Source organism: Orcinus orca, chromosome 5 (genome assembly GCF_937001465.1).
Source record: "Orcinus orca chromosome 5, mOrcOrc1.1, whole genome shotgun sequence".
Lineage (NCBI taxonomy): Eukaryota > Metazoa > Chordata > Mammalia > Artiodactyla > Delphinidae > Orcinus > Orcinus orca.
The window spans coordinates 147832112-148117476 of record NC_064563.1 but is presented as its reverse complement, the minus strand read 5'-3'; the positions used below and the strand labels follow the sequence as shown (position 1 = coordinate 148117476).

The 285365-nt window shown below is 53.4% G+C and overlaps 3 protein-coding genes and 1 long non-coding RNA gene across 14 annotated transcripts; 2 read left to right on the top strand and 2 right to left on the bottom strand.

Moving 5' to 3' along the window:
- Positions 1-47988: 47988 nt before the first annotated feature.
- Positions 47989-60277, top strand: POFUT2 (protein O-fucosyltransferase 2). Of its 2 annotated transcripts, none has more exons than XM_033418480.2 (9): positions 47989-48261; positions 49557-49807; positions 51781-51925; positions 52514-52624; positions 55038-55237; positions 57113-57238; positions 57520-57700; positions 57852-57975; positions 58958-60277. In XM_033418480.2, the coding sequence occupies exons 1-9, from the start codon at positions 48131-48133 to the stop codon at positions 59354-59356; spliced, it is 1668 nt and encodes a 555-aa protein (XP_033274371.1). In that variant the 5' UTR covers positions 47989-48130; the 3' UTR covers positions 59357-60277. The 2 variants fall into 2 exon arrangements, with proteins under 2 accessions (XP_033274371.1, XP_004264667.1); XM_004264619.4 differs by having other exon boundaries at positions 47992-48261; positions 55038-55104; positions 58958-59150.
- Positions 60278-82724: 22447 nt separating this feature from the next.
- ADARB1 (adenosine deaminase RNA specific B1) lies at positions 82725-199043 on the bottom strand. 10 transcript variants are annotated; one of them, XM_049710377.1, is made up of 13 exons: positions 198827-199042; positions 150585-150720; positions 149086-149283; positions 124528-124602; positions 123588-124365; positions 120086-121020; positions 116541-116655; positions 114176-114344; positions 113422-113570; positions 112192-112360; positions 104522-104703; positions 87366-87544; positions 86290-86612 (listed from the first exon to the last, which is right to left on the bottom strand). In XM_049710377.1, the coding sequence occupies exons 6-13, from the start codon at positions 120797-120799 to the stop codon at positions 86433-86435; spliced, it is 1857 nt and encodes a 618-aa protein (XP_049566334.1). In that variant the 5' UTR covers positions 120800-121020; positions 123588-124365; positions 124528-124602; positions 149086-149283; positions 150585-150720; positions 198827-199042; the 3' UTR covers positions 86290-86432. The 10 variants fall into 10 exon arrangements, with proteins under 10 accessions (XP_049566332.1, XP_049566334.1, XP_033274364.1 ...); XM_033418473.2 differs by lacking the exon at positions 123588-124365 and having other exon boundaries at positions 149086-149295; XM_033418472.2 differs by lacking the exon at positions 123588-124365.
- LOC117199308 (uncharacterized) lies at positions 155745-156581 on the top strand. Its single transcript, XR_004480524.2, has 2 exons — positions 155745-156138; positions 156452-156581. It is a non-coding gene; the product is annotated as an uncharacterized LOC117199308 (long non-coding RNA).
- Positions 199044-222450: 23407 nt separating the features above from the next.
- On the bottom strand, positions 222451-223187 carry LOC125964425 (putative olfactory receptor 7A2). The gene is given in 4 exon segments (XM_049709869.1): positions 222451-222582; positions 222584-222848; positions 222850-222974; positions 223140-223187. Coding segments are annotated over 4 exon segments (570 nt in total).
- Between the last annotated feature and the right edge of the window lie 62178 nt (positions 223188-285365).

Below are 285365 nucleotides of genomic sequence, written 5' to 3'. Positions count from 1 at the left end.
CTTTGGCAGGGGACACAATTCAACCTACGACAAACATATCTGTGTGCAGGGCCGACCCAGTCCCTGCGAGCAAAACTCTGGAGGGACATTTTCTGCAGGTCTGGGGAGACCTCCCACCAGCGGTGTATCAGTCATCTCTTGCTGTGTAACAAGCTGTGCCCCGCCCATCACCTTTACTGTCCTCGCAGCAGCTGAGCTGTGGGTCCTGGAGACCTCTCCGCACTGCAGCAGGTGGACCCTGGGGCGCGTCACCCCAGGGCTAACTGGGGAGACGGGCTCCCATGGCGGCAGGTGGGGCCCTTCTGCTGTCCTCTGGGAGGAGAACCAGGCCTCACCCCCGCCTCCGCTGTCCCAGGGCCAGGGAGGGTGACATTCCCGGCAAATTCCACAGGAAAGTTTGTGCAGACGACCTGGTTTCCAGACATCCCTGGGGCCAGGGATCTCTCCTTTTTTGAAACAATGAAAACACCTGGGAGATTCCCCTTTTTTCCTGCCAGGTGTGAAAAACCACAGAAGCTTCTGGTCTTTGTGACTCAGAGGTAGGCAAGCGGCCTCACTGCACTGAGGGCACCCTGTCTGGAGACCATGGTGATGGGTGCCGATTTTACGGCTGACCACAGGGCACGTGACACCTGTGGGGGTCTTAGATGAACCGCCAGGTTCCTGCTCCTTTGGGGGACAGATGGGCCGAGGTGGAGCCTGGACCACACCCCTGGGAACAGACCTGCCTAGTGGACGCCCACCAAGACTCATCTCACCGGAACCGAAGGCGTGGAGCGCTGGGGACCTTCCTGGGCCTCGCCCGCTGGGGCGGCCGGGTCTGGCACTCCTCACGCGTGTCTGTGTCCCCTCCCCACCTGGGTTACCCAGCAGTCTCGCAGTCCTGGATCTCCAAGGCCCGGGCCCATCTCTGGGGAACACTGGCCCAGAGAGGGGGCAAAGGCCCAGCTGCACAGGCAGCAGGAGGCCGGTGGGACCACAGGCCCCGTGGCTGGAGAGTCTTTGCCACTGGAGTGCTGGGCCGGAGTTGCAGGTGGCCCCCCGGGGGGGGTGTCTCCAAGGACTCTCACTTTCAACCACTCTCTTTCAGATGTGCCACAGAAATGGGGAAAAGGAGCCTATGTGGGGCAGGCAGAAAGGATCAGGTACTAAGCCGTCACCTCCTCTCTCGGGGCTGACACCTCGGGGATGGCGCAGGAGCAGAGGGGCCGGGGTCTCAGCACCATCAGCAGAGCCCCCTCCCCGCCCAGCACCCAGGCCCTGAATAAACGTGCAGACAGACAAGCACAGACCTCAGCTTGCGGTTTACGAGGCTGCTTTACAGACTCGTCTTTCTTGCCTGTCGCCAGCACACCTGAGCCCCTCTGAGCTGCCGGCTGAGCTCCTGTGGCGTCAGGTGTGAGGAAGGCACCAGCTCTGACTCCAAACCCAAGGCCTTCCCAGAAGCTGCCCCATCCTGGTGACCTTCTGAGCCCAATGGATGGGGGTGGGGAAGCCACAGCGTTTTCAAGGACACACGACGTGTGTCATCAGCCCCCAGGGAGGTCGGTCCAGCAGCCCTGCCTGCCGTGTGGCCCCCAGACCCATCTTGGCGAGTGACCTCAGGGAAGAGCCCGCTTTGCCCTGAGCATCCTGACCTGCTTGTCCTGGGCCCTGAACCTCAGTGTTCCCTCACGGGGTCTGCGGAGATTCAAGGGTAGGACGGGTAGAGACCCTCAGCCCCTCCTGACACACGCCGGCCCTGCTGACCCCTCTGCGGCTGCATCTCTCTGTCCCCTGCAAACAGGCTTCACCTGCCGTGGACGGCGCCCTGCCCAGGCCTCCTCAGGGCCCAGCCCCCCACCCCCCTGGGGCCACTCTCCTTTCTGCAACCCCCTCCCCAGGGTCCCCACACACCCTCGGACCCCCAGGCCTCGTCCTCCCTCAGAGCCCACCCCACATCCCACCGCGTGATGGGCCAGGCTTCCTGAGTGACTTCATTTCCTGTGCGCTGGGGGTGGAGGGGGCAGAGCAGGGACTCAGGCAGGTGGAAGGCTCAGAATCTGTTCTCCCAAAAGGCCAGAACTCTGGAGGGTGCTGGATGTCGTGGTAACAAACGGGCAGGATGTGACGTGGTGAGATGGTCACGGATGCTCGCCCTGGGTGAGGAACAGGCCGGCAGGGGCTCCGCCTCCAGGCAGCCCTCCAGGGGCCACTGGTTTCCAGGTTTCTGTCATGTCTTTATCCGACCAGCTAGAGGGGCCCCCAGGGACGCCTTGGGTCCATGCACACCACGTCCACTGGCCAACTTGTCGTGTGGCCACACCTGGCTTCCCGGAGGATGAGATGCCTCGCGGACCTGGGAAGGAGAAGGCTGGGGTTTGGGGGAGGCTGGGGGCTGCCACAGGCAACCTGCTGCTTATTTGTCCCAGATCTGCTGGTTCTGGGAACAGTCCCGATGCAAAAGGAGCTTCCGTTCCTGGGATCCCGGGAACTCCCGTCCCTGGAGAGTAGCTCCTTTGGTGTCCACGCTGCACAGGCTGACCTGCCAGCCTCCAGGTGGACTGGCTTCCGCTCGGCGAGCTGGGGGCCACGGGGGGAGGGCCCCTGCCCAGGAGAGCCGAGGGCCAGAATGTGTCCGACCAGATCACAACTGGAAAGCCCGTGGGAGCAGGCGTCCCGTAGCTGCATTTCTGAGAGCCGTGTGGCTGCAGCTAATTAAAAGTAGCCAAGAAATCCTGGGGTCACAGCACGTGGCCTGGGCTGAGGGAGGAGAGAAAAGCGGGGGTGTCAGGTGGCAGAATCGGGACCACAGCATGGGCGTAGGGGGTGCTGCCACCCAGGGTCTGAGTGGAGGGAGTGGCCAGGACCCCACGTGCCCGGGGACAGGCAAGGAGATGCCGCACTAGGAGGTCTGGGGAGGGTCTGGAGGAAAACTGGGCAAAGGACGCGTCTGTGATCAACTACCCATGTGGCCCCCAGCGGGGGCTGCCCTGGGGCTGCGGATGGGTTCTGGGGCTGGAGCCGCACAATACCTGGGCACAACCGAGGTTCCGTGGGGCTTTTCATTAGTGGCCCCAGCACGGCTCTCAGTCCCGCCCGCTGAGGGACACCTGCATGCCCACCTGTTGTTTCCTCGGCCCTGTCCACCGGCTGCTGGGGGTCCTCTCGGCTATCGGGCCTGACGTCCACCTCGGGCAGGGAGGGCAGGGGTCCCGGTGCCCACCGTCACTGCCCCTGAATCACTGCTCCCCTCTGGGCCGTGGAGGGCAGGAGGGACACAGCTGGCGCTCCCCCACCTTGGGGGGGTGGGGACACAGTGCTGGCACCTGCCGTCCCACTGCTCTCACGGCCCCTTCGGATCCTGGATCCCTCACCCCCTCCCTTCTCTGAGGTCCTGACACTGCCCCGTGGCCAAGCAGGGGAGGGCAGGGGGCTCAGAGGCGCAGGCCGGCTCCTTCAGCCCCTTCAGAATCATTCACCCAAGATCGGAGCCCGCAGCTGACCTCGGGCTGGTCTGCAGTCCCGCAAAACGTGGGAGAGGGGCCCCAAGGGAGCTCTTCCCACCTGGTTCTTTCGATTCCCCTCGGTAAGAAAGAGGACCTGAGGGGAGGTGATTCGGGCCTGGAATCCCACGTCCAGGCAGACCCAGTGCTGGGCGATGCGAAGCCGCGGCCTTTCACACAAGCCCACCCTGCGCTCCTGCGGCCGGGTGGTGACCTGCTGGCAGAACCCATGCAGATGGCGGAGCTGACAGCTGAGTCTACACGGCAGCAGCGTATCACCAACGGCCGCTGTCCACTGGAACAGGGCCTGGCTGGGTCTCACTGGGGAGGACCTGGGCTCTGGACGCGATGGGGACACGGGGATAGATGTGTGCATTGAAGTGCACGTGTGAGCAGAATGGAGGGTGTGGCTCCAGGCCCACAGCAGGAGAAGCACTGTTGCCAGTGCTTTCTGTAGGATTCAGTCAGCACCAGCGGCCTCAGCGTGTCTCACTAGAAAGCAAGGAAGATAGAAATTAAACAAGCCAGACACGTAATTTAAGGATGTGGGGGAAGAGTAGCAAAATGAACCCCTGGGCAGAGGGAGGAAAGCCCTAGTGAGGGGAGAGTAGGGTCCAGGCCCAGGAGGCAGGACGGGGCCTCGGTGAGCAGACCCACAGCTTTAAAACCGCGTCCTCCTTTCCTGTGGCCCATCACCTGCTGCGTCCGCAGGGCCCCTGGAGTCCCCGTGAACAGGAGGACAGGTGGGCAGCTCCCACAGGGAGGGGTGCCCACGGCTCTGAGGCACGGCCGACCCAGTGCAGCCAGGACAGAAGCCGCCTGCGCAGCTCAGGTGGCAGAAGACGGTGTTTCTCCAGGGCCCGGAGGTGGCTTCGGTCTCCACAGTATCTGAGATTCCAGCAGATCCCTCCTTCGCAGTGGACGCTGGGCCAGGGACAATGAGAAACGCACCCAGGGCCCTGGAGCCCGTCGTGTCCAGTGATCGGCGCCGAGGTTGGCTGTCCCGAGAAGGCAAAGACGGCAGCTCCGAGCGGTCAGAACAGCAGGTCCGACGGCGGCCCCTCCACCACTTCTGCTTGTGCTCGAACATTCTCTGCCTCACACCCAGCTTCAGACTCAACGTACTTAGATCTGTTTCGTGGGGTCACGTGGGTGGGTGAGCAGAGGACCCAGCCTCGCCTTCGAGGGGGAGAGAGGACAAGTGTGAAGGTTGGAGCAGTTACCCCAATGTTGCTGAGTTAGACCCAAGGAGTCGAGGATTCGATGTTGTTGTTCCCTTAGTTTCGGTTTCTCTGCGCCCCGGTGGGGAGAGGCTCATAAGAGAAATCGGCCCGGTTTTAGACAAAATAAAGAAATCACCTTCTCTTGCCATGGTGCAGTCTGGGTAAATTCCACCTCACACAGGTGTCACCCAGGAAAGCCGGAGCCCCGGGTGGTGGTCTCGGCCCTGCTCCAGTCCTGCATCTTTCTCTCCAAGCAAGGTGGGGTCAGCGTCGGGGCTCCCAGGCCACGGCCGGGTGCAGGGTAAGCCCAGGCGGGGGAGAGGGATGTAAGAGCTGGGGGCTGGCTCCACTGCGGGCCCCGAGCGCTGGCCTGATGGAGGCCGAGGCCCAGCCTCCACCCAGGGACCGTTCAGGCCAGAGAGCGTGGGCTCGGCCCCTCCGGGTTCCTTCCCCTCCAGGACGATGAAGAAAACATCCTTCCACGTGCCGGCTCTGGTCTGGCTGACGACACACTCGGCCCCGCACAGTCCAGGCTGGAGCTGTCCCCTTGGACCCGTGGCAGCTCACTTCCTAGCTGACCTGCAGGGTTGATCTCAGTTTGCCCAGCAGAAGCCGGCCAGAAAGCTGTACCGTGCGAGGAAGGACCTGACAGCTGGGCAGGGAGCACTCCACATGCTGCCCCTGCCACGCCCACGGGGACACCGAGGCCCAGTGGCCAAGGGCCCGCCCAGTCCACAGTGGCCGGAAAGCACAGACTCAGGGGCAGGGCCCGCGACGCCCAATCCCAGACCAGAGCTGCCTGCCCGGGGCCACCTACCACCACCCGTCTCGGGGCTTGGGCTGGAGGTGTTCGCACCCACTTCGTCCAGAACTCGCCTGGCCCCCAGGGCTGCGTCACACCTCAGGCCTCACCGTGGACGGCAGCACGTCTATGGGTGCCATTGCCAGGAGCTGGGGAGGGAGAGGGCGGGTCCCAAAGCCGATGGCCCACTGCGCAGCTGGTAGCACGCAGTAGGGCAGCCTGTCCGTCCCGTCGGGGCCTGAATGTGGATGAAGCCCACCTTTCCTGCCCCAGGCCTTGAGCTGTGGGGACCCTGGGTCACCCCACTGCATTGTCCACGGAGAGGCAGACGGCTGAGGCCCACAGACGCCATGACCGGCCCTGGCCCCTGCTCACCTGCAGCAGGTGAGAGGCCCCAGCTCCAGCTCCAGGCTCACGGCCCCCGGCCGCGCCCCACCTCCCAGCAGGGAAGGGGATGGACACACACACACACACACACACACAGAGGCATACACGTGTGCACACTTGCCTACACGCCTGCCCCACACCTGCTAGGGGCAGATTTCAGGGAGAGGATACCAAGGAACTCAGTCATCAAAATTTGCATCCAATTAATGCAAAAAATTCCATGATAAACAAGAAAGAGGGGCTTCTCTGGTGGCGCAGTGGTTGAGAGTCCGCCTGCCGATGCAGGGGACGCAGGTTCGTGTCCCGGTCCGGGAAGATCCCACGTGCCGCGGAGCGGCTGGGCCCGTGAGCCATGGCCGCTGAGCCTGCGCGTCCAGAGCCTGTGCTCTGCAACGGGAGAGGCCACAGCAGTGAGAGGCCCGCGTACCGCAAAAAAAAAAAAAAAGAGAAGAAGAAAGACATTCTTCTTTCTGAAAGACAATTGCTTTTTCCAGTCTGAGGCCACGTCTTGCTGTCCGTCGCCCCCTCCTCTCTGCTCCTGGTCTTTGTCTCCTGGGCGTCCAGGGAAGGGAAGGGGAGCCAGGTCCTCAGTCTGTGCGTCCAGAGCAACGTCCCCTGTGGGCAGTGGTGGCCACGGCTCCAGAGATGTGGCGACCACAGGGGACACCCCCAGGGCGTGTCCACCTCCTCCTGCGCCCCCAGCCCCCTCCCTCGCTGCTCTTCCCTTCTGGGTTGTGACGCACACAGCCTTACTGGACGCTGAGCTTCCAAAGATGCCCAAGCCTCTGTCCCGCTTCCAGGCCAGACCCCTTGGGGCGAGAGCCCTTCCTGAGAACCGCGGGTGCTGCCAGGGTCCTTCGCCCAGGACGATGCTGGGTAGAAGGTGGAGCTGTGTCCTCCGGAGCCTGGAAGGAACCCCCAGCCATTTGGACATTAGACCAGCACCTCTGACCACCCGAAGGGGGCCCCGCTTGCACTGGGGCAGGAGACCTGGGCCAGGGCTCTGAAGAGAGGCCCGGGTGGCTGCGGCCGTGTCTGTGGACGGAAGCCTGGCACCAAATGAAGGCTTTGCTTTATCTGGAGGCCAGGGCCTCCCCTCTACTGCCTGGTGTGGGCTCCACCTCCGGAAGCCCTGCTACCCCTTCTGGGGGAGGGCTTCCCCTGACGACTGGAGACCCTGCACCTCCGAGGGAAGCCTTCCCAGTCCCCCACCAGCACCTCCCAACTTCTTCAGGAAGCAGTGCCCCTGTGGCTGCCCTTCGTGTCAGCTGAGCCCACAGTCCCCGCTCTGGGAGGGTCCTTCCCCACCGTGGCTAGGAAGGTGGGGACACAGGGGGACAGCAGCCACTGGGCTAGGAGCCCACTTCCTCGTGGACCTTTTTGTTGTTGTTGGACGAAAAGAAGGAAAATGTGATGAAAAGCCCACCAGCCATGTGCGAGCCCCTGGGCCCCCCTGCCCTGAGGTCCTGCACCCTCTGGCCTGGTCAGGTCAGCCCGTGGCAGCCCTGGCCAGAGAGCAGAGGACAGGCAGAGTGAGTGAGGGCCCCAGGGTTGGCTGCGTTACTGATGAAGGCCAGTGGGCCCACCATCCGGCCTCTCCAGCACGCTTAGCTTCTGGTTCCGGAAACTGAGCCTTTGACCACGAAGGTGTGCTGTTGTGGGTCCACCCTACACCCCGCAGGTCCCTCACCCAAGGCTCCTCCTCCAGTTACATGCACGTGAAGGCACCAGGCTCAGCCCTGACCAGTGCGTGGTCCCTGAGGGCTCAGATCACTTGGCCAAATCCACCCTGACTTGTCGAGAGCTGACTACCCAGGGCCCAGTGGAGGCATTTGAAGTGTCAGCTGAAGACACCCGGGCAGGGCAGCCCGCGAGGCTCATCCTCGTTGGGGGAGGCGGGGGGTGAAGGGAACCGTCCCCACCAGAAGGCAAATGCGTCTCCTCAGGGGACCTCGGTCCAGACAACGTGCCTCGTAGGTTCCGGGTCACATTTGGTTTGGGGACCAGATGAATGCGTGACTCCAGTGGGAATACGGCATCAAGCTCACTGAAGTCTGATCTCCAGACTCCCAGGTCCAGCTGCGGGAGCTCCACTCCCACCTGTACAACAGGAGCAAAGCTGGACGAACTGCACGCTAACAACCTCTCGAGCCCTTCAGGGAACCTGAAATCTGGTCAGAGTCAGGCTCCCCGCAGGTGGGACCGGAGCCGCTGCCTCTCAGAGCAGGCGCTGTGGGTGCCACATAAGGCGGTCAGCAGAGTCGTCCCGGGGAGGTGTGCAGATCTGGGGAGAAGATGGGAAGAACCCTCGAGAGCTTTCCCCATGTGCTGGCAGCGCGGGTCTCCCAGCCCACCTCCCCATGGCCCCCTTAGAGCCTACTGGGGCAGGGGAGGGAAGCAGGGGGCAAGGACACCTGGCAGGGATGAAAGCCTCCATCAGGGCCACACCTGAGACCAGGTTTCCCATGCCCAGGGCTGAGGTGGGCTCAGAGCCTCAGAGCATGTTCCTTCCTGCCCCCAGCTGGTGTGGCTGTGAGACACAGACTCTCTCTCAGGAAGCAAGACCCCAAAGCTAAGGGCGGACCAACACACATATGGATGGAGAAGGGGGGCGTGTTCCACCACAGGTGTGAGGTTTGTGTATCCCCAAGCCTGGCTGTCCTCTGCACCCTGGTGGGGATGTGACGTGGTGCAGCCACTCTGGGAAATGCTTTTACAGTTTCTTGTAAAACTAAATGCGCAACTACCATACGACCTCACAGCTGCACTCCTGGGCATGTATCCCAGAGAGATGAAGACCGTTCACACGAAATACGTCTGTACACTAACCTGTGTGGGAATGTCCATAGCAGCTTTCTTTGTGATAACTGCAAACTGGGAACAGCCCAGATGTTCTTCAACAGTGAGTGGGTAAACCATGGTCCATCCACGCCCCGGAATATTACTCAGTGACAGAAAAGAACAAGCTATTGACACACAGCCACCTGGACGGCTCTCCAGGGCATCACGCTCAACGAAGAAGACAGAGCTGCACACCATGTGATTCCAATTACAGTCACCGTTGAAAGACACATTTGCAGTGAGGAAGATGGATCAGTGGTCCCCAGGGGTTATGAGTCAGGGGAGGAGGTTATATGAAGGGGTACCGTGGGGAGTGCTTTGGGGTGACAAAGCTGCTCTGTACCCTGATTGTGGTCGTGATTGTACAAATCTATACATGTGTTAAATTCATAGAACTGTACCCATATGAAAAACGGTAAAGCTACGTATAAGTTCAAACAAAGAAGCAAGTATTGGGTGGTAACAAAGAACAAAATAAACGTTCCTCAGTACACGCTGATAAGAACGGTTAAATAAACAAACGGGAGAAAGAACAAATTCTCCTTCCTGTAGAACACGCCAAGTACAAATGCAGAAGGAGTGGGGAAATAGGAAATGAGCACCAAAACCTCTCCACCGTCGGTGGGCTCAGAAATTAGCAGAGGGAACTTTTAGGAACAAGAAGGTCATTGCAAAGACTTAAAGTACCTCCCAAGATATTTATTAATGACTCTGCGGTTTTAATCTGTGTCCATAGGTTCTCTGATGCTCGTCCTTTCCCAAGGTGCAGCCTAGCATCCCTCCCGTGAGTGTGGTCTGGGTCAGTGACCGGCTTCCAGTGAGTAAAGTGGGGAAAGGGAAAGAGTAACTTTACTGTGGAGAAAAAGTTAAACGTGGCCAGCAGACGCCACATTAATGAGTGATTGGGGTCAACAGCCCCTGTGATAGGATGATGCCAGGAGCCCCTGATGAGATGTGACGAGAAGGGCACCCCACCTCTGCGGGGTGCTTGCCAAACGCCCCTGACTCTGGTCCAGTGGCGAGAAAGCCATCAGACAAGGCTGAAGTGAGGGATGGTCCACAAGCCCCGGGCCAGCGTCCAGGTGCTGGAACACAAGGAGAGCTCAGGAGCTGTGCTCAGGGGGGAGGCACTTCCAGTGGGGGCCCTACAGCAGGTGTGCTGGGGGCCTGGACAGGAAGGGGCAGGAGAGAGAGCTGCTGAAACTCTATAATGCAGCCTGTGGCTTATTCACAGTGATGGCTGGTGGTACTTCCTCGCGTCTACCTGTGGGCTGTGGTCCTGTGCAAGTCCCTCCCCACCCCCGGCAGGGAGGTTGCAGAGGGCCCCTGGAGCGCCCCTGGAAGGCTAAAGTCATCTCAAAATAAAAAGTTCCTAAAAATCTTTCAGACAACAGGTGTTAGGGAAACAATCTCTTTTTGTAGTGAGTTAGCTTATTGCTAATCTTGAAGCGAATCCCACGTCTCATCTGTGGTCTGAGACAATTTAAACCAAATCCAAGAGGATTTCGTGTTTCGAAGGGCAGCAAGCCGTAATTTGGGCAATTGTACCTGAAAACATTTCCTGTTCCCTGGCATTTCGTAACAATGAGATGATTATTCTTCCCCAGAAAAGGCCCTGGGAGCCTGAGCGATTTTTCTCTAAAACCAGGCATGTCCTTCTAGGAGCAAAGCGCCTCCCTGAGCCCACATGTTAGCCAGATTCTTCACGCCAAAGGCGGCTCTGTGTCTTGGCAAGACCTGGTTTCCTTGATTTCCTTTCCTGAAGATGCCCCATCTCCCCAGATATGACCCCCCTCGACCCTGGCCGCCCCCGGCCGTCTGCACTGCCGGCCCCATCTGAGCAGCCGGTGGTCAACCGAGGGCCCCCCACGCAGGGAGCCTTGCCGGGGCTGGGGTCCCAGAGATGCACGGGCGGGAGCAGCCTCGAGGGACTCCCGGGCTCCAGGCCACGCAGACGGGACCTGCGGTGGCCTGTGGGCGAGGTCGGAAGGCGCTGACGTGGGCTGAGCTTGTGTTATGAGCACAGGCCGCGGGGCTTTCAGAAGTGTAATCGCCCCATCCCTAGACAAAGCCAGCAAGTCCAGAATTATTACTTCATTTCACAATGAAGAACCTGAGGTTCTGAGCCGTGGGCTTCTGTGCACCTGGGAGTGGGTGCTGCCTGCCCCCTCTCCTGGGGGTCGAGGGCTTCCCCTGGCTCTCTCCCCAGCCCAGACCCCTCAGAGCCCCAGGAAAGGAGGGCATCTCGGCCCAGACACCACGATGGACGTGCACAGAATGAACGCCCCCCTCTTTCTCCAGATCCTCGTCCCCGAGGGTCCTGAGCTTCCACATGGCCGAAGCCGGAGCCGCCAAGTATGCCAGATGCCCCTCCCCCTCCCTTGTCCAGTTCCGTCCAGTGAGCTCAGCCTCCAACAGTCCGTCCACCGTGCGGTCTGCAAACCCACCTGGCCCAAGACCCGCTCACCTGGGCGTTGGCCACTGCTCCACCTGGACCCTCACACCTTCCCACCCCCCACGCCATGTGATCTCCACCAGCAGCCCAGTACTCAAAACCTTCAACTGACTCCCCGTCCTGAGGACACTTCCCGGGGTCTCTGGGCCCCTGGCCTCTCCACCAGGGTCCCTGTGCTGCTCCCTGTTTCTGCTTCACGGACCTCTTTCCTCCCACAGACCCTCCTTCCTGCCACAGGACATTTGCACGTGCTCTTTCCTCCTTCATTCCTCCCACTCTGCCCTGGGCCTCACCTAAATGTTCTCATGCTGACCCATCACCCCTTCCCCCTCAACGCCCTGCACTGCTCCAGGTAGCACCCTGCATCGTTCTCATTAAGTAACTCTGGGTCCCGCCCTTGGGTGGCATCTGCCCTCTACAGCGTGTTCTGCAGAGGGCAGCTCCATGTGCCCCGCCCCTGGCCTGGACTCTAGCCATCCTCAGCGCCTAGGAGAGAACGAGCCACTCAGCGGGTGCTTCACAAATCCTCATGGAATGTCGGGTGACAATGGTACAGCAGGCCTTAAACCTGGCTGTTTGACTCACAGATCTGAGCTCTTCATTACATCTAGATGGGGAGGATTAATTTCTCCCAGACAGTCGTGGACGGAGGGCTTCCTGGAAGAGGTGACATGGTGACCTGTGAACTGGGCTTTTTGAAGGCTGAACTTACTGCCAGGGAACAAAGGGTAAGGAAGCAGCCTGTGGACAGAGTCAGCAGCAGTGATGCTTGTGGAATGTAGCTGCAGTCACTATAGCCAGGGGACAGGGCAGGGGAGGGGGGAAGACAAGAGAGGAAGGACCTCGGTGCACAGCACATAGCATGGGACTGCAGTGGGAGTCATCAGAGGTGACTAAGAGAGGACATGACCCAAGTCTGGAGGGAATGGGTTCTGAATAATGCAGCATAGCGTGGGGGGAAGACCAGGGGCCGGGGGGGTGGTGTGGGTCCCAGGGGTCCAGGGGCCATGAAAGCCGCAGCTGTAGCATTACTGAGCAGAACAGACAGAACCGGGGGTGGGGCAGGGGCAGCAGATGCTGGGTAACCTGGGAGTTGGACCCGATGAACAAGGCACGGTGTGCATCTTGAAGAAAAATTAGAAAATACTGACAGCTGAAGTAAGAGAAGTGCAAGAGAGAGAATGGGGGCCCCATTCTCCCCACAGGGTGTCCCAGGCAGCCTCCCCGCCCATTCTTCCACAGGGTCCCGAGGTGTCCGAGCGTGGGCTCTGTACAGAGCCCCGTCCTGGCGCGCCTTGCCCTGCCCGGGGCGGTGGGTCTCACCGCAGTGTGTCAGACAGGCAGGGCCCACGGCTGAGCTCCAGGGAAGGGGCGAGGCAGGTGGACTCCCAGGCAGTGACTGTGGGAAGGGCCTGTTGGCCTGGGCTCTGGCTTGGAGAGACACGTCGCGTCCTGCCAGACGTCCCTGCGGGCCCCGGCTGAGGGAGGGGTCCTCCGGGGCTTGTCTGGAGAACAAAGCCCCTGTGTGCTGCTTGGGGCCGAGGCCCCGGGGAGGACAGAGCCCCTTTCAACACCAGCCCTGACCCCTCGGTGCCCAGGGCCGGCTCAGCCCTCTGGCTCCCGGGACAAGCGGCATGTGTGACGCAGCTGAGTCAGAAATAGCCACACGACGGGCCATGGCCAGGGGGCATTCCTGGGAATGGGCTCAGCTCCGTCCAATCGGCTCTGCCTCCAGTCAAGATCAGAGCAGGCCCTCCGACGGGCCAGGCTGCTCAGAGACCCCAGAGGGCGATGGCTTCGTCAGCTAGATGAGAGGTGTCTCCAGCAGGGCCTGCTCTGCGGGGGCCGGGGCCAGGGCTGGAGAACCACGGGACATGGCGGTCCAGACCAAGCCCCTCAGAGGGCACGAGGGACCACGGCCCCTAGGGGACCAGAGCCCCCCACGGAGGACAACAGCCCATGGGGGGAACACAGCCCAGAGGACCACAGCCACAGGGGAGAGGTGGCATCACACAGCCAGGTACAGGCAGGACGGAAACCCAGGGGCCGTGTCTACCTCGAGCCTGGGAAGAGGTCAGCAGCTGCAAGTGCAGGGCCAGCGCCACGGCCCCCGTGGTGCTGCACAGGAGGGTCCTCGCTGAGTTAGGTCAGGAATACAGATGTCTGAAGGAGCGGTGGGGAAACAGGCGTCTTGCCAGGACGTGCCCTTGTGCAGGTTGGAAGGGCCTGTGTGAAGGCTCTGCGTGGGAGCCACCCCCAGCCCCATCCTGCGCAGCCCCAATGGCCCAGGCGTCGGCCATGCGGCACCAGCCTCCCCGTGGACGTGAAGCTGGACGCACCCCGCAGGCGGAGGGCTGTGGCCTGATCCTAGGGACAAGGTCGGACGTGACAGTGGTGTGGCCGGGACGGGGTTCTCAGTCTGAGGGAGAGAAGGCGCTGGCCCTGCCCGGCCTGCAGCCCTGCCTCTTCGGACACACGACCTTCTCTAACTGCCCCCGGGGCCTGTCCCTCCACCCACGGGAGGACCTTCCCTGTGGCCCAGCTGCCCGGAGCCGCGCCCTGCTCTGGGCCTCCCCAGCCCCAGGTCTCACACAACTTGGAAACGTGTGTTATTAACTCTTCATCCCCCCGCCACCCGCCCGGGTCCTCCGCGATGGACCTCGGTCACAGCTTAGGGGCTGGCTCAATGGGGCTGCGGCAGGTGGGGGACAGGCCAGGCTGGGGCGCTGCGGTTAGGGGGAGGGGCATCAGGGGAGGGGGCCTGGGGGGCGGGACTGCGGCTTCAGGCGGGAAGGCAGGAGGACGGCGGGAGTGAGGGGGCCTGGGGGGCCAGGTGCCAGCCAGAGCAGATCTCGGGGCAGAGCTGGGAGAAGACAGCACATGCCCTGCTCCCGGGTCCACTGGCCTCACCCACACCACGCCGCGAGCCGATCCTGCCCCAGGCCTCAGTGCCCCCTCCCCGCCCCCCTGGGGCCCATCCCTGAGTCTGTGCAGGGAGGCTCTGTCTCCTGCCTGCCCCTACCCATCCATCGGCAAGCCCCGATGCTGCACCTCCCTAACCCTTCCAGAACCTGGCTGCCCCGCGCCCGGCCCCCAGCACCTTTCTCCCCCTCCAAGTCTCCCTGCCTCCCCCCACATCCCCCCACCTTCTCCTCCCAAAGGCAGCCAGGTGTTTAAGCAGGTGAGGTCTCAGCTCCTCTCAAGCCCTCTGCAGGGGCCCTTTCTTCAGAGGAAACCACAAAGCCCTCGGGGTCGGCTGCCAGCCCCGGTGCCTCTGACACGGCCCACGCTCTGAGGGCCGGGCCTTGGAGTCTGTGCCTTTCCCGTCCCCATTCCCGAGCCAAGTGCCCCGATGTCTGCCAGGACGGTCCCTCACTCGTCGGCGTCTGAGCCGTGTCCCCCCCTGCGCTGGCTCTGCCGTCTCCCTGCTTGAGCCCTCACTGGACTGCTTTGCTTCCCCGGACGGTCTGGCTCCCGGCCACCCCCTCCCTGAGCGCAGGCTCCCCGTTCACTGCCCTCCCCCACAACCCTGCTGCCCCCGGGGCAGGGCGGCCTGCGGTGTCGGCTGAAGGAACCAACAGGCCAGGGAGCAGCAGGTTTGGAAGGCGGAAGGGATGAGCCCGCTAGGCGGCCGCCCAGGGTGGGTGGTGCCCTGGAGGCTGACCAGCCGGGGGCCGGAGACCTTCAGGCCCGGCACGGCAGCACCCAACCTGTCATGGGAAAGAAGGTGTGCAGTGTTCCCACAGAGCAGGTGAGAAGCGGCGGGTGACCCTGGTGACCCCAGCCTGCGATCCAGCCAGGAGGGGTGATCCCAGCACCCCTGAGAGGCCCAGGGCCCAGCCCACATGGCCCTGCCAGGACCCCTTTGGGTGGCTGGGCTGGGAGTGAGGGTCCTGCAGGACGGTAACTCAGGACCTCGGCGCTGGCGGGCAACCTCCCTGCAGGTGGGCCGGCGTCTGCCAGACACTCAGGGACTTCTCATCCTGAGGTTCCCCCAGAAGGAGAGGAACAGCAAGGCCAGCTTCCCCCCAGGGCTGCCCCTGTTTGGCTGAAATCCTTGCTGAGCTCCTACCTAGCGCCTCAAGCGCCTCAGGAGTCCACGGGCTGCGGCAGGGCGGTTCACACCATAAGGACAACACGGCAATGGTGTGCAAAGGTCACAAGGGCGTCTCATAGGCGCAGCACCTTCTAGACCATAATCGTCAAGCTGGGGATTTTGACACCATGAAAGCCCAGGCGCCTCCCTTAGCCGCTGGCTGGTGAGGGAGGGGCAGGGTGGACACCCCCTAGCCAGTGCTGAGCCCACACAGGCCAGGTCTGCAGGGGGCACAGCGTCCCGAGCACCTGGATTGTGGAAGGCCTGGAGAGTGGTCTGTGGTCGGGGGAGGGGGAGGGAGGACAGCAGGACCCCTGAGTCCCCAGAGCCTGGCCCAGGCGGTCAGCACCCAGCCGGTCAGTGGTCAGCCAGGTGAGTTGAGCGTTTGCAATCGCACCGAAGCAGTAGCCCCGAGTACACCCCGTACTCCGGGTGTAACGTCTGCGCACGCGGCCTTGGGCCAGTCCATGGGCGGGGGAGGCTCTGGCACCCGGGACGCAGCCGCCAGCGAAGCAGACACAGATCCCCAGCCTCCCACGAGCCCTAGGCCTGACACAGGTAGCACGTCCTGTATTACGGGTGGTGTGTGCTGCAGAGAAGGCGGACTGGGGACCCGGGTCTGAACGTGCGGGGACCGAGGGGGGTGGGATGGCCTGATGGAGAGGGTACAGCTGAGCGGGACGGGAGGTGGTGTGCAGGGGGCTGGGGGCTCCCAAGCTCACACCGTGTGGAGTCGTGGACGTCCTCCTGGGTCTCCTAGGACACCAGCTCTGAGGCCCAGCCACGTGCTGGGAGAAGCAGGAATCACGTGGAGTGGCCTCGCGTGGGTGCGTCGGCCCTGCAGCCTGGGCCGAGCCCACACCCGACAGCCGCCATGGCCTGAGTCCCCGCGAGGGAGCTGTCTCAGAGCCTGGCCTCCGGGGGACCCTGCCCCGCCAAGCCAGTCAGCTGGCAGAGCCCAGAGAGCAGGTGCTGCCAGGATTGAGCCGCGTCTCTAAGGGGCTCCTGGTGATGCCAGGGGCTGCCTGGCGAGGTCCAGAGGGCTCAGCCTCAAACTGGGGACGAGGGGAGGGGCCAACCAGTCCCTGTCACCTACTGCTCCTGGGGACTTCCTAGCAAGGCCGGCCTCGTTCACCCTGTGGACACACTTGGGAAGCACCTCGTGTGCTTGCCTCACCCCGGGTCCCGGGCCTGCCACACGCCTGGGCAGCTGCCACCGCAGGACCATGCTGGGCATGGCTGCACGGCCGCCTGGGCACAGCTGGTGTGAGAGCCACCTCTGCCCGCCATGCGGGGCCCCGACGGCAACCCACCGCTCACTCGCGCATTCCTCGTGTTGTTTGCACATTGGACACCCAGCGCCAGCAGAGCGCCACGGGCACCAGGCTCAAGGCCGGGGCCGGGCTCCAGCCATAAACCCTCTCTGGGAAGACCTTACAACCTGGTCCTGGTCTCACATTTCTAGCGCCGTGTTTTTCCCGGCCCCCTTTGAAAAGAAGAGCAGAAATGATGGGGTGACCCGGTTCCGGCATGTCCTCCTGGGGACACATCCAGACGAGCTGGGCCCCGGCCCTGCACAGCGGGCGAGGGGAACGCACACATCTCAGGAAGCACCTCGCCAGGCTCACTCACTGGGCATTGTCTCCCCGGTGAATGACTGGCCATCAAGTTATGTTTTTGAACCGCTGAGATACATGTATTATGTGGGCCCAACCCAGGTGTTCCGGTAAAGAGATTCTAAAAATAAGCCGGAACCAGCGGCTTCTATGGCTGAGTCTGCAAATGCCGGTGACTCAGCTAGGGCCAGGCGCTTCACATGAGGATGTGGAGGACCAGCCTGGCCAGCTGGGGGCTCTGCTCCCCACTTCTCTCCTGAGGGCCCCCAAGGGGCGGATGTTGGTTAAATTTCATTTAAACCTCAGGAGAGCGTCACTGGAGACAGGAGGGAATTTGGACGCCCGGGTCAAGTGGGTAAGGGAAGGGAGGACTCTGCAGCCGTCAGGCCCGGACGCAGGCGGGGTGCAGAGCAGACCTCGGGCTCAGACAGCACCAGGCTGCCTTATAAGGAGCTCCCGGGGCCTCCTCACAAGCTCCCAGAATAGCCTCCTGGCTTGGCCTTTGGACGGGCTGGCGCCAGGGTCCCAAGGAGAGTGCTGGGGAGGCCAGACCAGAGGCTGGTCCAGCGCAGACCGGCTTCTTTCCTCCTGGGGGCCGCGGGGAGGGAGGGGAGGGAGGGGAGAGAGGGGCAGGCGCCGCAGGCCCGCAGATGCAGACGTGGGCTATTGTCCCGGCCCCGCCTGGGCCGGTCGCTGCCCACCGGGCACTGCTCGGTGCAGACGGGGCCAGACCAGGGCCTCTGAGCCTCTTCTGAGCCATGGTCCCTCTGGCCGTCTGGAGAAGCATGTTTGCTCTCAGAACGCTGTTTTAAAATGCATAAAACCAAACACAAAGGATTGTAAACCAGTCGTGTTGACACACAGCCTCAGCACATCTCGCGGGGTGTGCTTCCCCACCGGGGCACTAGATAGCAGTGTCCAGCTGCGTCCAGAAGCCACCGCCACGTTCGCGCGTCCAGTGTCACAAACCCCGGGTCCCACCCAGGAACCCTGGTGAGGGACCCCCGGCGGGCTGGGGTCTCGAGTTTTCAGATCTGACACCTCGGAGGGCTTTGTCACATAAAAGACTCAAACCCACGTCCTGTCTACCTGTTTCCACCTGCACACACGCTTACACTCACATTTGCACCAACACAGGCTTGAACACGCTGGCGTTCACTCACACACACTCACACCCTCCCCCTGCCCTGACACCACCCCTCCCACTCGAGCCCTGGTGCCCCTCCCTGTCTTCTGTGCCCATGAAAGGCCAGCCGTCTGGTGCCCTCTGACCCTGGCCTGACTCAGAAACGAGTCATCGACAGCCCCGCTTGCCCTCCCACCCAAGGAAGGCCGCCCAGTGCCCGGGATCTGCAGGACGTTGGGCCACATCCTGTCCAGCTGGCCACTGGCCATTCGGGACAGGGGGGCAGTGACTCCACCTCAGGATAGGAGGGACCCCAAATCCCGGAGCCCAGCCTTGGAGAAGTGTCAGGGCGCACACAGACCCTGAGGGGGTCCCAGAGCACAGGTTATGCTGAACAGATGTGGGAGTCGGGGGCTGGGCAAAGGTGAGGCTTGAGGGGCACAGGGGTGAGGGTAGGAGGGGCTGGGGTGGGGCTGGAGGGGACCCTCCTCCCCTCCTCTGAAACCCCCAAGGCAGACCCAGGCCTCAACCCAGAGCCCAGAAGGGGCCTCTCCTCCCGTCCAAGCCATCCAGATCCCTGTGCTCACATCTGCCCTGGGGCGGGGCTCCCTCGGAGAGCTCAGGCCCTGCGCGCCATTGGTGGAGGTCAGCAGCTGGTGGCCACTTGGAGGCCACAGTGACCGAAGGAGGGGCTGAGAGGCTCCCTGGGCCCCAGGGCTCTGGCATCCCTGAACGAGACCCAAGGGAACGCAGTGTTTCTGGGCAGGTGTGTGGTGGAAGGGGTCCCCGCATTAGATAGCAGTGGTCTCCAGGGAGGGGCGGCAGCTGCGCAGTCCTGCGCCTGCCCCCAGCTTGGTCCCCCTCTGAGCCCGGCCCCCCACTCTTCTGTAGGGGGCCTGGGCCAGCTGTGAGTCAGGGAGGATGGTTGGGGTCCGGGGTGGGGGGACGGAGGCGCCCACCAGGTGATGCCCCAGCAGGCCAGAGGGTGGCCCGGGCCCCTCTGTGGGACGTGCCTTGGGTGGGGGCACCGGGGGACCAACGTCTCCAGGCTCTGGGGGGCACCAGTCGCCGGGCCGCCACTGTGGGCAGGGATCCGGGTGAGGGGCTGGGCCACGTGGGGGCCCAGCGTCCTGGGAGCTGGGTAAGAGCTGGTCGCAGCCTGGTGCCGGCCGCTCGGAGATGCCGTCCCGTGTCCCCGAGAGCCCGGGGCGACCCGGATGATGCCAGCCCAGGCCAGAGGCCGCTGCAGGGGGCAGAAAGCTTGCTCCAGAGAGAGGCGGGCAGCCTGGACTTGGGAAGGGGCTCGGGGTGTGGGTGATGGGAGGTTATGGGCAGGGGGGAGCGGGCGGCCCCAAGCCCGGGGGTGAGGGCAGCAGCGGCCGCCACCCAAACCTGGGAAATGTTCCGCTTCACGCAGGGACCTGGGAGCTTCTGAAGCGGGAAGGGGCACTGTGGCCCCCAGGGGACTGTCCGCAGGGGCCCCGCCCTGGGTGCCGAGCCTCCATAACCGGCCCCTGGCAGCACCCACAGGCAGTGGGCTACCTCGGAGGCTGTGGGGAGCCCCCTGGCCCCCACCAGGACATGCCCCCTCTGGTGGGTTTCTCTCCGGGCCAGCCTGAAGCAAGGGTCTGGTGACCATGGCCCCAGCCCCACCCTTGGCGCCCTCAGCCTGATCTGAAGGGCCGGGCTTGGCCTCCGTCTCAATGCGTCCATTTCCTCCGCAGCTGGGGGACCTGAGAGATGGGGGTGGGGACACAGCGGCCACCCCAGGTCCCATCCGGAGGCGGATAGCGCTATCAAAGGCTCAGGGTGGCAGCGTCCGGGCTAAAGCAGGTCCCCTTGAACTGAAGCCAATCCACACGAGTGGGACAGGAAATGCTTTTTCATGGCCGTGACCCGCGGGCAGGGGCCTGTCCTCCCCCCCTCCCCCCGGGATGCTTTCCCAAACTAGGTTCTCAGGTGCCAAGTAAGAGAAGAGGGCTTCTCCCGGTGAGCACGCGCCCCCGCCCCCGACGTTTCGTCTTCTGCGCATCCCTCTGGTGGTGGGTATATAAGGCAGCAGCAACAACGGGGGGGCCGTCCCCTCGAGGGAGCCTGGGCCTCCCTGGGGCTGGGTAGAAACGCAGCACCTGGGGTCCCGCCCGATCTGCTGAGCCAGACTCTGCACTTGACAGAGAGCTGGGGCCCGCGCGCCCAAGGATGGACACCCAGGAAGCGTCCAGTGGCACTGCCGCCTCGGCGCAGGGACGCCCGCGCACGCCCATGCCGGCTCTTTCCCCAGCCCGCCTTCTCCGAGCTTGGCAGACCTGAGGGCGCATCCCAGCAGGAGTGCCAGCCCCGCCTGGTCCCCATGTTGCATTTCTACCTGCACCCAGGGGTGCGGCGGCCTCTCAGCGCAGCCCAAGGGCGTGGATACAGGAGCTCCACTTCTGTGTCTGGATCCAAGAACAGCTGGCTTCACACTGAGAATCAAAGGACAGGGCAGGGCAGAGGGGCTGCATGGAGAATGTGGGCACAAAGATGGACGTCTTTACTGCCCCCGTGGCTCCGGATACTGAGAGAGAGGCGGCCCCGAGGCCGCAGTCACGGCTGGAAACCGCGGGGCCACCCGACCGCCAGCACCCGCGCCTGCCACAGCTTCAGGTGGTCACACTTTTCCTCTTTGCTGACATTTCCCATCGTTTCCATGAGGTTGAGGCGTCCTTAGTGTTGACAATCATCCCGTCTGTCACCTACCTTTTGCTTTGTTTATGGGGTCTTTTTTCATAAAAATGCAACCTCTGCTGTCCTCCAGTTCACCCATCTGCTCCTTCCTGGCCTGTGTGGGTGTGTCCCGGCTTGGGGAGCTGTTCCTACTCCAGGGTCAAAACCCGGCTCTTCCCAGTTCCCTTCTGCCGGTCACGTCATTGGTTTTACATATTTTTTGAGTGATGTGAGGATGGTCTGACTCCACATATAATTATTCCATTCTTCCATCCTCTCTCCTTATTTGAGATGCCCCTCCCCCTGCGTACAGAATTCCCACAGATGCAGGAAACTTATTCTGCGTCCTCTATTCTGTCCCATCGAGTTATTTCTTTATTCCTGTAACCAAAAGTCCCTGTTTATTTACTCTGGTTTTCTTGTGTGTCCAGATGTCTATTAAGACAACTTCCTCTTCTTAGTTGGTTTGTTGTTGTTGTTTTGGGGTTTTTTTTTTTAAATAGGCTTTCAGGGAAGTTTTAGGTTCACTGCAAAATTGTGCAGAAGGTCTGGAGTTTCTCCATAGACTTCGAGCTCCCACACCCACATAGTTTACCCAATTATCAATGTCCCCCACCAGAGTGCAGTGTTTACAGTCAATGAACTTATATCGACACATCGTAACCACTCAGAGTCCTTAGTTTACATCAGGTTCACTCTTTATTTTTATGGCAATGACTTTTTATTTTATTTTATTTTATACACCTTTATTGGAGTATAATTGCTTCACAATGCTGTGTTAGTTTCTGCTGTATAACAAAGTGAATCAGCTCTATGCATACATATATCCTCATATCTCCTCCCTCTTGGGTCTCCCTCCCACCCTCCCTATCCCACCCCTCTGGTGGTCACAAAGCACTGAGCTGATCTCCCTGTGCTATGCAGCTGCTTCCCACTAGCTATCTCTTTTACATTTGGTAGTGTATATATGTTGATGCTACTCTCACTTCGCACCAGCTTCCCCTTCCCCACCCACTGTGTCCTCAAGTCCCTTCTCTATGTCTATGTCTTTATTCCTGTCTTGCCACTAGGTTCATCAGTACCATTTTTTTTTTTTGATTCCATATATATGTGTTAGCTTACAGTATTTGTTTTTCTCTTTCTGACTTAACGTCACTCTGTATGATAGACTCTAGGTCCATCCACCTCACTACAAATAACTCAATTTCGTTTCTTTTTATGGCTGAGTAATATTCCATTGTATATATGTGCCACATCTTCTTTATCCATTCACCTGCTGATGGGCATTTAGGTTGCTTCCATGTCCTGGCTATTGTAAATAGAGCTGCAGTGAACATTTTGGTACATGACTCTTTTTGAGTTATGGTTTTCTCAGGGTATGTGCCCAGTAGTGGGATTGCTGGGTCGTATGGTAGTTCTATTTGTAGTTTTTTAAGGAACCTGCATACTCTTCTCCATAGTGGCTGTAGCAATTTACATTCCCACCAGCAGTGCAGGGTGTTGACATTCTGTGGGTTTTGACCAGTGTACAATGACACGTATCTACCCTTATGGGATCCCACAGGACAGTTTCACTGCCCTAAAAATACCCTGCACCCCACCTGTTCACCCCTCCCCCCCAGCCCTGTGACAGCCCCTGATCTTTTCACTGTCTCATAGATGCGCCTTTTCCAGAATGTCACAGAATGAAATCCTACAGTCTGCAGCCTTTGCAGATTGGCTTGTCTCACTTAATAATATACATTCAAGTTTTCTCCACGTCTCCTCATGGCCTGATAACTCATTTCTTTTCAGCACTGAAGACTATTTCATTGTCGGGATGGGCCACAGTTTATTTACCCGTTTACCTACTGAGAGGCGTCCTGGCTGGCCCCTAGCTTTGAGAATTGTGAAGGAAGCTGCTGTAGATACCCTTGTGTATGAACATAGCTTCGACTCTTCAGGACAAATACCATGGGGCACGATTGCTGAATTCTATACTGAGTGTGTTTAGGTTTATAGGAAACCGCCAAACTGTCTTCCAAAGCGGCTGCACCATTCTGCGTCCCCACCAGCAGGGATGAGGGTTCCTGTTGCTCCACAGCCTCGCCAGCATTTGATGTTGTCTGTGTTCCGGACGTCCTAAGAGGTGTGTAGTGGTAACTCATCAATTATCCCTATGGTGCTGTATCTAAAAAGTCATTGCCAAATCCAAGGTCATCAAGAGTTTCTCCCATGTTATCTTCTAGGAGATTCATAGTTTTGCATTTTACATTTAGGCCTGTGATCCGCTGTGAGTTGATTTCTGTGAAGGGCGTAAGGTGTGAGTCTAGATATAGTGACTTCTGGTGGTTCCAGCGCCATTGGTTGAAAAGTCTGCCTTTGCTTCTTGGTTTTGCCTTTGCTCCTTTGTCAAGGATCAGGTGACTCTATCCGTGCAGGGCTCTCTGCTCTGCTCCACTGCTCTATTTGTCCGTCTCTCCCCCAATGCCACACTGTCTTGATTACCGTAGCTTTGGAGTAGGTCTTGAAGTCAGATACCGTCACTCCTCCAACTTCGTTCTTCCCCTTCAGTATTGAGTTGCCTTCCTCGTTACTTTTCAGAACTGTCTTCGTTCTTCTTATATATACACGTAGTGTTTCTAATTGTCGGGTTCCATCAAAAATTGGGGGGGATTTGGCTAAGGTATGGGGGAATTATTGCTTTTAATGTATGAATCAGTATCAGGAGAGCTGATATCTCTGTAGTTGGAGTCCTGGGCTGTGGAGCAAAGTCCTCTGCTGTCCTGACCGCCACCCTCCCTGATGGGAACAAGCCAGCAAGGGGACCTTGCAGAGTGGTCTTTGGGGGGAGTACTGGGGCCAGTGCTCTGAGCTGAGGGGGGAAGCCCCCAATCTGGACGGGACCCAGAGCTGCAGATCAGTTAGAAGCACCAGTATCCTTGGGGGCAGGACCCTTGCTCTGTTCCCGGTCCCACCGGGGGTTGGAGGAGTGGGTGCGCAGGGCCTCTGATAGGGTCTGCAGCCTGAGGCTGGGTTCGTTCAGATGGGCTGGTGCAAAGCCTTCCCGCCAAGTTTCCTGGAGACTCTAAGCCTCCTGGGGCACCTTGCAGCCCCGGAAGGAACCCCTCTGCTTGATCTGATGCTTCTTGCCTCCAGGGCTTGGGGAGCAGACTCCTACCTGCTCCATGGTCGGAAGCAGGTCTCAGAGGAGCCGCGGCCCACGAGGTGTCACCCTGCTCTTCCATCATTTCGTTGTTTGCCTCTGTCTCTGGGGTGGACCAGGGCTTCTGTGGCCGACTGAGCAGCTGACAGACATCTATTTATTTTGGCAGAAAGGATTTTTCAGGAAATGAGAAGTGGACGAGGTTGTTTAGTCTTGTCCTGCTGGCTCTGGGAAAGGCCAGGGTGCTGGGCCACAAAGCGGGGGTCAGGAGCAGACAGGAAGGGGGCTCCCCGGTGTGGGGGGTCCTCATCCTGCGCAGGACCCCGTCTCTCTCCCCAGGGCACTCAGCCAGCTCCACCTGCGCCGACACACCCCGGAAGCCGATGGTCTGGCCACTTTCAGCATCTGAAGCAGATGGAGCACGGGCTGCCCCGCCTGCCCGGCTGCGCCCTGCACACCTGTGTTCTGTCACTCAGCCTGGAACGTCCCCTCAGCCACCTCCTCCTGCGGACACGCTGAAGGTGTGTGCGTGTGCAGATGTGTGCAGGTGTGTGCAAGTGCATGCACAGGTGTGCGTGCACACGTTCACATCTGTGCAGGCTTGTGTGATTGTGTGTCAGCGTGAGAACGTGTGTGATTGCGTGTGAGCATCTGTGCAGGTGCATGCGGGTGTGTATATGTGTGTGTGTGTTCGCATGCTCATGCGTGGTCTTGCAGCAGCTCCATCACCAGGACAGAGCTCAGCATCTCCAGCCAAGGCAATGCTGGAGGCCCGGACCTTCCTGGAAGAGGCTGGTTCCCCTTGAGCAGCCCTTTGGCCTCAGTCAGGTTGCTCTCCCCTTTCAGGACCCTGTGCTCCCCACCTGGGGACAAGCAGGTGCAGGATGTGATGCCGGCTGCGATCAGGGACCCAGATGTGCACTTGAGTTTACAGCCAGGCGGGTGTCCTGAGCCCAGCCCCCCGGGTCAGGGAGGAAGCTGGTCCACGGGGGTCAGGGGTTGTCGCGAGGTCGGTCCTGGCGCCACCCGTCTCTCCTCTGGCGCTGGCCTGACCAAAACAGGTCAGCAGTTACTTTTCTCACATAAGAGTCAGGTGGGCCTTTCTCTGAGCAGCCTGACCGTCCCCTCATGCTGTCACCTTTAGTTTAGAAGAATTCGAGCAAAACGTGTGTCTCCAGTCCAGAGGGGAGAGGTGCTCAGTGACCCACAGTCACCCCAACGAAGACTACAAACCGGGGCTCAAACCACGGACGTGGGTCCCTGGCAGCCCTCTGCCTGCGTGGGGCGAGGCCTCTGCAGCTCCTGGGTCCTGGGCTGGGGCGTCCTCCTTTCTCCCGAGGACCCTGGTGACAGCGTTTAGCGCCCCCTGGATAATCCCAGACGAACGCATCTCGAGGGCCTTTGCTTAGCCAGGACTCTATAAGGTCACGGTCACGGGTTCCAGGGATTGAAGGTGGATACTGGGGGGCGGGGGGCAGTTTTCAGCCCACCACAGGCTGAGGACCAGAAAGCTTTCTCCTAAGCACGCTGCTGCCTGCAGACCGCAGGCCCCTTTGCAGAGGGAGGGGTGAGGCTGCCTGGAGGAGGGGGCTCGGCTAGAGGGGCGCTGGGGCTGCTCAGCCCTCCCTCAAGGGCCAGACCCCTGCCCGCTGTGCTTCATCCCTTTTCACCAGCCCAGCCGCACGAGGCAGGCGGGTTTATCCTCAGATGACCTCAGGCCGGCCCGGGTCCTGAGGGCGCCCACCGCCGGCCTGCAGAGACGTTGCCCTCTGAGAGCGCGGCCCCCGGGGCCCTCGCTCCCCATGGACATTGGGATGCTGGAAAGCTCGATTTTGCAATTTTCCTGCGATGTTTACAAGAGCCTCTTCCCGTTGCCCCAGCCTGCTGTAAACACACAGGCCCGGCTCTCCGCTGCGGAATTGCGGTTTGGTGGCCGGTTCCAACAATGCGCTCCCAGCCCCGTGGTTATCCGCCTCTCCGGGAAGGCGTTGGATCCGCATGGAGGGCAGCGTGGCAGCGCGCAGGACCCCCCCTTCCGGCCCTGCCGCCCCTCCCACCGAGCCCTGGTGGCTGGGGGACGTTCCGTCCTGCCGGCCTGGCAGCATCTCGGGTCGCACTCGGGTCCCGCTCCTGAGAGCAGGGGTAGAGCCTGGCCCCTCCAAGCCCCAGCCCAGGGCAGGGCCGTGCAGCGGGCAGCAGGCGGGGACGGGGCACGGCAAGCCTGATTTCACAGTGACTGGAGCTCTGCTGGGGCTTGTGGGGCCGTGCGTGCGCGTGAGTGTGCACGTGTGTGTGCACGTGCCTACGCACCAATGTCCTTGAGGAATGGATTCCGCACCTGCCAGTGTGCACAGACGTCCATCTTTTTGTGTATTTGTGCATGTACGTGTTCTTGGTGTGTGTGTGCAGGTGAGTGCCCGTGTGTTCCTGCTGTGTGTGTGCATGTGTGCGCAGCTCCGTCTTCCTCTGGTGCCCTGAGGGGAAGGTGGCGACGGGGAGGTGGCTGGGGTTAGCTGGGTGTCAGGAAGCGCTGCAGGAAGCCAGTGCTGGGGAGACTGCCCAGGGCCCCTTTGTCCAGAATGAATATCAAACGTCAAACACAGCCCCAAGGGAAATGGTTCCCACACCTGATCCTGTGCTGAGAGCGAGGATGGAGTGGGGCCCGGGAGCCATGACGGGAAGCAACAAGGCACCTCTGTGCGCTTGGGGCAGCTGTGGCCACACCAGGAGCCGAGTGGACCGGCTGTCTGGCCACCCGGCTCTCCTACTTGTCACCTCAGAGTCTGAGGGCCCCCGTCATGCCAGGCCCTGCCCCTGGGCCCACTCGGGAGCCGTGACACTGGCTGCGGGCACGGGCCACTCCCTCCGCAGGGGAGCGTTTCCAGGCCAAGATGGTCACAGATATGATCATTTCCGGTCATTGCTCAGAGCGGCCAGAATGATTAGAAGCGGATGCTTTAAATTAGCTTCGGCTGAGGCCAAGTCCCAGGGTCTGCAGACCAGCCTGGATCTGTTCTCCCCAACGGCCTCACGGAGATCGGGGCACAGTGAGGACGTGGCCTTGCCCCTGCCCTACACCTGCCGTCCCCCTGCGGCCCCCAGAGTCTCCCCTCCTCAATTGCCGGCCTGACCGTGGGCTGCCCTGGGACCATCAGAGCCCCTCGCCCCCAGGGGTGGTGTAGAGCTAGCGTCCCCTCTTCCACACGAGGACATCTGCCCCCAGGTCCCCAGGTGTCTCCTCGCTGCTGAGAAGCCGGCAGGGAGGGAGTCCAGTGCGGCTCAGGCCCACATCGGGCGGGGAGGGACGGGGCAGGGAGGAACCTGCAGGGGAGGGGGCCACACAGACAGGGCAAAGTCAGGAGCCTGGCTACACACAGGTTGAGCAAAGAGCACACGTGTGGAGGCTTCTGGGACCTGGCTTCTCTCTGGTAAAGGGAAGAGTCCAGTGCAAAGGAGGGGGTCTGGGCAAGCTGTGGGTTCGAACCTGGGAAGAAAATGCTACAGACACGGGCATGTATTGAAAAGACAGAGAGACCAGCCTGAAGGAACTCCCACTGGGACAAATTCGAGCATCAGAAAAAACAAATAAAAACAGTAACAGATGAGAGCCCATTACATGGAATGAGAATGTAGTGGCATAAACAGATTTAATTATTAATAAATGGGGAAGAGAGAAAATTCCTCCCTACGGTGGAATTCCAGCTGACGAACGATGGGCCTAGAAATTCACTGTTTGGTTTCTATCGCATTTATAGTGATGAGTTCAGGCTGTGAGAACGTTGGAAGATGCTGACCACCATGGAAGTGAACTGAACCCACCCTACGTGTTCCCTCAAAGCCTGCACGAATTACAGAGAGAAGCCACCTTTCCAGGGCCATGGTCCCCAGGTGGCCAGGGCTGCCACCCCAGGAGTGACATGGGGACACATCCACAGCCCGTGGACAGGACAGGATACACCCAGATGAGCTGCTACCCCAGGGTTAGCCCGGGTCTAGTCTGGGAAGTGTCAGAAAACCCAAATTGGGGACTTTTCACTCTTCAGCAATGTCAAAGTCATGGGAGCCCAGGGAGCACTGGGGACGTTCCTGACTGAGGGAGGACAGAGACACGGTCACTGGGCGCACGTGAACCCAGGGTGGGTTGTCACGCTGTAAACGACGCTACCAGGACAATTAACAAAACAGAAATGGGTCTCTGGGTGAAGGAGAATTTGGTACTATTCTTGCAACTTTTCAATATGTTTGACATTGTTTCGAAATAAAAATTAAAATCTGAAGAAAAGGCAGTTGCTCTGGCGTCCAGGTTCCAGGGCCTGGAACCGTCTGATCGTGCCTGCACCCGCCCGGCCCTCGGGAAGCAGGCCTACAGGGTCCAGAGGGCGGCAGGGCTGGGGCCCCCTCCCCGGGCCTCTGCAGGAGGAGGGAGGGGGGAGACGGAGCAGCTCTGGCGGCAGGGATGCAGCAGGGGACTCGGAGCCCAGGGGGTGGCCCGGTGGGGAGCCAACTCCAGTGCCCACTGCCACTCCGCAGCCCAGATGGAGGGCAGGGGGCACTGAGCGCATGCCCTAGCCCCGGGCCTCCTGTGCTCCTGTCCCACCGCCACGGAAGCCCGCCGTGGACACCCACCCACCTGGGGTCCTGCTCTCACACACACACATAAACATACCCACGAACTCACAGGCATACACATGCACAAACACACACGCATTTCCCTTGCAGGTAAGGCTGGCATGATGCCCTGGAGAGACGTCCAAAATGCAGTCCCATCTCCAGGGTGTGGAACTGTATGCGGTTTTGATTTTCTATGGTTTGCTTGTTGGCATTTTCTAAAGTGAACACACGATATTTTGTGGTGAGAATATCTAAATAATATTCTTTAGAAATAGAAAGAAGGTGAAAGATCAGGTAACAGGGCACTCTCAGTGTGCTTTGCAGACGTTTATTTAAAACACAACCTCGGAACACCCCGGTGCTGTGCCTCAGACAGTCTTGGACTTGAAACCTCCTGCGCGGGATTTTCAGTCTCTAGGAGGCTGACTCCAGGCCAGGCTACCGGCCGTCCTGACCCTCCTTCCTCGCCTTCCTGGGCCGCGTCCCATTTCACCCCCAAGGCCAGGTCCCAACACGCGTCCTGCAGGGCCAGCCAGACAGGGCCACTCCAGGTGAAGGACATGGGAGCCACGGCTCCCAAAGCCAAGGGGCAGGTGGGACGGAGGTGACACCACGCACCTGCACGGTGAGTGGAGGGAAGGCCCCGCGCTGCAGCGGGGCTGACACGCCATCAGCTAGACACCAACTGGGGTTTGAGCTGGAGGTCGGGGAAGTGAGGGCACAAAGAACAAGTTTTCAACTACACATGTAAAACGTGTACCTACACACGTACACTCACACATCTGAGGTTTTAAGTGCGTAAGTCTGATCACGTCCATGATTTTTCACAACAGTGTTTCCCGACCTGAATGGAGGACTGTGGAGCTGGCCTGGGACAGGACGCTGCAGACGGGCAGGAAGGCCTGAGGTCTGGCTGGCACACAGGGTCAGAGGGCACGGGGGCACACACGGCTAGAAAGGTCGCGGGACCGAGTTTGGACTTGATTCTGCGCGCGGAGTGCAGCGCCGGGCTGCCTCCGCTTTTGTTCTGGGCTGTTTGGGACGGAGGTGGAAACCCACAGGAGGAGCTGGTGTGCAGGCGCCTGGGACGGACCATGGAGGCGGGACGGGGCACACAGGTCTGCTAACTGTGGCAGCCGCACATCCACCGTAGGAAGCCCCGCGCTGGGGCTGGCGCCGGCCTGTGGAGAGCGCAGCCAGCCCCGGCTCTGCAGAGCCCGGGGGGCGACCGCGATGCCCTTCGTTCCAGGCGACCTTTCCACGGCTGTCACAGGGCAGGGCAGCCTGCGCACTACCCCCGGCAGAGTCGGGTCCCTGATCCCGGCTCCTCTCCTGCAACAGACACACGTATGGTGTCGCCTGGCCCACGTCTGGTCACCCTGTGGGGACTGGGCTCAGAGGACAATACAGAAACCATGACTCCCTGGCTGCTGTCCTGGCTGGGAGGCACGACTGTCCTTGCCCCGGCCCAGCCACCGCGAGCCCGGGGCGGGACGACCTGTCATCTGAGAGCCGTTGCGCGGTCCTCCGACCCTGCCCACCTCTGGGCACAGCAGACCCTGCAGATGGCGCGGACAGGGTTTGGGTCCAGGAGTGCACGGGCCGACTCGGCACCCCACGTCTGGGAGAGAGAGTGAAAGGCGCTCGGTCCAGCAAGGGGGCTGGGGTCGGGGATGCGAGCTGCAGTCCAGCGGGGGCGGCCCGGCTGGAGCCTCCCCCGCTTCCTCCCGCAGACTACACGGACGGTCCGAGAAGAGCAGCCGGCTGCCGCTGCATGTGAGCACGCTCGGGAGACATGCCAAGCTCACGGGAACAGAAGGGAAATCCATCCAGCCTGCAGACTCTCCACCGCGGACACTGATGGATTCTCCATGCTCCTCGGGACCCCAGGGAAGCATCTGGCCACCCGCCTCTGATTAGGGAGATAACTGTTTCCCTCGGGATGGCGGAGGGCCTGTCCACGCTCCAGGGTGTGAGGCCAGTCCTCGGGGCCACATCACAGCACCGGGCGAGGCTGGGGGACACTTCCCTGGCCAAGGGCAGAGGCGCTTCCTCTGAGTGGGAGGGCGTCTGCTCTGCCTCATACTCTGGGGATAAGAGTACCCAGGACCGCTTCCCAGCCCCTCCCCCTGCCCCTGCGTCTGGCTGTTGTGAGGCCGAAATTTATTTTTTTTTAACATCTTTATCGGAGTATAATTGCTTTACAATGGTGTGGTAGTTTCTACTTTATAACAAAGTGAATCAGCTATACATATACATATATCTCCATATCTCCTCCCTCTTGCGTCTCCCTCCCACCCTCCCTATCCCACCCCTCCAGGCGGTCACAAAGCACCGAGCTGATCTCCCTGTGCTATGCGGCTGCTTCCCACTAGCTATCTACCTTACGTTTGGTAGTGTATATATGTCCGTGCCACTCTCTCACTTCGTCCCAGCTTACCCTTTCCACTCCCCGTGTCCTCAAGTCCATTCTTTACGTCTGTGTCTTTAATCCTGTCCTGCCCCTAGGTTCTTCACAACCATTTATTTTTTTAGATTCCATATATATGTGTTAGCATACAGTATTTGTTTTTCTCTTTCTGACTTACTTCACTCTGTATGACAGACTCTAGGTCCATCCACCTCACTACAAATAACTCAGTTTCATTTCTTTTTATGGCTGAGTAATATTCCATTGTATATATGTGCCACATCTTCTTTATCCATTCATCTGTCAAAGGACACTTAGGTTGCTTCCATGTCCTGGCTATTGTAAATAGAGCTGCAATGAACATTTTGGTACATGACTCTTCTTGAATTATGGTTTTCTCAGGGTATATGCCCAGTAGTGGGATTGCTGGGTCGTATGGTAGTTCTATTTTTAGTTTTTTAAGGAACCTCCATACTGTTCTCCATAGTGGCTGTATCAATTTACATTCCCACCAACAGTGCAAGAAGGTTCCCTTTTCTCCACACCCTCTCCAGCATTTATTGTTTCTAGATTTTTTGATGATGGCCATTCTGACCGGTGTGAGATGATAGCTCACTGTAGTTTTGATTTGCATTTCTCTAATGATTAATGACATTGAGCATCCTTTCATGTGTTTGTTGGCAGTCTGTATATCTTCTTTGGAGAAATGTCTATTTAGGTCTTCTGCCCATTTTTGGATTGGGTTGTTTGGTTTTTTTTTATATTGAGTTGCATGAGCTGTTTGTAAACTTTGGAGATTAATCCTTTGTCTGTTGCTTCATTTGCAAATATTTTCTCCCATTCTGAGGACTGCCTTTTCAGCTCATTTATGGTTTCCTTTGCTGTGCAAAAGCTTTTAAGTTTCATTAGGTCTCATTTGTTTATTTTTGTTTATATTTCCATTTCTCTAGGAGGTGGGTCAGAAAGGATCTTGCTGTGATTTATGTCATAGAGTGTTCTGCCTATGTTTTCCTCTAAGAGTTTGATAGTTTCTGGTCTTACATCTAGGTCTTTAATCCATTTTGAATTTATTTTTGTGTATGGTGTTAGGGAGTGTTCTAATTTCATACTTTTACATGTACCTGTCCAGTTTTCCCAGCACCACTTATTGAAGAGGCTGTCTTTTCTCCATTGTATATTCTTACCTCTTTTATCAAAAATAAGGTGACCATAGGTGTGTGGGTTTATCTCTGGGCTTTCTATCCTGTTCCATTGATCTATATTTCTGTTTTTGTGCCAGTACCATACTGTCTTGATTACTGTACATTTGTAGTATAGTCTGAAGTCAGGGAGCCTGATTCCTCCAGCTCCATTTTTCTTTATCAAGATTGCTTTGCCTATTTGGGGTCTTTTGTGTTTCCATACAAATTGTGAAATGTTTTTTTCTATGAAAAATGTCATTGGTAGTTTGATAAGGATTGCATTGAATCTGTAGATTGCTTTGGGTAGTAAAGTCATTTTCACAATGCTGATTCTTCCAATCCAAGAACATGGTATCTCTCCATCTGCTTGTATCATCTTTAATTTCTTTCATCAGTGTTTTATAGTTTTCTGCATACAAGTCTTTTGTCTCCCTAGGTAGGTTTATTCCTAGGTATTTTTTCTTTTTGTTGCTATGGTAAATGGGAGTGTTTCCTTAATTTCTCTTTCAGATTTTTCATCATTAGTCTATAGGAATGCAAGAGATTTCTGTGCATTAATTTTGTATCCTGCTACTTTACCAAATTCATTGATTAGCTCTAGTAGTTTTCTGGTAGCATCTTTAGGATTCTCTATGTATAGTATCTCGTCATCTGCAAACAGTGACATCTTTACTTCTTCTTTTCAGATTTGGATTCCTTTTATTTCTTTTTCTTCTCTGATTGCTGTGGCTAGGATTTCCAAAACTATGTTGAATAATAGTGGTGAGAGTGGAACAACCTTGTCTTCTTCCTGATCTTAGTGGAAATGGTTTCAGTTTTTCACCATTGAAAACGATGTTGGCTGTGGGTTTGTCCTATGTGGCCTTTATTATGTTGAGGTAAGTTCCCTCTATGCCTACTTTCTTCAGGGTTTTTATCATAAATGGGTGTTGAATTTTGTCGAAAGCTTTTTCTGCATCTATTGAGATGATCATATGGTTTTTCTGCTTCATTTTGTTAGTATGGCTTATCACATTGATTGATTTGCATATACTGAAGAATCCTTGCATTGCTGGAATAAACCCCACTTGATCATGGTGTATGATCCTTTTAATGTGCTGTTGGATTCTGTTGGTTAGTGTTTTGTTGAGGATTTTTGCATCTATGTTCATCAGTGATATTGGCCTGTAGTTTTCTTTCTTCGTGCCATCTCTGTCTGCTTTTGGTATCAGGGTGATGGTGGCCTCATAGAATGAGTTTGGGAGTGTTCCTCCCTCTGCTGTATTTTGGAAGAGTTTGAGAAGGATAGATGTTAGCTCTTCTCTAAATGTTTGATAGATTTCACCTGTGAAGCCATCTGGTCCTGGGCTTTTGTTTGTTGGAAGATTTTTAATCACAGTCTCAATTTCCGTGCTTGTGATTGGTCTGTTTATATTTTCTATTTCTTCCTGGTTCAGTCTCGAAAGGTGTTTTTCTAAGAGTTTGTCCATTGCTTCCAGGTTGTCCATTTTATTGGCATATAGTTGCTTGTAGTAATCTCTCATGATCCTTTGTATTTCTGCAGTGTCATTTGTTACTTCTTCTTTTTCATTTCTAATTCTATTGATTTGAGTCTTCTCCCTTTTTTTCTTGATGAGTCTGGCTAATGGTTTATCAATTTTGTTTATCTTCTCAAAGAACCAGCTTTTAGTTTTGTTGATCTTTGCTATTGTTTCCTTCATTTCTTTTTCATTTATTTCTGATCTGACCTTTATGATTTCTTTCTTTCTACTAACTTTGGGGTTTTTTTGTTATTCTTTCTCTAATTGCTTTAGGTGTAAGTTTAGGTTGTTTGTTTGAGATGTTTCTTGTTTCTTGAGGTAGGATTGTATTGCTATAAACTTCCCTCTTAGATCAGCTTTTGCTGCATCCCATAGGTTTTGGGTCATCATGTTTTCATTGTCATTTTTTTCTAGGTATTTTTTGATTTCCTCTTTGATTTCTTCAGTGATCTCTTTGTTATTAAGTAGTGTATTGTTTAGCCTCCATGTGTTTGTATTTTTTACAGATTTTTTCCTGTAATTGATATCTAGTCTCATAGCATTGTGGTCGGAAAAGATACTTGATACAATTTCAATTTTCTTAAATTTACCAAGTCTTGATTTGTGACCCAAGATATGATCTATCCTGGATAATGTTCTATGAGCACTTGAGAAGAAAGTATATTCTGTTATTTTTGGATGGAATATCCTATAAATATCAATTAAGTCCATCTTGTTTAATGTATCATTTAAAGCTTGTGTTTCGTTATTTATTTTCATTTTGGATGATCTGTCCATTGGTGAAAATGGGTTGTTAAGTCCCCTACTATGATTGTGTTACTGTCAATTTCCCCTTTTATGGCTGTTAGTATTTGCCTTATGTATTGAGGTGCTCCTACGTTGGGTGAATAAATACTGCAGTTGTTACATCTTCTTCTTGGATTGATCCCTTGATCGCTTTGTTGTGTCCTTCTTTGTCTCTTGTAATAGTCTTTGCTTTAAAGTCTATTTTGTCTGATACGAGGATTGCTATTCCAGCTTTCTTTTGATTTCCATTTGCATGGAATATCTTTTTCCATCCTCTCACTTTCAGTCTGTATGTGTACCTAGGTCTGAAGTGGATCTCTTGTAGACAGCCTATATACAGGTCTTGTTTTTGTATCCACTCAGCCAGTCTATGTCTTTTGGTTGGAGCATTTAATCCATTTACATTTAAGGTAATTATCTATATGTATGTTCCTATTACTATTTTCTTAATTGTTTGGGGTTTGTTATTGGAAGTCTTTTCCTTCTCTTGTGTTTCTTGCCTAGAGAAGTTCCTTTAGCATTTGTTGTAAAGCTGGTTTTGTGGTGCTGAATTCTCTTAGCTTTTGTTGTCTGTAAAGGTTTTAATTTCTCCATCAAATCTGAATGAGATCCTTGCTGAGTAGATTAGAGTAATCTTGGTTGTAGGTTTTTCCCTTTCATCACTTTAAATATGTCCTTCCACTCCCTTCTGGCTTGCAGAGTCTCTGCTGAAATATCAGCTGTTAACCTTATGGGGATTCCCTTGTATGTTACTTGTTGTTTTTCCCTTGCTGCTATTTTTTCTTTGTATTTAATTTTTGATAGTTTGATTAACATGTGTCTTGGTGTGTTTCTCCTCAGATTTATCCTATATGGGACTCTCTGCACTTCCTGGACTTGACTATTTCCTTTCTTATATTAGGGAAGTTTTCAACTATAATCTCTTCAAATATTTTCTCAGTCCCTTTCTTTTTCTCTTCTTCTTCTGGGACCCCTATAATTCAAATATTGGTGCATTTAATGTTGTTCCAGAGGTCTCTAAGACTGCCCTCAATTCTTTTCATTCTTTTTTCTTTATTCTGTTCTGCAGTAGTTATTTCCACTATTTTGTCTTCCAGATCACTTATCATTTCTTCTGCCTCAGTTATTCTGCTATTGATTCCTTCTGGAGAATTTTTAATTTCATTTATTGTGTTGTTCATCATTGTTTGTTTAGTTCTTCTAGGTCCTTGTTAAATGTTTCTTGTATTTTCTCCATTCTATTTCCAAGATTTTGGATATCTTTACTATCATTACTCTGAATTCTTTTTCAAGTAGACTTCCTATTTCCTCTTCATTTGTTAGGTCTGGTGGGTTTTTATCTTGCTCCTTCATCTGCTGTGTGTTTTTCTGTCTTCTCATTTTGCTTAACTTACTGTGTTTGGGGTCTCCTTTTTGCAGGCTGCTGGTTTGTAGTTCCCGTTGTTTTTGGTGTCTGTCCCCAGTGGCTACAGTTGGTTCAGTGGGTTGCGTAGGCTTTCTGTTGGAGGGAACTTGTGCCTGTGTTCTGGTGGATGAGGCTGGATCTTGTCTTTCTGGTGGGCAGAACCATGTCTGGTGGTGTGTTTTGGGGTGTCTGTGACCTTATTATGATTTTAGGCAGCCTGTCTGCTAATGGGTGGGGTTGTGTTCCTGTCTTGCTAGTTGTTTGGCATAGGGTGTCCAGCACTGTAGCTTGCTGGTCATTGAGTGGAGCTGGGTCTTAGTGTTGAGATGGAGATCTCTGGGAGAGCTTTTGCTGTTTGACATTATGTGGAGCCAGGAGGTCTCTGGTGGACCAATGTCCTAAACTCAGCTCTCCAACTTCAGAGGCACAGACCTGACACCCGGCCAGAGCACCAAGACCCTGTCAGACACACAGCTCAGAAGAAAAGGGATAAAAAAAGAAAGAAAGGAAGGAAGATAAGGAAAGAAGGAAAGAAAAAGAAAGAAAGAAAGAAAGAAAGAAAAGAAAAAAAAGAAGTTATTAAAATAAAAATAATTATTAAAATTTTTTTAAGTAATTAAAAAAAAGAAAGAAGAGAGCAACCAAATGAAAAAACAAATCCACCAATGATCACAAGCGCTAAAAGCTATACTAAAACAAACAACAAAAATATGGACAGACATAACCCTAGGACAAATGGTAAAAGCAAAGCTATACAGACAAAATCACACAGAGAAGCATACACGTACACACTCACAAAAAAAGAAAAAGAAGAAATATATATATGTATATATATTTAAAAAAAGAGGAGGAAGAGAGCAACCAAATCAATAAACAAATCTACCAGTGATAATAAAACTAAATACTAAACTAAGATAAACATAAAACCAGAAAAAAATTAGATGCAGAAAGCAAACCCCAAGTCTACAGTTGCTCCCAAAGCCCACTGCCTGAATTTTGGGCTGATTCGTTGTCTATTCATGTATTCCACAGACGCAGGTACATCATGTTGATTGTGGAGCTTTAATCTGCTGCCCCTGAGGCTGCTGGGAGGGATTTCCCTTTCTCTTCTTTGTTCGCACAGCTCCCGGGGTTCAGCTTTGGATTTGGCCCAGTCTCTGCGTGTAGGTCGCCGGAGGGCGTCTGTTCTTCGCTCAGACAGGACGGGGTTAAAGGAGCCGCTGATTCGGGAGCTCTGGCTCACTCAGGCCGGGGAGATGGAGGGGCACGGAGTGCGGGACGGGCCTGCGGCGGCAGAGGCCGGCATGACGTTGCACCAGCCTGTGGCCCACCGTGCGTTCTCCCAGGGAAGTTGTCCCTGGATCACGGGACCCTGGCAGTGGCGGGCTGCACAGGCTCCCCGGAAGGGAGGTGTGGATAGTGACCTGTGCTCGCACACAGGCCCCTTGGTGGCGGCGGCAGCAGCCTTAGCGTCTCCCGCCCGTCTCTGGGGTCCGCGCTGTTAGCTGCGGCTCGCGCCCGTCTCTGGAGCTCCTTTAAGCAGCGCTCTGAATCCCCTCTCCTCGCGCAGCGGGAAACAAAGAGGGAAGAAAAAGTCTCTTGCCTCTTCGGCAGGTCCAGACTTTTCCCCGGACTCCCTCCCGGCTAGCTGTGGTGCACTAACCCCCTGCAGGCTGTGTTCACACCGCCAACCCCAGTCCTCTCCCTGCGCTCCGACCGAAGCCCGAGGCTCAGCTCCGAGCCCCGCCCGCCCCGGCGGGTGAGCAGACAAGCCTCTTGTGCTGGTGAGTGCCGGTCGGCCCTGATCCTCTGTGCGGGAATCTCTCCGCTTTGCCCTCCGCACCCCTGTTGCTGTGCTCTCTTCCGCGGCTCCGAAGCTTCCCCCTCCGCCACCCGCAGTCTCCGCCCGCGAAGGGGCTCCTAGTGTGTGGAAACCCTTCCTCCTCCACAGCTCCCTCCCACTGGTGCAGGTACCATCCCTATTCTTTGTCTCTGTTTATTCTTTTTTCTTTTGCCCTACCCTGGTACGCGGGGAGTTTCTTGCCTTTTGGGAGGTCTGAGGTCTTCTGCCAGCGTTCAGTAGGTGTTCTGTAGGAGTTGTTCCACGTGTAGATGTATTTCTGGTGTATCTGTGGGTAGGAAGGCGATCTCCACGTCTCACTCCTCCGCCATCTTGAAGGTCTCGCGAGGCTGAACTTTAAGACATCAGCATCTCCGAGCAAATATCTTAACTGCTAAGCGCAGGCGGCACCGCCAGGATTATTAGAATTCACGTCAAAACTCCAAACTCCCACCCCTCCCCTGCCGCCAGAGCCTTCCATTCCCCTTCCCCCCAACCCCCCAAGACACATCCGTCCCTTCCCCTTGGCGACACCAATGCCTTGGATGGGCCTTGGTTACGTCCACAAGGCAGGACAGTAAGCGCCAGGCACCCACTGGGCTCACGGTGCCAGCACTGCGTGGCTGTGGCTTCTCCTGTAGGTGTCCCAGCTGAGGGGGTCACAGCCCCTGGGCTCTGGGCTGACAGTGACTCGAGCACCACAGCAGGTCCCGGCTGAGCTAAAGGCTGCTCAGGGCCAGCCGGGCCCAGAGGAGGGTAGACGGAGCCTGTCCCCGGCCTCGGGCAGACGGGGACCTGGGCGCCCTCTCACCCACCACAGGCATCGGGCCCCAGCCCCACAATGGAACCTGCTGGTGGGCCTCTCTGGGGGGAAGTAAGGCACCAGACAGAGAGGGAGGGCCCTGCAGGAGGGGCTGATGGATGGATGGACGGGGCCTCGGGGGGTCTGTGCTGGGGGGACAGGGGCAAGCTAGATGCCTGGAGGTGAATCCGGGCAGAGAGGAGTCCCAGGGCGCTGACCCCACTCAGCGGCAGGCACAGCTCCTGCTAGCTTTCAAAGGAACTTTCCTGACCTTCTCACGTCTAGGCTTTCCCAGGTTCCTGAGAGGAAGACATAAAGTTGTGGTTTGCTGTAAGCCGTCTGGTTAGACAATGGAAATTCCACCCCTGTGGTCTCCGATGGGATAATTCTCAAATGCCTCCAGGGGCCCAGATGGACCAGCTAGCTCTGGGGAATCCTCCCAGACCCAGACCCTCATCGTTCTGGGGGGCTTGGGGGTCCCAGCTCAGTGGGGTGGTGGCGGTGTGAGTGTACATGCTGCAGCCACGCCTCCTGGGAGTCCAGGCCCAGGCCTCCGTCTCCAGAAACTTCCTACGTTCAGGAGTCTGGTGCTTACTTTATACTTTTCTGTGTCTGTAAAGCCAGGCGGCGTCTAAAGGCCACTGGATGCTGGCATCTCCGCCTCCTGTACGTCTGGCTCCCGGGGGTTCCATGGGGCCTCTCTACTCAGTGCTCACCCCATCCTTCTAAAAGTGTGTTCTGCCAGCTTATGTGGCTGAGCCATGAGTGCCCCCACGGGGAGAGGAGAGAGACATGGCGAGATGGAGAGAGAGAGAGAAAGTGAGGCGGGGCTGGGGGAGAAGACAGGGGAACGGGGCAAGGGGAGGTAGACGGGGAGACAGACACACAGGGGACTGGGGGTGTCAGAGGGGCCCCCAGACTTCGCTCCTCTCTCCCACTCTTGCCTGTTTGCTCTAGACCCCAGGACATTCTTCTCTTTTTAAAATTGAAGTAGAGTTGATTTACAATATTGTGTTAGTTTCAGGTGTACAGCAAAGTGATTCAGTTATGTATATAAATATATATATATATAATTTTCCAGATTATTTTCCATTATAGGTTATTATATGATATTGAATATTGTTCCCTGGGTTATATAGTAAATCCTTGTTGTTATATATAGTAGTGTGTATCTGTTAACCCCAAGTTCCTAATTTATCCCTCCCCCCATGCTTTGGTAACCATAAATCTGTTTTCTGTGAGTCTCTTTCTGTTTTGTATATAGATTCATTTGTATCATTTGTATTTGTCTTACTCTTTCTGACTTACTTCACTTAGTATGATATTGATAATTTCTAGGTCCATCCATGTTGCTGTAAATGGCATTATTTCACTCTTTTTTATGGCTGAGTAGTGTTCCATTGTATATATGTACCACATCTTCTTTATCCATTCATCTGTCGATGGACATTTAGGTTGTTTCCATGTCTTGGCTACTGTGAATAATGCTGCTATGAACATAGGGGTACATATATATTTCTGAATTATAGTTTTGTCTGGATATATAGCCAGGAGTGGGATTGCTGGACCAAACGGTAGCTCTATTTTTAGTTTTTTAAGGAAGCTCCGTACTGTTTCTCCACAGTGTCTTGCCAAGTTAACACTCCCACCAACACTGTAGGAGGGTTCCCTTTTCTCCAGCATTTATCATTTGTAGACTTTTTAATGATGGCCATTCTGACATGTGTGAGGTTGTACCTCATTGCGATTCTGGTTTGCATTTCTCTGACGATTAGCAATGTTGAGCATCTTTCCATGTTCCTCTTGGCCATTTGTAAGTCTTCTTTGGAGAAATGTCTACTTAGATCTTCTAATTGATATTGAGTTGTAGGAGTTGTTTGTATATTTTGGAAATTAACCCCTTGTCAGTCACATCGTTTGCAAATATTTTCTCCCATTCTCTAGGTTGTCTTTTTGTTTTGTTGAGGGTTTCCTTTGCTGTGCAAAAGCTTTTAAGTTTGATTAGGCAGGACATTCTTCCTTAACCTCGAGTCCCTGGGAGCTCAGGTCTGTCTTTGCAGCCAAGAGGCCTCACCAATACGTGGCAGCTCAAAGAGCCATTGCCTGTGAACACCAGCCCCGCCAGGCATTTGACAAGCGTTTAGCACGTGTTGGCTTTAATTACTGTATTCTAATATTTGATACAAATTCTATTTGATTGTGAAGTCGCCCCAGCACCCCGTGTCCCCTGGTCCTGTCTGGGGCTCTGGCTCTAAGCCCCTTTGGAGATATTGGCTCAGATGTGACTCTCCGGTCCAGAAGGTTCCCACAGACAAGGACTGTGATAAGAGCCTGGCCTGCTTTCTCCAGCTCTGGCTCTGCTCCAGCGGCTCCTGCCAGAAGCACGCTATCTTCCCCAAAGGAAACAGCTCAGGCCACGTGGTCTGCAGACCTGCCTCACCCCAGGCACTGACCACAGCTAACTGCGCGCTCACACTGCTATCTGTTTCATCTTCTGAGACCTTGTTTGTATCATGGTTTTGCAGGGTGTTAACATCACTCAGTTACCCAGATGCTGCCCAGATTTTGAACTGGTTTTGGTAGACATAACCTATTATATCCTTCTTAAAAGCACCATTCTCAGCACATTTCCATCAATTAACAAAATTCAGAGAAGGGAACTTTTCAAGTAATTTTAGACAGGTTATTATTAAGAACATCTGTGTCATCTTTTTAAAATGTTCAGTAACCTCACATTGACAATTTTTTTCCTCTGTGCCATCAGACACATTCTCTGCTGGATGTATAAGCTAAACTCTGGAATAAAGTAACTTGGATAAGTGCTGAAAACCAAAGCGACTCGGTAATTATAGCAATTTTCCTTTCAAGTTCTGCTGGGCGGAACAGGCATTAATGTGAGAGCACCCACAGAGCCCACTGGCTGCAGTTCACAATCAACCACTGTCCCTGTTACCAAATCTCATTCAGGAGACCTCGGGGGGCCATACCTGGGACCCACAAACTATCCCCAGAATGAAGGGAGAAAGGAGAAAAGAGAATGGGGGATTTAAAAACTATGAAACTATCATGTTCCAGTTTGTAGTGATAAATTTTAAAATCTAGACTAAGTGAATAATTTTCTTGGAAAATATAAAGCACAAAATTGACTCAAGCAGAAATAGGAGATCTGGTCATTCCAATGGTGGGGGCACAGAAAAAAAAAGTAGCCACAATTTTGTCCTTAAAAAGGCACCAGGCACAGGCAGTTTTATGTGTTTCCAAAACCTTTAAGGTATCATCTCTCTGCAAAGGAGGGACAGAATTTAGGAATGTAAGCCCTGGAGACCAGCTGCCAAGTTCTAATACCATCTCCACCTCCTACCAGCAAGGTGACCTTGGGATGGCCACTGGAACGCTCTGTGCCTCAGTTTCCCCATCTGTCAACTGGACGTGAAAATAGTGCCTAATTCATAGTGTTGACCTGAAGGTTATTAACTCATGTAAAATATATACAAATGCCCCTATTGCAGAGTAAGAGCTCTATACAGAGGAATTGTTGTGAAGAGTTAACGTTATTCCGAGGCACAGAAAAGACAAAAGCATCACAGTTTATTCTTCGTAGCCAGTCAAAACCCTGAAAAAACAATGCTGGGGATCACAGACACACACATGTCAATAGGGACACAAGATTTATAAAGGGACGGAATTACTCTAAATAAAAGCATTGACAGAATCCAATACAGGAGCAAGTAAAGCTTATCTCAGGATTGCAAGATGAGTCGACATTATAAAATCTGTTAGTTCAGTTTGCTACATTAAGAGATGAAAAAGAAGAAAATCCTCCATCACCTCAAAAGAGAGTCAGTCCCCCCAGAAGCATTTGGTACCAGTTAACATTCTTTACTGAATTTCAAGCATACACAACTGCAAGATCTTCAGGAAGCCAAGAATGGGAGGAAGATTCCTCGACCTCTAACAAACACTGTGCTTAATACATTAGAACAGGGGTCAGAAAACTTCTATAAAGGGTCAGATAGCAAACATTTTAGGTTTAGGGGGCCACATGGTCACTATCCCAACTATGTGACATCACTGTTACAGCACAAAGCATTAGACAGTATGCAAATGAGTACACGTGGCTCTGTGCCAATAAAACTTTATTTAGAAAGAGAAACTACCAACCGTGGGCTGGATGTGGCCTTTTGGCCATAGTTTACAGACCCATGCATTAGAGCCATTCACGTTACAGTCAGAAACAAAAGAAAGATACTGGATTTCATGTTAGAGTCCTAGTGAATATAATAATACCAGAATATATACGTGAAGTACAAACACTAGAAAGGCAGAGATACAAGTATAATTATTTGCATAATGATATGACTATTTGTCTAGAAAATGCAAAACAATCAACTGGCAAACCATCAGAATCAAAAGTGGCCAATTTTAAGGTCAACTTACAAAAACAATAGCATTTATTAAAACGGCAGTATATAATTATAACCTTTCATGAGAACAAGGGTCCTATTTGTAATAGCAACAAAACCCAGGAATAAACCAAGAAATGAGCAATTCTGACTTAAAAGAAAACTAGAAACGTTGCTGAAGTTCTAAACCAGTGGCCAGACAGACCCCTTCCTGAGCAGGGCTCCCTGTCACACCAATGTCAGTTTTCTAAATTGTGCCCCCACACTCAGCGTGATCCCAATAGAACTGCCAGCAGGGTTGGTTTGAAACAGCTAATTCTAAACTTCACGTGGAAGAGAAAATGTGCAAGGTCCATTGAGACATATTTTTAAAACGACATGAGAAGGAACTTGCTGTAAAAACCATCGTAATTCACGCACTGTCATTGTGCAGCAATGGACACAATGGTCAGCACTGAAAGACCAGAGACTGAACCACGTTTGTGGGAAGTTAGCTCATGACGAAGGTAGCGGTTCACGTCGGTGAAGAAAGGATACCTTTTTCAGTGAATGACGATGTGACAATTGTCGGTGCGTCTGAAAAAAGAAAATGATAAACCCCAGCAGCACACAGGGCCCATGCCGAAGGCCCTTCCTCACAGCCCCTGGCAGCTTCTCTACTTCTCGCCCAAGCTTGGAACCTAAGGTGAGCCTGGACCTCCAGCACCTATAGAGACAAGGCTGAGCGGGGGTGGGGACACGACCTGATGGAGAAGGGAGATTGATGGGGGGACACGGGGATGCGACGGCAGGTTACCACGACACCAGACAGTGACAGCCACTCCATCTGGGGTGAGGAGGGAACAGAGGGAAGGAATGGGGACCATAGTGGGGGTCACCTGGGGGGTCTGGGGGGGATTGTGTCTCAGCTGCAATGATTAGGCCAGGGGGTCTCGGGACAAAGGCCCCTCCACCCCCTGTCCAAGTTCTCAAGGGCTGGTCTAAAAGCCGCCCCCCAAAGTCCACCCTCTGAGTTTCTGGAACTCAGCTGGAAGAATATGCAATCCAGGCCAGACCCAGAGTCCAAGCCACACAGGGCAGGGGTCACGTGGAGCTGTCACCCCATGCTCTGCGGTAGGGCCTCCTCGAAGATCCCCGCTCTGCCTCATTCCAAGGAGGAGCCCCAGACCGCCCTCCTGGCTCTGCCTGTGCTTCCGTTGACACAATCATCTGAGAGAACCCCGCCCTCCCAACGTAAATAAGCAGGCTGTTAGATAAAACAAATTACGCACTTTTTGACATTTGCCGGTGTTTTTATCCCAGAAAGGCTGTAGGACAAATTCTCACAGTCCCCTGTCCCCCACCACCTGGTAGCCCTCTGCTTGGGGGAGACACGGTTTCCCACCGCTGCAGCCCACCTCCCAGCTGGGCCAGAAGGGAGGCTCCCATGCAGACACAGATGTTTTCGGGGTCCTGCCCCCCAGCAGAAAACCCACTCCTGAGGCATGAACAGGGATCCAGAGCCAGAGCTGGGGACCCAGAACGTGACTAAATAACTTTCTGAGTCACCTGTGCTGGGGGTGACCAATTTCTGTTTCCATGAACTGACGTGGCGCAGCCTCTGTTTTGGGGGGACGTGACAGGCTGACTTTCACGCTGGGTCTAGCTTCCCCCGACTGCACCCCAGGAAGGAGAGGCCCTTCCATCCCATGGAAAGGCCAGGTGGGGAACTCAGCTGGAAGAATATGCAATCCAGGCCGGACCGAGAGCACGAGCCAAACAGGGCAGATGTGAGCTGATCTCAGGAAAAGATATTTCCTGATCAACTGGCCAATAACACCAGCTATTCCACAACACCTGGTTCTTGCTAGCCCCCAGCCGGGGGGCTTCTGAGGCTGCAGCATCCCTGCAGAGTGGCCAGCGGGACAGCACCTCGTCACGCTCTCACCGTGGACCCCCGGGAAGCCCCGGGGCACCCTTCCTGCACGTGCTGTGAGCCGCCACCCTGGAGGGCAGGCCCCTCTGTGGGCAGGCCACCCAGGGATGCTGGGCCCACGTGCTGGCCACAGGAATCCACACGCCCCCAGGAAACCCCCGGCAGCCTCACAACTTGGTCACCTGGTGGCCTGGGTCACGCGGGCACCTCGGCTGTCCCACTAGGGAGGTCCTGGCAGGCGACCCCCAGGTGCTCCTGTTAAGAAATGCTTCTGGCACGTGGCCTATGGCCACAGAGCCCAACCCAGAAGCTGCCTGCCCAGAACTGACTCCGACAGCAGTCAGCTGCCCTGTGCCCGTCCAGGGACAAACGCCAGGACTGTTTCCAGGAATCGTGATGAGCAAGGGGGGCAGGATTCCACACTAGGTCCCGAAGCTCGTAACACGTGGATCTGGTAACTCACTCTGTGCCCTGGAAGGCATCGGTGAGAAATGTGTGTATTGGGGTGTCTGCGACCCCAGGAGAGCTGCTCCTCGGGATCCCGGGACCCTCCACCAAACCTCAGGCTTCTCAGGGGCGGGGCCCAAACACCCAGTGTCCTCCGCGGGAGGAGGCTGCCCGTGTCCCGCGTCCAGGTTCACGTTCTCGTCACTGGCTGCCGATCCTGCTCCCGGCGCCCGGCCCTGCCTTGTTCCCACTGACCCTCGGCGCCCCTACCCCGTGCAGGGCCAGGCAGCCCTGAGGCTGCCCTTCCCCTGTCACCTTCTGCCCCCACCCCTGGGCTGCCTCCAGGTGGGCTGGGGGTGTTTGTGAACGTGGTCAAACTGCGGACACGACTAGACAAAGCTGGGGGGGGGGTGCAGGGCACTGGGCTCCCCCCAAAGCACCATCTGCTCCCTTCTCTGAAAAGGGACCTCCCCCCACCACGGCCGTCTGCTCGGAGTAGGGTCCCCAGCTCTGGGCAGGGACTCGCCCTGGAATCTCGTTTCCAGAAGAATCTCTCCAACCCCCTTTGGAGATTCCTAGCTCGGAGTTGCTCTTGTGTCTTCCCCACCAGTGCCGGGACCCAGGGTGCCCAGGGCTGACCCTTCTGAGACCTGGGGAGACGAGGCCCTGGGGCCCAGCAGGGGTCGAAGCACCGGCTTAAACAGGTGTGGCCCCGGAACTCACAGGACACACTTGCCCGGACCCCACGCCAAGGGCCTTCCTTCTCCCACCTCAGGTGTGGATCCTGGCCTCCTCTTTGCGGTCCGCTGACTGGGCCATGGGGCCTGGAGTAGCTCTTGGGTTCTCTGAGCAGGGAAGACTTGGGCCAGATGGACTCACCTGGCTCCCCTGCTGGGCCCAGCTCCAAACTGGCTCCTTCCTGTGTCTGGAGGCTCCCAGGAGCCTCAGGGCGGGGCCCTTCCTCTAACTGCCTCCACGCCCTCCGACAGCCTTGGGGAAGGACTCTCTTGCCCTCTTGTGGCCAAGACGCTGTGGGTGTTCAGGCTGCCGTTGGAAGGTGGACGCACCTGGGGATGGAGTGAGAGGAAGCACTTTCTCAGAGGTGACGGGTTCGGAAACTTGACACCCAGTTAACAAACCTTAACCAATCGAAAGAGTATGGTGCAGGCGGAAGAAGGAACCTACTTTCAATTATTTGTATAAAGATCTTTTTCTTTCTCTTAAAGACTCATAAAACCTCTCCTGGGTCATTCCTGGTAAAGACCATAATCCAGGGATCAACCAGGAGATACAGGAGGAGAGAGGAGGGGAGAGAAGGAGAGGGGAGGGGAGGGGAGGGGAAGGGAGGGGGGCCCATGGAGAGGAGGCGCCCCTCCCTCAGATAACGAACTGGGCAGCGGATGCCTGGCACTGGGAGCCCCAAGGCGCCCCGCGGGGCTCTCCTGTCCCTAGGACTCTTTCACCAGGGGGTGTTTCCAGAAGAAACAATGGTGGCGGGGCCAAAGAGGGCCCCTAGACCTCTGCGAATAAACAGCGGGGCAGTCACCATGCTGGCCCCAGGGTTCTGCAGCAGGGCCAGGACCTGCACTGGAGGTCACAGGTCTTCCGGCAGCTCCGTCCCAGCTGGAGCTCCAGCTCCCAACGTCCAGCGGGAGGGGCGGGGGCCGCCCTGGTCTTGCGGCCCTTGTTGGGGAGCGTGATCTTTGGTTGCCGGGTGTTTTGTGACTCTCTCTCTAAAACCTGCTTTGGCTTCAGTTTGGGTCCAGAGCAACAGAAAAAGTGTATCCTTCATCCCTTTGCATTCAAATCTTTTCAAAAGAGCAAATATTTGCCCACAAAAATACCTGTTGCTCTTCAGACATGGCCCAAATGCCCAGCAGTGTGGGCAGTGCACTCCTGGGCAGCGATGGAGGAGAAGGGCCGGCTGCCTTTGGCCACTTGTGGCCCTGTGTGGCTGCAGCGCTGTGGGCACCTGGCGAGGAGGGCCGGGCAGGGACTCCCACCTTGCAGGCCTCTGTGCTCTCAGGGGTGAGGGAAAGGCCCTCCCTTTCCCGGGGGGGTTGCATACAGGCCACCCATCCTGGAGAGAACATGTAGGTCTGTAAGGGGGTATCTTCAGTCTTGTCCAAGGATGGAACGTGGGTTTTGTTTGTGTCCCTGGAGAGGGGAACTCAGGGTGCTGGGGGGTTGCACACTGGAGGCTTCTGGACTTCCCAGAGCCCCCGTGGTGATCTTTCCCGGGCCAGGGGGCTGTAGGGCCTTGGTCTGGTCTGGTCTGTGGCGATCAAGCAGGAGTGGAAGCTGGTTTCGTCCTGCATACGGCCCCCCAGTGCCCCCATCAGAGAGTGAAGCCCTGACAGGCAAGGTGGCTGCACTGGCTGGAGTCGCTGGGATCCATCCGTCGGGCGGGCCTGCCGGATCTGCGGCCCAAGTAACCCACCTGGCCAGCCGTGCGGGCCTGGGTCAGTCCTCTGGCTTGCCCTCCCGCAGCCCGCACGCTGACCCTGTGCGCGTCCGTCGCGAGGGGAAGCAGCGGAGCCCAGGCGGAGGCCCGCGCGGCCTGCAGGTGAAGCTGTCTGCGCCCCACGCCGCGTGGCCCCGCCCTCGGCGCCAGCCCCGCCCCGGCCTGTACCCGGCGCGGCCCGCAGGAGGAGACGTCCGCGCAGCCCCGCCCCCGTCTCGGCCCCGCCCACATCCCGGCCCAGTCCACCAGCCCATCAGTCCCGCACCCGCCCCTCGGCCGGGCGCCGCCTCAGCCCCCAGCGGCTCCGCCGGTTCTGCCACAGCAACGCCCCGACTCGGGATCAAGGAGGACTCATGCCCTAGGTGGGCCCCGTGGCGTTGCCTTGGTACAGACGACGCTCTCCACGAGGGCGGGCTGCACTTCCGGGGCGGGGCACGGCCAACGGAAGTACGTGACCGCCCGGGGCCATGGCGGCGCTCGGCGTCTTCTGCTTTCTCCTCGGGGCGGTATCCTGGCCGCCGACCTCGGCCTCGGGCGAGGAGTTCTGGCCAGGCCAGTCGGCAGCCGACATCTTGTCGGGGGCGGCGTCCCGCAGACGGTAAACGTTCTCGGCTGGGCCGGTGGGCAGGGACCCGGCGAACCGGGAGGCGGGGCTCGGAGGGCCGGGAGGCGGAGCGGTGGAGCCTCGCTGTCCCCTCGCCTCTCGGGACCCCTGGCCTGGGGCCGCGAGCCCCCCGGAAGGGCAGGCTGCAGGTCCGCGCAGGCCGGGGGCGCCTGTTACCCGATGCGGGCCTTGCCTGGAGTTCGAGGAGCCCCCGAATCAGATGTTCGAATGGGGCGGTTCTTAAGAAAGCCCAGCTTTGTTTCCCTGCAGGAGAATATCCGTCCCATCCAGGTGTGGGTTGTTTCATAGATAAGTCTCGGGGTAAGAGACAAGCGTCGGTGCCGTTCAGCAGTTACTGAGGGCTTGACCGAAAACAGACTGCTGGGTGCGGGGTGTCAAGATGGTAGATGGGCCTCTTCCTGACAGGCTTGGGGGATTGGAGGCTCAAGCCGGGGACCACAGCGTGGCCTCGTTTGCAGTAACGGAGATGCAGAGAAGGGGGCGGTGAGGACGTAGCAGAAGCTGAGGTCTCCTGCCTGCGGCTTGTGTAGAGAAGTCTTGCTTTACATAGGGCGGCCGTTCTCAGAGTGCGTCCAGGGATCCCTGACGTGCCAGGCCATTTTCGTAGAAAGGCCTTTTGCCCACACTCTCTCGAGAGTTTACTGTGGAGATTTACCAGAGACCACCTGGCCTGTGCTACCATAACACAGGGAACGAGAAGCAGACGGGAGAACCCAGCAATCACCAAAGAGAGATTTGCAGAAATTAAAAACAGTGCCACTCTTGTCCTTCATGATTTTTGTCTTGAAAAATATACTTATTTTTCATTTGGAAATTTGGAAATACTAATGATAAAGATAATACGTTTATTTTTGTTATTTTTAAGGGAATTCATAAATACTTTTCTAAAGTTCTTGCTTTAAATTCTAAATCAGGAGTCATCGGTAGATTTAACCCACATAAACAGTAGCCTTCGGGGTTCTCGGTCACCGTTAAGAGGTTTGAGAAGCCCTGGAGGGTGAGCGCTCAGATTCTGCCTGCGAGACTCCGCTGGTCTTAGCTGTGAATTATTGCTGGTGGTTAAACGGATGCTGAGATGTCTTCTGCTTCTACTTGCGAGCTCTTTAAGTGACTGGTCCCCTGGAAACGGGTGGGCCGCTGCCTCCACACTACAGACCAGAAGCTACTGACCGTGCCTGGAGTCGGGCGCTAGGCCGTGGACGTGGGGTGTTGGGTTTTCTGTGCGGAGCCCCAGCCCTGAAGAAGCACTCTCCTGCCCTCCCTGCCAGGTATCTTCTGTACGACGTCAACCCCCCGGAGGGCTTCAACCTCCGCCGGGACGTGTACATCCGGGTCGCCTCCCTCCTGAAGACTCTGCTGAAGACTGAGGAGTGGGTGCTGGTACTGCCCCCCTGGGGCCGCCTCTACCACTGGAAGAGCCCCGACATTCACCAGGTCCGGATTCCCTGGTCTGACTTTTTCGATCTTCCAAGTCTCAGTAGGAACATCCCCGTCATGGAGTACGAACAGTTCATTGCAGGTGAGGCGGGCGGCGGTCCTGTAACTGGGGCCGCGCGGGCATTGGTCTGGGCGTGAACTTAAGGCCGGCCGAGCCCTCGGCCAGCGGGGCCGTCTCCTCTTGGGCCTTTGCTCTGCCTAGGGGCCCTGCTTCCGTTTCCCCCACTACCGGCGATTTTGACCTTTCCATAGTTTTTCTAGGGAAATAGATCTGAAGCATGTGAGCCATGTGTTCCCTTGCCTCCAAAAACCCCGGCCGCCTGGTGAGCTGGAGCTGTGGTTGGGGGGGCAGGACCACAGGCCTCCCCCTGTGCAGGCCAGGCTGGTCTTACCTGAAGGAAAACACGCTGCGTGCGTGGCGCTGGCTGGGTGCTGGAGGAGACGTGTGACCACACATCCTGTCTCATGTGGTTCTGGACAACCTTCTCATTTTAATGTTTTTAAGAGGAAAGGGTTGAAGACTTCTTAGAATGAAGGTACTTAGAGCACACTGTTGCTTTATTCAGAAGACATAAACAGTCAGGGACACCTCTGCCCAGATCCCTGGAGCAGCCCGGGAGAGCGAGTCACAGTTCCCGAGTGGTGGTCTTCGCGCTTCTGCTGTGTGAGGGCCTGGCGGCCTGAGCGTCGCTGCTGCCCCCGAGGCCAGGCCCACACGTCCTCCTTGTCAGGTTCTGTTCTTACCACACCGCAGACCCTGTCCCGCGGGGACGTTCTCCGCGTGGGGCTCCGCTGTGGCTGCAGGGCCACCGGACGACCTGCTGCCGTCCGCACTCCTGCTGGGGAGGCAAACACTGCGGCTGGGGAGCAACCTTCCTGACCCGACTCAGCCTGGGAAGCAGGCTCGGCCTTGTCTGCACGGGCCCTGGCGCCCAGGGGACCGGCCCCTGACCTGCCAGCGTGGTGGCGCCTCGGCCACGAGGGGTGCTTAGTGACTGCAGACGGCTGTCATCCCTGCCGCTCTGCAGGCTATGTCCCTCGGGCCGGGCAGTGGGGTTGGGGACCGAGCCCCCGGGTGACAGTGTGGAGGTGACAGACCCGCCTTGACCAGCCCAGGTTTACCACTGCAGAGGGGACAGGCATGGGGCGTCACACCCGGAAGGCCTCCAGGCCGGCGTCTCGGCCCTGGTGTTGCATCCGCCCGCCCCGCCGTAGGAGGCCCAGAGCCCGGGCCTCGTGCTCAAGCCAGAGAGAGTGTGGACGAGACGCTGGCTCACTCGCGGTGGCTCTCTCGTCAGTGCGCTCTGTCGTTGCACCTGTGAGCACATCTTCACGTGTCGCCGAGTCGTGGCTGGGAGGCTCCAGGTGTGGGAGGAGCAGTGGGTGAGACGGACATAGGCCGTGGCTCTCCGGGGCATCCTGTTGGGGGCGGGGGCAGAGCATAAGTAAGTGGCGGGGACACGCAGTGCTCGCGGCAGTGACCAGAGCCTCAGGATGAGAAAGCAGGAAGGGGTGCGGAGTGTTGGGCGGTGGCCATGGGCTGGGAAGGCATCCTTTTTGGGAAGATGCAGTTTGAGTGGCCTCACGGGTCAAGAACGAGCCCCGGAGGGGACGGTCCAGGCGGGTCAGCTATTCAGGGGTCCCGGGGAAGGAGCACACCCCCATGGGCTCCAGGCATCACGGGGGGGCAGCTGCAGGAGAGGAGAGGGGCAGAGCGAGGGCAGCCTGCGGCCGTCGTGGGGACTGGCCCCGCCCACGGCGACGTGTGGGTGTGGCTGGAAAGAGAAGGGGGCCCAGGCAAGGCCGGATGCTGTAAGAGGTTGGGGCGCTGAGCGGCCCAGAGGAGATGCTGGCTGCTGGACACGCCCCCCAGGCAGCCCTCCCGTCCCCTGAGGGACCCCCATGTCCCGAGGTCACTTGTTCCATCATCTCTGCTTTTATGAGCTTCTTCCAGTCCTGTTTGGGAAGACGGTGGCGTTAAATACAGTGGTACTTCTCTGTATCGCCGCAGTGTGTGCTGTGGTCACCGTTACTGTCGGTCCTTGTCTCCTGCAGAGTCCGGCGGGCCCTTCATCGACCAGGTCTATGTCCTGCAAGGTTATGCAGAGGGCTGGAAGGAGGGGGCCTGGGAGGAGAAGATCGACAGCCGGCCCTGCATCGAGCCGCCCCTTTACTCGCAGGACAAGCACGAGTATTACAGGTGCCACCACGTTCGGGGACTCAGGCTGGTTTAGAAATACCTGGCTGAGACACGCTTACCTTTTCCCGTGTTGTTTAACGCGCTTGAACGTGGTCGTGGCGGTGTTGTCACCCCAGACTGAGCTGCCGTCAGAAGAGCTGCCTGTGGAAGTGCTGCTGTGTCCTCCCCAGCCCCGCCCAAAGCGCCCCCCACACGGGGGACCAGAGTAATCCGGTTCTAGACCTGGAGCAGCTCCGGAGCTCCTGAGAGCACAGCTGCTTTAAGGACAGTTACTGTCAAAACTGGCCCTGGCCCGTAAGCGTTCGTTCCGCCGGGCTGCTTCCAGGCCGTCCCTGCTTTCCTGTCATCGTACCGTCCAGGTTCCTGAAGACAGCTTCCGTGGTCTCATCAGATCAGATGAAATTTGTGGTTTCTTTAAAGATTTCCACAAGGTCACTACCTGTGATCACGACCAATAACTTGTGAAAACTTATTGGTGAACTAGAGAACTAGCTGAGTTTCTCCCGATCAGGCCGTGCGTCCCGACTTCGCTTACTGCCCGCGGAAAAAGAGCCGCACTAACCGGGTGCCGTGGGTCTTGTTTTCCAGAGGATGGTTTTGGGGTTATGAAGAGACGCGGGGTTTAAACGTCTCCTGTCTGTCTGTTCAGGGGTCGGCTTCCATCATCGCCCCTGTGCTCCTGAGAAACACGTCCGCACGGTGAGTGTGTGGTCTCTGGGTGATGGCTGGTGCGAGGGCACGTGTGTGAGCGTGTCCGTGTGTGCCTGTGCTCCGTCCTGCCCGCTGGCCCGCGGGCGTCGTTGGAGGGTCAGACCTCAGCCGCCCCCCACCGCTGCCTCTCGAGCCGGGGGGCCGGCAGTTGGGCTCCAGGGGAGCCCCCAGGCGGGGCGGCCGTGGCTGTTCTCCTCCCGGTGCTGGTTGGAGCGGCTGTGCTTCTGAGCCTCACGACGGGGGTCTCTGGTCCCACCCTTGGTGGGCGGTGGGGTCGGATTTACACCGGATCCTGCCCTGGGGTCCTGTCGAGGTGGTGGGGCGAGCCAGGGCCTGCTGGACGCAGCAGGGCGTGAGGATGGGCATAGGGGCAGGGGGCGGGCAGTAAGAGAGGGGCGGGGATGAGGGCCGTGGGGTCGTGAGGCTGCAGCAGGGGGAGGGCCGGGACAAGAGCGGGACCAGCGGGGCCAGGAGGGTTTTGAAGTGACCACTGAGTGACCGGGGCTGGGGCGGCAGCCCGGAGCTGGCCTTGGAGGTTCCGCATGGGCGAGGAGTGCTTCCCCTCGGGGCCACCCCTGAAATCAAGCTCTCTCGCCGGCCTCCTCGAAGCCTGAGCTGTGAGTGGTCAGAGGACCAGCTCAGGCCTCTCCTGGACACACCGCCCTGGCGGCTGCTCCTGGCCTCGCGTGCTGGGAGTGTGTCCGCATGGCCGGTTCCACCTGGAAGCAGAAAACCAGCCGCACAGGCCCCACCCGCCCGCCCTGCCACCAGAGGGTCAGCAGGGAGGGCTGGGCTTCCGGGCGAGTGGCAGGGTCTGGTGCGCCAGGCGAGCTCCTCAGGAGGGGCTCGTGCTTGGTTTCTAGGCAGGTGTCCTAGGAGTTCCCTGCAGGTGTGAGTTGCTGGGGACATGGGGACCCTGCGAGGGCCCCTCCTGTTAGCCACCTTCAGTGTCCCTGAGCCTGCGCACGCACAGGGCAGGCCTCCTGTGCTCTCCGGGGCCCGGGAGGGTGCAGACTGTCCCAGCACGGCCCCAGTGTGCCAGAACACCAGGCCGGCTCCCCCCGGGCCTGTGTCAACAAAACGCAGGCAGGTCCACGGAGGCAGCAGCCGCCTTCTCTGCTCGGGGGGTCCGAGCTCCTCATAAGAGATGAGGGTACTGCCTGCTGGGGCCCCGCGTTACTCATCTCACAGCTGTTCGCATTTCAAAAGCAGATCTGGCCGAAGCTTTGGGCTGTGGGACCATTTCTTCTGAGTCCCATTTGTGGGTAAGGGGAGCTGAGCCCAGGACAGACTTGTGCCCGGAGGCCCCACTGTTTAAGAGAGACACAGGGGGCTTGACAGCGGGGAGATGGTGGCGCTGAGACCCACGAGGCTGGACGGGGGTGGGGGGAAACCCACGATGCAGAAAACTCAAGATGTGAACAGCACTAACCAGAAAGAGAAGGTTGATACTTTCAGTTACGTTGCAATTAATAAGTCTTGTGCATCGATAGAAAGCGTTAACAGAATGGAAAGACAAACCAGAGAGGGAGGTGCTTGTAGCACGTCAGTCACGTCAGTCAGCACAGGGCTGGGTCAGATACAGGCAGAGCTGCTAAGTAAAGATTAGTGAGTAAAGGGCAGGCGGCCTTGTAGCAAGTTCAGCAGAAGACGCTGTCAGGTGTACCGCCGAGGGACACGCTGCTCTTAGACCCCAGGGCAGACGCAGGCCGCCGCCTCCCAGACGTGGCCTGTTTCTGGAGGGTCCTTTCCACGTGTGCTGATTCTTAGGTTGCTTGATTAGCTCAGGCAGACCACCTTTCCTGCCCCTCACTTTGTGAGGAGGGAGTTGAGCCTTCCTTTAAGAAGGGGCTGGCTTTGGCTGGAGAAATACAAACATGATAAGGAGTCTGTTTCATTAAGGTGATTTTTAAAAATAAGAGTAAATACTGAGTTTTGTTCCTTTGGGGTAGCCATCGTTACATGGCTTTGCCCTTTATCCAGTAACACGATGAGTTAAGCCATAGATGTTCTAATACTGAACCGTTTTTGCATCCCTGGTGTGAACTCCATTTGTCACGTGTGTCATCCTTTTAATGTATTGCTGGGTTCTGTTTGCTAATTTCACGTTTTGTTTACTTGTGGGGTTTTTTGCGTTGAGAGTCAGTCGAGCTTGGTAGCTCAGCCAGTTCGGCGGCTGGGACAGGAGAGCGTCCGTCGATGTTTAGAGCCACTTAGGAATCGAAAGCTTCTGCAGGCAGCTGCCTGTGAGAGGCTCAGCAGAGATTTGCCCAGACGCACCCAGCAAGGTTTCAGCCTCTCGGAGTTCGTCCCTGATTGTTCCCTGGCCCAGGGCCTCCCACATGACAGTGCTCTCTGGAGCGTGTGAACATAAAGACCTTCTTTTCTTGTTTAAAACTAGGTCCGTGATGTTAGACCGAGCCGAAAACCTCCTTCACGACCACTATGGAGGGAAGGAGTACTGGGACGTGAGTGTCGCATGGCAAGCATCTCTGTACATGTGTTTAGTCTTGGAAAGCCCAAGACCCTCAGCAGCTCTTGTTTTCCACCTTGCTGACTGGCCTGATGAGGCTCTTAGCAGGCGTGGGGGAGGGTCCGCCGGTGAGCGTTGCCCCCTGCCCAAGGAGTGCTCCAGGGAGCGGGCTGGGGCGTCCCGGGCCCCTCCTGCACTGCATCGGCTGTCCTTTCCTGCTGACGCGTTCAGAACCTGGAATTAGAGCTCCGGCCGTGTGTCCTCAGCGTTGAAAGGTGGGGCGTTCTGTGCCCCGAGTCCTTAATAGCGGAGTCGGGCTCTGCCCTGAGGGGGAAGCGCTGGCTCTGGGTGCACAGACAGTGGCAGGGAGGCAGGTGGGCGAGAGGCTTCTCCCGTCCTCCTGGGGGTGGGGACGGCTTAATCGTCAGGCGTCTGGTTTGGAAAAGAGAGGCGCAGTTCTGCCGACGGGGGCCGGGTGCAACAGTTTGGCAAAAGCGCCAGACGTTCCCTGAGAAGAGCCTTTGGCTGCAAGGTGGGGACCCAGGTGAAGTCGGCCTGGCCTGTCGGGGGCTCTGCCGGCGAAGGAGCCTCCAGGGGCATCAGGGTGGGTGGGCTGCAGGGGACACGGGGCCTGCTCCCCCGGGTCCTGGGACCTGTGCAGAAACTGGTCTTAGAAGGGCCATTTGTGCGTTGTTGGAGCAAGGTAGAAGCGTTTAGGCAGATTACAGCTTTCTTAAGTTAAAAATGAGCACTGAGCTCCCTCAAGGCAGATACTTTGCAGCCTGGTTTCTCCCCCTCCCCGTGGGGATCTGCACCCCGTCTCACCTGGGGCTCCCGGTAGATGTGTCGCTTCTCCCGAGGCCCCTGTGCGGGAGCCGGTTTCCCTGGATCTCTGCACCTTGGCTCTGCGACGGTGTGGACGGAGCCCCGTGGCCATGCCCCCCACCCCGTTTCCACATGGTGGGCGTGGTATTTTCTGCCGCAGGGGCTCCCAGGCCTGTTGATTGAGGTGCAGGTTTATTATTTATAGCAGCTAATATTTGAGAAAGAAAAACGTGGTGTTTGCTGTCAGAAAAATGCAGTTGGTATTCTGTAATCTCTGCACCTAATTCACGATGAAGGGCAGCCCCGCATGTGGCGAGGTCCATCCCTGGACCGCGTCCTGTCCTGTCCCTGCAGGGCGTTGGTCAGTAATCAGTCCCCAGATGGACCCAGTCAGGCCCCCCAAGTCCCGCCCAGTCGTCACCAGCCTCAGCCTGTCTGGTCCTTCCTCCACCTGGGGAAATGGGTGTCATGCCCCCTCTGCAGCCCCTGACCCCCAGCTCTCAGGGTCTGCCCTGTCTGGGGGTCATGGATGCCTCCTGTGGGCGGGCTGGGCAGGCAGAGGCCCCCAGGTGGGACCCTGCTCCCTGGACTCGCGACCTGGGTGCCTCCTGGGCGGGTTGTTGCAGAAGCGCAGAAGTGTCAAAACGTGGACACGGTGGTTCTGTGCCTCATGATAGCACTGTGGTCCCCACCAGCCCTGAAGGGTGGTGACCCCCCTCGGCACCTGCGGGGGGCGAGGGGTGATGGGTGGGGACCCCGGGGTGGGGGGCGAGGGGTGATGGGCGGGGACCCCGGGGCGGGGGGGAGGGGTGACGGGTGGGGACCCCGGTGTGGGGGCGAGGGGTGACGGGCGGGGACCCCGGGGTGGGGGGCGAGGGGTGATGGGCGGGGACCCCGGGGCAGGGGGGGAGGGGTGACGGGCGGGGACCCCGGGGCAGGGGGGGAGGGGTGACGGGTGGGGACCCCGGGGCAGGGGGGAGGGGTGACGGGTGGGGACTCTGGGTGGGGGGGAGGGGTGATGGGGGGAGGGGTGATGGGTGGGGACCCCGGGGTGGGGGGCGAGGGGTGACGGGTGGGGACCCCGGGGCAGGGGTGACGGGTGGGGACCCCGGGGCAGGGGGGCAGGGGTGACGGGTGGGGACCCCGGGGCAGGGGCTCACGGTCTGTTGCATCTGCAGACCCGGCGCAGCATGGTGTTCGCCAAGCACCTGCGGGCCGTGGGGGACGAGTTCCGGAGCAGGTACCTCAATTCCACGGACGCGGCCGACAGGATCCCCTTCGAGGAGGACTGGACCAAGATGAAGGTGGACCCCGCCTCTGTAATCCTTGGGGGGGATGCATTTTGTCTCCAGATGCCTCACAGCTAATCCCCCCCTTTAGGAAAGGGCAGAACGGGAACACCTTGTCTGTCACAGGGCTGCTGGGCCGCACTGCCCCAGGTGCCAGAGATGCCGCTCGTCAGCAGGGAGCCCCCGTCCTGGTGCAGATGTAGGGACGTTGGCCAGTAATCGGTCCCTAGATGGACCGATCAGGCCCCCCGCGTCCCGCCCGATCGGCACCAGCCTGTCTGGTCCTCCTCCACCAGGTCCAGCTGGGCTCTTCGCTGGGGGGCCCATACCTGGGCGTCCACCTGAGGAGGAAGGACTTCACCTGGGGGCACAGGGAGGACGTGCCCAGCCTGGAGGGGGCCGCGAGGAGGATCCGCAGCCTCATGAAGACCCACCAGCTGGACAGGGTGTTCGTGGCCACGGACGCCGCCAGGAAGGGTACATGGCTCCAGCCGCCTGTCCCTCCCACAGCTAATGGGAGGGGGTCGCGCTCCTGTCCTCCTCGCCCCTCCCCCCACGGCCCTGCATTGTGAGCGCGTGCACACGCATGTCTCCTGCGGCCCCGTCACCTCCCGTGATGCACCTGCAGAGCTGGATGGGCTCCGGAGGCTGCTGCCCGAGATGGTGCGGTTCGAACCCACGTGGGAGGAGCTGGAGCTCTACAAGGACGGGGGTGTCGCCATCGTGGACCAGTGGGTCTGCGCACACGCCCGGTGAGCAGCCTAGCGCGTGTCCGAGGCTGAGTCCTCACGTGAAGACCACCGGCTCGGCCCTCCTTGCCTCACCCGGGGCCTCTCCTCTGCCGCGTCTTGTCTCGGGGGCAGGGCTGTCCCTGCTCTGCCCGCCCCTGAGTCCTGGTCCCCAGGTACCTCTCGGGCGCCCGCGGGGCACCCTGCCCAGTGTCCCGTCCTTGTCATGGGAGGCGAGCTGTCCACAGGGACCTGGGCCCGGGCCTCGGGGCTCCTCGGGTTCATCTGCCCGCCAGCGCTGGGAGAGCAAGGCTGGGGTGAGTCGGGCACTTGGAGGAAAGTGGACAATCAGAGCAGAGTAGGTGATTTTCCCTCTCCTTCCAGAATCCTCAGACGTGCTGGGTGTGGGGGCGTGTGTGGTTTACCAGGTAGAGGTGTGCCCTGTCCCGTTCCAGGGGACACCTCCTCCAGGCTGAGCAGAGGGCTGAGGGCTGCAGGGAGCAGCCCCAGCCCCGCCCTGTGCTCTGGGCCCTGCCCCTCGGCCCCGAGGTTCTGCTGGTGGGGGCTGGGGTACGGGGTTCGGGGCTTCGCTCTTCCCCGCCCGCCTTGGGCTCAGGCCCGGCGGTGACGGGAAGCAGACCTCCGGCACATGTGTTCCGAGGTGCCGTCCCTGGAGGGGAGTTTCCTCCTCCTCCGGCTGCGGCTCCGCCCTCAGCGGGAAGGCCTGCGCGGCAGGTTAAGCTTGGCCCTGAGCCCCTGCCCCGAGCAGCCCAGGTCTAGCAGTGGCCCGAGCCTGCCCCCGGTGCGGGACCTGTCACCCGAGCCCCTGCGGCGGCCGCAGCCTGGCCCCTGGGCTCCTGCAGCCCAGGCCGCTTGGTGGCGGTGGGCCACAGGGAGCCGCGGCCGAGGAGACTGGGCTGGGGGGCCGGGCGGGCGCCTGGGGTCGCGGGTGGGCGTGGCTGGCGGGTTTGCTCCGCAGCCCCGGTGACCTCACGGTTCTCAGCAGGTTTTTTATCGGCACCTCGGTCTCCACGTTCTCTTTTCGAATTCACGAGGAGAGAGAGATCCTGGGGTTGGACCCCAAGACGACATACAACCGGTTCTGTGGGGACGAGGAGAAGGCGTGCGAGCAGCCCACACACTGGAGAATTGCGTACTGAGCCGGCCCACGGGCGCCCCACACGCGGGCTCGCAGCAGCCGCCCTCAGGACAGCAGCAGCTGGCTGGGCAGCAGGCTGTCCCCTCTCCGGTCTCAGGCCCGGGAGCCTTGCGGAGCCGCGCTGCGTCTGTCCTGCCTTCCCCAGGCCCACCTGTGTGCCGTGACCCAGCGCCGCCGCTTCCCCGGGATGCGGGCTGTTGGCTCCAGATCCGGAACCGTGTGTCCGCGGCCAGCGAGGCCCCGTGATGCCTCGGAGGTGCCGGCTTGTCCTGTTGACCTTGGCCTGGAGGGTCTCCCACAGCGCCGGGCAGGCCTGGCGCCTGGGCTGCTCCTGTCCCGGGCGGCGGACACAGGGAGTGTTGACGCTCCCTGTGCCACAGAGCAGGGCCCCTGGTCCTGCCCTTCTCCCCACATGGGACCCCGTGCCAGCTGGACGGCGGGCGAACCACCACATCACAGGGCCGGTCTGAGGCCTTTGGGGGCCTGTGATGCCCTCGCCCCGTCCGCCCCCACTGCCTGGGTCAGAGCATCGGCCCCATCCGTCCCGCACTGCCTGGGTCAGAGCATCGGCCCCGTCCGTCCCCCACTGCCTGGGTCAGAGCATCAGAACGTTCCTTGGCGAGTCCCGGTGCTTTGTGTGCTCACGGGGACGGGACCCCTGCCGGTGATCTGCAGGGTCCGTCCAGCTGTCCAGGCTGTCTGGTCTGTGACGGCCACAGCAGTACGAGGGGTGGCCAGATGCTCGTCCTCGGAGCCCCTGTGGTCCCCACGCGAGGGCAGGGTGCAGCTGAGAGGAGCGGGGTCACTCCAGCCTCGGAAGGCACCTTGGGGACCAGCTGCTGCGGGGCAGAGGCCCGCCTGCAGAGCCCTGTGTGGGGACTTCACTGCCGCCACGAGGGAGCTGCTGTGAGGGCACTGCTGGGGCCCCACCCCGTCCCCTCCAACTAGGCGCCCAACTTCCCACGACACCTGGGGTGACTGGCGACCCTGCAGAACCCATGAGTCTGGGCTGCAGCCGCCCCGTGTCTCCTTCCTGAGCTCTAGAGAGGCCCTGATCATACGGCGGGGTCCTGCGGTGTCACCGCCGTGCCGGGTGAAACCGCGAGATATTTATTCTTTGTCTGTTTGTACATCAAGTATTAATAAAATACGTTTTCTAGAAACGGTGCTTTTTCCCACCCTGCATTCTCTTTCGGCCGAGCGCTGGTCCAAGCATCTGGGCTCGGCCGTTACCTTCCTCTTTAAGAAAAGCTGCGTTGTCGTCGTCTGTGTGTGCGGGTGTGAGCATCGTGGAGGCACCGGCCTGCCACCGCCTGCTCCGCCGGCTCTTCGCTCCTTGCACGTTGGCCGCCAGGCTTGTCTGGAAAGAGCCGGCGGTTCTGCAGGTTTGAGAGCTGCTGTCGTCTGGGTGCCGAGGGGGCAGCAGTAGAGCCTCCCTGGGGGCTGCATCCTGCTGGGAAAGACCAGCCGGCGAAACCCCACCCTAGAGGGCAGGGCGCACGGCAGGAAGGCAGGGAGCTCCGGGAGGGGGTGCGGGCCATGTCGTGGAGGGGGCAGGGGTGAGCCTCAAGGGGCAGTGAGGGTAGGGGCCGCTGGGGGTCTGCGGAGAAGCGGGGGACAGCCTGGAAGCTGGGCTCCAGGTGACGCTGTCAGGGCCCTGGATGCGTGGCGGGTGGTTGGGAGGTGGCGTCTCAGCTGCTGGAAGGACGTGGCCCGGGGCCTGTGGTCTTGGCCGCGTGAAAGGTCTGAGGGGGAGGGGCCGCAGGTGGGGACCGTGACGGCGGGGAGGGCATGCCTCGGAGGAGGCATCCGGGCATCGCCGGGCATCGCACCCCTGTCCTGACGGGGAGACACGGGAGGAGCCGCGGCCTCGTGGGCCTCCCTGGCCCCAGGCCTCCCCGCGCTCTCGGCTCTGCCGTGTCTGACGGGGCGCCGGGCAGGCTGCAGGAGGGCCATCGTCAGAGCCTGTCTGGAGCGTGTCGTGCCATCGTTGGAATTTCAGAAACACATCGAGGGTGAAGGAAGGTGAGCCGGGGGGGTGTGGGGTGGGGTCTCTGTCCGCCTCAGTGGGGGCACGCGTGGTAAGTGTCCCCCGAGGGCTCTGGAGGCAGCCCCCAGGAACAGCAACCGTCCTCTGCAGGCCGGGGGGCCCGGACGCGGGCCCACCTCCCTACATCTGGGGCCGCCCCCACCCTGCACCCTGACTTAGTGCCCGACTCTGAGGTCACAGGGTCAGCGCTGCACCAGGGCTTATACATAAACCGCCTGGTCACAGAGGGCGTCCCTGCGTCACTGGGCTGGACAGTCCTGCTAGATCAGGGCATCAGGTCCTGCAGACAGTGGGGGAGCCTTGCCATTGCGGCTCCCTGGGGACCCCAGCTGTGCGGGGCCGGTTACCCTGCACCACGGGCCAGGCTCCGGGCTCCAAGGGGAATCACTGCGAGGTGGCACCTTTGTCCCCATCCCTGGGCGAGGAGTGTGTCGTGCGAGATTGTTTTCTTATGATGATCAGTCTGCTGCTTTCAAAGCCCAGGGGCCTCCAGAGACCCCATTTCAGCAGATAACCCTCCTGTGAGCTGAAGGAGAATGGAAATCATCCCTCTGTGAAATGATGACTCTTAAAATTGTCTTTTGCTTCCTGTGGGCAGCAGGCTCTCGTCGGGTGGGTTTGTTGTAAGTCCAGCTGTCAGGGGGTCAGGGCGGTGGTTCTCCGCTCGCAGGACAGCCTGGACAGGGACGGGAACATGGATGCGGAAAGGCAAACCTGGCTGACCTTGAGCCGGAAGGACCACGCAGGCCCTGTGTCTCGGCCGGGCCCTCCCAGGACGGAGGGTGGTGGAGTGGACGCGGACAGCCTGCAGCCTGGGGGCCTGGCCTTCCAGCACGAGGCCCTTCACCCGTCCAGGTGGGGGCGCCATCACGATGCAGTCTAGGTTAGGAAAGCGGTCACAGAACATTGCCAGCTTCACCTGGGGACTGATTCTCTGGGTGGTGGTGGTGCTGTCATCCTGCTTTTCTACTTCACAGAGGGGTCACTGACGTAAGACCACCCACGTGATCCCGAGGTGCCCTCTGGGCCGCAGGCGGACCCCTCATTCACCCCGTGGGCACTGAGTACCCCCCAACCCCCCGCCCCAGGGCTGGGTGTCCTGATGGAGTCGGGAGAGTGGGCACTGGGGAGGCCTCTGCTCGAGGGCAGACCAGGGCCTTAGGTGATGGTCAGGGAGCGCGTCCAGCGCACAGGGCCAGCCAGTGCCTGGCCTGGCGGGAGAGCCTTGGAGGAGGGCGGCAGTGCTAGGCCTGGAGTTTGGAGGGGCACCCGCCTAGCTTGTTGGAGAAGCAGGGGCAGGTCCCAGCCCGCTCCCAAGGTCTCGGAGCCCCGAGGCCATCAGCAAAGATTCCTGCTGTGGAGTGGGCTCGGGCGGCTGTGTGTGGGTGGGGGCAGGAAGGACCCCCCGCACGGGTCGGGCCAGGCTGGGTGCCCCAAGACAGACCTTTGCAGGTGGAGGGCGAGGGAGACCCAGATGCCAGAGGTGCCTGGTCAGAATGTGGGGAGGAGCAGCTGGGAGATGACCAGGGCTGACGGCCGCCCTGCGCTGCTCCAGCCCACGGCCGCCTCTCCTGGCGGGACTTGCGGGCTGTCACACGGTGGGGAGGGGCCTCAGCAAAACCCCTCCCAGCTCTCCTCTGGACCCCTCAGGCCTGTTCCAGCTGATGTCTGACGAACCCACTCATAACTCATCGTTAACCTTTTATAAACAAAGGGGAAGTGTCGAACCCGGACGTTTGAACTTTCAGGGGTTCGTCTCCTCATCTGCAGAGAAGGTCAGGGAGGCAGGCGCGTGGGCAGGAGACAGCGGCTGACGCTCTAAAATTGTTCCCCTGACCTCGAAGGCAGGCGGCAGCTCAACCAAGCAGCAAGGCCCGGCCCGAGACAAATATTCACGTCCCTCCCCGCCTGCCTGTCATCTCTGTGACTAAGCCAGGTCCTTGTTCAGTGAGGCGATGACACAGCCAATGAACTCTTGCAACACCGTCACCAGTGCTCAGAGAAACCCAGGACAGTCACTTAGTCCTTCCCAATCAAGCAAGGAAGGTAAGGGACTGGAAAATTCAAAGATGTTATTTAAAGACTGATTTCCAGAGCAGATTGGCTCAAGATGGAGTAGAAGGACGTGCACTCACTCCCTCTTGCGAGAGCACCAGAATCACAACTGCTGGACAATCACCCACAGGAAGACACTGGAACTCACCAAAAAAGAGACCCCACCTCCAAAGACCAAGGAGAAGCCACAATGAGATGGTCGGAGGGGCGCAATCACAGCAAAATCAAATCCCATAACCACTGGGTGGGTGACTCACAAACTGGAGAACACTTATACCACAGAAGTCCACCCACTGGAGTGAAGGTTCTGAGCCCCACGTCAGGCTTCCCAAGCTGGGGGTCCGGCAATGAGAGGAAGAATTCCCAGAGAATCAGACGTTGAAGGCTAGCGGGATTTGATTACAGGACTTCGACAGGACTGGCGGAAACAGAGACTCCACTCTTGGAGGGCACACACAAAGTAGTGTGCACATCAGGACCCAGGGGGAAGGAGCAGTGACCCCATGGGAGACTGAACCAGACCTACCTGCTAGTGTCGGAGGGTCTTCTGCAGAGGCAAGGGGTGGCTGTGTCTCACCATGAGGACAAGGACACTGGCAGCAGAAGTTCTAGGAAGTACTCCTTGGCGTGAGCCCTCCCAGAGTCCATTAGCCCCACCAAAGAACCTGGGTAGGCTCCGGTGTTGGGTCACCTCAGGCCAAACAACCAACAGGGAGGGAACCCAGTCCCACACATCAGCAGACAAGCGGATTAAAGTTTTACTGAGCTCCGCCCACCAGAGCAACAGCCAGCTCTACCCACCACCAGTCCCTCCCATCAGGAAACTGGCACAAGCCTCTTACATAGCCTCATCCACCAGAGGGCAGACAGCAGAAGCAAGAAGAACTACAATCCTGCAGCCTGTGGAACAAAAACCACATTCACAGAAAGACAAGATGAAAAGGCAGAGGGCTATGTACCAGATGAAGGAACAAGATAAAACCCCAGAAAAACAACTAAATGAAGTGGAGATAGGCAACCTTCCCGAGAAAGGATTCAGAATAATGATAGTGAAGATGATCCAGGACCTCGGAAAAAGAATGGAGGCAAAGATCGAGAAGATGGAAGAAATGTTTAACAAAGACCTAGAAGAATTAAAGAACAAACAAACAGAGATGAACAATACAATAACTGAAATGAAAAATACACTAGAAGGAATCAATAGCAGAAGAATTGAGGCAGAAGAACGGATAAGTGACCTGGAAGACAGAATGGTGGAATTCACTGCTGCAGAACAGAAAAAAGAAAAAAGAATGAAAAGAAATGAAGACAGCCTAAGGGGCCTCTGGGACAACATTAAACGCAACAACATTCACATTATAGGGGTCCCAGAAGGAGAAGAGAGAGAGAAAGGACCCAAGAAAATATTCGAAGAGATTATAGTTGAAAACTTCCCTAACATGGGAAAGGAAACAGCCACCCAAGTCCGTGAAGTGCAGAGAGTCCCATACAGGATAAACCCAAAGAGAAACACGCCAAGACACAAAGTAATCAAATTGGCCAAAATTAAAGACAAAGAAAAATTATTGAAAACAGCAAGGAAAGACGACAAATAACATACAACGGAACTCCCATAAGGTTAACAGTTGATTTCTCGGCAGAAACTCTACAAGCCAGAAGGGAGTGGCATGATATACTTAAAGTGAGGGAAGGGAAGAACCTACAACCAAGATTACTATACCCGGCAAGGATCTCATTCAGATTCGATGGAGCAATCAAAAGCTTTACAGACAAGCTAAAAGCTAAGAGAATTGAGCACCACTAAACCAGCTCTACAACAAATGCTAAAGGAACTTCTCTAAGTGGAAAACACAAGAGAAGAAAAAGACCTACAAAAACAAACCCAAAAGAATTAAGGAAATGGTAATAGGAACATACATATCGATAATTACCTTAAACCTGAATGGATTAAATGCTCCAACCAAAAGACACAGACTGGCTGATTGGATAAAAAAACAAGACCGATATATATGCTGTCTACAAGAGACCCACTTCAGACCTGGGGACACATACAGACTGAAAGTGAGGGGATGGAAAAAGATACTCCATGCAAATGGAAATCAAAAGAAAGCTGGAGTAGCAATTCTCATATCAGATAAAATACACTTTCAAATAAAGAATGTTACAAGAGACAAGGAAGGATACTACATAATGATCAAGGGATCAATCCAAGAAGAAGATATAACAATTATAAATATATATGCACCCAACATAGGAGCACCTCAATACATAAGGCAACTGCTAACAGCTCTAAAAGAGGAAATTGACAGTAACACAATAATAATGGGGGACTTTAACACCCCACTAACACCAATGGACAGATCATTCAAACAGAAAATTAATAAGGAAACACAAGCTTTAAGTGACACAACAGACCAGATAGATTTAATTGATATTTATAGGACATTCCATCCCAAAACAGCAGATTACACTTTTTTCTCAAGTGCTCATGGAACATTCTCCAGGATAGATAGCATCTTGGGTCACAAATCAAGCCTCAGTAAATTTAAGAAAATTGAAATCATATCAAGCATCTTTTCTGACCACAACACTATGAGATTAGAAATCAATTACAGGGGAAAAACCACAAACACATGGAGGCTAAACAATAAGTTACCAAATAACAAAGCGATCACTGAAGAAATCAAAGAGGAAATCAAAAAATACCTAGAGACAAATGACAATGAAAACACGACAATCCACAACCTATGGGATGCAGCAAAAGCATTTCTAAGAGGGAAGTTTATAGCTATACAAGCCTACCTCACGAAACAACAAACATCTCAAACAATCTAACCTTACACCTAAAGGAACTAGAGAAAGAAGAACAAACAAAACCTGAAGTTAGTAGAAGAAAAGAAATCATAAAGATCAGAGCAGAAATAAATGAAATAGAAACAAAGAAAACAATAGCAAAGATCAATAAAACTAAAATCTGGTTCTTTGAGAAGATAAACAAAATTGATAAACCATTAGCCAGACTCATCAAGAAAAAGAAGGAGAGGACTCAAATCAATAAAACTAGAAATGAAAAAGGAGAAGTTACAACAGACACTGCAGAAATACAAAACATCCTAAGAGACTACTACAAGCAACTCTATGCCAATAAAGTGGACAACCTGGAAGAAATGGACAAATTCTCCCAAGACTGAACCAGGATGAAATAGAAAATATGAACAGACCAATCACAAGAAATGAAATTGAAACTGTGATTAAAAATCTTCCAACAAACAAAAGTCCAGGACCAGATGGCTTCACAGGTGAATTCTATCAAACATTTAGAGAAGAGCTAACACGCATCATTCTCAAACTCTTCCAAAAAATTGCAGAGGCAGGAACACTCCCAAACTCATTCTGTGAGGCCCCCATCACCCTGATACCAAAACCAGACAAAGATACTACAAGAAAAGAAAATTACAGACCAATATCACTGATGAATATAGATGCAAAAATCCTCGACGAAATACTAGCAAACAGAATCTAACAACACATTAAAAGGATCATACACCATGATCAAGTGGGGTTTATCCCAGGGATGCAAGGATTCTTCAATATATGCAAATCAGTCAATGTGATACACCATATTAACAAATTGGAACAGAAAAACCAGATGATCATCTCAATAGATGCAGGAAAAGTATTTGAAAAAATTCAACACCCATTTATGATAAAAACTCTCCAGAAAGTGGGCATAGAGGGAACCTACCTCAACATAATAAAGGCCCTATACAACAAACCCACAGCAAACATCGTTCTCAATGGTGAAAAGCTGAAAGCATTTCCTCTAAGATCAGGAAGAAGACAAGGATGTCCACTCTCACCACTATTATTCAACATAGTTTTGGAAACCCTAGCCACAGCAATCAGAGAAGAAAAAGAAATAAAAGGAATACAAATTGGAAAAGAAGAAGTAAAACTATCACTGTTTGCAGATGACATGATACTATACATAGAAAATCCTAAAGATGCCACCAGAAAGCTACTAGAGCTAATCAATGAATTTGGTAAAGTTGCAGGATACAAAATTAATGCACAGAAATCTCTTGCATTCCTATAGACTAATGATGAAAAATCTGAAAGAGAAATTAAGGAAACACTCCCATTTACCATTGCAACAAAAAGAATAAAATACCTAGGAATAAACCTACCTAGGGAGACAAAAGACCTGTATGCTGAAAACTATAAGACACTGATGAAAGAAATTAAAGATGATACAAACAGATGGGAAGATATATCATGTTCTTGGATTGGAAAAATCAATCTTGTGAAAATGACTCTACTACCCAAAGCAATCTACAGATTCAATGCAATCCCTATCAAATTACCAGTGGCATTTTTTACAGAACTAGAACAAAAATCTTAAAATTTGTATGGAGACACAAAAGACCCCTAATAGCCAAAACAGTCTTGAGGGAAAAAAACAGAGCTGGAGGAATCAGACGCCCTGACTTCAGACTATACTACAAAGCTACAGTAATCAAGACAATACGGTACTAGCACAAAAACGGAAATATAGATCAACGGAACAGGATAGAAAGCCCAGAGATAAACCTACGCACCTATGGTCAACTAATCTATGACAAAGGAGGCAAGGATATACAATGGAGAAAAGACAGTCTCTTCATAAGTGGTGCTGGGAAAACTAGACAGCTACATGTAAAAGAATGAAATTAGAACACTCCCTAACACCCTACACAAAAATAAACTCAAAATGGATTAGAGATCTAGATGTAAGACCGGACACTATAAAACTCTTAGAGGAAAACATAGGAAGAACACTCTTTGACATAAATCACAGCAAGATCTTTTTTGATACACCTCCTAGAGTAATGGAAATAAAATCAAAAATAAACAAATGGGACCTAATGAAACTTAAAAGCTTTTGCACAGCAAAGGAAACTACAAACAAGATGAAAAGACAACCCTCAGATTGGGAGAAAATATTTGCAAACGAATCAACAGACAAAGGATTAATCTCCAAAATATATAAACAGCTCATGTAGCTCAATATTAAAAAAACAAACAACCCAATCCAAAAATGGGCAGAAGACCTAAATAGACGTTTCTCCAAAGAAGACATACAGATGGCCAAGAAGCACATGAAAAGCTGCTCAACATCACTAATCATTAGAGAAATGCAAATCAAAACTACAACGTGGTATCACCTCACACCAGTCAGAATGGGCATCATCAGAAAATCTACAAAAAACAAATGCTGGAGAGGGTGTGGAGAAAAGGGAACCCTCTTGCACTGTTGGTGGGAATGTAAATGGATACAGCCACTATGGAGAACAGTATGGAGGTTCCTTAAAAAACTAAAAATAAAACTACCATATGACCCAGCAATCCCACTACTGGGCATATACCCAGAGAAAACCATAATTCAAAAAGACACATGCACCCCAATGCTCATTGCAGCACTATTTACAATAGCCAGGACATGGAAGCAACCTAAATGCCCATTGACAGACGAATGGATAAAGAAGATGTGGTACATATATACAATGGAATATTACTCGGCCATAAAAAGGAATGAAATTGGGTCATTTGTAGAGATGTGGTTGGATCTAAAGACTGTCATACAGAGTGAAGTAAGTCAGAAAGAGAAAAACAAATATTGTATATTAACGCATATATGAGGAACCTAGAAAAATGGTACAGATGAACCAGTTTGCAGGGCAGAAATTGAGACACAGATGTAGAGAACAAACGTATGGACACTAAGGGGGGGAAATGGCAGGGGTGTGGTGTGGTGGTGTGATGAATTGGGAGATTGGGATTGACATGTATACATTAATATGTATAAAATAGATAACTAATAAGATAGATAACTAATAACTGCTGTATAAAAAAATAAAAAATAATAATAAATTAAAGAAAAAAAAAAGACTGACTTCTAGAAATTCTTCTGTCTCAGCTCGTGTACCTCCTTCTGGCCATGGATGTCCTGGAGGTCAACACTGGTGATGTGCTGGTGTGGATTTGGGGAGAGTAGGAGCCCCTCTGTGTGGACCGAGAGCTGGAGACAGGGAACTCCCATCCAGGCATCCCACCCTGGGTGACATATTTGGGAGAAAGAACCAGGGGCTGAGCTTGTCCCGGAGGGAACAGATCTCAGCTGAAGGAGTGTGTCTCTTGGCCCTGAAGACGTCCCAGGGGAGGGGTAGCAGACAGCTGTGCCTGGGCCCTCTCCAGATGGGATTCTCTTCTCAAGGCCAGGCATCAATCAGGAGAACAGAAACCCAGCCAGACTTCTTAATGCATAAGAAGTATTAAAAGTACGTAAAACTCCCACCACTCAAAAGGCCAGGGGTGCCTGCCCTCAGGCATAGCTGGACCCAGGGGCCTGAACAGCCTCGCTGGGCTCTGGTCCATTCCTGCTCCCCATTCTGCTGTCTACTGGTGACCCCAGTCTCCGCAGGGCCCCCACCACAGTGACGAGATGGACAACGTCTCATGTCCCATTTCCACCTCCAGCGGGTGAGAGTGTTACCTTCTAGATGCCCCACAAGCATCCGTCACACCTGACCCCAAACATGACCTGTCTGGGGGTCAGCCCAGCCCCCACAGGTGGGTGGAGCCCCTCCCAGCCCAGCTAGGAGTGGGGAGGGGAGGCCAGCCCCCTCTACCTGAGCAGGTGGGCTCTGCACCTCGGGACTCGGCACTTAGTCCTGCAAATGGTTCCGGGCGATAATCCGGGAAGCCCTTTTCATGCCCCCCAATGCCACACGTACGCACATGCACACACACACATACACACACGTGCACACACACACACGTACACACTTGGGCAGGAGTCCTCAGGACACAAGCTGCCTCCTCTGCTCTGGGCACCTGGGGTGGGGGCCTCAGGCGTTCCCCTGGGTCCAGCACCCTCCCTGCCCAGGTGCCCAGTCCAGGTGTGGCTGCCCAGGCCCTGCTTGTGGGACCCAGGGAGACTGCTGCCACCAGGACCACTGACACTGATGGCTGGCTGAGCGGGACCTATAATGCCCACTAGCTAATGGCCACACCCTCGCCCTGCCGCTGTTACACCCTGACCCCTTGGGTTTGCTGTGAGCCCAGGAGGGTCCCAGAGTGGCCGAGGTCCATGCCGCCATCAGCTCTTTCCACCTCCCCCAGGGCCTGTATATGTGAGATCACTTTCTACACCAAAGTTCAGAACTGTTTCCTAGAACCCGGCTGGCCTCCCCTCCCCCACCCTAACTGACCAGCCCTGGTCGTCAGGCACCTGTTTACCTTGGAGAGGGAACACTCCCCAGGGTTCTGAGCAGTCAGTCATGGCCACGGGACACTGGCGCTCAGAGGCAGAGGTGTGGCACCCTCACAGCCACGGAGGGCCTGCCACCTGCCCCGGCCCACGTTCCAGCTGATCCTGGAACGGTTGTGGGGCGCTCTGCTGTGGTCTCGGAAAGCTTGACCCGAATGGGGGTCCTCATTTGTGCTGCGGTGCTGCTTTTGGTAGTAAGCAGAGGGCACAGTGTCCAAAGTAGGAAGGTGCCCGGCAAGAGGTGTCCTGCCCGTGATGAGGTCTGTGGACAACGTAGTGAGACAACCGGCCCCCAGCGACACAGGCCACTGGAGGTCTGGGGCCGCCCGGCAGGGAGGCCAGTCTGCCAACGCGCCAAACCTTGTGCCTGTCGGCACTGAAAGCTCATCGTGTCAAGACAGTGTGGACTTTCTGGAAAAGGCACAGGAGAGCCCGCCCCCTCGACTGCCCCACGTGACCGATGAGAGACCCGTCCCCAAAGCATCAGAGAACAGTGGGGAGCAGCCTCAGCAGAGAGCAGGGGCTGGTTTGAATGGAAACACTCTTGTTCCAGAAAGTCCAGAGCTGCTGGCCCAGGAGATTGCGAGATGGAAGCAGAAGGAGGAGAAGAAAGCAAGGCGGGGGGAGGCGAACGCCCGGAGGGAGCAGGACCTGGAAGCCGAGGTCGGCCAGGTGGAGTCCCTGGCCGAGCACCTGCTGAGGTTCTGCCCGCTCCCAGGCCTCCCTGGGGGCCGTGGGGGTGACGGGGACGTCGATCTGTCCTGCCCTCCGCCTGTCCACGGGCCAGAAGGTGACCTGAAGGGGGTGAGGGGTGACGCGGACTTCAACGTGTCCCTCCCGGGCCCCGAGCTGGAGCCTCAGGGAACAGCCAGACAACCACGGGAAGAGAAGCAAAGGATCGTGTGGGACAACAGCCCGTCTGCAGAGGGAAGAGGCGGCTGTGCAGGGCGCGACCTCCCGGCTGCTGAAGCAGAAGCTGCAGGTGCTGCTGAGGCTGCGCGGGCATCACTTGGCGCGGCCGCAGGAGATGCTGCAGGAGGAGAGGCACTGCTTAGAGCTGGAGAGGAGGCTGCCCGCCGCATGCGGGGACCCGGCCTCTGCGCAGCACACCCGCAGCCTCTACCGGGAGATGGCCAAGCACCTGGAAGCAGCTGGGCCAGGAGATGGAGGCCAACACCTCCTTCCGTCGGAAGGAGACCCTCTTCCAGGAGACAAGGGTCCGGGAGAGCTGGATGGCAGCCGTGCTGATGGAAAGGAAGCTCCAGGAGCTCAGGAGAGAAAACGCTGTCCGCAGGCAGGTGCTGGCCGGTGACCCAGCCCCCTCCCGGCCCTGTGCCCCTCCCCACCCCGGAGCCCCCGCCGCTCCGCCCACAGCTCCCCCCGGCTCCTCGGGCCCCGCCGGGAAGGAGGAGGCTCGGGGGTCCCGGGTGACCTGCAGGGGTGACACAGCTCCCAGCAGCCGGGCCCAACCCCCCCCACGCCACATACAACACCCGCGTGTGGGTCTGTGAAGGAAATGTGCATGGCTCTCTCTGTGGAGCTCCTGGGACTGAGTCGACGCCTCAGTGACTCCGGCTCGTGTAGCGTGATAACTCGAGGGTCGTGGGACTGAGGTATGGATTCGTTCGTAGAGTTCTCGTGATGACATAACTTCCCCACTGAAACCTTTAGAGATGTATTCTAGAGTCTTGTTTTCTGGTTTAAATGAGATGTCCACTATGAGTTAAGAGTTCTCTAAGTTTGGCCTGAATAGAGAGAGGTGTTTCAGACGATGAGAACTCTTCTGTGCACTGTGGCTGGTACTAAAATTGACCTGAATAAATTTTGGTGGGTTTAAAAACCAAAGCAAAAAACAAAAAAACAAACTTAAGGAAAACAAACCCCATGCAAACGACTTAATATTTGCATTAGTGTAGCCTTAATTCATAGTTTAGTCCTAGATTTATAGACTAGAGAAAGTGAGGTTTTGCAACCACTATTTCATGGTTTGTAATTTTTTGTTAACTTTTGTTGTTTTGTTTAAGATACTGTTTTTGTTTAGTTTTTCTGAAGATATGCAGTCAAAATTAAAGTTTTCTTTTGATGCCAAACACACACACACACACACACACACACACACACACACACACACACACACCAACGGCAGATATGAGACCCTTTAAGTTGTTTCGTGTACCTGAAAAATGGAAAATACGCGTCTCAAGTTTCAAAGAAATTTTAAAATAAATATGTGTATGGGAAGAAACAATTGTATGCATGTAATTTTATAGAGATAAGTCTCCTCTCTGATATGTAGAGGGGGAGGGTTCCCTGTGACCTGATACCAAATGGAAACACTTCCCCCCAAATGGTGCAGATGGAGACACTGAACTGAAGGCCCTGAACCGAGCAGTGTCAGGAAGAAGGGAAGGACCAAGGACGGGGCCCCAGGTACCAGCAACAGGGCGGCTGCCCCCTTCCCTGGGCCTGGAGGGAGGAGGGGAAGAGGTGTCCTCTGAGCCACAGAGGGACTTCTCAGGAGCAGGGCAGGTGCCCCACCCTGGGTGCTGTCCCCGCATTGACGCAGGAGCAGCGGGCAGCCCCTGAGGTCTGGGTACTGCCGGCAGAGGGAGCCTTGGGGACAGAGCTGGCCCGAAAAGGACCCCTACATGATGCAGGGAATGACCAGCACCCTTGACTCTCTTGGATCCAAAGTGTGTGAGTGTGTGTGTGTGTGTGTGTGTGTGTGAGTGTGTGTGCGCGCGTGCCTGTGCGGTTTCTTGCCTTTGTTTCCATTCGTTTAGTTGACATCCATGGGTTCCTACGATGTCCTCAGCACTGCTCTGGCTGCATGTTTGGATCCGGAGATGGAAGCATCATCTAAGCTGAAGAGTCCTGGGGACACAGAGGTCATGCCCCAGTGAAGGTCAAGGTCAGGTCATAGGACCTTTACAAGCCTTAAAGACGGTCATATCTGCTCTGCAGACAATTCCAGCAGGGTGACGGCTGGGGCGACAGGCTCACACCAGGAGGGACATTTGTGCTGCTGAGGTCAGAGGAGTTTGCCTGGAAAGTCGGGGCACAGTATGCCGGGCAAGAGAGCACAGGCAGTAGGAATTCCTGGGATCCAGTGTCAGGGGCGGAAATGGGGCAAAGATGACCCGGAGGGAGGGGGTGGGGCAGGGCCTCTGCACAGATGTCCCTCTATTGCGGTGACCGACACCACGGAGGGTGCAGACCCGGAGGGAGGGGGGTGGGGGGAGGTGGGGTGATGAGTGTTCTTTGCAGGTCCCCCTGGCTGTGGGCAGAGTGGAATGTGTGGGGGAGGGGCCGCTCAGGGGTCTTCGGGGGGCTCTGGGGCAACCTGGGGTGGTTGTCTGGATGGAGGAAGAGGAAGGGTGGGCTGTGTGGGGCGGCTGTGGGGTCAGAGAAGAGGGGAAATGACTCAGAGCTCTCAATGACCCTGTCGTCATCGGGCCCTAACCTGTGATGGCATCTCTGCAGGAGAGCCTGGGGAAGCCCAGGGAGCAGGAGTGTGACCCCACGAGAGCCGCTTCCCCAGGGCAGGCGTGGGGCAGGACGCATCCGTCTGTACTCCACGTGGTCCCTCCCGCCCTGCATCCCTGGCATAAGGGTCTCCCCTCCCAGGAGCTTCCACCACAGGGGCCTCCCAGGGCAGGAAGGAGTGGCTGGAGTGCAGGGTGAGGACCCCCGCGGTGATGCTCTTGCCCCCCGAGTGTAGCGGGTGACGCTCCTCGTGGGGACACAAGATGGGCCAGGTGTCCTCCAGCACGTGCACAGCCACGGGAGAGACAGACTCAGGGACCACAGGTGCCCACGAGCGGGGCCTGTACCCTCATTGCTGGGCCTACCCATCTCTCCACCTGTCCCTGCAGCAGGCTGGGCCAGGCAAGAGGTCAGGAAGGGCTCCCTGGGGGAGGCAGCCCTGAGCTGAGCACTGAAGGAGAAGCAGGAGTTCTCTGCAGTGCTTTTCACCCCTTAGGGGCACAGGGATCGCCTGGAGAACCTGCTACCAAGCAGCTCCTGATTCACAGGTTCTGGGCTGGGTCTGACCCTGCACTGCTCCCTGCTGACACCCAGGCTGGTTCCAGGCAGGAATGACAAGGATCTTAGGGGATGATGGGCCAGAAGGGGGAAGTGGAGGGGCTGGGACATTTCTGTCCAAGGGCGGCCCAGGCACAGGCTCGAGGCAGCAGTAGCCTGGCAGAGCAGGTGTGTAACATGTGCAGGTCAGCCCCTCCAGTCATCCTCCCAGAAGCTCCCCTCTACCCTGGACCAACATGGTCCTGAGGACACGGCCTGTCTCAGAGCAGCTCAATGAACCTCAGACCCCTGGTCATCCCTGGGGAAGCTGGCCATGGATGCCCACTTCCCTCCGGATCCCCGTGGTCGGCAGATGGACCAGGTTCACTGCCTCGCTCAGCCCAGTCCCCCAGGACCCCTCCTGACCTGTCCTTGTCCCTCCCCCTCCATCTGACCCATCACCCAGTCCATAGATTATCCTTCCAACTCCCCATTTTCTCTCATCTCAGCCACCAGCCTCCAAGGCAGACCATCCCCTCCGTCCTCTGGGTCCCTGTCCCCCTGTGACCGACCCTCCTACTGACCCCACTTCACCAGGCTTCCTCCCATCCGTCTCCTCCTGGCAGCCAGAGAGGACGCTGTGTCCCACGACCTAACCAAGGCAAGAAGGAAACCTGGGCCTGGGCACGCTTGGGGTGAAGGTCAGTTGACCCCTGCCCTCGGCCACGGTGTCCTGGCTCTGGGTCAGCAACAGCAAGAGTTAGCATCGCCCCTGTGGGCGCAGGACACTCTGGTGGTGCCTGGTGTGAGCCTGTTACTCATGGTCCCTTTTCACTCAAAAAATTGTTCAAGTTAGGGCAAGATATTATATGGTCACAAAATTAATGGGCCACCTGTGTTCACAATTCCCAGAGAAAATGCAGCATCAAAAATATATATATACTCTCCTAACAAGAATGAAAACACGAGGTATTGAATCGTAAGTGCAGTCTCGGACAGTGGAAGACACACCTCACTGTTGCCAATTTAACCAACGTGAGGACAGTACTTTTTTGGTTGAGATGATCCACATTCTTTTTTTTTGCATTTTTTTTGGCAGGGGGTGTGGGCCTCTCACCGTTCTGGCCCCTCCTGTTGTGGAGCACAGGCTCTGGACGCGCAGGCTCAGCGGCCATGGCTCACGGGCTCTGCCGCTCCACGGCACATGGGATCTTCCCAGACCGGGGCACGAACCCGTGTCCCCTGCATCGGCAGACGGACTGTCAACCACTGCACCACCAGGGAAGCCCTGATCCACATTCTTGAAGGTCAAATAGAAGCCACCTTAGACTTGAGAAGATCCCACAAAAACTGATTAATCCATGGGATAAACATAACTCCAGTGTCCTTGGGTTAAAGACAAGCCCCCTCCTCCTGTGAACGCAGACCTGACAATCTTTCCACCAGAGCCCCTCTGATGCCAAGTTCCTGGGATGCAGCGCTCCTGGGAACCGTGGACAATAGATTCATCTGTTCACTCAGGTCAAGGGCGTTTGTGATGGAGAAGACATGGGGTCTCCAGACAGAGTGTGAGACACGTGGCTGCTGTGTGTGGGAAGGGCCCGGAATCAGCAACTCCAGGAGGACGAGGCAGCGGGAACGGCCCTTCTGCCACCACCCCCGTCCCACCCCCCGACCCCACCCCACTTGAGCTCCGGCCTCACCGGGAGGCTCTCCAAGACCAGCAGGGTGCTCCGACCCAGGCTCCTTTGAATTTCCGTATACATTTTTTGATAAGCTTGTTAGGGGGTTTAGATCGGGACTGCATTTATTCTATACGTAAACTGTTAGAGAGCTGACCTCATAACAATGTTTTCCTCCAATCCTTCCATCCCCTGCCTCCTACCTTTAGTCTTCACTTTCCCCCTCCCACCTTCCATTACTACCATCCACTATTCCCTTCTACCCTCCACCATTCATTTTTTTGTTTGTTTTTTTTGTTTGTTTGTTTTTGCGGTATGCGGGCCTCTCACTGCTGTGGCCTCTCCCGTTGCGGAGCACAGGCTCCGGATGCCCAGGCTCAGCGGCCATGGCTCACGGGCCCAGCCGCTCCGCGGCATGTGGGATCTTCCCAGACCGGGGCACGAACCCGTGTCCCCTGCATCGGCAGACGGACTCTCAACCACTGCGCCACCAGGGAAGCCCCACCATTCATTTTTTACCGTCCACTGTCCTCCATCCTCCAACCACCTTCCATCTCCCACCACCCACATCTTACAACTCACTGCCCACTGTGCCCCATCCCCCACTCACCATCCGACACTCAGTGTACACCATCCCCCATCTCCTATCCACCTGGTACCATCCACCTGCCACCTTCCACTTTTCACCTACAACTTTCACCTTCCATGGCTCACGTTCCACCTTCTCAAACCCATCTTTCACCATCAATCACACAACAGTCACCATTGACCATCCACATACCACCTTCCTTTCAAGCATCAGAATCCACCTTCCACTAACCACCTGTGATCACTCATTATCCACCTTCCACCATCCTCCTCGACTATCCACAACCCGCCATCCACCCGCCACGTTCTACCCTCCACCTGCCTCCTGCCACCTTCCACCAAACGCCATTTATCTTACATCATCCAGCCCAACCGTCCACCATCCACTTCCTACCACACACCATCCACCATCCACCATGTACCTCTTACATTCCATCCACCATCTACTTCCCACCATTCACCAGCCACCATCACCAGCCATTATCCATTTCCACCTTCCACCATCCACCCTCCTCCATCCTCCTTAACTATCCACCACCCACCCTCCACCCGCCACCTTCTACTTTCCACCATCCAGCATCTTTCATTCTCCTTCACTTTTCCTTCCTTTTCATTCCCTCTGTGACCAACAGACTTTACTTGTTAATAATATCTCCTGGATTGTTATTTTTTTCAAATACTCTCAGTTCACAATTATTCAAACAACATAAATATATAACAACATTGATAGGTAACTATTACACACAAAAGCAACATTTTAGTGAAAATGCTTCTCCTAAGGAGATGAGGAAGCCTGTTCTTCCAACCAGATGGTTCCCATATGCAAGGATCAGGGAGAGTCTGCTGCAACGAGACCAGCTTCATCTTAGTTATGTTTCTAGTCTTTTTAAAATAGAGGTACATCCAGGACACACTGTTTGCAGAATACATAGGTAAGGAGGTATATTATAGCAATGTCCCTCAATTGTTTATTGAACTCCTGCATAATACCCTTTAATCAGAAGGTGATCTGTAATAAAAATTATAGAAATTTTAAAATGTTTTATCAACTGTCAACAATATTACACTTTCATTCAATTTTTTCTGAAAGCAAAGGATTAGAAACTACGTACTTAGGGGAGGACGTGTTATCCTGTCACTCGCAATTTCTGGGACATTACTGGAGAGGCCTCACATCGACTTATCGAGGGACTATGATTTACCCCCGCTTCTCCGTCACCTAGCGGTACCTTGTTGAACCTGACATATTCTGAGAGGGCTGGGAAAGTTGAAATGTTCATTTCATTGCTTTTTAGCCCCTTCAGTCTTTTTCAGTAAAATGCTTTTGTCATACTGTGTTTTAAAATATATTTTCATCAAAGCCTGGAGCTGCAGATTGAGTTCATTCCACTTATGGCCAGTGTGTCCTTCACGCAGCCTGACCCTCCTTCTCAAACCAGTGAAGAAATGAGACTTATTTTCTGTCAGACAAGGTCTGACCCATTTTTCCATTGAAATAAAAGTGTTAACATGATTTTCCAGGGATTTTCAGAAAGAAAATCGTGAGAAATAAAATTATAGGACACACCTTGTAAGATAAATGGCTGAAGGCAGTGAAGTCAAGATTGAAAACATATAGATTTAATCAACTGACCCACTGTATAATATGCCGGTAAAAGTAAATGCGTCTATACACTGCTTTTCTAACTTAATTTGTAACAGTTTAATGAAGTATGTAGGCAAATGTTCAGGTTATATACTGAGTGCGGAGAATGATGATAAAAAAGTGTGTGCATATGCACGCAATGATCACTATTCCCAGGAGCTAAGACTAAAGAATTAAGTATGGGGCTTCCCTGGTGGTGCAGTGGTTGAGAGTCCGCCTGCCTACGCAGGGGACGTGGGTTCGTGCCCCGGTCCGGGAGGATCCCACATGCCGCGGAGCGGCTGGGCCCGTGAGCCATGGCCGCTGAGCCTGCGCGTCCGGAGCCTGTGCTCCGCAACGGGAGAGGCCACAACAGTGAGAGGCCCGCGTACCACAAAAAAAAAGAAAAAAAAAAGAATTAAGTATAAAAATCATTTGAAAAAGCTCTTCCTCACTAATTCTGGCGAGCATCATGATCAAAGCCTCCTTTGTGTTTAATGAAAAAGAAAGGTCGGAAAGGTATGAAGGCTTAATGAAAAGGAAGGCAAAAAACGAAATCAGTCTCATAGCTGACACTTTGCAATGTGTGTTTGCAGTATTATTTAAGAATATTCAATTCCTCCATATAAAACAAGAAATGAGTAGAGAAGCAAGTGGTCTGTTTAACTCGTGAAACCGTTTACAGGTCAGCCGGACGTGGGGAGTTACCGGTATTCATAAGACACTCGTCTTCAAGAGGCCAGACATTACCCACTCATAGCTGGCTTCCAGTTCAGCCCCAGCATTTCCTGCCCAAGGCAACCAGATAAAAGGCCAAACACATTTCATCCAGCAGCGTAACTCAAACTCCCAGTGGAATCGGGTTTAACGTCTTATTAGTCTTGTCACTAACTAGAGTTAACTAAAGTCTTTGACATGTGTTCATATAAAGATAATGGATTCTCGTATTCCAGCCCAGTAAGACAAAGACCTAAATGTATTCTCACACCCTCTACCCTTCCCATCACTCCAGGCTTCGCCACGTTGACACAAACCAGACCTTAAACTCTGGGTTCTCAGGGCTATGTGTTCTCTTACTTTCAGCTTAGCTTTAACAAGCACCATAGACTTACCACCGTACTGATGATTTTTACGTTGTAGGCCTCTTGCGAGATTTCTCAAATGTTGTTTCTCTATTTAAGCATTTCATCAAAACTGCTTTCAATGCCGATTTTTCTGTGTCAAAGCTCTGAGGCACCATTTTTAACAATTAATCATTTGCTTTTGTGAATTCAGTGGGTATTTACTGTCTGCAGCAGGGCAGGGCTGTCCTAAGTGACGGGGAACAGCCGTGAACTGATGCCTCTGACCTACAGTGTCAACGTTTCGCTGGGGACAGATAAACAAACCCAAGTTACATCAGAGCAGTATGTGTCAGGAAGGAAAATCAGGCAGGGTGAGCGGTGACAGAAGATTCAGCAGATGCAGGAAGTCCTTATTTCCATGAAGATACCCTTAAAATGGCTCTCCAAGGAAGTAATGATTGCGATTTAAAAACTGTTCTATGCCCCGCCTCCATTTTTAAAACTTGGAAAGTTCACATTTTACGGTGGTAAAGTTTTTTGTGTATGCGTTACCTGCTTTTGTGTAAAAAATCCCAGAGCACTTAGAGTACCATCAAATGGTAGTTTTAAAAGTCTATGTTTGAACTTTTAAAATTCCTTATGAAAAATTTTAAAGACATAAAAGTAGAGAGAAGAGTATCCTGCATTCCTACGTGCTGGCGCCAACAGTCTCCTACACTCGGCCAATACTGTTCCAACTAGACCTTTTCTCCATTTACAGCCCTCTTTTTCTGTTTTCGTTTTTTCTTTTAAGGAAGCCCCAGACTTCCCATTTCATCTGCAAGGGCTTCACTGTGCCTCCTAACGACGCCCTTGCAAGGGTAACAAATGGCACAGACGCCCCATTTGCCAGATGTGACACTTTACTGCTAGCGTCCAGGTATTTTAGGTTTTCTTTTTGTCTCTTCCTCTTTCCATCTGGTTTTCTATTATTTAGCTTGTCTATTGTGTTCACTGTTTCAAATTCTGCTTGGTTTCATTTTATCTCTTTGAGAATGTTCATTAAGCTAATTTTAAATTCTTGGGCTCTCTGTTCTAAAATGTTAGCATATATTCTGACGGAATCTCTAATTCAAGATTCTAACTGTCAAATAGCTGTACTCTTCAGACGTCTTCTTTCTCCTCAGGAGGTCATTTTCTGCGGGCTGTTAGCTACTTGGTCAGCTGGCCTCAGAGGCCTCAGTCCCAGGGAGCTGAGGGGCGGGGAGAGGCGGGGAGCCCCGGCCCCTGCAGCCCTGCCGCTCTGGGCTGTGGGCAGACGCTCCGAGAACAGGGCCTTTGCCCGCCCGGAGCTGCCCTACAGACCCAGGCCAGTGGTGCCGGTCGATGCTTAGCCACGCGCCCCCTCCCCGTCCTGTGTGCATGTGTGTCCATGAGCTGACGGTCAATTTTGTGGCTGTGAGGACTGCAGCCCACGCTGCATACAATAGATAACAATAAAACACATGATACTCCGGCAAGTTCCAGGGCCCGCTGCCCCTGCAGACGCCCGGTGGGTCCATCGCTGCGCCCTCGCACCCACAGCCCGTCCAGAGCGGGGTCGCCATCGCCCATGTGTCTGGCGCGGGAAGCAATGGCGTTGCCTGTCGTCATGGGCGTGACAGTTCTCAGAGGCTGCACCAACACGTTCTCAACTTCCGGCGCCCTCACAACCTGGCAGGCGCGTTTCAGGTACCATCTGCACAGCCTGTGCCCCTTTCTCGGGCCTGGGGACAGCAGGGCAGCAGAGGGGGCCGGAGCGGGGGCGTCCAGCATGCACAACTCCCCCGCGGGCCGACGCCCGGGCCCAGAACAACACACACGGCGAGTGAGGGGCTCTGGGGATCCAGTACCTTGATCTCGATGACCGTGAGCTCATACGGTGTGATTTTAACTAACGGCTGGGTTCGACCTCTCCCCAAATTCCCGCACCTTCGCTGCTGGGCCAGTGCCCCGACTCGCCAGGTTCCCTCGGCCGGTCCCTCTGCCTTTACTAAAGAAATTATTAATAATATGACTAACTAAATGTTAATTAATATTAACAATTAAATGAAGCAATTTACGAAGTAGCTGCTTCCCTGCGCCCCCCGGCTGCAGCCCGCCTGCCCCCTTCCCTCCTCCTCTCTCCACCAGGACACCCACCCCAACACCCCTCCCATCCCAGGAATGGATCTGTAGTCTCTGCTGCAGGAGAACAAGAGCTCCGTGTCACGTCAGCCCCGTCGCGGAACACGGGGTCTTGCCCGCCCCCTCCATGGAGCCACAGGAAGACCCCACAAGGAAAAGCCCTTCTACAGACTGAACTCGTAAAGAGGAGACTGTCCCCAACCTTTTCTCTGAAGCTTAATCTGCCCTTTTTGATGACACACGTTTTCATCTGAATGTTGCTTTTATTGTGGGGAAAAAAATGAAAACGGAATCAAAATGGATGCAAAGGACAGTAAATTACTTGTCTATAACAGTGCTGCTTTTTGTTTGTATGGGACTTTTGACTTTTCTAAAGGTTGTCCTGTTTGCTTTTCACGTTGATATAGAAATGTTGGACAAAGAGATAAAATTTTTAAAAAGGAAACTAAAATTAAAATGACTCCCAATCCCATCATTCACACACGGTGACCAGACTCGGCCTCTTCCAGATTGTTCCGTGTGTGCTTGTACCCTTCTCACATAAAGCATCCGAACTTCTCTACAACCGCGAACTTCAATACTGCCTTGCAGCCAGGTTTCCACTTTACCGTGAACGGCCCTCCAAAACGCCAGCCCTGAACACTGCCGCTCTACCCCGTAACCAGGTAGCTGCCTCACTGTGGCCGACACCCAGACAGTCCGGCCAGCGACGAGCTGGTGTGGGCTCCCCCTCTGCTGTCCCGTCCACGGTGCTCCACACGCCTCACGCCACGTGGGCTCACGTCATTCTCCCTCTCTATAGCCGGGCAGGAGCAGGGCCAGCCCAGCTATGCAAGTTCCACTCCTCCGCCTAACGTGTGGGAGTGGCCGGTGTGTGCCAGGAACCCACGTGGGGGGGGCGGGGAATCAGAGGGCCCAAGCCCCAGGGGAGGCGCTCAGAGCCACGCACAGATGACAGGAGTGGAGCGTCGGCCCAGTGCCCTCGGCTGGCGCCCACCCACACCTTCCCAAACACTACTCTGGACCAAGGAGGGAAATAACCAGGGAGGAGAGAAAATCTCAGCGAGGCTGTGGTAGTGAAACATGGTTTTATTGAGAACGTCTCAAGTCCTCTGTCTGAGTGACAGGGTCTCATGCTCGGTGCTGGCTGGTCTCAGTGCAGGAGGAAGCTCATGCAGGGGGTCACGTGTGGCCTGCACATCAGTGGACACACAGGGGGCACCGAGGAGTGCGCCTTGGTGACAGCGCTCTCGGCGGGATTACATTCATATGAAGTGTCCGAATTCTAGAATAAAATTAACAGCATATAACCCAAAGTTGGAGAAGCAAACAGCTTTCGGGGCTCATTCCACGAACATTCCACAGACCGCCTTTAACTGTTCACGACTGGGTCCGCAATGCAACAGCAGCCCAAGCCGTGGCCAAGATGAGAGTCCTCGGGGCTGGGGGCGTGCACCTCCAGACACTGAACGAGGAAGCGCACACGCGCTGCCGGAAACAGGAGCTCAGAGTCCAGATCGCCAGAGCCTCCCCCTCGCAGCCATGTGGACACAGAACCCCAGTGCCCTGGGCCGGCCTCTGGCCAGGGAGAGACAGTCACAGGACACGCCGAGGAAAAGGACACGCGAAGCTGGACTCACACGACCACACTCTGCTCTTTCCATTCATATAGTTTTGATAAAAAGAAAACCTTCTGAGAGATTCACTAATTTCACAGAATTTAGAGATGGGATTTTACTTCTCGTGCTGGATCAAATTTATAGTCGGGGCAGACCTTGCATTTTGGTGTAAAATATTTTGGAAATGGAAAAATCCCATCTGTCTTTATTTGTTCCTGGAGAAAAGGGGCAGGGCGTGCTCCCCCTCCCAGCACCCACCAATTGCATTCTGGGACCTGGCTACCCCAGGAGACTGGGAGGCTCGGCCACGTGAAATTACAAGGAAAGCAGGGATTCCATAGTCTGGAAAGCAACAAAATTACTCAAAAAAAATAAATTCCAGAGAAGTTAATACCTTGTGAAATGTGGGCTTGTACATTTTAAAATAAAATAACTGTTTTTGATTATAATAAAAATCTCCAAATAGAAAAAGAAGACGAAAAGCCCCATTAAGACTCAGAGTCCAACTGCAGGGAGGAGGTGAGGCCTCCCGACCCCGAGCAGGGGTGAGGGCTGAGGAACCAGCGATCACGGCCCCCACCTCGGCCACCCTCTCCACAAGCCCTGTCGGGTCACAAAATGAGACTTCTCTATGGCGGACCTTCCCGCCAGCAGGACAGCTGCCCAGTGGCCCCAGGCACCGCAGCAGGGCCAGTGTCTTTGCAGAATACATACTACAGGCTTGGCCGCCGAGACAGAACAGAAACCCTCCCAAACCCCACCGGTCAAAATGTCCTCAAAGTTTAAGATTTTTCTCAAAAGATCAAGGGCTTGGTTGTGTCAGATTTCCAAAGTTTCTAAAACCCAGATTAAGGACCCTGGATGCAAAACGACACCTCAAGGAAATGCCTACGTAGTGATGCACGGCGGGCTGCGCGCCCTGATTTGTCTTTTGGGGGGTGTGCGTTTCCTCCTTTTTCCTGCTTACAGAGGAGTGTGCCAGCTGCCCTGTCCCAGGAGCTGTGCAGGCCTCCTGCCCCAGCCCTACTCCCCGCAGCCCCGCCTGGCCCTGCCGCCCAGCGGTCCCCGACCCCCTCGCCCGCGGTCCTTGGCTACCTTCCTCCCCGGGCCTGGGTGCCCTCGGGGCAGGAGCCCCGCGTCAGGTCCGTCCTGGACGGTTGCACAGATGTGAACCGGGAGAGGCAGCAGGGCACAGCCACGCGGCACGGACCCACACAGTAAGGCATTCGTTTACCTGGGCTGGGGCATGGTGGGGCATCGTGCTCAGGTCCACAGTCGGCTGACAGAGGGGGAGCCGGGCGTCCTGGCCTGCTTGTGTGCACGTGCAGTATCATTCCTCTGGACTTTGTAACCAAAATCCACATATTTTTTAAAAACTAAGTCCATCTCCCAATCCCCATTAGAAAAAATACCATTTATAGAGAGAAGAATAAAAATGCAGGGACTCACAGATGTCTTTTCTGAGTGTGCAGGAGACTGCTGTGGTCGGGGGGCGCCGCCAGACACCCTTCTTTTCTCGGGTGAAACCACAGCAGGCCCCGCCGGGCCATGCGGGCCCGAGCCCTGTGCCGACCGGGTCGAGACAAGAAAACGCCCTGCAGAGATGGCGGCACGGGCAACCCTCGTCCTCTGACCCGGCCAGGCCCCGGCAGTGTGGCCCCCTCCCCCCTGCCCTGCACGCGCCCACGGGGCGCAGCACCTCAAGTCTCCATGCGGACGCGGAGACACCTGGAGACGTGACCTTCTGGGACCACGTCTCCCACTCTGAGCGCCCGGGCTCTGGGCCAAAGTGCCAGTGGCCGTCCTGTTCCTGCTCTGAGTTTTCTAAGCCCATAAAGGACACGGGACACCCAGGCACACAGCTTGGCGCCTGGACTTGGCTGGAGGGCCCTCTCTGCCTATGGTACCCCCAAGACCCCCCAGAACCAGGAACTGGTGCTGACTCAGCAAAGGGCACAAGCTCCTCTCCGACCCTCCATGGAAGTGGGAGGAGCGTGCTGTGACCTTTGCGTCAGGGCGGGGCGGCCTCCCGAGGTCCCCACCTGCCCGCCTGCCCTGACCCCCGGCTCGCTCGGCCCGCCTGGGACTGGCCTGTGTGCTATGGGGTGCCGAGCAGTGTCCTGGGCACCCCCGACTCCAGACCACCCCCCGTTCCCTGCCGTGACACCAACATCCCAACCTGGTCGAGACCCCACCAGCAACACTTTGTCTTGCCAGCTCTCAGCCTGAACACTTGTACTTCAAACATGTCCTTGATAAAGCTGGAAAGATTAGAAAATATGCCTTAAGTGGCATTTTCCAAGAATGAATACCTACTTACTTAGCTCTATTTCCATCCTGTGAAGATCTTGGGACAGTCATTCACATCCAGGAGGTTCAGAGGAAGGACCAGAGGGAATTCTAGGTGATTTACTGTGCAGTAGCCCCTGTGGATCCCTTCTAGTCCCTAAAAGTTAAATACTGCTTAAAAAACCCAAATGAATGGCCAGGCCTACTGACCATGTTTGACCTCTGATTATTTAGAAGTCAACCGGGAGACGATTTTCCATGATATGGTCCTACGAGGAGCACAGAAACTTCTAGAGGACACTGGAGGCTGCAGGGACCTGGCTGCGACGCCATGCGCCCCACCACGGGTCGCTGTGCTGTGGACGTGGGCTCCGTGCGGGGAGTCCTCTCCCAGGGAGACGCCTACGGGGAACAGGGATCTACATGTGGACAGGGGTACAGTTTCTTTAGGTTACTGCCTCCTATCTATTTCCTCACTCCCTCCGTATATAAATGCTTCTTTGCAATCAAAGTAATGTGGCGTAAGAGTGACCTGACATAGTTACTTCTTATTTTATAAACCATATTCCTAGTTCTGAATAAATTAATTATTCAAGAATTTCACACAAAGTAATTCCTATTTTTCCTAAACTTCAGGAAGCCCTACTCAGTAGAACTCAACTTCTAAATGTAAACTGAGGTTGAAAGCAGTCACTGGATGATTCAAAAGGGGGAACACTGCTGTAGAGAGATGCCAGGTGGTGACACGGGACCCAGACGCCAGACCCCGCGCCCCGCGCGCCTGCCCCTGGGGACGGTGCCGCGCGCCCAGCTCCCACACATCCCACACCTGCCCCGGCTCAGCTGCGAGGTTTGGGGCCGCGCTGCACACCCGTCAGGGTGTGAGTGAGAACTGGTCCTGTTCCGTGGGCTTCTCCACCCAGGCGCCCAGCCCGGCCTTGATGAAGGCTCTGAACAGACAGGCCTTGGCGGCCTGGTACTCCTTGGCCACCAGCTTGGACTCGTGGTACACGTTGGGTTTAGTGATCTTGGACCGCAGTAAGTTGGAGGGAACCTGTAGAAAGATTTAAAAAAAGACAAGTGCAACTGTTTAAGCAATAACGGTAGAAAATGAAACTCAGTATGATGTTCAAAAAACGACGTTTCAAACAGTGCTGCTTCTGGGGGGAGCCAAGGGACAGTGCCAGCCCAGGGACTGTGTCACACGAGCCACGCTGGACCCCCCGAGGGTCTGCGTCCTCAGCCCCAAGTGACCCCAAGGTCGCGTTTCACACCTGCATGTCTTTAACAAACAACACCTCTGCCGTTTGGTCACAGGGAGAACTCGAGCCCCCCCCCACCTCCTCCAAATTTTTTGTGCACATCTTAGAATCAGCAGGGCAGCTACCCAAGGCCCCCTGTGCGGGTGAGGGTCCCGCCACGGGGACGCAGCAACCTCTGCCCATCACAAATAAAAGCTACTGACCCGACTTACAAGTAAATGGAAGCCGGTAACGTACTGACTCACTAGAGGGGAGTTTGTGTGGGGAAGAAGGGCCATGCTGCTGCAAAGCCCCAACCCCCAACCAAAGCCCTCCAAACACATGGGTGGGACCCAGGGCGCCCCAAGCTGCGGGCCCCGAGGAGGACTCCGCGGGAGTGCCGAGCCCCAGGCTCCGGCGGGCTGGGGTGGGAGTCTGGGGGGAGGGGGGCTGAGCCTGCTTTGAATCTGAGGAGCCAGGGCCAGACTGTCAGCCAAGAGCACCCAGAAGAGACCAGGCGTGGGGCGGCCGCCCGGGCAGGCTGGTGGGGAAGGGCGCCTCAGTACCTTGCCGTGCACACGCATCCAGCGACAGTACAACGCGTGCTTACACAGGCGAGAGGCGCGGCCCAGCTCGTCCTTCCCTGTGGTGGCGTTGATGACCTCGATGGCCGAGTCGCCCACCGTCCAGTTGACACTGAAGTTGGGGGCCTTCCCCGGCTGCCGCGCCTCCGCGTTGCTGATGCCTAGAACGAGATGGGGGCGGGTGACGCGGGGCCCGGCGTGCGTGCTGCGGGGACACGGCCCGACAGCGGCTGGCCAGGCGCGCCTGCCCTCCCAGCAGCCCGCCCCAGTCCCTGCCGCCCAGAAACACACCAGTCTGTGCGGGGAGGCGGGTGGGCCCGCAGAAACCCCCAACCCCGAGACTCCATGCGCTCCCGAGCTCACTCGGGGCCAAATCTCTAGACACCTGGGTGGAGGGGGGCCCCACTTCCAGGAGTGACTCAGGGTCCCACACGACTGTGCTCCTGTGGTTAGCGCGCCTGGCGCTCAGATGCTGCCCGCCGGGGCCAGGCGAGTTCAGCCCCCGCCTCACACGCAAGACACGAGCGATCCAGGAAACCCGGCTCTCGAGGGGCGTGTACGAGCGAGACGGTGCCTCCTCAGCAGGGTTCAACACTCCTGTCTTGACCAACCGAGGCTCACGTCCTGGGGCTGAAAGTGGGACACGCTCAGGTCGCCGCCGGGGACTGAATGCACACTCCCCGCCCCCCCGCGTGTAGAGCCCGGTCATTCAACCCCGCAGACGGCAGACACAAGGCCACGGCACCTACGACAGCACCTGGCCCACACCTGGACCCTCCAGGGGGCTTCAGCCCGGCCCTCGCTCTTGGTGGCCATCTACTCCTCCCTCGCACAGAACGTTACAGCCAGGACAGCAGGTCCAGGCAGCCCCCAGTTGGCGCCCAGGCCTCGCTCAGAAGCCTCACTTCCTCAGGGCAAAACAGCAGCTCGTCTGAAAGCGGCAGGAAGAGACAATAAAGAAAATTCATGTTTACAGCCACCAGCCTCCGGGAGATTCATTTAAAGGGACAATGCACGTTAACGGGATGTCCATGCTCCCCTCCCCCAGGGCGTGCGGGGGAGGGAGTGGGCACCCGCTCTGTCCGGCCTCCCCTTTACCCCGTCACTGGCTGGTCGCAGGAGGAGGGGGTGGTTGGTTCTGAACTAACATCTGGACATGACGGAGAAGCTTCTTGTTAGCAGCACTGGCCGGGGCTTCTTAAAGGGTCCTGACATTCAACACAGACCCCACCCCCACGGACACGGCAGGGAGCTGCTGCCCCACGGGGGGACCTGCGGAGGGTCGCCCAGGGCCTCTTCCAGGGGCAGGCGGAGGTGGGGGGCCCCCATGCAGGGGACAAGCCTCGGGCACCGAGCGGAGTTCGCTCGGGCCGGGTGGACCACACCCTGGATGACCTGCTCTAACACAGCTTCTGAGGGGAATCACAGGGTGACTTCGGGTCACTAAATGGACACTTTAAAAATGATGATTTAGGGCTTCCCTGGTGGCGCAGTGGTTGGGAGTCCGCCTGCCAATGCAGGGGACACAGGTTCGTGCCCCGGTCCGGGAAGATCCCACATGCCGCGGAGCGGCTGGGCCCGTGAGCCATGGCCGCTGAGCCTGCGCGTCCGGAGCCTGTGCTCCGCAACGGGAGAGGCCACAACAGTGAGAGGCCTGCGTACAGCAAAAAAAAAAAAAAAAAAAAAAAAAAGATGATTTGTCCACAGGAGGAGTGCAGATTAAGAGGTGCATTCTTCCCTGGTGTCACGGTGGTTAAGAATGCACCTGCCAATGCAGGGGACACGGGTTCAAGCCCTGGTCCGGGAAGATCCCACGTGCCATGGAGCAACTAAGCCCATGCACCACAACTACTGAGCCCGCGCGTTGCATCTACTGAAGCCCACACGCTCTAGAGCCCATGCTCGCAACAAGAGAAGCCACTGCAACAAGAAGCCTGTGCACCACAACAAAGAGGACACCCTGCTCGCCGCAACTAGAGAAAGACAGCGCGCAGCGACGAAGACCCAACGCAGCCAAAAATAATAAATAAAAATAAACTAAATGTATAAAAAAGAAAAAGAGGTGCCCTGCCTTCTATTCGTTCAACCACAGAACTGCCTAGCCCCTACTAATCTTTTGTTCAGACACCTAAGTCCTCCTGGCCACAGTGGCCTCCTCTGAGGTCTTCTTCCGAGCCCCACGGAGGCGGTCCAGCTGGCAGCCAGCTACCGACTGGCTTCACACCATCCCCCGAAAGACAGAGAAGAGTCTGAAGGTGGAAGGGGTCGGAGCCCCCCCAGTGAGGCTGGGTGGAAAGCACACCCCGTGGACAGAGCAGGGAGCGCAGGTCCCCCCCGCCAGTGCGACCTCTGGCTGACCTCTGCTCCGGACTCCAGGCCCCGCCATCCGCCTGCCTTCTCAGATGTACTCGATGCCCGCCCACGGGAATCCTCCTCAGAGCAAAGCCAGCACCTGGGGCAGCCCCTCTATCCGTGCCCCAGGCCGCCCTTCCCCAGCAGCCAGCCTCGGGGCTCAGCGCAGGGATGTTAGAAACTACCCCTAGGAGACAGACCCAGTTCTGAGAAAAGCTTCGGGGTTCCTTCCAGGTTTCTGCCTTCTCCATTAAACTGCTGAATCATTTTTTCATTCCAAGACGTGAGCGCTGAGTTATTTCACCTTCCGTGAACGTTTTAACTGAAGTATAACGAAGTGTGCAACTTTTCACAGAGCGAGCAACCCGTAGTCAGCATCTGCTCAGTGAACTGAGCCTCTGGCCCCAGAGGGGCCCCCCGCGCCCTCTCCTTGTCACTGCCCCTCCCCCGTGGCAGCCACCGTGCCGCCCCCCCGCCCCCACAGCACTGACCGGTGCTGCCTGCCTCGATATTCATTAAATGAGTATTTCTCAGACCCTCAAATTAATATTTGATTTCTATACTTAATACTCTCCACAAGTTAGTGAGGTTTATTCTTTCTATCCTCTTCTGTTTTCGGAGTCACTTCCTCTTAGTTGTTCTACTTCCTTACATAGATCACCTCCTTTGTGTTTACTTTCCTCAAAAGCTTGACAGCGGCTGTTCATTCGTGTTTTGTGAGTAAACAGCTTGGGGGCTGAACAGAGGCAGTCGGCATGGCCTCTTCTGCCTCTTTCTGGGATGGGCCTCCGATTCCAGGGAGAGCCTGGAGGAAAAGCCAGGACCCAAGTCCCTTCTGGACCGAGAGCCCAGAGCCCAGCCTGGCCCTTGCCTGGGGGCCTCACCACGGGCCGGATTCCAGTGGAGGAAGCTCCGGCCTCCTCCTAGATGTCCCCAGGGCATGGGACAGCCAGCCTGTTAGGAGTTCAATGCAGTCCTGGTTTCAGCATCTCCTCGTTTCACTCTGCTGCCAGGATACGCCTGCTCTGAGCTCTGGGGTTTTCCCCCGGCAGTTCTGTCAGGTGTCTGGGTCGTGGGCGGCTGTCACTAGCCCACCTGCCTGGTGTGCAGTCGGTTCCTGCAGGTCACCAAGCTGCCGCTGAGCTTACTCAAGGCCACAGCCTTTCAAGTACGGAGTCAGGGAGGGGTGTGGGGGGGAAGCGGGGGAGTCTGTTTAGGTAAAACTGGTGGGGGAATCTTTCATGAATAAATGGATAATGCTCATATTACATTATTTTCCTTTGCAATTCCATTACTTTTCTACAACAAGGTCAAAATCAAGGGTTACTGTTGAATGATACTTAAACCTTGGAATTACAACATTTTGCATTAAAACTAGAAACGGTCAATTAATTGTTCAAGTTTTTAAAATTTATTTTAAGCTGAGTAAACTACCATCTTTAGCAAGAATGGAGAAAATAAGGCAAAGAGAAAACAGCTAGCCCAAGGTTCCAACACTAACCACACACTTTTCCTGGAGCAGAGAGCCCCAAATGGGCCCAAGAGCTTATCTCTATGAGCCTCTGGGGCCAACACGGCTGTAGTACGGACACCAAGAAGAGCTTATCTTTCCGGGGCTGCAAAGCAAGAACCAGGGTAGTAAGTTAATCACAGACCATGGTGCAGAAAACAATAAAAGAAGAACAGCTTTGTCTGGTAATGAGAGCCCCTCTGTTGCTGTAAATTAAGTGTGCTGAATCAGAACTTTTCGAGCAGAAGTACAGAGAACCTGGGAATTGGCCTAATAACTGATACAAGTAAACACTTAGGAAACTCAGCTGGCACTCATATTTTTCTTAGTTCCCTTGTAAAGATACCTCCTACATTCCTCACACAGTAACATGTAATCAAATGCATTACACACAGAACGAAGAGTGACAGACATCCAGGGTGACTATGGGTTACAGGAACTGCTACACGGTCAGGAAAATGTGCAGTTACAGTCTGGACTGAAAGTGGTCTTTGCTCTGCACATACACAAAGACCTGAGTCGAGCTGAAGTGGAAGGAAACCGAGTACACAGCACTCGACAGTGATGGTGACACGGGCCGTGGAGCCGGGGCCGTGAGCCCCGAGCCTGCAGCCCCTGGAGCAGAGCACCTTCGAGACTCCCATTCTGATTTTCGTTCAGAAAGGCCCCCTGAGCTGACGGAGCGGGGGTGGAACCAGCGGGCAGCACGAGCCCGTGAGGGCGAGGTTGCCACGCACACCTGTCCTGCTGTCCTCCCCAGTCCCAGATGGGGCCACGGCCCCGCGCAGAGGACCTCGGGCCGAATCAGACCCCCTTCTTGCACGAGCCCAGGGTGGGTGGCTAGAACACCCACTCCGGGAAGGAGCCCAGGTGCTCTGGTCCAGAAGGTGACGTGTGTGCTGCTGGCGAGCCGGCCGGAAGGCGGGCCCATCGCACGGACAGGGGGTCAAGCCCGCCTCGCCCCGAGCACCGCACAGGGCTGGTGCGCGAAAGGGAAAGTCCCTTCCCCACCAACGCGCCTGGGGGGCCAGACGGGGACTCCACCTGCTGGTGCAGACGCAGGGAAAGGGGGACACCTGGGCTGCATGGGGGCGGCAGACGCCTGGAGGGACACGCGGCGCTTGCGCCCTGCGGGCGGCACTTTGGGCCAGGTTCATGTTCTGAGCGGCGCGTGACCTTCCGGGGGCCCTGCTGCAGCAGCACCTGGAAGGGGGTCGGCAGCGGTGATGGGGAACACACCGCACAGGGTGGGGAGGATCCAAGGGCAGGTGTGAGGGGTCGGGTTCCATGACAGGAAGGAGCACGTGCCTGCCCCCGAGATACGATTTGAAGACGGTGCTCAGTGAAGCTTAGCAATTATTTTTGAAAAATCCTCCAAAGTGTCATCAGTGAAATAGGTAAAGACACCCACACAGAGAGAATTTTAAAAAGCAACAGGCCAAGCACATCCCATAGGCGCTCAAGTGTTTAGAACACACCTTGAGGTCACATGCGTCCACAACAGGCAGTGGCCATCCACTCCACCTGGGACACCTCGTCCTTCTCAGGAAGCGCCCCTAGACAGTTCAGTTACCAGGAGGTTTCTCTCTTTGGCCGCCAACTGAAAACCTAATTGGAGGCGTGGCGCCTTCTCTCAGAATGGGGATCAGAGCCAGGAGAAGGCGACTGTGAGTGAACAGCTGTGACAACGCCCGGTGGGTCCCGGGGCACCGGCCTCCACACGGTCGCGACAGCTCCCCCCATCAAAGGCTGGTCCCTCAGAGCGCGAGGCCCCTGGCACGGCCGTGAGCGAGCAAATCGGGGGGTCTCTAGCAGGGCAGACCAAAGGACACAGTGAAGCAGGAGGCTCGGGACGAGACCTGTGAGCTCTGCCCCAGGAGAGGATGGAGAAAAAGGCAAAGGATAAAACGGAAGAAAATCTCTCTGACCTGAAGACGCCATTACCCAGATCAAAGTGTTCACAGTCGTCAGCAGGAAAAAGGAAAACCGGCCGCACACCTAGGCTTTATCTGTTGAAACCTGTGAATTTTAGGGGAAAGCGATAAATTTAATGCTCCAAGGGTAAAACAAAAGGGGGTCCCAGGACGGAAAGAAAATCGAGGCGGCTCAGCGACACAGGAGACGGGAGGACGGCTGGGGTTCTCAGGGCAGGGCCAGGCTCAAGGTGTCTGCGGTCCTCAGACAAGCGATTGAAGGCACGTTCCGATGCAGAGCACCGTCCGCGCAGGCATTTTCCCAAAAATCAAACAGGAAGCAATCAACAAACAACTCTACTCTGTCCACTAAATTAAGGACATATTTCAGCAAAATGAAAAATAAACCTGAGTGTGGAATTGAAGAGAGGGGAGTCCACGGGTACAGGAAACAGTGATGAGAGGAGGACGTGTGGCGCTTCTCCTTCTGTCCAAACAACTGTTGATAATAGGTCTGGAAGGCTTATTAGGAAGGGCTTTTTGAAAGTTCCTAAAATTCAAGATGACATCAGAATCTAGAAGGACGAGGGTGAGAAGAATGTGGACTGAAAACAACCCTGAGGTTGTAGTTCTTCTCCAGCTGTGACCTTTACAAATACTGATTAATTTTTCATGCTAAATTTTAATCAAATATATTTAAACCACTTTTAAAAATTTAAGGGTGGGCTTCCCTGGTGGCGCAGTGGTTAAGAATCCGCCTGCCAATGCAGGGGACACGGGTTCTAGCCCTGGTCCGGGAAGATCCCACATGCTGCGGAGCAACTAAGTCCGTGCACCACAACTACTGAGCCCACGCACCTAGAGCCAATGCTCTGCAACAGGAGAAGCCACCGCAATGAGAAGCACTGCAGCAAAGAGTAGCCCCCCACTCACCGCAACTAGAGAAAGCCCACGTGCAGCAACAAAGACCCAATGCAGCCAAAAATAAAAAAATAAAATTTAAAAAGATAAAAATTTAAGGGTTATCACTGGGGAAAACAAAATAAGATTTAAAACTTCCAAACCACAAGCACAAAAAGAGAGAAAAAGACAATTTAATCAACTCAGCAAAAGTAAGGGGAAGAAAATAATAGTGAGAAGGTATAATGGCCAGAAAGTATAAGAGACAAAAGGAAGAATGAAGAATTCACACCCTGGGTCCAAACCTGGTCCCTCCTGCTTCCTCGGGGGTCATTCTGTCCTAGAAGGATGCGTACAGAGCATGGAGACCCCTATTCTAGACACCGGGGCAAGGAGAAAAACACCCACACGTATTCCTGCCTGGAAAACACATACACACTCATTCTTATTCATATTTATATTCTCTCTCTCATTTAAGGCTTCACTGTCTTGACACAAAAGCAGCTCTTTACACCAATTATCAACAGTCACATGCTTTCCCCTGGCAGGTGGTACAGCTTTCTGTCCTGGTCTGACAGCACCACGCCCCGCAACCCGACTCCCATACCATCTCCCCAGAGACCCTCGGAACTCAGACCAGATCCGTCAGGATTCGCTCCCCGACGCTGCCTTGTTTGTTACTGTTTTTTAAAAAACATGTATTTGGTTTATTTAAGAAAGATGTCGGCTCTTATTTTTAACTCTAAAAATTTTTTTATAGATTACTTTTATTTATTAAATTGAAGCATAGTTTATTTACAATATTATGTTAGTTTCAGGTGTACAGCATAGTGATTTGGTATTTTTGCAGATTATACTCCATTATAGGTTACCACAAGCTATTGGGTATAACTCCCTGTGCTATACAGTAAATCCTTGTTGTTCATCTATTTAATACGTAGTAGTATGCATCTGTTAATCCCATACTCCTAATTTATCTCCCCATCCCTTTCCCCTTTGGTAAACATAAGTTTGTTAGCTATGTCTGTGAGTCTATTTCTGTTTGTGTACAGATTCATTTGTATTATTTTTTAGAGTTCACATATAAGTGATATAATATTATATTTGTCTTTGACTTACTTCACTTAGTGTGATGATCTCCAGGTCCATCCATGTTGCTGCAAATGGCATTACTTCATTCTTTTTTATGGCTGAGTAATATTCCATTGTGTGTGTGCGTGTATAGACATATATATGTATGTATAGCACATCTTGTTTATTCATTCATCGTCAATGGACATTTAGGTCGCTTCCATGTCTTGGCTACTGTAAATAGTGCCGCTATGAACACTGGGGTATATATATCTTTTTGAATTGGTGTTTTGGGTTTTTTTAATATATACCCAGGAGTGGAATTGCTGAATCGTATGGTAGTTCTATTTTTTTTAGTTTTTTGAGGAACCTCCATACTGTTCTCCATAGTGGCTGCACCAATTTACATTCCCACCAGCAGTGTAGGAGGGTTCCCTTTTCTCCACATCCTTGCCAACATTCGGTATGTGTAGACTTTGATAACAGCCATTCTGACAGGTGTGAGGTGATACCTCATTATGGTTTTGATTTGCATTTCTCTAAAACCTAGTGATGCTGAGCATTTTTTCCTGTTAGCCATCTGTATGTCTTCTTTGGGAAAATGTCTATTCAGGTCTTCTGGCCATTTTTTGATTGGGTTGTTTGTTTTTTTTGATATTGAGTTGTATGAGCTGTTTATATATTTTGGCTATTAGCCCCTTGTCAGTCATATCATTTGCAAATACTTTCTCCCAGTCCATAGGTTGTCTTTTCACTTTGTTGATGGTTTCCTTTGCTATGCAAAAGCTTTTCAGTTTAATTAGGTACCATTATGTATTTTTGCATTTATTTCTTTTGCCTTAGGAGACTGATCCAAGAAAATACCATATAATTTATGTCAAAGAGTGTTCCACCGGGCTTCCCTGGTGGCGTGGTGGTTAAGAATCTGCCTGCCAATGCAGGGGACACAGGTTCGAGCCCTGGTCCAGGAAGATCCCATATGCCACGGAGCAACTAAGCCTGTGCACCACAACTACTGAGCCTGCGCTCTACAGCCCGCGAGCCACAACTACTGAGCCCATGTGCTGCAACTACTGAAGCCTGCGCGCCTAGAGCCTGTGCTCCACAGCAAAAGAAGCCACCGCCATGAGAAGCCCGCGCACTGCGACGAAGAGTAGCCCCTGCCTGTCGCAACTAGAGAAAGCCCGCGCACAGCAACGAACACCCAACACAGCCACTAATAAATAAAATAAATAAATTTATTTTTAAAAAAAAAAGAGTGCTCCACCTATGTTCTCTTCCAGGAGTTTTTTGGTTTCAGGCCTTACATTTAGGTCCTTAAACCATTTTGAGTTTATTCTTGTGTATGGTGTGAGGGTGTGTTCTAACTTCACTGATTTACATGTGGCTTCCCAGCTTTTCCAAGACCACTTGCTGTAGAGACTGTCTTTTCTCCATTGTATATTCTTCCCTCCTTTGTTGAAGATTAATAACTGTAGGTGTGTGGGTTAATTTCTGGGCTCTCTATTCTGTTCCACTGATCTATGTGCCTGTTTTTGCACCAATATCACACTGTTTTGATTGCTGTAGCTTTGAAATATAGTCTGAAGTCAGGGAGGATGATTCCTCCAGCTTTGTTCTTTTTTCTCAGGATTGCTTTGGCAATTCAGGGTCTTTTGTGGTTCCATAAGAATTTTAGGACTATTTGATCCAGTTCTGTGAAAAAATGTCATGGGTATTTTGATAGAGATTGCATTATATCTGTAGATTTCTTTGGGTAGAATGGCCATTTTAACAATATTAATTCTTCCAATCCAAAAGCATGGGATATCTTTCCATTTTTTTGTATCACCTTCAATTTCCTTCATCAATATTTTATAGTTTTCAGGTCTTTCACCTCCTTGGTTAAGTATATTCCTAGGTATTTTATTCTTTTTGATGTGATTTTTAAATGGTATTATTTTTTAAAATGTTCTCTTTCTGATATTTCATTATTAGTGTACAGAAACACAAATGATTTCGGTATAGTAATCTTGTATCCTGCAACCTTACTGAATTCACTTATCAGTTCTAATAGGATTTGGGTGGAGACTTTAGGGTTCTCTATAAAAATTATCACATCATCTGCAAATACTGACAGTTTTACCTCTTCCCTTCCAATCTGGATACCTTTTATTCCTTTTTCTTGTCTGATTGCTGTGGCTAGGACTTCCAATACTATATTAAATAGAAATGGCAAGAGTGGGCATCATTGTCTTGTTTCTGTATTTAGTAGGAAGGTTTTTAGCTTTTCACCACTGAGTATTATGTTGTCTGTGGGCTTGTCATAAATGGCCTTTATTATGTTGAGGTATATTCCCTCTATACCTACTTTAATGAGAGTTTTTGTCATGATGGATGGTGAATTTTGTCAAATGCTTTTTCCTCCATCTACTGAGATGATCATGTGATTTTTATCTTTCATTTTGTTGATGTGGTGTGTGGTGTATCACACTGATTGACTTGTGACCTTTAAACCATCCTTGTGACCCTGGAATAAATCCAACTTGATCATGGTACATGATCCTTTTTATGTATTGTTGGATTTGGTTTGCTAATATTTTGTTGGGGATACTTGCATCTATATTCGTCAAAGATATTGGCCCATAATTTTCTTTTCTTGTGGTGTCTTGTCTGGTTTTGGTATCAGGGTAATGGTGGCCTCATAGAATGAATTTGGGAACATTCCGTCCTCTTCCACTTTTAGGAATAGTTTAAGAAGGATAGGTGTATGTTCTTTGTATGTTTGGTAGAATTCCCCTGTGAAGTTGTCCAGTCTTAGACTTTTGTTTTCTGGGAGGTTTTTTGTTTTTTTTTGTTTTTTTTTTTTTTTTGTGGTACACGGGCCTCTCACTGTTGTGGCCTCTCCCATTGCAGAGCACAGGCTCCGGACACTCAGGCTCAGCGGCCATGGCTCACGGGCCCAGCCGCTCTGCGGCATGTGGGATCTTCCTGGACTGGGGCACAAACCCGTCCCCTGCATCGGCAGGCGGACTCTCAACCACTGCACCACCAGGGAAGCCCTTTTTTTTTTTTTTTTTAATTACAAATTCAATTTCACTTCTAGTGATTGCTCTGCTCAAATTATCTGTTTCTTCTTGACTCCATCTTGCCAGGCTGTATGTTTCTAGAAATCTGTCCATTTCTCACTAGATTGTCCAATTTGTTGGCATATAACTATTCATAGTACTCTCTTATGATTTTTTTTTGTATTTCTGTGGTATCGGTTGGTATTTCTCCTCTTTCATTTCTTAATTTGTTTATTTGGATCCTCTCTCTTTTTTTATTCTTGATAAGCCTGGCTAAAGGTTTATCAATTTTGTTTATCTGTACAAATAAACCAGCTCTTGGTTTCATTTATCTTTTCAATTTTTTTAAATCTCTTTTTTATTTATTTCTTCTCTGATCTTTATTATTTCCTTTCTTCTGCTGACTTTGGGTTTTGTTTGTTCTTCTTTTTGTAATTTTTTTAGATGGTAGCCTAGGTTGTTTACTTGAAATTTTTCTTGTTACCTGAGGAAGGCCTGTATTGCCATGAACTTCCCTCTCGAATCACTTCTGCTGCATTCCATAGGTTTTGGGAAGTTGTGTTTCCATTTTCATCTGTCTTGAAGTATTTTCTGATTTCCTCATTGATCCACTATTTTTTAGTAGCATGTTGTTTAGTCTCCACGTGTTTCTTCTTTTCCTGTTTTTCTTTCAACAGTTGATTTCAGAAACAACTCTTGGTATAATTTCTATCCTCTTAAATTTGTTAAGGCTTTTCTTGTGACCTAGTATGTAATCTATCCTGGAGAACATTCTATGTGCACTTGAGAAGAATGTGTAGTCTGCTGGTTTTGGATGTAGTGTCCTATAGATATCAATCAAGTCCAAGACCAAGTCTGGTCTATTGTGTCATTTAAGACTACTGCTGCCTTACTGATTTCTGTCTGATCTGTCCATTGATGTGAGGGGAGTGTTAAAGCCCCCTACTGTTATTGTATTATTGTCAATTTGTCCCTTTATGTCTGTTAGTATTTCCTTTATACATTTAGGTGCTCCTGTATTGGGTGTGTATATGTTAAGGAACAGTATATCCTTTTCTTGTATTGATTCCCTTTATCACTATATAATGCCCTTCTTTGTCTTTGTTATAGCCTTTGTTCTAGTCTATTTTGTCTGATATGAGTATTGCTATCTCCTCTTTCTTGTTGTTTCTGTTTGCATGGAATATCTTTTTCCATCTCCTCACTTTCAGTCTGTGTGTGTCTTTTACCCTGAAGTGAGTCTCTTCTTGGCAGCATATTGAAGGGTCTTGTTTAGTATCCAATCAGCCACCCTATGTCCCTTGATCAGAGCATTCAGTCCATTGACATTTTAACTATAAATATTGATAGGTATGTACTTATTGCCATCTTATTACTTGTTTTCCAGTTGTTTTTGTAGTTCTTCTCTGTTCATTTCTTCTTTTCATTTCCCTTGTGTGGTTTGATTTTCTTTAGTAGTATGCTTGGGTTCCTTTCTTTTTGGTTTTTGTGTACCTATTGTAGGTTTCAGATTTGTGGTTACCTTGGGGTTCCTATATGTTGACCCATGATCATAACTACTTGATTTAAACTGAGTCATTTAAGTTCAAATGCATTCTAAAGGAGCTACATTTTTTACTGTCCTCCCCCACATTTTGTATTTTTGATATATTTTACATCTTCATGTTTATCCTTTACTGTATATTGTAGTCACAGCTGCTTTTACATTTGACTTTTAATTACATACTGGATTATTTAAGTGATCTTCAATCCTTACTATATATTTGCCTTTCCTATTGGGATCTTCTCTTTCCTACATATTCTTACTTCTTTTCCATTTAGAGAAGACCCTTCAACATTTCTTTTAGGGTAAGTTTAGTATGGTCAAATTCTTTTAGTTTTGGCTTGTCTAAGAAATCCTTTATCTCTTCTTCTATTCTAAATGAAAACCTTTTTGATTAGAGTATCCCAGGTTTCAGCACTTTGAATATATCATGCCCCTCCCTTCTGGCCTGCAAAGTTTCTGCAGAGAAATCAGCTGACAGACCTATCAGGGTTCCCATGTAACTGACTCCTTGTTTTTATCTTGCTGCCTTTAGAATTCATTATCTTGAACTTTTGCCATTTTAATTATATATCTTGGTGTGGGTCTGATTGGGTTCATTTTGTTTGGGACCCTCTGTACTTCCTGCACCTGGATATCTGTTTCCTTCCTTAGGTTTAGGAAGTTTCAGCCATAATTTCGATACCCTTCTCTCTCTCTCCTCCTTCTAGAACCCCTAAAATGTGAGTGTTGGCATGTTTGATGTTATCCCAGAGATCTTGTATGTTCCTCGTTTTTTGGTTTTGTTTTGTTTTCATTTGTCTTTCTGTCTACTGTTCTGATTGGGTGATTTCCATTCTTCTATCTTCCAGATCACTTATGTGTTCTTCTGTGGCATTTAGTCTATTACTCGTGGCTTCTAGAATGCTTTTTAATCTCAGATATTGAATTATCTATTTTTGACTGGGTCTTTGTTATATTTTCTAGTTCCTTATTAAGAAGATCTGTGTTTAGAGCAATCCTCTTCCCTAACTCAGTTAGGATTTTTGTTACCAATGTTTTGAATTCTTTGGTAAATTGCTTATTTCTGTTACATTATTTTTTCTGGGGTTTTCTCTTTTTTCCAATGGAGAGTAGTTCCTCTGCCTTTTCATTTTATTTAACTTTCCCTGTCTCTGTGCATTTACCTGAAGCAGTTGCCTATGGGGTCCTCAAGGGATGATCCCACGTGGGGGCATCACTATGCAGACTGTTTGCCCAGTGTCTTTGCTGTGAGGGCTGGATTTGATGTGGACACCAGTCACATCTTTCCTCAGGGTATGCTGGCCACTGTCACCTTGGGAGGGGATGTGGCTGAGATGGAGGGGCTAGAGCCTGTGCGGGGCAGGGTATGAGGTGGGACTTCCTCTCTGCTCAGTGGCCATCGACACCCTGTCAGGGGTGAGGTCAGCAAACAAGCTGCTGGAGCGGAAGCCCTGAGGGTTGGGCTCGAGCTGGCTCTGTGCCCTTGAAGTGTGTGTTTTTCCGTCTCCTGCACTGAGTACTTTGCCCCAAGGGAGGGGAGTGCTGACGCCAAAGGGGCTTGTGTGCTTACAGAGGTCTGATGCTGCCAGTGCTTGTGTGCTTACAGAGGTCTGATGCTGCCTGTGTAGGCGTCTGCAGCTCTGCTCAGATGCAGCCCATGGTCACATCTTTTCCCCTGTCTAGTGCTGTGCTGTGGAGTGGAGGAGGCAGGGCTGGGGTGTTCACTCAGCTTGGGCTGGGACATGTGCCGAGGCGGTCATGGGAATTCAGGTGGCCACCTGAGTAAGCACCAACAGTGGCTGACATCACCCCACCCAGACCACACCCCAGGCCTCTGGGGCACCTCTGCATCCTCAGATCAAGTCTTTTCCCAGGTCCTGGTTGCCCTAGGTCCAGTGCCGAGGTGTGGTGTGGGGTGGGCAGGGCCAGGGTGGTCACTCCGCTCAGGCTGGGGAGAGCAGAACAGAAGCATCACTAAGGCAGACCTCTCCCCTCCCTACGTGGGGTCAGCCAGCACCCGTGCTCCTCAACAGCGGGGAGTCCAGGCTTCTCCAGCCCTTCCATCTGTCCCAGTGGCTCTCCGAGGAACAAGAGGCTTGTCTCCTACATGCAGGACCCCAGGACTAGGATGCCCTGTCTCTGGCTCTCACGACTCACTCCCCAGGGCTGGTGTCGGCCCTGCGATCTCCCTTTTCCTCTGAGTCTCCTCCCGGGGGCACAGGTCGCGACCCACCGCTCTGCTTCCCGTCCCACCCGATTACGTGTGTCTCCTTCTTGCAGCCTTGGTTGTACAGCCATCCTCCTGCCAGTTTGCAGCTAGTGTTCAGTGAGGAGTACTCCGTGTGGAGGTGTCTTTGTGGAGCTCACGGGGAGGTGAGCTCACACCCTTGCTTCCCCATCTTGGCCTCTTCCTCTGGGTGCTCCTGTTTTGTGACATCGCTGGCAGTAAAACCAGCACTGGGGGGAGTCTCACCCCATGACCCCGGGCAGCCTGGCTGTGACCACGGCCCCTGGAGCTGGGGCACTGGGCCAGTCCAGCACCTTGGTCTTTCTTCTTGAGTTCCCCCAGTGCACATGGACAGCAAACTGGGCCAGTCGAGAAGCTCAGACTCAGGGGTCCAGTGGAGAAGCCAGAACTGTCCTGAAACGTGCAGGTGCTGGATTTGAAACTAATCTGAAAAGGATAAACGAGAGAGCTCAGGAGGCCGGGGAAGAGCATCACGTGAGCGTCCACGGCAAAGGCTCACCACCAGGAAATTCTTTCCGAAAGTAAACGCATGCTGTTTATGCTGAAATTAAAATAAAATTCTCATTTTAACCTCGACAGCATCTTCAAAAACAGCTCACTGCTAAGTCTTTAAATAAGTCCACCGAGAGTTGCTCTGGTTTCCAGGAAACCTTGTTTAGTTACGTCAGCCTCTCTCTGCACGGCGTTCAGGTCCGTTCTCCTTGCTCCCTTCCAACACTATGGTTCTCTCGCTGCTGTCACATTTCGTTCTCTTTTCAACGTGGGAATGATCTGCGATAAACCGTGAAGTGAAAGAGGAATGACAAACACGACGCGAACTGTTAAACACACAGATGCGCACCACGTGTGCACAGCCAGAGGACCAGAATGGGACAACCCACATGTGCTGGGTGCTCCCCTGTCCTGGGCACTTACTAACTGCGGGACCCGCTGTGAGAAAGTTCTGAGGGCTTTGCTGTGGGACCCATTTCAAAGGAGCGTGACCTCCCAAGACCTTAAGACACTGACAGCCCCCCACCTCCAGACTTCTGCTGTTCGAATCCTTTCGTCTGTGACGACACCCGCAGTGGTACCTGTGGGCCCCAGGCTTTGGGGTCAGAGATGATACCAGGGAGGAAGAAGGAAGAGCAGATTCTTTCCTTATTTATAATTTCACGTTTTTAACAAATATATGTGGTGCAGCGCCAACTGAAACACTATTTTTCCACGTTTTCACAGATACAGATGCACTTCATATACCTATGATGTGGTGAAACACATTTGACTTTCACTGGTGAGCTATCCTTTCAACACCTTGGAATAGTCCTTTAGCGAAACGGTCCTGTCTTTTGAGGTCGCAGTGGTGGAGCAACACCGCTTAGTAAGCACCACGCAACAGGGCACTAGTCAGCAACGACTGCTGAGCGCCTCCTGCATGCCGCGTGTTTCACACACCATGTTTTCGGTGGCTATGAACGTAAGAGACAAGTGACGGCTGTGATGAAACAAAGCACTCTCTCCTCAAATGTAGAACACCGACTAAGCAGGGAAAATTATTTTCTGACTCGTGAGAAATTTACACACCAACACACACCAAAGTACACTTACGTCGTATCTACCAGTGGAAGTTCAATGGGTATGGATGCTACAATTTCAACCACCAAATTTTATCAGTCTGTTTTTTTTTTCTTAAAAGACAACGGTTAAAGTTAGAGAGCTGTAAAATTTGATCCAAAACAACTTTTGTTTTTCTCGTTCCTGTGTAATTCATGTGCTCTAAGAGATACGCTTTCAAATAAAGTTCCACGTTGCTTTGCTTAGTTAGAGATGGGCTAGTAGCAAGACCACAGACCACGGCAAAACACACACACACCAAGAGGCATTCTAGTTCAGGGTTACGGTTTTAGTTCTAGCTTAAAAAAGTAGGTAAAGCGATATTTCCAAAAGGATAAAAATACCTTAACTGTGTCCTTTTAAATAAAGGTGACCTGAGCAGTTAGGACCCTTGAATTCAAAAGCTCTTGTTCACTTTACTGTTAGCCACTGACATTCTAAAAGAGAAACAACAAACAACTGGTAGCACAGGGCATGCTGGGTAGGGGCAAGTCCCCACTGAGAGACACCACTGCTCGTCATGGGCACACACACCCCATCGCCAACCTCTGCGAGCAGGCCTGGGAGTGTGGCGCCGGCCGCCTGCAGGGCTCATCACTGTGCTGACGTCACCCGCGGGGCCCGGCCCAGCTTCATCTAGGGCGGCCGCTGCCTGCGGGATCTTCACAACATCTGTGAGCCTCTGCTACTGACACAGGACTTGCACACACCAGTACGGGTGAAAGAAAAGCACACAGGTGCCGAGCCTGGGCTCTAGTTTCCCCATAAATGGCAATTTCAATCAGCTAGAGAGAGTAATCTCGAGGGACTCACTCAAATGACCCATCGCCTTCCGCTCTGGCCCGGGCTCCCCCATAGCCTCAGGGCAGCCTCCCTCTGGTGCTTCCCTCCTAAGACTCAGAGGCTGCAAAGTCAGGTGCGCGGGACAGAGGAAGGAGGCCGCCCCCGAAATACTTGCCGCTGAGCAGAGGCTTGTTGAGGGTGTACAGGGCAGGCAGGTCCTCTATGTTGGAGATGCGCTGGTACATGGCCCTGGAGAGGTGGTCCCCGTGGTACAGGCTGCCCAGGATGATGCTGGAGAAGTAGATCGGCTCCACAAAGACGCTGAGCAGGGACCCCTGGATGCCCACCACGTTCCACCTGAAGGCAGAGGGACAGGCTCCTCAGTGCGGCGCCCCCCCGGCCCGCGCCCTCCACAGCGGTGTGCTTATGTGGCACCGCTCACCCTGTGCAAGTGTCAGCCAACTGCAAGAGGGCAGCGGTTAAAAAGAACCCACTTCGCAGTTTGAAGTTTTAAAACATCTCCTTAAAAATTATCTTCTGCGGGCACGATCTTTGCCTTTATGTTTCCCACGACGACACATTTACTAAAGATTATTTAGCTCGGAAAACGCATCAACGAGTCACATTTCTGGTGAGAAAAATCAAAAGGAAAAATAAATCTTCGTTCTATGACTTCTAATAAATAGGGAGGCAGCTGGAGAGGGCCCCGGAGACCGGGGACGGGCTCCTTCCTGCTGCCCGGCAGCGGGGCCGACCGCCCTGACCCTGCGTTTGGCTGGCGTGTGTGAGGGTCCCCCACCCCGTCACACCACCGACCCTCCAGGGCTTCGCTCTCCACACCACCAGACACGCCGCTGCCCGACCCCTACACACAGCAGGGGGGCCGCTCTCCGGGCACCCGCGCCGCCGGGTGCTGAGTCTGGGCAGCTGAGGGGCACAGCCCACGCGCCCCTGGAGCCAGCGGGCCGTCCCACGGGCGCAAGCGGCAACAAGGCAAACATGTGAACCAAGAATTAAAAACTCGGGGAAATCAACCTGAGGGAAGGCAGAGTCCCCGAGGAAGAAGGTGGTGCCGACTTCAGGGAGGGTCCCGGAGGGGACGCGGCCAGGCAGGCAGGGAGCAAGCGGTGGGGAGGCCGGCCGGTCCTGGGGGAGGGGCAGCGGGGGCTCTTCCAGCTCAGGCGGGGAGCCCAGCACAGGACCCACCGGGTCCGCACCCCAGAGCGCGGGTAGGAGGCCGCAGGGGAGCTGCCCCCGCACAGCACGTGTCAGCAGTACGTGGGGACAGGGCTGGGGCCTGGGGGCCGGCAGACCCTGAGAGGATTGGGGGCGTGAAGGCAAGGCCCAGGCTCCGCCCTCAGAGCCCCGGCCCGGCCCTGCCCGGCTCCACTCTCACCAGCTGCACCGCGGCGCCAGTAAGCAGGGCGGGCGGCCCAAACTCCTGAGCTGCCCAGCCCGTGCTCCGTGGCTCAGGCCAAACCCCTGTCACCGGCCCACGGCCAGCAAACTTGCGGGACCCCCTCTCGGAACAGATCAGGGGCCGCCGCCACGGCCTCTGCTGGACCCGGGTCAGGTCACCTCCCTGCCCCCCTCACCGCCCCCTCCCACGGGGAGCCCAGCAAACACGCCCCCACCCCCGGGGCCCCTCCCGGACACTCGCGCGTGACCCTGTGGAAACCCAGGCCAGGCCACTCCTCAGCGCAAGCCCTCCACCCACCCCATCTTTTCCCCAGGAAGCACCACCTTTCCGGTGCCCGCCAGCCTGTCTGGCCTGGTACCTCCGCCCCGCCCCCCCACCCCGTGCTGGGCTGCGCGGCCTTAGTGCCCCCACCTCGGTCTCTGCAGACAGCCCCTCTCGCGGCGGACCTCCCTCAGCCGCCACCAGAGCCCACCTGGGCCCCCCGCCCGCCCCCCCAACCTCCTGCAGCACTTACCGTGCACCACCACCCGCCCTCCCGTACATACACTCCACGTGGAGGGGGACTGGACTGTTTAGTTCACTGGAAATACCTCAGCACTTAACCTACACGCCTGGCATACACAGATCAATACGAGCTGAATGGACAAATCCTCCAATTGCTACATCCCATCCCTCCCCCCCTCTAAAGAGGAAATTAAAACACACGTTTTCCCATCTAGCGAGGAAAAGCAAGAAACGTCCGGTGCTTACGAAAACCACAGGGCACCCTTTCTAATGTAAATCAGAAGCTTCTTTGTGGGTTTAGGCCGTACTAAGCTGCATTCAGACCCCTGGGGCAAACTTGAAAACAGCGATCCTGCAGAAACCTATACTCGTTACAAGCCGTTAGCTCTGAACACATGCTTCGCGAACTCTAGGCACAATTGCTCTGCGGAGGCCCTGGTGGGCAATGGTCTGGCACACCAGCCACTCCGCTGCCTCTCCTGCCAGTGAGCCTTCCGGGGAACAGCGAGGATGTGCACACTTAGGGTGTGCGCTGCAGCCCGCCGCCCCAGGGCAGCCCTCTGTGAGGACTGGAAACTGGCGCCACCCCACGACCCCGCCTCACAGGGGCTGCAGTGCTGGCGCCCAGCACACGGGCGTCTGCACACAGGCGTCCCTCCTGCTCTGTCACTTCTCAGAGGATGGGCTTCAGAGCGTGGCCGTGCTGTCACGCACGTCCCCAGCCCAGCTCCCCTGTGCCGACCTACAGCCTTCCCCCCGATCCCGGGGGCACAGCCAAAACCCCCCTTCGCCCTCCTGGCCCACCTCTGAGTCTGCGCCCACACAGTGAAGGTGGCGTGCCCCCAGCGCTCTGAACAGTCAAGCTGCTGCCCTCCGGCAGGTGGTCTCTGCTCCCCTCACCTCCGGGCTCAGCAGTGCCGAGAACTCCCTCCCTCCCTCCCTCCCACGCCCGGCCCAGCCAACAGAACTCACCCAGAGGCGGGGAGCCCCCCGCGGGCCCCTCCCACCCCACGCCCCACGCGGCTCCCGGGACTGCCCTCCAGATGGACCCCGGCAGCAGGGCTCACCTCCCCCACCCCAGCCCACCGTGGCCTCACTCCAAAGCCGGCCCACTGCCCTTGTCCCCATCTGGAACCATCTGTGGGAGGTGGCCCTGCCTCTCTCTACGACCCAGGTCAGCCCTCCCCGTACCTGCTGTGGGCCTTCCGTAGGGACAGGCCGGGACTGGACGGCCCAGGGGACCTTCACTCCCCCACGGCAGGGATGGGAGGGGCTTGTGAGGAGCTGGCCGCCTCGTGGCACCATCCGGCCATTTGCTGGTGTGATACCGGGCGACTAGCCGCTTTCAACCATGTCGGATTCATGCCGACCAGGTGACTGGGGAGGAAGGGGCTGGTGGCCAGGGGAACCAACCACAAGATTAGAGGGTGGTTCCGGGAGGGGAGAGGGGCTGGGGTTGAGTTAATCACCAAGGACCAAGATTCAATCCGTCTGCACAGAGACCCCTGAGGACAGGGCTGGAAGCTCCCCCCCTCCTCCCACGTACCCCTTCCATCTGGCTGACCGCTGAGCCTTCCTAGCGACCTACTGAACCCACGGATGGTCGACCTGGGACCCTCGATTTGCAGTCAAGTCAGGGGTGTGTGGGAACCTGACCCCCAATCCCAGCCCCCGTGTCTGAGCGGGGGCAGCTTCACGGGCCGAGCGCTAGCCCTGGGTGGTGGAGCCACAGGGTTGGGAAGGGGGCAGGCCAGGGCGCTTGTCCCCACGCTCTCCCCTTTCTCCTGCCTTGCGTCTGCTTATTCGAGATGACGACCATTGTACACGGTGAAAGGCACAGATCTTAAGGGTTTGCGTCCCTGAGCTTTGACGTTTCTGTGCATGGGTGGAGCCCCACTTCAGGAAGATGGAGTGTTCACACCCGCCCAGCAAAGGCCCTTCCAGTCCATGCCTCTGACTTGCTGAGCTGTGGGAATTATCAGATCTCTTTTCCCAGCGTGTGGCTTTTCTTTCCAATATATCTATGGGGGTTTTGGTAAATAAGTTTTAAAATTTCAATATGGTCAAACTGATTCATGGTTCTCTTTCTCATTTGGGCTTTCTGTGCCCTGCTGAAGAAGCCTGCTGAGGTGGAGGCCCGCCAGCAGTGCCGGGCACCTCAGTGCAGCCCCGGGTCTCCATCTGTCGGCAGGTGCCTCTGCGCACATGGCCCTGGCTCAGGATGGACGCCAGCCGGGTCACCTCGTCCACGAGGCCCCCACGTGGCACAGACCGCAGCTGCAGCCCCGCGTCCCTTCCCTTCTGAGCAACAGCGCCTCCATCCCCCTCCAGACAGCAGCTAATCCAGGCTCCTCTGCAAGGAGATGCGGCCGCACACCAGGTCCTCCGTGGTGAAACGCAGCTGCCCTGCCAGCCTGAGCCGCTGGAGGCCTGCCCGTCTGGCCCTCCTGCTGCTGGGGATTTGGCCAGCTCTGGGCAATGGGGAGACCCTGAGGACAGGCGACACAGTGGCGGTGCAGGAGGATGGAACCTGGCCTCAGGGTGACCAGCCGACCACAGCAGCTCCGGGTGACCTGTTCCCAAACTTGATTTCCGTGAGAGATCAATAAACTTCTATCCAGTTACGTTTCCTCCTCAGTGTAGGCGAACCTGCTCACAACTGGGGCACCATGTACCCGGATGTCCCTCTCCAGGTCTGTGCTCTGTGACACCTCCCTGCTGCCTTTACCACTCAGCTTGACGCGGTTACTTTTCCACTTGAGTGTCAAGTGCTATGAAAAACGAGATTTTGATTGAAGTTATAGATTTGGAAAAAACCCATCAAGCTATTAAAAGTACGACTGGGGCTTCCCTGGTGGCGCAGCGGTTGAGAGTCTGCCTGCCGATGCAGGGGACACGGGTTCGTGCCCTGGTCCAGGAAGATCCCACATGCCGCGTAGTGGCTGGGCCCGTGAGCCGTGGCCGCTGAGCCTGCACGTCTGGAGGCTGTGCTCCGCAATGGGAGAGGCCACAACAGTGAGAGGCCCGCGTACAGCAAAAAAAAAAGTACGAGTGGATTCAGTGTAAATGTGAACGTTTTTATAATTGAGGATGGCTTGTCACTTTGTTTTCCTTCCTGGTCTGGTCTGGGATACAGGTGGTAGGCAGCCCACAAAATGAGCTGTGGTTCCTTCCCTACTTTCCTATTCTGTAGAAATGATTATATAAACAGGGATTGCTGCCCCCCCTGCCCCCAAATGCAGAGCCTCTCACAGAAAAGCCTCCTGGGAGACCTGCGTCCTCTTTCTCCACAGCCACCTCTTTGACTTGCTTCAATTTATCTATTTCTTGGGAGTGGGGGGTGACTGGTTTAATTAATGGCTAGAATTCCATTCAAATTTTCTACCTATGCTTGAGTCAATTTCACAAATGTACACTTTTCTAAAAAGTTTTTATTTCATCTCAGTTTTAAAAGATATCGGTAACGCAGCGTCCGTAATCCTCACTGTAACTACCTGAGCACACTTTCGTTCCTGCTGAATCCCTGACCACCCGCTTTTCCTCCCCTAATCTGGCTTGGCTGGCCCTTCTATCTTGGTCAGACTTGCCCAAGTTCTGCCGATTTCATTACCTTTTTCAAAGAAGCAGCACTGGGTCTCGCTGCTCCTCGCTGCTCATCTCTGTTGCGTCTAATAATAATTTCTGGTCTTTATCGTTTTCTTTTTTCTACTTATTTCGATTTGCTCTACTGTTCTCTTTCTGACTCAGTAGCTGTGGGGCTTTCTGTCACTTACTTACAACCATTTCCTAACTTCTGTGAGCTGCTGAGGGGCAGCTGACACACAGCGCCCCGCACGTGGTTAAAGCACAGGGCCTGGCGAGTCCTGATGTCTACACACCCCCGAGTCTCCTCACACCTTGCTCGAGGCCTTCCTCCTGCCCCTCCTGCTCTGGCCCCGATCCCTGGGCAATCACTGATCTGCTTTTCTGTCATCGTGAGGTAGTTTGCACTTTCTAGACATTTACAGACAGGGAATCACACAGTAAGCATTCCTCTGGTTTCCCGTACTCTGCAGAGCTATTTTGTGATGTGCCCATGTTGCACTGACTGTACGTCACTGTTTATTCTTTCCCTTGCCTGAGCAGTGCCCCGTGGCACAGACACACCCCCCGCTTACCCCTGTTTATAGACTGACAGCAGTTCGGGCTGCTTCCAGCTTTTGACTTGTACAGGGAAGCTGCTGTGAGCACTCCTATGTGAGTCTCTGGGGACACTGGTTCCCTTTCTCTCGGGAAACAGGAGTAGAATGGCTGGGGCACACGGCTGCCAAGCTGTCCTCAGAGTGGCTGCAGCATCGGTCCCCAGCCTGGGAGGATGGCGCTCCAGCTCCTGGGGTCCCCGCCGCGCCGGGCAGGGGTCTAGCCTTAGAGCCAAGCACGTGCCTTCACAGCCCTCCTGCACGCCCCGTGATTAACGATGTGGAGTGTCTTCTCGTGTGCTAATTTGACATCTTTTTTGGTGAAGTGTCCATTAAAATATTTTGCCCGTTTTAAAAACTGTTTTTCCCCCTTGTTGGGTTTAGAGGGTCTTTATATATTGTGGATACAGCCCCTTTATCAGATATATGATTTGTAAATATTTTCTTCCAGTCGGTGACTTTATTTCTCATTCTTTTAACAGTGTCTTTCAAAGAAGTAATTTTTAATTTGATGAGGTCCAACTTGTCCCTTTTTCCTTTCATGGACAGTGCTTCTGGTATCGGGTCTAGGAAACTGCCTATCCCAGTTGCCAGGACTTTCTCCTGTTTTCTTCTAGAACTTTTACACATTTAGGTCTGTGACACATCTTCAGTTAATGTTTGTATATGGTGCAAAATATCAGGTTCATTTCTTTTGTTTCTCCATAGGGATGTCCAGTTGTCCCAGCACCATTTGTTAAAAAGACTGTTCTTTCTCTATTGAATTGGCTTTGAACCTTGGTCAAAAATCATTTGTGACCGACAATGAACATGTAGAACTTGAAATTAAAAACACAATACCATTTACATCTCCCAAAATCAAATATTTAGGTACAAATCTAACAAAACATATTCAAGACCTATATGAGTGAAACTATAAAACTGACAAAAGAATCAAAGAACTAAGTAAATGGAGAGATATTCCATGTTCATGGATAGGAAGACTCAATATTGTCAAGATGTCAGTTCTTCCCAACCTGATCTATAGATTCAACACAAACCCAATCAAAATCCCAGCACAGTATTTTGTAGATGTTGACAAACTGATTCTAAAGTTTATATGAAGGAGCAAAAGACCCAGAACAGCCAATACAACACTGGAGAACAAACTTGGAGAACTGAGACTATCTGACCTCAAGACTTACTATGAAGCTACAGTAATTGTGATATTGTGAGTCATCAGAAGAGTATACTCGGTCATTCAGATGACCAAAAATATATTTTTCTTATATGTATTTGGTCTTCTTCTGGGGTTCCTGGCTCATAGCTCCCAAACCCTTGGAATTTCCTAAGTGATTAGAGCCATAAAGGTGTCTTATGTTAATGAGGTGAATTCTGTCACCCACCTAAGGATGGGGGCTGGTTGTCTGTGGAGCCAACTACGTGATTATAGAAGGTGGGAACCTTCAGTCCTGCCCCCTGATCTCCTGGGAGGGGAGGGGGCTGGAGGTTGAGTTCAAATACCAATTGCCCATGATTTTAATCCACAGTGCCTTTGTAGTGATGCCTCCCAGGGCTCAAGAGCCTCTGCCCACAGAGACCCCACCTTCATCCCCTCAAGGTGACCCCCGAAGCACCTGTTTAGAACCTTAGTCCTTCAGAGAATCTGTGGAACACATGAGGTAGGAAATGGGGGCGAAGCACCGGTGTTTCTGGAAATGGCAGCACGCCCCCCAGGTACTCGGCGGGGTGGGGGGTGCTTACCGCGCCATCTTGTCACTGCAGGACATGGTGAGCAGCCGCTCCCCTTGCAGCACCCCGTCCCACGTCTGGATGCTGGCATTCGAGCGGACTGGGATCGTCCCCTCACCAGACTCTATTTTCGTCCGCAGCTGTCCTCGGGCTTTACGATTCGGATGTCTGTCTGCTGGTTCTAGGACAGAAACATAAGATCCTCCTGAGAGGGTCCACCGGTAGTTGACCAAATACTTAACTCACTGAAAGGCACACCTAACAACACCCTATCGATTCAAAATACACTTTACACTTATGTGTGCGTATGTTTACGCTATATACACATAAGATACGTGTGTACAATGTAAGTACATAAAATCTGACAGGAGGGTATACTACAAACCAAATTCAAGAAGGTGGTCTCCTTAGTGGTTGGGAGAAAAGAGGGCTTCCATTTTAATCAAAATGATTTATTTCTATCATTAGAAACGAGCTGAAGCAGACAGGACAAGATGCTAACATTTGCTAATTCTAGGTGATGGATATTTGGGTATTTGCTCTATTTCTTTGCTGTGTATTTAAATTTTCAAAAATAAATCTATAATGATGCAGAAATAAATTCACAGGAAGCATTCACACACATCCAGAGTGATTATCTCCAGGTTAAATGAATATGGAGTGATTTAAATTTTCCTTTTTATGTTTTAAAAATATTTAGCAACTTTCTACAGTGGGTATATGTTGCTTTTATAATCAAGAAAAATAATGTAATCAAATGTTCTATTTGGAATAAATAACGCTTAAGCTTGGGACGGGATGTGGGTACAAACTCCTGTGAAACAAGATCACTAACAAACGTGAGAACGAGGGAGGATGGAGGGCACGTGGTGGCCACCAGCCTGCACCTGCTTTTCTAATTCGATGACACACTCATTACACTACGACTCCCCAGAAACATGGCTGATGATGTACACTTCCAATTCAGAGACAGGTATTACCCACATTTAAAAACTGAAAACAATTTTGATCTAATATCCTCACTCTATTCTAATTTCTCATTAGAATCCACATCTTCCTTCATTAAAATTTCAACTTACTGAGAAGAAAAACCTCGTGTTTTTGTATGTTCCTACCAGGTCCACATCCAAGGTTGAAATTTTTAAAGAAGAAAGGATATTAATGTAGTTTATCCTTCTCTCTGTTCTACACAGTCACGAATTTTCTTGCGACACTGTGGCCGTGGACGAGCCTGTGCCGTACCTTCCAGGACGGGCTCGTGTGGCGAGAAGATCCTGGCATCTCCACAGGGGGAGGTGCTGATGTACAGATGGAACCGGACCTTCTCCTTCAGCTTAAATCCTCCCCGCTCGGACTTCTCAAAGATGGATCTTTTCTGATCATCTTTGCTACTGAAAGGAAACAAGTTGCAAAGATAAACTTGAAAGCTGAATACAATCAAAATTTAGTCTGCCATAGCTTACGATGATTTGCAAAGGCCAGTGTTTTCAACGGGGTATGATAAGCTTGGACTGGGGTATTTATTTTATATGTTTATGATAATTAGCACAGTTCCTGTCTGCTCACCAATGGGACAGGCCATCAATACGCAAGTAACCTCTCCTCCTCATTCATGACCTCAGAACAGAAAGGAAGCGTGTCAGATGTGGCCTGTGGCGAGCAGTCAGGTCCACGGTCAGCCGTTCCGGGCACAGTGACTGGGGCAGCACTGCCCACCTCCCCAGCACTTATTTCTGCATAAAATGAAAGCTCGGGGTCTGAAACACAGACATGGCCCCTCTGACCACACGTGAGGCGTGTATGTACATGCAAGTGTGTGTGTTATAATTCAGCTTCACGGGGAAATGGGATCCAATCTCACTGTTACCCAGAAAGTTACTAGGTTGAGAATTTTTCAGTGCTTACAGAAGCAGTGGAAAGTTTTGCAAAATAGTCTGATGAGAGGACAATTAAAAAAAAAACCAACTTCCTTTACTTATTTACTTGCTAAACTTACTTTAAGTAAAGCTCAAGTTGTGTGTAAAGAAATCTAAGCAAGGATCTTCGAGATATGATTTCTGCGTGGCAGTCGTTCAGCGCAAGGCCGCGATCACTCATGTACTCGCCGTTAATACACTTTGTTCCTGTGGAAACACTGATCACCTTGGCATCCTTCACATCTGTGCCTGAAAAACAGAAAAGAAATCGTTCCTCGCTATTCCTTGCCACGCCCGAGCTGGACCCGCATTCCCAGGGACTGACCTGGGAGACGTCAGCTCGTTTTCACACCCTGCCACTGACCCTCACCTGGGTGCTGCTAACGGGCCCCCCGAGCCTTGCTTTGCACATTCTGGGAGGGTAACCCTCCCCACTCTTGCGTGTAAAGATTCTACTTGGAAAGTTACTTCACCTGGAACACACTAGTCTCTTCTTGAACACTCCCCAGTGGACACGGGGGAGCACTGTGTAGAGGTAGACAGACTGGCCTGGTAATGAATCCTGGGAGTAACATCAAAGCACTGCAGAGGCTGGGAGGACTGCCTGACACTCACCCCGGGGGCCCAGGAGTCATGCAGGGGGCTGTCTGGCGGTCTGGCACCGTTTAACCGCACGGGGAGTGAGTGCAGCCGTCAGCACTGGGGAACCTCGGGAGCCACCACTCTGATGTGCAGGTGTCGACAGACAGACCACGTACGACGGGTGCAGGCCCTGCGCGTGGCCTGTCGGGGAAGGTACCTCACTTCCCTCCCATGTCCTCCGAGGCCCATCCAACCACTGTCTCCATTTGCAGATGTGGGGACTGAGGCACAGGGCCATCAAAGTCGGCCTGGGAATTTGAACCAGGTCTCCTGACGTCAGGACCACATGCCACGCGCAGTGTGGTGCTGCCTTCAGGCGTAAACCGTGGCTTCGAGCGGAGGGTCCCAAGTGCAACACACACTATGGGGCAAAATGCCCCCACGAGGTAACGTGCCCCTTCTGAGGCGGTTAAAACACCTGGATGAAAAACCACAGGCTCGCTCACTCCCGTCACCGGGAAGGGCAGCGCCTTGCTTAGGAAACTACGTCATCCAGCAGCATACGCATTCACCTTTACGAGTGTACAGGATGACAGCAAGGAGATGGAGGGAGCAGAGGGACAAAATACAGGCAGCTCACATCAGAACAAACACTGAAACCCAAGTTACCGCTCAGAGCATTCATCCTACCCGTCAGACAGCTCTCAGCCGTGCCAAGGTAAAGACACAGCAAGAAAATGAGATCCTGTCCTCTAGGGCACAGAGCATGGGCAGCGCTGAGGATCACAGAATGGGGTCCTGTCCACGATCAGAGGTGAACCACGCCTCAGGAGAAAGGGACGGGCAGTCGCCGCATGGGAACTGGGGTTGCCCCTGCCCGCCGGGTGTAGACAGATAACCACCCCCCCGCCGCCCCCCTCTCTGGCCTCCTGCTGGCTTCCTACACACGGCAGGCCAGGCTTGGCCAGCTGGGCTGAGCAGATGCCCCGAGAAGAAAGGGACAGCCCCAGACTCAGCCCCAAGGAGCAGAGGGTCCTCCGGCCACCCAAAGATGCAGGCACTGGCCGAGGCCGTGCTTTCCCGTTCCCAGGAGGGATCCACGGAGACGCTGCTCGGCGGGCTCACTCCTGGGATGTGGCAAGAGAACTCAGGGAGGGTTCCCTTCGCTGCTGGGAACTCAGACACAAATTTAATAGGGCTTCTTCTGCTACCAAAGCGTGCTTTACCCCCACAGATCTTCTATTCTTGCCAGGGCTTCCTCTCTCCCCCGTAAAAGTCACACAGAAGGGCTTCCCTGGTGGCGCACTGGTTGAGAGTCCGCCTGCCAATACAGGGGATACGGGTTCGTGCCCCGGTCCGGGAAGATCCCACATGCCGCGGAGCGGCTGGGCCTGTGAGCCATGGCCACTGAGCCTGTGCGTCCAGAGCCTGTGCTCCGCAACGGGAGAGGCCACAACAGTGAGAGGCCCGCGTACCATAAAAAAAAAAAAAAAAAGTCACACAGAAACTTATCTAGCAGCGTTAACATTAACGGATAAATCAGATTAAGTCCTACTTCCAAGTGAAGTAAGAACTAACAGCTCTCCTGCAGGTTTCCAGGGTCGATCAAGGCCATTCACATAAGATTACAGGGATTAAATATTCATACAGGACTCTTTCTCCAGATGAAAACCATAGGTTAAAAAGATGAACCTGTAGGGGAAAAATATAAGCACAGTTCCTCTATTTGCACATGGTAAACATTCTGAAGGAGAATGAAAAAGTGACCTCCTGCTGGTGTCACAGAGATTTTTCTAGACTGAAAGCATTTCACCTTTATTAAGCATGAAAACAGGCAGGTGGACACACCGCCAACATGGTTACCTGTTGTCATGACGATTCCAGCAAGAACTTTCCTGCGTGCGTGGGGGGCGGCGAAGTTGTCCGTCAGGTCCCCAAACTTCTCCAGAACCAGGCGTGCCACGGCATCGGCTAAGACCTGCGGACCAAGCAGGGGTTTAGTGCTCCCCTTGGGGCCACGTTCCGGGGCCTCTCCTCTGGAACCACAAAGGTAAGTCTGGCAAACGAGTGTGTGTGTGTGTGCGTGTGTGTGTGTGTGTGTGTGCGCGCGCGCACGCGCGTGTGTGTATGCACGCGCACACAATTTTTCCTCCCAGACATTCCTTGGAAACAGACGCCCAAGGGGCGTGCGAGGGTCTCTACAGAAGGACAGTCTGGAGCCCGACTGCATGGGAGCCAGCACCTGAGCAGGTGAGGCCTCCTCACAACAGCCCTGCCCCAGGGGAGGGACCCAGGCCCAGAGGCGAGAGCGCCTGCCTGGTCACCCCCCTCCCACCCTCTGCGGCTCCGAGTCCCGCAGCCACAGCCCCCGAGTGGCAGGGCTTCAGGAAGAAGTGAGATCACAGGAGGTGCGGCCCAGTCAGCTCAGGGCTGGCGAGGCCCCATGGGGGACACGTGGGAAGAGAAAGGGGAGGTCTGAAGGGCAGTCACATTGCAGGATCACTAAGCTCACGGCACCTCCCTCCCAAAGGCGCCCAGTCCATGTGTGTCTCAGTGATTTCAACATCTAAAACTAATTACCGTAGCCCAGTCACTCAGAAACCAGCACCGCTTAGAGCCCGTAAGGGCATCTGTCACTTAGATCGAGTGACACCAGAATGCACCGAGGCTACACTCGTACAGGGCAAGTGTAACGTGATTTTAGAAGACTTCTCGCGGTGCATTTCCAGGCCAGGGAGCCACTGGACTGAAGGGAGTGCTTCTCAGAAGCGAGCACATCGGTGAGATTTCGGACACGGTCCTACTTTCACAGCTTATGATTCATCTTGGATAGAACGGACCCTCGGTGTTCTGGGAAACGATGCCTGATGGGAGGTGTGTGCCAGGAGCCACGCGAGACCCACATCCCACCAGCTCACGCTGGTCTGGAGTCCCCAGCTGGGCCCTCAATTAAATACTCCCAAATGAACAGAAAAGCCACCTGTCCTAAACGGTGGCCTCTCTGGGAAGAAGCGTCATCAGGATGCTTTCACCTGCCACTGCACCAGCAACAAGCCCCCGGAGGCGGTGCTCAAGGCCAAGGGCACAGAGTGTGGCCAGAAGAGCAGGGACGGGGCCCCACTCTGCACCCTAGACAGAGGCACAGAGGGCGGAGGTGTGCAGGCAGGAGAGGCAGCGAGGCCACGGACAGAAAGTCAGGACGTGCAATCACACGATGGGACGACGCCCTCCGGTGGGAAGAGAGCAGCAGGAGGGAAGGGGAAGGCAGAGGAAACAGAGGCCGCTCCATGCAGGGTGAGGCGGGGCTCCGAACTCAGAGCAAAGCAGGAAAGCGTGGAGTCGGGCACTTGAAGCAATCCCCCTCTAGATTCGGGGCAGATGTGATAACAGGGTACATGCGCTCAAAGTCAGCTCGACGCTGGGCCCCGCAGGACAGCTCGGTCCAGTCACGTCCACCAAGTTCACTGACAGACTGCCCTGCACACACCATGTGGGCAACGCTGTCTGATTTTAAACCCTCTGATGCCGCCGTGAACGCCATGGAGGCAAAAAGTCCTGAGACCAGGGATGGCCAACCCACGCCCTGCAAGGATTCCACCCGCAAGACAGCAGGACATTTCACCCCCTCTAGACCATACGTCTGGAAATTCCCAGGGGAAAGAGTAAGGACTGACCCTCTGGAGGCCGGCACAGGTCCTGTGACGAGGACACGACTACTTCCTGAGGTACCGCTCGGGGGCTGGCAGCCACCCTGGGGGCCCTGTGAGCGGGGCGGGCTCGGGCGGGAGGAGAGACGGCTCCACCTTCCCAGACCTGGCTGGCCTGGGCCACAGAGGCCACCTGGGCAGGGCGGAGACGGCCCCTCCCGGGCAAGGCTCCACCAGCCAGGGGCTCCGGTCACTGCTCCCCATTGACATAACAGCCAGAGTAGAGGCAGGCTGCCAGCGCACACGCACACACCCACGCACACGCACACGCAGACCTCCGCCCGCCTCCCCGCTCCCCCCCCCGGGGTGTCACCCACGCAGAACCAAGCAGCAGGGGTCACGGCATTTGACGAGTCCAGTCTCTTCACGTGACTGCCAATGGGAAGGGAAGACAGGGCCACCGTGGCTCAGGCTGAAATACTCTAACAAACAGTAAACCTGCAAATAAAAAATCCCTTGGGAACTAGTGCCACCGATGTGTAAAATGGTAAATGGACTAATGGTTCTTATGAATAATATTAACAAGGAGTTAATACACGGGAAGCGGTTACTTGGCTCAAAGAGTAGAAAAAATCAGCGAAATACTTTGAATATGTTACTTTATACTGATGCTGTATTTGGTTGCTTTAAGCGAAAGAAAATAAATTTCCTTTTTTTAAAACCGAGAACTACTGGTCCTCTCGGGTGACAACTGCACAGAGGTCACAGAAAGGCAAGACGGAAGCCGAGCTTCCTGAGGGAATGTGGGCTGTCCTGTCAATTCGGAGCCCTTCATTTTTTCTCCTCAGATCAGTGTTTATTTTATCTTCAAAGTGAATAATATTTTGACAGAAAGAAATAGAGAAGAGGGTCAGACTTTCTCCCTGAAAGAAACATTTTTACAATAGACCGGAATAATTTTGGATTTCCAGGAAAAGAAGCAATAAATAACCGAAGAGTTCTAGGGTGTTGAGATGACAACTAAACATCATTTCCTCCTTCCTTCTCCTCAGAGCCCACCCTGAAATTTCACCCTGATATTCCCCCTTCTCGTCCTGTCCAAGACCAGACTAGGAGGGGTGCCCACCTCCGGCTGAGCAGGGGAGCCACAGGGACCCCTTGGGGAACTCCAGGTGCCGAGACCCCCAGGCACCCGGCGGGCTCTGGAGCGCTTGCAGAGGCCCCGACGCCCCGGCCCTTCTGACGTGTGCTCGCCACCGCTGCAGCTCGGCCTCTGCCTGGACAGGATCCGCGAGGCGCTGGTACTTGACCCAGACTTGGGTTTCAGCTGCTGACCCGCCAGCCTCACCTGTCCTGTACCGGGTCCCAGGTGAGACACGGAGGGGGGACCCCACTGAGCTGGGGCAAGATGCCAGGGCTCCGGCCCTCCCCTCCCCTCCCGTCTCCTCCGCGACAGGCCGCCGTGGGCTGTGGTCACCACAGGGGCAGGCGGCAAGGGAGGGCACCTCGGCCCACCCGCCGTGGGCGGCACTGACCACACCGCACCTGACGGCCCTGGCTGGGCTTCACCTGACGGCCCTGGCTGGGCTTCACAGCGGCCACACAGCCGGCACAGGCACGGGAAGGCCGCCCGGCAGCCGGACTTACCAGGACCTCCCCGTGCTGAGGACAGAGCGACGAGAAGACACCAGTGACCACGGCAACCGCACCCCGTCTAAAAGCGTGAGCAACACGCAGCCGCGCTCGGGCGGCTTTCCTCACCTGTGGCGAGTGCAGCTGGAGGCCCTCGCTGGGGACAGGCTGGCGAGACGGGGTCTGGTCCAGGCGCAAGTTAAAGACAGTAGCCAGGGCGGACTGCGCGGCCCGGGCCTTGGCGAGCTTTTTGCTCCTCCCCGAGCCCTCGAAGAACTGCCCGTCCACGACCACAGACAGGACGAAGTTTTTGGCGTGGCTCTCCCCGCTCTCCGAGAGGAAGTCGTACTTCAGTCCCGGGCGCAGCTCGTTCAAGATCATCACGGGGTTCTTCCCGCTCGGGGGTGGGAACGGCGGGGGCACGGGGAGGGGTGGCTGGGCCAGGCCGGCAGGCACGGGAGACGCAGCCAGGCTGAGGTCCCCACTCGAGCTGAAGGAGTCGTCGCCATTGGCGCCCAGGTAGAAGGGCACATCCGGCCTGTCCGGGGTCTCGAAGCCGTTGAAGAGCGCGTCGGGGAAGTCGGCCTGGTCGGACGTGAAGTCTGCATTGGCGGACAGGCTCCGGCCCATGGCCAGGTGGGCCTCAGAGGCGTTGGGAAACTGGACGAAGGAGCGCAAGGCCTTCTCGGCCGCGTGCAGCTTGGCCTTCTTCTTCGTGGGGCCGGAGCCCTCGAAGACCTGCCCGTTGACCTCGACAGACATGACGAAGAGGGGGGCGTGCACGGGTCCCGTCTGCGACAGCAGCGTATACTGCAGGCCAGGCTTGATCTCGTTGAGCTGCATCAGCGCGTTCTTGGGCAGCGCGGGCCCCGGCGCCCTCCTCCGCTTCTTCAGGCGGAACTTGGAGTGGCCATTGCTGCTCTCGTCCAGGGCCCGCTTCCTGCCGGCGCCCCCGCCACCCCCGTTGGAGAGCGGGGCGCCCTCGCCAGGCCCCGGGGCGCTGCCGTCCTTGGGGGGCGCGCCGTCCAGACTGCAGTTTTCCTTAACATCTGTGCTGCTCGAACCTGCGGTGCCCAGAAAGAGTAACTTACAACGCCTTCGTTGCAGGATCTTGTAAATGCAAAATTTATAGATTCCTTTATCGCCCTTTGTAACTGGTTAAGTGATGTGTGCTTATACATTCTGTTCCTGGCTGCATACGTGTGGAGCTGTGCGTTTAGCCACAGAGCTATCCACCTAAACTGGCATAATTGGAGTAATTTGACGTTCTGAGAAATAATAACTAATCTTGTTTCTATTTAGTATCACGGACTGCTTTTGCATTAAAAGGTGAATTTTTAAGTCATCTTTTTCTACGAGAATATTCCGAAGCATCTAGAGGAATTTTATTCAAGTTTATCAAAATGTGGGATGATAAACTAACCCAGAAAGACCTTACATTAATAAATCTAATATCAGTATCGACCAATGTACACTTTATTTTGGCATTTTCTTCCTTTTCAATGCCATCTACTCTCATACTAGACTCATGTTGGGCTTTCAATTGCAGCCTTTCCCAGAAAAGAAGACATTATTTAAAACGCGCATCCACAAGTTACTTAGTTCTTCTGGTTTAAAGTATGCAATTAATACGTGCAGTTATTTGGTTCTGGTTCGTGGATCTTAGAAAACTGCTTGTGTGAAGTATTCTGGCCTTTTAGAAATTCTTTTGAAGGATACAGCTTCACTTCTAGCATTCATTTAACATTTTCTCATTATGTATGGGGACTGATCTGCCTCTGAATCCTTAATACCTCCCATGATAGAAAAAAATATATAAGGCAAGATAGGAAGACTGACACTGCAGACGGCCACAGCTCTCTTAACTTCCCAGCTGAAGGTGGCATCTTCGTCTTTTTTAGAAAAACAAATATTTGATGGATTTACAGAATAATGTAGCAATCCTACCATTTAAAGGTAGTTTACTTTTACAATTAATAAAGATAATTTTAGAACTCTAAAAGTTCATGGCAAAGTAAATATGATTTTAATTGTAAAAAGGGGAATAAAAACGCATTCATTCTCCCCTTTAAGTTGATCAGATAAAGCTTTTTTAAAAACAGAAAAAGAAGTAACTCCTTGTTTTCCTGGTTAGTTTGCACACGCTGTTGGCCGCAGGAAGCTCAGGGGTAACTATCACAGGACTTCACAATACTGTTGACATGAATGTACTTGAAGACCTACCACTAATTTTTGAGGATCCACGTAAGTCTTTTAAGCAACGGAAATATTTTTCACAATTGTAAGCCAGTTTACAAGTACCCCAATACGGTGGCCCTCGGCCCGTTTCTACTACATAAGGTGAAAGTAGATTCTGACTATGCTAAGGAAACTGAGAAAAACAGTGAAAGCGCTCATCGGCCCTACCCATGGGAGGGGCTTAACGTGGCAGCAAGTCTGGGTCACCGGCTGCCAGTCCCCACAGTTCAAGCTCTCAGATTCCCAGGGCTGTCACCACTCAGCTGAGACGTGAGAACAGCCCTGGTTTAAACACGGGCCACGGGAAGACTGCCACCACACCGTGGCAGAGGTTGGGAGATGGCCACACTTTCCCTACAGACTTCATGCCTCCTACGTACTCCTGACACACACCACTTCTCCCAGTTGACAAAGCTGACGGAATGGACACTAAATTTTCATTTATAACATCCTCCAGCAAAAGCTCAATAGGTTACTCCTTTCGGTGCTCAAGGGAAACAAAAGGTTAGAAAGGGTGGGGCAGGACAGAATTGAGATTAACAAAGCAAGAACATCACACGCTCCATGACTGCTTAGTTCTGACATTACCGCTGAACAGAAGTCAGATCATGATAAATATATCCTGACATGCATTTAATCAAATGTTTATAATCTCTGGAACAAACAAATGCTTTCTTTTAAAAAATAAAAATGATCCGCATTGATTATAGAAAAATACACTTTCTATCAGACAGTTCACATAGATTCTAAGTTCTTATTTGCTCCAGAAGCATGGAAATACGGTTCATGTTCTACTTTACTAAAAATGCTACTATGTAAAGGAAAATAAAACACTAAAATTGGAGAAAGACCTCCCGCTACCATAACTCTTCTTCAATAGATGCTTTCGCTTTCCATACCATGCTACTTTATCTCATAAATGTGAATATTAACCATGATGAAAATTTTTCATCGCTTTCAAAATGATAGAAAATACAGGACTGGCATTTCAAAGTTTCAGCACTAGAACCAACCGTTTATCTTTCCAGAAAATGTATTCAGAAGGATTCTTTATCTCGGTAAGAGACTACCGGATCAGTCTGGGGATAGTTATATCCCTACACACACTGTGACATTTCCTCCCATACCTGATGACCAGCGCCGTGGGTGACAACGGGAGTGGGGAGTGGGCTGACCCCTGAGAACACAGGCTGGGTTCCGAAGACCCCAAGAGCAGCTGTGCTGGGGGCAGCACCACGGGCAGCCAGAGGCCTCAGGAGGAGGTGCTGCCACATGGACTGAAACCATGCCTGGTCACGTCTTCTCACACTTGCGTCCCAGGAATGGCCTCCAGCCTGACGGCACACGACTGCGGGGTCACCCAGCAAAGACCCAGCAACTCCACGGCACCCACTACACTGGTGGAGCAGAACCCCTGGCTTCTGCGTGCAGACAAGCCAACTCCGAGGCCTCGGCTGTGGGCTCTGGGTGAGGCTGAGGGAAAGTGGTGGGCTGTATCCTCATCCTCGGTGACCGTTCGTCACTCACGCCTGGGGGTTCTTCCCAGGACCCCTCAACACGGACAAGTAACAATGCACATTACACACATACCAGAACACTGATGTCTCTGTTGTGATTTCCCTACCGAAAGCTCCCAACTTCTGTGGGAGCATTTAACCTTATGCAAATGCTCTGCTATCCGGGATTAAAGACAAAACAGAATAGAGAAGTATATTCACTGAACTCTTCATCTATGAACATCTATGAACAATGTCGAGAGGGGGAAAGCTGAGGCTCTCTGCCCCTCCGTCCCCTCCATCCCAGAGGGCAGTGTGGAAAGGGGTTTCAGGCCACGCTGGCCCGAAGGCCCATCAAAGTCTTTGGAAACAAGGTCAACAGACTCATGCGAGTCCCCTTCCTTCAAAAGGCACGGACAACCCACCATATCTGAAGGGAAGATTTTATGCACCGTCACCCCAAATGACCAATCTCAAAGGTTATCTCAGATTTACACAGATGGAAATCGGACCACGATCATGAGAACCATGCGGTGACAGAGCACGAAGCCATGCGGCCTTATGACACGTGCACCTGGAGGCAAGCCCCCCCTTCCGGGCATGTGCATCAGGACCCCAGGACGACAGCAAGGAATGAAAATCCGGACAAACGCCCACAGCAGACACCGATACCTACTGTAGAGATTACATAAGAATTAAACACATGCCACCGTTAACAGTCTGTGTCGAAGGAAAAGAATCACCCTCCCCAAGTGGGTCCCATTCAATAAATTTACAGCACTAAGCTTTTAATAGAAAATTAGCCGCTTGATACTACGTGATAGGCCTAGGTCTTACTCATGTTCTCTTCATCTTCTATGTCCATGGCAAAATACTTGTGAGGGTTTCTTGACCGGCGGAGACTGTTCCTGTCTGAAAGAGCAAGAAAATGACACTGAGTGTACCAGTCATACGAGGGACGTCGCCTCTGTGGAAAAAATCGCAGAACAAGGACGGTTAGGTCTGCCCTCTGGACAGAACATTCTCCCACCTCTTCAGCATGGTACAGGACCCCCAGCGTCCCCCCAAGGATCCCGGCCGGGACTCTGCTGTTGCGGGGGGGGGGGGCGGGCGGCGGGTACCATGGCAGGGAAGATTTCGGGCCACGCTGCGGGAGGACGGCCTGGATTCCAGGGGTCAGGACCATGGAGAGCTCCGAACCAAGGGAAGGGTGACGCACTTAATCTCAGAAAGCCATCTCTCGTCAAGACAGACCCCAAACAGAACCCCCGCCCGTCTGCCACCTGATCTCTGTTCTGGGGAGACTTTGGTTTGGGTTCTAAAATAAAGCTGTGGAAGAACACGCCACAGCCTTCGCCCTACTCCTCCCCTTCACCTGGACTGAGCAGCGTCACACGGACGAAACTAAAAAGCACATAATTGTTCAAATCGGATCTAATTTCTTAGCCACGTATAACTTATTATTCTGTTGTCAGGAGAAACCACAAGAAATCCTCAAAGAACAATTATTGCAATTATATAATTATTAACAAATTTAAGAGTTTCCTCTTCCTAAATACCTTGGCTGTACTTTGCAGGACTGTACTAACATATGATCTGTAATAAAGAATCCTGTCAAACTGCCACTGAGGAAAAAGATCTGCAAGTTTTGTAGTCACATTTTTTTAATAGAAATTAAATTTATATTATAAATCAGTTAAGAGGCCAATGTATTGCTTTTAAGAAAATGGTGACTAACATGTGCTAAATCGTGCCTATACCTTACACATCTCTCTCATATAACATACATGTAAAATAGTTTCCGTGACAATCATTTGTTAATGACATTAACTCTCACTGTATATCTGGTGAACATACAGTTAAATGAGTTAAAAGTTAAATGAGTTTTTATTTAGACTCGTTTATTTAAGAAAGTGTTCCAGACAGTTTTTACAGCATTAACATTTTATACTGATGAATTACTTCAACATAAATTTCTGAAAGTTTATTATATGAAAAGCACAGTACTTGGATCTTACAAGAACCTAAAATGAATCAGACTGACTGTGCAATTGAGAAATTTAAATAAAAATATTGTCTGGATAGCTGATTGTATTAAGGAATAGCTTTCAGTCATTTTAGGTGTGGAAATAGTGCTTAACTTTTAGTGATGTATACTGAAATACTTACAGACGAAATGATACCCGGGATTTATTATTATAAGATGATCCCATGTGGTGGGTAGAAGTAGATACGGATGAAACTGAGGGGCCACGGCTGGTGAGCCTGGCGCTGCCTGATGGGCACTCAGGCTCACCACACTGTCCTGTATCGGTGTGCGTTTTAATATTTCCACTAGGGAATAGTTTCAATGAAAGTAATTTCCTTGAGGTCTGGGCACGAGTGCCAGGCCGCCCCACGCCCTCAGTGAGATGCAGGTGCTCCAAGGGTCCTCTCGGTCACGGTCAGGGCGTGTGATGGTTACGCTGGTCCTGGAGGAGAGGGGGTGGGACACGCCGTGAAGACCATGCACAGGTACAGCATGCGGGAAGCACAGAGGCTGTGTGAGAAAGGCACTCAGAAGGCGCTTCTGAGAAGCTCAGTTATCAGTTCTGGAAGCAACCACTCAAGCTGTCCAGAGCACTGTGTTCTTACTGGCTGAGAGCTGGCTTCAGAGCAGGCAAGGGGGCTCCTGTGGTGGGAAGACAGAGGGCACGTCCCCCGTTTAGCCCAACTGAAAACCCCAGATGGCACAGACACAGCAAGCACGAGGAGGCTCGGGAGGGCGGAGGGGAGGCGGCAGAACAGCAGGGGACCCGGGGACGGTGTGGTGGTGAGTCCCTTACGTCTTCTTTTTGCATCATTATCCCAGGCTTGGAGTTGAAGAAGCCGGCAGCCTGGAAACACCAATGGGCAGACCAAAACACCCAACGAGAACTGTCTCTCTGGCCAAGGGACCAGGAGAGGACCTCCCAGCAGGACAGGAACCGGACAGACCAAACTGCCCTATTCAGCCAGACCCCAGCCTCCCATCCAGCAAAGACATGGGGTGGGGGAGCCTCGTGTCTCATTCCCTCTGGGCTGTGACGACCCCCTCCCCGCCCCCAGCAATGCAGAGTCAGGGAGAACAGGCGGAGAGCCTGGACTTCCACCCCACCTGGCGGTACCCAGGCGCCTGCCCCCTCCCCACTGCGGGTGTCACAGGAGGCCACCACCCAGCAGTGCCAGTGGAGGCCAGGGAACCTGGACATGCACCCCTGTCCGGCAGCGATGAGGCGGCGTCTCCCCTCCCCAACAGAGGGCTGTAAGAGAAAGCCAGCTGAAGCAGAGGTCCAAGTAAGACTCAGGTTCTTGTAACATAATATGTCCAGGTTTCAATCAAAAATCACTCATCACACTGAGAGCCAGGAAGATCTCAAACCGAATGGAAAAAGACAACTGACGCCGACCCAGAGACATCAGCATTACCTGAGAAAATTTTAAAGCAGCCATCATAAAAACGAAGTGGGAGGAGTCAGTGACTGATCTCAACACTGCCTATGAAGTCCGAGTCATCAAGACAGACAGGCAGACCACGCAGAACAAAACAGAGGACCCAGAGACAGGCCCCCACAGAACACCCGCTCATTGTTGACAAGGGTGCACAAGGAACGCAATGAAGGAAGGACAGCCTTGTCAACAGACAGTGCTGGGCAGCCGGGCACCTAGAGCTCACACCCCACACACACATTCACCTGGAATGGACCATGGGCTTATTAAATGTGAAAAGCATGAAACTACAAGGCGTTTACAAGAATCATAGGAGGACATCCGTGGGATCCAGGACTCGGCAAAGAGTGTGCAGATTAGCCACTAAAAGCACAGTCCACAAAAGGAAAACATGATGAACTGGAACCCATCGGAATTAAAAACCTTTTGCTCTGCTAAAGACCCTGTTACGAAGATGAGAAGACAAGCTATGGACTGTGAGCAAATATCTGAAAACCACATCAACAAACAAAACATACAAGAAACTCAACAATAAAACACACGCTCCCGTTAGAAAGAGACATTTCACCAAAGAACGCACACAGATGGGTGTTCCCGCGGGAAAGGATGGTCATCCTCATTAGCCACTAGGGAAATGGGACTTAAAGCCACGTGAGATTCCACCACACACCTACGAGAATGGCTAAAATAATGACAACCCAAGGGCCAGCGAGGATGGGGAGAAACTGGATCACTCACACGCCACTGGTGGGGATGTAAAATGGTGCAGCCACTCTGGGAACCAGTCTGGTGGTTTCTTAAAACTAAACATGGGCATTTATTCCAGAGAAATGAACACTTACGTTCACGAAGAAAACGTATACAGGAACGTTGATAGCAACTTTATTCACAACAGCCCCAAACCAGAGACAACCCAGTGCCCTTCAGCAGGTGACACACTGTGGACCGTCCACACCATGGAGCACCATGCGACAATGAGAAGCAACAAACTATGACACACGCAGTAACCTGGATGGATCTCCAGAGAATCGGGCTGAGTGAAAAAGCCAATCCCAAAGGTTACATACGTTACAGCCCATGTATACAAAGGTGATCCTTGAGCAACACGGGTGTGAACTGCATGGGTCACTGAGACACAGATTTTTTTTCACTGAGCACGACCTACCCCACTGCATGGCCTGAGGTTGGCGGAGTCCAAGGATGAGGATACAGTGGGCCGACTATCAGTTACACGGGTTTCCGACTGCTCCTCGCGTCGGCACTCCAACCCCCGTGCTGTTCAAGGGTCAACTGTGTAACATTCTTGAAACGAGGAAACTGTAGAAATGGAGAGCAGAGTAGTGGCTGCGGGTGGGGAGGCACCCCGGCTGTGACAGTGCGCTGTGTAAAGGGAACACCGTTCTCCCCGTGTTGCTTCTTACAGCTACACGTGAATGTACGTTCTCTCAAAATAAAAAGGTCAATTTAAAAGCAGGCAGAAGGCACACAATATAGTGGCTGGTGCGCTGAGAGGCTGGCTTCCCTGGAGGTCTGGGACGAGGAGGCCATGCCTGCCATGACAGTGACAAGGAGTCTGGGCACAGGAGAGCCCTGCGCCGCCAGAGCTCACCTGGTTTGTAGGACATGCCTCGTTTTCCTGCTCTTTCATATTTAAGTTCTAAAAAAGGACAGGAAAAATGTCTCACGGTAGAAAATAATCAGGCTGTGCACAGTGTGGGTGGGTACGTGTACATTAAAAGTGGAAGCCAGACACAGATATACAATGGAATATTACTCAGCCATAAAAAGAAACGAAACTGAGCTATTTGTAATGAGGTAGATGGACCTAGCGTCTGTCATACAGAGTGAGGTAAGTCAGAAAGAGAAAGACAAATACCGTATGCTAACACATATATATGGAATTTAAGAAAAAAAAATGTCATGAAGAACCTAGGAGTAAGACAGGAATAAAGACACAGACCTACTAGAGAATGGACTTGAGGATATGGGGAGGGGGAAGGGTGAGCTGTGACATAGCGAGAGTGGCATGGACATATATACACTACCAAACGTAAGGTAGATAGCTAGAGGGAAGCAGCCGCATAGCACAGGGAGATCAGCTTGGTGCTTTGTGACCGCCTGGAGGGGTGGGCTAGGGAGGGTGGGAGGGAGGGAGACGCAAGAGGGAGGAGATATGGGAACATATGTATATGTATAACTGATTCACTTTGTTATAAAGCAGAAACTAACACACCATTGTAAAGCAATTATACTCCAATAAAGATGTTAAAAAAAAAAAAGAAGAAAAGTGGAAGGCAGGAATCTCTTGCAGAGCAGAAGCCAGTATTTTCAGCTCCTACAAATGCCAACTCTCGTACCGAAGGTTATAAAACACAGCAAAAGAGCAAATGCAAGCACTTCAGAGCATTTTACGTAACCATTTTTCTTTCATTCTGAAACGTACCTCATATGGCCTGGACTACAAACACATAAGAATGAAAACCCCATCCAAAATCCCATATGGAACAAAATTCCAGGAACGGCCAGGTAAAGGAAAGCTTTACTTGACAGCAGTATTCGAATGCCGTCTTCATTTTTCAGGGTCCCGTAAGCATTAAGAAGTAAGCGGAACTGGGGGGGCAGGGAGGCGTGAAAAGACCATTAAACCTGGCATCGAAAGACCTGGGACTTAAGTTTAACTTGATTCCAGTTATAATTTCAACTTTTCTTTTTTAAAATAGAACTAGAAAAGCTGATCTTATGTGGAAAAATCATCAGGTTTGAATAGTCAAGAAACTCTGAACTAAGGAGCAGTTAGGTGGGGCTGGTCCTCCCAGACTGGAAAGAATGGGGCACCAGCATGCAAAGCATGCCCGCGGCTCATGGATTGTGGAGCAGGGAGACAGACTCAGGACAGAGCAGCTTCCCACACCACTGACCAAAGCGCTTTCTAACACGTGGGCCTGGAAAGGGGTAAACCCCGGAGGAAGAGGAAGCTGGACCCACCAGTGCCACTCGGTCAGTGTCGGTTTTGGTTCCCCACGGGTTCCCGTCTGACTTCCAATGACATGACCCGATTGGCAATGCTTTATTTTCTAAGTGGGTAAATGGTCCTCTGTTGTGTGATTCCTTACACACTGTAGATGTTCATGATGTAAGTGAGCTAAGGTGTAGGTATATATGTAAAATACAACATTCCTATCCGCTTCCGACAGCACCCTCATCCTCACTGTGAAAACGTCAACCTGCACACACTCCTCCCCTTCCCTTGGTGAAAAAAAGGTTTTCTGGAATAAAATACAGAGAACATAACTTATTAATATTCAGGATGCATCAGAACATGAATTCTCTATTGTGCTGGTGAAAAATGCTATCTTTAGGAATTCACTAAAAATTTATAGATTAAAAAATGTTTAAGAGAAGCAGTAACCTGACAAAAATTCCTGGCTATTATTACTGGGTTTTATCCATGTTACTCTCCGAACAGGATGGTTTTGAGAAAAGTTTTACATATTCTTAATGACTGTTAAGGGTTTCAGTTTTAATAGCCATACACTACAAATTTTTAAAGAGCGAAGTGTTAAAATGAAGATTCTTCATGTTAATTCTCTACTATAAATCAAGCAACTTGCTAAAGGCGAGACTAATTTCGCAGCTATAGCAAAAAACTCAATGATGATTTTATTATTTATTTAACAAAGGTAACTGAAGTATAAAACTCTTACATAATTTGAAGAAAAATAACCTGAAATTCAACAACTTAATCGTGCATGTTTAGAGAATGCATTCATGATTTGTATTTTGCTTCCAATATTTTGCTTTCTAAACAAACTAATATTAAAATATTCAAAACATTCAATTTATAATATTTTACAAAGAAATAGTTTCCTTCCTAGGAAGCCATCCAAATAATAGATGTTCAGTTATCCTTTAGAGATTTTGTACACACTGAACTAGATACAGCAGACTGTGCACAGCAAATAAGGTTCAAGCATTACTTTTAAAACACATGTTTTTTTCTAGTGAAATGCAACATGGAATAATTAAAATAACCATAGTAATCGACCAAAAAACTCTTGGAACTAATAAGCAATTATAGAAAGGTTGCAGAATACAAGGCTAATATACAAAAGTCAATTGCTTTCCTACATGCAAGCAATGAACTGGAATTTGACATAAAAAACACAACACCATTTACATTAGTACCCCCCCAAATGAAATAATTAGGTATAAATTTAACAAAATATGTACAAGATCTATATGAGGAAGAGTGCAAAACTCTGATGAAAGAAATCAAAGAACTAAATAAATGGAGAGAAAATCCATATACACGGATAGAAAGACTCCATAATGCTGATTTGGGCTCTTCCCAACTCGATCTACAGATTCAATGCAATCCCAATCAAAATCCCAGCAAGGTATTTTGTGGAAATCAACTGATTCCAGTGTTTATACGAAGAGGCAAAGACCCAGAGCAGCCGACACAATATTGAAGGAGAAGAACAAATTTGGAGGACTGACAGTATCTGACTTCAAGACTTACTATAAAGCTGTGGTCGTCAGGACAGTGTGGTATTGGCGGAAGAAGAGCTAAATAGATCAATGGGACAGAACAAAGAGCCCAGAAGCACAGCCACGTAAATACTGTCAACTGTTCCTTGACAAAGGAGCTAAGGCAATATAACAGGGCAAAGATAGTCTCTTCAACAAATGGTGCTGGAACAACTGGTCACCCACATGCAAAAAAATGAGTCTAGACACAGATCTTACAAACTACACAAAAATTAACTCAAAATGGATCACAGACCTAAATGTAAAATGTAAAACTCCTATAAGATAACACAGGAGAAAAGCTAGATGACCTTGGGTTTGGCAATGACTTTTTAGATACAACATCATAGGCACGATCAACGAAAAAAAGAATTGCTCAGCTGGACTTTAGTAAAATTAAAAACTTCTGTTCTGTGAAAAACAAGGTCAAGAGAACAAGAAGACAAGCCAGAGACAGGGAGAAAATTTCTGCAAAAGAAATAGCTGATAAAGGACTGTTATCCAAAACATACAAAGAACTCTCAAAACTCAACAATGAGAAGACAACAACTTGATTAGAAAATAGGCCAAAGACCTGAACGGACACCACACCAAAGAAGATACACACGTGGCAGAGAAGGTGCTTCACCTCAGCTGTCATCAGGGAAACGAAACTTCAAACAACAGTCAGATGCCCCTACACACCTATTAGAACGGTGAAAATCTAGAACACAGACAACAGCAAACGCTGGCAAGACTGCAGAGCAACAGGAACCCTCATCACTGCTGGTGGGAACGCAGATGGCGTGGCTGCTTGGGAAGACAGTCTGGCCGTTTCTTACAAAACTAAACAGACTCTTACCATAGGATCCAGCAATCGCTTTCCTTGGTATTTACCTAAAGGAGCTGAAGACTTACGTCCACACAGAAACCTGCCTGTGGACATTTACAGCAGCTTTATCCACAGCTGACGGAACCTGGAAGCAACCACGCTGTCCTTCAGCAGGTGAACACACAGACTGTGGCCCATCCGGACAGTGGAATAGTGTTCAGAGCTAAAGAGAAATGAGCTATCAAGTCTGCAGGAAACTTGAATGCATGTTCCTAAGTGAAAGAAGCCGATCTGACAAGGCTACAGACTGTGTGATTCCAGCCATATGACATTCCGGAGAAGGCACAACTGTGGAGACAGTAAAGAGATCAGTGGCCGCCAGGGGGTGGGAGGAGGGGAGGGATGCAGAGGTGGGGCGCAGACGTTGTTTAGAGCAGTAGGACATTATTGTGAAGATTAATAAACAGAAACTCCATTATTTTTATAACCACACTCTGTCCTTCGAGATGAATGAAGAGAAACAACACATTTGAAATACGGTCCATGCTTGCTCTGTTCATCACGGCCTAATTAAAATCCGTTTATCTGAAAATTATACTTTATTTTCTGGGATGAAAGGGAAAAAAGAGAATACTGTGAGCTGTACCTTCAATATGAACACTAGTAATTACGCTAAGAATAGGCGCTGTTAAGATTTGATCCAATTCCCACAGTATTTCAAGTACATTCCACAAATCTAACTCCACACATTTTCTTTAGAATCTCAACTGTCAAACTAGGGTGACTCTGCCCATCCCTGGAACACACCCCCAGCTGAAGGAGCTCCTTCCCAGGGAGCATGGCCCCCACTTGTGCTGGGAAGCCCATCTGTACAAGTGCAATGAAATGTACCCACACATCTGTCACAAGAGATTCTGGGAGCCCTGGGCCTTCCATCCGTAACTGCTGTCCACCAGGGGACAGCAACTTCCCTCACTTGCGCCCTCTCCTGGCAGACACAGTGTCTCCCACTCTTGCCAGAGATTGGTTAAGATCCCTTCCTTCCTAATGTACACAGCACAGCAGCAGTGCATCCCAGAAATCCCCCTCCTCACCCACCAAATGGTGCTTCAGGTGGCCCATTCCAGAGTGAGCTCCAGGCCTGAAAGCTGAAGCTACCCCTCTGCCACTGCCATCCTGTCAGCCACACCTGTCCCATGGGTGCCCAAATCCCTGGTGCTGGCACACAGAAGGCTCTAATGGCTACTTGTTGCATGAATGGATGGATGGATGAATGGGTGGGTGGGTGAGTGGGTGGATTGGATGAATGAGTGAAAGGGTGGGTGAATGAATGGATGAATAGATGGGTGGATGAATGGGTGGGTGGGTGGATGAACAGATGAATGGGTGGATTGGTGAATGGCTAGGTGGATGGATGGATGGGTGGATGAACAGATGAATGGTGGGTGGGAAAATGGCTAGGGGGATGGATGGGTGGATGGGTGGGTGGATGGGTGGATGGGTGGGTAGATGGGTGGGTGGGTGGATGAACAGATGAATGGGTGGGTGGGTGGGCGAATGGCTAGGGGGATGGATGGGTGGGTGGGTGGGTGGGCGAATGGCTAGGGGGATGGATGGGTGGATGGGTGGGTAGATGGGTGGGTGGGTGGATGAACAGATGAATGGGTGGGTGGGCGAATGGATAGGGGGATGGATGGGTGGGTGGGTAGATAGGTGGGTGGATGAACAGATGGATGGGTGGGTGGGCGAATGGCTAGGTGGGTGGATGGGTGGGTGGGTGGGTGGACGAATGCTGCCCCGCCCTAGGCCCCCAGCCGCCACAGCGCTCTGCCCCTCACCAAGAGGCGTCTCCCAGCGAGGTGGAGGCCTGGCATGGCAGCTGCCTGCTCCCTCAGGTGTGTCTGCATCTCCTCGAGGGCACAGGGTGTCCGTGCCCCGTCCTCCAGCACTATCGGAGGTGGCTCACCTCTACAGGTCCGGGCCTCCATTTCTGTAAAAGGTCGCCACCCCCCTTTCACTTCTCCATCCTGGAAACGTGGGGGAGCCCAGCTGGACTGCAGCACATGCACAGTGACAGTGGCCGTCACAGGGTGTGCATATGACTGGGCACAGACAAGGGTGCTGTCACACTCAGGACAAAGTACTCACTGAGAAAGCCCTTAATCGCAAAATACAGGAGGACATTCATAAAGTGGGGGGCAGGGGGGTGCAGGAGCCTTCTGGGTTCTCCATCCCGCCCCCCCACTGTCCCGCAACTCCGCAGCAGTGCCGTGAGTGGAGAGAAGGCGACAGCATCTGCACTGGTCGGGCCCGGGGAGGGCTGGTCTAACAGTCCCCGGGAGTGTGACCTGGGCTCCAGACCCACCTTGGGCCTCAGGGGGCAGCACCTACCAAGACAGCAGTGTCTGCTGTATGGGGGTCCCGGTCAGTATTAAAATTGCACATTGTTCTCTTCTAACCGTAATTTTCTGACGACTGAGCTAAGCCACGTGCCTCTCACCCAGAGTAAACAGCCAATACCCTGCCTCGCGGGAGGGAGCGACCCTTCCACAGGAGCAGCGAAGAATCACTGCAATCGCATTGCTACTGAAGCCAAGGAACCTGCCGCTACACTGTACTGACACATAACTACATTCCAAAAGGCACACGTCATACCAGTCTTTACACAGGATCTGGAGCACTTGAAAATTATACAATACTAAAAGACTACATTTCACATCTTGTAAAACTGTCCCAATTTGGTATAAAGGGGATGGCCAGTTCTAATAATACTCATAATTTTTAAAGGCATTATTATTAGTTTCAAATATAGGGCATGTTATAAATAGGAACGTGTATTAACACATACCTAATGCTGTTTACAGCGTTCACAGTGAATCTACAGACACAGGAACGTCCCGTGAACAGGGCTCACTTAATACACGGGGCTGCATTGCTACATCTCGTAACAGCTAATTTCTCAAGATGTTGGTCTGAAACCGCAACATACTTGGGAATGGTTTTCCTACTGAAGAATAAGATTTTAGAATATGTGAAGACATTTAGAATTTGTATACAGTGGGACTAATACACACCATGTGAATTACGATAAGTTCCGAAAGAATGATGACAGAATTGTTCGTACACTTCTCAAAATTTTCCCGAAGTTATGTGTAGTGATGAGAAGCCGTGGAGGAAAAACAGTGGCGAGTCTAAATTTAGCGTATTTGGATGAAAATTTCTTGCAGTTTTGGCTTTTGCCTTTGTCTTAATTTCCTACTGCTTGTCTTACTGCCACCTTGCTCTTTCATGCCTGACTGAGGAGAGCAAACACAGCGACGCTGTAACCAGGTGCAGGTCGGGAGCAGCAGGGACGCGCCGAGAAGGCTACGCCCGCGTGCCCTGGGGACAGTGCCTCTGTCCTGGACACACACGGTGGGCATGGGGCCCACAGAGGTCACACATCACAAGGCCCCGCCGCTCCTAGACACAGAGCTCCATTAGGACCAGCGTCTGTGTTACGGTGAGCAACGTGCTCTTATCACAGATTGCTGACTCCAGAATGAATTTCTTCTTCCTCCTCTTGGGAAGCCACACTAGAGAACCGTGGCTCATTTTCTTTCCTGGAGAGATGACTGTCTCCTGTCGCAGCAGACCCCAAAGATGCGGTGCTGGAGAAAGACCCCGTTCCAGCCCTGTCAGCTGCTGGGTAACGAGGGGGCACCCGGAAAGCAACCGGCTATCGCCTCAGCAGGAGCATTTCTGCACCTCAGACATTTTCTGTTGGTTAACGCATGGTACGTGGAGACAGCAAACTCTCAACACCTCCTAAAGCGACAATTCACCCCAAAGCCAGCAGTTTGTGATTTTTATAGTCACAGGCAACTTTTAAATCTGGTGTTAAGAAAAAAATATTGATCTGAACACATCAAGTTGAATTAAAGACTGAAATTATCTGGAGTGTTGAACGGAAGGAATTTGCTCTCCGTGTCTTTAAAAGGAAAACACCGTAACAGCGGCAGCCACAGTCTTACCACAGCATGAAGAGTAGTTTTGACGTTAGAAAAGTCAGTCAGTAAGGAAGAGTGGCAGCAAAGGAGAAATTACAAAGCATCTGTCTCTAGAGGGAAAGTCTCCTGGGACTCAAAGCTACACACTTCAAAGATTTCATAAATGTCTTCCTCAAAAATACATTAAACCTTGACGCTAACGTGATTTCTAGACATGTTTAGAGACATGTTTGTAAAATCTACCTCTGTGAGTCCCTAGCTGAAACTCTACGAAATGCCAACAGAAGAAAAGAGAGGCGCTCTAGAGGGAAAGCAGAAGCAAACAACCTAAGTGTCCACCATCGGATGAATAAAGAAGATGTGGCACAGATATACAATGGAATACTACTCAGCCATAAAAAGAAACGAAATTGAGCTACTTGTAATGAGGCGGATGGACCTAGAGTCTGTCATACAGAGTGAAGTAAGTCAGAAAGAGAGAGACAAATACCGTATGCTAACACATATATATGGAATTTAAGGAAAAAAAATGTCATGAAGAACCTAGGGGTAAGACGGGAATAAAGACACAGACCTACTAGAGAATGGACGTGAGGATATGGGGAGGGGGAAGGGTAAGCTGGGACGAAGTGAGAGAGAGGCATGGACATACATACACTACCAAACGTAAGGTAGATAGCTAGAGGGAAGCAGCCGCATAGCACAGGGAGATCAGCTCGGTGCTCTGTGACCGCCTAGAGGGGTGGGATAGGGAGGGTGGGAGGGAGGGAGATGCAAGAGGGAGGAGATATGGGAACACATGTATAACTGATTCGCTTTGTTATAAAGCAGAAACTAACACACCACTGTAAAGCAATTATACTCCAATAAAGATGTTAAAAAAAAAAAAACAAGAAGTAACCGGCATCAACAAGATAAACTCACAGGCAGGTCAGAACACGTTCCCACACCGCACTGCGTTGGAAGCCCAGTATTTGCACTTCAGGATGAAAGACAAAGGAGTTACCTTTCCTCTCAGAGCGTCCCTTGCGCCTCCTTTCACACCGGCGGATGCTGAGGACAGTCCCCATGGCCAGCGTCCCCGCGATGAGCGGGGCCAGCCCGGGCCAGCCCGGCCCCGTCCCAGCCCCCAGCCACTGGGGCGGGCGCTCAGCCAGGCATCGAGCCGCGCGGCCGCGACGGCCCTCGTGGACACGTGGGAGGGCGGCTCCTCCCCTGCCCCAGGCTCACTCTTCAAAGCGCAGGTGGAGGGGCCCTCAGCCCTTCAAAGGGGCAGGGACACGACTCCGGGGGCGGGGTGTGTGTGTGTGTGACACCATCTCCCCATCAGACAGAGTCCTGCCTAAGAAACCCCAACGTCTCCAGAATACACACAGTTCCTCAAATATGAAGTAGAACCACCAAGAGTCCAGTTCACAAAATAACACCCCCCAAAGTAACGCTCCCACGCAGCACTGCTCAGGCCCAGGACCCCGTGGCTCGGGGACGCCGCTGGCCCCACCTGCGCGTGGGCACCTGGTGCCAGGCAGGCACGACGCTCCCCTTCCCACCCAGCCTGGCTCGCTGGGGGGTGCAGAGCAGGGCACACACACACACGCATACACACACACACACACGCGTGCACGCACCCATGCACGCACACACACAGACACACGCATGCACACAGACACACGCACGCACACACATCTCCGGGCGCGGGACCCACACTTGGACTGGCCCAGCACAGCCCTCAGCCCCCCTCGTCCAGACACACTGTGTAGATGCTCTCCCACATCTTGGGGTCTCTGTCCTTGGAACAAAAGGCAACTGCATCCGAGAGCCCCAAGGTCGGGGGTGTCTTGCGGGGGAGTCAGAGTGCAGGGAGGATGTGAGTAGCAGAGCCCTTCAGCAAAAGGAAAGTTAATCGACGCGTCAAAATCTTTCTCTCCACACAACTGCCCGTGTCTTGCATAAAAAGCGTTCCTTTCCTGGTAATGCCAGCATCGCTTTTCCAACTTATTATTCCAAAGGTGCACATGAATTAACGCCGGCTTCACCACGACTGCACGTGGCGCCTGAGCCATGTTTTGTCACATCGAGTAGCTCCTATGACTCTTAGATTTGTGTGTGCCCGTCCGACATGCTCCACAGAAGACGTGGCCCCGCAGAATCCCTTCCCCAGGGCTCCAGGCAGTGGGCACTGGTGGGACAGAGCCCACCGCTCGCCCTGGGGAGGGACCATAGTGCAACCCTGAGAGCACGCCCACCGACCCCGTCCCCAGCTGCAGGTGCAGCTCAGCTCCTAGCGGCAGTCGTTCTAACTCTGCTTCCCTGGGTTCTGTACAGTAGCTGTCTATGTGGCATCCGTACATCACACTGCAAATTAGTTTAACTATATTTTCTTTTTGTTGATGCTCTGGCATTTGGGGGCCTTGCAGACCCTGGGAAGGAGAGACTGCCCCTCCCAGATGAGCTGATTTGCAGAGACAACAGAGGGCTCGGCCAGGAGCAACGCAAACCACAGTCCACACTGAGATCTAACCTCCTGCCAGGCCCCTGCTGCCCCGCCCCTGCCCCAGGTCACTCGGGCAGGGACCAGGCAACCAGAAACCACTGCTACAGCCCAGAGCCTGCCAGGGTCACTGACCAATCCTAAGTGGTTTACTCTGCCCTGCCTTGCTGTTCTCATGGAAACCCCCAAAGGCCTCCTCACTCCCTCCTCCCTCCTGTGACCCAAACGGGTGTCCGTGTCCTGCGGGGTGGGCCACGTGGCCCGGCGTCTCCGCGGCACCTGCGGCACCCACTCACGACTACCCCGCGGGTGCAGGAGGGACAGCAGCACGGTTCTCAAGACGCCTGGTTTGACAACATCGAGTCTGTTTAGGTTCCTTTTAACTAAAGAGCACCGAATAGTCTATGAAACACAAGGACAAGCTGGCTTCCTACTATCGCATCGTACAGCCCAATTTCACATTCGCTCTACATTCGTATAAAAACTCAGGTAAACGTGGCAGTTACGTGCATATAGCCTTCACTTCATAAAGGGATCATTTGTTTTTTCTCATCAGATGACACGACCGAATGCACAGTTAATCTTCCTCACCTAATAAATGCCGTGTTTTCCGCTTTCTTGACAATCAGAGTGAGTCAGAACCCACCAGAACAACAAGGCAAGTGGCGCCCTGGTGCAGCGCCTGTGGCCGTGGATGGGAGGGGCCTAACGGAGCACCGCCTTTCTCAGCGCGTCTTATCTTACAGCCATTCCACGAGAAGTTCCCACAGGTGAAATAACATCCTCTCTCTGCATCTATCGTGTTCTTCTTTTTTCTTCCCATTTCTTTCTGCTACCTTTAGGATTACTTGAGAGGAGCATAAAAATAGAATACCTGTATTCGTGGGAATCAAGAAATTCACAGCAGAATGACGATGATTTGCTGCGTCAGATATGGTTTCTAGAACCACTAAATTGACAGTTAGTAATCTAAAAGAACACTTTAAAGCTTTTTCCAATTTTAAAGGTACACCGATTTCGGACTTCAGCTGTCACATCTATGCAAGTTAATAACTACTGAATTCCAGGAGAATGTCAGAAACAGTTGTACACCATTTAGCATCTGACATTCCTGGTACCTAATTAATTTTATTTATCTATGTCCTAGAGTAAAGACGCCAACATTTAATGTTCCTGGACTATTAATTTAGGATAAGACCCTTGAAAACTGTTTTTCTACTCTTTCAAGAAGGAAACAAGGAGTTTATTCCATCAGAATTCTACAGTCTCTAAATGAGTCAGTTCTTCATTAGTTATTCACATATAATCAACACACAGGAAACTGTAATGGTACTTGATTTAATACCATGGTGCCTCCGAAAGATCTCTTAATAAGAAACACAGCAAACATTCACTCACTCATCCAACTGGGAGCAAGCACCTACTATGGGCCGGGACCATCCTCGGGGCCAGGGCTCTGTCGGTGAACAGAGGACGTTCACAGGCTCGCGTGGGGCTCACGTCCAACAGGAAAAGAAACCCAGTCAGCAGTGAGCGTCACAGCAGTTAAAGGACTGGCGTGGCAGAGGACAGTGCACGGCTCCAGGAAGACGGTAACGAAGCCAAGCGTAAGGCGCTGAGGAGGCTGACGTGAGGCCCCGGGGAAGAGCGTCCCAAGAAGACAGAGGGCGAAGATGCCAAGGCAGAGCCCAGCGTGGCCCAGGAACAGCCAGGAGGCCAGAAGTGCTGGAGGGTCAGCTCACTCTGCCCGTGAGTTTTCATGGGGCCTGGCCTCTGGCCTCTGGGGAAGGACAGGTGTGGGGCAGGGCTGACGCGGGGAGACAGGTTAGGAGACCACTGTAAACAGATCCAATGGTCAGAGCCTGATGGCCGTGGACAAGGTAAGATATAACCAGACTCGATGCACCCTAGTGGCACAGTAGGCAGGTTCTCCTGATAGCTTGGATCTGGGGCAGAAGGGAAAGAACAGCCCCGGCTTTTGGCCTGAGAGCCCGGAAGGACAGAGCTGCTGAGATTGGAGGCCTGTGGATGGGCGGGGGAGGGGGGGCACCAGGAGGTCAGTCTGATGTCCCAAGTTGGAGATGAGGTGATTCCCCAGAAGATGCTGGGAGACCCGGGGTCTGAGCCTAGAGAGCAGGAGAAAGGTCTGGGCCGGAGACTCAGGTGTGGGACTCACCTGCACAGAGGTCAGAGTGGGTGAGTCCTGAGTATTGAGTGTGGACAGAGCTGGGAAAGGCACTGCAGCTGGGCAGCTGGGGGAGGGAACAGCCACTGAGGCGGCATGCACAGGACGAGTGTACTGAGTGACCATCGCCCGCTGGTCGCTCCAGTTAAATGTCACCAAATCTTAGCAAAGGAGACTCTGCAATGACCGCACGAGGGGCGGCCTGGGCACAACCCCCACTTGTTTCACAACCAGCAGGGATGCCACTCAAGCGTTTTTGTGCAGTGTGAGACCTGCACGGCCGCACAGCATGGCCATGGCTACAGCACACAGCCCGGGGCAGGCCTCCCTGCTGAAGCCCCGCTCTACCTCCTTCTAGCCTGGGGCCACGGCAAGGTCTCACCCTCTCGGCTCCGAGGTGACAGCGATGGTTGCCCCCAGGCTTGCTGGGGGGACCAAGTGAGGACAGTGTGCAGGCCACAGTAGGGCCACCCTGGCTTCAGCTGCTGCCGTATCACCAGGACCTCCACCTTCTGAAGAGAAGCAGCCAGCTGGAGAGGCTAGGTGATCTGTCCAAGGTCACAACTGGGCAGGCGGCAGGGCACTGTTCCGAACCCAGGACACTCCCTGCTCGGGACCCAAGCTCTTCACCCTCCACAAGGCCGCCATCACAGCAAAAGCACGGCCACTCAAGTTTACTTTTTTAATCTGTTAAGATTTCTCACAATATCAGGTCAAAGTAACACGCACGTATTTCTTCAACTAAGCACATTTCTACTTTCTACGGCAAGACAGTTCCGAGCACATTAGGGTGAGTGTAGTTTGCAGGGCACCTGCAAGTTTCCTCCACTCAATTAAGATCACGAACTAAAGTAAGCTTTTTCCATTTTCCTTTGAAGTGACTTTACCAAGGAACTTTGGATTGAAATAAAAATTTACATTGATCAGGTAAGTACAGCAGGTGTTGGATTTGAAAAAAAGCGGGGGGGAGACACTTGAATTGAAGGCCCTAAAATTAGTTCCAGTAGCCTAAGGTCACCCAAAACAAGGGAGAGCCACGCAGACAGCTCAGGCGGCCCACGGAGGCTTAAGGTGACCCACAGATGGCTCAGGTGGCCCACGAATGGCTGGGGTGACCCACGGATGACAAAATAGCCCCAGATGGCTTAGGTGGCCCATGGAGCAATGCCGGCAGCAGAGGCCATCTCAAATCTGAGAGGCCTGGGCTGCGCACAGAGAGCTCGGATTCCTAGTTACAGACTGAAGGAAAGTTTGAAACAAATAGTGTCATCAAGTCTGAACGTAAATTTGAAACTGAACTGGGTATGCAATTGATAGCCATGGTTTAGACAGGTATTTCTTTAAAGACTATTTTTGAACCAAACTTTAAAAACAATGTTTTCTGTTACTGATCATTAAAAACAAATGAGAACATATACTTTTTGAAGTATCAAGTAAATCTGGCTGGGCCTTCAAAGAAGACAGTGATTTTGCTCAGTCTAGAGCAGAAAAACCTCTGACCCAGGGAACCTACGTATACTTGATCCTAGGGTTGGTTTTTTTTTTTTTTAACCGGGTATGTGTACATGAAAGAACCAACATAAACGTGCCGACGTAGAAGCAATGTACAAAGGACAAAAATGGTCAGATCTGACTAAAAACTCAAACAAGACTGCATGGAAGAGAAAAAACTTAAAAAGAGATCAGAGGCATCTCAGCCTGGATCTGCAGGGTGGAGAGCCAAAGGCACAGAACTCGTGCGTCTAAGGACCAGACACACGACCAGGGAACACACCAGAGCTGTGAGAGAAGAGAACTCCCCAGAAATGAAGGTCTGAATATGCCACCAAACGGACACCATGTGCACAGAGAAGGTGATAAAAAGCAACGAAAACTCACATTTTTCTCAGCAATATCACTGAAACTCATGACTAGAGAATTCAAAGGAAGTCTAGCCCAGAGCAAACTGGTTACTGAGGCGATGAAGCCGGGCCGGAGGGCGGCGACGGGATATCCCCCAGTCTGAGAGGGGAGTACGATCCCAGCTCGGGTCCCATCAAGCTGGTCAACTACGAAGGTGGGGGGCCCACAAAATCCCGAGTTCCGGTGCAGGGCAGCCCCCAGGCCTCACCTCCACAGACCCGAGGGCACAGGGGCTGGAGGATACACCCCCACCCCAGGTCTGTGTCCCCAAACTTCTGGGAAGGTCCCAGGAGAGGTGGGTGCTATCCTGGGCAGATGCTCAGAGGGACGTGTGGGGGCAGGTCCCTCACTCTACCCGGGCCCCAGAGAACCCCGCTGGCCAAAGTCTACCTTCACTCTAGAAGTCTAGCTCTCTGGCACCCCGTGGGCAGAGTCTGAGCCAGGGCTTTCAGCCCCTGGATTCCATCACTGATCCCGGCCACTGCCTGGCCACACCCACCCCCTGCCCCAGGACCCTGTCCCAGCACACACTGCTGCACAGTCAGCCTGGGGAGAGCAAGTGGAGGCAGGGACAGGACACTAGAGTGGGCGTGTGGGCCAACACGGCCGTAGGGATGAGCAGCTGCAAGACAAGGGCTCACGGGAGAGAAATTTTAAACCTTAAACTTTCACATTATTTCTCCACTTTATGCTGGCAACTCTTCACTAAAGATCAAACACACATATACAAATTGGGGTGAATTTAGTCTTATTAAAATTAGCCATCTGTCACCACACATTCAGAACTTGATAGTATAGACTATTTGGGGTTTTGTTGCTTTTGTATTTTATCTTAATTATAAAACCTATTTGAAATATTAAGCTAAAATAATGAAACTGTAAAATTATATTACACATAAATAAGCAAAGCAATAATTTTTTTAAAGACTGGAACAGATGTATGAAACTGTGCTTTCCAATTCCATACCAGGAGCTCAACTTACTGGAATTAAGTTTATAAATTATTTGATAAAATTTAATTTACAAATAAGGTCACTCACTGAACTAAACCAGCTCTAAGTATTCCATACCACTGCCTCACGGGTCCTTTAAAATGGCTAAAGCAAAGCCAGTGAACAGAAACTTTTCTGCAGGAAGTTGCTACCTGGGCTCGGGGTAGGAACGCAGGACAACCGTGCTCAGGATGTGAGACAGGCTTTTTCTTGCCGTCTCAGCGTGACCTCACAGCGCGACCTACCCCCGTCTGCCCGGGGCTCGCGGCACGCTTGACGTGTGGGCGCCTGATGGCGTGGGTGCCCCATGGCCTGCCCTCACCCCTCACCGCTGCGTCCTGGTGTTCTGTCCAAAGTACGCAATGACACAGAACGCCAACGCTGGACAGGGCCACTCTGTGGTCAGGATGGATCAGGACACCTGAGTGGGCAAGAGGGAACCTTTGGGACGAAGGACACGGGGGTGGTGCTGTACTAACTGCGCACACTGTCAGAGCACATCTAACTGAACACATACAAAGGGTGATCTTTACTGCATGTAAACTGTACCTCAATAAAAGCAACTTTAAAAAATCGCAGGAAAAAAACACAAATAGTAGGAGAAAGTCATAGTCTCAATTTGAAATAAGATGGAAAATACATAGATTTCAAGAAGAAGGAATGAATGGATTCCAAACACAGAATGAATCAGCTGGAAAAGACTAGAACACACACGGGTCTCTCAACAGGACTGCAGAGGAAGGCTTACAGCCGCTCTTGCTGCCGCCGGCTGACTCCTGAGGAGACCGGAGCGGGGGAAGCGAGCAAACTGCCCCACACTCAGCTGCAGCCACCTCTCACCACCCCGCCCTACCACCCCAGGCAATGCAAGAATGCAGGAAGAAGACGGCACTGAGCAAAAAAGACACGACCCAACTATAAAGCAGGTTCAAACGTGGCACGACTTTCGGCAGTTAGTGTAGTGTCCTAAAAGAGAAATCACTTAAAAATTTTCCTCTGCACGCACAAGTGTGATGGAGGAGGAACTATCACCTGCATCTTACCTGGCTCTGTAGTGAACACCGTCTGCTAATCATAATAACATAAATGCCATGTACGGATTTGAAACTGAGTGAACCATGGTTACAAAACAGAAAATAAAATTTTCTACTTTGGTAACATTAAGAAACCCAGAACACCAAAGCTGACAGAAGCTGAACAGCGGAGAGTGAGGAGGAGGTGACGGGCAGGGTAGGGTAAGTGGCCAGGTCCACCTGACACGTGGGGAGCCAGGAGACGTCCGAGGTCCAAGAAACTGGCTAAGAATCCGCAGTTCCTAAGACAACCAGCAGGGAACGTGGCTGCCAACCTGGCCGGCTGACCCAGTGCTCCTCCCCAAGTCCCCTTCCTCCTGCCCCCTCTTGCAGAGATGTTACAAGAGTTAAATACTCGCTTTCTCAGTCTCCTTTGTGACTACAGCTGGCCACACAACATTGTTCTGGCCAACGAGATATAAATGAAAATATGCAGAGGCTTCTGGAATGCCCCTGATGAAAACGACAGAAATGGGCTGCACTGCTTGCTCCTTCCTTCCCAGTTGTTATTGCCTTGAACACAGATGTGATGGCCGGAGCTGCAGCAGCCACAGTGCAGACATGAATGGTTAGGAGAACTGCAGAGACACCGAACCAGACTCCTGACGTGGTCGTGCTCTGAGCCAGCTCTAGCAAAAACCTACCTTTGCTTTACTTATGAAATAAGTAAATGAATAAACCCCCAGTTGTTTAAGATACCACAGGTCATGTTTTCTGTTACTTTCAGCCAAAAGCACTCCTAAATGACACGGGAAAAGAAGGGAAGGCAGAACTGTAAGTGAGCTAAATCCTCCCGTATCTAAACTGAAAGTCAACAGATACTGTCCAAAATTAACAAATCAAATAACTGCACGTGTATTATTAAGAAGCAGGAAGCACGGCAGTGACTGCCATCCGCACCAACAGCAGAGCACCCGCCCAGCCAGCCCTGGAGAAAGACCTTTCCAGACCTCCTGCCATTGGTCACGGCCACGTGACGACAGCTCTACCCACTGGGATGGAAACAGAAGCATCACGAGGCAGCTTCTGGGAACCTCTCCAAGAGACAGCACACAGGTGCCCTATATCACACCCGCTCCAGCACCTGCCCCAGCTATGGGTGGTTCACACACAGCAGACCGAACACCAGGACAGACGGACACCAGGACAGACGGTCTGGGCCTGGACGGGCACTGCTGCTTCACCTTCCTCCTGGTGAAGCTCCTCACGCGGCGCCTCTGTCCCCGCAGCCAGTCCTCACACTGGCCAATCCAGAAACACAGGTATCTACAACTCTTTAGAACAATCAGGGCTGCCTCTGGGGAGGGCGAGGACTGCGGACCGCTGCTTTCCACCAAAAGCCCTTCTAAATTACGTGACTTGTCTGACTTCGGAAGACATCGCTGGTAAAAACTGAAAAACAGAACCCAAGCAGGCCTGGTCTCCTCTCCCGCACCCCCACGTGCCTCCGCCCAGCCGGCCTCGGCCCTGCCCCTGCATGCCCCCACCCACCACAGTCGCAGCCCCTCTTGGGCCCACCAGGCTGCTGGGGTCCTCTCCTGCCCCTGCCCCCCCGCCCCCTGCCCACCTCCCCATGCCATCTGCCTGGAAAATACACACCTTTCAAGACTCCTCCCGCCTCCACGAAGCCTGCGGCCCCTACCGCAGGGGGGAGAACAGGCCACCTGCCTCTGGCCCCTACTTCTGTAACAGCAGCAGTAGACACACCACTGTCGTCACCTGCTCACTTCCCTTCCCCCCAGCCATGTCCCCGCCCCAGTGCCCGCCTGGGCAGCGCTGCAGAGGCCTGAGTTCCACCATGATCCAAGAGACCCACCCCTTCCTCTAAGCAGCTCTGGGCTTTGTTCTTCCAGAACGGGCCCCACGGAGCTCTCATCGCCGCTGCCAGCTGCTGCCCCACAAACTTGAGGGAGTGATGGAGAGACCACATCAAATGCCCTAGCCCACGTCCAAAACGTCATCCGTAGACCGTAAGACCAGCAAGGGCCCGCAGCATCCTGGTAATAAGGCGGTCAGGAGACAGCCTTCCAGAATTCTCCATCTGCACAGGAGGGGCAGGGGTTCTCTGATAAATTCAGCATTTCGAATTTTACAGAGGGGTGACTACACAACGAATCTGTCCACAAGAGGGCACTGCTGTATTTCTACAAGTCCCTCCACGAGGAAACAAGGAAAGAACACCAGATTTTTCCTGTATCTGTTTCTTTTTACACGTTAGTCTTAAGTATCTGGAGCCATTATTTGGCATTTAGTCATGACCAGAGCACAAAACAGCTACAAGAAAGTCAGCAAGCAACTACTAAGAGCAGCAGATACCACTCTGCACCCAACACGGCAAAGGCAATTGAAGTTTTATTCACTAGAGTCAGACTTTTGAGGTTAACTGTGCACCATTTTGCTTGCAGCCACCCTCAGGCGGGGGTGTGGAGAGAAGGCGTGTGAGGGTCCCTCCTGGGTCCTCTCTGCGACACCACCCCCTGGGAGAGGTCCCTACCCCTGCCCTGAGGGTCCCTCTCACGGCCGACGCTGCCTGGAGTGACAATGACTCTTCTCCGTTCCCACCAGCATCAGCGGGTGATGTCCGGCCCGTCCCACCCTGGTCCCGAGGGCCTCGGTCAGTGCCTGCCCACAGATGCAAGGCACCTATCTGCTGGGTGAATGAAAGAGTGGGGGGCGCAATACACATCCTTCTTGAACACTGCAGCAGACCCGTGACCTCACAACCAGGGGCGCATCTTCCTGGACGCGCTTTGTGGAGCTGACGCTGATGAGTCAGTCCAGATGACACAAGGACACTTTCTCAGTGGCAGTGACTCCTGCCAGAAACTCACTGAGAATCACTCTTCGTTCTCAGCCAAATTTTGTTTTATTTCACTGACCTTCAGGAACGTTTATAAACTGAAGTGTCATCTGTGTTAAATAGGTTATGTTAGCCAGTAAATTACACTGAAGGGGAAAAATGTCAAGTATTTGCCCCCATGTAAGGAGTCCGCCCCCTGCATAAGCGCTGGGTGTCCCTGCAGCGATGCCTCTCCCCACCTCGGGCACTAGCAGCCCTGGAGTCGCCTGCACTCGCGGGGGCCCACGCCTCACGCCGCGGGGGGCTCCTCCCCGGCCCACAGCTGCTCCAGCCTTCAGGACACCCTGCAGGCCTGTGAGGACCTCGACGCCACCCTGTCCCCGACAGCCCCTCCCTGCCACATTCTCCTCTCGACCAAGCCTTCTGTCAGTGACCGCTGGGGGTGGCAGTGGTGGCCACGTGTGGACGTGGTCTGGTCGTCGCAGGTCTGGGGCACTCTGGCACCGTGCAGGGAGAGGGAGTGTGTGGGACAGCAGGACTGTCCCAGAAACAAAGAACTGTCCTGCCTGAAGCACTACCATGCAGGTGACGAAGAGGTTCATGGTTCCTCAAGCCCCGTTTCATATATAATCAACTTCCAACACACCCAACCATCCAGAATCGTAACTGCCAAGCGAAAAGCAGGGAGAGCTGCGTCGCGCTTCTCCAAGAATGAATCCACGAGCTGAACGCCATCCCACTCATCTACACCCTCGGTCTGTGCCACCCTTGCAGCGCCTGCGTCTCTGCATTTACAGGCGTGCGTGCACAGGGTCCTCCTGAGAGCCGGCGGTGCCCGGCGTTCACATGTCAACACGAGAACTATTTCGTGGTACGTTCTTAATTTCTCTTTTATTACATTTGAATACGGTTGTAATTATATAAAGTGGTACCTTCTATGATTTCATTTCAGAATAAAAAGGGGAGTTAATCAATATTTGTTATAAGCAGAATGCTGGGGTTGGCGGCAGTGAGACACACCGAGGAAAAGCCCCGGCGTCTGAGCAGACTCAGGGCTTCCCTGGGCCTCCCTCAGATGTGTGCAGCTGCGTAAGTGCTGCAGCGGTTCCACAGCACAACCCCCGAGACGCCCCGACCTCGGAAGATGTTCTCACCTGTAAGACACAAGAAGCAACTTCAATCTTTTTAAGGAGCAAGAGAGGCAAAAGCTGCAACTGTGCCTGAAACTAAAAATACAGGCTCCCTCCAGCGTCACCGTCAGATGGCAAATGAGGCTACTGACAGGAGCGCTTCCACCAGTGGAGACTTTTTCTGGCCACTTCCATGGGTTTTTTTTTCTTTTTCAAATCACTCTGAAAAAAAGACTAATACATCAGATTATTGTTGCCAGAATTAGCTCTCATTTTATGAAACAAATACGAAATGTCTGTTCTGCAACCAACATCTGTCAGCACAGAATCAGCAGGAGACGCGATTCACGACGTTGTGGTATCGGATCATCCCCAGCCCTCCGTCCTGCTTCAAATGCCACCTTTTGTGCTTGGTTATTTCTTCTATGCCCTCAAGGACAATTTACTTGTGCAAAGGAACATAAATAACTCGCTTCTCCGGTACATGCTTACATTACATAGAAAACACTTTCTATTTCACTTAAACAGCATAATTAATGAGGCAGTTTACGTCTATGGCACCTTGGACGTAGGTGGCCATAAATCACACTTCACTTGCAGCACTAAAGCACGTCTCACTCTGGGATTCTCGCCGTCTCTCAATAAACTGCAGCTACAGAGAAACTGATTCAAGATCACTAATCGAGCTGAAAGATGAGCTGTGGTTGAACATAAAACTCCACCCCTCTGGCACAAGCAGCGGTAAAAGTAACCTTGGTTTTGCCCTCGCCATGTGCCAAAAAAAAAAAAGAAAGAAAAAAAAAGCATCAGTCGAAGAGTAAGCAAAACCTCTTTTAAAGGCCTCCCTGGGAACCAGGTGCCTGACATTCTTGACGTCGACAGACACAGAAATGGCAGGGGGGCCTTTCCAGGCGCACCTCTCCTCCCCCACCCGACCCCGTGGGCTCCACGTCTGCCCCGTCCAACGTGCCCCGGCCCAGAGGGTGCTGTGATGTGGCAGCCACTCCCCAGCCCCCAGCGAGGGAGCGAACGTACACAGAACGCGCTCCTGCACTCAGCTGCCTCTGGCGGCCACTTCCCTATACTTCCTCCCCGTGAAAAAACCTCCGTGAAAGTTCAACGCTAGACCTTCTGCAGGCCGCAAATTAACCTGACGTCACACTACCGCGATTTTAACACCTGTCTCAACTCCTCTCAAAAGCAGACGCTGAATCATGTAACAGTCACAAAAATAAGTGCTAACGAAATGTTCTTTTAATCACCTCAAGGAAAAGAATTTGCGGCAAAGGCTTCCCAGCAAGTCCAGCGTGGCGTCCCCTCTGCAGGGACCGCGCCGGCCGCTGGGGGGCAGCAGAGCACCGGCCGAGAGACCGCAGGGACCGTAACAAACCGTCTCTGCTGGAAGCGAGCCCATCACACGCATATTAAATGGCAAGCCGAAGGCTTAACTAATCATCTACGGCAAGCCAGAGGCACTCCTGTTAGTCAAATGTTAGCAGAGATGTACGCGTGTTTGCTCTTACCTCGCACTCAACGTGTTTCTGTTTCCTCGGCCCTTCGGTGCAGGTGGGGCGGAGAAGACCTAAGTGCGGCGTCTGGTTGGCGAGCTTCCTTCAGGCCCCTCTCCAGCTCTCTGTGCCCAGCCTGAAAGCCTTCCCTCTGTAACAGAAGCATTCCATCACTTTGCATTAATTTAACTCAATAGTAAAGCTTTTTCACCAGTGCAGGAGCTAACTCTAATAATAAATATTGTTAATTAAAAGTCCTCTCCTTGGGAGATGATCCTGCAGGTCACACAGCACAGGCAAAAAAAAAAAAAAAAAAGAGCCCTCTCCTAACCAGGTTTCACTTACTTTTACTGCACGCTTACGATTTTTAACGCAGATACCCAATGATCAATCATGCCTTCACCCCCGCGACGACAGGCAGACAGACGCGCACGTGACAGGCGCCACCGGATCTCTGCTGGCGGACGTGCAGCGCAAACGAGCACCGACCCACGCGCTAAGGAGGGGGGTCTCAGGCAAAGTCCTGTATGGACCTATCTTCCGAAAAAGGGAACGTCACACGCACGGGCCTGCGCACGTGCGTGAGTGCAGACAGACCCAGAGGTGCACATTCGGCATCCTCCCTGCCCCTTCCCACCCAGGCTCAGGAGCTGAGGCCAGCCCGGCGTCTGCATCTCCATGTTATCTCCCCGCCGACCAGCAGCACGACCGCAACACGCTAAAACACCTACAGAACCTGAACATGGGACGTCTCTATTTCCTTTTGAAAAACAAACTGATATCCAAATGACATCTGTGCTGGGCTCCTCCCGTCACCCACCCACAGCGTCACCCACCCCATCACCACCCGGCGGCCCACCTCCACGCCCGGGGGGAGACAGTAAAGGGGCGCTGCCTCGGTGCCCACTTCCGCGGCAGGTGGGAGTGGGTCGCAGCAGCCGGGACACGACCCCCCGCACTCCAAGGAGAAAGAGGAAGGACCAAGTGCGAACCACCAAGGGGTGAAGTGTCATTGCAGGAGCTTCACAAAGCGCAAGTCCACAGACTAAAACAGAGCAAGGGGAACACGGCAGGAGCGTCACGACAAGAGGTGCGGAGCTGCACTCGGACACACAGAGGGGTCTGTAAACTCAGACCTTTAAAGTACTGGAACGGGGAGATGGAGACTGCCATGCTCCCAGGGGACTGCAGGGCCGTAAGGGCGGGCTTTGGAGCAGGGCCCTGGGCGGACACCCTGGCTCTGCGAGCGGTGACTCGGCCTCTCCAGCTCCTGGGACAACACGCTCCAGACCCACGGCCCCCTCCAGCCATTTGAGTGACCCCAGCTGCGGTCCCAGTCACCGTGGAGCACAGGCAGGCCGTTCCCTCACACCCGACCCACAACATCACGAGCACAACCAAACGGTGGCTGTTCTCAGCCCCCGAGTTTTGGGGAGGGTAAGTTAGGCAGCAAGAGACCACCGAAATGGAGCTATCGCTGCAAACCCCGACAGCACTAACGGAGAGTAAGAGGGTACTAGGAGCTTTATTCCAAAACTCTGGTAAACTGAGGCAGAATGAGCAAATTCCAAGAAAAACGCAACTCATCAACGCTGACTCAGGAAGAAACAGAAAATCTGACTAAACTACCAACATTAAAGAATTAGAATCAAGAAAGAAAACTCAATGTACAAAGAACACTCCACGCCTAGATGGCTTCTCCAGAAAGTCCCACCCAGCATCCAGCAGGAACACATCTGTAAAGCACATGAAGAAAACGTATGGGCCAAACTCACTCCTGAAGACGGATGTAAAAATCCTCAACAAAACGTCAGCAAACGCAATCCAACAATGTTTTTAAAGGCTGATACAGCATGGTCAAGTTGGATTTGTGCTGGGAACACGAAAATGACTGCGTGCATGAAAATCAGCTGATGTAATCCACCACGTTAGTAAGTCAAGAGGGACATAAGAGAATATACCCACGACTCCGTACGTGAAGCTCAATCACAGGCACAGCTAAGCTGGATTCTGAGGGGTGCACGCTCCGTGGTAAACTAAAAAGAACGGCAAGGACAGGGTGACTCGGAAACACAGGACAGTGGCCATATGGACAGGGAGGGAGGGGCAGTGGTCAAGGAGACGGAGACACAACGTCTGTTTTTAACCCAGGGGGCGGCTGCACGGACGTGTCATCAGAACTACTCTCTTGGGCTTCCCTGGTGGCACAGTGGTTGGGAGTCTGCCTGCCGATGCAGGGGACACGGGTTCGCGCCCCGGTCTGGGAAGATCCCACATGCCGCAGAGCGGCTGGGCCCGTGAGCCATGGCCGCTGGGCTTGCGCGTCCGGAGCCTGTGCTCCGCAACGGGAGAGGCCACGGCAGTGAGAGGCCTGCGTACCGAAAAAATAAAAAATAAAAAAAGAACTACTCTCTTACACCCGCACTCTTCTGCGGGAACCACACAGCTCACAACACAGATGCTTGAGGCAACAACCAGGCACGGAAAGCAATCCACGCCTGCAGTGCCCACGGCGTCCAGGAGCATCGTCGATCGTGACGGAGCCCCGCACAGCCAGCCCGGGAACCACGCGGGCGAGGGCACCGGCCGCCCGCAGTCGGGCTGGTCTGCCGCATCCACGCGCGGCCCCTCAGCAGCCGCGGGTCCTCTGCGTCCGCAGGCCGCGCAGCGCCGTAGAACCGACGGCTGATCGAAGACCGAGCGGGTCACGCCCACGTTGTTCCAGGGCCAACTGCAGCCGCCACACGACGGACCAGATGAAGCCCGTGGCGGCGGCCGCCGGCCAAGCACCTGCAGCAGCAAGAGGGCTGTGGCGGCAAGACCGCGAGGGAAGTCAGGAGAGGCAGCCAGAGGTTTCCTACTTCCTGCAGAAGACAAGAAGAAAGACCCTGTGGGGAAAGGCGGGGAGCTTGGGGAGCCAGGCTCTGGGGGGAAGAGGCCAGTGGTGAAGCAGGGCTGAGTCAGAACCCTGCCCCGTCTCGTTCGCCTGGATGCACCATAGGAAACGGGCAGAGCACGGGACACCCTTAAACCCCCAAACGGGGTGGAGGTGGGGTGGGACACACAGAGGAGCCCCGCCAGCTGGTGGCTCCGTGGCCTCCGGCCCTGACACGTTCAGGCACCACCGCCTTCTGAAGCCTCCTCCTGGTGACTGCGCCTGGCTCGGGACACCCTCCTCTGACAGCGGCGTGACCCCAAATTAGTTGGGCTGGAGGGCTTTCTACAGCAGGTTCCAGCCACCTCTCTGCTGACAAGAGGAGTTCAGATGCCACAGCAATGATGATAAAACAGGGGTCACGTAAGATTTAGCGCGCCTCGTACTAACTGCAAGTCCAGAACTAGTTGTGTTAAGATAAATGCCTCACTCAGCACTTGAAGGATTGCTGTGCCCTGATAATCCCATTGATTAAATGAAGCAATTGCATTTCCTTTTAAAGTGCTACTTATCGGTATAATTTAATGAGACTGGAAATTAGGGCTTAACCCTGCCACAAAACAAGTGCTCTCATTTTCTACCTTGGAGGTGTGTAAACCTGTTACATGAGCGTGCAGATTCTCCGATGTTCAGAGACACCGATTATTCAAGATACAAGGCTTGTGTGCTCAAGGCAAGTGAACAGGTGAACGATCACCTGAGGGACGCCGAGACAAGCAGCGGCCTCTCCGCATCACTGACAGCGGCCACTGCGTTAAGTGCTTAACTAGTCCTATGAACAGGTACCCACCAAAGAAGGATGGCGAGCGGACGGGCACCGGGAAGAGAGGCTGCAGGTGGCGCCCGAGACACGGAGCCAGGGCAGGGAGGGCGCCGATGCCCCTCCGCTGACACAGAAAGCAGGAGGAGTCCATCAGGATGCTTTTGGTGAGAGGGAGAGGGGAGGCCTCTCAGGAGAAGCTGGCATGAGAAAGAGGAATCCAGGCTGTGTTTTCAGAAAGATCACGCTGACAGCTCTGTGGGCAAAGGCCAGAGGGTGAGGCTGGGACAGTTAGGGGACAGAGGGATTACAGAGACGGAAAACGTCAGAGGTATCTCAGAGGTGCAATGGACAGGCCTTGGGAATGAGGCCTGCAGGGGGAGGAATGAAACGAAGCCGGAGTGCCTCCAAGGATGCTGGCTCCTTCAAAGGGGCAGAGAGGCTTTCCAATAACCAATGTGAGAAAATCAAAAGAAAACAGGAAATTTTAGAAGGTGGGTGTTTTCAATTGTTCTGAACTATGACAGCCTCTGCAGTACATTAACTGGGGTCGTTGATATTTCAGCTTCAACAAGGACAAAACCTTTCCTGGCTGAGATTCCGTAAGAATAAAGTCAATTCTAGTATGTGAACTACTATGGAGAGAAGTGAAAGCTTCACGTGGTAAAACTGCAATGAACACTTAACTACAAGAACGTTCAACTAATCAGTACAAATCCCAAGGAAGGGGATCCGCCATTAGACAATATCACGCAGTCAGGGCTTGATAAACGGGGCAGGGAGGGGGACACTGGCCCTCAGTTCCTGTGATACTTCTATGAAGAAAGAAATGCCCAAGGAAATGGTAGTCTAGTCCAGAGGTCTTGGTTTGATTTAATCTTTTTTTTTTTAATTAATTTATTTATTTTTGGCTGCGTTGGGTCTTCGTTGCGGTGCGCGGGCTTCTCACTGCGGTGGCTTCTCTTGCTGCGGAGCACGGGCTCTAGGCGTGCGGGCTTCAGTAGCTGTGGCTCGCAGGCTCGGTAGTTGTGGCACATGGGCTTACGCGCTCTGCGGCATGTGGGATCTTTCCGGACCAGGGCTCGAACCCGCGTTGCCTGCATTGGCAGGCGGATTCTTAACCACGGCGCCACCAGGGAAGCCCCTGATTTCATCTTTTTTGTACGATTTAAACTCCATTTGGAATTCCCTGGCAGGCCAGTGATTAGGACTTGGTGCGTTCACTGCCAGGGCCCGGGTTCAAACCCCGGTTGGGGAACTAAGATCCCGCAAGCCGCGCGGCGCAGCCTAAATAAATAAAGTCCATTTGGGAAGTGCTCTACACGGCACATTTTGTTCCGTGACGTCCGAGAACCACACTTGTCACTGCTCCCGCGCAGGGCCCACTTTGGACTGAGTCAACGGGACTGGGTCCAGGTCGAAAACACTGGATCCACCTCGTCCTGAAGGCTCAACCAAACACGCTTCTCACATGACCTTGGTACCTCCCAACAGTGCCTCAATTTACCAACCTTTCATTTCCCCTGCATTTTGGGCTTAACAGACCAACCAAAATGGACTTTGTCATTTGCTCTACTTAGTGAGTTAAATACATTCCAGGTTCTGAGCAAATACGCATAGCGTACTTTCCCTCATAAGCAAGATTCCTTTGGGATGAAGTTACTGCAACAACGTGGCTGGGTCTCTGAGTCATCACGCCGAGTGAAGCAAGCCAGACCAAAAAGGGACGTGCTGCCTGACCCATCCGCGTCAATTCCAGAAGGTGCAAAGGACCCACTGTGGCAGGAAGTGGGCAAGTGGGGTCGTGTTCATGACCTTCACAGGGCGCTGCTCCCACGGGGTCTCGAGACTCATCCAGTTGTATACGTCACAGGGTACAGGGTCTGGGCACGTGTCAACCGCACCTCAAGAAAAGCTGTTTTTAAAAGAGACTACTTTGGGAGATCAGCTGGGTGCTTTGTGACCACCTAGAGGGGTGGGATGGGGAGGGTGGGAGGGAGGGAGACGCAAAAGGGAGGAGATATGGGGATATATGTACATGTATAGCTGATTCACTTTGTTATACAGCAGAAACTAACACACCATTGTAAAGCAATTATACTCCAATAAAGATGCTAAAATAAATAAATAAAATTTAAAAGACTACTTTGTTCTGAATTTTAAAACCCCTCTTCCTATTTTTTGAAGTGAATTGGTAACATTACTGGAAATATTTTTATGACCTGAAGGAAATGTTATTTTTTCAAACTTTCAACAATCAAATACTTCATGGGAAATTAACGCGTGTTGCAAACATTAAAACAATTCATTAAATAGGTGGGAGACTTCTCCCTATCTCTCTATATTTTATTGTTTTATGATGTTTTTTAGAGAAACCCAATGTTCCCACCAGTAGGAATGAGCCCTGCGTCTCCACAGGAAGAAAGCAGGGATGGAGTGGGGGAGAGAGAGACAGAGACAGACAAAGAGAGAGGGAGAAACACAGAGAGACACAGAGAGAGAGAGGGACAGAGAGTCACAGAGAGAAGGGGAGCGAGGAACAGAGACAGAGGCGGGAACAGAGCGGGCGAGCAGGGCGCTGTCACCGCAGCGCCCAGAGCACAGCCTCCCCCTGCCTCTCCTGCACTCAGGCCCAGGACGATGCTGACACACAACGAAGGCAGCACCGGCCGCACCCAGCACAGAAAAGGGGCGACTCAGTCCCGGGCTCAGCGGGGACGGCCTGAGTCTCCAGGACGGCAGGTGCAGCAGGTGCGGAGGGACAGGCGCTCGGGGCCTCCCTGTCCTCAGCTCCTGTTCCCTTCAGGACAAACCAGCAAGGCCAGCGGGTGAGCGAAAGAGGGGTCTTTGCAGGGGAGCCCAGAGGCATGCGGCCTAGACTCCCCCATCCCAGCCGACAAAGCACAGGACCAAGAGAAACGTGAGGAGGACCCAGGGCAGCAGGCGAGGGGGGCCTGGCCCAGAGGATGCCCGCCCGCCCTAGGGCCACAGCCGCTGCCCACAGATGCCGGGAAGCTCACCACGACGGCCCCGCCCACCTCCCCCCCAGAAACCTGGACTGGATCATGAAGAGAACAGCCGGAGAAAACGAAAAGCCCTCCAGACTAAAATGCACGAGCCAAGCACACAAAGGAGAGTGAAAGGAAGAATTAAATGCAAAGGAACACTCAGGAGGCTTCCTGTAACCGAGAGAACAGGGACCCGAGACCCGCACAGGTCAGAGCAGGTGAGGAAAGATGTTAGGGGCAGCGGCCCCGGGCGGGGGAGCGCTGAGACCGACCATACACTTCAAGGTCTAAAAACACCAATAATGTGGACACTTCCCTAGGGACGTGTGTCCCTGGGTGACAACAGCGCCAGCTTCTACCATCACATCCTGCGTTACATAAACTTGGGACATCCACCAGCCACACTCGATCAGATTCATGTCAAACTAACACGTTCTCATTAGCTCTTAACTAAAATCCAACCAAATGTGATAGCTCTGTATTTCTCAAGTAATGTTATAACTTTAAAAGTATTCGGTACGGTTATTTATCAAATACTGACAATTAATATATTCTATAATCCACTGCAAGGAGATGAGCTGTCTAAATAGGAAAAAGCCTTTAATCATTTTTGATAGAAAGTTCTCAAATCTGTCTCCTTGCTCTTACATAAGATGAACTAAATATAAGTTTTTAACCAGAAAATGCCCTTTGGTTAGGGAACAGAGAGGAGAAAAGGGCAGGTCCTTAGAAGGAAGGAACCTCCCGTGGTGGGGAGACCAGCCTCCCTGGGTAAATAAATGAAAGTAACTATTATAAACTTAGACCCCAGAGACCAGGAGGCCGGGGCCCGGGAGGGATGGTAAGACCCCCGCCAGTGGGAGGGGAGGGGGCAGATCCCCTTCCACGGTGAGAAAAGCCAAGGCATCTCGAACGGCACCTCGGGCCTCTGCCAGCAGCGCCACAAGAGGGTCCATCTCAGAAGGGGGGGGTCGCGGAGAGAGAGTAGCAGGAAAGAAGCAAGGTGGGAACAGGCGGCTGTGAGCCTCACAGGCCCTCAGAGGAGGGAAAGGGGGCCATGCTTCCTGACTCTCCTCACAGCCGCTGGGACCTTGGCTGGAAACCCATCAAGGACGTTGCAGGAATTAAAAACTACTGCCAACTTCTGTTACAAACAGAGACACAAAAACCGTAACCAAAGTACGAGCAAATTCAAACCCACGCACGTCTGGAAAAGAGCACGTCACAACCAAGTGCGACGTGTCCACACCAAGAAGCGGTGGCTGGCTGCAGTCTGAAAATAAATCAACACTCCACGTCGCCAGTGACATTTCTACTCAAGAGCACTTTCACTCGGACTCCTCAGTAACCCCAACTGGCATCTCCCTCAATGTCCACTGGTGTGATGAACCCGGTACTCTGCTCAAAAACCACACCCCACTGTGGAAGAGAACTGAAAACAAGGAGAGAAGAAATACAGAAGCTGAGAGGATGAAAAACAGTATTTCTGCCAATCATGAAAATAAAGACCAAGCACATAAAAGCCCCCGCCCCCCGCTTCCTTCCCTGGGGAGGAGGAAGGGCGACAGGGCTCGGTGTCCGTCAGGAAGTAGCAAGAAGAGCCACAGGGTGAGGCAGGGGGGACAGCCAGCTGGCCACGTAGCCTCTGTCCTCTGTTCTCCACACGTGGGACGGCCTCCCGGTGGGCGCCGGGCAGAGGGCTGCTCCACACTGTTCCTAGAGCAGGGGTGCGGAGGGTTCCCCAAGTCCGTGGAAAGAGTGAAATTAGACACAAAATGGTGTGTCTGTGTGTCCAGGCGCATCTTCCCAGTGAAAACGGACAGGGCTTCAGTCAGATGCCCAAAGAGCCCCTGGCCTGCAACCTGTTTCAGGTGAGGATCTAACCACTGGCTGTGACTGACCCCAAACCCAGTCCTCTCTTTGGCACTTAACCAACAAAACATGAGGGCCTTTCCTTTTCCAATACTAGTTGATGGTAACCTATGAAGTGTTATTAAGGAGCACGCAAATCTGTAATTCCTAATGCACAGCTGGGGTGTCCCGAGTTTGCAGACAGAAGTGTGGTCCCCACACCTAGCACAGGCGCCCGCAGAGGGCCACGCGTCCCACGTTCAGGAAGAACACTTCATTTTCGACGACAGCTTTAATTTACCATGGATTTCAATGGCTGCTATTGTTATTTTTATCGCTATAACTTTAGCTTTGTTTTATCATTTCTCATTAGTTTAATATGGGTTGTTTGTATACACAGGGATGAAAATTTTGTCAGCTTTCTGGAACAATAGTTTTCCAAAAACTAAACTTACCAGCATCATAAATCATCTCCGACTTTACTGCAAAACACATGCACAGAACCCCTCCGAATCGTAGGGGTACAATGAGGTAGAGATGTCTCATTTATTGGCAATGTGCTGACTCCCAGTATATGAAATTTAACTAACTTGCAACACACTATCAAGGTAAGCGTAACAAAATTACCCAGCTATTTTTAAGTTTATGGGGCACTGTTACATAATACAAAATGACAAGTAAAAGTACAAACCGTTTCTTAAAAGATTTATATATGCTGCTGACAAATTTACTGGAACTGCCTCATTTAATTTCTTCCCAATCCTTTGATAATGTTGAGCAATTTTTCCAGGGGAAAGAAACCCCCGCCCCCCCCGTTCAAGATGTTCAAAGGTACAGAACCTTGCCACTAACAGTGATCTAAAGACTTTTAATTGTAAATAGTGGCAAAGTCCACATCTTCCTTCCTTTCTTCCCAAGGCCCTGTTGAAAGGTCAGAAGAGGTACTTCCTGGCCATGAAGGAGTCGTAACAGTGCTGAAAAATTACAAAGGGGGCTTGCAGCCCCGGAAGCTGGGATGGGCGGTCATGGCAGAAAGCAGGCGGACCCAGGCTGACTCGCGGAGTGGAAGGAGCCGTGTGCAAGACAGCGGGGTGCGGCTTCCCAAGAGCCAGGAGCCAAGGGCAGGGCTATGACTCCCCGGCCGCAACTTGAGAATACTCTGCAAAGACAGTCTGAGGTTTCCAAGGCGGGGGGGTGGGGGGTGGGGGGGGGGGTGTCCAAGTATGGTCACTTGGACCTGGAAGAGAAGCGTATCAGGGCGAAGAGTAATTGTAAGTCAAATAATCAGCACTGGAGGCCACGGCAGGGAGACAAGGAGAGAGCAGGAGAGATCTACCTGCAAAAGAACGAGGATCGAGCTGCCATCTGATTTCTCACTGGCAACACCAGACTCCGGAAAACACCAGAGCATACTTTCTGAGCTCCAAGGGAAAACTGTATGAACCGAGAATTCTAGACCCAGCCAAATTACCAATCAAGTATGCGAACAAATAAACCACATGTTTGAACACTGCACGCAGTAACCCAAGAAGTCTCTGAGCCATGCATTCCATAAAGAAGTGGATTAAGCTGGGGCGAAGTGAGAGCAGCATTGACATACATACACTACCAAACGTCAAACACTTGGCTGGTGGGAAACAGCAGCACAGCACAGCGAGATGGGCTCGGTGCTTTGTGACCACCTGGAGGGGTGGGGTAGGGAGGGTGGGAGGGAGGCTCAAGAGGGAGGGGATATGGGGACATGTGTATGCATATGGCTGATTCACTTTGTTGTGCAACAGAAACTAACACAGTATTGTGAAGCAATTATACTCCAACAAAGATCTATTTAAAAAAAAAAAAGAAGTGGATTAAGGAGGTGCTCCAGCAGAACTATAACGGAATTTAAGAAACAAACATCATGGGACGTGAGAAAGCAGAGCAGCTGGAGCAGCCAGGGGCAGCGCCGAAGCCCGAAAGGAAGTCAGGGGCTACGCCTGCACATCCTCCTTCCCGGGCAGGAGCTCTGGGACGCAGAATTACGTTTTCTGCCTTCTCCACTCAAGCTATTAGGCTCTGCAGTAAAATATATTTATACCATCATAATACTTTACACTTTGCTTTCCTTACGTTAACATTTCTGGACTAAAGCTGTGGAAAAAGCACAGAAAGCCTAATGATAGATGAGAAACAGGCTACAAATGTTTTAAGTTTTGCCAATATAAATCTAAAAATATAACCCACAAAAGCCAGGAACTAGAGAGGCACTGCTTGCTGGTTCCCCACATGAACAGGAGTGAGGCAAAGCGACGGGGTAAAGCTAAGAAGGATGTGAAAGCAGAGGGAGAAGACGCACACCATCACCTGTTCACCTCTGGGGAGAGCAGAGAGGAAGAGGGAACGTGTAACTGCATTCTCGCTCAAAGGCGGGGCCGCATGTAAGAAGGTTAATATTTAGTTAAGAATACCTTTAAACACCTGTTAAAGCACCAGAGTTCTTTTATAAATTGAGTACACTTTTATACCATGGGCAGATATCACTTCAGGTTTTTTTTTAAACAGTTAAACTGAAAGGACACCTTTATCCATCAGGGTGTATTAAACAACTGCAGTGCATCTGTAGGACAGAATAATAAGCCCTCCTCGTAACAAGTGAAGCAGTTATGAGCACTATATTAGTTACATGAAATTGAATGCTTTTACAACTATTTTTTACCGTGAAAGCAAAAAGATAAAATGTGTCAGTCCTAAGAAGAGGAAGGTACCTCTGTACTAACACGTCCATGGTGTAATGACGAAGGTATATGACAGAATGGTGCAGAGACTAAACCAGGATTTCACAGAGAACGTCCACATGTGCATCACACGTATATGGTAAGTATGTACACAGATCTCAGAAATCCCACGTATGCAACAGAAGTCCCGAGCACACGACGGAAACGCCACATACATAACAAAAATCCCCCACGTCTACGATGGAAGAGTCACACACCGCACAGAAGTCGGTGCTGACGAGCGCTGTTTAGTTGCCTCCTTCCATATTTCTCCTGCGTGTCCCCGCCACACACACTTTCACACACCTGACACGCCGGCCCGGAGGGTAAGCAGTTGTTGCGGGAAGACACCACGGCGCTTGGAGACGACCTCCCTGGAAACTCAAGAGGGCAGCGGGCAGACCGTCCTGGGAGAAGTACGCGGCCAGGAGCAGCCCTGCACCGAGGCCGCGCCCTCTCTGCTGTGCCCCCGTCCTTAGGGGAAGAAACCCCGGAAGCGTGATGCTGTCCATTCCACGTGGGATCATAAGAGCAGGCACGGAAAACATCTTCAGTAAAGTCCCTACTAAATGTTGTTATACACTGAAAACGAAAATATAAGCCATTTCTCCAGTTGTTGCTGTTAATTTGCACCACACCTTGCTCCAGTGATCTAAGAGGCCCGCAGAGATACGCAGAGGAGCAACAGCCTATGAACTGTGTTTAGGGAAAAAATAAAACACACACAAAAGCGGCTCAAAGGACACAGACAAATGTTAGTAGCAACAGCTGCTGTTAGGCGATGGGATTAATGCGCCTCCTTCTTCCTAGTTTTGCATCTCTGCAAAGTACACAGAGTCCACAATGAGCATATTTTGTTTTTGAATAAAATATAAAATCTTACGTAAAAGAAACTCAGAAATGCAAGAAGTGTTCTTCAAAGACAGCAGTGGAGGCAAAGGGACAGTGGCTGCCTGAGGGCACAGACACCGGTCCCGCCAGCCCCTGCCCTCGGACAAGGCCAAGTCTCAGTCTGACCCTGTTTATACGACAAAACTGGCTCAAACAAGCAGCTGTTCCTGTTCTGAACTGGGAGAAGCCTCGTCCTGGGGACACCCTCACCAGCACCTCTCCCCCCAGTATCCACCCTCACGCCAAAGGGCTGAGTCTCCACAGTAAAAATGCAGAGCACGGGTCCTCGCGTAAAGAGGTGACAATGGAGAAGTCATTTAGTTGACAGATGCATATCTCCTCAGCTTTTGGCTTTGCAGAAAATGACAAAATAAATTCCCTTAATGGATAAGTCTGCGTCCCTAATACTTAGGTCAGGGGATGCCCTTGCCCTGGAGTTCAGGTGAGGCACTAGACACCCCGGACAAGGCCACGGCTCTGGGCTCAGCCCCAAGACATACGTGTTACACAACAGCACTGCAGACCAACACTGGAGTTTCAGAGCAAGTGAATCGTCCTCACCTTCCAGACAAAGCTGATGACTTCTGCAGGAATCCTCGGGTTTAACTGACACAAATAAAAACCGATGTCTCAACCCTTAACCACGTGAAGCTCAAAACCCCAGGCTTCGGGAGAAGGGGGATCGTGCCGCAGTCCAAGGCGCGCAGGCACAGCAAGCCAGCACCCTCGTAACAACGGGACTCAGGAAACGCACACGTGGGAACGCCCACCGCCCGACCGTGAGCCCCAGCGACGGCACCGCTGCTACTCAGTTTTCACACTCGAGAACGGGCCCAGCTGTCACTCACGCTGTGACCAGCCAGAGGACGAGAGCGGACCACCTCCCCCTGAGCACCAACACATGAGATCGAATATCCAAAAACATGTATTTTCGCATTTCTGGGATGAAGAAATAGAACTCAGTTCAAAATGTTGTTTGTCACCAGATGGCCGGTCACTTTACTTTTCTCCTGAGCCTGCACAGCTGGGTAAGCGACCCGGGAGCTGGAAGAAGCAAACCTCCCAAAGATCCTGCTTTGCTGTGGCTGGACCCTCTCCCCAGCGAGCCAGCACAGGGCCTCTGTGCAGATCAGTGTGACCCGCGTGCCAGGTTAGAAACAGAGCTGGCATCGTGCCTGCTGGAAAATCTAGCTGCCCAGCCCTAGAGGCTCCAGGCTTTCCCTCCTGGACGCCCACCTCCCGGGGCTGCACAGGGAGTGAATACGACAATCCAGGCAGAGGACTCCTCAGGGTTCACGCACTGCGGACGGAGTGGGGGACGAGGATGCCCAGGTGAGGACAGAAACTACCTGTTAAGCAACCCCGATATGCTCGTAATCTACAAAAATTAAGTGATGTTGAATAGTTTTAATATTTGATTCAGTACAATCAAACCCAAAAAGGATGTTCAGCTCAAGTACTACCTCCTCTGTGAAAATCTGGCAACTGCAAAGCCCTCCCGCCACCCAGAGGCCCCTCTGCCCCACGAGGGTGGAAGGCCTCCCCGCTCCAAGCCCCTGAGACGCATCCTGGGGTGATCTGTGGTCTCCAGGGAAAGCGTGCCACATGGATCTCCAACACCTGCCGTACCTGGTGAACCCTGCCTGCCTCCTGTTCGGTCCGTGTTTTATCTGTGTGTCATCTAACAGGCCGGAGCCTTTGAGGGCAGGAACCAAGAAAACCTCCAGGTATTCTCAGGCCCAAGCCACTGCCTAGTAAGAACGTGCTCAGTATTTCTTACTGAGTGTGGTAACCTCTGACTGATACACAGGCGATGTCTACTAACCCTGGGATTCATTAAAGAAAACTTCACGCCACTAACCATGTTAGATCACATGGTTATCCTCAATTTATAAAAGAATTCTGGTGTCTTAACAGGTGTTTAAAGGTATTTTTAACTAAATATTAATATTCATACATGTGATATGTATATATGACTAATCTTAGCAGTAAAGATTAAGCTCACAAAAGTAAAAGTCAATTGTGACTTCCAACTTGAAATCTTTGAGAAAGTTATAAAGTGGCTAAGCTAAACTGACCTTTGCACTTGTCAAGGAAGGGCTGACTGGGATATAGCTGCGTCAGTGGGAAGGAGTTGTTTCCACAGTGGCTAATATCAAAGAACTCTCAGTAGTTCAGAGGCACCTCCAGGCAGGACCCTCTGAGGTGTCACCCACGGATCACGTTTCAGATGCTCTGTTAGATAAATTCCACTGTCCCAGGCCATTTCCTGGTAGTTTTAAGAGAGGAAGTTCTCCAAGCACTTCCTTTCAGTGCCCATCAAAAGTAAACAAGAGGAGCTGAGGGCAAGGTGAACAATTAACATCCCATAAAATATTTTTAAATTTTATTTGCACGTCTTGTCCCCCCAAATAGCCCTGGGAAGCGTTCAAGCGAGGGGAGCAGATTTCCCTCTTCACGGATGTAAACTACAGAGTCCAAGGGCGTGCGGCACTCAGACACCCTGGCCTCCAGCCCCGGTGACCTGCCCACGGCCCCTCTGGCCCCCACGACTCCAGTTCACCCTTCATCCTCCGGCAACCCCCTCGGCCTTGCTCTGGGATCTGACCCCATCTGCCCAGGATGCCCAGTCCCCATGCCATCTTCCAGGAGTTACCGACCGCAGGTGTCCCCGTTCTGGCAGTCACTGCCCGGTCAGCACTCTTGACGCAAGCCCCCGTCCCCGGCCGGGAGGTGAGGGGGGTCTGCAGACACCTGCCGGCTGCCCCTCGTTCCCACCGCGCCCAGAGACACGGGCCACGAGGGGGCCGTGTCTCGCTGCGCAGCTCCACACGATGACCAGGGAGAGCGGCTCCCCTCCCCGCAGGCGGCCCGGCAGCTCCCGGGCTGCCCAAAGCCTCCATGTGGCTCCTGGGCACCTGCCTCACTTACGGTAAAGTGATGACCAGCTTATGCCTTTGAAAAACTAAATAGAACAGGCAACTCCGGAAAAGACACCCAAGACAGAACTGGAAAATGATGAGCCAATTTCTACACCTTACACGGGGAAAAAAGTGTTTTTTGTTTTTTAGAGCAAAGGGGAAGGTGTGCCATGAGCGGTGTCAGAGCACTGCCCCTCTCCACCACCTCCCCGGGCACTTCCGGAGGAGTCCGACCCCGCCACACACCTAGCGGAGCGGGAAAACATAACAAGGCGGGAACAGGAGAGAAGCCAGGCCCGGGCAGCGCGCGGGGACAGGAGAGCCGCCCGGGGCCGCGGGTCAGCACGTCCACCGCCCTCAGAACAGCCACAGCAGTTTTACTCATAATTGCCCCCAAATGCCTGACTATCCATCGTCAGTAGAATGATGGTCAAACGGTGGAATGTTGCACGTGGCAATAAACTCCAACAGCACAGGGAGGCTCACATGTAACGCTGAACAGAAGGAAAGAGACACAAACATGCGTGCTTTGATTGCATCTGTATAAAACAAGCAAGCAAGGAAGCAGACCTACAGCCCAGAGCCGCGGCAGATGCACCCACAGGGGGCCGGGGTGGGGGGGGGCTGCGGGTGTCAGGGCTCCGTTTCCAGTGCTCAGGGTCTCGGCCTGGGTGGAAGTCTGCTCGGTGATAATAGCCTGAGCTGAGTATCCGTGGTCTGTGCACGTTCCCGTGTGTGTTGCTTCTCAACAACAGTTCAAACACAAACCATTTAAAAAGTCACTGCTGATGAGGTGGAAGAGGAAGGAGGGTAAGAGCACAAAGGCTCCTGAAGAGACATGAGCACCCTCATCTCACAAGAGAGTGCGGACAGCAGGGGGAGGAACTGAGGTCCCAGCAGGGCGCCATGGGTGTCCTCCAGGACAGAAATGGGGAGAGACGCTGCATTGCTTCCGTGAAGCAGGACAGGAATCTCTGTTTCCATAACACATACCACGAGATTCAACGTGTTTGTTTATTACCTTTTTTTAACAATGGTCAAAAATTTGTCACCTGTGCAAAATAAAATGAATCCTGACGGCAACTGTAAGTAGAAATATCAAAGGTGCAATAAATGCTAGCAACTCCTTCCTTGACTGTTAGAATTTCCAAAGGGATGGCTGAGTGCTTAAATAGATTAGGATGACCCCTCAAAGTGCTATAGGCGAGGACTTGAATTAAAATAGATTCTTGCCAGTGACAAGTATTTAGTTCAATTCCTGAAGAACAAATAAATAAAAACCAAATAGTAAACAAATCCCGCGCACTCTCGCCTCATCTGGCTCTTTGACAAAATGGTCCTCACGGGCAGCCACCCCACGTCCCTCTGTCTTGGAAACCTGCCGGACTGTGTGGAAAACACAAGCGCTACTCGGGATGCAAGTGTGCTGTTTTCCAATTTACTGAAAAAAGAATTAATAATTACTTCAAAAAGTAAACAGATCAACATTTTAAAGTTTGTTTCCTGAACGGAAAATGCACACGTCACCCTGAGGTTAATTCCACCACTTTCAGAGACTCTACTGCTGAAAGTGGCTTCTCGTCAAGGAAGAAAATTATGCAGAGAAAAGAATCTCACATTTTCTTCTCAAAATCTGGAAGTGAAAAGGCCAAGTAAAAATAAATACAAAGCAAACTGACTCATTTGAGCTTCTCTTCTCCCTGCACTAGCTAATAGAGCAGAAAGCTAGAGTTTGAAAGAAAAGCGTCTTTCAACGCTTTTTGGAGAAAGGCTGAGGATATAAATACACGCTCACATCTGACTCCGGGCTGGGTCGTGAGCCTCGCGTTTCCACCGCGCAGCTCGAAGGAGAAACTCCTCACTGTGTGGCTGGCGAGCAGCTCTGGAATGATCTGCTATAGGACTCTCAAGGAAACCTCGGGAGTAAATTGACTATTTTTGCTGAAACTTAGATTGAGTCGGCTTTTCTATCCTTACAGCTGAAAGTACACTAAGAGCTACAGCAAAACATTGGTCTGAACCGCAAACCTGGAAACAAGCAAAAGGCGCACGATTGGGTTCAAATACTGTGGCCACCTCCCCGCTCTTCAGCAGGAGGCTGGAAGACACCAGGGATGGGAGCTTCCGACGGGCGGTGCCACACAGTCTGTGAAGGACGGCAGACTGCCCCGCACTGCAGCGGGGAGGACGAGGGGGACGGAGGGGGCACGTGCACACCTGCCAGGCCCCTCATCCACCCAAATCACTGCTTTCTCCCCTGCAAATGCATCGTCCGGGGTCCGGGCTGGGCTCTGGCCAACAGGGGAGGGCTGAGACTGCCCAGTGCCGGGGGGGCGGGAAGGGAGCAAACGTCCAGCAGCTGTCCTCTCAGTGCCACCACGGGGTGGGCCCTGTCGCCCTCTCCCATTGCTGACCCCTGGTATGGCCTCACCGCGTGGGGCAGGGAGGCTGCTGTCCCACTGCTGGAAGCTGCCCAGGGCCAAGCTGGACCCCCAGTGAGAAGCAGGCCTCAGCCCCATGGGCGGCTGGCAGGACGGACACCGCCCCCCACGTCCCCCGTACGGAGAGGGGCGCGGCTCCCGGCCTGGAAGGGACCTTGGCCCGGGACCTTCTCTCCCCACCGCCAGCGCGCACCGGGCACAGGACTGGAAGCAGCGCCAGCGCAGCTCAGCATCATCGGACCTGCCAGACTGTCTTCTCTGTGTGAAAAGGCCATGTGTTCTCAGGTCCACAACTGGAACACAAAATCAGTTTTAAAATCAAAACAATTCGGCCTTTAACCAAAACCCAGGAGCAGAGAAGGCAGTCCACTGTCAGCAGCGGGTGTCTGTGGTGAGACGGCGGCTGGAGGGCCGGGCCTGTGGTTCAGGACGCAAGGTTCCAGCCCAGCCCGAGACGAGGTTCTGACCTGCAGACGGGCCTCTCCTCCTCTCCGTCTGACTTCTTCAGGTCAAGTTCCTGAGACAGACCAATGCTCTCTTCACTGGCCATCTGAGAAGGCAGGCCCCCTAGGCTGACCCGGCTCGTGGACAGCGGGGGGGCTGCACCGCACAGACAGGGCACCGCCCTTCCGCTGAATCCACGCACCCATCGCGGATGCCCCCCGCCAAGCAGAGTGTGAAATCCACAACGAGCACAGCGCCACCCCAAGGCAAAGGGCAGCAGAGCGCAGCTCCTAAGCTTCAGGACTCCCGAGTGTGGGGATGAGGGAGGACAGTGGCCTGGAGCAACCGACAGCGCCTGTGAGGGGGCCCGGGGGGCCCAGCAGCTCGTGCACACAGCTTCCCAAACGCCCACCCTGTAACGATGAAATCTAGGGGCCGAGTTGTCACTTTCATCATAAAGTCCATTTCAAAGCCAACAGCGGGTTAGCTCAGAATCAACCACCGTGAACTTCAACGCTCTCTGTGAGCCGAAGAGGCCCCTTCACCACCACTAAGCACGAACGTTGTGACAGCTTTCAAAAGGGCTTTGGAATTTCTGCTAATCTGATGTGTGAGAAACGGTACCTCAGTGAAGCTGAAGGGCCATTTTTACACGTGTGTGTGCGTGTGTGTGCGTGTGTGTGTGTGTCTTGTCTGTTCATGCCTTTTGCCTATTTTCCTACAGGATTTTGGCCTTTCACTTCCCACAATTTTAAAATATTAATGGCACGCCGTGTAGATTTCTCTCACAAATGACCTTTTGTCACCTGACCTTGCCGACAGTGTCGCTGTTGTTTTGGTTTTGGTCACGCATAGGCTCCTCATCGCTCTAGTATTTTAATGTCATCAGTTTCGCCATCGTTTCTTTTGTGGACCCTGAACTCTGAGCTATACTTTTAACAGCCTTTCCCACACTTAGGTTATACTGACGAACGTGTCTAACACTCGAATGGTTTCCTCTTCACGTTCAGCTCTCGGATCCACTGGTCCATGGTCTAAGGCATAAATCTAATGTTGTCTTTTACAAAATGGTGTCCAATTGTCCCCAAATCACTTTTTCAAAAGTTCATCCCGACCCAGCACTCTTACTCACACACTAGGTCTCCATCCGTACTTGGGCGTCTGGTCCACTGGTCTGTCTGTTCTGTTTGTGTCTGTCCTGCGCCATCACCACATCACCGCACTGAGAGAGGCTTTACGGGACACGTTAATTCCTTTCCTCAGCCCTTTCTCGTCTGGGTTTTCCAGGTATTCATGCATGCTTCTTTTTCTGTCAATTTTAGAATCAACGTGTCTAGCCCAAGGGAAAAAAAACGACTCTGGAGTTTGTACTTTTATTGGAATCACATTTAATTCGTAAACTTACTTAGCACCGCCACCTCAGGGACACTGCGATGACCAAACCAAGAATGAGGTACGTCCTTCCGTCTGCTCAAGGCTACTTTTGTGACTTTGAGGATCTGTGGAATGTTCTCCACTCAGGTTTCGAACATTGCTGCTGTGTATTCAGCAGAACATTGTATTCTGCTGTGGTACAGGGGCTGTCTCCTCCCCAATAACTTCTAAGTGGTTAGCTCTGTGTGTGTGAAAGGCACCGCTCACGTCCGCGCAGTAGCTCTGTGTTCCTGCTACCCGGGCAGATTCCTTTGTTATGTGACTCGCTCTCCTCACTGATCCTCTGGGCCATTCTCTCCGCGTGGCGGCCTCTGCACAAACAGTGCAGGGGTGAGGACCGAGCCCGCCCCAGCGCTGCAGAAGGTTCTGCTGGACAGTACCGCCCGGGTTTGCTGCGGGAGCTGCAAACAGGGACGGCTTACGTCCTCTAGGCCAAACCCCACGCCTTTGTGTCCTCTTGTTCTTTTCTCAGCCTGGCCGGTAGGAACACTGTGATTAGTAGTCACACTGCACACCCGTGTTTCCTGCAGCTTCCGCCTCCCGCCCTCCCTGTGGTCCACCGCCAGCCCCACTCCTCTGTGGGGAGCACAAGTGGAGGTGGGAGGGCCAACGAGCACCTAAAATTTATTTTCAATAAAACCTTCTTTACTTTTCTGGCTCTTATTTAAACCTTTGCTAAGACTTTTTCATAGAGAAAAACAAAACTGCCACGTGGGACAAACTGAATGATATTTGTGGACCCTGAAAAAGAGATTTTTTTAGATTTCTAAATGTTACTTTTATTAGAATTTGAAATAAACAGAAAACACATTTCCGACTCCCATTCCACGACTGCAGTATTCCAGTAATCCTACACCTCGCCAATCCCACACTTAGCCGCGGCGTCACTCTCACGCTCGGGGGACGTGGGATCCCTTCCTCCTGCTGCTCCCCGGCTCGGGACGCCTTCCACTGGGAGCACCCGAGTCCACCGCAGACACAGTAACCCAGTCTGCAAAAGTGAAGTGGGCTGAACTTTTTTATGTTGCTGGGAAAATTCGTTTTTTATTAATTTGTTGTTCTAATTGCCAAGTCACTCATTATTAGAAGAATAAGAGAAAAGGGGTCAGCAAACACGCCAAAGGTCCATGGCCTCCCGGTGCTCTCCAAGGGTTACCATGGAGACCACACTCAGGAAGCTTAATCTAGGCACCGCACCGGTCTGGTCTATGCAAGATCACGCATCAGGATGGCTGTAGAGAAATGATCGTGAAAACACTTAGAATGCTGAGTTAACTGACAGACTACATGTGTACTTAATATACTAGTCTAGGCTGCAACATGAAACAGGCCCAAAACCCGCCCTGAACACAGAGAGCTTTGTTAAACCCCAGAAAAAGGCTTTAAACTCAGCAGGCATCATAGGCAAGTGGAGAAAGGGACCTATAAAAAAAAACCTCCCAAGGAATTTAATAAGCCTGTTTTCACAGGATACAATTGCAATTAAGACAAAGAAAGGAATTAATACTGCTGTGAAAAAGAAAAAAAAAAAAAGCAACCAGCTTTGAAAGCTTGAAACCCTATTGACAACGGTTGAAAATCTAAGAACAACTTGGTCAGCAAGTTGAGAAGTAAAGAATCTTAAAACGTGAAATGGCACGTAGCTTTCTCCTCAGGAAAGAATGGACACCAGACTGTTGACATTCCCCCGCAGCTGTTCTACAGAACAAAAGCACCAGCATCTCTAGCAAAACAGACTGAAAAAGCAAAGAAGCTGATCTCAGCCACATTTCTAGACAGGGCCTACTGTGAAGAGAGAACGCACCCGACAGGTCCAGAAAGCCCGGCCAGGGCAAGGGTCTCAGCACTTCCGAGGCAGGCGAATCCCACCGTCGGTCGGTCCCACATCCTCCCGCAGGCCCCAGGGGGTCTTCATAGAGGTGGCCAGTTACTGAAATACGCCCATTTACGCAGGTTCCTGTAAAGCTGGTGCACCAGAGAGCACAGGACCCACACAACGTTCGGGCGCTTGATTCTGCACAACGTTCAAAATGCTTCCCTGTCTCCTTAGGGCTAACTCTCGGGGCTTCTCTCGTTTAGAATGTATTCACTTAACTGTCCTCTGAGAGCCTCGAGGTGACCAGCATGAGAGAGCTGGCCTTCCACCTTAGGTTATCACACTTTAAAGGGCCAAAATGAAACCGAACGTTCCTCGAAAAACACAAACGACAGTCAAAAGTTGAAAATCGAAGGCTCAATGATGCATCTGAGGCAGCAGAAAAACCACACAGGAGGCGACCCAGCGAGCTCACAGACATCGCCCGCGCCGGCACTTCACCCTGAGCTGGGAAGCGAGTTTCCTCCACTCCACCCTGCCCGCTGACCCTACACTTAGAATTCGTGTCCTTCATTTGGGAGGATGTCCCCCTGGGGGAAATGCAGCCTGCGTGTTAAGGTCATCAAACCCGAGACCCCTCGAGACCGGCAGTCACCCCAGAAAGCCTCTCGGGGGAGCGTGTGTGGAGGTGAAGCTCCGAGCAGAGCCCCTGGGCCGCTGTCAGGATGCTCGCCAGGGCCGCGTGTGGCATCTGCGCCCCACGGGCTTCCCGCCCGGCGAGGCAGAGCCTCCTTGTCCCTCCGACACTCCTGTGCTTGCAGACCCTCACAGTGTCCCACTTGGCAAAAGGGACACCTCGCCTTTGCTGGAGGCCACTGACGGCAAGCAGGACAGGGTTTCAGCTCCCAGCTCCGGGAACCCTGTCCTCCAGCACCTCCCCCTCCTGCCCCAGCCTCCACGCTCCCGTCCTCTCCAAGCCGCAGTCAAGCGGTCCCTGCCCAGACCCCAGCTGGACCCCCACTGCCCCCACCTGTCCTCTCCTTTCTGGGGTCCTGAGGTCACTGGGTGCAGTGGGCACCTGCCCCTTCCACTGGCCCTGGTCCTTCACACCCCGAGCTGCACAGAACGACTCCAACATCCAAGCTGACGGCACATGGACGCCCCTAACTCTCACAGAAGCCACCAGCCCCACATACCTGTGTCCCATTAAATCCAACCACACGCACCCCCAGTGTGGCTTCCTCCGGGCGGATTCGCAACAGATGCCCAAGGCCATCCAAGGCCTCCCAGCACAGGAGCGGGGAGGGGGGAGCCAGTGGAAGGGGCTGGCCACAGTCCTAACTGACTAAAAGTCTCACTTTTGAAAAATGTATAAACCTGTGTGACTTAGTGAAGACACTGCCGGAGGGACGCCTGCAAGGGAAGTCCCTGGAAACCCACAGTCACTAAGACCCTGGCCTCGCCCAGGAGTCCTCGCTGGCGACCTGACCCTTCCCTGCTGAGCGCAGTTTGCACTGGCAAAACCACAGGATACTGTCCAGGGCAACAAACAAAGGTAATGAATCTACGAGAAAACCAAGCGGACCGTTGCCACGGAAGTCGGGCTGAGGGAGTTTCCTGGTGGTCCAGGGGTAAAGAATCCGCCTTCCAACGCAGGGGATGCGGGTTCGAGCCCTGCTCGGGGAGCTAAGATCCCACATGCCGCGGGGCGACTAAGCTCGCAGGCCTCAACCAGAGAGAAGCCCCCGTGCCGCACCAAAGACCCAATGCAGCCAAAAAGAAAAAGAAAAAAACGCTGGGCTGATACTCAGGGCAGAAGGTGAGGACACAAAAGGAGTTTCTACAGAATTATTAGCTTTTTTAAAAAACACTTTTTAAAGACTTTATTTTTGAGAACAATTTTAAAGAAAAGCTAAGAAGACAACACAGTGATTTCCCACATACCCACCGCGTTTTCCCCTATTATTAACATCTTACATTAGTATGCTGTATTTGTTACATTTAATGAACCAATACTAATAAACTATTATTGATGAAACTAATAAGTTGTAGTTTATTCAGACTTCCTCAGTTTTCCTTAGTGTCCTTCTGCTGTCCCAGGACCCCATCCAGGTCCCCACGTGACGTGTAGTCATCATGTCCCCTCAGAGCTCCTCTGGGCTGTGACAGTCTCTCAGACCTCTTGCCTTTAATGACCTTGACAGTTTTGAGGACCAGTCAGGCATTTTTCAGGATGTCCCTCAGTGAAGACCACAGAGGGGAAGGGCCTGTCTCATCACGTCCCCTCCGGGGTGCGTGCTGTCACGTAACCTGCACCGTGGACGCTGACCTTGGTCACCTGGCGCAGGTGTGTCTGTCAGGTCTCTCCGCTGTGCAGCTGCTCCCCCCTTCCCCACTGTCCTCTGGAAGGAGGTCGCCGTGCACACCCCGCACCCAAGGTGGGGGGACGCTCCCCTCCCCTCCCCGAGGACAGAGTGTCTGCAGAACCACGTGGATTCTCCCGCAGAGCAGATTCCCTCTTCCCCCGTTTCCTTATCAATCACTCATTTACGTCCGTTTGGACCCGTGGGTATTTATTTTATACTTCGGGCCATGATCCAATACGACTTTGTTCTGTTGCTGAACCGGCTCCAGCTCTGGCCCCTGGGAGCTCCCTCAGTTGGCTCCACTGTCCCCCTGCTACACCCATCCATGGGGGCTGGTATTTTTTTGCACTTCCATACTTCCTGGCACTATCAGGGGCTCCAGGATCATGTTGGGTATTTCCTGCACAGTCTTAGAAAGGAACCCTCACTATTTTTTTATATGCTCGTTTATGGAGCATGCAGTTACACATTAAAAAGTGCCCTTGTGAGGCTTCCCTGGTGGCGCAGTGGTTGAGAGTCCGCCTGCCAATGCAGGGGACGCGGGTTCGTGGCCCGGTCCGGGAAGATCCCACATGCCGTAGAGCGGCTGGGCCTGTGAGCCATGGCCATTGAGCCTGCACGTCTGGAGCATGTGCTCCGCAATGGGAGAGGCCACAACAGTGAGAGGCCCGCATGCCGCAAAAAAAAAAAAAAAAATACACTTTTGGCAGACAGCTAGCTGAGCCTACCTTGAATCCATCTTCCTCCTTCTGGTAACAGCACCCCAACTCTGTTCTGGGGGAATGGCTTTCTCCCACTGGACACTGACTGGGTGGTCCTGTGGCAAGGGCTGCCTGCAGGGAGCGAGATGGGGGAGGAAGCCTAAACTTTTCATTTTAAACTGCCTGCATAATTATTTCCAAGGATGTGTATTATTTCCACAATTTTTAAAAATGTAAAAAAATTTAAACCCTTGTGTTGTCAACAAGTGGAGACCAAATCTAAGTAAGAAGAAGCATACTGACGATTCTGATTTAAACTAAAAATAAACACAAAGCATGCTTGCTCTGGAGTGGACCGAGTCTGGCAACGGACATCCCACTGTGTCTGGTCGGTTTCTCTTACACAGCTTTAAGTTGCTCTTTTCCCATTGAACCATCGGCAGAGACGCTGGTCTGATAACTTGACGAGCATCCAAACATCCAAACGTCTCTGTGGAGCGCACGGCATTCGGAAGGTTTCACAACAGCTGTGCTCGGGGAGAGAAGGTTCACAGCTGGAAAGATGGTGGGGCTCACCGGCACTCCCCAGAGCGAAAGGATCCCTGATTTACTTGAGAAATGAGTTACCCCTTAAACTCCAGGGCAGGAAGTAAATGTTATACATTAGCAAAACCAAAGCATTAGCCAAAGAATGTTCTAGTTATATCACAGGCATACTTAAGAAAAAGTATCATCTCAAGGTTTCTAAAACTAAAGCTCTGTATACTTTAGGACGTAAGGTTTTCCGGTATCCCCTAAAAATATCTGAACCGGGGTTTCTGAGGAACCGGGCGGGGGCGGTGCGGGTGGGAGGGGGCCTGGCGCGGGCGGCTTGCTAAGCCCCTGACCCAGGGCCGGGCGCGCGGGGCACAGTGCGGCGCGCGCACAGCGGCTCCGGAGTGCAAGGGCGCGGGCGCGCGGCCGCCGCGGGGCAGGCCGTTAACAGCAGGCAGCGCGAGTTCGCCAGGTGAAGCGGCCTAGACCTCGCCCGACAGGACCCCCAAAAAGTCTCAGCCGAGCAGACTCACCCAGCGCCGGCCGCGACCGCCCCACCGGACCAGACCGGGGACGCGCCAAAGAGCACGGCCATGGCAGCGCTGCCCGCGCCAGTGCTGCTACTGCTGGTGGCCCTGCTCCTGCCCGCGCAGACCTGCACGGAGCCCACGGACAGTGCAACCACCCCGACCCCGGAGGGCAACACCTCGGAGAGCCGGGCCCTGCCCGGCATCAAGCTCAAAGCCCGCGGCCCGAGCCCTGCGCCCGGCCCGCTCACCCTGCTGGCCCCGCTGGGCCCACTCGCTCTGCGGCTGGTCCTCAGGTAGGGGCACCACGTCAGGGCCTGCCCAGCGTGGACACAGCGCCCGCACCTCGCCGGCCTCCACGCCTCGACCTCACGGACAGAAACGGACTCATAAAGCAGAACCCCACGGTGTGCAGCACATGGACGCCATGGTCACACCTCCCTCCACTCCAGGAACAGACTGAGAGGGGATGGGACAATCCCAGCAAACTGAAGATGTGGCTCAGGAAATCTGCGCACCTGGGAATCAAAAGATATTTTACCTTCACTTTGGTTCATTAAATTATAAAGTCAAAAAACAACTGGGTGGTGTGCAAAGCCTTTCTCTGTACTGTGGGTGATGGGCAGTGGCCAGGTCTCCCACCAACAGAGCTCTTGTAACTTGCAAGTTCTCTTAGGGGCTGGTGGCTACATTTGACTTGGGGACAGTAAGTGACAGGGGCCAACACAGTGACGGCAGATCATCCCCAAATCCAGGCCCAGTGAGTAAGTCCGCTTGTGCACTCTGCTTTCCTACACACCCCACGAGTGACCCAGAGATCAGACATACATAATCTCATAGAACCTTCAAATGCTGCTGCTTTATTTCTGTATGTTGAATAATTTTTACAATTTAAAAGTGACTTTTTTAACATATTTTAAAACGCTGAACATAAGGTTTGGGGAAAAAGGTAAACTGTTTCTAGCAACTGAGGGTGTTGTGACATTCACTGGGAGGAAAAAGGGTAGAAAATTGAGGAAAATAAAGTGATTGGTTCCAAATGTTCAGTTTGGGCCGCCTGTGAAACGTCAGCCTGGAGAGGGAGGTGCAAAATGCTGCCTGTCAGGCCGGGGGCCCAGAGCACCGGGGGGAGCTGGAGGTGGAAAAGCAAAACCGCCTGAGCATCCGAGCTGCGTGTCCAGAACAGACCTGCTGCTCCGGGCCTCCCGCCACCAAAGCTGGCTCCCTGCAAGCTCTGTCCAGGCAGAGGCACCCCCCCCCTCACCCTGCGCAGCCCCAAACGTGCCCGAGCTCTCCACCTGTCCTAATCCATCACCCCCTCCGGGCAGGCCACCTCCCCGCCCCACCCACACTGGTTCTCCAGCCTGCACCATCGAAACTTCCACACCGCAACGCTGGGCGCAGGCCCCCACCACAGTGGCTCACCCGCTTCTCAGAACAGACACCACTACCCGCGGCGGCCCACACACCCTCCGCCGGACTCCTGCACCCCAGACTTCCAGCAAAGCTCCCACGCCCACCTCCACTTTTCCAGCAAAGCTATGCTCTTTCGCCATCAACTAACAAAGAGAAGGTACTGGGACCACCTGGCGGTGAACTACACTCTCTCTGAAGAACTGAAGGGGCCTGTCGCCCCGCTCTCGCCCACCTCTGGGGGCTGCAGAGGAAACCCGGTCCTCCAGCCCCTTCCCTGCAGGAAACACAGCGGGGGGGACTCCTCCCAAATGCCAGACGAGTGTCCCCAGAGGCTCCCCTCGGCTCTCATGACTGTCCTGGAATCGACCCTGGGTGGGTTTCTCCTCAGAAGCCGAGAGCAAGGCAGCAAGAAGGGGGCGAGGGTCAGCAGGTTCCCCGGGGGGGGCTCGCAGAGGTACAAGGGGGGCTGCCTCAGGGGCTGCACGAGGACAGGGCCGGGGCCGCCGTCCCCAAGGCTGCCCCGCATCCAGGCTTCCCCCACGGGAGACGGCAAAGCCCACAGGGGACAAGGGGGCCACATTCCTGCTCCCGTCACCCTGTGGGGAGAAGCCAGCTCGTCCCCGAGGAGCGAGGCGTGGGCAACAATGGTCTGGAGGGAGGGCGGCCCACCCCAGGGACTGTGCCCTCAGGTTGCTGTGCAGAAGGGGCTCGTCCCTGCCGAGGGCACCTGCACTTGCCCCCACCATGCTCGCCACCAGGTGGGTCAGTCTGTCTAATCTGAGATGAAAGATGAGTGCCCCATCCTCTATTTCCCATAAAGTCGGCCCATCTATGGGGTGTGGGGCTCTCTCCTGGCCAGAACCTGTGCCGGGAAGTGATGGGTGCAGACGACAGGAGCTCACGCTCTAAAGCCCCTGCCAGGCAGGCCCTGGCCTCCCCGGCACTGTCTCACCCCTCCTCGCAGAGCCTGATTCTGGGGAGTGCGGTCTGTGCCGGCTAGGTGGCGGCAGGGCCCCCGAATTGCTCCCCTGAAAGAGACCCCGTCCCCCTGCTTCCCCTCAGAACAGCCGCCTCAAGGCCAAGCAGCCACACATGGCGATGGGACCGCAGAGTGGCGAGACGGAGGGTCCCAGCCCCGACGGGAGGCCCAAGAGTCGGAAGCCACGGCAGCCAGGCGGTCTGCTACCTGCTGCCAAAGCAACCACGAGCCAAACCCGGGCCCGGGCCCGACGGCCTGCTACACCAGTGGCCAGGGCGCCTCGGGCTTCCAGAAGCTCACACACCAGGGCAGGAGACAGACAGCACACGTGCAAACAGACAGACAGGGCATGTCGAGTGCTCACACACGGGGCACAGACAAGAACGGCACGGGGGAGGCCAGGGAGCCACTAGGGGACGGCTCAACGGGGAGCAGCGGCAGCCCCGTGAACACCTGGGGAACGACTGTTGCCGCGGGAGGAACAGCAGACGCTCGGGCCCTGGGGTGGGGCTGGGTTTGCCCAGAGCGGCGGGGCTGCTTCTCCCAGCAGAGGCGGTGTCCCGACTGGCGACCACTCCAGCCCAGACAGCAGTGAGGGCACCTGGTGGTGGTGTTGCCAAAACATCCAAAGGACATTTTCCACCAGATCCACATCAAAAGCACCCTAGGGAACGAATCCAAAACTTTCCAAATGTTGCTTAAAGATTTCCCAACGTAAAGGTAATTTCGGACAACAAACTATCGACAGCATTAGGTGCAAAGTGGGCTCACAGCCCTTGGGAAGCCCTGCCCTCGATAAAAAGACAGGCAAGCAGCCTGCCGTTAGCTGATCTTCTGGGTCTTCAATGAGACTCGAAATACACACTAAAGACTGTGCTTTAAACCCAGCTGTTCACAGAGCTGTGAAATCTACTTCTGGACGTTTCTGAACAAATAATTTGATTTATTCCATATCTGAAAAGAGCCTCACTTTTCACACACAAAATCACTAGAGACCCATCTTTTCAAAGAGGACATTATACATAACATTAAAAACAAGAAACCACCTCTTAAAACGCTTTGAATAAGGTTACAATCACCTAGAGCCATACAAATCATCAGATGACTCGCAAGTGGAGACGGCAACTAAACAAATCACCCTGAATATGAAACGCCTGAAGCAGGTTATTCGATTAGATTTTATTGAACCTCTTCTGAGCTTCCCATTTGTGGGGACACGAAGCCCAGCCCCAAGGTGCTTTGCGGGGGGGGGGGGGACGCGGAGGAAGGGGGTTCTGGACTATGACTGAGAAAGCCAGGAGGCCCGCCGGCAGCGCCCGCACCCCCAGCCCCCCAGCCCCGCAGCGCGGCCTGTGCCTCCCCAGGCCCTGGGCCCCGCGGCCTCCTCCCGGGAGAGGCTCCTCTCAGACACAGCTGTGCACCCACAGTGACAGACCGCAGCCCCAGTCGTGCACAGCAGAGCCTCACCGAGGGGGACGAGGTAGTTCCAGGGCCGCGGAGTCAGAGGACAGCGGCAGGGAGGCTCCCAGGGCGGCGCCCACAGGATCCCCGCTTCCCTCTTCGGATGACCGATGATCTCCAGGGATGCCGCGGGTGCTTCTGGAAAGCAGCCAACGGGAGTGTAAGCGGGGCTGGGACAGCGGTGTCCAGGGCATGAGAGGGACCCCATGGCCCGGATCCAGTTCCGGAGCCGGCCGGGAAGTGCGAAGGAAGCCAGCATCCGGCAGCTACTCCGCACCTCGGGGCCCAGTGCCTGCCAGCCGGGGTCCCGCCAGGCCCCTCCTGGCCGGAGTCACGTGCAGGCGGGTGTGACCCCACAGCGTGTCAGTAGCCAAGCTGCTTCCGTCCTCCCAAGACTCTGCTTATCTCAGAGCCTGGGTTTCCTGGTTTTCATTGTACCGACTGTGTAAGTGGGGGGGGGGGGGGGGGATGACCTGAGACTCCCCAAAAGGGGTTCAATGGCCTAGTAACAGATTACCTTGCTGGCTCCAGAAAACAGGTTAAAGATTTCCTTGGCTTTAGAAAACCAGATGTGATACTAGTTTTGATCTCTTTAGGACCCAGGATCTATCTCCAAGACAAAGAACTAAAAATACAAACGTGTGATGATGAATTCCTCCTATTTTTATAGGACTGAGAGGCTTTACTTACTAAAAGTTTTTAAATAATTACTCAAGAGTTAGATTTAAGCCATTAAGAGCTTCACTGATTTCCTCCACATCATCTGCTGTGTTCTTGTACAATCCCTAATTTGCTCATTACTTTAATATTTATAGAAAGATGTTTTGTTTTTCCTATTCTGTGATACTATTAGTATTAGTCTGACATACATTTAAGTACAAATAAATAAGACGTATCCATTTTTAAAAATCCAGTAGGAGCACAACAACAGAAAATTACTTTTGACAAGGGTTCCTGAATTTTGATTCTAAGATTTAAAGGTAATCTATGAGGGGCTTCCCCGGTGGCGCAGTGGTTGGGAGTCCGCCTGCCGATGCAGGGCACACGGGTTCGTGCCCCGGTCCGGGAAGATCCCACATGCCGCGGAGCGGCTGGGGCCCGTGAGCCATGGCCGCTGAGCCTGCGCGTCCAGAGCCTGTGCTCCGCAACGGGAGAGGCCACAGCAGTGAGAGGCCCGCGTACCGCAAAACAAAAACAAAAAAGGTAATCTATGAGGATTCAACCTTCACATTAAGACTTGATCCCCATAACTGTTACTTTCAAAGGCTAAATTCCAAGGTATAACTATACCCCCCCACAATAGGTATTCCCATGAAAAATGTTTTCTTTGACATCCATTTTTAAATCGCCCTCATAAGCCAGCTGCAAAATGGTCAAAAGAGAAAGGAGGGCCAGCCCGGTCAGCATTCCCGAGAGGTCACAAGTCACCCCAGAGTTTCTGTCCATCCTCAACGGAGGCCCCAGAGGGTGAAGGTGTCAAGTGGGATGGGGCGAGGAACGAGAACGGGTGCTGGCTTTGGATCTCGACCGAGGGCCAGGCCACACGTTCTGCGCCAACGGCCCCAGCAGCACAGGGACCCGTCCTTCCCTGGAAGGTTCTTCCCTGCAGACGGCTGCCCGGGGCCAGGAGCAAGACCCGCCCAAGCTGCGCTTTCACACCCTGACTGCTCCCCCAGCATCTCCAGAGCAAGGAGGGAAGTTGATCTCTGAGGTGTTCTAAGTTGCTTGAATAAATAAACTAGAACTATTTTTTCTTATCAAAATAAAATACTGACTTTTAAATTAAAAACAAACTAATTTTGCAAAGCATTAAAAAGGCAGAACTCCCAATCAGTGTGGCAGAACTACGGGCAGGTGAACTTCTCGGGCCCACCGGCCTGCATCCCGATTCCCCAGCCTGCCCTCCATGCCAGCTACCCCGGATCGAGGTCCTCGAGCTCTTCCTCCCCAGGGAGGCCTGCCACTCTCCCTGGACTGCAGCCCACAGGGGCACAGGGTCCCCCCCTCCACCCCACATGGTTCCAAGGCATGCAGCAAACACGGAAGAGCACTCGGTGACCAGGCTCCCCCCGCCCCTGAGCGCCCAGCTACCAGAAGCACAGCCCCACACACCCTAACGCCATCGGGAGCTAGAAGAGACCACGCTGGTGGGCAGCAGCCCTCGGACGCCCCAGAACTGCAGCGGAAGATGTCAGCTCGTCCCCGGCTCCTCCTCGGACAACAGGCCACACCCCATAGAGAGCGTCACCTCACTAAACTTCTCCAGTGAGTCTACTGTCGCAACCCTTTTAAAACACCGACCTTTCCTAATGTCAAAATCACCTTGGCCTTTTCATTGTGAAAATTTGGTAAAAGCAGAAATAATTATATAAGTAGTTAAGCTAAACGTCAACTAGCATCGAAGCAGGGAGTTTCAAAACTGAAGCAGTGGAAGGAATCAGATTAATTCAGGGTTGATTTAAGGTATCACCAGGAGCAAAGACAAGTAGGTGTCTGAGCAAGGAGAAAACGGGCAAGGATGGTAAGATTAGAAAGACACACAACTTAAAGGTATATCAGAACCTGTGCTCCACGAGGGAAGACACTGGGTTCTCTACCCACTGCTACACCTTTGGAATCCAAATGCCTGACACACAGTAGACGTTCAAAAGCTGCCTGCTGAATGACTACACAGATCAGTGAACAAAAAAAGCCTTAATCTAGACTAAGGAAGATGAAAAGTTCCACGATTATAATGATGCTAGCAGCCCCTCAGATGTAAGGAAAGCTACTATCACAGAAGCCACGCTGTTTTCTAATAAAGTTAGTGCCACAATAGGAATCATGAGTCAGATGCTCAAGTTTTCAATAAAACTCAGTGGGAGCTCGATATTTCACTATCTTTAAACAAGGTGGCCGAGGCTGTTCTCAGGGGGGACTATGTGCTATGAACGCACAGGACAGAACGCTAGGTCTCAAGACGGGCTGAGGACGCAGCATGACCAAGGTCAGACCCCAGGGAGTGCGGTGTTGATGCAGGTGGGCAGGGGAAGCCACAGAGGACATCTGAGATGGTCACAGGCACGGCCATCACCAGGCTGCCCACCAGGCTCTCAGCAGCTGGGCCAGCTCCTACCACCTCAAGAGAGGACTGTTACATCTCAGGAATTCTGTGGACCACCAGCCAACAGCTCATCAGTAGCTTGAAATAGGTAATGGTGAGAACATTTATGCCACGGAAATTGGCAAATGCTACAAATCAGGGCTTTTTACAGTCCCCCCCACCAAAAAAAGCCATTTGTTAAGCATTTATCAGCACCCCACTGCAGTAACTTATAGTACGTAAATTATGCCTCAAAAAAAGCACGTGGGAGGAGGGGGAGAGGAGGGACTCATTCTGAAAAAGAGAAAACATGAAAATAAATAGCAAATTTAATTGTCAGTGTTAAAAGTAAAGTAAGGTTTTTCCTGCAAATGAAGAATATTTAACATCAGGAAATCTATGAATGAAATTTACTATATTAACAGATAGGAGGGGAAACCATACAACCATCTCAACAGATGCAGAGAAAGCAAGCAATAAAATTCTACTGCTGTAAATGATAAAGTTTATTTTTAATAAAACTCTCAGCAAAGTGGGACGGCGACTTGCTTAACTACATGAAGGGCATGTACAAAGCGACTACAGTGAACATCACCCTCAGTGAGGAAGCATGGGAGGCGTCCACAGGAAAGCTGGAACCAGAGAAGCGACTGCTGGTCGCCACCACTGTCCCAATACCCCACTCGGCCTGGCACCACGAGTTCCAGCCAGTGAATAAGGGGAAGGTGCAAAAATTAGGAAGGAAGAGGCATTGCTTGCACAGTGTGATCCTCTCCCCAGGATGAGTTGGGGACACAATCCACACGCAAACCTCCACCGCTGGTACCCGACAATGACAAGCAAGAGGAAACGACACCTTCTGAAGGAGGAATTTAGGCAAGGATACAAGTGGCATTTCTGGTCGCTGAGCAAAGGGCAGACCAGACCGTGCAGTGACCGAGGCAACTGTCTAGCCAACAGGAAAAACTATTAGATCCTGGCCTCAAACTGTATAGAAACAGACTTCACACAGATTAATAGGCTAAATGTGGAAAACAGAATATAAAACTGCTGAAAGAAATTAAGGAGGAATGACTCCCGACATAGGAAAGTGTTCTTAGATAAGGACTCAAAACCCAAGTCGTAAAGGAAAAGACTGATAAATCTGAATATATAAAAATTTTACATTTCTCTCTGGAAAAAAATAATAACATCAAAAGACCAAGGACACCTAGGAAAGACCCCGTAGCCATGTGCGAGGTCCTGCGCCTCTGGTCACAGCGCCTCTTCCCACCGGGTCCAGGAGATTCTCATGCCCTTTGGAAGAACCGTGCCCTCCGCGCCACGGGTGCAGGACGCCTGTCTCCAGAATGCTCCACACCGGGGCTCGAGGTGGCCAGAGTTCCAGTGAGAAGGCAAGAGAGTGCTTCTCCCTGGAACGCTGAACCCTCCCTCCCAGGCAGAGTCCAGGAGAGCTCAGACGGCGGCGGCGGGGACAGTGGACAGCGGCGCAGAATTCCCACGTAGCCCCCACCCAGCTTCTCCTAAGGGTCACATCTTTTTTTTTTTTTTTAACATCTTTATTGGGGTATAATTGCTTTACAATGGTGTGTTAGTTTCTGCTTTATAACAAAGTGAATCAGTTATACATATACATATGTTCCCATATCTCTTCCCTCTTGCGCCTCCCTCCCTCCCACCCTCCCTATCCCACCCCTCCAGGCAGTCACAAAGCACGGAGCTGATATCCCTGGGCTATGCGGCTGCTTCCCACTAGCTATCTACCTATGGCATCACTGAACAATGATCAAAGTCAGGACAATACCATGAGCTCCACTACCGCAATCTCACCAGTTTTCCCACTAACATCCTCTCTGCCCCAGGACCCCCTCGAAAGCCCATACTGCATTTCGCTGGCGTGTCTCCTTAGGCCCCTCCAAGCCCGTCTCTCGGGACGTGGACGGCGAAGAGCCCTGGCCAGGTGTTTTTGGGACACCCTCTCCCGGGGTCTGCCTGCCGCTTCCTCGTGCCTACGCTGTGCCCATGCCCATGTCGGGGAGAAGCTATGAAGCTATGACTGCGACCTGTCTTATCACATCGATCTCCTGGGTGAGGTGGTGTCTGCTGGCTTTCTCCACTCTAAAGTTACTACTTTTCCCTTTTCAATAAATAAGTGACTTGGGGAAGAGATAACTCTGAGACTAGAAAAATATCCTGTTTCTCCTCAAACGTTCATTCACTAACTTAGCGCCAGTCCCGGGTCCCGCCTAAAGTAACTATCGCCCTGGGGTCGGCCTCACGGTGATCGCCTATTTCCTCCTTCCTTCGCGTTGAGTAACTGGGATTCTTTGGCTCCCCTTCTCCCTGCTTACCGATCGTTATTCATGTATATCAGCAGAGTGAGGGACGTTTACTTTATTCTACGGATTACAAGCCAACACCATCGTCACCCAAGTCCTTGCTCAGAGCCACCAGCTCTGACCCTCTCCCCGCCCACGTGGCCCCGTCCTTTCTGAGCTCTTCCCTGTACCATGAGGGGGTCCAGTCGCATCTTCTTGGAGGACCCCTTCTTCTCTGCTCAGAGAAAGCACTTGGGTGTCCTCGGGGGACTGGGTAAGGAGCTGTGCGGCCTAAGCACCAACATCTGTGTCTCTGCACCATCTGGCAATATGGACAAATACTCAAAACTTCGGCGCACGCTGACACCTGGCTCCAGCCCAGTGCCCGGGCTCCTCTGTCCCCTCCCCTCGTCTGCAACTTCTTCCCACCACACACTCACTGTTCCATCCTTATGAACACGTCCGCAACGCAACCTTACCCCCCGGAGAAACAGACAGTTTCTGGGCAGTACTGTGTGCAGCCCTTTCTGTCTGTGGCTTTACAGAATCTAGAAAAGTACTGTTTCCCAACACCCAGCTGATTCTTCTCTTGCCCACCCCACCCCTGCTGTAGCTCTGTTATTGTTCTGTCCTATACTGAGCTTTGGTTCTGTCTCTATCCCATTCTGGGTCCCCCCAGTCCTGGTTGAGGTTCATGTATTTTGTTCTGGGGTCCACGGTTCCCAGAGTCGGGCTGTACTGAGACGTCCACTCAGAGAAGCCCCACGCCCACCTCTCCAGCCACCTGTGCCCCCCTCTCCTTTCCAGCGCCCCACCACCACCCCTGCAGGGCCCAATCCCTTCGTCCTTGATCTTCCTTCCTGTTTTCCTTTTGCATGGAGGCACAGATATGCGTGTTTTCTCATGTGAAGGGAGCTCACTAGACACCCTCTGGCACTCAGCCCTGCTCCCTTCCCGCACGTTCTGGAAATCGACAGAGACCCACCCCTCCACACGTCTCGTCGTGACGCGCCCCTGACTGGACATTTAGGTCACTTCCATCTGTGTTTTCATCTTGTTGGAGGCGTGTCCTCAGGCCGAATCCCTAGGAGGGAACTGCAGGGGCAAAGCATTGAGCACAGGGAGTTTGCAGGCTGAGTGTGGTTTTTAACACGCCTAGTAGTTCTTCGTTGACTTCCTCTGATGAGTGAAAGGAAAAACTGAATACTGGGGAAGAGTCCCTCTGCCCTATACTGAGCACAGAGGGCGTCACCACTAGACACCCGGGTCGCCTGTGCTGGACCTCAGGTCCACGGTATTTCATCCCGCAAGTAACAGGTCCACACTATTCAAGACATGCAGGGCACGGCGCGGAGACAGACCTGAGAGCGTGCCCAGGGGTCCCACGAGCAGCTGTGCTGTCAGTGTCACACATGCCGTCACTCTAAGCCCCACTCCAAGCTCCTGTCCACAGAGATGTGCTCGCTCACACTCAGAGCAGCACTTTTCACAGAGGCAAAAAGCAGAAACGATCCAAACGCCCGTCCCTGGCGAAGAGCTAAAACAGGTGTGTGACCCCCACTCAACAGAGTCCTAGTCAGCAACTGAAAGGAACAAACTGATAGGGATGGAAGAGGATAATCAAATCGCTCAGAAATGCCATTAGGGGACTGTAGACAGACAGGGAACTTTAGGGGGCTTTGGGAGACAACAGTAAGTTAAGGATCACTCAAGAAAGCAGGTTTGCTCAACCACAAAACCATGTAACAGAAGCGTGAGCCGTGCCTCAAAACAGTAAAACAATGGTGGCATGAGACCCACATGCTGCCCAACGAGCTCAGCAAGTTAATGGCCCCAGTAAGCTAATGACCCCTAAGACATGCTCTCTGCACACATAAAAAACAGTAATTTATGGAAAGGTGACATTTCAGACCCGCATTGTACTGAGACCTGAAATAATTTTTCCATTGCACCATGACAGTCCTGGCTCGACCATGTAGAGACAAGAAAACTCCCCAGTGCAACCTGGAGGAGGAGCTGATGATGGAAGCGTGACGTCTACCCAAGAATGAGGAAGAAGGTGGTCTTTTCCCCCTCCCACTTTTCCTTTGATTATAAAACTGTAGCCCACTAAGTGCTCGGGCCACGGCACCCTCACACCCACCCGCCTGTAAGACTCACAAGTGTCCTCTTCTAATAAATCGCTTCTTATCTATCACTTTGCCTCTCACTGAATTCTCTCTGCGCTGAGACATAAAGAACTGAAGCTCCTCGGAGCCTCCCCCAAAAACACCACCTAGCAGTTTCGTAGCTACGGACCCACCGTACGGCATGGGCGAACCCCGAAAACAGTATGCGAGGTGAAAGAAGGCTGACTCAGCAGGCCGCATGTTGCACGATTCCATTTACATGAAGTGCCTAGAAAAGGCAACTTCAGAGAAACAGAAGGCAGATCGGCGGCTGCCAGCGGCTGGAGGTGGAATGGGAATTTACCACAAACACAAGGAGCATTTCGCGGTGAGGGAAACGTTTAAACCTGGACTGTGGTAACAGCTGCACAGCTTAGAAATGCACGGAAATCGCTGACTTCTCTACTTACTGAGGGTGAAACTCATGGTAGCTTCTCGAGCAAGAGAAAACAAAGCTTCCCGCAGTGCCCGCCCCAGCTGTACTTCCTGCCCACATCTTCCCGAGCCGCGGGCTGCCCGTCCGCACCATCTGTATAGTCTCCCTCCACCTCCCGTGAGGCTGGGCAGGCACCTGGGCGGGGGGGTCTCCCTGTGAACAGCACACGCCTGCCGTGGACAGGGCCGCGGGCACGTAGCACGGCTCCCTCGCAGCAGGGCTCTGCCCCACGAGTCCAAATCCAGCACACCTTTCCCGGGCTGCGGCGTGGCTCAAAGTCTTGACTAACTATAGGCAAAGCCCTTCCGTTCCTATAGCAAGGCTGCCGGTGAGAAACGCTGAAATGCATCAAGTCCGGCTCCTTCCTACCCGCGCCGCGCACGCCCAGGGCAGATCGCTGAGGGAGAATGTGAGGGGCGCTGGGCTGGTTTACACAATACCTGCCCTTCCTTTGGAAACATCATCAATGCCCTCGGTTTCATGAGAGGATAAAATTAAAGAACAGAAAGCGTCGCCGTGCAATGATCAAATACATCTCTCATTCAAGTGCCCGTGGGTGAGAACCATCTACTACGCGACGCCAGTAAAATACGAAGGGGAAAAGCCCCAGCGTAGGCGCCAGAAGATGTGGATGTAAGCCTGGTCTGCACGTGGCTGGCACCGGACCGCTTACTCAGAAGGACCACGAGCCAGCGGTCCTGACACAGAGGTGGTCATCTTACCACTTCTAAAAACCGGCTGACACTTGATGGAAAAGGTTTTTTTCCATAGGATTTCATTGATGGTCAAATCTAAGTTGAACTCTGTGGCCCTAAATTCTCGCAGCTCTGACATCCTACAATTCATTCCTACAAACGCCACGTCTTCCTGGATTAGGGTTTCAGCCCCAACCCCCGTACCAGTTTCTACCTGCAGCAAGTGAGTCTTCACTACTTACTGCCTGTGCTGCTACTGCCCTGGAGCTGTTAATTTAAAAAATCACTACATGAGGATCTTTAAACGTTTAGATAGCCTTTTAATGAAAATGAAGTTTTAATATATTAAGAAAGAAAGGATAATCCTCTGAAGTATCCCGCCAGAAGAACACTATATCATGACAGGCATATGGCAGAACCTATCACAGACGACCAACTCAGAACAGTGATTCCTTCTGACTACTATTTTGGGTAGATCCCTATTCTGAAAAGGAATCAAATTCAAAATGATCAAGACGAATAAATGTGCATTTGATGTAATTAATTTCATTCACACCTAGAAGAGAGCAGACATGACAGGCCACACCACTGCTGTTTAAACTGTGGCCCGAGCACCTAAGCCTCTGGACCTACACCTCCATAGACGGACGTCAAGCTGTTCGTGCTCAGGCTACAGCAGGCGAGTGTCTGCGTGAACTATGCTTTCCAGCCTCCTTCACGGAGCGCTCAGGGGTTGCATTTGTGGAGGCCCAGCCGCCACCCGCCCCTTCTTGGGCACATCTCCCCGGGTGAGTTGCCCTTCCTAAGGCAGAAGCCAGAAATCCAGTCCCCTGTCCTCACGCTGCCACAGCACGCGGACAAGGCAGGCTGTGCCCACCTGACACCTACAAAACCTCACCCCCAAGCAAAGGAGCCTGAGCAGGTGCCAGGACGGCGCTGAGAGAAGGGAGCTGGGCATCGGGAGGCGACGGCGGCCCACCGGGAACTGCGAACCGTGCCGTCTCTCGGCCCCACGCGGGTGATGAGAAGCTGCCCTACGTCCTTGCTCAAACTCCTTCCTCAGGGAGATCACTCACCCTAAGCGAGGGAAGACTTGGAGCGGCAGGGAACTTGGGCTGCTGGCAACCAGAACGAGAAAAGAAACCGGACTTGTGAGCACGGCCCGTGAGAAGAGGCGCAAACACAAAGCAACTTTGAACTGTACTCTCCAACCTGCCCAACGCGTGTGTTAACGCCCTCAGTTTCTAACGCTTCCCGGACACAAGAGGGCTGATGAAACAGTACCTACTACTGCGTTACCTTTACTCGTTTCTGACAAGCTCGAGACCTGCAAACCCAATTTAATTCAACATTTAACACAGTCTCGTCCCCTAAGAGTAAGAAACCAGAGAAAGGGATCAGTCGGGCTCCCCGGGGTCCGGTGTTTTCTCACTAAGCCAGAGCCCATTACTCTACCCCCTGGCCCCGCCTGCTGGCCCACCTTGCTCCCCTCTTCCGGGAAAGCTGCGGGTCCAGAGGGAGGTGACAGGACACCTTGCGCCGAGGCCAGCCTCTTGTGCGCCCAAAGCCGCCGCAGTGACCGGCACCGCGTGCTTTTCACACAGGGCTGCTCGGAGGTTAAATATTTGTTGACATCTGACTGAATGACCCTCGAAGCACTGAGAATTTGTTTTTCGACTCCTATGTACAACAGTCCTCTAGAAATGGAGTGACCTTGGACATCACCAACTAGACCACCCCCTTCACACTCGAGGACCCTGCAGCGGACAGCCCACCAGGTCAGAGCTGGGCTGGGACGAAGGGCCCAGTGCCCCAATTTCCAGCCAACTCTTCTGTTGGCTCCCCTACCAAACAGCTGTGAAGCTACGTTCCTTCCAATGTTTAAATCCTTTTATTGTATTTGGCTGCTTTTCTGACGCCCTCTGGAATTATTCAAAGTATTCTCACTTTCCCCAAGACGTAGTTATGAATATTACTTCTCTGCAACAGGTACTGTTATTTCTTAAGACAACGTGTTTCAATTACATGTCACCTAAAAGCGGTTAACAGAACAGAGCTATCTTTTTTTTTCAACTTGAGGACTCTCTGTTTTCAACAGATTAATTTGCTATACTGCACTTTATAGTTTTAGAGCAATTTTGAATGTTGTGTAAATGTTTCTGTTCTACAGAGAAAAGCACAGAAATCTGGAGATATCACAGACATATGGGGCATAAATCTATGACTGATTCACCGAGTACAATAGGAGTGGGGGGAGGGGTGCAGCAGCTCAGGCAGAAAAGACGCATTTTCAGAGGCAAACAGTCTCAGTTCAGATTCTACTGCCTACATTAAAAGTAAGAAAAAGTTATTCATTCATTCAACAAACAGTGGTAAGTGCCTTCTATCTGCCAGTCGTTGTTCTGGGCCCTGAGGATAAAGACAGAACAAGACCCCTGCCTTCCTGAGGCTTCCACTCTGCCAGGCAGGCTGACGAAAGGGAGGGAGTGGTGGGTACAGAGGGCAGATGAACAGAACGGACAACAGGGCACCCGGTGGGGGGAGGGGAGGGTACGGAGGAGTGCAGCCCGCCAGAAAGCCGGAGGCGAGGCCCCAGGGCTGGGGAGGGGGGGGCGGCCAGAGGGGCGGCGGGAGAGGACAGCTCTGAGATGAGGGCAGGTGCAGGGCTCTGATCCAGCCTCCAGTTAAGGCCTGGGCCTGGACGGACGGCAGCGGGGGGAGGCTGTGGGCAGCCGCTCCGGTGAGCCAGGTAAGAAGGGGGTGAGGATGGCTGCACGAGGCAGAGCCCTAAGGTTATCATCGGGAGTGAACTAGACCAAGCGGATCCCACCACGGCTGGCACGCAGCGAGGTCTTGACCAAGGTCAGCTAGATACCATCCCACTTTCCCAGGAGGTTACTGAACCTCTCCTGTCAGTCCTGATCTGAAAGGCAGGCACAAGGCAGCGTCTGCCGTGAGGACTGCAAGGAATGACGGACGGAAGCGAATCCTACCCAACAGAAGCTAAGCACACGTGGGCCTGCGCTTCACAGACAACACATGATGTATCTGACAGACCACACATAAGTATATAGCAAAATAAATACCCTGCACACCACACGCCAGGGGATAAGAATCCCCACCTCAGATCCCTCTGGTCTCAGCATCCACAGCTCGAAGAGCCCTTCTTAACCCTCCAGGCCCCCCCTCTCCTGGACCCCACCCGTCAGCCCACACCTCTGCTCTCTCCTCGCAGCCGCCCGGCACAGCTCCGACCAGGCCTCCGTCCTCCGCCAGGGCCTCCCATCTCACTCCGGGGCCCCTCATCCCCTCGCTGCCAGCCCTTCCTGGGCCCAGGAGAGCCCGCACAGCTGGCATCCCCACGGATGCCCCGACAGAGGCCACTCCAATAAGCGGCCTCCACGTTGGCTCAGTACGTGGGCGCCCCGCCTGGCCGGGCCGCCCTGAGGGAAGGCTGGCTCCCCAGGGGCAGAGACCTCTCCCGCCTCCCGCATCCGGCCAGGGAAGGCCCTCAGCCAAACCTGTCCACATCCACGCGGGGCAGGGGCACGTGATCAGGCAGAGCAGTGGGAACCAGCTCCCCCCAGCCCACCGCACGGCTGTAGCGCAAGGGGTCGGGGGCCTCGTGCGCTTCATCCTGCTGACTCCATTACAGAGAAGGCTGATGGTTCGGAACTCCAAACCCGAAAAAAAAAAACAAATAACCACAAGCAGTACGAACTGGCATGCAGGGCAGATGCTTTACCATTTCACCAGGCAACCAGAGGCCAGCACCGCGGCCCCCGTGGGGCTTAAGCCTGCAGGGCCCAAAGCAACACCGCCCGCCTCCCAGGAGGTGGGGGCAGCCGTCCTGGATGCAAAACTGGCATTTCCCTCCAGAGCTTTAAGACAAAGGAAGCACTAACCAGGAGCCAAGTCTGCTTAGTCCTCTGAGTAGCACTAAATTTGGTGAATAAAGGTGCCAACTCCTAGTGAAGCTGATGATACGTCTAGAGACGAGTGAGGGTTTTTTTAATAAACAAAAACGCTATTTCCACACACATCTTTCTGTAAGGCTGCCCCAAGGTGTGTTTAGCACCAGAAGCTAATAAGAAACTAGATCCTAAGCCCTACAGCACAATTCCCAAGTTTCCTGGACTGAGCACAAAATTATATTTTATTTTATGCCCTCCTTTCAGAGGGGCAGCATGTCTCTTAGAAATACTTTGGAAGTGCATCGAGGCTCCCGTGCACAGAAGCCCTGCTCGCTCCTGCCTCCGGCCACCCCTCTCACCGTCCCAAGGACTGTGCCCCTGCAACTGTCCCTTCCCAGCGCACTGGAAATCTGTCCTTCTCCACGGGATCATCCCTGTCAGCCCAAAACATACGACAATCACTCTCATTTAAAAATCAAAAATAAAAACTCCCTTGAGTCCACAACCCTCCAGCTTCTGTCCCGTTACCCTGTCCTCCTCCAGAGGATCCTCCACGCTCGATGCTCTCCACCCCTCCCTCCACCCAGCCCTCCCCACCGCAAGGCCACCCGCCTCTTATCAAATCCAGGGCCCTCCCCCTCTTGTGGACCCCCTGCCCAAAGCCCCCGGGCTCAGGCTGCACCCTCCTGCTCTTCTGTGTGGACACCCACAGCCCAGCCTACGGTCTCACACGTCAGCAGTTACACAGATGACCCCCAAATTTACATCTGGCCCCAACCTCTTCTTGAGCCAAAGGAAGCCCTCTTAAGCACCATTAGCAAGTACTATTTTAGGCCCTTTACATTAGCTCAGCTATCGACCCACCTACCCCAGAAGACCAGGTCCTGCTCCTCCTCCTAACTTACCGGAGAGAAAACTGAAGCCCAGGAGGATCAAAGCGCGCAAGCTCACACGCCTGGTGCGCACAGGACAGAGACCCACCCGCGGGCCTGCCCACCCGTAGGCCCGCCTCCCCACCTCACAGCCTCGCCAGCCTGCCCCTCAGCCAGCGACCTGGGGGTCGCTCTGGGCTGTCCCATCTTGCAGAGACTACTGGCAATCCCGATGGGCCGCCTGCAAAACACACCGCAGTGCCTCAGTTCTAAGACCCGCGTCTTCCCACATCTTCACGACTCTGAAATCGGGCAGGAGCTCTGAGTAGTCAAACTCAGCCGTCCCTCTAGGAGGCGTGACTGACAGGGCAATGGGACCCATCAACAGGTCAGTCCACAAATCCTTTAAGGACCGGAAACCTCTCCTTAACACCTGCCGGTAGGATCAAGAAAGCGTCCAAACTCGCGGATCGTGTATCCACAGCTTGGACGCGTCCCAGAGACAGCAGTGGCGCAGTCGTGAGAAATGCCACCTCGGCAAGGGCGGGTGACAGCATAGCGGACCATGCCATGGGGCTGATTTGGAGGAACCAAATTCTAAAGGTGAAGACATTTTATCGTTACTTTATTTCACTCACATTTTCCTTTTTCATGAAAGCACAAGGCTGGCATGATTTTAAAAGTCTATATGCTTAAAGTCTAAGCGCTCTTTCATAAAGGACACCTAAGTGAGCGGAAAGCATTGTGTCACAGGCAAACTGGCAACATTTTCCTGTTAACAGTACAAAAACTAATGCTGCAACTTACAGACGAAGCGGGATCTGATCTCCCCACGCCTGCCCTGGTGCCAGGCCTCGGCGGGCCACCGTGGGCCCCTGATGCTCCCCTTCTGCCTAGGGCAGGGGAGGGGGAGAGTCCCTGCGGCGCGGACACTCAGGGCAGTACTCCCTCTGCCACTTATCTGCGGCCTCTCTGCACCTAGCTTTACCCACATATAAGGCAGGAGACTAAGAGTCATGCCTGCCTTATAGACAATCATGAGATTTTAAGTAATGTATGTGGAGGGCTTAAATGGCCTGGCACACCACGAGCTCCCGACAAACAGTAGCTGCGTAACAGCTGGAGTGATTCTTTTCAAAGAGGAATCAGATCACGTCACTCTGTTGTCCAAAACTCTAAAGTCAACCAGGAAGGCAGGCAGGCAGGCAGGTAGGCAGCCCTCGTAAGGCTGAGATCACCATCTAAATTCCATACCCCAGCAGGTTGCTCCCAAAAGCAGCAGCCCTCCAGCCTCTGGGCTCACTCCTGCCACCCTCCCTCCCACCCCTAGGCCACACTGGGCTCTGGGCTATTATCAGCCCAGGACACGAAGCTTGGACCCTGGGCCTGAGGCTGTGACTTTTAATAAAGTCAGGTGGCGCCCAGCTCCCTCAGACCTCCCGACCTGCTAGATTGATTTGCCCCTGCTGGGACTTAGGACTTTTTTTTTTTATATTGGAGTATAGTTGAGTACAGCAAAGTGATTCATTCATATATATATCTATTCTTTTTTATATTCTTTTCCCATACAGGTTATTGCAGAATATTGAGGAGAGTTCCCTGTGCTCTACAGTAGGTCCTTGTTGGTTATCTATTTTATCCATAGTAGTGTCTATACATGAATCCCCAAATCCTAATTTATCCCTCCCCCCCCCACCTTTCCCCTTCGGTATCCATAAGTTTGTTTTCTATGTCTATGGGTCTATTTCTGTTTTGGAAATAAGCTCATTTGTATCTTTTTTTTTTTTTTAGATTCCACATACAAGCAATACCATATGATATTTGTCTTTCTTGGACTTCACTTAGTGTGATAACCTCTAGGTCCATCCATGTTGCCGCAAATGGCATTATTTCATTCTTTTCATGGCTGAGTGGTATCCCATTGTGCATATGTACCACATCTACTTTATCCATTCATCTGTCGATGGACACTAGGGTACATGTATCTTTTCAAATTATGGTTTTCTCTGGCCAGCACTTAGGACTTTAGCTGGGGTTTATGATCCTCATCTCCCCCATAATGTGAACCCCCAGAGGGTAGGAACTACCCTGGCTGTGTTCACTCCCGCCTCCAGCACCTAGAACAGTACCTGGCACATGGCAAATACCAATACCTGTGGGGCGACCACATGAGTGAAACAAGTCTGCCCTAGATGCAAGCAGTGTCACTGCACTTCCCATAAAAATGCCGGGCCCCTCCGAGCTGCTTCCCCCCCAGTCTCTGCCCCGTCTTCACATTTTAAATCCACCACAAAGACACACTGAAAAACAAAGTCGTTTTTTGGCACACTCCTAGAACACTGTACACACATACAGGAGGAGAGCAGCCGGCAGTACTAATGAGACCACCAAAAAACTGTGATAATTTGGTACTAATGGCCTGGGACCAACTGTTGTCAAGCACGGCAGCAAGGCCAGGTGAATACCTCGGTCCACACTCCAAACGAAGCGTAACTCCAAAGAAAGGCACTCGAGGAACAAGGACATCGAAATGACTCTAACGTACAATCTTTAAACGCAAGTCTCCCTGTTTGCCTTTCCTACCTCACGTATTATGAACATACTTTCTAAAAGTTGTTTTTTGTTTTGTTTTGTTTTGTTTTGAAACAGCAGCATTTCTATCACACCAAATTGTAGGTTTGGAAATCTGTGGTTTAGAAAATTGACACAAAAAGATCAAGTTTTCCAATAAAACTGGACCTCTCTAAGCTCTTCAGTTTCATACCAAGATTGACTCTTTTTTTTTTTTTTTTTTTTTTTTTTTGGCGCACCATGCAGCTTATAGGATCTTAGTTCCCAAACCAGGGATCGAACCCAGGGCCCCAGTAGTGAAAGCATCAAGTCCCAACCACTGGACCACCAGGGAATTCCCCTGACAATTCTTCTTAAACAAGTTTTTTATAGGCTGGTAAATGTATAACTTCACCTATTCATCTCCAAAATGTACTTTCTAACTATCTCCAACCTATTTAAATAAATTCCTTGGTACTAAGTACTTACATAGCTCATCAGAGCATTCAAGAGAATAAAACCCAGCACTTAAAAAAAGCTTACAGCTAATGAATTCTGATGAGTAATAAAAAATGATTAGTGGGTTTTGCTTGCACCCATGTAGAAAAAAATATTCACTGCAGCACTGTTTCTTACAGCAAATATTTAAAACTATACTAAAACATATATATAACAGTGTATATATTTTGACTACTGCTGGGACAATACACAGTCAGCTGGTCACAGCAGTTACAGGGAACTGATCAGCTAGGGATGGAGTGACACGAGGTTTTCTTATGCGTTTGTACCTTTTGAGCGTACAGTGTGCACGCTTATACTTTCAAATCTATCAATAAAAATTTCAGTGGTACACGTTTTTAAATTTTATTTTTAAAATGTAATGCTGTAACAGTGTTTAATGAAACACACTGCCAGCTTTTGAACTTCTTTGAACTCTGCCTAATTTGTCCAGCACTGTATCCCAGGAGCCAAAAGCAGGGAGGGCCCAGCACAGCACGACATGGATTAAGTACTTCTGCCAAATGAATTCGTTTGCTTTGTGCATTCACCAGACAAATATAAATTTAAAAAATTTTCTTATTCCAATCTAAAAGCAGTTGAAATGCTTTTAAGACATGTAAATTCACAGAGGACTCAAGTAGCCTACAAGCCAAGAAGTTTTTTGTGGAAGCCGTTATTCGCTAATTATCCTTTCTTCACCTCCCAGGACTGACCTCATGAGCACGCTGCATCTCGAGATACATGTGTCATCAATTTCTCAGAGCTGGACCAATTTTCTTTCCACCACTGCCCCCTGCAGAAAGGCCTCTTTTTTTTTCCCCTTCCAACTACAGCTTCAAATTTTGTTGAAGGTGTAGCTGGATATATTCAGTCCCAGGAACCTTCAGACATCACACGGGGCACTGCTCACAGACAATGCTTTCCTTGCAGAGCCCGAGTGTGTGTCCCTGCCGTCACCTGGGCAGGGCAGGATCGCCAGACAGCTCAGTGAGTCTCAGCGATACTTATGAGCCCTGCTGTGGGTGACCCTGCGGAGGGGACCCTGTCCCTGGAGGGACCCTGCAAGCAGGGCAGCTAACTCCCACACCCAGGAGGAAGGGTACCAGCCAACCTCTGCATTTTCCTTCTCCCTTTCCCCTCAGGGAATCCCTCAGCAAAAAGGTAAAAGAATCCCAGCCTCAAAGAAAAGATGGCAATCAAAAGACACTGCCCAGGACTGCTCTTAACACAACCCAGTGTTTCGGAAAATGCAGCTCTAGGTGGCACCTTTCAAAGGAATAAAACATACGGTAAATTTAAGAGAGAACAAAGAGGATTAATTAAATATTTCTAATCTCAAAACTTACTGATCATCAACTGATCAGGGCACTAAGAGTAGAGAAGCAAGTCTGACACCAAGCCACTTTTCCTTATACTTCGAGGGCTGAAAGCGAACCACTATTAGAAAGTAACCTTATCAGAAGTAACAACGCAAACCAGCGGGCTAAAAATACGAAGTGCGAACCAAACACGGCGCTGCGGGTCTCCGACATATAAATAGGAATTAGAACACATTTTAGGTTCCCCAGCATGTCAACTGGGACTCCAACCCGTTTTAGCGTCAACAGCCCACTCTGACACCTTCCTCCAGACCCATTCACTACCCGGTAATTTTCCTACCGCAGATCTGAACACGTCAGAATTCACCTCGAGCCCCCAATCGCCCCAGACTGTTCCGGATCGCTCCAGACGCCCGGCACCCGCGGGAACTTCCCCGCCCCGGGACGCCCGCGGCGAAGAGCATCCCACGCGGACACTGCGCCCTCGGGAAGGGACGCGGGGCCGTCCCTGGCGCAGCCTCACAGTGGGCGCAGCCTCATCCTGGGGGTGCACTCTCCGCAGAGTAGGGCATCCCGCGCGGACACGGTGCCCTCCCGAAGGGGACGGGGGCGGGGGGGCCGTCCTGGGTGCAGCCTCGTGCCGGGGCGCAGCCTTCCCTCCCTAGGGCGCAGCGCATCCGGAGCAGAAGCGGCACTCCCGGGGAGAGGACAGTACTGTCCCCAGCGCAGGCTGCCTTCCCGGGGGCGCAGCCTCATCCCGAGGTGCAGCGTTCCCTCCCGGGGCGCAGCCTCCCCTTCATCCCCGGACTCCCCATACGCGCCCCGGGGCGCAGCTTCATCCCGGGGCGCAGCCTCGCTCTCCCGCGGCGCAGAGCATCCCGCGCAGATGCGCGGGGAGCAGACGCGGGGCCGTCCCGGGCGCAACCTCCCCTCGCCAGGCGGCCCGCAGCCCCTCCGGACAGCCCCTCCGGACAGCACTGGTCCCGCTCGAGCCGCGCGCCCGGCGCGGCCTCACCACCTGCCCGGCGGCGCTTACATAAACGCGGCCACGGCGCTGCCCGGCGCTGCCCCGCGCTGCTGGGCGGCGTGGTCGGGCCGCGGTACCAGAGCCTCGCCGCCCCCGCCACCCCCGCCGCCCCCGCCGCCCCTGTCGCCCCGCCTCACCTCAGCCGCGGGCCGCTCCGCTCTGCGCCGCACCGAGCCTCGGACCGCGAGTCCGCGGAGCTTCGCTCGGCCGCCCGGGGCTGCGGCGCGCTGCCCGTGGCCTGGCGCGGCCCCGAGCGCGCCCCCGAGCGCGCCCCCGAGCGCGGCCAGACCGGCCGCCGCCTCAGCCACCGCCTCAGCCTCCACCCTCCGCCCTCGGTGTCGGCTCCGCCCTCCCCTCGCCCCCCGCCGCCGGCCGCGCGCACGCCGGGGAGCGGCGCCGCGACGCAGCACGGGCGCGCGCGCGCACCCTGCGCCGGGCTCTTCCTGCGGTCCGCTGGGGACGGGGAGCGGGGACGTGGATCCGGGACGGGGAGCCGGGGCGCAGAGAGCCATAGGACGGGGTGGGGGGTACCCGGCGGGGACCGCCCATGAGACCCCCGCCGGCCGCCTGGGGCCCGCACAGCCCCCGCGCCGGAGGGCGCGCCGGGAGCGGGACGCGAAGGTGCGTCCGGCCTGTGCGGGGCCAGATCGGGGCGTGTTGGGAGGAGAGGGTGGGGTCACGCCCCCAGGCCCCGAGGGGCGCCCTGGGTGAGAGCAGAAGCGAGTCCAGATGACCGGTTACGGTGGTGGTGGGTCGGTGGGTTTGGCGGTGCAAGCATTCAAAGCCTCTGGGAGCCGTGCAGTAAGCAGACTCCTCTGTCTGTGTTCACTGGCTCTTCAGCGGTTGCACCGAGAACGTCTACACACAGGATGAGAAGCGTCTGTGGAAATGCAACATCGAAGCCCAGAATAAGCAACTCGAGGCTGCGGTTCTACTCAGAACAGAAAATGGTTGGGTAGAGAAAACTAGTTCTTGAATGCACTTGGGGCGCTGGTGGTCCACCAGGCGGACTCAGGTGCAGATGGGGGTGACGGGCAGGCCCGGGGGTCCAGCTGCTCAGCGCCGGGGCCCCAAGACTGCTCTCCAAGGTCAAGTGAGGCTGCCGCCCTTCTCAGCTGTGGGGCCTGAGGCCGTCTCTCTGGACCGCTGCCTGTTTGCTCCAGTTTAAAATGGGGAAGAAAAGTCAAATAGAGGGGAAAGACCCCAGCCCAGCACTCCTTAATTGTTAGCTACTGCTGTTCTTCCCACAGTCATCGGACCGAATTGAGCATCCCTGAGAGTCCAGTGGCCTGGAGCATAAATAAACCACAGGGGAAAGTGCTGCAGCCGGCCAGTTACCTGCTTCAGGTTGCTATCTGATGGAAAGGAAAAACCCGCCTTTGGGGCCTGCCAGCTACCAGGCAAGCCCAGCGCCCTCCCTGAGGGCTAAATGCCAGTACGGGGTCCAAAGCAGGGCTTGTTGACAACAGGGAAAAGTCAAAGACTCCTGGGCTGCCTTCTAGGGATTCATCCTAGTTTTGTTAATAAACAAGAAGTGCATGAGAACTTTGTGTGTAACAAACCACCCCCGAACTAAGTGGCTTGAAGTAATCGTTTCTTTGCTCGTGATCCAGAAGGCCAGCAGCTGGGACGGCTCATCTCTGTGAACGAGGTGTGGCCATGTTAGCTGGGACTCGCAGGGGCCACTCCCACGGGCTGTGGCCAGGGCTGCTGCTTGCGCTGCCGTGGCTCGGTCAGCAGCGAGAGGGAAGGCACAAAGCTCGGCGCACAGGGCTCTTTCAGCCTCTGAACCGTGTTTACTAATGTCCTGTTGGCCAAAGCAAGGCAGGGGGCCCAGCCCTGAGTCGGTGGAGCGGCCTTGGCCCAGCCCGGTGACCTGCAGGGAAACACACGCCTGCCCTCCAGTTGCGGTGGGCTGTGTGCATCTCAGCAGCGGTGGAGAGAGCAGTGCCGCCGTGACCATGGCCTTCACGTTGCTCCAGCTGGCTGGCTGGCCTCTTGGCACCTTTGGAGATGGCCAGGAGCCTGGGATTGCCCCTGGCTGTTGTACTCCACCTCCTCAGATGCCATCGTCTCCAGGGACAGGTTTATCGTGGCGTTCTTCTCCCTGACCATTCCCCTGTGCGCCACAGGAACGGCTCACAGAGCGTGCCTCTTCGTACTGATGTGCGAGCCATTTCCAGGCACCCGGGGCCAAGACGTGGGACGTACCAGACAGGAAGGGTCATGGAGGTACCTGAGAGCTTAAGGTCCCTGATGCGGGATCCTGCAGCCTGCTGAGGAAAGCCCGTCCTTCCCCCTGTTCACCATCAGGGTCAGACCCGTGGACGCCCAGAAGGGGCCCCGGGTCTCCACAGAGGTGCTGGCAGCTGCGACCACACGGTCTTCAGTGCAAAGGGCAGCACGAGGCCTGAGCCCCCGCCCCGCCCCGCAGACCCCGTTCTGTTGTTTACCTCACTCGTGCAAACTGTGAAAATGAAATAGCACTTCGGTGTCCAGGAGAAGATGATGCCCAAAAGCTCACCTGTAGGGATCTAGCTGGTCCCCTCTCTGCCCCAGGGATGGGGTGATAGAATCTACATGAGTGCGTGAAACTCCACCTGCCGGGAGCCCTGGCCGCACAGCACCGATCCACCTCTCCCCTTCTTCCTCCAGCTGAACCAGATGGCATGACCACGTCGCTGTAGCCCACAAGCAGAAGGAGGACTTACGACAGGCACTGCATCCGGGACAGAATGGTGCAGAAGGGCTTGTAATGGTCTGAGGACGAAGACCTCGCCCACTCAGGAGCGGGGGTGTGAACTGGTTTCAGCCTGCAGCTCCGGCCGTTCGGGAATGGCTGGAAGGAGGAGTGAGGTGCCCAGCCCGACGGCTGAGGAGCTGCTCTGGGCACATTCACACCCTGGCTCTCAGGAAGGCCTTACACGGACGGACGTGCCCAAGGCTTGCAGGTGCAGATCCACTCTTTTATCCAACAACCCAGCGGAGTGTGGCAGCCGTGCAGCCCCAAGCAGGGACAGGCGTCACAGCCTGGCTTTCTGGCCCTCGTTCCAGGCCTGGGGAGCTGCCCCTTCTGCCCACACGGGGTGACCCGACCCAAGGGATCCCATCCCTTCCTCTGCCAGCCGGGCACGGTCCTGGCCGGTCCTGCTGAGACTGCTCCCAGGCCACAGTCCTGGTTTACTCAGGCCTGCGATGGTACCACGTGGAGTGTAGATGTCAGTCATTTAATCCTGAGGAGGGACTACCTTTTTCTTGTTCCTTTGGAGTCCCTTTCACTGTAGTCCCTGTGTACAACCAAAAGTGTGTCTGAAAAAGAAATGTGTAGTGCTCTGTTTTCTTTCACTCTGCCCAGTCCATTTGAGAGGGGACTGGAACCTTTAGATTATCGTCTAAAAGTCGGTTATTGACTACTTGGTTTCTAAAACAGTCAGGAAGCTACACCTGCTAGTGAGTGGTAACCAGTATACTGTGATACATTTATCTGAGACATATATTTTTAAAAAACATGAAACCGGAGTGATAGAAACCAGATGCGACTAAACTTTCAGTCATTTGCTCCTGGGAGCGGACTTCTGGCTTGGGCTCTGCTCAGCTCGGGACAGGTCTCCTCCTCTGAGCCTCCCAGACCCCACAGCGAAGCCCCCAGTCAGGAGATGGGCCCGGAGCAGCCCCATTTGTGCCCGGGAACACGCACCCACCTCCACTCCCAGCTCCAGGACTGAGGGGGAGTTCTGACTCGGGGATTTCGCTGGGAACCCGGGGCCGGCACTGACCGGGCCTCAAGCCCCTCTGTGCGCCTTGGACCTGAAGTGTGTAAACCCAGAGGCAGGCAGGATGGTCTTCATCGCCGGCCTTGTATGCTTCTCAGGGAAGCCAGCCTGAAGTGAGAACTGTGGCGCGTCAGGCAGAGGCAGGACACTGAGGACCTTCTGATGGCTTTTTAATGCCTCAGGCGGTGTGGCCTGTGCATGGGCGAGCACACGGTTAAGACGATGAACTCTCTTTGGAGTTGTTCCTAGTCCGGCGGTGGGGGGGGAGGGGCAGGGCGTGGATAACTGGGGGCCGGCCTGGTGTGAGGGGCACAGGCTGGGGTCGGACGGGGTTCACACCCGCTCTGCCCCTCGTTAGTGTGTGACTGGGACGTCGTCTGGACGCTCAGAGCCTCTTCTTCATCCATAAAAGGAGAGCGTGACACCCACGTCCCAGGCCCGCCCAACGCCCCAGCGTGGAAGGGCTCAGGGTCAAGAGCGTGGGCGCTGCGTGCAGAGGTGTGTGCGTCCGAGGACCTGCAGCTCGCCGCGCTCGGGAGTAATCACGGCAAGGTTCCCGTGAAGACGGGCCTTCGGGCTGAGCCGTCGAGGATGAGGAAGCCTTGGCGGGGAGGGTGCCCCGGCGAACGGGGTGCTCTTTCAGCGTGCGATCAGGGGAGTCATCCTGGTCGGGCCCCGTGGACGCTCTGCCCTCCCCAGACCTCCAGCACCATGGAACGCGCCAAGTGGTCAAAGCAGAGGCTGCAAACCCCAGCTGGGCAGAGGCGGCCCGGGGCCTGTGTCTGTACCGTCCACAGCCCAGGCCAGGCGGAACATTCGTAAAGCGCTGGGGAAAGGAATAGATGACAGACGCACATGTGGCCCGAAAAAGCCCGAACTAGTTACCATCTGGCTTTTTAAAGGAAAAGCGTGCCACCCCTGGATTAAGCCCAGTAGGGACTCCCCCCGGTCTGGGAGCTAGACCGGCTCCATCAGAGCACAGAAGCTGCGTGGGGAGAAAGGAGATGCGAACCCAAACCAGGGCCCCGTCAGGAAGGGGAAGTGGCTCGTGAGGCACCCGGTGGCGTCTGCTCTAAAGCCAGTGCAGGTACCCAGGTGGATTCTGGCGGCTTAGGTCAGCAGGTAACAGTGGGAGCAGAAAGAGTTCAGATGTGTTTGGAAACGCACTTGGTATGTTTGGCGCAAACAGGCTTGGTGGGAAGTTGGGTAAAGGGTGTGAGCAGGGAAGGAGCACATCTCGCACCCAGGATTCTGGCCTGTGTGTATCGGAGTGGGTCACCTGGGTGATGGTGTTTGTGCTGAGATGGGGAGACTGAAGGAAGTGCCTGGGAAAAGCCAGAGGCCCTCTTGGCTGTGCTGGGTTTGCAGTGCCTAGAAGATGTCCAGGTGGATGTCTGTGTTCAGAAGATATAAAAGATTAGGGTCCAGAGAAGAGGACTGTGCTGGGGACACACAGCCGGGAGCCTGGAAGGTGGAAGCAGTCGCCCAGGGAGAGAGGAGAGGGAAGAGAACCTGGGCCAGACCTGAAGAGCTTCAGCCGTCAGCGTGGGATACGGGGGGAACAGGGGGGCTGAGAGCCCAGAGAGGGGACGCCCAACAGGGGACGGTGCTTCGAGAAGAAAAGATAGGTCGGCAAAATGATGAGACCAAATAAAGCAAGGATGGAAAACCTATTGAAGGTCATGGTGACTTTGAAAACTTCAGTGGAGTGTTGGGGACAGAACTGACTAGAAGGAGGGAACACTCCTCCCGTATGAGGCTCACCTAACCTTGACCTCAAAACCTGAAAAGGATGACTGAGGGGGAAAATGTGTGAACCACCCTCACTCATAAACAAAGCCTAAGTAAGTTATCATAGCATCCTAAACAGAACACTTAGCAAACCAAAATACAGTAATATGTAAAACAAGAACAACGACATCATGACCAGCTTGGCTTTACCCAAGAATATAACTGATTTAACACTTAAACATCTATTACTGTAAATCACTGCATCAAGACAACAGAGGAGAACCCCGTATGATCCCCACAACAGGTGTAGAAAAGGCACTTAATAAAACCCAGCATCACTCATGCTGAGAAAAACAAACTCTTCGAAAACTAGGACTAGAAGGGAACTTCCTTAATCTGATAAAGGAACCTACAAACCCCTGAAACAAAGCAGTGGTGAAGTGTGAGGTGCATTCCCCCTAAACCAGGGACAAGGCAAGGATGATGGTTCTTTCCACCGCTGTCCAGCCTTACAACGGAGCATAAACAACAGAGCGAGACGTGGCCGTGGAATGAAATGGATAAAGAAAGGAAACAGTCACAGGTAATAGGACTGCATATGCAGAAAAGTAAAAATAATCTAAATTAATATATTTAATAAAATCCAGCAAGATTATTGAATATAGAATCACCACACACCCCAAAACAGTTCCTGTACGTCAGCAATGGGCAACCTATAATTTAGAAAAATGATCCTGTTTGTAATAGCAACAAAAGTATGAATTACAAATAAATCTAACAAAAGAAGTATATGATCTTTCAGAAGAAAAAATGTTTTAAAAAATGATTGGAAGAGCAAGTGAATGTAGAGACATTTTAATACATAAGGAGATCTCAGTATCATAAAAATGTCTCTTCTCCCCCAAATCACCTATAGGGTCAATGGAATTCTGATAAATATCCCAACATGGGTCTTCATGCACCTGGACTGATTCTAAAGTGTGTAACAGGAGGACAAAGGACCCAGAATATACCCAAGACACCCTGAAGAAGAAGGTGAAGGATTTGCACCAGCAAATATCAAGACGTACTAATACGTTATAATAAGTCAAGCCATGTTATTGGCCGGCAGATGGACAAATTGACCACTGAAACAAAATAGACAGTCCAGAAACAGACCCACACGTGTTTTGACATATGACTGAAGAGGCATTGCAGATCAGTGGGAAAAGCAGTGACTTGGATAAATGACGCTTGGACTTTTTTTTGTCCATTTGGGTAATAATTGGAATTAGGTATGTACCTTACACCTTACCCAAAACTCAGTTCCAGACAGATTAAGGAAAATAAAACTTTTAAACTTCTAAGATATAGGCAAATGTCTTTATGACCTCAAAGAAGGAAGAATTCTGTAAGGTACGAAAAGAGCTAACCATAAAAGGTAAGATTGATCAATTTGATCGTACTAAAGAACGTCTGCTCGTCAAAAGATGCAATGAAGTAAACAGACATACAGCAAGTAGGGAGAAAATATTCGCAACTGTCGGAGGATTTGTATCCAGGACATATAAAGAACCAAATGTCCAATAGGCAAAGGCACACAAGCTAATTAAAAATGGACGAAAGATGTGAACAGAAGAGGAAATGTGAGGCCAAAAAGCACATGAAAAGATGCTCAGCCTCATCAGTAACACGGAAATGCAGGTTCTAGTCAAAATACTACAAGTTTAGAGCCACCATATTGACAAAAATTTAAAAGGCTAACAGCAAATATCAAGTGTTGGAAAGGACGTGGATCACCAGAATTTTGGACCATTGCTAGTGGGAGGATAATTTGCAACCATTTTGGAAAACACTTGTCTCATAAAATTGAATATTTGTGTACCCCACTAGCCAACGACCTGACTCCTAAGTGTGCCCCAGAAAGGATCCTTCCACGCGTGGTCAGGAGACAGGCAGCAGGCCGGGTTCACCATAGCCAGCCATCCATTTCTTGGGGAAGATGAGCCGCACGGGGTTGATCCACATGTGGAACGCACGTGGTGAAGTGGTCGTACAGCCGCTCAGTGATCAGTGACAGCAGCACCCAACATGGGCGAATCGTGGAAGTTAAACGCTGGCTGAAAAGCATGCCATTTTAGAGAGCCTAAAAACGAGAAAACTAAGCATCTGAGGACTTAGACATGCAAACACATGCAACGTGTGTGTATACATATATAACTTATGCATACACGTGTGTGTATGCATACACACATGCATGTGTACACTCGATACATTTACTGGCAAGGGATTGGTATGCACAAAGCCTCCAGCAAGCAGGAAGATGACAGGGAATAGGTCAGGGGACGAGCACGTGGACGGGAGCTCCTGGAAGCAGGCTTGGTCTTGGGTCGCGTGGTGGATGAGAGGTCAGATACGATGCTTTGTAACTTATGTATGTGCTGCATACAACCTTTTGGTAAATCAAAGAGCATATTAAGAATATTCTAAGATGTAGAAGCAACCTAAATGTCCATCGACAGATGAATGGATAAAGAAGATGTGGTCTATTTATACAATGGAATATTAGCCATAGAAAAGAATGAAATAATGCCATTTGCAGCAACATGGGTGAACCTAGAGATTATCATACTAAGTGAAGTAAGTCAGACGGAGAAAGGCAAATATATGATATCACTTATGTGTGGAATCTAAGAAAAAGATACAAATGAATTTATTTACAAAATGGAAATAGACCCACAGACATAGAAAACAAATTTATGGTTACCAAAGGGGAAGGGGTGGGAGGGATAAACTAGGAATTTGGGATTAACATATACACACTATTATATATAAAATAGATAACTGACAAGGACCTACCGTATAGCACAGGGAATTCTACTCAATATCTTGTAATAACCTATAAGGGAAAAGAATCTGAAAAAGAATCTATGTAGAAAGACACATATATATGTGTATATAACTGAATCACTGTGCTGTACGCATGAAACTAACACAACATTGTAAACCAACTTCAATTTTTTTTAAAAAATTTAAGAATATTTTAAACTGTAAATTTTAAAAGAACAGAGTGATAAAACACTTTGGAAAACAACTTGGAATTTTCATGCAAAGAGATGTAATTCCCCTAAGAATCTTCAGTCCCTCTCCTAAGCACACTCTCTAAAGAAGCTTGTACCTGTTTCCCAGAAGACATGTCGCAGCAGTGTTTGTAATATCAAAACTGTGGCAGACGTGACACGCTCTCCACGAAGGTTGGGGTTGGGTGAGAATCCCCTAGGACGGTGTGTGGGAGGATGTGTTTCTCCATGGTGAGAGCGGGGCAGTAACACCACACGTTATTGTGAGGACTAAATGTGACAAACTACTTTGTAGATGCTAAGGGACCATAAACGTTAGGGATTAGTATGGCCAAACACCTCAAATTCTTTGTGGAACAAATACATAATTCAAACAAAATTAGCACCTGCACCCACTTCTTTTGCATGGTAGTAGGTTATTTGGGGTTTTTGTTGTTGTTGTTGTTTAGAAATCAGATGCAAAAACAGTATGACTCCTGGTACATACTATTCTAAAATAATGGACTGGTACCAGTAAAAGGAGCTTTTCTTTTTTTTGCTTTCTTGCTGAGTTATCTCTTAATTATTATTTCAGCTGAAAGGCAACTGAGAACTGAAGCCGGGCAAGGGGGTGAGGAGGTAGGGGGCCGTGGGAGGGACCCACGCTCCCTCCTCCCTTCCTCTGGGGCCCCTCTAGGGATGGCTGTAGGCGGAGCCTGTGCCTGAGGAAGGTTTCGTTAATGACAGCTTAGATGGCTCGCGTGGTTATTCAAAGCCTTCTCTCCGGGGGATTTCAACTACCATAGAGTCAGTTCTTGTAGTTTACAGTTTTAAACTTGAATGCTGGGGGCTCCAGCCAACTGTCACACACCTGGCCACCACCCAGACTCCCCTTCAAGCTCCCAGAGTAACCTCTGCCCTGACATGTAGCACCGTGGGTTGGCTATGCCTGTTGTTTGCTTGGCATGAGTGAAACCATACAGCAAGGGTGTTGCTTCTTCCACTGGATGCCACACTTGGGAGAGCCATCATGCTGGGTCTGAGCACAGCAGTCTGGGGTATTGCCATTCCACGATATATTTATTCATTCAACTGTTGATGGAGTTTGGGGTTGTTTCCTATTTTTTGCTCTATGCATAATATTCCAATGAACATTCTCATACCTGCCTTTCAGTACACACGTGTACATGTTTCTGTTGGGTGTGTACCGTATCATAGGGGACGCACATGTCTCACTTTAGTAGGTGACACCAGTTTTCCAAAGTGTCGAACCACTTTCCGCTCCCACCAGCAGCCGCGAGAGCTCCACCTACCCCTCGTCCTCAGCAGCACTTGGTGCTGGCGGTCCTCTTCATTCCAGCCGTTCTGGGGGGTGTGATTCTCACCAGTGGCAGGTGGGGCTGAGCGTCTCTGCGTGTGCCGGTTATCCCTGGGCACGTCCTTCTGGTGAAGAAGCTACTCAAGTGTTTTCTTATTTACTCACAGAAACTCTTTGTATGTTCTGGACACAAAGTCCTTGGTCATTTGTGTGTATTGCAGATATTTTCTCACACTCAGCAGCGTGCCTTTCCACAAGCTCAATGGTGTCCTTTAATAAACAGGAGTTCTGAATTTCAATGTGACCCAATTTATCACCGTTTTCCTATGGTTAGTGCTTTCTGTGCCCTGTCTAGAAAACGGTGACTACTCCCTGCTTAGGAAGACATGCCCGTTATCTGCTCTAAGGTTTATTGTTCTGATTTTCAAATTCAGACCAACAATCCAGCTGGAATTGGTTTTTTCTGTACAGTGTGAGGTAGGGGTCTGGATTCATTTTTGTTGTTGTTGTTTGTATTTGGTATCCAGTTGACCCAGAACTATTGATGGGGAAGATTGCCCTTTGCCCTGCTGTTCTCTAGTGCTACCTTTGTCATAAATCCAGTACCCACAGGAGCATGTGTCCTGTTTATAGGGAACTCAATATTTTGTTAGGTTAACATGCCTGTCCTTACACCAACACTTACTGTCTTAATTGCTGGAGTTGATCACAGTCTTGTTATCTGGTTGTGTTCTTTCAGTTGTGTTCTTCCTCAGAATTTTCTGGCTATACTTGTTACTTTATACTTCCATATATCTTTTTGAATTGGCTTTTCAGTTTCCCCCCAAATCCTGCCAAAATTATTAGAATTGCAGTGAAGCTATAGATCACTCTGGTGAGAATGAATGTTCCCACAATATTGATGCCCCATTAATGTTTATCCCTCCCTCTATTTAACGATTCTTCAATGTCCCTCATTAACTTAGAGTCTTCTGTGTAGATATTTCACACGTATTTTGTTAGGTTCATTCCTAGGTATTTGGTGCTTTGGATGATTTTTTTTTTTTAAGATGTTGGGGATAGAAGTTTATTAATTTATTTTATTTATTTTTGGCTGTGTTGGGTCTTCGTTTCTGTGCGAGGGCTTTCTCTAGTTGTGGCGAGCGGGGGCCACTCTTCATCGCGGTGCGCGGGCCTCTCACTATCGCGGCCTCTCTTGTTGCAGAGCACAGGCTCCAGACGCGCAGGCTCAGTAGTTGTGGCTCACGGGCCTAGTGGCTCCGCGGCATGTGGGATCCTCCCAGACCAGGGCTCAAACCCGTGTCCCCTGCATTAGCAGGCAGATTCTCAACCACTGCGCCACCAGGGAAGCCCTGGATGATATTTTTAAATGTTCTTTACTTTTATTTTGTAGCCACTGGTTTCTGGTTAAAAAGAATACCGTTGATTTTTGTATATGGACCTTCTATCCAGCCATCTTACCAGATTCACTTAATAATTTTAAGAGTTATCTGTAGGTTCTGTTGGATTTTCTGCACACACAATCATTTTGTCCACGAACACTGACTTTTTAATTTCTTCCTTCTTTGCTTGTTGCTTGCTCACTCCACTTTAGGTGTGTCAGTAGCGAACATCCTTATCTTATTCCTGACCTCAGAGTGAAAACATTCTGTATTTCACCTGTGAGTGTGATATTCGTTGTAGGGACATTGTTTATATAGATGCCTTCTATCAGATTAAGGAAATTCCCTTCTATTCCTACTTTGCTAAGGGTTTCTTTTCATGAACGCATGTTGAGTTTTATCAAATGTTTTCTTCTGCGCCTACTGAGATGATAGCATGATTTTTCTGATTTGTTCTATTAACATGAGGAACTAAATTGCTTGAAGCGCAAATGTTAAACCAATCTTGCATTTCTGGAATAAGCCCAATTTGGTCACAATGTGTTTGCTATCTCTTTTATATGTTAGTAGATTTGATTCTCTGATGTATTGGTTAGGACTTTTGTATCTATTCTTTTGAGGGAAATAGGCTATAATTTTTCTTTCTTATAATGTCCTGAACAGGCTTTAGTATCAAAGTTTATACCAGACTTCATAAAATGCGTTAAGAAGTGTTCCCTCTTTTGCTCTTCTCTGGAAGAGTTTAATGTAAGGTGGGTGCTAATCCTTTCTTAACCTCTGTTGAATTCAGAAGCCTTCTAAGCCGGGAGCTTCCTTTGTGAGATAGTTTATAGTGATGGATTCCACTTCTTTTCTGGCCGTAGGACTATCGAGATACTCTATTTCTTCTCATTTGCACAAGAGTCAGATTCTGGTCTTGCCAAACCCGATCTCCGCTGCCCTGGAGCGGATGGCTGAGCGGGAGGGACGGCTGAGCTGGTCGCCTTCCTGGCGTGACGTTGCCTTTGGAAGATCTGCTGGTCTCACACGCGAAAAGAATTGAAAAGTGACTGAAATCTGTATGTCAGCCGATCAGAGGTGCCGAAGGGTGGAGGGGTTACATTCCCACACGCAGGGCAACCTACTCAGACCTTCCTCTTGGCTGTCTCCCCTGGGAAGCCCGGCTCCCCCTAAACTCCAGACCTCACCCCTGCCCAGCCGCCTTGGCTTCTGTGGTTTTCTCTTCAGGGAGTCTCTGTCTTGCCCCTTCGTTGCGAGTCATTAAGCCCATCTCGTCTCTTCATTTCCCTGTTTGTTCCCGTGTCGCAGTGGAATCCGGCCAGCAGGCGGGGATGGAAGAGGGCAGCTCTGAATACTTTGGCTTGATAATTGATTGTGATTGGATGAGTTACGTGAGTTTGCCTCCAAGTGTGGCCTCCAGACTGGCCACCTTACGGTCACCTGGGCTGCTCTGCCCCTCACACCCTGCATCCGGGCCTGGGAGCCCGATTCAGTGGGAGCCGTTGGGCGGGGCGGGGGCTAGAGTGTCACCGAGAGGCTGTTGTTTGCTGGTCGGCCCACAACCCGTTGACAACAGGCGGGGAGCTCGGGGACGCAGCTTATGATGGCAGGACACCCCAGGGTAATGGCGCCCGAGCCGCTGCCTGAGGCCTGGTGCCACCTGCTCCCTGTGCCTCTGAGGAGTGTGTGCCCAGCACTTCCAGGGTTCCTGTGACACCCCAGCATCCCTCCAGGAGCCCCTCTGCCCTACCCCTCACCCCTAGTCTCAGGGCAAGCACCATTGCTCAAGGACGATGCCTGGGGAAGCTCGGGCCTCGGGCCTCCTGCCAGCCCTGCCAAGCCCTGCCTGCCCGGTAGCTGTGTCCTAACCCCGGACTGTGCCTGGAGGAGGGGACGCCCTCGGGAGAAGGCAGCCTGGCCGGTGGAGGACGGGCCACCCCTGCCGGTGGACAGGTCACCCCTCCAGCGGGCTGCTTGCCTCTCTGGGCCGCACCGTCCTCAGTGGGGTTGTCCTAAACCATCATCGAGGTAAGTAGGCGATATCATAACAGAGTCTGTAAAAACAAAATGTAAGCTAAACATAAGAACTATTAGGCAAAGCGTACATTTAGATGTAAGTCACTGTTTCTGCCTTCGGGGGGGTGTATGCAGAGACCCTCCACCACCACCAGGTGGACGTGGCTCTCAGCACTTTAAACCACCTAGAGTCCTAATGGGAAAATGTCGCTACCTGTCCAACGCCAGCCACCACGGGGACTTGTGATGGCGTGAGCAGCCGGTAACGCCGGCCTGTGAGCAGTGCAGGGCCCCTGCAGCCCCGCGTGGTCCCGGGCCAGGCCTTCAGAGCAGGGAGGCCGGGAGGCGAAGAAACCAGGGCCTGGAGAGGGTCCAGGGTGGCCAAGCTGGTACGGCCCCAGAGCAGGTCCCAGACGCCTCCGGCTGGTCCACGGCCTGGTGGAAACGCAGGCACACATTCCAGAAAGATGAGAGCACGGTCGGCTGTGCAGACTCGTTAGAATCGCATACATGGATAAGCCCACCTATTTTTGCTTTCTAGAATTCCACTTCTATTTTTGGTGGAATAGAAAAGCTTTGACTGTTTCCCAAAGTGGAAAAACACATTTTTTTTCCTTGACTGTCTTACGGATCACAGTTGCTGGTAAGTAGGTGCCTTCGGTCTGGATGGGCTTGGCGGCTCCCCAATCCCCTGAGCCGGAGCCGGCTGTGTGCACCCCGCCTTTACTTTATTTAGCTCCGTTTTTAATGCTTCGGGGTTTTGTTTTTTTGGGGTTTTTTTGCGATACGCGGGCCTCTCACTGATGTGGCCTCTCCCGTTGCGGAGCACAGGCTCCAGACGCGCAGGCTCAGCGGCCATGGCTCACGGGCCCAGCCTCTCCGTGGCACATGGGATCTTCCCGGACCGGGGCACGAACCCGCGTCCCCTGCATCGGCAGGTGGACTCTCAACCACTGCGCCACCAGGGAAGCCCTATGCTTCGGTTTTTAACACGAACCCCAGGAGGTGGGTTTGGATGAGGGCATTAGCCGTGCCCACCATTCTGTAACTGAGGACTGCAGAGAAGCCCCTTCACAGGGATTCCAGGCCTCGGGTCCCAGGCCTGCCCCCCACCTGCCCCGGGAAGGGAAGGGAGGAAGAGGAGGGAGAAGGGGGCAGTGAGAGGGCGGCAGTCTGCCCTCTCATTGCCCTGCCCCAAGGATGTGCTCTTGCTATGAACCGGCTACTTCAGGAAACCCGCAGCCCCCGTCGTGCTGGTGTGAAGAGAACGTGCCCAGCTTGGCGCACTCCCGCTCACCATCAGCCTCCATCACAACCGGCTAATTGGCAGGAGGATTTCAGCTTCATTATCAGACATTTCTAGAAAGTAACAGAAACTTCTTAACACATTCATTAAAACAGCAATCACTCCACTTTCCCCACCCCCACCCCTGCCCGAAAAAGAGCCTGTAGTGGGTTTACCAGAAAAAACGAGCCCCTCTGTCCCTCCCAGCGATGCCTGGCAGGGCTCCTGCCGCGGCACCAGCACTAAGCCCCTGAACGGAGACACGGTTCACACGGGAAGGGTCAGCCTCACAGCAGGACGACCTTCGACGGAACCCCAGTCACATCAGAGCAACTGTCCCCCGGAAAGTCCCTTTCAAGTCAAGCCGTCCTTTCCTCTCTGACCCTGAGCGGGTCTGTTTCTGGACTCTGTCCTATTCCGCTGATCTGAGTGTTGTCACCGCCACCAGCTGCCATGATTCCTGTAGCTTTGCCCCAGATGCAGCTGCATCCGCCGCCCCCCAGACCCCATCAGGACTGTGGGGCCACTCGGGTCCTCGGCACCTCCACTCGCGCTGGTGGGATTCACTAGCTCGTCAGTTTCTACAGAGAAGCCTGCTGGGGTTTGGTGAGGATGGTGTAGACCGGTCCTTCCGGGGAGCGTGGACCTGAGTGCTGCGTCTTCCATCTGTGCTCATGCTCAGTACCCTGTTCATTTAGCTGCTCTCTCTGCGCACTGTTGTGGAGTTTTCAGGGTAAAGGTCCCACACATCTGTTTGTTAAATTCATTACTAAGCTCTTTACGGTTTTTTGCTGCTTCTGTAAAAGGTACAGAAAATCCAACTTTCCTGTTGTCTCTTGCCAGCATATAGAAATGCACCTGATTTGCTGTGCTACTTCATATCCTTCAGCCTTGCTGTGTTCACTAATTCCAAGCTTTTTAGTAGGTTCTTTAGGATTTTCTACATCTACATCTAAGTAATGTGGCCTAGAAGCAGACACATTTACTCTATTTCTTTTTCTTGCCTTGTTGCACTGGACAGAGCTGAGATGCCGTGATGCTGGCAGCGCTCGCTGGGCCCACAACTGAGCTAATGAGGGACACAGGCGTCTCAGGTCCCAGGAAACCACAAGAGGAGGAAACCCTGGCAGGACGGCTTATACTTTCTGATGCCTGATAGCCGGGCCGACTATGTAACTTGCAGCGCCCAGTGAAGAATGGGAATGTGGGGCCCTTGTTCAAGAAGCAGGGAGAGAGCTTTCCTTTCTTTCAAAGTCTGTGTCTGTGTCTTTTTGTGCCTGTCGCTCTCCCTCTCCTCCCCCTCTCTCTGCTTCTCCTCTGTCTCTCTCTATCTCTGTCTGTCTCTCTGTCTCTGTCTCTCTCTGTCGCTCTCCTGGTCATGGTGTTCATTATTTGCTACTGAATGTCACGCCCCCTCAGGCGTGGGAAGAGTTGCAGGACAAACACAGACCATCACAGGCACCAGGGGCCTCGCCCGACAGCTCGGTACTCTGGGCACATGTGCCCATCTGCACCCCTTCCCACACCAGCGCCCAGGTCCCCAACAGAGCAAAGGTGGCAGTGGCACTGGGTGGGGGCGGGCAGGTGGTGGGAGGGGTGCCTTCAGGTGAACCCAGGCTCCAGCCCTGCACATGCTTCATTTTCAAAACACAAATTCAACAATACAATTATTAAAATTCAAGATGGCAGTGACAAAACATTAAAACTGCAAACAGGGTCCTCCTGGTGGGACACCCCAAGCATGGCCCCCAGCATGGAGCACCGAGCACGGAGCCCCTGAGCTGGGTGCTGCGCGACGTCAGGCACTGAGAGCCCTTTGAGATTCACCCACCTGATGGTGGGTTCTGGGCATGATGTAAAGGGGTCCTTTTTAAATTTCTAGTGCGTTTCCCTCTTCAGTGGCAGGAATCTAGGGCTGTGAAATTCATTTTGGGGAATATTCATCGAGGGACACCATATGAGGGACACCATATAAGTCACTTCCCTGGCAACAGAGATGAATCCAATACCTACCCACCCCCCGCACACAGATGACACAGGCCACCGTGGCCAGGCGTGTGCTCAGGGATATAGACCCCGCCTGCTCTCCAGGGCCTGGCCTCTCACACTGCTGAGCACTTGCTAGGGGCCAGCTGTTCTGCTCGTGAGACAGAGCCCCCGGGAGCCCGTGTAACGTGTCCTGATCACACACCTGGCGGGGAGGGGACAGCCCTGTGGTTGGAACACAGCTGTCTGGGCTAGCCCCATCTCCTCCCCCCACCCCCCCACCCTCTCCCTAATCAGCCTCGACGGACTGGCTGCCCCTCTGCCCCCTTCTGCCCTCCCAGTGCCCCCTGCTCCCCACACCGCTACCTTGCCCCCTGCCCTCCCTCTGCCTTCTCACACAGAGAGCAGTGCACCGTACCACTCTTCTGCACTTTGCTCTGGTCCCATCGCCATGTCCTAGAGTCATGCAGACCAGTGACCGTCCATGGTCCTTTTGACCCTCTCCCGTGTGTGCACATTCAGGGTTTTGCAGTTACAAGCAGGGCTGTGGTAGAACAACCTTGTGCACAGGTATTTTCGTTTTGCTGCAGGCATCTTCAGGGCAGCTCCCTAGAAGTGGAATAGGCGAGTCTGAACATAAGTGGGTGTGTATAGTTCGGTGTCGCCAAACTTCCCTGGAAGGGCCTGCAAGTTGCACTCCCACCAGCAATGTATGAGAGGCTGCGTCCCACAGCTGCGCTCACAGAACGTGTTCTCACACTCGTAAGGTTTGCCCGTCTGACACCTGAGAATCGGCATCTCCCTGCTGCTCTAATTCGTATTCGTTAATCACGACTGAGGGAGCAGTTTTCAGCTGATGAAGGTCCATCGTCATGAATTGTCTCTTATGTCTTAACCTATTTTTTCTATCTGGTTTTTGGTCCTTTGTCCCTCGATTTGTAAGAGATCTTTATATATTAGGGTTATTGGTCCTTCATGAGAACTTTATGGTGCAAATATTTTCTCCTAGTTTTTTAGTTGTGTTTTGATTTTTGTTCATGGTGGGTTTTCTTGCTCTACAAAAATATTATATTTTATTCTCATACTTATCAATCTTTTCTTTGTGTCTTGGATAGAAAGCCCTTCCCTACATCCAAGTGAGAGAGAACTTCACCACCACGTCGTCGTGTGGCATTCGTGCGGCTTCCTGTTTCACACCAGGTCCCCCTCCACCAGAAGTCCATTCCTGGGTCTGGTGTTTGTGGGGGAGGGTATATTTGCTATATGAGGAATGATGGGGAAAACCATTGTGTCCTTATAATCACTGGGTTTCTCTATCCTTATTGTTTTTCCTTTGTTTCCCCAAAGGTGTAGGGCTGGCTGCATTTGCATAAGTGAAACGTGCACGTGCATTGCGCTACCTGTGTTCAGAGCACTCCCCTGTCTCCATCTCCATGTACTGGAGACCCCCTTGTAGGTCGATCACCTCTTCCTCATAAGCCTCTCCAGACCAAACTCCTCATTTCTTCCCATCCTTCCCTACCTCCCCCAGCCCCTGCCCTTCTCCTGTCCTGCCTGGACCAATGGTAGCTTTGTTCGACCACCCAAGCCAAACACCTGAGAACAGTCCCCAGATCGACCCTTTCCCTCAGCACCCCATTCCGTCAGTAGCCATGTCATATTCATTCTACTTTTGTAAAACTGCTAAGACCCCTCCCCTTCTCAGCCCCCATCCCAGTGCTATTGCCTTAGTTCACACTCTCAGCATCTTTCACGGTTCCCTAGAATCTTCACACGGGCTTGTCTTCCCTCCTCCTGCCCTGTACCCTCCTCACTCCCACCTGCACCCCCCAACATTTTTTTTCTAAGTACTAAGTGTTTTACCTTTTCCCCCCTCTAATATGATTGGTTATTTTCTCCCTGTGTATTGTCTCCCTAGGAGTCTGCATACAGAAATGCTATTTTAAATTAATTTTTTTATATATACACACACATATATATACATATATGTATATATATGTGTGTGTGTATATATATATGTATGTATATTTAAGGCTCTATTTGATAGTCACTTTACATCAGATGTGGTCCTGGAGCTGGAGTGTGACAAGTGACCCTTAGGTTGTCTCTAAATACCTCTTGTTACACGCTTGTCCTTGTCTTCTCTTACGTGGAAGAAAATTGGACCGTACGACTTCCAAAGAAGTTTCCCGAGAAAGACTGTTCTTCCTTCTGGGAAGCTTGGCTGTACTTCTTTCTTTCTTCGTTTTTTTCCGTTACCTTTTAACCTCCCTCACCTGTTTCTTCCGCCACTAGCGCCCGCCCCGGGGGCGGATTCACTTTACTCTCTCCCAAAGCCCATCCCACACTCCACACCGTTTATTAAAATCCCCTTTGACCCAGGGACGTGAGAGGTCTCCTTTGCCATATACTAACTCGTTGATGTACATGGGCCTTTTTCCGATTTCTCCTCCATCCTAGGTCTGGCTGTCTACTCACACACCTGACAGGCGTGCTGTGTGGTAGGGAAAGCTGGTCCCAACCTGGAGTCTTTTTATTTGGGGCTTTTCTGGTTCTCTTTGGAGGATCTTTCAGAGATAATCTCTTGTGACAAAGATTCATTTACGTGAAGCTTAGCAGTCTTCGATTTCGTTCGATTTCTCTTTCTTCTGTTAAAACCAGCGAAGGTCCTTGCGCTCTATCCCTCTGCCTATCCACCTGTGTAACCCAGCGGCCAGTCTGTCGGTGGTCTGCACGGGACCTGCTTCCCCCGACGAGAACAAGGGGTATTTCTGGCCGTGGGGTTGGCAGTGAATTTTTTGTTTGTTTTTGCTCTCTCTCGTAACCTTTGGAATTGTTTGACTCTTTACAATGTGCATGCATCCCTCCTATAAAAAACAACCAAGTCACTATTCTCAAAAAGAATTTTAAAAGGTCACCCAGATGACCTTGGGTGGAGGAGGGGGAAGAAGGAAGTGGCTGTCTGCAAACGAGTGCTTGGTACACTGATCTTTCCTAAAACTGCCTCTCATTTGCCTCTCTGACAAGCAGATGTTTCATGGGAAACCATTTTTCCTTCAGGATTTCTGGAGCAGCTGCCGTCCCCGCTCTGCCGAGAACGCCTGCAGTCCTGCGTTTCCTTTCATTCTGCTGCAGCTCAGTCCTGGCCTTCCACGAATAGAGGAAGCCAGAAGGTGCAGGAAGAGAGATAAACGTCGACAAGCGGAGCCGTCTCGGCCCCCCAGGTCAGCTCTGGGGTTTTGTCTTCACGTCGACAGTAAAGAAATGGCTTTTTGTTTTGTTCTTCTCATGGCTCATTTGAGATTCAAGGAGCCCAGAGGTGGAAGCGGGTGACTCAAGTCTGGGTTGGAGAGGGGTTTCCGTAGCAGACCTCTCAGTACGTGGGAGCGTGGCACCAGCCTTACTGTTTGCAGGGCGGGCTTCCCGTGCTGGGTGTGCCACCCCAGCTCAGGGCACTCGGCAGAAAGGAGTTGAATGTGACTGTTCTTGTCCCAGCAGCTCTAGTGCAGTAAAACCAGCAGAGCCTTCGGCTCACAGCGTCTGACTGAGGCAGGCTGGGCGCTGCCACCGCCGTGAGGTGCAGGCACTGGGCCCGTGGCACAGGATGCGGGATATGCCTCGCCTGTGCAGCGGGGCAGCAGCTGCTCCTGCCCTGCCCTTGCAGCTTGTGCCTGGAAGTCGCCCTTGCACTGCCCTCTGTCCCTGGGATTCTTCTTCAATGTCGTCTCAGCGCTGCAGCCACCTCCTTTTCCGGAGCCACAGCACTGCCACCCTGGGCTGTCTCCACGCCGTGCCCCCCTGCATCTCCAGGGGGCTCAGGGCGCCCACAGGGATGAGAAGAACGCTCTGGGCAGTCCCGACAGGCGCACTTTCCTGCCCAACCTGATGGCAGACTTGGGCTCACATGTCTCGCCCTGGCCATGACCCACCGGCAGGGTGGAGGAGGAAGAGAGCAGCGTGGCCCTTCCGTTCCTGCACCACTGCTCTGGCCTCCCTGGCAACCCCTCCCTTTAGAGCTGGCCCTCCTCCCCGCCCCCACCCCACCCAAGGCCGCCGGCACCATATGCAGGCTCTGCTGGCCGCATCCCCTGGGCTCACCCGGAGCGGTGGTCTGCTCCTGGGAGGGGAGGACCCCTGCACAGCACACAAGGCGGGGGGGGGGGGGGGATTGTGGAATGAAAGGGACTTCCAGCCCCTCCCCTTGGCCCAGCCCCTCCCTGAGGACCACCCTGAGCTCAAACAGTCCAGGGCCCCCACCCTGGGCTCCACACCAGCATAGCTCTCAAGGGCTCTGTTTCTGAGGATGCCGTAGGTCTTGGTCACAAAGGTTTGCAGAGACGGCTCAGGTCAACCTGTCCTTGGGCCTCTCCCCTCCCCTCACCGCAGCCCGGGGCATCGCAGGGTCTCCCGTCTCTCGGGGATGGCTGTCCTTCCTTGTCTGACCCTTGTCTGACCCCAACCTTGAGAACTATTGTTTCATGTATTTTGTCTCTCCTGGGTTTTTCAGTTGTTCCAAGCAAGGGGGCAAATTTGGTCCCTATTCCTCCATCATGGCTGGAAGTGAATTCCCTTGTTTGAATTGTCGTACCTTCCCATTCTTTATTATGGAGAGATCTCAAACCCAGGAGCTCGCGAGAGCTGGGTCCGTGGGTGTCCGTGGCTCCCCCTGTGTCCACGTGGATCCTGCTGGGATGTCCTTCTCTGACTTAAAGCAGGGGTGGCCTGGCCTGGCCTGCTCCCCGCGGAGCCCAACCTTTCCTGGACCACGTGAGCCCGGCCTGGCCCCGCCCCCTGCCTTTCGGACTCTGCGCCCGTGGAGGCTCCGAGCTCTGAAGATTCTGAAGATTTAACGCTCTGATGGGTGTTGCTTTTTTTTTTTAAAGATTCTTTTTGATGTGGACCATTTTTAAAGTCTTTATTGAATTTGTTACAATATTGCTTCTGTTTTATGCTTTGATTTTTTTGTCCCCAAGGCATGTGGGATCTTAGCTCCCCGACCAGGGATCGAACCCACACCCCCTTCATTGGAAGGTGAAGTCTTAGCCACTGGACCGCCAGGGAAGCCCCTCTGATGGCTTTTGGTTTAGATGGCTTCTTGCTAACAGCTTCCCCCCAGGCCAGGAGGACCCTCCCCTCTGCCCTCCCAAACCACCAGGCAGGGATGCATTACCATCCTACCCAGGAGCTGTTCCTCCCCCGCCCCACTCACCCCCGGCTCCCTGCCTGGCACCGCCTTGGGCCTCCAGGGTGGTCCTGGTCACGATTTGCTGTGCTGAAACTTCTCACCTTGCTTTCTCACCCAGTAATACACTCCCGAGCTCATGGGGGGCGGGGATGGGGGTGGCTGGAGGTTCGGTCCTTTCCTCAAGGAGAGACAGACACAAACACAGAGCCCACACACCGGCTCTCACTGGTGAGGGTGCAGCACAGATGCTTGAAGCAGGGAAGCAAAGCAAGGAGCTGGGGGAGGGCTTCTGAGTTAATGTGTGACCCAACGCTGCAGGGAGGACTTCAAGATCAGACTGTGATGCTGATGCGGAGGGTGGGGGGATGGAGGGTGTGGGGACGACTGACGACCTGCTCGCTCAGGTAGCTCCGGCTGCAGTAGACACACTCGGGCTCGGACGGCGAGCGCTCCACGCAGCCATTCGGGATCCCAGGCTGCTGGGGTCTGCAGTGCCAGGACTCCCCTGGCTGCCTCCACTGTCCGATGGGGACGGATGGGCCAGGCCAGGAGTGGGCATCCCCCTGCTGCCCACTTCCCATGGGGCCAGCGGGTGCAGGGGCCTGGGAGGAGGGGCTCTGGCGGGGGCAGCTGCAGTGCACTCCAGCAGAGGCTGGGAACGTGGCTCTCGGCGCAGGGCTCACCGTCTGTGCCACGAGGCGAGGGGGCGGGGCAGGGGGACGCCAAGAAGAGGCCAGATTCTGGGTGTTTCGGGGGTAGAACCAACATGTGCTGACAGCTTGGACGCTGGGCGAGCAAGAAACAGGCGTGGAAAGTGGGGCCCAGGCTCCTGCATGAGTGAGGGGCCAGTGGGACAGCTGCTCCCTGCGGTGGGCTTGGGGAGCGGGGCAGACGCTCATCGTGGACTTATTGGCTTGGAGGTGCCTGGTAGCATCTAGATGCAGAGGTCTCGATGGTAGTTGGGTGCTGCGATGTTTATTTTATGTGTCAACTTGACTGGGTCATGGGGTGCCCAGGTCTTTGGTCCGACGTTATTCTGGGTGTTTCTGGATGAGATTAACATTTAAATCTGTGAACTGAGACTGTCCTCCTCGTCCCATCAGACTGACCTCCCCCGAGTTAGAAAGAATTCTCCTGCCGGACGTCCTCTGAAACAGGATATCGACCCTTCTCCACCCTTGGCGTGAACTAAAGCACCCGCTCTCGTGAGTCCCAGCCCGCCGACTCACCCCACAGGTCTGGGGACTTGTCAGCCTCCCCGCTCACGTGGGCCAATTCTTGTAATACCTCTTTCTCTGTATACACACCCTGTTGTTTCTGAGGAGCCCTGACCAACACAGGTGCGCCTGCAGGAGTCCAGGGAGAGGTGTAGGCAGCAAACCTTGAGTTGGTTAATCACCCCCAACAAGGTGGGTCCCCGGGAGGCACTGCAGGCAAGTGAAGAGAGGAGAGCCCGGCCAAGGCCGGCAGACCAGGGACAGGAGCGCGGCCAGCTGGGCAAGCTGTGCTGGGAGATGCTGGCCTCGCGGCGGCCACCCAGCAGTGCTGTTCCCATCCTGGTCACGGCCCGGCCACTGTTTCCCATCCTCCTTCTGCAGACAGCACGACAGTTGCCCAGGACCTCATGCCATTTCTTCCGTCTCAGCCCGAAGCAGGTCTGTGGGATGGAAGGACTCGCCTGTTCGTCATCCGGCGGTGCATTGACTCGCTCCAGCCGGCTCCGTGTGAGAGTTCAGCTCATCGTCTTAAGATGATAAACTGAGCAAAGTCTTATGACCCAGTAACTCCTAGAACCTCCGGTGTCCACCCCGGTCGATGAGCTGAGGCTGCATTAGAGTTCCTGGACGCCCGCCCGTTTGGTTACTAGGCTTTTGTCTGTTACCATCCAGGCTGCGGAGCCAAGTTGGCGTCGGAAGGATGTTTTTCTGTTTAATGGACAGTCTCTGGAGGGCTCCAATCTTCCTTCGAGGTTTCCCCTCCCTGGGGCACTTTCTTTGCCAGTTGTTTTCCTGCCATGAGGTCCTTGGGGTCCCCAGGCACCTGCAGCTCAGAACATCTTGTCTTTTGTTTTGGTTTGGGGTTTTTTTGCACAGGTGGAAAATGCTTTATACTTCCCCTGAGCTGATGAAATTCCACGTATGGAGGAAATTATTTTGGAATATGAACAAAAAATACCAAAAAACAGGACCGCCACCCAGCAGGACGGCTGCAAAATGCATCACTATGTTATTAAGAAGGGTGTCAGAACAGCCAAGTTGGATCATCTGACTGAGTTCACAGAAAAAGTGGGGGATTTCAACGTTTGTGCAGAAGGACAGTCGTAATGTTGTTAAGCTTTGTAACAAGGAATTCAGGACACTCATGATCCAGGACATCAGTACCAGCGGTCCACAGTACCAGCGGTTCATGATGACTGTGCAGTGCAGGGGGTGACAGATGGCCAGAGTGGTCACAGGCCATCAGTGTCAGGCAAAAGATGTCCAACACTGCAAAGAATGTGAGAAAATAAATCTGTGTGACGCATCCTTCATAGCTACTAACTTTGCTCTGTGTCTGGATAAAGCATCCTCTCTTAAACGACCCACAGCCGGGGTCCAGGGTCTCGCCCTTGGAGGAATGGAATTAATTTGAGATTGTATGTAATGAAACAGTTCTATATCTACATAAAGTTAAGGCTAAGCTCCGCAACAACATTTCTAATACAATCCCCACTTAAGGGTGGGCGGATTTACCTACCGAGAGGGAGGTGCAGCCCAGGGAGACACGAGCAGGCTCTGGTCCCATCACCACAGCACCAGCGTGCGCGCCTGCCTTGTGGGCAGGAGGGGTGGGGTCTCCCTGAAGTCTACCAGCTTCTGAGGGTCCCTCATGTATTCCATGGGCAGGGAATTCACCTTGCACCGTGAACCAGAAAAGTGTCCAAGATTTAAAGAGCTGAACGTAAAAATCAAACACAGACGTAAACACAGAGTACCTTACACCCTTATGGTAACTACTGAGGGTAAAGGCATAAATCAGGGTGGGAAGAAAGACTGACAGGTTGAAACAAACAACAAAAACCCAAACAAAGTGAAAAGGCATATGACAAACTGGGAGAAATATTTGCGGCAAGTAGAACAAACAAAGGGTTAACGTCTTGCTATTTAAAGGACGTCTATATATCAATTTAAAAAAGACAAACTAAGAAAAAACAGATGATAAGGCAACAGGCAATTAACAAGAAGAATAGCAAGTGGTCAATTATGTGAAAATAGCTCAACGCCATAGATAAAACGGTAAATACACCGCGTTTCAGTGATCAGATTAGCAGGCATTAAAAAGGATGTCATTCCCGGTGTGGAGGGAACATGGTGGACACCGGAGCTTTTGTCCCTTGTTTCTGTGGGATACATTGATAAAATCCACCAAAAAATCTCTCTGACTTCTTAGAATTAATCCTGAGGATATAATGAGAGACGTGCCCCAAATATACGCCCGACAGTGTTTGCACAGCATTCTCATTAGAGCTAAAATCAGAGCAAATAAGTGCTCAACAATACAGGATCAATCTACAAATTTTATGTATTCAAAACAACGTCATTCTCAACACTATTACAATGACCCAGTAGATCTACATTATTGATCTTGAAAACTGCTAGTGATATAGTTATTCCATGAAAAATTGTATAGGAGAGACCACATATGGCATCCCCGGACTCTACAGGACAGTGTGCATAGTTTTGTGTGTTCGTGCAGATACAGATATGTCAGTCGTTCTTCTGTGTGATGGAGCTGTGTCTTTTTCTACTTTTTGTTTATTAATTGTATGTTTTTATGCAATTAATAGGTAGAGCTTGTATAGCAAAAGCGACAATGTTTCCCGTATTCCACGTCCTAGGTCTCAGTTCTCTGGAAGCATGGTTTGGACAGCCAGCCTCTGCAGTCTGCTGTCCCATCACCTGCTCCGAGTGGAGCCTCCTGGAGGGACAGGCCTGGCGAGCTCCCTGGGCTGGAGGACCTGCCGCTGAGTAAAGGCTCCGCCCCGAGCACGTCCAAATGGAGTCTGAGCACCTGCTGTGCGCTCAGACGCCCCCGGGACGGAATGTTCTGGGGCGGCCACAGCAGGTCAGAGCGGGAGCTCTGGCAGACACCCACCGTCCAGATCCCAGGATGGAGAGGGACGTGGCGAGTGTGACCGAGCCTCCGCGAAGCAGAGTTAATCATCGCTGCCGGGAAACCACCCCAATGACAGGGTGTTCGGAACAAAAACGCGGTGTCCGGGAAGAACGTTTCTAAACCAGCTCCCATTACGGAACAGAAGCTAACATCAGGAGGTGAACAGAAACCAGGGACGCTGAGCGATATTTCAGGATGAAGGTGTGAGACGAAACCTAACCGCTCGCTGGGCACTGGGGTAGGCTGACCACAGAAACAAACAGACCCCGAACTGTTCAAAGGCACAAACACAGAGAAGCGTATTTACTGCCTGAGTATAAAGTGGAAAGAGGCTCTAGCTGATGGGGCGGGCAGGGCGCGGGGTGGATGTCTGAGTAGAGGGACAGAGGATCCCTCCTCCACGCAGGCGTTCAGGGACCAGCTACTAGAGGCTCCTCTGTCTCCCCAGGGCCACCGGGCTGCCGCAGGGAAGCGGGGCGGGAGCAGCCTCTGCAGGTGCTGCATCCCTGCTGCTCGGCTGTCAGCTGGAACTCAGTCAGAGCCCACCGGCCACAAGGAGGCTGAGTGATGTCCCCAGACGGTGGACCAGGAGAAGGGCGGCTGGGTCTGTGAAGCAGCGCCTGCATGCATTGTTGACAGATGACTATTTATACACTTGAGAAGTTCCAGTGCTTTCTAGAATAAAAATGATTAAGACGAGTTTGGATTTGGCAATGACGCAGGTACAGATTCATACAGACGCAGTGGGTCACTTTAACTCTGCCACTGACAGCAAGAAACCAGGGAATTTCTAGACGCACATTTGGCACTTACGAACTATTTTTTTCCTTTAAATCAGCAAATACAGGTAGTATTGTTATTTTATGAGCATACAGAGAAACATAATTATTTTAGACTCAAAAATTACTGAAAGTATTATCTATGTGGTTCTTTTCAACCAAAATTAATGTAAATACCATAAAAACGTTGAACTGAAGATGTGGTTTCTAAAAAGAACTTCTGTGGCTAACATTGCATTTCTTTGAACGGCTTTTAGTTTTTTTAAACAAATTTTCCTGTTTCTCTTCCAACGTGCTCTCCTGGTATTTTTATTATTATTATTTTTATTTTGATCCCTGCACAGCTTTGCTCTAATCACACTTATTTTTCTAAATTCTTTTGTAATAGAACACTGCATTTTCAGTTTGTACAAAAACTATGTGAAAATCACCTCAACCAGCGAGTCTAGCTGTTCACCAGATGGGCCGATGTCTGGCGTTCTCTGCAGAGAGCGTCCGAATCCTGCCCAGATGGTCGTGATATTTCCTGACAACAGGCTGCATGGGGGCAAGGTGGGCGGATCGTCTGTCTCATAGTTGCCAACATCGAGAATTGAAGAGAATTTCAAAGCAAGGAGGAGAAACCAGCACTCTTATCTAAGTTGCTCTCAATTTGAAGGACATTCGGTGGGAAAGCCTGATCAGAAGAAGATAAATTTAGTTTGTAAGCATAATAATTACCTTATTATTAATCGGTGACAATTTCCACTCAACATGCTTTTAATATGGAGAACCCAAAATAAAATTTAAAACTGCAGCCATCGAATATGGAATTTTCCTTGCAAGTTATTTCTTACCAAAGGAATATATCATCTAGTGATGGGAACTTATTTTAGGGGTTTGCTTTCTTTTCACAGTGGAATGCTTGGGGTCCACAACCAGCTTGAGAAAGCCATCTCATGGTTTTAGTGTAGCAGACAGCCAGTTCTTCAGTCTTAGGGATTTTTAGATGTTGAGATGTATTCTGCAGAAAAACCTTGAAAGTTAACCATCCAACCTCATGTTGGCCTAAGAAACGTAATCTTTAGTGAAAAGATAAAACAACTCTGAAATCCTATTTTATCGAGCTCCTCTGATTGTAAAACTATATAATCACAAAATGGAAGTGTCTTTTTTGCTATTGCTTCTGGCTATCCAGCCTTTACCACCATCGGGTTTGGATACGAAATAAAAAAGATCAGCCTGAAAGGGGTGACACACGCAGACAATATTTCTTACTCTCATCACATTTTGGGTAAAATAAACACCTAATATTTTTAGAACAATTTTGGAGGTATTAATTTTATTTTTAAATTTTGAGTAATTAGCTTCTGTGTTTGCTGCTAGTGTATTCTCCTATCTCTAAGCAATATGTACCAAGCGCCACCGTGGGCAGAGCACTGAGTGACGCAGCGGTTCCTTGCTCGCCCCGCCCCTCCATCACCCATCGTCTTGCTTAGTGCTTACCACTCGCTGTTAAACACACCTGCGCCTCTATCATTTGCTCTATCAATTGTAAATAATGTCTTTTAGCCCCTGGCTGTAAAGATGAGGAAATCAGCACACTTTTCCTATTTCCCAGTTCCTTGCTCCTTCTCACTCCACACCATTGTTAGCATTACAGTTTCTCTGTGGTCAGAAATTTATGACCTTACATTCTTACAAACTTGTCCTAGCCATATTTGGCAATGTTATAAAGTTCGTTTCCTAGTTGGCTGCAGTTTACATTCTAGCTTGTAGGAATAACATCTCCTGAGCTTTTGCACTGAAAAGTGGTTAGTTGGCTCTCACTTACGACAATTTAGCTGGATATAAAACTGCGTTCACACTGGCTTTCCCTGAGGATCTCAGGGGTGTCACTCTGGTATCATTTGGTGTCAGTTACTGTTGTGAAGAAGTCTGAGGGCAGACTGATTTTTTTTCTCTTTATAACTAACTCCATATTCTTACTGGGCTGCTGAGCAAAGATTTGTTTTTTAATTATTTTAAGTCTAGTAAATTCCCAGGTATCTTAGTGTTGACAGTGCCGTGGGGTGTTCATTTTCCTTGAGATCTAACGTGACATCTTTAAAAGTCTTCTTTTATTATGAAGAGTATTCTTGAATGATATGCCTCAACATTTGTTCTGTCCCACTGGTGTAATTTTCCTCCTCCGGGGCTCCAATTGTGCACACGTTGAATATCCTTTGACTGTCTTCACATTGAGCATTTTCTCTTTAATTGCTTTTTTGAAGAATACATTATGTTATGGAAGAGTTCCAACATGTTACACAGAATTATATAAAACACTTCTGTGTAGCCGACACTGCAGTACTCATGAACCTCCTCCCATTCCTGATAATCTATTCTTCCACTTACGTCTCACTCTCACTCAGTTATTATTACTATTTTAGCCTTTTATGTATGTTTATGTGCATTGAAATGCACAAATCTTAGCTGTACAAATTTTAATAGACATCTTTAGAGCAGTTTTAGTTTCACAGCAAAATTGAGTGAAAAATACAGATAGTTCATATACTCCCTGCCCCCGCACATGCACAGCCTCCACCATCATCAATATCTCCCACCAGATGGTACATTTGTTATTATTGATGACCCTACATTGACACGTCATTATCACCCAAGGTCCATAGTTTACATTAGGGTTCAGTCTTGCTGTTGTCCATTCTATTGGTTTTGACAGATGCGTACTGACATGTAGCCACCACTACAATATCATACAGAGTAGTTTCTCTGTGCTCCACCTATACAGCCCTCCCCCACCCCAATCCCTGGCAACCACTGATCTTTTTACTGTCTTCATAGTTTTTCCCTTTCTAGGATGTCGTATGGTTGGAATTACACAGTATGTAGCCTTCTCAGATTGGCTTCTTTTACTTAGTAATATGCAGTTAGGGTTCCCTCATGTCTTTTCATGGTTTGATAGCTCATTTCTTTTTAGTGCTGAATAATATTCCATTGTCTGGATGGACCAGTTTATTTATCCATTAACTTACTGAAGGACATCTTGATTGTTTCCAAGTTTGGGCAATTATGAATAAGCTGCTATAAACATCCACGTGCAGGTTTTTTAGGGACATAAGTTGTTAATTTCTTTGTGTAAATATCAAGGAGCATGATTGCTGGATTGTATGGTAAGAGTATATTTAGTTTTATAAGAAACCACCAAACTGTCTTCCAAAGCGGCTGCACCATTCTGCGTTCCCACCAGCAGTGATGAGGGTTCCTGTTGCTCCACAGCCTCACCAGCATTTGATGCTGTCAGTGTTCTGGATTTTGGCCATTCTGATAGGCGTGTAGTGATATTTCGTTGTTGTTTTCATTTGCATTTCCCTTATGACATAAGATGTGGGACATCTTTAAATATGTTTATTTACCATCTGTATATCTTATATGGTGACGTGTCAGTTAAGGTCTGTGGCTTATTTTTAAATCAGGTTGTTCATTTTCTTATTTTTAAATCTTAAGGGTTCTTTGTATATTGTGGCTAACAGTCCTTTATCAGACATGTGTTTTGCAAATATTCTCTCCCAGTCTTTGGGTTGTCTTTCTATTCTTGACAGTGTCTTTTGCAGAGCAGAAAATTTTAATTTTAATGAAGTCCACCAATTCTTTCTTTTGTGGATCATGTCTTTGGTGTTTATCTAAAAAGTCATTGCCGAACCCAAGGCCATCCAGGTTTTCTCCTATGTTATCTTCTAGGAGTTTTATAGTTTTGCATTTTATATTTAGGTCTGTCCTCCATTGTAAGTTAATTTTTGTGAAGGGTGTAAGGTCTGTGTCTAGATTCATCATTTTTGTGTGTGTGATATCCATTTGTTCCAGCGTCGTTTGTTGAAAAGACTATCTTTGCCCCATTTCATTGCATTTGCTTCTTTATTAAAGGGGAGTTGACTGTATTTATGTGGGTCTATTTCTGGGCTCTCTATTCTGCTCCATTGATCTATTTGTCTATTCTTTCGCTGTAGCTTAGGAAGTCTTGAAGTACAGTAAGTCTTGAAGTTGGATAGTGTCAGTCCTCTGAATTTGTCCTTCTACTTCAATATTGTATTGGCTGTTCTGGGTCTTTTTTCCTCTCTTATGTAAACTTTAGAAGCAGTTTGTTGATAGTGCCAAAATAACTTGCTGGGATTTTTATTGGGATTGCACTGAGTCTATAGATCAAGTTGGGAAGAACTGATATCTTGACAATATTGAATCTTCCTATCCATGAACATGGACTATATTGGCATTTCTTTAATTCTTTGATTTCTTTCATCAGAACTTTGTAGTTTTCTTCATATAGGTCTTTGTATATATTTTGTTAGATTTATACCTAAATATTTTGTTTTGGGGGGTGTTAATGTAAATGGTGTTTTTAATTTCAAACTTCACTTGTTCATTGCTGGTATATAGGAAAACAGTTGACATTTGTACATTAATCTTGTAAGCTGCAACCTTCCTATAATCACTTATTAGTTCTAGGGTGCTTTTTTTGGTCAATTCTTTTTAATTTTCTACCTAGACACTCAGGTCATCTGGTAATAGCTTTATGTCTTCTTTCCCAATCCCTATACCTTTTATTTCCTTTTCTTATCTTACACATTAGGTGAGACTTCTGGTCTGATGTTGAAAGGAGGTGAGACGTCCACCCTTGCCTTGTACCTGATCGTAGTACGAAAGCTTCAAGTTTCCCACCATGCAGTATGATGTTGCCTGTAGGATTTTTGTAGATGTACTTTATCCTGTTGAGGAAGTTCTCCTCTACTGACAGTTTACTGAGTGTTTTTCATGAATAGATGTTGGATTTTGTCAAATATTTTTTCTGCATCTGTTGACATGCTCCTGGGATTTTTCTTCCTGTTGGTGTGACAGATTACATTAATTGATTTTAGAATACTGAACCAGCGCACTCTGGGTCACTACCTAGCACCTTCATGGACTTGCTTTCATGTATCATTCAGAGTTTATAGTTGTCATCTGTGAAAGGACAGTCTGATTAGGAGCTACCTGGCCATGACTGGAAGCAGAACAAGTTATATCTCATTCTTTTGTTTACAAGGAGAGAAATGTTTTAAAATATTAAGGCAAGGGGCTTCCCTGGTGGCACGGTGGTTAAGAATCTTCCTGCCAATGCAGGGGACACGGGTTCGATCCCTGGTCTGGGAAGATCCCACATGCCGCGGAGCAACTAAGCCCGTGCACCACAACTACTGAGCCTGTTCTCTAGAGCCCGCAAGCCACAACTACCGAGCCCATGTGCTGCAACTACCGAAGCCCACGCTCCTAGAGCCTGAGCTCTGCAACAAGAGAAGCCACCACAATGAGAAGCCCGTGCACCGCAACGAAGAGCAGCCCCCGCTCGCTGCAGCTAGAGAAAGCCCGCGCGCAGCAACGAAGACCCAACACGGCCAAAAATAAAATTAATTAATTAATTTTTTAAAATATATTAAGGCAAAAACAGCAGGGGAATAATCAGACGTATCCTGAAATCCCCGAGAAGAATCATATTCCCTGATCAAATTTTTATAAGTCTACATTAAAATTTCTTCAGATGCAAACAAGCAGCGCACATTTTATTTTTAATGTTGAAAACAGTTCGCTGATTTATATTTAGACTGGCAACTAGATCATCTTCTTGCAAACAACAGGAAAGACCTTCCTGTAGCTGTAGTGCGGGCGTGAGCAATTTCCCTCGGGCTCTGTCACATCCACTCAGGGCTTGGCCTTCCCTGGGAGGCCGCGGCTGTGAGGGGAACGAGCATTTGGTGGTGACCTGACTCTGTGGTCGCTGGTGGGTTGCATGGAGTTAGTCACGTTATTTCCCACTCTCCTTTGGCGGAGCATTAAATTCACTGAAAAAAGAGAAAAGAGTCCGACGTCGACTGTCTTCCCTTGCGGCATCGCGTGCTTACCCCAGAGCCGTGGCTCTGTCGCTCACAACCTGGGCCCTGCCGGCCCCACCACGGCAGCACCCCACTGTCTCTCCTCCGTCCTCTGCTGAGTCTCACCTCCTCTCTAAGCCAAAGAGATGGTACCTCCTTCAGACGACCACAGCCTTACTTCATGTCTGGGCATGCAGAGAAGGATTTTGGACCCGGCTTTGGGTTTCAAGGCGGGGTCCCTGACATCTAAACCGGGAGAGAAGCATTTAAATAGACGATTTTACATTAACTGCTACGTCAGCTTCACACGCGTTACACAGCTGTGCGGTCACACCAACAAAGGACCTCCCGGCTACTCACGGAGTGGTGAAACGTGAAAGGCCACGAGCCGCTAATGGTTTAGGGCCAGATGGTACCAAGGCACCTTACCCGCCCTCGGGCCACCCATTAAATTGCTCAGATGGGACTTCTGGGGTTGGCAGGAGCGGAGCCTGGAGGAGGAGGTGGTACAGAAGGAGAAGCACAGCCCTGTGGTTGTGAACGAGGTGTCCTGGCCAACCCGGATCCCGCAGTGCATTAAACTCAACGCACGCGCAGCAGGGGTGGGCGCTGGCGGGGCCAGTGGGGAGAAGTGGGTGGGGCTGCGTATGAGTGGGAGGGGGACATCTGGAGGGGGTGCTGGGCCGTGGCTACTCTGCAGGAATCCTTGCTCTCAGAAGAAGCACTTCGGAGGGGAGTGTCACAAGGTCTGCATCTTACCTTGAAACGGTTTACCAAAAAGTAAAAAGGTGTGTGTGTATGTAGAGAGAGAAAGAGAAAGCAAGATACGCAGAAATGTTTAAAATGGGTGAACCTACAGGCGCAGAGTATACAGTTGTTTATTGTATGTACTATTTTTCAACTTCTCTGTGAGTTTGAAGTTTTTTGAAGTAAAAGATTGAATAAAAAGAGAAACAATTCAACTAAATTAAACCATATTTTTACTTAAGTAATTCTAATATTTGCTAATGAAAAAAGAAAGGAAGTTTCCCATCCCTGACTTAGGAATCCCCGTGGCCCACCCATGAGCTTCTCCACGCACGGCCAAGTGTAACCTGCTCTCGGTGGGAAGGCCCTTCTCTCACTTGGTGACATCAGAACTGCCCTGCCTCTCGGACCCGGGACACCAAGGCAGCACAGTCCAGTGGCTTTGAGCTTCGTATTTTCCCACAGGTCACCTGCTGACTCTGGGGTCAGGGACAAGTGATCCTCCTTCCTGACCACTCATTTTCTCATCTGGTTTTTGAAAGTGGGAACATTATTACTTGCTTTGCCTATGTCACAGGTATTTTGTGGAACCACCAAAATTATATAATATATATAATGTTTTTATATACAGTGCTGAACAAATGTATGGTCAAATTTTATGATTATCATTATCTTATGTAGTTAGCATATGTTTATTATTCTGAAGTGTTGAGCGTTAAGAAAAAAGATGATTTGTTTTTAAAAGGAAATAGAATCAATAATAAACACCTACTTTGTGTGTTAATGCCTAAAAATAGATGTAGTTGGCATTTTCACTTTTATTCAGTGCTATTATGATTTGAAAGTGTTTCTGTTCATACCATAGTGGTCTGGAGCGATAAGCAAACGGAGTAACCCCCCAGCCCTCCTGGGCCTTCACCATCACTCATCCCTAGGTGACAAGATGTTCCCAAGACAGTCCCTGGGGTCTGCTTGGGACGGGGGGCCAGAATCCTGGCAGGGCCCAGGGCCTGGCGGAATTCTCCTCATTTCTCTCTCCTGAAGTGGATTTGGGGAGAAAGGCAAGAGAAGGGTGTGGGGTGGAGCTGCAGGGTCATCACCCCAGGAGACCCGTCCACATGGGTGGGGGGCCACCCAGAAGGAGAGAGACCAAGCAGCTACCCCAGAACCTCCGGGCACAAGCAGCTCTGAACGTTGGTGAGGTTCCGGACTCACCAAGGCCAAGCGATTCTTCACTTACTTAAGTTTGTTAGTTTTTCTTTTTCTTCCCAGAATCGCCCAGAGACCAGGGGTTACTCTCAGAGGGCAGACAAAGGAAACATTTCAACTCTTACGTCTCCGCTGCTTTTGATTTATCTGCGGGCGACATAACAAAAGCCTGGAAGATGCTTTTAAAGTGGCAAGGAAGGAATTCATCACCGTACGTAAATTCAAAAATGAATGAAAGCAATTCAGTTAAACTGTAAACTGTGAATTTACACAGAATATTTCAGGCTGAAAATAAACATGCGTAGAGCCTTAAACTAACAGCCACTGTGGTGAGGGCTGATTTCCACCTTAATCACCACTTTCACATCCGTAAATAGAGAGACTTTTGTGCTGGGCGCAGAGCATGAAGCCCAGCTCCCACTCTCAGTGGCTTCGCCATAAAAACAGAGATCAAGGAACTCTCCAGACTCCACCGCCGGCCACTTGTGCCAACGTCGTCAGCGACCTGAGCACCTGCATGTGAGCCTCGCACATGGGGGTTTTTCAGCCTTGTTACATTTAGTGGCCGAAACTTTTTCCCAAATAAAGTCTAACCCCATCATGTAAATCAGATAAAAGGGAGCTTCTTGGGCCAGCCCCCCCCCCACCTGCAGGGCCCCTGGGTCATCTGTTCCCTCTGGGCACCCCCTGGTGAAGGCCGTGGGCCCCCGGTTCTCCTACTAACCAACAGTGTATCTCAAATACTGGTCCTAAACCTCTGTTTTCTGATGAAACTTGATTTCCACTTCATTGAGTTCTCCCCATTTACTCTTTGAAATCACAAACATAAGAGCCAAAATGGCATTTTAAAACAAATGATAAAAGTAATCGTAAATACTCAGACCATGAAATCAAAGCACACAAGCGGGAAAGCCATCCTCCGCCTCGTCCTGCGTCCCCGGCTGCCCTTCCCAGGGAGACGCACGTGGCTGGCTCTGCTCCCTTCCTCGGGGGGTGGCCACCTAACCCAAAACAAGAGCTTTACACTCTGGGTTCTTTGAAAGAAAAATAACAGTAATTCCACTTTAGTGTAGATAATACATGTACAGGGTTCAAAATGTAGGAGCATGGGTGTCCCCTCCCCACCCCCAGCCCACGTCCAGCCGGCAATGTCAGGATCAGGGGCATCACACCCTGGTCCCTCTGCCCATGGCCTTGCCCGTGCTCTGCCTGAACCAGGAACCGGGACATCCGGGCGACCCCCTTGGACAGAAAGGGTGTCCCCCGGCTCCGTGTCTGTGTACCATCCTCCGTGTGAACCACGCAGGCCCCAGCCGGCTGGCGGAGGGTGGTTTCTTTGGGTCTGAGCAATGGTGCACGCACATGCAGTGCATCTGCAAGAAAACTCCTAGGCGTGGACATGTGAGGTCCATGGGTCTGTGTGCGGAACGATGCTCGTGTGACAGACCCCCTGTCAAGGCCACGGCACAGCGTCAGCAAAGTGGGGCCCTGGCCAGTCCAGTCAGTGAAACGGGGCCCCAGGTAAGGCTAAGGGCACTTTTCTCATGCGTTTAGAACGCTTGCTTTCTCTTTATGTGGGCCAATTCTCTGACGTTTTCTTTCTCACTTTTTATATTATTAGTCTTTTTCTTCTTGATTCCTAGGAGCTCTTTATATATTAGAGCCCTTAGTCTGGGGGATGAGATGAGGTGCACAACCCACTGTGTCTTTTGACTTTGGTTACAACAGCTTAGGATGTGCAGAAATTGTTTTATTTTTTTATTGACAAATTTATCAGCTGTTCATAGTTTCTGGTTTTTGTGTCACAATTTAAAAAGCCTTTTCCCTTCTACTTTTTAAAGAATTCTCCCATTTAAAAAAAAACACTTTTAAGACTTTATTTTTTAACTATTAAATATTTGAGCCAATTGGAATTTATCCTGCTGCACTGGGTAGCGTATAAATGCAACTAACTTTTTCTCTAGGTAGCTACCAGGTGTCCCCACCAACCTACTAATTTCCCCGAGGATGTGAGTTTTGGTCTCGGTGCAGACCACACCCCCGTGTGCATGGGGGTCTACTTCCTCTATTCAATTACACCCACGGGCGCTACCATACACACTGAGGCTTTATAACTTGTGTTTGTTTGGTTTTTTTTTGGCCACACCGCACAGCATGAGGGATCCTAGTTTCCTAACCAGGGATTGAACCCCCGCAGTGAAAGTGCCAAGTCCTAACCACTGGGCCGCCAGGGAAGTCCCTAGAACTCGCCTTAAATACTCTGCTTTGTAGAAAGTGTCCCGGCTGCTCCGGCACGTTGGTTTCTCCCGATGCGGCAGGAATGCAGCTTCTTTCCTCCTCCCCACCTTGCTCGGTGCAGGCCGTCTCCTGCACACTGGTCCTCTTTGCAGCCGCCTTCCCCTTCCAGCCTGATGCTTCAGCCTCCAGGTGTGCTGTGAGGCCCCCTCTGTCCCCTCCAGCTCCTCAGTTTTCCCTCCCTCCTGCTCATCACAGGACTCTGGGAGCCCTCACTTCACCTGTTGGAAGGTCTGGGCAATCCCCTGTTCCTTGGTTTCCAGAAAACGGAGTTTGCACATTTATTTCTGCTCTGTGCTGCTTTTGGGTGATTTCTAGGAAAAGGGACATGCTGGCTTTACCAGCCCTGTGGGACCTGGGTCTTTAGGTCTGGGCCACCTATGGACATCCTCTCGGCTCCTTGGCACACTGCACTGCCTTCCTCCTCCCCTCCCCCCTCCCCCACCTCTCTTCTCTCCCTCCCCGTCTCTCCCTCTTCCCTCCCCCTCCTCCCTCCTTTTTTCTCTCCCTTCCCCCTCCCCTCCCCCCTCCTCCTCTCCCCCTCCCCCTCTTCTCCCCCCTCCCCCTCCTCTCCCCCCTCCCCTCCTCCTCTCCCCCCTCCCCTCCTCCTCTCCCCCCTCCCCTCCTCCTCTCACCCCTCCCCTCCTCCTCTCCCCCCTCCCCTCCTCCTCTCACCCCTCCCCTCCTCCTCTCCCCCCTCCCCTCCTCCTCTCCCCCCTCCCCTCCTCCTCTCCCCCTCCCTCCTCTTCTCCCCCTCCCCCTCATCTCTCCCCTCCCTTCCTCCTCTCCCCCCTCCCCCTCCTCTCCCCCCTCCCCCTCCCCTCCTCTTCTCCCCCCTACCCCCTCCTCTCCCCTCCCCTCCTCCTCTCCCCCCTCCTCTCCCCCTCCCTCCTCTTCTCCCCCCTCCCCCCTCCTCTCCCCCTCCTCTCCTCCTCTACCCCTCCCCCCTCTACCCCCTCCCCCTCCCCTCCCCTCCCCCTCCTCTCCGCCTCCCCCTCATCTCTCCCCTCCCTTCCTCCTCTCCCCTCTCCCCCTCCTCTCCTCCTCTCCCCCCTCCCCCTCCCCCTCTTCTCCCCCCTCCGCCCTCCTCTCCCCCTCCCCTCCTCCTCTACCCCCTCCCCCCTCTACCCCCTCCCCCTCCTCTCCCCTCCCTTCCTCCTCTCCCCCTCCCCTCCTCCCCTCCTCTCCCCCTCCCCTCCTCTCCCCCTCCCCTCTCTCTCCCCCCTCCCCCCTCCCCCCTCCTCTCCCCCTCCCCTCCTCCTCTCCCCCCTCCTCTTCTCCCCCCTCCCCCCTCCTCTTCTCCCCCCTCTGCCCTCCTCTCCCCCCTCCCCTCCTCCTCTCCCCCTCCCCCCTCTTCTCTCCCACTCCCCCTCCTCTCCCCCTCCCCTCCTCTCCCCCTCCCCTCCCCCTCCCCCTTCCCCCCTCCTCTCCCCCTCCCCTCCTCCTCTCCCCCCTCCCCCCTCCTCTTCTCCCCCCTCCGCCCTCCTCTCCCCCCTCCCCTCCTCCTCTCCCCCTCCCCTCCTCTCCCCCTCCCCTCCTCTCCCCCTCCCCCTCCCCCTCTTCTCCCCCTCCTTCTCCTCTCCCCCTCCCCCTCCTCTCCCCTCCCTTCCTCCTCTCCCCTCCCCCTCCCCCTCCTCTCCTCCTCCCCCTCCTCTCCTCCTCCCCCTCCTCTCCCCCTCCCCCTCCTCTCCCCCTCCCCCTCCTCTCTCCCTCCCCTCTCCATCAGCTACAGCACTACTTTTACATTTTCAAGGTTCACGCTACGTACACTCCCTTTTATGCCGAGAAGCACAGACCTCTGCTTTGCGTTTCAGGCTTTGGCTCCGTCAGCAGCACCCTCGGTGTTCTAAGCTTGGTGCAAACACCTGCGGCACCAAGGAGGCACAAAGCAGCCCTGTCCTGGGCCGCAGACGTGCTGGTGCTTGATAGCAAGTGTAGCATCAAGGCCAGGAGGGAGGGCGGGCGGAAGGAGGTGCAGACGGTCCCTTCCTATCTTTCCCCCTGAGTGGCTCTGTGTGTGGCCCTGTGGCCCCAGTCTCCCGCACACACGGAGGCCTCTGCAGCGGAGCGTGGGCTGGGGTGGGGTCTGACGCTGACCCCAGGGAATGAGAGCAGAGCATGCGTCACATTTATTTCACACCCTGTTTAGAGCCTCACCCAGCCCGACCACCTCCCTGGACCAAAAGTGATACTTAACTTCCAGCTTTGCTCATCAGCATAGAAAAGGGATTTACAACTTAATAATGAAATAAAGTACCATCAGGCCAAATGTCCATTCAAAGTTTTTCTTTAATTTTATTTTTTCTTCAGTTAAAGCGTCTGTCTTCTGCAAGTGGGTTTCTGGCGTCCTGTTTCCCGTGTCAGAGAGATGCCCTGCTCCATGCTTCCCGCCGGCCGTGGCCAGGAGCAGCACACTCCCTTCGTGCCATGGTTGGGTCTGCAGAGAAGGAATGGGGTCCCGTGGACAAGCAGTGCCACCAGGGCGATGGGACAGGTGGGAGGCCTCCCCCTACACGTCCTCTGCTGCCCTCGCCCCTGCCCCGTCGGTTTCCGGCACAGCCAGACGTCCGTTCTCTCGTGCACACTGTGTTTAGCTGGGAGTTTCCAATTGCCTTCCTCCTTCTTGATGATGGAAATATCTGTCTTCACCCCAGCTCATCTGCTCCTTAATGATTCTGTGGCCGAAAGGACTCCACCTGCGTTGGGGACCTCGCTCCGAGGGGCTCTGACCCTGCCTGACAAGGACGGTACCATCTGGACCTGGGCCAGTTGTCAGACACTCTCTCTGTGCTCCTGGGTGGGGGGAAGCAGGGGAGCACTTTCCCTCAGTCACATGTCTTCCCTTCCTTCTAAGCCTCGTTGCAGGTCAGATGGGAAATGCGTGTTTGGGGCTCTTGCAGGCCCCAAGGTGGCTCTGCTTCTCCATCAGCCTTGATGGACCGTTTGGCTGGTATAGAATTCCAGGTTCCAAGCCAGCGTTTACCAGAAGTCCCAAGGCCCTACATGGAAATCTAACACCCGCAACGCTGATCGCACATGATTCTGTTCCCCTGCAAGGAGCTCCATGTTCCTCTTGCTGAGCTCTTAGAACCTTCTCTCTGCGCCAACGTTCCCAGATCTCAGCAGGCACATCAGGGGCCGATGTTCTGTCCTTCCTCCTGTTCAGGACACTGTGGCCTTTAAGTCTGATTGACTTTCTTCAACTCCGGAAACTTTTCTTCTATTAATTCTTTTAGTATTTCCTCTCACAGTTCTCTGCTTTCTCATTCTGGAAATCCTAACAGGTGGTTTTAGGAGCACCCAGATTAAACCTCCATACTTACTTTGTCCTGAACTCATCCACATCTTTGTCTACATTTCTCTACCTTTTAGAAAATTTTCTAAATTTTCATCCTTCCTCTTTCTCCTCCAGCCCTCCACTGAATTTTTATTTTGAAAATCACATTTCAAATTCTAAGAACTCTGGCTTATTCTCCAGTTGTTTCTTTTTTTGTTTTCTTCAAAGAACCCTGTTCTTGGTATGGGTGTGGTGTCACCATGGACCCTTTCCAATAGTAACTATGGTTTCCAAAGGTTCTTCCAGCTCTGAAACATTAAGTATCTATGAGAACCTGGGCCCCATTCCCAACTGCGGTGCCTGAGGGGCAATTTGGAACAGCTGAGAAGAAAGAGCTTGTTTTAACCCTGACTCTGCCAGTAAGTAGCCTCAAGCACTCTCCGTGCCCAGCTCTGGGTGTCAGTTTATCCTGTAAACCTCAAGGGGCTATAATAGGTTGATTTTTAAAAATTCAGTTCCAAAGATAATGTACTGAGGCCCCTCGTGTGCCCATCTCTGTGTTGAGTGCTGGGGACACAAAAAGATGACACCTCACAGAGGAGAAGGCCCGGGGGCTGTTGTCAGGGCAGTTGCTAGAGAAGCTGAGCTCCCTGATCAGTCCATGTCTCCTCCCTGAGTTGCTTCTCCCCCGTGTTCCTGGCTCAGCTCTGGGCCACTCGACCATTCCTGTAACTCAGGCCCAAATCCCTGGGGTCCTTCTCGGCCCCCTCTTCCCCTCACACTGCATCTAATCTCCGCAAACCTTCCCACTTCTACCTTCAAAGCACCTCCAGGACCCACGTCTGTCTCACCACCTGCTCCACGGCCACCTGGGTGGGGTCGTCTCCCACCTGGACCCCTGCCCCACGCCTCTCCCGGGGCCTGTGCTCCTCACAGCAGGAGACACGGGGCCCCATGCATTCCCCTCGGCCCACCCTCTGCAGCTGTTGGACCGCTGTCCCCTGTGTCCCCCGGGCCAGCCCTGTGGTGCTCTCCGGGCCAGGCACACCTACTCACCTCCCTCGGGCTTCTGCCATGGCCACAGCCCCCTCACGTCTCTCCTGGCTCCATCCCCGGCCAGCCTGCTTCAGGTACACAATTGGCTATGTTGTCCCCTGTCCCTGACTCCGGGCCCCATGGTTTCCCTGATGTATCCCCGGCACCTAGATCTTCACCCCGCCCAGCTGAACTTCTACAGACAGTCATCAGATGGCCCAAAGGCAATGAAGGGTGCAGCCTGAGAAGCAGGGTCTGCTGGGCTGGACCACAAGGCGTGTTCATGGAGAAAATGCAAAAGTTCACCTTTTATAGACGGTGTTGGAGGGCGAGAGAGGCCCAGGGGGCACCAACGAGTGAGTGAACAGACAAAGGGATGGGGTGCTCTTCATCCCCCAAGAATCAGGTCACAAGTTATCAAAGAATCTCCTGAGTTGCCTGGTGTGGAGGCACCCAGCATACCCAGTGGCTGGGAGGAGATCCAGACTCCATGATACCCCAGTCAAGGTCATGGGCCCACCCAGGCCTGGCTCAGAGGTACCTCTTGGGTGTTCTGTCCAGTTACCAAGGCCAACCCCAGTGACCCTCTGGGTCCCTCTGAGCCAGGGTTGGCACCCGCTTTGCCTTCTGCAGCTCCAGCAGCTGCTTCGGGTCCAAGTTGATCAGACAAATTCCGTTCTCCACAGGGAGACCCTGGCTCACACGTGCGTCTGGACTGGGCAGTCAGCTGAAGGCCACCTTCCCAAATACTGCAGGGGCCTTGGGCCCAGAGCCTGGGCCTCCCTGCCGAGGAGGAGGATTCCTGGTGGGCGTGGAGTGTACATCAAACACTTCAAAATTGGGATAAATTTCAGAGGTTGCATGAAGTTGGGCCTGCAGACATTAGAGCCCCAACTGCTGGGAGGCAAGGTAAGTCGCTGTTCGCAGGGTCTGGGCAGCTGTGGGGCAGACCCAAAGGGCAGCAGCTCTGCAGTCGCAGTGGACAGCAGGAGAGACCCCGGAAACTGTTGGAAAGGAGCATAGGACCTCCCTGTGCCTAGCTGGAAGGGTCCCCAGGATGGGTTTTTATGTGGAAGAATAAGACAGCTACCTTTGGTGTAAGAAAAGGGCAATTCTGAAAGTTTTTTCTGCTTACATCTTCAAAAAGAAGCAATGGAAGGTAAACCCAAAGCCATCAGGTAAACGTTTGCCTGGTGGGTGAGGAAGGGGAGGGATGACAGTGAAGCTTCTAGAATGTGCTTGGTCATAGAGTTTTGACTGGGGAACCATATGATTGTGTTTTATAACTTTTTAAAGAAAATCAATCCCTAAAGAATATTTTAAAACTAGAAACAAATTTGTGGTTAGTAAATGACTTCAACATATATTATTTCAAGAGATTTTAAAATACAGCATTGTGACTGTGCATCCCCAGTGGGACATATTCTAAGAGCTCAGAGAATCGCACAGAAGCCTTAACGTGCATCTGGTACTCATAAGGTTCGTCTTATCAGTGCTGTTGTTTTGAAACTATTCAGATAGACTGTAGGAGTGAATAAATGAGGAATTAAGTTACTGCGGTAACAACCAAAATTTTTACGTAAGAGAAGAGAGATTCTCAGAGATCCCCGTGTAGAGTCAATGAAGCAAAGTAGAAGCTCGTTAGCAATAAATCTGAACAAATAGTAGTCAGAGCTCCTGCCTTTTCTCCTCTTAAAAATACGTATATTTCCTAAATCTGTCCACTGGAAACAATGGCGCTGTACCAGCATTGAGCACACCTAGCACCAAACTGTGGTTTCTAAAGACCATTTCTCACTCTGAGAAGTCAGGGCTTCTTGGAGAAACGGCCATTTCAGGTTTGGGACAGAAAATGCCCAGATGAGCCTGGCAGAGAGCAGGGGAAGGACTCGGTAGGCTTGAAGGGGAGCACAGGGCCACAGTGGGGCATCCATCCCACGACAGGCAGGTGCGCTGCTGCTTAGACCGAGCGCATCCCACAGTGATCCTGGGAGTGAAGGGGGTGCATCGTAGACCCTTCAGGAGCGCGGCTGGAAACGAGGATACATAGAAACGCTGTTTCCAAAATTAGTGCAGACATTGAAAAATTAGCTTTCTAAATTATGAAAATGTTGTGGAAAATGTGGGCAACTCAGGGAAGTAGGAAGAAGAAGGTGGACCCTCCCAAACCCAAACCTGGTCTCACCCCCAAAAGCACCAGCTGGCTTTTGAAGCACCATGAGACTGAGATGGGCTGCTGACCCCGGAGCCGAGGGACAAACACACACACACCACCCCCCCCAGCCAGCGCTGGATCGACCACATTCTGCCAGTGAGGAGAAGCACGTCTGAGGCCCTCAAAACCGTCCTGTCCCGAGGCATCGGGCCCCGCTGCTCCCGCCTCCACAGCAGTCAGCCGAGGAATCCAGAGACTCTGAGGACCCTCCTCAGCGTGTTCAGAGCCCACGGGGCTGCGTCCTGCCTCCCAGAGCGCTCAGGGTCCTTAGCCCGTCGCATACGTGATGTATCAGCACTTATGAGACTGTGCCAGGCGTGGGCACTCGGGGACGAGCGAGTGACATCCTGGCAGGGATGGTGGTCCCTGAACAAGAAGCTGGAGTCACAGAGAGGCCGTTGCCTCTGCAGGCCGGGCGGGCGGTGTCCGTGCTGCGCTCCAGGGGCTGGGCCAGGTCAGCTGCTCTCTGTGAGCCCCGCGTGACACACGTTTCACTTAATATTGGAAAAGCCTTTGCCTCCCGTTAAAAAAATCCCTGCAAAATGGAAAGAATGAAGTTGTTTAGAGAAAAGTGCTCAGCGACTCGGGGAATCGATTCAGGATGTGAAGGAGATGCACCGGCTCCAGCTTCATGGGGGACCATCCCCCCCACCCCACCCCAAGGAGGCACCCAGCCCAGCCCGAGGAAAGACGCCAGCCATCTCCAACCGCCTCTTCGTCTGGGAGACAAGAGTATCTGCATGCAGGCCTGGTCGTGTCCAGCTGTCCAGGCAGGCGTGAGGGGCGACATTGGTCGTGGGGGCAGAGCATTTCCACCATCTCATCCTCACGGGGCTATTCCTGTCTCAGAGGGGCTGGGCACCGGGCATGTGCATGGCTCACTCAGGACAGTCGTTGGTGTGGAACCAAGACTCAAACCAAGGTCTTCACATCCAGGCCCGTGTCTCCCCGACAGGCTCTGCTCTGAAGGGCAAAGGCTGAAGTGCAGACCTCGAGGCTGGGGTGAATGGAGACCACCTGGGCCCCTTAGACGGAGGTGTGTGGGCAGCTGAGGACAGGGGTTTGGGCGTGACTTCCTGACACCCCGGTCCCAGCCTAAAGGCCATCACTACAGTGGGACGCCCGGCACAGCTATGGAAGGTACTGAGGCCAAGGCCCCCTCCAGGGCTATAACTCCGCCCTCAGGCACTCTGTACACCTGGGCATCCCGGGGAAGACCCAAGGGCTGCCAGGAGCTCGCGGGCTGCGTGCTCAGCCGGCTCAAGGGAAAGGCAGCTTCCTGGGTCTGCAACGCATCGTCCTGGGGGGGGGCGTCATGACTCACAGAGAGGCCCCCCCATGGGGGTATCTGTCCCCTGGCCTGAGAACCCAGCTCCCACACCAGCTTGGAGAACAGTTTGCTTTCTGACCCGCCAGAGCCCAGTTCCTCCCGGCTGGTGGCGTGGACTCGGGGCACACGGGGGGAGCTCGGGCAGAAGCCTCCCCAGAAACAGAGCACAGGACAGCTAGCTTTCTCCAGTGCAGAACTGAGACCCTCCCTGTCAGACGGGAAGGTTCCAGGATTGGCGTGGGGTTAAGGGACATAGTTCTCATCTTAAAGTTGGCCCATCTTAAACAACCCAAATAATATCAAGTGTCACATTCCTGAAGCTAAAAATAAAAGTGCAACCCAACATTTCCTAAGACACAAATGTCCTGGCCAAGAACTTTCGTGGCTGCAAATCCCACTGCAAAGCAAGGCTCAGACAGGAAAATAAATCACTGCTCTCCCAAACAGACATGCGCGGATGGCTCTCCGCCACCGGTGACCCCTGGTAAACTCTGCCTCTCCCCTTCACAAACGTTGCTGCCGGCAAACAGAGACCGCTCCGGCTCGGGCCTCAGGCGGCCCAGGTCCAGCCTGGCCTGGTCCCGAGTCCCCCCGTCGTCCACAGGGGCCTCGGCAGCCACCCTGAGCCCTAGAACACAGATGTCCCTACACACGGAGCGATGGCGTCTGCCAGCCTCATGGTGGAAGCATGAAAATAGCCGGGGCCCCCAGCTCACGGCGGGGATGCGAGCACAGCCTCCACCCCGACACCGGCTCTTATTGAAATCACCCGAAGGAGCGGACCGGGTCCCTGGAGGGAGCAGGCAGTGCCTGCCCATGGGAGAAATTACTCGGCATTTCCAGGATATACACAGAGCCCAGAGTGACGGAGGGAGCGTGCCCACCCATAGTTCTCACACGCGGGGATGCAGAGGGGTTCACCGTCTGGTGAGGGGCTCCCAGGGGGAGGTCACCCCACAGAAGGGCCAGTGTCGACCCTGACCACCGCCTTCAGACACAGAATCTTCTGGGAAGCTCCCACCCTGCCCCTGGGATCGGGTTGACTGGGAGCTGGGTCCCCCCGTGCGGCAGGGCCATCTGACAACCAGGCTGAAGGATCTGATACCCCAACTCCCGAGCCGGGCATGGACTCCGCTCAAGCCAGGCCAGCCCCTCCAGAAAGGGAGGAGGGCAAGGGACACTCCGCCACCCCTTCCCCCCGTGGAAGAGCCTGAGGGGGCAGGACCCGATCCTTTGGCCCAGGGGGACTGAGCTCCGAAAGCCCACCTGTGCGCCCAACTCGTCTCAGAGGGACCTGGTGCCTATGGGCATGAGCGGGAATCGTTCTGGGAAGAGGACAGGGTCTTGAGAGAAATGTGGGCTTGTTGACTCTGAAAGCAAAGGGCAACTCGCCCCCGCCCCCCAGAAAAACAAGCCCAGGAATCCGAAGGGAAGTTCAGAAATCCTCCCAGGACTGAAAAGACAGAGGTAGAGGCGAACGTGGCCAGAGCGGCTGAGAGACAGAGCTAGGACGGGGACACACATCCGACGTGTGCAAAGGGGACAGAGGAAAAGCAGACACAGAGAAAGACCTTGCCTCTGAGTCAGACAGACACGTCTTCAGATACGAAGGGCTTGTGAGACAGAAAACTGATTATTGAAAAACAAGAGAGAGAGAGAGAAGGACAAGGATGAATCCCAAGATGAACTTCTTGTGGGAGGTGGGAGCGGGAGGGCCGGCTAAGACCCCCCCAGCGAGACGGAGCGAGGTGCCCCGGGAGAAGAGCCTCCCCAAACCCGCCAGCAGCTCCTTAGTAGGACTGGGGTGAACCCCATCTCCCCAGCCTGACATTACATTCCAGCTGTGTTCGTTAAATCTTGCTCTAGAGAAATTTCACATTCTTAGAAAATCAGGTCCCACTAGCTTTACATGGGCCTTGGGTCATGCTAAAATTCCTCACCGCTGCTCGACCCTCAGACCTTTATCCTAGTTTTCTAATGCTTCAGTGGTTTCAGCAGTGCATATAGACATTTAGGTATAAAGTTCACTTGGGTGACGATGAGTTGTTCTAACCTTGTGAGGGGTGCACATGAAACTGCGAGAACGTTTCTCCATAGGTCAGGACTCTTTGCAGCCCCCAGGTGAGAGCTCCACGGAGGGGGCTCTCCTGAAATGCACGTGGGAGGAGGGGGCACCGCCAGGATGCAGGACCCACGGGCCAGAGTGAGTCAGCGCTGGAGGGGGACAGTTGGCCCCGGGCAGGGACCGAGAGCCTGCAGCCAGGCCACCCCCGGGAATGCAGGCCAGGCACACTCATGGGCACTGGGAGCCCCCAGCGCACAAAGAGGGGTGGGCACGGGGACCCTGTGGGCGAAGGAAAGTGTCACGAGGGGACGGGCAGTGGGGGCTCTCCCCCAGGTAAGGCCGGGGGGCCGGAGCCATCGCCAGCCTCTTGGTGGGTGCTGCCACTTCTGTGGGCCCCGGACCTGGACACGTAGCAGGACAGGCTGGCGGGGTGCTGGTGAGGCCAGGCCTGAGATGATGTCCACTCTTCCCCCTCTCAGACCTCTTGGGCCACTGCAGGCTTCTGTGGACACGTTCCCACCCAACGACGGCAGGGTGGCCTGTGTGAGTCTAGGGTCGTCTCCTGGCCTCACTAACTGACCCCGACCGTGCCAAGCCACTGTCCTGAGACAGGACTCAGCTCTCTGAGCCTGGACGCAAATTCCCCAAGAACGGGCACTTTAACCCTTTCTTTCAGACTTTAGGGTTTTTAACTCCCCCCCATGGGACTTCCAGAGGGGGGTTCAGAGATACGTGAGAGGCGTGTGGGCGGGGTCTCAGGCATCATCTCTCACCACAGCACCGCCCCCTCCCAGAGAGGCCGCGCGGAGCCCGCGCAGGACGGAAGGATGATGGTACAAGGCGGCCTTGGAGGAGTGGGCAAGGAGGGGGCCTCAGGGCCATCCCGACTGGAGGCAGGGGCCTGGCTGACCCCGGGCTTAATGGGGTGACGGCCAGCAGCTGGGGGGCCAGCGCCTCTCCGGAAGCTCCTTCTCAGTGGCAGGACATAGGCCTGTGGGCCCTGGCCTCTCTGGAGGGGGCGCTGTGGAGGGGACACAGAGCCAAGGCCTCTGGGACAGGAAACCCTTCCTGCTCCCACCCGCACTGCCCTGTGCTACGAGGCCGGGCCGTCCTGGGCCTTCCTCTCTTCTGCCGTCTCGTTGCTCCTTGTCTGCAACTGGCCAGAGCCCAGGGGTGGGGGAGAAGCTGGGGCCTCGCTGCCCCGACAGTCTGGGTGACACCTGGCACTCGTGTCACACCTGTGCCTGACCCCTGGGGACACCAGCCATTCCCTCCTCTGGCTGTTTCATTTGCAATAACCCTGCGCGTTTAGGGCCCAAGCCCAGAAGAACCCTTCCCAGGGGTGCCCAGGCCAGCGCTCTCCAGGACAGGTGCAGCCTCTGTCACCGAGTCCCCCGGGCCCACTGGACACAAGGTGACCGGCACAAGAGGGGCTGCAGCTCCCGCCCCGGGGGCTCTGCGGGGGGAGCGCTGATGCAGACATGAGGCCTCCCTGGTGTCTCCACCGCGTCCAGGCTGCGGCGTCTGGGCACGGATCTGCCCCTTTGGGGTTGGCATCTCCTCGCGACCGCGATGGGCAAATGTGCCGCGTCCGGGACGGGCGGCGGGAAACCGCAGTAGTTGCCCTTCATCGGTGGCCGCCAGACGCCGCGCGGCCGAGGGCGCAGACGGGCTGAGGCCTGCGCGGAGATTTAATCTCTCCGGACTCCCGTCTCAGGAGCCCGGCCTTGGAGCCTCTCTCTTCTGCTATAAATACTCATGTGAGTCAGAAGAGAAACCGCGTCCAGCCGGGCAGCCGGCCTCCCCCAGCGGTGGCTCCACGCGGCCCGATGAGGGTCCAGGCTCCCCCCACCCCCTGGCCCCGCTGGCCCGGCCGCGACCCACTTTCCAGGCCAGCACAGCACGAAGTTTGCCGGAGCGTGATTAACAAAGGGAGACTCTCTGCTTCTCGGCAGCTGCGCCCCCTGGCGGGCAGCCGCGTGTGAACCGGTGCTGCGGGCACCATCTGGCGGGGGAGGGGCCAGGTGTCCGCCTTCCTCCAGACGCAAGTTCTTCTAGGAAAACCCACGGAGTCCTCATGTGTCTCAGAATAACATGGAAGTGCGGGACGCCCATTTCAGGGTAGGCCTGGGGCCAAGACCCCAACGGGGGCCTGGTGAGCTGGCCCTGGCCCCCACCCCCGCCCACCAGGGCGCTTCCTTCCTCCCAGCTCCGGAAAACACGGAGCACCCAGGTGTCCAGGAACAAGGATTGGGTCCAGTGAGACCCTCATGACCGACCTCTGACCCCTGACATCCGAGGCAGCTGATAAATGAGAGGTGGGTGGAGCCTGGTTTTCAGGTCCCACAACCTTCAGGGTGTCAGGTCAGCACGGACCCCAGATTCCATATGAGCTTCTTGGAGCCTGGAGGACGCTGGAGGAGCCCCACCTGTGGGCCCGTGTCGAGCGGGTTCAGAGAAACAGCTGTTTTCCCGTCTACCCCTCTCCCGGGGTCCCCTCAGGGGACGCTCAGCCCCACCCCAGCCCCTATAGGTGCACCAACCTACGTGGGACCCCGACTCCTAGACAGGGTTTTAAATAAAGTGGGGATGTGTTTGCAACATCATAAGTACACGCTGTGGGCTTGCCATGGGAGAAGCAGCAGACCAAAATAACATAAAGATAAAAAAAGGCTACCGAGGGCACTCGTGACTTCCCCTGTTGAGATTTTCGTGGATTTCCCGTATCTTCTACATCGAGCAGCGTTATTTACAATCTGAAAAGGAGCACACCGTCTCCCACGGTGCCCCGTCACCTCGGCCAGGTCCTCACCTCCAGATGCGGCCACCTGCCCCTCAGGCAGCATAGGGCTGTCCCAGCACCCCCAGAGCCTGTGGGGGCGGAAGCTGCCCCCAGATCCCTGGACAGGGCCCCCCGCTGCTCCCAGGAAGCTGCTCAGAAATGCAGCCCCCGACCCCGGCTCAGACAGGACTCATATGCGAATGCTCACTCGCGCATGAGAACTGTTAGCAATTCAAGTCTCAAGATTCCAGAAACCGTTAACTTTTTTTTTTTTTTTTACATCGCCATTGGAGCATAATTGCTCTACAATGGTGTGTTATTTCCCGCTCCATAACAAAGTGAACCAGCTACACACATACACAAGTCCCCATATCTCCTCCCTCTTGCGTCCCCCGCCCTCCCACCCTCCCCATCCCACCCCTCCAGGCGGCCACAAAGCACCGAGTCGACCTCCCTGTGCTACGTGGCTGCCCCCCACTAGCCGTCCACTCCACGTTTGGTAGTGTATATATGTCCATGCCACTCTCTCACTTTGTCACAGCTTACCCTTCCCCCTCCCCATATCCTCAAGTCCATTCTCTAGTAGGTCTGTGTCTTTATTCCCGTCTTACCCCTAAGTTCTTCATGACATTTTTTTTTCTTAAATTCCATATATATGTGTCAGCATACGGTATTTGTCTTTCTCTTTCTGACTTACTTCACTCTGTATGACAGACTCTAGGTCCATCCACCTCACTACAAATAACTCAATTTCGTTTCTTTTTATGGCTGAGTAATATTCCATTGTATATATGTGCCACATCTTCTTTATCCATTCATCCGATGATGGACACTTAGGTTGTTTCCATCTCCTGGCTATTGTAAGTAGAGCTGCAATGAACATTTTGGTACATGACTCTTTTTGAATTATGGTTTTCTCAGGGTATATGCCCAGTAGTGGGATTGCTGGGTCGTATGGTAGTTCTATTTTTAGTTTTTTAAGGAACCTCCATACTGTTCTCCATAGTGGCTGTACCAATTCACATTCCCACCAGCAGTGCAAGAGGGTTCCCTTTTCTCCACACCCTCTCCAGCATTTATTGTTTCTAGACTTTTTGATGATGGCCATTCTGACCGGTGTGAGATGATAGCTCACTGTAGTTTTGATTTGCATTTCTCTAATGATTAATGATGTTGAGCATCCTTTCATGTGTTTGTTGGCACTCTGTATATCTTCTTTGGAGAAATGTCTATTTAGGTCTTCTGCCCATTTTTGGATTGGGTTGTTTGTTTTTTTGTTATTGAGCTGCATGAGCTGCTTGTAAATTTTGGAGATTAATCCTTTGTCAGTTGCTTCATTTGCAAATATTTTCTCCCATTCTGAGGGTTGTCTTTGAGTCTTGTTTATGGTTTCCTTTGCTGTGCAAAAGCTTTGAAGTTTCATTAGGTCCCATTTGTTTAGTTTTGTTTTTATTTCCATTTCTCTAGGAGGTGGGTCAAAAAGGATCTTGCTGTGATTTATGTCATAGAGTGTTCTGCCTATGTTTTCCTCTAAGAGTTTGATAGTTTCTGGCCTTACATTTAGGTCTTTAATCCATTTTGAGCTTATTTTTGTGTATGGTGTTAGGGAGTGTTCTAATCTCAAACTTTTACATGTACCTGTCCAGTTTTCCCAGCACCACTTATTGAAGAGGCTGTCCTTTCTCCACTGTACATTCCTGCCTCCTTTATCAAACATAAGGTGACCATATGTGCGTGGGTTTATCTCTGGGCTTTCTATCCTGTTCCATTGATCTATATTTCTGTTTTTGTGCCAGTACCATACTGCCTTGATTACTGTAGCTTTGTAGTATAGTCTGAAGTCAGGGACCCTGATTCCTCCAGCTCCTTTTTCGTTCTCAAGATTGCTTTGGCTATTCAGGGTCTTTTGTGTTTCCATACAAATTGTGAAATGTTTTGTTCTAGTTCTGTGAAAAATGCCACTGGTAGTTTGATAGGGATTGCATTGAATCTGTAGATTGCTTTGGGGAGTAGAGTCATTTTCACAATGTTGATTCTTCCTATCCAAGAACATGGTATATCTCGCCATCTATTTGTATCATCTTTAATTTCTTTCATCAGTGTCTTATAATTTTCTGCATACAGGTCTTTTGTCTCCTTAGGTAGGTTTATTCCTAGATATTTTATTCTTTTTGTTGCAATGGTAAATGGGAGTGTTTTCTTGATTTCTCTTTCAGATTTTTCATCATTAGTGTATAGGAATGACAGAGATTTCTGTGCATTAATTTTGTATCCTGCTACTTTACCAAATTCATTGATTAGCTCTAGTAGTTTTCTGGTGGCATCTTTAGGATTCTCTATGTATAGTATCATGTCATCTGCAAACAGTGACAGCTTTACTCTTCTTTTCCAATTTGGATTCCTTTTATTTCCTTTTCTTCTCTGATTGCTGTGGCTGAAACTTCCAAAACCATGTTGAATAAGAGTGGTGAGAGTGGGCAACCTTGTCTTCTTCCTGATCTTAGTGGAAATGCTTTCAGTTTTTCACCATTGAGGACCATGTTTGCTGTGGGTTTGTCATATATGGCCTTTATTATGTTGAGGAAAGTTCCCTCTATGCCTACTTTCTGGAGAGTTTTTATCATAAATGGGTGTTGAATTTTGTCAAAAGCTTTCTCTGCATCTATTGAGATGATCATATGGTTTTTCTCCTTCAGTTTGTTAATATGGTGTATCACGTTGATTGATTTGCGTATATTGAAGAATGCTTTCATTCCTGGGATAAACCCCACTTGATCATGGTGTATGATTCTCTTAATGTGCTGTTGGATTCTGTTTGCTAGTATTTTATTGAGGATTCTTGCATCTATGTTCATCAGTGATATTGGCCTGTAGTTTTCTTTCTTTGTGACATCCTTGTCTGGTTTTGGTATCAAGGTGATGGTGGCCTCGTAGAATGAGTTTGGGAGTGTTCCTCCCTCTGCTATATTTTGGAAGAGTTTGAGAAGGATAGGTGTTAGCTCTTCTCTAAATGTTTGATAGAATTCGCCTGTGAAGCCATCTGGTCCTGGGCTTTTGTTTGTTGGAAGATTTTTAATCACAGTTTCAATTTCAGTGCTTGGGACTGGTCTGTTTATATTTTCTATTTCTTTCTGGTTCAGTCTTGGAAGGCTGTGCTTTTCTAAGAATTTGTCCATTTCTTCCAGGTTGTCCATTTTATTGGCATAGAGTTGCTTGTAGTAACCTCTCATGATCTTTTGTATTTCTGCAGTGTTAGTTGTTACTTCTCCTTTTTCATTTCTAATTCTAATGATTTGAGTCTTCTCCCTTTTTTTCCTGATGAGTCTGGCTAATGGTTTATCAATTTTGTTTATCTTTTCAAAGAACCAGCTTTTAGTTTTATTGATCTTTGCTATTGTTTCCTTCATTTCTTTTTCATTTATTTCTGGTCTGATCTTTATGATTTCTTTCTTTCTGCTAACTCTTATAGGAAGTGGGTGAACGTTAGGGAGAAGCAGAGATGCCTTCAGTGTTTTGGGACACCCTGTGTAATTCCAAAGTAGCTTTGCTAGTTTCTGAACCTAAAGTTTTATCACGCACACTCTGGTTTACTCAAGTACTAAACCGGAAAGTGTATTTTATTTGTACACTGATTGCAATTTTACCCCCTTTCTCTCTTTGCTCATTTAAACTGTTTCAAATGGGGCCACAGCTGCCAAACCCGCAGAAACCCACCATTGGTGAGTTTTTGCCAGTTTACAAGGAAGACCAGACGAAGAGGCAGAACTGCTTTCAGACAGGAAGCCCTGTGGGTGAAGTCAGGCTGGGGCTCCGGCAGCCCCACGGGAACAGGGAACTCCAGCCAAAATGGGGTCTGGAGGTGGCCACACAGGGGAGCCGCTCGTTAAACTCAGGCTTGTGGGGTGGGGGGGCGCCCTCAGAAAGCTGGTGATCCAGGACCGCCTGCCGCCAACGGGCCGGGAGGGACCCGCTGTCCCAGGACGCGCTGAATGCCACCTTTGTCCCACAGCCCCTCTCATTAGAACCATTTTCTGAGCTGTCACACGCCACACTTCCTGCCTGTCTGGGCCTCATTACACTTGTGGGGACAGGGGGAGGCTGACAGAGAGCTCCCATCCCTGGCACACCCTCCATTCAGGGAAGAGGGGGCTGGGACAGGAACCTCATGGCTGGTGACACTTGACAACACCTGTTCTTGGGGGTGAAAACTGTGTCCCCCAGCGGGGACCAGACGCAGGCTGGCATCAGCCAGGCTGGGGGCAGGCAGGGTGTCGTGATCTTGTGCCGGTTGGTCATGGACCCTGTTTGCGATATTAAGTCCTGATGCCCCCAGCAACACTCGTCAGTGTCCCCGAGCTGTCCCTGGGTGATGCCAGGGCCACTTTCTCCAGACTCTGCACTGGCCACGGGACCAAGATCTCTGAGGTCGAAGGTCAGAGACAAGGTCCCCCTTGGTGGGCTCTGATGGAAGGCAGGGGTGGGATGTCCAGGGGCCACAGGGCCTCCCCGAAGGAGGCAGCATCCCGAGGGCTACAGGGGGGCAGAACGTCCTGTCCCAGGTGGCGGTGGGGCAGCCAGCCGTGGCCCCCTGTGGAAGCCCCTGCAGCCCTCCTCTCCCCTCTCCAGGACGCTCCCCACCCCACAAGGCCCCCCAATCCACGGCGGTCTGCAGCCACTGCTCCAGGACATTTGGTGTCCAGGGGTGAACTCCCCCTTGCTTAGGGGGTGCACCCACAGAGAGTGCTGGAGCGGGGCACCCCGGGGAGAGGGTCCGGACCCAGACAGCGTGCGGAGACTGAAGGAGGCTCGACCTAGATCGTGGGAAGGAGGGCATCGGCCTTCCCCTCCCCCTCAGGGAACCCCACACTGCGGACCAAGGCGGGGACTCTGCACCAGGATGACACAATGTATTGGCCTGTCCTCAGGGACACGTTTCTTAAACGATAAGGACTCCAGGAAAGCTTGTAGACTAGGAGCTCTCATCCATGAGTAACTCTTAACCTGGGGTTTGGACAAAGCCCCGCCCCTCCTCCAATATGCCCTGCTGACAGGGGCCACCCTCGAGTTGAAGGGGTGCCCAGGGGTGCCCAGCAAACCTGTGACCCTCGTTGCTGCACCATCCTGCTGATGGCACCCAGTGGACTCTGGTCTCGTTGACCAATGTGTTGGGATTGACCCGGGCCCACTGGGAGGCCGAGGGCCGGGGTACCGGGCAGACGCCAGGGACGAGGGTCCTGCTCTGGGCGGGGCCGGCCCAGCCCTCTTGCCTCCCCACAGCCTCACACGAGCCCCGAGTGGCCGGACTGCCTTTCTGCGTATCGTCGCAGCCTGGGTTCAGCCTTTACGTGTGCACCCTGCTCACTGGTCAGGCTGGGGCTGCCCAGGGCCCCTTCCAGAAAGACCAGGAGGGGCCGCGTAGCCCTTGAGGGCTTCACCACCCAATTCCTCACCACTGGACCTAGGCTAGAGGAGCGTTCACACCCCCCTCAGACCCGACCTGCAGAGAAGATTTAAACCCAGTCGCTTTGAGGCCTTGCTGACGCAGCCCACCTCTCCTCTAGGGCACAGTGCCTGGTTATCACGCCGGCTCCATCTCTGACAAATGCTGTGCCCGTCCTCCCAGCTATTGCGTTCTGAGAATAACCTCGATGGGAATTTGCAAGGCTGCACCTCTGGGCTCCCCCGTCACCTGTCACAGAAGCCCTTCCTGCTGGCCCTGCGGTGGGGACAGAGGATTCCACGACAAGGTGATGGAAGCTGGGGCCCTGCAGCTCCTAGGCCCTGCCCCTCCGCATGCACCGTGGGGTCCCCACTGTGCATCCAGGGTCCTCTCTGCTCGGCGGAGGCCCCCACGGCCCCCATGTACTCACTGCTAAATGCAGCACCGGCGCTGCAGCTGGTCCTTTGTCTGGCAGGTGTTTTAAACATTCTGGAGTGTGTGACCCACAAGACCTTTGCTTTGGTCCTCCTGACAGGGCACTGTCTGGACTGGGTGGTGGGGCGGGGGGACCAGCTGCCTCCGCCCTGGCTCCGATGGCAGGTTTAGGCTCTGGGGCTGCATAGTCAGGTCACTCCGGAGTCTTTAAGCTAAAAATACGCTTTGCTGAAATTATGGCAAAGGCCACCGTGCTCTGCACATTTGCTAAAAGCCCTCCTGCCAGTACATGGACCCCGGCAGCAAAACAGCTACTCGTCGCGTCTTCCCGCTCATGGCACTGAAACGAGCAAGGTCATGCGGTGTCTTGCAAGCCAGGCCAGAGTCCGGCCCACATTGCTCCAGCTGCCACAGAAGACCAACGGCCATCCCACTGCCTCCTCCCCTCATCCCCCAAAGGGGCTGGAGGCTGGGTGGGCACAGCTGGAGGACGTCAGTGGCATGTCACCCCTCCCAGCAGGGGATGACCTCCGGTCTTGGCTTGGACCTTCGGTCTGCCCACTGCCTGAGCTGTCCTCTCAGCTCTGACTGCTTGTCCCTGCGTCCCTGCCCCATTCTCCATTTGTTCTCCACTTGTGGCCACCCAGAATCAAGGTGACAGCTGAGTCCAATAATGTCCTCCTGCCAGTGGGGTAGAAGTAGAAGCGGTAGATAGGCCTCTCAAGTAACGTCCAAGCAGAGAGCAGTCATACTTCCTTCTCGTTTACTTTCTCCACTTGGCTGGAATACAAACATGATGGCCAGCACTTGGGCAGCCATCTTGGACGATGAGTTAACAGCCAAGTGTTGAGGATGACTGTGCGGCAGGATCAACTGAGAATGGAGCCCCAGTCCCAGCCCTGGGCTACCTACATTTACGTGAGAAGGTGAAAATTCTAACTATTTAAGCTGGCTTTTACTTCTTTTCTTGTCTTCCCTATGAACCTTTCCTAGGACTTATATACAGTGTTGACTAGAATGGTGACAGTGGTCACCTCTGCCTTGTGCCTGACCTTAAAGGGAACACTTTCAAGAGTTCACCATTAAGATATGATATATGATATAGACTTTTAGAAAAAGTTCCTTTTCATATGCTCTGAAATAACTTTTTTTAGATTAGAATCCTTTCTTTCTTAAATGCTGGTAAAACTTGCCGGTTAAAACTATCTAGGCCTGCTTTGCTTTGAAAGGTTTTATCCACTGGTTCAATTTTACTAATGTTTACAGGACTATTCAGGTCAGTTATTTCTTCTTGGCTTGCTTTTATTAAGTTATATTTTTCCAGAGTTCTATCCACTTCATCCAAGAGGATAGAGTTATTCATAACAACCCCCACGTAATTGGTGGAGCGTCTGTGGTTATGTCTTCTGTTCTCACCCCTAACACTAGTCATCTGTGCCTCCTCCTTCGTGGTCAGGATGGCCAGGGGTTTGTCCGTCTCACCAGCCATCTTCAAAGAATCGACTTTTGGCATTGTTGACGTCTCACCGCATGTTTGTCTTAACCTTGATATTTGTCTCCCTTTCCCTATGTTTCTTGTTCTCTCCTTTCTTGCTCTGCTGCCCCTTCCCCTTAAAAGTCAAGAAGCTGTGTGCTCTGCATCCGGCATCTCATCCGTCACGTAAGTTGCCTGCCTGAGCTCCCACAGCCTGAAGTTAGCCCACACTGCTCTTCGTGCCCTTGTCTATTTTATCTAGGTGGGTAGACAACACGTGGTGTCTTAGATCATCTACTTATTACATTTAACTGTGCATACTTGCCATTTTCTTTGCTCTTAACCATGTACTCTTCACGTTTTCCATGGTTGTGTGTCTGCCGAATTAGAGAAAATTTCTTCAGCTCTATCTTCCATTTCACTAGTTCTTTCTTTAACGTCATTTAACTGCAATTAAATCAATCCCTTGACTACTGAATCTTTATTTTTAATTTTATTTACTTCTTAATCCACTGAGTTTTATCTCCATTTATTATACTTTTCATTTCTAGAAATTCTATTTGGTCATTTTCAGTTTAGCTTGCTACATTTTTGTTGGTCACGTGCCCTTTATTCACATGTGAAGTCCCGTTGTATTGACCCAGGCACACCTAACTCACCGGGTATTCTGCCCTGACAGCCCCACAGTCGGAGCACCTGTGACCTGTTTTGCTGCCTCTGGTTTCTTAGCTCACTTGTGGCGGCTTCTGGCCTGTGTGCTTTGTGGTTTTTACTATGATTTCCTGTGTCTTGGACTTTTACCTGTGGGAGCTCCTTGAGGTCAGGTTGAGGTTGGGTTCTCCCAGAGGCACTGCCAGACTGAAACCACTTCAGCTGAAATTCTGGGCCTTGGGGTCCTCAGGTGGTGTGAATTTGGTATGCCAGCCTCCTGAGGGTCCGTGAGCAGTCGCACATCCCAACGGAGAGGTTTCCTCCTCCTCTCAATGCCAAAGTTAGGGGCTGGCCGTCCCCTGGGTGGTGGGGTTAAGGAGTTATCCGGGTTCACCCTTGTGAGGAGAGGGCGGGCCCCCGTGTGGGTAGGGCTTCCCCACTGGACTGCACTGGTCTGGCCGGCCCTGAACCTCCCCGACCTGGGCCTCCCCTGGGCTCCCACACACGCCCCAGCTCCAGCCTCTGCGTATTCGCTCCTCCCCTGCCAGCTCCCTCGGGTGTCTGAGGACGACTGCTCATGGTTTATTCAGCACCTTTGCTTCCAGTGGGAGTGACAGGCAGGGAACCAAGTCCCTGGATCTGCCAGAACCAGAAGTCCTGTGTGTGTGTGTGTGTGTGAGATCCTGGTGTGAGGGCTCCCCTGCCAGGACCTGGGGTGTGGGTGCAGGAAGGCAGGGGGCGGCCCTGGCTGCCCGCAAGTGACCTCTGCACCGATGCCCAGGGTGGAGCATCAAGGCTGCTCTGGGAGAAACACTGTTACCTCCGTGACTGCTGCAGGGGTCACATGGCGCGTGCGTGGCACAAAGCCGGCTTTGCTCTAAAAGGTGCACGAACTGTAGCTGTGTCTCTACTTTTGCTGTGTGGAAAGGTTCTTGCCATTGTGACACTTCACAGCACTGGGGTGGCCTGGATCTGGGTCCCTGCACGCCCGCTGCTAGGATCCCACATGGCCAGGACAGATGCTCACCCGGTCCTGGCCACTCTGTTCCCAAGACAGCCCAGTGAGTAATGAAATGGCCTCGTGTCATCAGCAAGGACACCGAGACCAAGGGGCCGGCCATACTGGGCCGAGGGGGGGTGAGGCCATTGTTAGCTGAGCAGTCGGTGGGTGAGCAGGGGGTCTAGTGATCCAGGGAGGGGCCTCCCTACCTGAGAGGGGTGTGAGAAGTGCAGGCACAGAACGCAGAGGAGTGCGGCCAGCACAGCAGGACGTGCCGCTGGCTGCTCACAGGGCACTTCCACGGGCATCGTTGGCTCACCCTTCATCACCTTCTGCAGTGACAATACACATCCTACTCCCGTTGCAGTCTCCCCACAGCCCCACTCTCCCAGGCTCGTGTACCCCAGGTAGGCAGTCCCAGAGGAGAGCCTCTTTCCTCCTGTGCTCCCGGGGGGGGTGCTCCTTGGCCGGGTCTGGACCCAAAGAGGTGGCATGAGTCTGGGCCGTCCTGGAGTTGGGCTGCCTGCCAGGTCCAGTCCGCATTCTCAGTGTCCTGTGTGTCCCGGGTCACCGTGTCCAGGGTGGTGCAGGCTGTTGGCCATGGCTTTGTAATTTTCAGACACTCTTCTGCTGCCCCCAGTGGAGCTGGCTGGGTTCAGGTGGGAGCAGGAGATCCCTGGGCTGGCTGGCCTGGGGAGGGGTGTGGGGAGTGGGGGTTCTGGGGCTCCCCTGGTACCGACCTCCCAATGTCCCCTTGGCTCTTCTCCTGTGTCGGCGGGAAATCCATCCCATCCCTGTCCCGGCGCTACCACTTGACCTTGGTGCTCCAGGGGCATCAGCCAGGCTCCTTGGGACCTGGGCCAAGGGTCCTCACCTTCCCCTCAGCCCGCTCCCCAACCAAGCCTGACCATGGCCGAGGGGTTCCCAGACACTGCTGCCCAGAGCCTCCCTCTCCTGCCTTTGGCCTGGCCCAGGGTCCAGGTCCAGGGCCCATCACCCAGCCAGGGCTCAGCTCTGCCCCTCCTGGGTGTCACCTCCCCTCCCAGGGCTGGGAGTGGCAGCAGCCCCTCACAGTGGGCTGCGTGAGGACAAAGGATCTCTGCACACTTGGCGGGGTCAGCACGGAGCAGCGCCACCCAGCAAGGGTGGTGGGAACATCCATGCCCCTCCTGTGAGCCCCTCAGTCACCCCAGTCTCTCCTTAGGTGGTTCTCTTGGGTTGAACCTGCCTCCTCCACTCCAGGGATGGGCAGGGTCTTGGCTGGCCGGTCAGTGCACGCCACCCCTGGCCCCACCATCGTGATTGGCTCAGGATGAACATGTGACTCCATCCTGGCCAATGAGCATCTTCCCTGGGACTTTAGCTGGAACTAGGAGGAAAGAGGCACTGTTGGCTGTGCCCACCTGGAAGACACAACCCAGGGGCTGGCCAAGGCCACGGACAGTGGGACCCACAGGGAGCCACCAGGGCCAAGGGGAGAAGCAGATGACCCCTCCCCAAGCTGAAGGCACAGTTATCCCTGGGGAGAGTAGCCCCCCGCATGGGTCTAGCTGGTTAGAGCAGGGCCGGCCCCAGGCGTGAGCATCTGGGGATCTCGTGCTCCTGCCTTGACGGGTCTGAGTGGTGGTGTGGAGACAACGCCTCTGGATTGGGGGCACACACCAAACATCGGGCAGTGCAGGTGCGAACAGCACTCTGTACTCAGAGCATTCGGCAACCCGCGACTGTTCTCTGGCAGGAGCAGGGGCCAGCTTTTTTCAAACCACATAACTAATGCATATTTATTATGGAAAAGTGAGAAAACAGATAGGCAAAAACAGAATGATCTACGCCACCCACCATTCCAAAGTAACAGCAGTTGGAATGGTAGCTGCTCTCCCCTTTCCTAGACATTCTCCAGTGCAGAAATTACACCTGTCGGCGTCTGCATATAAAGTGGGCGCCACTCTACACACTGTTTCATTATCCCACCGTCTGCACCTCGTGTATCACGAGTATTTTTCTATGACAACCAATAGATAATGCAGTCATCTTTTTTGGTGGTTACGTGGTATTTCACTGTGGAAATCAATGGTACTTGCAGTAAGCTGTCCATTGTTACTGGCCATTTAAGTGTGCTGCTTTTCCTTGTCTTTGCTTTAAACATCTCGTGCATACCTGGGGCTCTTTGCACACTTATCCAATTAGTTTCTTCGAGTAAACGACAGAGTGGAATTGCGCCGTGTGTGTTTAACGATCGCGTGAATGTGGCCCAAAATACGTCTTGAAGGCTGTGGGGACGACAGGTCCCAGGCTCTGACGCTCTGGTTCTGCCTTAGCACCCTCTGGAGGCTGCACGTCTCCCATTAGAGTCTGTAATTCTAGATTCCTAATCATTTTCACATAGTTACTGGCTGTCTGTGTTTCCCTTTTGGTGGCCCTTTTTTCCCACTTTTAATTGGGGGAATATCTTGGTTTGATTCCCTCAGGACTAGATCCCGAGTCCGGGAGTTGCCTCTAAGCAGCTTATCTGGGAGATGGTCCCACCTCGGGAGGGGGAAGGGAGCGGGAGAGAGAAGGCAGTCAGTGAAGGGGTCCTATAAGCCACTGGGCCGGCATCCCCTCCCAAGGGTGAGAAAGCTGAGTGATTGACCCCCGGCCCCGTCAGGCATTGTCGAGGCTGCTGGTGGAGTGGGTGTGGGGGCTAAATTCCCCAGGACTCCAGGCCAGCACCGTGCAGACCCTGAGAAGAGGTACGGGGGGACGCAGGCGGCAAGTGGGCGGGGCCAGGCACCTGCCAGGTCAGCCACGCACCTGCCTTGCTCTTGGCCTCTGCGTATGTCAGAGCGCTGACGACATCATCACACACTGTGCCATAAAGGCTGAAATTCCTGCCTCCTCCAAAGCCATTTGCCTTTCCATTTTGTTCCTGGGATATTTTCAGTCATGAAGAAAAGTTCAATCCTTAATTTAATTCTGAATCCTTAGAGTTTCTGCCTTTATGATAAGCTTAGAGAGTATTTCTTCACTCTGCGAGAATACAAACATTGTGCTCATTTATTCCTCGTATTTTAATCACTTTGTTTTAAAAATAAGGGTTTTATCCATCTGGAACTGGATTGCTTTGAGTCTTCACTGGTATTTTGGTGAGACGTCGGGAAGGGATGCCTGGAGGGCTGTGAGGCAGGGGGCATTTTGGACCCCGAACAGCCCAATTTTGAGTTTGTATCTGTACCAGAAAATGGCATAAATCTAGATAAAGATGAGCAAAATAAGCGAAGTCCCTTTTGCACATAATCGTAGCAAACATTCACACCGCAGCTCGCTTCCTGACGCGGTCCCTCCCCTACTGGCCACCCATGTGGACATGGGCAGGGGGAGGCCTCCAGGTTCAGGGGAGGGTCGGGGCCCAGCTCTGCCGCCCGCCCAGCCGGCCGCGGTGAGGAAGGACACGGGTACGGCTGGCGCTGCCCACGCGGTTCCGGCCCTTCTGAGGCAAGACGGGGGCGATGCCTGCAGAGGGGCCCGAAGCCGTCCCCGCCCGGAGCTGCTCTGCAAACAGTGCGGCGCTGTGCTCACTCCTTCCACCCGGGCTTGGAGACTTTCTCTCTAAGAGGCAGAAAGTCAGTCTGTGAGGCTCTGTGGGCCCTGCGGCCTCTGGAAACTTCTCAACTGCACGGTTGCAGCCCAGACCGCACATAAACGATATGCAAATGAACACACGCTGTGTGTAAACTGCGGACCCCGACATTTGAATCCCACTTAATCTACACTGGATCCTGCCTGAGTCGGCATCTGTGGGGCCTCATCCCTGCCTTTCCTCTGCTCCTTTCCAGGGACAGAGACCCCCTGAACCGGGGACCCGGGACCATCTGGAAAGGCAGAACAGCAGGAGGGCTACCAGGCTCCAGCTGCGCGGAGAGACCCCCGGGGGCCTGTCCCGTCTCCCCCTCCCCTCTCCTGTCTCCTTCCACCTTCAGATGGAGGCTTCAGTGCCTGCAGGCTGACCTCGGGGCGGACGCCATGCACAGCCGTGTCCCCTCAGCACACGGACGCAGACGTCACAGGGGCTCAAACACCTGTGTGGATTCTAGTCATTCTCCACGTGCTGCTTCCGGAACCCAGCCTCCCCTCTCTTCAGAGTTCAGATGGCAAACTGTCAGCTCTGCCCCGTGACAGTCACACCTGCGTATGAGAAACACGGCAAGTGTTCGCCCCGCCGGACGCAGCAGAAGCCACGGTGAAGTGGGCTTAGCTGCATGCGTTTTCCCCTGGGGCTCATCCCAGTTGCCGGGGGTCAGCAGATAGGTCTCAGGGGGCCCCAAGGGCATCTGGCCTTTCTGTGCACAGGTGAGAACAGATCTTCCCACAGGAGAGGGTGGAAGCAGAGGCCTGAGTCCAGGGGGTTCTGCACAGACATGGGGGCACCAGCACAGGCCGGAAGACCCCATGACCCATTACTCCAGTTTGCCTATCTTCGCTTTTATTGCCTGTGCCTTTGGTGTCAGACCCAAGAAGTCATTGCCAAGTTCAACATCATGGAGCTTTCGCCCTATGTTTTCTTCTAAGAGTTTGATTGCTTTAGGTCTTGCATTTAGGTCTTTGATCCATTTTGAGTCTATTCTTTATATGGTGTTAGGGGAGGGTCCAACTTCATCCCTTCACATGTGGAGGTCCAGTTTTTTCAGCGCCATTTGTTGGAAAGACTGTCTTCCCCGCTGAACGGTCTCAGTGCCCTTGTCGAAACCATTTGGCCACACGTGTGACGGTCTATCTCTGGGCTCCCAGTCTGGTCAACTGGTCTACGCGTCTGTCCTTGGCCGGCACCCCATTGTTTTGGCCCCTGCGGCTTTGTAGTAAGTTTTGAGATCAGTAACAGTGAGTCCTCCGTGAGCCTTCTAAGTCCGCCCCCAAAAGTCTGCACCCGCGTGGCACACGGCGAGGCTGCGCGGACCCAGCGTGTGGGCCTGGTGCACAGGGCGCTCGGCCGTTCAGGCCAGTCCCCGAGTCTGCACCCACGTGGCACACGGCGTGTGGGCCTCGTCCGCAGGGCGCTCGGCCGTCCAGGCCAGTCCCCGAGTCTGACCTCTCGCCACGGGAGCCGAGTTGCACCACAGCAGCCGCCCACGTGACCCGTCACATACTGCCGTCCCCCCATCCCTCCTCCCGGGACACGGCTGTGTGTCCGGTGCCCAGCCAGCCCCTCGCTGCTCCCTCTGCATACACGTGTGCCCGCGAGCCCCCTGTCTGTGCGGGGTGGGCATCTGGGCGGATGTCACAGCCCACCAGCGTCCCCTCTTGTCATCTGTCCCAGCGGCATGAGGTGCTCCAGCCAGGGCTTTGGCTCCTGGGACTCCCTCTCCGGAAGTGTTTTCCACGGCTCTTCACTCACTTGTCCGACAGGCATTTGTCGCTTACCAGGCACCTTCCGCGTGCCAGGATGGAGCAGGGAGCCCAACTGCCAGAGACAGGGGACGAGCAGCAGACAGGTCACTGGGGGAAAGTATTCGGAGAAAGCTGGAGCGGCTGGGAGGACAGGTGATGCCGGGGGCGGGGGGCGGTGCATGTTACACATGGGTCAGGGAGAACCCCCCCTTAAGTTACATTCGGGCAGACAGCTGAAGGAAGACCGGGCCGCCGGGCCGTGACCAGGTGCTGCAGGGGTGCGGTGGGGTGGACGTGTGAGGTCAGAGGGGTGGCCAGAGCCGTGGGGCTGGGTTCTCTGGGGACGTGGGAGCCCCAGGAACGGGCCCTCCAGCTGTTGTATCCAGGATGGGGGTGGGGGCCAGGGCAGAGCAGGGAGCGGCTTGGCCTTGGACGGGTGCCGGGGGCAGGGTTCCGACTTGTTTCTGAAGGTAGAGCAAGGTCTGATTGATCTGCTGTTAGGTTGTCCCAAGGCCCTGCCAGCGCCGCTGTGGACAGCACCCTGGTCCAGCTCTGGAGTGGCAGCCAGGGGGGAGCTGCTGGCGTGTGACGTGCAGCTCGGGGCCTCCTCGTCTCCCCAGGCCCGTCCCCTTGCTGTGGCCTGCTGTGCCGGCCAGGCCGGGCCAAGCGTCCAGTGTGCTCTCGAGGCAGACCTTGGTTCTGGCCGTCCTGTGCTACCTCCCTAACCTCCATCCCCTGATACTCACAGGGAGGTTTCCGGGCAGCACTGCCCGCATCCGGCCATGCCAACCCACTGCCCCAGACCCACACAGTCCCGGGAGACCGGGAATTACACTGGAGAAGCCCCGCTCCACACCGCTGCCCTCCTGACGCCAAGAATCACCATCGTGGTGGACCGGGACCCTGGAGACTGACCCAGGTGAGGACCCCCCGGAGGAACAGGTGCAGCCCTGAGGACTCTTGTTGAGCCGCTCCCCTTACCCACCACCCAGGAGCCCACAGGCGAGGTCCCAGCCTCTCCTGACGGCCAGAGTCCTTTGCCAGGTCCCAAGGCGGACCCCTCCGTCCCGGTGCAGCTCCAGAGCCCCAGTGACGGTGGTCAGCAGAATAGTGGTTCCAGGGACACCACGTCCGAAACCCTGGAGCCAATGACCCCGTCAGCCTACGTGGCGAGGGTTGCCATCCGCTGAACTTGGAGGGCGGATTCTCCTGGCTGAGGGGGGCGCCCAATGCAACCGCCGGGGTCCTTGACATAGAGGAGGCAGCAAGGAGAGAGGCACAGAGTGGGGGGGCGAAGAGGACTGGCCCCCAGGCGGCCTGGAGATGGAGGAGGGGCCGCACGTCAGGGAACGCTCAGCCTCTCAGAGCAGGAAAAGGCAGGACGTGGCTCTGCCCTGGAACCGCCCACACCATCTGGATGCCCGGGTGGTTTGCTCATTACGGCGGCAACAGGCAACCAGAGGGTCAGGTCTGTGCTCCCCTGTGGGGAGGCCGGGGCTCCCTTCTCTCCTGGGACCCCGTCCTCTGCCGGGGCCACTGTCCGCATCTCCCCGTGTCCTCCCCGTCCTGCCCGGAGCCAAGGCCCAGGGCGAAAGCAGGCTGCCCCAGTACCGGGCCTGGACTCCCTAGGTTTTCGGTCAGTGACCCACAGATGGGTCCGCAGGAATGACCTGCTCTGAAGACAGGGACTGGTGGGGACAGGGGCATCTTAAGCCGTGGGTGTCCCTCCCCCAGCAACCGGCAGGCTTCAGGAAAGGCTACACCCAGTGCAGGACCCACTGAAAACCCTCGGTGGCCTCACAAACTACGCTGCCATGTCCCTTCCACAGGGAGCCCGGCCCCAGACCTGACGGCGGACTTCCAAGACCCTCCGTGCCCCGCCAGCTCCACAGCCCCACGCAGGCGTCGCAGGCCCAGTGTCCATCGCCTGGCTGGCCCGGTGGTCACTGCCGGCTGTGTAGACGTGAGGCTGGAAGCTGGGGTCCCTGCCTGGAGGCCCCACAGGGAGCGCCTGCCGCTGATGCCCTGGGCTCGTCCGGTAGAGCAGGACACAGGCCCGCCCAGGGGAGCAGCCGAACTGCTCACCACTGGGCCTAAGACTCTGGTTTGCTAAGGGTTCTCGGCCAGAGCACGTGCCTGGCCTGTTTGTTCCAACGTCGTCCTGGGACCTCAGACCACTGGTCACACGGGCACCTCAGGGCACAGGCGGCCACTGGCCGCTACTCCACGCCAGCGCCCGGAAGCCTCGGTCTTCCTCTGTGGGGTGGGGGCCTTGTGGGAACGGGTTACCACCGCAGCCCGTCTGTCCACGGCACAGTGGCTGGAACGGGCGGCCCGGGGGCAGCGTGGGAACCGAGCCCCTGTGTGTCCTGCCCACAAAAACAGCGCGGTGACCACGGCCTCTCCAGAGCCCCAGCCGCGACAGAGCTGGCGTGTGGGAGCCGGAGCCGGGTCACTTCCCAGCGCCGCCCGCCAGGATGCCAGGGGCCCAGGGGCCCGAAGAATGTCTGGGAATGTTGGACGGCAGGCGGGGGCGAGAGTGTGCAGCCAGCGGGGTGCGGCCGGCCTCGAGGGAAACGGTGCGGCAGATAAGGCTGCTCTCCCTTCCGGGCCGGCTGCTGACTTTGGCTCCAGCGGTACCCACACGGGGACCCGGCACCAGGGGACAGGAGGGGCCGGCAGGGGACGGGAGGGGACGGGCTGGGGGGCTTGAACTTTCCACATCCAGATCCGGTTTCCAGGGAGGACATGGGGCCAGCGGGGCCGGAGCAACTCCACGTCCCTCTGCCCCCCGCATCCTGTCACTGGAGCTTATCTGGCAATAAAGGGTTTCTGGAGGGTGTTGGGCTGAGCAGTGGCAGAAGGACAGGCCCAGGGGCTCGTCTGGCCCCGGGGACCCTCGGCGGGTTTGGGCTGAGCGTGAGCTCGACCGCCTCAGCTTTTCCTTTTGTTTCATTTTTTTCTTGCTGAGCCGCACCTGCGCCAGGGGTGAAGGTCGAGCGACGCTAACAGAAAGCCCAGTCGGCCGGCCGGCCCAGCCAGGCTGCAGCCACGGCCCTCCCAGGCCATCACCGTCACCCCGGTGGCCCTCGGCCCCTGCCTGTCCCCCCGGCGGTCAGCCTGACACAGGGCCGTGCGAGGGGCCCTCAGCCCAGCACCCCGGCTGTTTTCCTTCTTTTCTGTGCACTTCCTCCCCACCACGGGAAGAGCTGTCCGTGTTAACTTTCCCACGGCTGTCTTTGTACCATCTCCCCATCTCTCCCCACGCCTGGCCCGAGGCTCTGGGACCATCGCAGCTCGCCACAGCGCCACATTCCCTCGGTCGCATTCCCTCCACTTCTCCCTGGGCCCCTCTGCCTTCCCCTGGCTGGATCCCTAATCCAGGTCATTCTCGCGGCTTACACGTGGGCTGTAGGGAACATCCTTCGAGGTTTCACCTGGATCACAGGTGCGCTGACTGCGGAGGGCGGTCCCGTCCCATCACGCAAAGGAAGGTCCCCACCCAGCCATGCACAGGCCACCACATGCAGTCCCCGCTGACCTGCACCCCCGCAGGTGGTCAGGACGGAGCAACTCAGGCCCCGTGTGAACAGCTGGGCCACAAAAACAGCGGACCAGGCAGTGCTGAGAAGGGGGCGGAAGCAGGCCCCAGGCCACAGCCTGGACAGCCCAGCCGGATGGTGGAGGAGGGGCCGTGTCCAGTCGATCTGGGTCCCCCAACATTTCCCCTGCCTTTCCCCGGTGGGCACACGCCGGGCGGGACAGAGGAGCTGGGGGAGATGGGAGGCGGCAGGTACCCACAGAGGGCGGGGAGGCCCAAGGCCGCCCAGGTTGGAGCAACCATGACCTTGTCTGCAGAACCTGGGACTTCTGTGGGTTCATTGCTTTCACTCACTTATGGGGGGTGGTGGGATGAGGGTGCAGCAACAAAAGGAGGAAACAGCGTTTGACCGAGACCTGGCCTGGGGTGTCCGCCTCCAGCACCCGCCCTGAAGCCCTGCCCCGGCCAGTGGCCCAGAAGGGAGGGGGTCACATGCCGGGAGGAGGGGCCCACACCCCACTCCCCAGGCTGCCACCAGAGGACGCTCAAGACAGCAAACCGTAGGAGCGGAAGGCAGGGGCGCCAGGAGCGGGGCCTCGCAGCAGCACAGTTCTGGGCCAGGGCTCCCGCCATGCCTGCCCCCGGCCTCTGTCTGGGGAAGAGCCTCTGCTCTCCCACCTCGAGGGGCACACGGCGCTCCCGCCTCCCTCCGCAGGGACCCTGCTGCACGGGGCCAACGAGCCCTCCACCCGCCCCAACCTGGGCCCGCCCGGCCCCCCGCCCCCGGCACTGCCACGTGCAACACCCAGGCCTGCTACCACTTCTGCATCTGTCCAGATGCTCTGGTTGCAAACCCAGGTCTGTCCTCTGGTGTGTCTCGCTCTCAGACAAGCAGATACACCCACGGCTGATGCAACGGACACAGGTAAGGGGACCATGATTTGGGCCCAGCTGAGCCAGGAGTCCAGATGAGTCTCCGGGCCACTGTCCCTCCCACACCTGTTTCTCTCTGCAGGGGCTCTCTCTCCAGGGTGGCCCAGAGATGACCCCCATGGCCAGCAAGCTCCAGGAGCAGAGGGGGCCCTCTCCCCAGGGGTTCTGCTGGCTCAGCCCAGGCCACGCGACATCCCCGACCCAGTCTCTGGCCAGGGCGATGGGTCAAGCCTGCCTCACCCACGTCCGGAGCCGGAAGGGCGGGCAGCTCCACCCAGACCACGTGGTCCGAGAATGGGGCTTCCCGCTGGGTGTTAGGCGGATACAAGGCGTAAAGCCGGCTACAGGTGTTCACCGCTGTGTTATTCACAGAGAGAAAATCCGGAAATAACCGAGCGTCTGACCACGGGGCTGGGTTAAACCAACTCAGGTCCACACACTTGGCGGGATGTGGAACAGCCTGTACGTGGGGAGGCTCGTAGTCTCCCGGACAGACACAGCGTGACGTGGAGAAACAGGCTGCCAGGAGACGTAAATAGTGGGGTCCCACACATATCCGAAAGGCCACACGAGGAAGTAAATACCAACGTGGATCTTATCAGAGTGGGTGGGATGCCAGCAAGTTTTACTGCCCTCCTTTTGCCAATCTGCCTTTTCTCAAGTTTCTCAAAGGAACACACATTAATTTTGCAATAAAAGGAAAAGCTATTAACAGCATGTCAGAAGGTGTCCCAGCCCCTGCCCCGGCCCTAGCAGGGGCTGTGGGAACGGGCTTCCTTCCTGGTGAGAAGCCCGGGTCCGCTCTCAGCGGTAACCTGTGGGCTGCGCCGTGTGCCCACTAACAGGTCACCCTCCAAGAGGAAGGGAGGGTCTCCAACCAGCCCAGGGGTCCGCACAAAGGCCCTCCTCCCCAGCCATAGGCCCAGGGCCTCATTCAGGCGCCCCCCCCAGCCGGGCCATCAGTCCCACTTGAGCTGAGAGCAGGTCCCCAATGACGCGCTGCCCCCGTCACCCACCCGCTGCTGAGCTGTGTCAGCAGGACCCACCACCCTGACCCTGACACCCCCAACGGTGAGGGGTCTGGTTGTGTCAGCGGAAACACACGCACCCCCTCCACCCGGGGCCCACAACTCAAGGGGCACGTCACCCCGAAAGCTAGCCGGCCGTGGGCTCCCACTCAAAGCCCCTCCCCAAGACTACCGCCCAGTCTCCCTGCTGTACCCCCGCCAGCATTAAGCGATCCTTTTAGAAAACTAAAAACAGGAGCCCAAGCATGGATCTCACGGGATGCTCGTCTGTTTCTAATGAATAATTCACTTTGAAGCAGACCCACTGCTTACGTTTACGTTTTGAATTCCTCGGGTCAGGCATCCATCCAGCAAATGGACAGAATTAGTTAATTTGACAGAGAGCACGTGCTACCTGCTCGTTCTGCTTCTATCTGGACGGAGAGATTTGTGGAGGGAGGGGCCTCCCCACGGAGCCGCGGGGCTGGGAACGGGCTGGGGTTGAGGAGGGCTGTTGGGTGAATGAGGCCACATCTGCGGGTGGGCGATCCCCTGAACATCCGGCCTGCCGGCCTCGAGGAGACTGGGGCTTTGCTCAGTCTGGAAGACAGGCTGTCTCTGGCCGGCCGGCAAAGAGGAAAAGGGTGGAGGCTTGTAGCTTTGAGCACCCAGACGAGCGCAGCATCGCTATGCTGCAGGGGGACACGACCCCAGGGCTGGGGACCCCTCGCGGGGGTGCTGCGATCTGCTCCCACGGCTTCGCAGGTGGCGGCTCCCAGCCTCCGTCTTCCTTCCCATAGAGGGGGCACAAGAGCAGTTAAATTATTGCGCTGGATCTGCCCACCCCAGCTAGAACCTTCCGGGGGCCTCTGGTCACATCCAGAGTCCGACCCAAACCTCCCCAGGGGCCCAGGGACCCAACGGCCCATTTCCTGCCCCTCCCCTCCGCCTCCCCCTCACCCTACCCCTTGCGCACGCAGCCCCTCAGCCTGGCCTTTAGTGGTCCCACTGCTCCCATGGGGACATCCTCCCCCCCGGACCCCAGTGGTTCCTCACCGGCCAGGGCTCCGCTCCTGTAGCTCCGGCCGCCATCTCTCCACCCTCCGCAGTGAGGGGGCTCAGGGGACCGGGGGCGGCGGGGTGCGGGGGGGCCCGTCCTCAGGGGACAACGTGGGGCATTGGGTGGACTCTGCTTCCCCTCGGCCACCGGAGCGCAGCCACTGCTTCCCCACCTGCCAACTGAAAATTTTCAATCCCCATTTTCAGACAAGACGAGAAAAATTTTAACATCAAGATTTTTCTGTCGTTTGGCCTCCAGTTGTGCATCTGTGCTAAGCAGATCTCCCCAAGCTGAACTACCTGCTCAGCCATGAAGACTGAGTTTTCTCCTTCTGACACCAGCCGTGTAACTCCTTAGGAGACAGCGTTCCTGTGAGGGGTCACAATGACCCGCCACTCGCCTTGTACGTACAGACGTCTTTGGTGAACTTTACATAAAATGCCGATATATCATTTCCCTTAAAGACAGCGATTAGGATAGGCTGCTCCGACGACCTGGGGAGATACTGGGCCGCACTTCGTGGAAGTTCTTAGCTTAAATACCTATGATCTTATTAATGTTACTAGCTGTATTACTTGTATTCTATTTTACAAGATTTTTGTTTCTGGCATTACCAAATGTGTGACCGAGCCTCAGATAAAAATTAACGATGACTAAGGGACCTGAAACAATTGACCAAACATATAGTCCTATAAGATCAGTGATTGTAATAGGGTAACTCTAGGCATGGGAAGAAGCAGCAACAGGGAAACGTTTCCTGGACCGTAACAGACCAGTAGGACCAGAGACCCAGAGGCGCTGGGCTACCGTTAACAGGGCCTAGTCCAGTAACAGCGCATTGAGGGGCCGATCAAGGAGGTCCTCGCCTGACCTGGGAACGAGCATTCCTAGCACCGTGGGATAAATTGGTCATGAAATGCCTCCCACACTTGGGTTGAAATTAAGACCGAAAGGGAGGGAATTATAAACTAAAGAACGCTGCCCACCCTCCGGTTCTACAAGAATCAAGCCCTCAGCCACTGCAGTCGCTGACCTCCAAGGAATTCGGGGTGGAGATCAGGAATGAGGCCCTCTGGGCTCTGGGAAAACTGGCAGAACCGGCCCTCAGATGATATCTTCAGGAGACAATTTTTATGATGCTGGATTCTTGCCTCTTCCCGTACTTAGAAAAGCACCCAAACCATTAACCGAGATGTCTGTTCCTGGTGACCAGCGGCAGCCTTCTACCCACATGCGTGCTGGGTTGCACGTACCCCTTCCCCCAAATCACACATATGCTGACCACCCCCATCTCCTCGGAACAGATCTCAGAGCTACTGAAAGACTGTTTCGCAGCTGCAGTCCTCAGTTTCTCTCAAATACAATTCTCCACTTCTTCCTTAGACTGAATATTGATTAAGGTTTTTCTGGACAGGATGAAGCCGCTGAAAGCACCCCCTCCACGAAGATGGCGTCAGGACAAACTGACCTTCCAGAGCTTGGGGCCCTGTGCCCGCCGGGCCCCAGGCCTCTCCCGTCCACGTGGTCCATCAGGGAGGCTGCTTCCTGCTGAGTCACGCCCCCGGCCAACTTCAGCCCATCCAGCCCATGCCTGAGCCCGGGGTGGGGGGGATGGTGTTGGGGGGCCCTGGGCTCCAGGTAAGTGCGGCATCAATGTCCGTGTCAGGGCTGGGGCTGGGACAAAGTGTCCTTCCTGGGAGAGCCCATGACACGCCCACCCTCGTGATCCCAGCTATACCACGGGACCCTCCCCCGGCATTCCTGGCACCCGCCACCAGGTCCTCCCCGACAGCTGTGGGCACAGAGGGGGGCTGGCCAGGGGGGGCCGGGGCCCAAGGGAGGAGGGAGGGTTTCCAGCTTCACCCTGACCCGGAGGGTGTTCCCGAGGACGGCGGCCCCCGCGACAGGAAACGGGTGCCCACCAGCCCGCAGGGGACCAGACAACACCCGGAGTGCCATCTTCGGGCCTGACAGGCTTCGGACGGCCAGAAAACTGCGTGGCCTCCGGGTTCCTGTGCCTGCGCTGTTGTCTCGGTTTAAATAGTCTCTCGGTGAACGGGACCACCACCCTGCAGAGAGCTTCGGCCGGATGTCAGAGCCCGCTCTGCTCACACACCTTGACCCAGAAACTCCATTTTTGGGATCCGCTCTAAGGAAATGCCACACCAAGACCCTTCTACACACAAGGGAAGGGGCCTAACGCCTACTCATCTGAGATTCAAGACACTGCTCCGCAGATTCTGCAGACCCGGTGGGGGAGCCATCCCAGCCTTTCTGCGGGGTTTCCCACACCGCTGGGGCCGCTTCCCGGGTGCCAAGCACCAGGGCCTGGGCAGGGCCAAGGTCTCTGACAGGTGCTGGGGACTCCGGAGCTGGAGGGGCAGTGGGCAGCAGTGGGTTGCACCTCGGCCTTACAGCCCCGGACATACCTGGCTTCTCTGAGTCCAGCACTGGCCTGGCAGTGCCAAGAGGCTGGAGGTGGGGCACCCCTTTGCTGGGGTGGGCACAGCAGACTAGGACACACTATACCATTAAGTCAAACGTGTTAGCTGCCAGTGATATTAGCTGTGATTCCTACTTTTTTCTTCCTACATCTCTGCATTTTCTAGATTTCCTACAATAAACATATTACTTTCTCTTTTTTAATATATAAATTTATTTATTTATTTTTGGCTGCGTTGGGTCTTCATTGCTGCGTGCGGGCTTTCTCTAGTTGCGGCGAGCGGGGGCTACTCTTCGTTGCGGTGCACGGGCTTCTCATTGTGGCGGCTTCTCTTGTTGCAGAGCATGGGCTGTAGGCGCACAGGCTTCAGTAGTTGTGGCTTGCAGGCCCCAGAGCACAGCCTCAGTAGTTGTGGCGCACAGGCTCCGTAGTTGTGGCTCGCGGGATCTAGAGCTCAGGCTCAGTAGTTGTGGCGCATGGGCTCAGTTGCTCCATGGCATGTGGGAGCTTCCCGGGCCAGGGCTCGAACCCGTGTCCCTTGCACTGGCAGGCGGATTCCCAACCACTGTGCCACCAGGGAAGTTCCTTACTTTCTTCTTTTTAAATTTTTATTGGAGAATAGTTGATTTACAATGTTGTGTTACTTTCTGCTGTACAGCAAAGTGATTCAGTTATACATATACATATATCCACGTTTTTTAAGTTTCTTTTCCATATAGGTCATTACAGAGAACTAAGTAGAGTTCCCTGTGCTCTACAGTTGGTCCAAAGTATTACTTTCCAATAAAAGGAAAAAAGATGGAAAACTTCCACTTCCAGCCAAGACGGAATCAGAGGGATTGGATTACTTTCCTACCTGAAACCACCAAAACACAGACAAAACATATGACACCAGGATTTTCAAGGCACTGGACGTCAGGCCACAAAGAGCCGCGAAGCCAGAGAGATGGGAACAGAGGGGGTGAGCCCGATGGGAACCCTGGCCAGCTGCCTGCACAGAGCTTCCAGGCCACAGTGCAGGGGTGACCCAGCAGAGCCTGGTGGGCATCCTGAATGCAGGATCTTAAGAATTCAGAGAGACCAAGGCAGTGACAGTTTGCAGCCAGGTACCAGAGAGGAGAGAGCTGCATCCAGAGAGCCCAGGGAGATGCAGAGTCCCGTGAGTACACAGCAGAGCACAGATTTGCAAAGCGAATTTGTGCTTAGAAACCTTCCCACAAAGAAAAGTCCGGGCCTAGATGGTGGCCCGGAGGATTTTCTCGAATACTTAAGGCAGAATTCATAGCAATTCTACACAAACCCTTTCAAAAAATTGAAAAGAAAAGAATTATTCCCAAGTCATTCTATGAAGCCAGCAGTTACCTGACACAAAAATCAGACAAGAAGTTACCAGAAAAAAATGCAGAAAATCTCTCTCACACACACAGATGAAAAATTCTAAACAAGTCTACTCAATTGAATCCAACAATATATAAAAAATGTAATACATCCCAGTTCAGCCCAAGAATTCAGGGTTGATTTAACATTCAAAATTTAATCAATTCAATTCACCAAACCGACAAACTGAAAGAAAAACAAATTATGATTATCTCCGTAGACACAGAAAAAACACTTGACAAAATCCAACATCCATTCTGATAAAAACTCTCAGCAAACCAGAAATAGCCGGGAACTTCCTCTACTTGATAAACAGCATTTACAAAAAAAATCTACAGCTGACATCATACTTACGGGTGAGATTGGATGCCTTCCCCCGCCCGATCAGGACCGGGGGGGAGGTCTGCTCTCACACTCCGTCCCAGCCAGGGCAAGAAAAAAGAAACGGAAGGCTGAGGTCATGCCTGGAAAGGAAGAAGTGAAACTGTCTTTTTTTGGCAGATGACGAGCTCATCTATGCAGAAAACCTAATGGAATCTGCAAAAAAGTGACTGGAGCTGAGGGCGTCCACCAGGTCACAGGATCAAGGTCAACATGTATTTCTAGAGTGAGCAATCAACAACTGAAACGAAAAGAACAACCCCATTTATAGTCAAGTGAATATAAAATACTTAAGGATAAATCTGATGAAAGATGCGAAAGACATGTACACATAAAACAACAAGACGTTGCCGAGAAAAAACTGCAGAAGACCTAAAGAAATGGGAAGTCACTCTGCGTCATAGTTGGAAGACCTGAGGTTCCTAAGCTATCAACCCCCAAATGGATCTATAGATTCAACAGACTCCTAACCAACATCCCAGAAGACTCTTTTTCTTTTCATTAGAATTTGACAAACGTACTCTAAAATCCATAAGGAAATGCAAAGAACCTATAAGAGCCAGAATGATTTTGAAAGAGAAGAATGAAGTTGGAGGACTTCTACCACCTGACTTCAAGACTTTATAAAGATAGCGGCCAAGATAAGATGCTTATATAAAGCCCAGACATAGATCCGCACACGCGTGAACGAGTGATTTTTGACATAAATGCAAAGGCAGTTCAGTCGAGAAAGGAGAATCTTTTTAACAAATGGTCTAGGAACAATTGGCTGCCATGTGGATAGAACATGAATGTTTATCTATGCCCTGCACCATATACAGAAATTAACTCAAAATGGATCATAGATCTAAATGTGAAACCTAACACTATAAAACTTCTAGAAGAACACGTAGGAGAAAAGCTTTGTGACTTTGGCTCAGGCAAAGGTTTCTTAGCTCCAATGCCAAAAGCATGGTCCATAAAAGAACAAACTGATAAACTAGATTTCATCAGAATTTTAAATTTCTGCTCTTCAAAAGTTACTATTAAGAGAATGAAAAGACCAGCCACAAAATGAGACAAAATGTTTGCAAACTATAGGTCTGATAAAGCTTGAACCCAGAGTACTCATTAATAGGAAAACTAATAACCCTTTTTAAAAACTGGGCAAAGGATTTGAACAAATGATGATCACAGAACATATACAAAGAGTAAATTAATACCAAAAAATGCTCAATATCATTAGCCATCAGGGAAATTAAACTGCAGTAAGATGCCACAATCCACCTACTAGAAGGGCTACAAATAAAAGGCCCAGCAGCGTCAAGCGCTGATGAGGTTACGGATCCATCCGCACGCTGCTGGCGGGAATGTAATACGGCACCATCCGCGCGCTGCTGGCGGGAATGTAAAACTGCTTTTGAAAACTGTTGCACAGCTTCTTAAAAAGTTAAACATATTCCTCCCAAGCGATCCAGCCATTTTACTCCCCAAGAGTAATGAGAAGCATACGTCCCCACAAAGACTTGTACATAAGTGTCCATAGCAGTTTTATTTGTAATAGCCCCAAACAAGAAGCAACCCACACGTCCATCAACAAGGGAAGGGATATGCAAACTGTAACGTTTCCAAGCAATGGGATTCTGTTCAGTTTTAAGCAGGAATGAAAGTCTGGTTCACAGAGCAACATAGATGAGTCTCCAAATACTGATGCTGAGTGACAGAATGATTCCACTTACGTAAGACTGTAGGAAATACAAACTGATCTACAGTGACAGGAAGCAGGTCAGCGGTTGCCTGGAGACAAAGGCAGCGCAGAGCGTGGGAGGGACCCCAGAGGGCGTGAGGAGTCTGGGGGAGGTGGGTGGCTGGACTGTGGTGATGGTTCATAGGTGCACACGTAGGCCAAAACTTGTCAATCGGGCTTTACGGCTGTGTAGTTTAATATATGTCAACTTTATAAGGCTGTTTTTAAAATTCAGAGTAATGGCATTGGCAAAATGGCAGAATGAGGACATCCAGAAACCTCTGAGCCATAAAAGCGACGGGAACATTGGCAAAAACGATCAGAATCAACTTTCTCAGACCTCTGGAAATTCACCAAAGACTTGCAATGAGGAATGTTTATTCAAGAAAAACAGCTGAATCTTGGTAAGAACAGTGAGCTCTGTGGCATTTTAACTTGCCCTACTCCCATCTACCCTCCCCTCTGCATCTCCCCAGTAGCCTTGAAAACCAACAGGCTGGCAGCTGACACAGGGGGCAGAATGGAGGTGGCACCCCCTGATGTCCTATCCCCAGAGAAGCATCACCACCTGGAGCCCACGCTTGCAAGGCTGTCTTCATCTGACTTGACCTGGAGCTCACCCAACAGGAACAGCCATTTCCCCGAGGGCATTTGTTTTGTTAAAAAAAAAGCAGAAGCAAGTGGTGAGGATTCTGGGCTTTCAGTGCCGTGGCCTGGGTTCAATCCCTGGTCAGGGAACTGAGATCCCAAAAGCCCTGCAGCACGGCCAGAAAAGAAAAAAAACACAATCAAAGGCAATCATTTAACATTGCAGCTGCCCAAAGCAGTGCATAACAGCTGGGGCCAAAAAAAAAAAAAGACAGACAGACAAGCTTAAAAGGAGACGCTGGGGAACGTGATGTCCGTGGGGAGATCTGGGCAACTCCCGCCTATTCCTAGGAGCCTGGAAGGCCACGCACACGCCCAGGGCTGTGCACCTGCTCGGTAAGGAGCTGAGGAGGCCCTGCACTCTCACCTCTGGCCAACCTTCAGGGAGGAAGGGAAGGCTGAAGCAGAGTTGCCAACTGCCGGGCTGAGGGTTGGAGGCGCCCAGCACACGCTCAGAGCCCCTCGGCAAAGACTGAGATGCACTGGCTCAGGGGCTTAAGGGGGTCCCTGTCCAGTCCTTAGCTGATCACCAAGGTAGCTGAGAAGACACTTGAGTAGCTCCACAAGACAAAGAGTACAGACTCCATACAATTAACTCAGAAAAGCACTAGTAACAACCACCAAACTACGAATTCCAACAACAAACCTTGGGGAGGGGAAAGACTCTGATTTTCAGAGTTACCCCATTATGTTATTTTAAATGTCCAGTTTTTCATTTTATTTATTTATTTTTGGCTGCATTGAGTCTTCATTGCTACACACAGGCTTTCTCTAGTTGCGGTGAGCAGGAGCTCCTCTTGGCTGCAGTGCGCGGGCTTCTCACTGTGGCGGCTTCTCGTGTTGTGGAGCATGGGCTCTAGGCATGTGGGCTTCAGTAGTCGTAGCCGGCTCGCCAGCTCTAGAACACGGGCTTCATTAGTTGTGGCACTTGGGCTCGGTAGCTGTGGCTCAAGGGCTCTAGAGCACAGGCTCAGTAGTTGTGACGCACGGGCTTAGTTGCTCCGTGGCATGTGGGATCTTCCTGGACCAGGGTTCCAACCCACGTACCCTGCATTGGCAGGCAGATTCTCAACCACTGCACCACCAGGGAAGTCCCAAATGTCCAGTTTTTCAAAAAAATAGAGACATGCAAAGAAACAGGAAAGTATGTCCCATACACAGGGGAAAAAGCAGTCAATGGAACGTGTCCCTGGAGCAGCCCAGACACTAAATTTACCAAAGACTTCAAATCAGCTGTTTTAAATACGTTCAAAGAACTGAAGGAAGCCAAGTTAAAAAAACTAAAAGGAAGCATGAGAACAATGTATACAACGTACAATAACACTCCCCCTATGCCTCACCAAATAAGGAATATCAACAAAGAGACATAAAAAGAACCAAATAGGAATTCTGGAGTTGAAAATACAGTAATTGAAACAAATTCCCTGGGGGCTCACTAGCAGATTTGAGCAGCAGAAGAAAGAATCAGAAAACCTGAAGACAGGCCAACCTACCTAGTCTGAGGAACAGAACAACAGAGGGAAAAAGAGACAAAAGTGAGCAGAGACACAGACCTGTAGGACACTACTAGGCACCCCAAAATGCACATAATAGGGTCCCAGAAATAGAGGGGAGAAAAGAGCAGAGAGAATATTTGGAAAAATAATGGCCTAAAACTTCTCAAATTTGATGAAAAACATTAACTTGCACATTCTAGAAGCCCAACGAACTCCAACGAGGATAAACTTAAAGAAATCCACACCTGGACACATCATAAATAAACTGTAAAAGTCAGACAAAGAGAGATTTTTTTTTCTTTTTTTGGCCATCCCGTGGCACGCAGGATCTTAGTTCTCCGACCAGGAATCGAACCCATGCTCCCTGCAGTAGAAGCACAGAGTCTTACCCACTGGACTGCCTGGGAAGTCAAAGAGAGATCTTAAAAGGAGCAATAGAGAAGCAATGTGGCACATCCGAGGGATCCTGGGTAAGATGGAAAGCTGATTTCTCATCAGAAACCATGGAGACCATATTCAAAGGGCTGAAAGGTAAAGACGATCAACTGAGAATTCTATGGACAGTAAAACTGCCCTGCAAGACGCAAGAGAAATTAAGACACATAAACAAAATAAATAACACAATAAAGTGACATAAATACTAAACATTTATAAATATAGATATGTTTTCAACAAAATGAACAACAGTAAATAAAATCTGAGAGAATCCATCCCTTGTAAGCCTGCCCTCCAAGAAACACTAAAGAGAGGGCTTTGGGTGGAGAAGAAAGGGCACTAGACGGTAACTTGAACTGAAATGAAAAAGTAAAGAACATCGGGAAAGGTAAACATAAAAGACAATACAAATGTATTTTTCCATTTGTAACCTCAAACAGCTAAACACAGAGTTTCCATATGACCCAGAAATTCCACTTCTAGGTACATACCTGAGAGAATGGAAACATACAACCACACAAAACCTTGGACAGGAATGTTCATTGCAATAGTATTCATAATAGTCAGAAGGTGGAAACAACCCAAACGTCCATCAACGATGAAGGGGTAAATACAATGTGGTCCATCCAGACAATGGAATATTACTCAGCCATGAGAAGGAACGCCCCAACATGCTACAACTTGCAGGAGCTTTGACACTTATGCTCAGGGAAGGAAACCAGACTCAGAAGTTCCCACACTGTGTGACTCCATGTGTAGGAAACGTCCAGACCAGGGAAACCCATAGAGACAAATAGCTGAGCGGTGGCGGTGAGGCTGGCAGGAGAGGGGAGAGGGGAGGGATCGCTAGTGGGCACAGCGGTTTGTGTTTGGGGTCGTGGAAAAGTTCTGGAACTAGGGAGAGGTGACAGTGTCCTGCATACAACAGTGTGCACGTCCTAAATGGTGCTGAATGACACTTTTAAAGGATGAATTGCAAGGTATGTGAATTACATCTCAATTTTTTTTAATTCCGTAAGAGATGATTCTTCTAAAAGATGGTCACTATGGTTAAAGGGGGCAGCACACTAGTCCATTTGCACTGTGCTCCTGGGCCTGGGTGGCGCTGTGCCCGCCTTCGGGGGAGTACACACGCAGGGGCGCGAGGGCCCACAGAGCCGCTCTCCCGCCGCGGGTCTAAGGAGCAGCTGGCCCTGTCCTGACGTGGATGCTCTCGTGCCGAGAGCGCCCTGGCACCTTGCTGCGGCAGCGGCAGTTCCTTCTGGCTTTGGCCGGCCCCCAGCCCCTCCCCTGCCTGTCACTCCGAGGCCTAATCTGGTTGCATCTGCTGTTGATTTCTAATTCGAAGGGTGCTGTGGTTTACTGTGTGGTGAGAGGAGCGTGTTTCTGTGGCAGATTCTAGGAGCCAACCCTCGGGGCCGGGGAGGTGGCTGGTGTGCCCTGGCCCTCGGCTACCGTGCCTATGCCCGGGCAGCCTGAGCTCCGTCCCAGGGCCTGGCATCAGGGGTTGAGGAGGGACAGAGGCGGGAGGAGGGAGCCCAGCCAGGCTCCCGCCACGGGGCAGAAGCGGCCTTGAACTGCCTTGCATCCAGGCTCCCAGCTGCTGCTCACGGGAAACTGGGCAAGAAGACACTGCAGATTCCCGCATTTAAAAATCCTCTTTATGACTCGTAAATACTAGGGCCGCACGGCCCCCTGGTGCACCCACCCATCCAGAAGGCGTGTGGCTGGGGAGAACCAAGAGGGTTTGGGTTCTGTGACCCTTACTCTCCTCTCCCGGGAGGCGCTCGGGCAGGCTGGGGTCTGTCCGTAACCCTGCCTGGGCACACAGACATCGGGACAGACAGACACAACTCCTGCTCTCGTTCCAACATCTCCCAGGTCCCCAAGTGCAGCACCTTCCGTGCCGGGCTTGCTGAGACCCACCAGGACTCGCTGATCTGCCTGTCAGGCTCGAAGCCAGAGACCAAGGTCTGGGGTACAGAGCAGCGGCCGTGGGTCCTGACCCCCCCAGCTCAGGGCCGGCCAGGACTGTCAGCTCCTGCACGGGCCGCTGCTGGCTTCTGAGGCATCTGCAGGAGGCCAGCCCTCTAGGCCCCCACCTCTAGGAGCCCCCCTCTGCTGCCAGCTGGATCTGGGGCCTCCCCCTCTGCAGAAGCTGTGGGGCGGGGGTGGGAGCTCAGGAGACCTGGGTTCCGGGCCCGGCTCGGCCACGTGCCAGCTGCATCCAGCAAGTCTTGTCCCCTCTGCCGGGCCACGTGGACAGGGTGACCTTAGAGGCACGTCCGCCTCCCAGTGTCCCGGCCCTGACCCACTCGCTCTGGGCTTCCCGCCGCCATCTCCGGTGCCAGCCGCCCAGCAGAGCTACCGAATCAGGCAACACGAGGTCCCCAAGCCCCGGAGCTTGTGCCAGCTTCCCCTCCTTAAGAGGCTGACTCCGAAAGATGGCTTCTAGAAAGAAGAGCCTGGGGCTGGGACGGTGAGACCAGGTGCGGAGCCCGCAGGGCTGGCCGCTCATGCGCGAGCCCAGGACGAGGGGACGCACCCACGGGTTGAACTCGGGCTCCGAGCTGCGGTCACGGGGTCTCTGGTCACAGGAATGTCTGCAGCTCCAGGTTCCAGCTCACTCGGGGTTGGGCTGTCACAGGACCAACCAGCAGAGGTGAGCCCCCACCGCTCCACGGGATGTCACGGAAACGGGGTCTGACGGGAAGAGGCCTCTCGGCTCCGGCTTCTCCCACTTGGAAGAACGCACTTCAGGTTCGTCTGTCTGTGTTGTGTGAAGACCAGCGTGTCGCTTCCCATCCTGCGAACGGTCCCACTGCGTGGACGTGCTGCCACCTGCTTATCCACTCACCTGCCGAACACACCCGAGTTCTGTCCAGGTTTTGGTCCTTGCAAAGCAGAGGTGAGCACAAGCTCTCAGTTCACCTGGGCAGACACAGGGCCCCTCTGGCTGGAAGGGCTGCAGGGGGGCGCAGAGGGAGGGGTAGGGGGCAGCTGTGCCAGGAGCTTCTGAACGGCCCTGAACAAAGACACCCGGCAGCTTTGAAGGGAGTGTCACCAGGACACTCCCCTTCAGCCTGCAAAGACAGCCCACCTTGGAAACCAGGCCCCTCACACACACCTGCTGAACTGAGACCCAGGGGGACAGGGAGGGAGGCGACACAGCCCCCAGCACGTGGCGACAACAGTGGCGGCTCCTTGGGCCTTTCTGGTGCAATGTGGTCACCCTGCTTGTTCTCAGTCCCTGGAAGTCGGGAGATGAAGCCCTGAGCCTCCTCTGCAGAAGGGGGGCCGGCTCTGAGTCCCCCTCCCTGACCTTCCTCCCTTTACTCCTCCTGGGATGGCCTGAGCAGAGCTCCCAAGAATGGGGTGCAGGTGGAACGTCCCATCACCCAACAGAGTGCTCAGGGGAGCCTGGAAGTGTCCCTGCAGACCAGGGAGACAGGGGAGCCCTGGGAAGGGCATGGGGGTTGCTCCGGGCAGAGGGGCTCCCGTTCCTGGCCTGCTGTTCCGTGATGTGAGTACAGGTAAGTACAACCAATGAAGTCAAAATCTTCGTCTGTCCTAGGCACGAGCCCTCACTAAGAAGCCTTTCCAGCAGGAGAAACCTCAGGACAGAGGCTCAGGATGTGTGAGCACAGGACGTCCCTGTGGTCGCGGCAACAAACTTGCGGCTTTAAAACAACAGAAATTGGTTCTCTCACAGTTTTGAGGCCAGAAGCCGAAAGTTGGGCTGTGGGAGGGGCCACACCGTCTTCCAAGGCTCCAGGGGAGGCTCCTTCCTGCCTCCTTCAGCTCCTGGCACCTGCCAGCACTCCAGGGCTTGTGGCCGCATCCCTCCAACCTTCAAGAGCATCGTCTCTGAATCTCTCTCCATCCTGACGTCCCATGGCCTTCTTCTCCATGTGTCACCAGATCCCTGCCTCTCTCACGTAAGGATGCTTGTGATGGCATTTAGGGACTGCCCAGAGAATCCAGGAGAGCCCCTTTATTTTAAAAGCCTTAATTCAATCACGTTTTGCCATATAAGGTAATATTCACAGATTCCAGAAATGAGAGAGTGCATATATCTCTGGAGGGGGGGCATTTTTTAGCCTGATACACAGACTTTTCTATTTTCTAAATGGATTACTTCTGTTCTACAGGAAAGACAGATGCTTAAAACTTCTGTGATGAGACATCTCACTGATCTTTCGTATGTTATGTTTTCCAGGTAATTCTCTTGGGCATCTGAAGGAAGCAACGGTCTGGCCTGCAGTGGCGACCTGTGTGTTGTCGCTCGCTCGCTGCGCCGCTGGAACTCCTGGTCTCGTGTCTGACCTTGATGGGCTCATCACGGCTGTTTTATCGCCGGATGGGATGTGGGCTAATGGTTCATGGTGGATTTTCATACTACCTTGAAGGGTGTCTCTCAATGCCTAATTTTCTTTTCTTTTCTTTTTTTTTTTTTTGCCATATGCAGGCCTCTCACTGTTGTGGCCTCTCCCGTTGTGGAGCACAGGCTCCAGACGCGCAGGCTCAGCGGCCATGGCTCACGGGCCCAGCCGCTCCGTGGCATGTGGGATCCTCCCAGACCAGGGCATGAACCCGTGTCCCCTGCATCGGCAGGCAGACTCTCAACCACTGCGCCACCAGGGAAGCCCCTCGGTGCCTAATTTTCTAAGATTTCTTTTTAAACAGGATTATATCATCAGAATAGGAAGTCTCTTTATTGGGGGAAGATCTCCAGAATGAGCCCTTCACCGGCATGAATGTGGAGCTGACGCCCACTGAGTGTTTCCTGGCGTAAACTGTAAACTCGCCATCGGGTCGACTGCAGTTGCTGTACGCCAGTGGGGCCCAGATACTGTCTTATGTGTGGAGGACCACAAATGTGGAGGCCGCTCATCTCGTGAGGGGCAGCACCTGCCGAGGTGGATGGGGTGGGCCCTGGGGCGTGAGCATCAGCCTGGAGGAGGACCACATGGCCACAGAGCTCACGCGGGGACACCTGGAGGGGGCACGGAGGTAGGGGCCGGGCCGAAACGGGCGGTCCGGCAGGTCGGCCACAAGCCACCTTGACGTGACCGTCCAGGTGGACATGCCGACGCCGTATCTGAGCTCTGGGCTCTGCCTTTCCACAAAGAACTCGGAGACAGATGGGTACACGTCCCCAGAGCCAGGGCCCACGACCCCTGCGGCCACACTGCCCTCGGCCGCCCTCTTACCCCACTACCCACAGGACTGGTGCCGGATGAGCAGGCAGACGGAGGGCCCCCTGTTCCCCCTGCAGCATTGAAGAAAGCAGTTAGGGCTGCTGGGGGAGATTAGATTTCTTGGAAAACATCACAGCAGAGATCTGCTTGCTCTTGCAGAGTTTGCAAATATCACAGAATAATTGGAAATTACCCTTGCCTGGAAAAAATTTCACACAATCAACCCTCTAGCCAAGAACTTTTGGAGAAAGAGGAAGGAGGGAAAGTCCAGGTCGTGGACATCCGAAGGTCCTCAGGCCCGTGACGGAGCTCTGGTTTCATTTCGGTACAGCTTTGAAAACACCGGTGCCTCTGGGCCACGGTCCCCCAAGGTGGGAGCCATGCCTGGCCACCTTCCCAGCTCCTACGTGTGTCCTGGAGTCGAAGTGGGACGGGCCACGTTGCGTCACCAGCAGGCCCCAGATCTCACATCAGCTCCCCTCTCGCACGCTCCCTGCCTGTGCAGATCAGCTACGGAGTCTCTCTAGGGCCAGAGCCGCACAGAGCAGGACCCTGGTGGGCCACACAAGGCCTGAATGCCTCTGCGCAGAGGCGACACGCTTTCCCTCGCTGGCCAAAGCAGGCTGGTGGCCATTCCAGAGCAGACAGGAAATGCAGCCCTGGAAGGAGGGCTCGGGTGTCTGTGATGGCCCTAATCACTCCCTGCTGAGACCTCTGGGGCCCCCTGCTGCCCCCAGAGCGGCGAGCACAGCAGGGGGTCTGGACCCTGCCCACCAGGACCAGACAGAGTACAGGGGGCCGGGGCTGGGGGTGGCGTGGTCCTGGGATCAGAGCAGCTCAGTTTGAAAGAGCTGGACCACCAGCTGGAGAACTGTCCAGAGAGTCAGGGAGCCGTGGCGGACCCAGGAGAGAGGTGGGGTTCGAGGCTGGGTGGCACCTGGCAGGCGGAGGTGGGGGTCTCAGGGGGCGCGCACATCCTCCCCCCGCCAGTGGTCGCTTCCCACGCGAAGGATGCTTCTGACTGCTGAGCGGCAGGGGCCTGGTTGACTAAGGAGGAGCCCACGTGGCCTGGGCCAACCCAGAACTGGAACCCAGCCCCCAGGGCTGCGCTCCCAACCCAATCCTCCCTCCTTCATGAAAGTCCTCTATGACGACCTTCTCTGGGTGTCACATGTGGGGAGTACACGCAACCAGCATGCAGCTCTGCAGGTACCTGCCATTCACAGGGCCCGCTGCCAGCTGCAAAGTGTAACCGTGAATGAAAGAGAGAGAGAGAACGTTGCCGAAACTCCAACAAGTCAGTGGGAAATTAACTTAACATGCAATTTAGCTGCAGCTTTGCAGAACACAGCTCAGAACTCACTGGACTGTTGCTTCTTCTTGGTTACGTTTCTTCAGTCACCCAGAAAACTCCTCACGGCACCTCCCGGCCAGCACAGCGCCAGGCTCAGATCCCCCACCTCCAGGCTCCTGATGGGCACAAGGGCCACAGGCCAGGAGGCAGGGCGTCGCCATTCGTCCCGGGGTCCCCCTCCGCCGACCACTGTCCTGGCCTCACCCCGCCCCCCGCACGGTGGGGCGTCTTGAAAGCGAGGTCAGCGTGGACCGGAGCAACGGGTCTGCCCTCTCTGCCCGTCCTTTACCTCTCACTGTCCCCAGCTTCCATTGCAAATGGAGACAAGCCCCCCACTGGGGGGGCAAGAACAGTGGCGCCTGTCAGAGGGCTTCTCCCGGGGCTGAGGTCAGCATCGCCTCGCATCAGCTGCCTCGGCACGGCCGAGCCTTGAAGCTGACACTGGCCGGCAACCCAGAGACCCTCCCGGTCCACCAGCCCGCAGGGTCCCCCACGGTTAGTCCCTCAGTGGGTGTCGGGAAACCCCAGGATGCGAAGACAGAATCAGAACGCCACGCACAGTGAGGGCCGAGGAGACGGGGTCTCTGCCGCGCAGCTGGGGACGCGCACAAGTTCCTGTCACCCGCCTGGATCACGCAGGAGAAAGTGGCTGGAGGCTGCAGCGTCCTCACATCCACATTCCAACATGTAAGGAGACTGGTTAAAATCCAACAGCCCTGTACTTGTAACAATTTAAAAGAAAAGAGCATTTGGGGTCCTTAAAGTCAAGGGAACAATGAGGGCGTCCTCAGGGACAAAGAAACCAGCCTGATGAGAACCCAGTCGAAGCGAGGAGGTAACTAACCCGGGACCTGTGCGCCAGGGAGTCGTCTCTTCCTGGGCGGGAGGGGGCCCTGCCCAGAGGCCCCCACGTCTGCAGGAAAGAGCCAGGTGAGGTGGGAGGATGGACTGAGAAGGTCCTTCTCAGATGTTAAACAATAAGAAGAAAGTGAGGAAGAGTTAAGGTTTCGTTTTTTAAAAAATCTCTGCCCTATATTTTCTGTTGTTGGCTGTTCTGAAGCAGCATTCTCAAAATATGTTCCTAAGACCCTGACCCTGTGAGAAATTCCATGAAAATTAAAACACCAATTAGTTTGAGAATCCTGCTGCCCGCCCCCGCCGCATCCCCAGAGGGTCAGGGTTCATATTAGCCCGTTAAAGGCACTGATAAGTCCTGCTGTAGGGC

What these genes read in the sequence shown, in the direction of transcription:
- POFUT2 (XM_033418480.2), top strand. Translation starts at nt 48,131, where the DNA reads ATGGCGGCGCTCGGCGTCTTCTGCTTTCTCCTCGGGGCGGTATCCTGG. An exon ending in GCGTGGGGGAGGGTCCGCCG is followed by an intron (nt 55,238 to 57,112) that starts GTGAGCGTTGCC and finishes TTGCATCTGCAG; the next exon opens with ACCCGGCGCAGCATGGTGTT. An exon ending in CACGGACGCCGCCAGGAAGG is followed by an intron (nt 57,701 to 57,851) that starts GTACATGGCTCC and finishes ATGCACCTGCAG; the next exon opens with AGCTGGATGGGCTCCGGAGG.
- ADARB1 (XM_033418473.2), bottom strand. Translation starts at nt 124,555, where the DNA reads ATGGACATAGAAGATGAAGAGAACATGA. An exon ending in TGGAATCGTCATGACAACAG is followed by an intron (nt 114,345 to 116,540) that starts GTAACCATGTTG and finishes TCTGTTTTTCAG; the next exon opens with GCACAGATGTGAAGGATGCC. An exon ending in ACACGAGCCCGTCCTGGAAG is followed by an intron (nt 112,361 to 113,421) that starts GTACGGCACAGG and finishes TTTCTGTCCTAG; the next exon opens with AACCAGCAGACAGACATCCG.